Source organism: Geotrypetes seraphini, chromosome 3, assembly GCF_902459505.1.
Source record: "Geotrypetes seraphini chromosome 3, aGeoSer1.1, whole genome shotgun sequence".
Lineage (NCBI taxonomy): Eukaryota > Metazoa > Chordata > Amphibia > Gymnophiona > Dermophiidae > Geotrypetes > Geotrypetes seraphini.
Genome location: NC_047086.1, coordinates 50113461 through 50340043, shown reverse-complemented (window position 1 = coordinate 50340043; position 226583 = coordinate 50113461). Strand labels below are relative to the sequence as shown.

At 42.2% G+C, this 226583-nt stretch overlaps 1 protein-coding gene across 1 annotated transcript; it reads left to right on the top strand.

Moving 5' to 3' along the window:
* Nucleotides 1-58928: 58928 nt before the first annotated feature.
* LOC117357576 (CD109 antigen-like) lies at nt 58929-226369 on the top strand. The gene is made up of 33 exons (XM_033938377.1): nt 58929-59061; nt 69510-69670; nt 83237-83265; nt 84513-84740; nt 94625-94756; nt 95984-96023; nt 103261-103348; nt 108976-109075; nt 109383-109518; nt 112069-112175; nt 123347-123580; nt 127363-127464; nt 127580-127642; nt 132573-132749; nt 137697-137849; nt 138999-139031; nt 147699-147759; nt 150771-150885; nt 156202-156319; nt 158158-158271; nt 163248-163472; nt 180881-181025; nt 183839-184015; nt 195957-196038; nt 200089-200320; nt 203891-204062; nt 204850-205040; nt 207861-208016; nt 208247-208312; nt 214260-214396; nt 217514-217670; nt 221959-222061; nt 225689-226369. Exons 1-33 carry the CDS (start codon nt 58988-58990, stop codon nt 225913-225915), a joined length of 4335 nt encoding a protein of 1444 aa, XP_033794268.1. The 5' UTR covers nt 58929-58987; the 3' UTR covers nt 225916-226369.
* Nucleotides 226370-226583: the final 214 nt, after the last annotated feature.

Below are 226583 nucleotides of genomic sequence, written 5' to 3'. Positions count from 1 at the left end.
TTTTCTTTGATTTCTTTTTTATTAATTTTATTTCCTGTTCTTTAAATTATGGTGTTCCTTTTTATTTGTTTTTATTAGGGTTTGTTTGTTTTTTACCTTGTTCTATGTTGCTTTGCTGTACTATGTTAAGAGCAGTATATTAAACACTGAGTAAAGTATAACTATACCTGTTTCTCCACCTCCCCAACTCAGGCCACTGGCTAGGTGGTTGCCCCAAGGTAAAAAGAATAAGAACATAAGAATAGGGTCATTTCATAACAATTCAACCAATGGTCCCCATTTCACCAATTTAGCTCTGGACATCATCTAGGTTTGCCGAAATTATATCATCTTCTGTAAAGACCAAAGCAAATACTTCATTCAGTCTCTCCACAATGGCCTTGTCCTCCCCAAGTTCCCCTTTTGCTCCTTGACCTAATGGTCCCACAGATTCTCTTACAGCAGGGGTGTCAAAGACCCTCCTGGAGGGCTGCAATCCAGTTGGGTTTTCAGGATTTCTCCAGTGAATATGCATGACATCTGTCAGCCTAGAGGCCTCTGGGAGATTATATCAATCTGACCCTGGCATGGGAAGGCAGATAGACCATTAGTGCAGGGAAACTGTTTTAAGTAGCCCTGATTGATATATTTTAAGTTTCAAGTAGCCCTGATTGAATCATGGCTAGCTAAAAGGTGTTAATGTCTGATTAAGAGGGTGCTTAGGACAATGGTGCACAGATCAAGCCAGAGACTTAATCCCATCACCATGCTTACAGGTATCTCACCCTCCTTAGCAATTAAATTAACCATTGTTTCAAACAGTTTACAAATTCTAAACAGAAAGATACTGGGGCATACAGGTTTCTATATTGAGTCAAGGTATAAAAGCCTGCTCTCTGCAACACACTCGCTCTCTTTTTCTATGGAGCTATCAGGAGAAGGGTCTTCACTAGCTCTCTCTTTTTCTATGGAGCTATCTCTTGGCTCTTTGCTCGGCACTCTGGTTCTGTCTTGGCTCTCCCTCTCTCTGTCTATCCTTCCCTTTATTTATCTAACACGAAGCTTCCTAGAACTACAAGCTTCTATGTCCCTCTCTGCCTCTGACCTCTGTAAGGCAGTGAGACTGCTTGCTCTCTGCTTAAGTGTAATGCTCTCTGCTTAATTGTAATGCTTATAAATATTACTTTTCTGTAAGACTATTTCTATAATATATTCTTTATGCAATCACCTCTGGTTGTGTCTATTATTCTACTTCCTGGTGAGTCATCTGTGAGGGAACTGAACCTGGGACCTGGCGTTTGTCAGTACGCCTTTCACTTAACCCCTACCACCTAATATTGTGGGGGCCACTTTCAAACTGACAACATCTATTAACATACAATGAAAACAGTTCATGCAAATAGATCTCATGCATATTCATTGGGGAAATCCTGAAAACCCGACTGGACTGCGGCCCTCCAGGAGGGACTTTGACACTCCTGCCTTACAGGCTTTCTGCTTCTGATGTACCTGAAAAAGTTGTTATTGTGAGTTTTTACCTCCTGGAACCCCCGTGAATTTCAAAAAACCACGAATACGGTTTTTAGGCAGGGGAGACAGGAGAGGGCAGCTGGAGTGCCGGTGAGTGAAGGAAATCACTTGCTGTATGCTCTGACCGCCTCTTCCCGTACTAGTTGGGCCTCACCAATCAAGAGCTGCTTTGACATGCAACTCCTGATTGGTAAGGCCCGACTTTAGTACAGGAAGAGGCGGTCGGAGTATACAGCAAGTGATTTCCTTCACTCGCCGGCGCTCCAGCTGCCCTCTCCTGTCTCCCCTGCCTAAAAACCGTATTTGGGTTTTGCAAAATTTACGGGGGAGCCAAAAAACCATCCTTCAAAGAATGGAAAAAGAATCCAATGCAAGCTTTTACAAAGCCATGGTAGAGGTTTCTACCGGGGGCCGGCAAGGTAAATGCTCACTCGCCGGTGCTCCGGCTGCCCTCTCATGCCTCTCCCACTGTCCTCTCCTGTCTCCCCTTCGTGGTCGGCAAATACCGCGAATGACTGGGACCGTGGACCGCGAATTCGCGGGGAGCACTGTATATCTAAATTAGCTTCCCCTGTTATTGGTTTCTGGACCAGTTTCTCTAAAAAGCAGTCATTTCTTATGTCTAGAATTTTTACCTCCCTAGCATTCCTGATGTAACATTTATCCAGTCAATATTGGGGTAGTTGAAATCACTCATTATACTATAAACATTTCTTCATCTATTTGTTCTGTCCTGGGGGGAAGTAGTATAGTTCTATCAGTGTTCTATTTCCCTTCCCACTTGTATCCTAAACAGTGTACAGTACATTGAATAATAATCAGGTACTTTTAAGTATTGTTTCCTTTCTATCCTGGCAGGTTCACAATCTATGGTACTTGGGGCAATGAAGGGTAAAGTGATATGCCCAGAGTCACAGGGAGTGGTTATGGGATCAAACTCACAACCTGGGTGCTGAGGCAGGATCTCTAGCCAATAGGCCACTCCTTTATTTCTATCTACCGTGTTTCCCTGAAAATAAGACAGTGTCGTATTAATTTTGGGTTCAAAAAACACACTAGGGCTTATTTTGGGGGGATGTCTTATTTTTTTTATGTACAATGATCATCTCTCCCTTCCTCTTCTTCACTCCAATTCTTCCTCTTTCCTTTCTCTCCCTCTCATGTGCATTATCTTTCCTCCCCTCTCACCCATCCCCTTGTGCCTTCCCTCTGCAGCCATCTTTCTATCCCTCCCATCACCCTGTGCAGCAGAACCCTTGAGCTGCATCTTTCTATCCCTCCCTCCCATCCCCTCATGAAGCAGAACCCTCGACCCATTTTACTAAAGTCCGTATGTTTGAAATCTAGGACTTTGAGTTTTGTGTGGCCGCCCTCCACTTTAGCTGTTATATCAAACCAAACCGTTTGATCGCTATTTCCCAGGTGGGCACCCACTCGAACATTAGAGATACTCTCCCAATTTGTGAGAACCAGATCTAGTATCGCTTTTTCCCTCATGGGTTCCCTCGCCATTTGTCTGAGCAGAGCCTCTTGAAAGGCATTCACAATCTCTGTACTTCTTTCCAATTCCGCAGATGGAACATTCCAGTCCGCATCTGGCAGATTGAAGTCACCCAATAGCAGCACCTCCTCTTTCTTTCCAAACTTTTGGATTTCCGCAATCAGATCTTTATCAATTTGCTGCAATTGAGTTTGAGGTCTGTAGACTACACCCACATAAAAAGTTTCATCTTGTCTTTTCAAAGCGATCCATATCGTTTCTTTCTCTCCCCAGGTCCCCTGCATTTCAGTCGCTTGGATATCAATCTTTACATAGAGAGCTACTTCACCTCTTTGACCATCTCTCTGTCCTTCCTAAAAAGATTATATTTCCCATCCATGGGAGTCACTGAACCATGTCTCTGTGATAGCAATAATATCCAGGTCTGCCTCTAACATCAGGGCTTTTCAGATCATGAACTTTGTTGCTTAGATTGCGTGCGTTTGTGGTTATTGCTTTCCAGCTACTATTCCTCAACAATCTAATTTTTTGTATAGTTTTTAATTTCTGCTCATTTCCTGTTGCATCGCTAAGAAGTGAATTGCTAATATTGTTGTTTTCATTGCTTTCTTTATTATCATCAAATCTTGTCTTTTGCTGGGGGTGGCCACCGGAAATAACCTCCATACATACGCCACCCCCACCTTCTAGTTTAAATGCCTAGAAACATATTGCCTGAATTTCTTAGCCAGGATTATTTTTCCTGCCATGTTAAGGTGAAGCCCATCATTACAATACAGTCTCTTGTTTTTCCATGTATTGCACCATCCTCCTATGTACTTAAAGCCTTCTTGATGAAACCTGGCTTTGAGCCACCTGTTGAATATCAGCGGATGAGCGGCCCTGAGCAATTTAATTAGGCAGGAGCCTTTCCTGCCTGCTTTTAAATTGCTTTGAATATTTGTTTGTAGAAATTGAATCATGGGTAATTTTATAACAGTTTGCATTAGTGAAAAGTACATATGTACTTGTCACTATACAGACTGGATTTTTCAAAGTGAAGTACAGAACTACAGTACCTATATGCTTTCACTTTGAACATTACTCCAGGAAAACTATGCATACAATTTTACATCTGGTCTTTGGTATTCAAAGAAGTAAAACATGTACATACTTTTGAAAATCCAGAACAATGCAAGGAAGGGTAACCCCTGTCCCAGCACTCTGGATAAGGTAGAAACCCTAAATGAGAGGTGATGAAGCTAGTAGGCAGCAGATTTAAAAGCTATCGGGGTAGGGAACGAAAACAGGGCTGAGGGGAAGGCTGTGAGTGATAATAGCTGAAAAAGTCAATGTCCTTATTAAATCCTTTTGTGTGTACTGTATTTCAAAATGTCTGATCATTTTAATCTAGAATGCCATAGGGCAGTGGTTCCCAACCCTGTCCTGGAGGACCACCAGGCCAATCAGGATTTCAGGATAGCCCTAATGAATATGCATGGAGCAGATTTGCATGCCTCTCACTTCCATTATATGCAAATCTCTCTCATGCATATTCATTAGGGCTAACCTGAAAACCTGATTGGCCTGGTGATCCTCCAGGACAAGGTTGGGAACCAGTGCCTTAGGGCATTGATTTGTTTTGAAATCACCTAAAAATAGTAGCATAGGCAGGCTGCCTATTTTGTATGGGCCTGAGTCCAAGTGGGTGCGCACAAAATTTTCTGTCACACTCTCCATCAAGTTTAAGTTTCAGTTTTATTAAAATCTGATTGATCGCTTTACATAAAATTCTAAGCGATTTACAATTAAAACATGACGAGAGACAAAGACTCCAATTGATGGACTGGAACGATAGGAAAAAAAGGGAGAGCTACAATTTGTATAGTAAAGAAATATAAAAAGGGCAGAATGAGAGGAGAGCGAAGAAAGCCTAAAGTGAAAAAAAAAAAGGAATAATGTTTAACATTGATGAGAGTAAGGCATTGTTGAAAGTTCGGAGATATGTTAGAGTTAGAATTAGAATCCCTGCTCTCTGTCTCCTCCCTATCTTACCAGCACTCCTCCAGATTAGCTGGCAAGAATCTCCAGGACCTGTCACTTGAAGACCTCCTCCTCCAGTGACCAGTGCAGCATGCTGGAGGCAGCAATAGTCCAGGGACATGACTTCTGAGCTTGGTAAGAGTTCTGGCTATTGAAGGAGGAGGAGGTCTTCAGCAGGCAGGGCTTGAAGGATCCCTGTAAACCACAGCTAAGATATGGTGCTGCTGAATGGGCCTGAGTTCAAAGTGGGTGAGCTCCTTCCCACTTGTGGCCAGGCTGTGCCACTGCCTTTAGGTATCTTCTCCCAAGCCTTTAATGGAAGATGTAACTAACTGTCTAGTCACACACTCAAAAGAACCATATATGCAGATTATTCCTTAAGTTAATTACCCTGTCATCTAACTCCTGTTACTCTATCTTATCTGTCTTTACGCTCCTCAGGCTATTATGATGTTTTAATGAGTATTGTATTGACATTGTAAGTAGCATACTATACGATGCAGCTCATTTTCAAAGCAGATGGATGTTTTAAAATGGCCAGAAAAACGTCCATCTGCCAAAAATGTCTAACTTGTGATTTTCCAAAAGGCGGAACTGAAATATTTTTCACCAAGTTTGTCAAAATAACAAGGAGGTGTGTTGGAAGTGTGACAAGTGTAGGCGGGACCAGTGTGGGCCAAAAAGTTGGACATCTTTCAGCGATAATGGTACAGGAAGAAATGTCCAAGTCAAAAAAGGACATTTTTTTTGTCTAGACCTGTTTCAATCACATCCAAGTTACAAAAAGGTGCTCTGACTGACCCAATGACCCCTGGAGGTTTTAAGGCATGATCCCTGTTTAATCCCTAAGTGGCCGCTGACCCCCTCCTACCCCCTAAAAAGTGAAAGTGACAGTGGATACCAGGTCGTCTGATAGCTGCAGGTATTTTGGGCATAACAACAGAGAAGCAAGCAGGTCCCTGGATTTGCCTAGTGGTCAGTGTAGTGGAATGTGCACAAGGGGACCCAAGTCCATATCTTGCTCTACCAATTTCATTTATGGTAGAAATTGGGAGCCCTCTAGAACCAACCAAATACCTAATGTGCTTGAATAAAGGAGACTGCAAGCTGGAAGGTGATATGGTGCATGTTTAGGTAAAGTAGGATTTTTTCTGTTCCTGGAGAGCTCACAGTACATCATATAGGAGTTATGGTGGGAAGTGTACTTAGGTGCCATTGCTTAAAGTTCATTGCATTGACTACTAGGCAGCCCCTCTGCTCTGCAGGGACATCTGTGTGGCCATTTTTCTCAAAATGATGCCAGTCAGACATTTTTATGCCTGCATTTTGGCATCCAAAAGTTTGACATTCATTTTCAAAAATGGCTCTTCATTTTAGACATTTTCAGGCTAAGATATTTATCTTGTAGCCATTGTTGAGCTCGATGTGCACCAGTGGCTAAGATAGCAAATAAAATGTTAGAAATTATCAGGAAAGGAATGGAAAATAAAGATGAAAATGTTATTATGCTCTTGTATTGCTCTATGGTATGGCCACACCATGGTTAGGGCCCTTCAGCTTGGAAAAGAGATGGCTGAGAGGAGATATGACTGAAGTCTACAAAATCCTGAGTGGAGTAGAACGAGTACAAGAGGATCAATTTTTTCACTCCATCAAAAATTACAAAGACTAGGGGACACTCGATGAAGTTACAGGGAAATACTCTTAATACCAATAAGAGGAAATTTTTTTCCGCTCAGAGAATAGTTAAACTCTGGAACGCATTGCCAGAGGTATGTGGTAAGAGCGGATAGCATAGCTGGTTTTAAGAAAGGTTTGGACAAGTTCCTGGAGGAAAAGCCCATAGTCTGTTATTGAGAAAGACATAGGGGAAGCCACTGCTTGCCCTGCATTGCTAGCATGGAATATTGTTACACTTGGGTTTTGGCCAGGTACTAGTGACCTGGATTGGCCACTATGAGAACCGGCTACTGGGCTTGATGGACGATTGGTTTGACCCAGTAAGGCTATTCTTATGTAGAATGATCATATTTTTTCCCAGCAGAAGTCAAAGATGGTAGACCCTAATCAAATTTGGGAGAGTCCATTTGCCAACCTAAAGCCTCTATCAAATACTTTCCAAAAACTTGTTCTGCTGTTGATCCATCAATCTGGAGAAAGTTTATAAATCACAGATTCTGAAACCTAGACTGATATTTTCTAAAATTGGAAATCTTTGAAGTTGGCTCTTTTTGATCAACTTTACAGACTAATCAAAAACAGTCAACTCTTATTTGTTGTAAAATTTTTATAAAAAGATTATGTACAAGTAAACTAAAAAAGCAAAACAGTAAAAACATTTTAAAATGCTGCACATACATGGTCGAGTCACATTATTATGACCACCTGCTAATATCCAGAATAACTGCCTCTGGCAGCACGGACAGCAGCCTGATGCTGTGGGAGTGAATAAGATGCTGTGGGAGTGAATAAGATGCTGTGTGGTTGCCAGAGATATCTGGAGCCATGCAGACTGCAGTGCATCCGACAGTTGCTGACGGATGAGTGGTGGTGCATTCAGTTGTTGAACATGTCATAGAACATAGAAACATAGAACATAGAAAGATGACGGCAGAAAAGGGCTATAGCCCATCAAGTCTGCCCACTCCACTGTCCCACCCCATTAAGTCAGAGTGCTGCTCGACCCACGTAGAGATCCCACGTGGATGTCCCATTTAGTCTTAAAGTCGAGCACGCTAGTGCCCTTGATCACCTGCACCGGTAGTTTGTTCCAGTGATCCACCACCCTTTCTGTAAAGAAATACTTCCTGGTGTCACCACCAAATCTCCCTCCTCTGAGTTTGAGCGGGTGCCCCCTTATGACTGAAGGTCCCTTAGGAAAGAATATGTCGTTTTCCACCTCGACACGACCTGTGACGTACTTAAATGTCTCAATCAATGTCACCCCTCTCCCTGCGCTCCTCTAGAGAGTAGAGCTGCAACTTGCCCAGTCTTTCCTCGTATGAGAGACCCTTGAGTCCGGAGACCATCCTAGTGGCCATTCGCTGGACTGACTCAGCTCGAAGTACATCTTTACGGTAATGTGGCCTCCAGAATTGCACACAGTACTCCAGATGAGGTCTCACCATGGTTCTGTACAGTAGCATTATGACTTCAGGTTTACGGCTGACGAAGCTTCTATTGATACATCCCATCATCCGCCTTGCCTTGGATGAGGCCTTCTCTACTTGTTTGGCAGCCTTCATGTCTGCACTGATGATTACTCCCAAGTCCCGTTCTTCTGAGGTCGTAGCTAGTGTTTCTCCATTCAAGGTGTATGTTCTGCATGGATTTCTGCTGCCGAGATGCATCACCTTACACTTCTTTGCGTTGAAGCCCAGCTGCCATGTCGAGGACCAGTTTTCCAACTTGATCAGATCCTGCGCCATACCATCCGTGAGATCGCTTTCACCTACTATATTGCACAGTTTGGCGTCGTCGGCAAACAGCGCTACTTTTCCCTGAAGCCCTCGGGTCAAGTCCCTTATGAATATGTTAAAAAGGGATGGTCCCAGGACTGAGCCCTGCGGCACTCCGCTAGTCACCTCCGATGTCTTAGAGAGGGTGCCATTGACCACTACCCTCTGAAGTCTTCCACTCAGCTAATCATTGACCCATGCCGTTAGTTTCTCACCTAACCCCGTCAATCAAAGTGGTCCCAAATGTGCTCGATTGGGTTAAGATCTGGGGAATTCAGAGGCCAGGGTAGTAACTGGAAGTCTTTGTCCTGCTCTTTGAACCACTTGCAAACAATTCTGGTGGTATGACATGTCGCATTATCCTGTTGAAAGATCCCAATGACCATAGGGAAGCCTGTCATATGGGTGTATTTGATCAGCAATGATGGAGAGATATCCATATCTGTTGATCAAGGGATCCAGAGCATACCAAGAAAACATTTCCCAGACCATAACACTGCCACTACCAGCTTGTGTATATACAACAATGGTTGCTGGGTGTTTGTTCTTGGCAGTTTCACACCTGACACGCCAATGTCCATCTGTTCGATGGAGCTCAAAATGTGACTCCTTGGAGAAGGCATCCCTCTACCAGTCGGTGCAAGTCCAATGTCGGTACTCCTGTGCAAATTGCAGCCATTTTCTGCAATGAATCCTCATGAACATGAGTGGAGTCACCAGCCTTCTGCTCCAAAGCCCCATTCACAACAGGGTTCGCTGCACAATCATTTTGGACACACTTCTGGAAGCCCCTTGGTTCGTTTGGACGGTGAGTTGCTCCACGGTAGCGTGCTGATTGGCCCATACCAAACTGCACAGCCGACGTTCACCTCTTGCATTGATGGCTTATGCCCCACAGTTATGTAGGGTCATCAAAAAGGTTCCATTCATCCACTCACGGTACACTTTAACCACAGCAGCCCATGAACAGTTCACAAACTCCGTTTCCAAAATGCTGCCTCCCATGGACTGGTAGTCGATGATTATGCCTTTTTCAATGTTTGATAAATCATGCTTCCTGACACCTCACCTTATATACTCACGAAGTCTGCGTGTGACCCATGCATTCATTCGTTGGCTGTGCATCCCTGGTGTCAGAGATAGGTGGTGGTCATAATAATGTGACTCAACTGTGTATATTCCAAAACACCTTCACTTTAGCCTCAGAATAGACATGTAATGTTTTCCATGTTGTCACTGGAGGGCGCTCAAGCACTGATTGAGTTCAGGAATCCTCTCACTGTGCCACACTCCACCTGCTCCAGAGAATGCCAGCTGGCATAAGTTATAAGATAGGTAGATCTAGGTTTAAACATGTCAGTTCCTGGGGGGGTCACAGGGATTGAAGTGGAAGACCATGTTTCCAAGGTGGCCCTATTTGCTGATGATCTCTTAGTGACACTAAGGACTCCTTTTACTAAGGTGCGCTAGCGTTTTTAGCACACGCAGGAAATTACCACACGCTACGCTTCTAGAACTAATGCTAGCTCAATGCTGGCGTTAAGGTCTAGTGTGCGCTATTCCGCGGGTTAAAGCCCTAAATGATCCTACGAAGTCGCTGTCTATATAGTTAAAACATTTGAAAGTTTGGTTCATTTTCAGGGTTATGGATTAACGCAGACAAATCTGTAGCTTTATGTTTAACTCCATCATTATCTGTTATATGTCCACTGGAAGGGGGCTTTTCCCTTAAAGTGGGCAGTAGGTAGGCTTAAGTACTTGAGGATGTATATTTTCTCTGATTTTACCCAAATGTATTTGATTAATATATCTAGCTTTCTAAAGGAATCTAATCAGTGGTGTAGTAAGGGAGGCTGTCTGCCCAGGGTGCAGTCTTCCTTGGGGTGCTGTTCCCCCCCACCTCTTGTTCCCCCCTTCCCACTCCTCCCCCTGCCACGTGTGCGCACCCGCACCCCTTCCCCGTACCTTTTAGACTTTGGCACAAGCAGCAAAGCACTTGCTGCCCACGGCTTCGGCGCTTTCCCTGATGTCACTTCCAGGAGCAACATCTTCTGATAATTTTAAAACCTAAAGATTTACAGAGACAGTGTGTAAATTTCTTTGGAGCTTGAAAAAAAAACCTTGCCTCCATATGGGCTCCTTTTACTAAGCCACAATAGCGTTTTTAGCGCATGCAGGATTTTAGCATGCGCTAAGCTCACGCTACGTGGCTAAAACTAACGCCAGCTCATTGCTGGCGTTAAGGTCTAGTGAGCGCAGCAATTCAGCGTACACTAAAACCGCTATCGCAGCTTAGTAAAAGGAGCCCTAAGTTTCATATGCAAATTAATAAACGTGATGGAGGTCTAGGTCTTCCAGATTTGAGAGCATATTGTATTGCGTCCCAAAGCCTGTTTAACTGCAAAACATATTCTTCAATGGATATCTTCCTCGTCTCCAACCCTTAGCCAGTAGATAAAACAGCTACATGAACTTTTGTGCATGGAAAGATTAACTGCAGAGGATAGAGGGAGCAAACTGTTTTTAAAAACCTGGTTTCCCTTTTTGAACATGGTGCGAATTCACATTTGCTCCCAATTCTTGAGCACTCTGAATCTGGAATGAGGGTCTCAGCATGGGATGTAACTGTGGTTCTACCTTTGGCCTATTGTTTGCTGTACATTAGTGGGGGGAGGGGGGAGACAAATAAATTACTGTTGTGCTTTATATATGTTGATATTGTTCATAGAAGTGTATGACATAAAAGATACTTTAACATAAGGTAGGTACAGTTTCAGAGCTCATAAAAGCATTAACTTTAATTACTTCCAAACTAAAATACAGCTTATACATTTTTTTTTTTTGCTTACTGTAAATAAAGGTTATGAGCTTTCTCCTATATACTTGAAGTTCACAGATATCCAGAATTTAGTAGTTCACAGGAATAACCCCCTCTTCAATTTTCTTTGCATCTTGCTTGGTCTCTTGTTTACTAAACTCTTTTCAAAAGTCTCTGCCCTGCCCAGTTCTATCCTCTAGTATAAATCATGTTTTATTGGCACATCATCAGTAAATACACAAGACAACACGACCATACAACAAGGTCGCGAACATCAAATGTACCATCAAACACATTTTCACCCCAACCAAAGGATCCCCCCAATCCCCACCCACTCCAAATCCCAAACCCCCACCCCAACCCAAACCCACACCATGAGACCCAATCCATACCCAAAAAAAACCCCCCCAGCAAGAAAGGATTATGCTGAGCAAGCTGTTTGCTTATGCCGCTCAGCACAGATCAAACAAAACAAGAGAACCAAATCCCATCCTCCCATCCACAATGTGTAATCCCACCCTACCCCCTGAACTCCACATACGTCCAACCACTCATACCCACCTTTCACACTCCCCCAAACATCCACCCACCAACCCGGGGAAAACAGCTGAGAGCATAAGGTATCAACAACAAAGTGAATCGCCTAGAAATGTGAATAGGCGATAAATCAAGACATTTAATAAACTTGGAAACTTGGAATTCAAGACCAGACTTCTGGCCCTAGGGGAAAGCGAGGAAATGTAGGGGTCCCAGGTCTGCAGGAAAAGCTTCGACCGCCGGACAGATAATCGAGCATGGCGCTGCTCCAAGAGCATCAAATTATGAAAACGATTCCTCCAAGCCCAGTAAGCAGGCGCTATGTCTTGCGTCCAAACGCTAAGAATGATCTTCTTTCCTATAACAGCACCCTTCCGGATCAGCAACCGATGTCTCCGAGCAGGCACTCGCAAAGATTCATATCTATCTAAAAGCAAGCCTACCGGAGACATCGGAATAGCGTGACCAACCAGCCGCTCCAAAAAGCGGAGTATGGCTCTCCAAAAGACTTTCACTCGAGGGCATCCCCAAAATGCATGAAAAAAGGAGTTGCAACCCAGTGTACACTTAGGGCAGATTGGAGAAGAAATGCCCCCAACCTTGTGGACCCGCTCTTGGGAAAAATACGCCCTATACACCACTCGAAATTGGCATTCCCTCAGTTCTGCACTAATAGAAATAGAAGAGATACGACCAATAAGGGAAGGAAAGTTCAAGGACTCACCAGGTATGCCCAGATCTCTACCCCAGCGGTTCTCCAGAGCCGTATAAGACTTCTGAGGAGTAAGCCGCCGCAAAGCCCCATGCAACGCAGACACCGTCAAGCCACAAGCATAAAATTGGGCAAAAAATAGACGAAATTGGTTACCCAATCGAAACCGTAAGCCCGGGCGCGCCAAGGATCCCACATAATGATGAATTTGCCGGTACGCAAACAGACCTCCCACACCCAAAGAATGAAGCAGGGGAAAATCTCCCCAAGGTCTCATCGCCCCATCCTCATCCAATAAATGCTCAAGAAGAAGAAACCCCTCTCCAGTCCATCGCACAAAGACCGAGTTATCACAGCCAGGCAGAAACTGCGGATTCCCCCGTATAGACAACTGATCCGAAACTTGATGGTCCCCCCCCAGTAACCCTACCAATGCCTTCCAAGAAAAACGCCACGACCTAAGGATGAAACTAGATCGGAACGCGGGAGGCAAGAGGCGAACAGGTAACTGAGACAGCGAAAACAAGTGCCCAGTTCTATCCTCTAATCCAGGTCAGGATTTTCACAGTTTAAAAATTCTAACATATGAGCTTTTTCTCTTTTCTACAGTATTCCAATCTTTTTGTTTTTTGGGACTCAGGCCAGGGATTCTGTATGATGCCTACTCTGGCTGATCTATCTAAACCTTACTCCAGTGGATGGGGTTTGATGTACTGCTTTTTCTATGTGGTTACATTCAAAATGCTTTACATATTTTAGACATTTTGTACCGAGGGGGGGGGGGGGCAATGAAGTGTTACGTAACTGACTTGCCTAGAGTTACAAGGAGCTATAGTGGGAATTAAACTCACAACTTCAGGGTGCAAAGGCAGGTGCTCTAACTACTCGGCCACTTCTATCTCTTCTTGCACATTAAAATGTAACCCTTCCCCAGCTTCAGTGCTCAAATCTCTTTATTGTTTATTGTTTATTCAGATTTTTGATTAAACGCTTTTTCGAAACTACAAAGCGTTGAACAAGATTTAAAATTAACATTTAAACAAAAATTTAACAAGTAAAACATACATTTCTATAAAAAAAAAACAAAACTACAAGACTGACAACAATTACATACTAGGTAAAAATGGACCGAAAGGCCCCTAAACACGAATAGGAAGAGGGGGAGAAATACAATCGATATAGAAAATGTGAGAAATATTTAAGGTAAACACAAAAGGGGATTGGGAAAATAAGAGACAAGTATAATTCATAAGTTACCAGTCTCTCGGACCCATGTTCGAGCTCTCGTAATCTCACGCTTAGATTACTGCAATCTACTAACTGGTATCCCTCAGTGTCGCCTCTCCCCCTTGCAATCTGTGCAAAACTCTGCTGCGCGACTCATCTTCTACCAACCTCGCTACGCTCATGTCACCCCTCTCCTTAAGTCACTTCACTGGCTCCCTATCTGCCATCGCATACAGTTCAAGATCTTATTGCTGACCTACAAGTGTGATCATTCTGCTGCCCCCCTCAATATCTCTCCTCGCTTCTCCCTCCTTGTACACCTCCCAGAGAACTCCAATCCTCAGATAAGTCATTCTTAACGTTACCCTTCTCCTCCACTGCCAATTCCAGACTTCGTTCCGTTCATCTAGCTGCCCCCCTATGCCTGGAATAAATTACCTGAGTTTGTCTGTCAAGCCCCTTCCCTTGTTTAAAAGCAGACTGCAAGCCCACCTTTTTGATATAGTCTTCAATCCTTTTAGATCATGATGAGGGACTGCTACCAGCACAGCATTTTTCTGAATATCATGTGCCAATATACCAAGAATGTAAATCAGACTGCCTGTTAAGTTTACACTCCATGTACTTCATTACAGGACCATTACCAGAGTGACAATTTTGAGGACTTTATTGCGGCAAATGGTCCCTTGTGAACAATTGTACATAAGAATATAAGAATTGCTGCTGCTGGGTCAGACCAGTGGTCCATCATACCCAGCAGTCCGCTCACGTGGCGACCCTCTGGTTAAAGACCAGTGCCCTAACTGAGTCTAGCCTGACCTGCGTACATTCTGGTTCAGCAGGAACTTGTCTAACTTTGTCTTGAATCCCTGGAGGGTGTTTTCCCCTATAACAGCCTCCGGAAGAGCGTTCCAGTTTTCTACTACTCTCTGGATGAAGAAAAACTTCCTTATGTTCGTACGGAATCTATCCCCTTTCAATTTTAGAGAGTGCCCTCTCGTTCTCCCTACCTTGGAGAGGGTGAATGACCTGTTCTTATCTACTAAGTCTATCCCCTTCAGTACCTTGAATGTTTCGATCATGTCCCCTCTCAGTCTCCTCTTTTCAAGGGAGAAGAGGCCCAGTTTCTCTAATCTCTCACTGTACGGCAACTCCTCCAGCCCCTTAACCATTTTAATAAAGCTTTATAATACTGAACAATGAAACCTTAGAACTTGTTTTGCCTCTCTTGGAACTGAGATCATTTCCTAGTTTCTTAATCATTCTCATTGTTTTACTACCTTCTGTAGTACTTATTAGGTATTATTTTGCATGTTTGGCTAGAATTACTTCTAATCCATTGAAGCTTAAAGAGATTGACAAGCATAGGAGCCAAATTTTCAAAAATTATTGGGGGTGCCCAATATCCTTCCTCCCCCAGCCACCACCCAAAAATAAATTGTATTACATTTTGTTGAACTTGAAGGTGTGGAGAGCTCACCTCAAACTGGGATGATACCACAAAAATCCAGTGCACTGAGAAGCAGCAAACTCTTAAGCTACCGGCCACAGTATCTTGCAAAAACACACTTAGAACCTCTAAATCAAGCTTGACGTGTTATTGCAGAACTGAACGAGCTCAAACAGCAACCCTGTCTATGAAGAGCAGCACTTCAGTAATTATCACACTGAGATCTAGAATACCGACACACCATCACCTCCTATAGGGAAAACAGTATAAAAGTTGCACTGCTACCAAAACAAGATTCTCAACAAATACAGAATAAGTAACTCAAATTAAAAATACTGTATAAATATGCAGATAAAACTTAAACTTCAGGAAGATAAACCTATGCAGTAGAACACTGGAAAAATAGAAAACAAAAATATATTTCTTCTGTACTGTGTAAAATATGAGAAGAGATGCACATTCCCAATGTTAAAAATTCCAGTTACACTCCAGAAAAATATAAAGGTTTTGAATCTATTCTTCTTGTCTGAACATTAATTATAAGTTGTTGTTTTTTCAAATTCAGTAAGACAAATTACTTATAATTGGAAAAACTGGAGTAGACTAAATTATAATTTTTGGTGGAATTCCCTATGTCACATATATAAAATGGAAAGATTTATTGCAATACAGCGAGGGTGGTTTAGGAAATTTCAAGATGTGTGGGAGGCATTAACAAAATATTGTACTGATTAGATGACATTTTCTCCCTTAATTTTACAGGTTCAATTATGAGGGGGGTGGGGGGATAATTTTATTATTATTATAAATTGTACAAAGTATTTGATTATATGATAGGAAAGGGTGGGAAGGGTGGGAGATAAGTACATATCATTGTACCATTGATGATAATTAAGTGATATATTTATTGTTAATTTGTTTGAACATATTGTCACACTTATTGTAAGTTTGAAAATGAATAAAGATTAAAAAAAACAACAACAAATTCAGTAAGACTATCAGTGGTGTACCTAGTATATTTGACACCTGGGGCAAATCATTTTTAATACCCTCTTCCTTTATGTGAAAAAAATATTTGTAGTAATAATCTATGAGTCACACAACAAGGGTGTTAAGTAGGAAAAGGCAACACCTTAAATACTGCAGTGAGCATTAGAACATCAGTACACCCATTGTAAAACTAAACAAGTCGGATTAATACAGATTGATCCTGCACAGTGAACCTAGCAGAAAACCATGTCTTTTTCATTCACTCAGAACACAGATACACCCTCGACCACAGTGGAATAAGTAATCACAAACTATAATTAGAAATATGTAGACAAAAGTTAAACTGAACCGCCAAGAAGTGCAACAACATAGAAACAGTGATGCATGCCCCTTAATACTGTGAAAAATATAAAGATAGCAGATATAAATTTGAAAAAAATGACAACAAACAGTCACCACTTTACAAATTAAGAAATAGAATAAAACAACAGATGGAAAATAAGATAATACCATTTTATTGGACTCGTACATTTTTCCATTAGCTTTCACATGCTAAAACCACCTTCTTCTGGTCAGTATAGTATACTGCAGTTATGGTATCCTGTCCTGACCTGAGGACAGGGCCAGTGTTAGAGGAGGGCAACCAGGGCAGCTGCCCTGGGCCCCACAGCTCCAGGGGGCCCCACAATCCAGGAAACACCAAGCTAACTACACAGATGAAGAGACCTCCACCTTCTGCCAGCTTCTTCTGTCCGCCTTGGAATCTGGAGTCTATACAAGGCCCGGCACCAGTACCAGTACTAACTTAACTGATGCAGGACCTTCAAATCTAACCGCTCTTGAGGCCTTGTTGTTACTGCCTCTGATGCATACTTGTCAAAGTAGGTGGAGCTGACAGGGCCTTCCCAAGCATGTAGACTCAAAGGTTCTTCGTCATTGTAGTTAGCGTTGGTGCCGGGCATTGTGTGGACTCTGGATTCCAGGTCAGGCAGCAGAAGGAGAAAGGTTAGAGGAGGAGTAACACTGGACTTGCTAGCATACAAGTTACAACAGTTTTAGTGTGGTGTACATACAAATGAAGCCTTAGAGCAGTAGTACCCAATCCTGTCCTGGAGGATCCCCAGGCCAGTCGGGTTTTCAGAATAGCCCTAATGAATTTGCATGGAGATTTGCATGCCTGACATCTCCATTATATGCAGATCTCTCATATGCATATTCATTAGGGCTATCCTGAAAACTCGACTGGCCTGGGGGTTCTTCAGGACAGAGTTGGGAACCACTGCCTTAGAGTGTAATCAGGCAATGACAAACAAGGAGCTCTAGTCAGAACATCTTTAAGTTCAGTATAGGCTGACAATTGTTCTTTAGTTGGGGTTGGCAACTCTCCTTCAGCAACTTTTAATATTACATAGAGTGGTTCTGCTAGTTGTGTGGTGTTAGGGACCTATTGCCTACAAAAAAACCAGTTACCCCAATAACCTGCGCAAAGCAGATACATTATTAGGAAAGGATAACTGAAGAATGGCAGTAATTCTTTCGGGAGTTATTTTCTTCCCTTCCTTAGTCAAGCACACCCCAGAAAGATGACATTATCTTTACAATACTGTAGCTTACTCTTATTCACCTTAAGCCCTATGTGGTGCAAGTACAATAACAGTTCTTTTGTAACACGTTCACAAACATCCAAGTTGTCCACACATAACAATAATTCATCTACATACTGTACCAGATGGGGCCAAAATTCAAAAACATTTAACAGGGCAAGAGAGTCTTCCCATTCTTGTCTGGGTCTCTACTCCTCATACTGTGGGTGTGTCTTGGCTAGAATTTATGGAACTGGCTGGCTGATGATTATTCTGTGTGCAATTCTGGTCACCGTGTCTCAAAAAAGATATAACGGAATGAAAAAAGGTACAGAGAAGGGTGACGAAAATGATAGAAGGGATGGGATGGCTTTCCTATAAGGCAGGGGTAAGGAACTCCGGTCCTCGAGAGCCGTATTCCAGTCGGATTTTCAGGATTTCCCAATGAATATGCATGAGATCTATTTGCATGCACTGCTTTCAATGCATATTCATTGGGGAAATCCTGAAAACCTGACTGGAATACGGCTCTCGAGGACAGGAGTTCCCTACCCCTGCTATAAGGCAAGGGTGTCAAAGTCCCTCCTCGAGGGCCGCAATCCAGTTGGGTTTTCAGGATTTCCCCAATGAATATGCATGAGATCTATTAGCATACAATAAAAGCAGTGCATGCAAATAAATCTCATGCATATTCATTGGGGAAATCCTGAAAACCCGACTGGATTGTGGTCCTCGAGGAGGGACTTTAACACCCCTGCTCTATGGAAAGGTTAAAGTGGCTAGGGCTCTTGGAGAAGAAACGGCTCAGGGGTGATATGGTGGAGGTCTATAAAAAGAAACCAAAATGGAATTGTCCAGATCAGAATGATGTGCACTAAAAAAGTGTCCTCCAACTCATCTGATAATGTGAAGATCTTTATTCCTCCAATGTCACAATGGTACATTAAACGACTCAATGACTCGACATGTACATGTTTCGGCCCACAGGCCTGCCTCAGGAGTCTTAAGAATCACAAATGATAATATTTGAACAATACTGCCACCCACGTAGATTTAACCAAAATTCAAAAAAGGAATGTCATGTCTTGTTTATCTCATCTGTTGCCGACTAGAGCCGAACGTCTCGCAGTTTGGGTTTTGGAAATCCCTGAGCTTGGGTCCATGTCTGGAGGCCCTCTGTGCTTGCGCCAACATCGATGCAATGATGTCATAAGCACGCGTATATGCACATGATGTCATTGCATCGATATCTGGCAATGCGCAGAGGCCCTACAGATGTGACCCTGAGCTCGGGGAAGGAGACCTGAGCTTCATGTGGGGGTGGGGATACGGCAGAATGGGGCGAGGCAGGTGTCTTTTTTTTTAAGGATGAAATCTGGCGACCCTACTTACAATTAATTATACCCTGGCCGTCCTTGCTACTGTACATTCCTAAAAAGACTTTGATGAATATTGGGCTAAAGGCAGGAATGCAGCCTGCAGGGCCGGTTCAATCTATAGACCAGATGAGGCACTGGCCCAGGGTGCCAAAATCCCATTCTAGCATCTCTTCCTCTCTATTCCTTCCTCTCTGTGGGTGAGGAAAAGAAGATGCCAGATTGGGATTCAGGGTTCTGGCACCCTTTATCACCAGCATTGGTGGGGAAGAAGATTTGAGACAGAAGGGAGCTACTGGATCATGGAGGGAGGAGGCAATGCAAAGGTTGGCTTAGGGCACTACAGTCCCTTCAGCTGACCCTGGCAGCCTGCTTGAGCAGAGCCAAAATATCTCTGCAACCACTTTACACATCTTCACATCTCAATCAAGTAGCCTAAATACATCTTCTCAAAATTTAAAAAAAAACCCCCAAACCTCTCTGTTTTATTTGTCTTTCCAGAAGGGAAAAATACTTGAGTATCTGAATAAATTCATGTAAACCGTTCTGAGCTCCCCTGGTTAAATGGTATAGAAAATTGAATGAATAAATAAATGGGCCTTGCCCTTTAAACAATACAATAAAAAAATTAGCAAATATAAAAGAATAGTCTGTCTCCACCCAGAGCTTGACTAACTGAAGCTGTTTTCAAAGTTGACAGCCTCTCTCACTTTAATTCCAGGCTCACCTAAGTAGAAGGCATGTGATGATGCAATTTTAACATGTAAGCTCCCACCCATCAGCTTCTTCCCAGGTTCTTCTTTCACAAAGCACGTAGGATGCATCTGTAGCCTGGGGAGCTTAACTGTGCTCCTTTAAACTTACAAAATAACTCTCAAGTTCATTTGTTTCTATTGTACACTCACAGACAGCAAATTGTCTCCAGCAGTTCCTAGGAAGATAGCTTTTGTGCCAAAGCCCTAATCTGGGATTCCTGTAGAAAAGGTCAGACCTGATTCATTACTACTATTACTATTTATTATTTCTATAGTGCTACCAGATGCACGCAGCGCTGTACGTTAAACATACAAGAGACGGTCCCTAAGGCTTTACTCCCATCATATATTTACAGTAGGAAATTTAAAATCCTTCAAAATAAGGTATTTAAGTGAGGCACCTGCTTTCATATGATTCTCTGGTTGCGGTAAGGGCTGTAAATTTAGTTCTTTGCTGCAGAATTACTGGGTCACATGCGGAGATCCTTTACTTGTTAATTCCCCTAGTCATTCCCTTTCCCTTCAAATCTCTATCTGCTCAATCCTAGTCAATAATTCTCTTATTCCTGTTGCTCTTCTGCACCACAGCCTGTAATAGGAAGGGAGTTTTCAAGGATAATGTAACGCTCTAGGATGTAGGAAACGTCCACTTCGTAATGCTGAGGATCTTGGAGATAGACCTGCAACGTGACATAAACACACTCGAGGAATGGGCCGCGACATAGCAAATGAGGTTTAATGTGGATAAGTGCAAGGTGATGCATGTCAATAACAAAATCTTATACACAAATATAGGATGTCTGGTGCAGTACTCGGAGAGACCCCCCAGGAAAGAGACTTGGGAGTACTGGTAGAAAAGTCGATGAAGCTGTCCACGCAATGTGTGGCGGTGGAGAAAAGGGTGAACAGAAAGCTAGGAATGATTAAGAAGGGGATCACAAACAGATTGGAGAAGGTTATCATGCCGCTGAACCAGGCCATGATGCGCCCCCACCTGGAATACTGCATCCAGCACTGGTTGCCGTACATGAAGAAGGACATTGTACTACTCGAAAGGGTCCAGAGAAGAGTGACTAAAATGGTTAAGGGGCTGGAGGAGTTGCCGTACAGTGAGAGATTAGAGAAACTGGGCCTCTTCTCCCTTGAAAAGAGGAGACTGAGAGAGGACATGATCGAACCATTAAAGATAATGAAGGGAATAGACTTAGTAGATAAAGACAGGTTGTTTCCCTCTCCAAGGTAGAGAGAACGAGAGGGAACTCTTTAAAGTTAAAAGGGGATAGATTCCATACAAATGTAAGGAAGTTCTTCACACAGAGAGTGGTAGAAAACTGGAACGCTCTTCCGGAGGCTGTTATAGGGGAAAGCACCCTCCAGGGATTCAAGACAAGGTTAGACAAGTTCCTGCTGAACCAGAATGTATGCAGGTAAGGCTAGACTCAATTAGGGCACTGGTCTTTGACCTAAGGGCCACCGCATGAGCGGACTGCTGGGCTTGATGGACTACTGGTCTGACCCAGCAGCGGCAATTCTTATGTTCTTATGTTCTTAGATGTTTCTAGTTGTCTCTACATCACCCAGGACATCTCTAGGACATTTTGATTTTGAAGGTGGTACCTAAAGAAATATGTACTGAGCAGAAAACATCTGGAAATTAGAGATTTTTGAAACAAAAAAACTAGAGGTTTTTCTGGTTTGAAAATTGCTATGAAAATTTTAGATGTTTTCAGTAAAATGTCAACAATTGGACTTGGATATCATAAACATATGAAAATGCCCCTCTACATGTTCAAGAAGAAAAAGCGAGAACCACAATGCAGTTTATAACACTAAAAGTAGTTATAGTAATTTTATTTTGGTGTTATAGTTTATTTTGGTGTTATATTTTATAGTAATTTTATTTTGGTGTGCTGTGATTCTTGCTGGGTTTTTTTGTTGTTGTTGTATGTGAGCATCTTGCATTTCCTTTGTTTTAAATAGTATATATGTTTAACACCATTCTGGTTAAGTGTGTGGTATGTGGAATGGTTTATATTAGAGTCCCAGGCTACATAATTAAACTGCTTTGATTTTTGATGCATATAAATAGCATTTTTTTAAAAATTAAAGAAATATAGAAAAATGACAGCAGATAACGGCCAAATGGCCAATCCACAACATCTGCTATCTCCTCCTCTCCCAAAGAGATCCCACATGCCTGTCCCAAGCTATCTTGAATTCAGATACAGTCTTCATCTCCACCACCTCCACCAAGAGACTATTCCACACATCTACCACCCTTTCTGTAAAGAAGTATTTTCTTACATTACTCCTGATCCTATCACCTCTTAACTTTATCCTATGCCCTCTCCTTCCAGAGTTTTCCTTCATTTGAAAAAGATTCACCTCCTGTATATTAACGTCACAGAGATATTTAAACGTCTCTATCATATCTCCTCTCTCCCGTCTTTCCTCCACAGTATACATATTAAGGTCTCCAAGTCTGTCCCCATTTGATTTATGACAAAGATCACCAACCAATTTTGTAGCAGCCCTCTGGATCGACTCCATCTTCTTTATATTTTTTTGAAGGTGAGGTCTCCAAAATTGCACACAATGTTCCAAATGGGGCTTCACCAGAGACTTATACAATTGCATTATCACCTCCCTTTTCCTACTAGCTATTCCTCTCCTTATGCACTCAACCATCATCCTGGCTTTGACCGTCACCTTCTCCACCTGTTTTGCCACCCTGATATCATCAGACACAATGACCCCCAAGTCCCGCTCTTCTTCCACACACAGAAGTATTTTGCCTCCTATATTATACTGTTCTCGGATTTTTGCAGCCCAAGTGCCAGTTGCCGTTACCAGACCATTCTTCAAGCTTTGGCAGTTTTCGCCTCATGTTATCCACACCCTCCGGAGTGTCTACCCTATTACAGAGCTTGGTATCATCTGCAAAAAGACAAACTGTGCCAGACAGTCCTTCCGCAATTTCACTCACAAAAATGTTAAATAGAGCCGGCCCAAGGACAGATCATCGTGGCTCTCCACTAGCAACATCCTTATCCTCCAAGGAAACTCCATTTATGACTACCCTTTGTCTCCTTTCACCTAACCAGCTTTTAATCTAGTTTATCAGTTTGGGGACCATACTGCATGCAGTCAGTTTATCATTCGCCTTGTCAAAAGCTTTGCTAAAGTCCAAGTGCACTACATCTAGGGCCCCTCCCAGTCAAAGAAATCAATCAAAGCCTGCCTCTCGTAAAACCATGCTGCCTCGGGTCCTGCAGTCCATTCGCTTCTAGAAATTCCACTATCCTCGGCTTAAGAAACATTTCCATTAGTTTACTTGCTACCGAGGTCAGGCTAACTGGCCTTTAATTCCCAACCTCCTCCTTACTTCCGCTCTTATGCAGAGAGACTACATCTGCTCTTCTCCAGTCCTCGGGGATCACACCGGACTCTAAGAAAGCATTAAAAAGATGAGGAAACAGAGCTGTCAGAACCTCTCCAAGTTCCATGAGTACACGTGGATGTATCCCGTCAGACTCCATTGCTTTGTCTACTTTTAATTTAGCTAGTTCCTCACAAGCACAGTCTTCTGAGAATCTTTCTCAGTTTACACATCCATTCCCATTTGTGTTCATTTTTTTGCAGTTCTACCTTTGGTCTTTCATCCATGAACACAGAACAGAAATAATTGTTAAGCAGTTCAGCCTTATCCTTACCAGTTTCTGCATATTTATCCCCCTCACCTTGAGCCTCACTATGCCATTTTGACACTTCTTCCTATTACTTATATATCTAAAAAATGTTTTGTCCCCCAATTTCACCTTATCAATATATAAGTATAAGTACATGTGTAGCGTACCTGTATTTTCAGTGGCACTGCATGTGTACTTTGTGTTGCTGAAAATACCCTTGTAAGCTACATGTGTATTTGCATATAAAGGCACTGTTATTCTTTACCTATATATGTAGCTTATTCATTATTATTATTATTAAGCAATGAAGACGCTCAGAGAGTGTGTGTTGATGCGTGTAAGAACATAAGAACAGCCTTACTCGGTCAGACGAATGGTTCATCAAGCTCAATAGCCTGTTCTTACGGTGGCCAATCCAGGTCACTAGTACCTGGCCAAAACCCAAAGAGTAGCAACATTCCATGCTACCGATCCAGGACAAGCAGAGGCTTCTCCCATGTCTTTCTCACTTGATAACATTCAGAAAGGAGCATTTATTGCAATGATTGCAACTATTTTTATCTATAAGAATTCACATCCTGGATGTTCCAGAATGTGAACGTATTCACATTCTGAAGTAGCTGGGATAGTGAAATGTTGGCAACCGTCGGTGTAGTTCATCATCTGTTAAGATAAGTACTACCTTTTCCTATAGATATGAGTGAGCTTGGGCTGCTTGCATTGCACAAGATTTAGCACTAGTTTGATTGAGGAGTGTTTTTTATGCCAATGAGGTTCCCTTACCCCTGAATGACCTACTACCAAGTCTCATTACGGTGTAGGTGGGGTTCTTTCTTTCCTCTTTCTTTTTTAGCAGCAGTCAGCTGGTTCAACTGCTTGGGACCCAGCATTCATTATTTAAGAATAGTTGCATACTTGCACACCTCATTGCATGCACATTTATTTTACATCTAATTCAAGTTTCAAGTCAAGTTTCAAGTTTATTAGGATTTTATATACCGCCTATCAAGATTATCTAAGCGGTTTTTTACAATCAGGTACTCAAGTATTTTCCCTCTCTGTCCCGGTGGGCTCACAATCTATCTAACGTACCTGGGGCTATGGAGGATTAAGTGACTTGCCCTGGGTCACAAGGAGCAGCGCTGGATTTGAACCCACAACCCCAGGGTGCTGAGGCTGTAGATCCAACCACTATGCCACACACTCCTCCACACTAATTCATCAGTTTTTGTTTTGTTTAGTAGAAGAGACGGACATGGGCTGATGAGGACCAGCCAGCACAGTTTCAGCAAAGGCAGATCTTGTTTGATAAACTCGCTGCACTTCTTTGAGGGAGTAAACAGGCAGATAGACAAGGGCGACCCAGTCGACATTGTATATCTGGACTTTCAGAAGGCATTCAACAAGGTTCCGCATGAACGACTACTTCAAAAAATTGTGAGCCATGGAATTGAGGGTGAAATACTCACGTGGATTAAAAACTAGCTGGAGCATAGGAAACAGAGAGTGGGGGGTAAATAGACAATACTTGGACTGGAAGAACGTCACCAGTGGAGTGCCGCAGGGCTCGGTGCTTGGACCCGTGCTCTTCAACATCTTTATAAACGATCTGGACATAGGTACGACGAGCGAGGTAATTAAATTCGCAGACGATACGAAGTTATTCAGAGTAGTGAAGACGCAGGGGGATTGCGAAGATCTGCAACATGACATAATCAGGCTTGAGGAATGGGCATCAACATGGCAGATGAGGTACAACGTGGATAAGTGTAAAGTGATGCATGTCGGTAACAAAAATCTCCTGCACAAATACAGGATGTCTGGGGTGGAGAGACCTCCCAGAGAAGGGACTTGGGCATTCTGATCGACAAGTCGATGAAGCTGTCTGCGCAATGTGTGGCGGCGGCGAAAAGGGCGAACAGAATGCTAGGAATGATAAAGAAGGGGATCACGAACAGATTGGAGAAGGCTATCATGCTGCTGTACTGGGCCATGGTGTGCCCTCACCTGAAGTTCTGCGTACAGCACTGGTCGCCATACATGAAGAAGGATATGGTACTACTCGAAAGGGTCCAGAGAAGAGCAACTAAGATGGTTAAAGGGTTGGAGGAGCTGCCGTACAGTGAAAGATTAGAGAAACTGGGCCTCTTCTCCCTCGAACAGAGGAGATTGAGAGGGGACATGATTGAAACATTCAAGGTACTGAAGGGAATAGACTTAGTAGACAAGGACAGGTTGTTCACCCTCTCCAAGGTAGGGAGAACGAGAGGGCACTCTCTAAAGTTGAAAGGGGATAGATTCCGTACAAAAGTATGGAATTCTTCACCCAGAGAGTGGTGGAGAGCTGGAACGTTCTTACAGAGTCTGTCATAGGGGAAAACACCCTCCAGAGATTCAAAGCAAAGCTAGATAAGTTCCTGCTGAACACGGACATACGCAGGTAGGGCTAGTCTCAGGGTGCTGGTCTTTGACCGGAGGGCCACCGCGTGAGCGGACTGCTGGGCATGATGGACCACTAGTCTGACCCAGCAGCAGCAATATTTATGTTCTTATGTTGTAAATAGAGAATAATAAGAATTGCCATACTAGGACAGACCGAAAGTCCATCGAGTCCAGTATCCTGTTTCCAACAGTGACTAACCCAGGTCTGAAGTACCTAGCCAGATCCCAAGTAGTGTATCAGATTTTATGCTACTTATCCAAGGAATAAGCAGTGGATTTTCCCAAGCTATCTCAATAATGGCCTATGGACTTCTCTTTAAGGAAATTATCCAAACCTTTCTTAAACCTTACTAAGCTAACTGATTTCACCACATTCTTCAGCAATGCATTCCAGAATTTAATTATACATTGTATTTAAACAAACTGCTACCCTATGCCCCCAATTGACCGCTTTGCTCACAAGAAGAAAACCAATTACGTATGCCCTCGGGACACGCCCTCCACCTTGCGACTGCCCGAAAAAGATCTTACACGCACTACCTACCACGCCTCTGGAACAAGCTACCTACCCACATAGAGATCATTAGAAGGTCTGCTGAGCTTCAGGAAGGCAATAAAAACCCACCTCTTCCATGAGAGTACACTTACCCAAATTCTACAAAGAAGAGCACCAGCCCTTTGCTACCACGAGTCGCAAACCCTGATGCATTTCACCCACCACATCATGAACTTTCTCACTTTATATTGCCCATCATATAATGCTCTACCCTACCAAGTCACCTCCTATGGTACAATAAGCAGCCTCCAGTGTGCAAGATCCCACCGTTCTATCTACTATACACTATGTCCAACCACACCATGCTATCAGACAATGCTTTGCCACATTTTGTCATACTGCCACCTTTCTCTCTTACTCTACTCTATTATACATTGTACCTTCCATACAATAATTGTCACACTGTGTCTACTGTGTTACATCATCATGCTATGCCCATTACACAATACAGTATTTGCTGTCCCATGTCTACTGTGCTAGGTTCTATCTTGTTACTTATAATACTATCATGTCTTACTAGGCTAGCCACATTTATATACTATCGGCCTCTTTTACAAAGCTGCGCTAGCGGCTGCCGTGCGGCAACAGCCCCGAAGCCCTTTAAATCTCTGTGGGCTTCGGGGCCATTAGCGCAGTCACTAGCGCGGCTTTGTAAAAGAGGCCGTATATCTCCCATGCTATGTTCGTAATGCCATGTTTTGTATATACAGGGTGTCCCAAAAGTCACTACACACTTTTAATAAATTCTTAAAAATTACACAAGAAACTGAGTTTATTCATAATCTTAGCATCAACAAAAGAGTCGTTGCAATTGTACTTGCTAGGCTTGCCTTCACATTCCAACGCTTTGAAGACTAGTTGTATACCTCCACATGAGCGCCTCCATTTTCGATAAGTTTCAGTCACCTTTGGACGCAAGCCTCTCCGACATTTTGCAGCATCTCTTCCCCGAGCTCCCTACAGGCCGTGCATATTCAATCCTCAAGCTGTGACAGGTTACAGGATTTAGTGGCATAGACCTTGCTTTTGATATAGCCCCACAAAAAAAAAGTCACAAGGTGTAAGGTCATGGGAGCGCGGAGCCCATTTGAGTGGACCCCTTCGATCAATCCATCAGTCAGGAAACTTGATATTCAGGAAATCTCTGACTATCCTTGCAAAGTGGGGAGAGGGCTCTGTCTTGTTGAAAAAAAAGATTATAGCAAGGTCATTCCTCGCTTGAAGTTGTGGCACAGCAAATTCATGCAGCATCTCCAGGTAATTTTCCCCTGTAACGGTGGTTGTGTTGTCGGATGCATTTTGGAAGAAAATGGTCCAGTCAGCGCAGTGCTAGACATTGCACACCAAACCACTAGCTTTGGAGCATCTCGTTCATGCTCGAGAATTTCTACTGGGCTTGATTTTCCCCAAATTCGACAGTTGTATCGGTTAGCCTGACCAGAGAGATGAAAAATAGACTCGTCGCTGAACCATAAGTTTTCCAAGAGCTTCGGGTCATTTTGGTAATGGTGCAGGAGTGATTCACACATTTCCACAAGAGCATCATAATCTTCCGCTTGAAATTTTTGAACAACCTGAAGTCGGTACGGGTAGAGATTTATCACTCTCCGAAGCATTCGCTGAATCAAACTTTTGTTGATGCTGAGTTCCAGTGCAGCCCTCCGGATGGATTTTCCTTGTCTTTGCGCGAACACCTGATCCAGGAGTTCAGTGTTTTCATCGGTGGTGGTAGTAGCAGGCATTCTGCTGCATGGTTTGTGAAGAACAGAGGAAAACAAAGAAGGAAGACCCAATGTTCCACAGGAAAGGGAGAAATCCAAAGAAAAGAAACCACAATGTTCTTGACTTTCCTTTATTTCTTCAAATATGTTGTCAGATAAAAACAAACTTGTCCACATAGATCATATACAAAAAATAATAAATAAAATAAATATATGTGGACAAGTTTGTTTTTATCTGACAACATTGTGTTCCCATCTATAAAAGGTATATCCCGCGCAGGAAAACTTGGAACATCCCTCCCCTTCAGAACCACGGAACTCTGGAACAACCTCTCATCCCCGCTCAGAAATTCTAGCTCCTTCCAATCCTTCCGTAAACGCTTGAAAACTTGGCTCTTCTCAAAAATCTAATCTCCTCCCGTTCTCTAGTACCCTGCCCCTCTCTATCTTCTCAGTCCCTCTCCTATATCCCTTCTTTGTAATTCCTTTCCTCTTAACCTCTGTAAACCATACCGAGCTCTGCGCATGCGGAGATGGTGCGGTATACAAACCTAAGGTTTAGTTTAGTTTAGTTTACGCATTGGAGCAGTGTGACGACCATAAAGCCTCTCATACTTTTGCTGAACTGCAGTCGGAGACTGAAAAACTTCATGCCAAGTGTCAATTTTGCAACTCTGCTCTAATGTCAATTGGAGAGCCATGGTTAAGAGATTATAAGCTTACAAAAACTGATGGCCTCAAGTCTCTCCGAATAATACCTGGAACAAAATAGAAAAATAAAGTGTATAGTGACTTTTGGGATACCCTTTATAATACCAGGTTTGCCATGCTATGCTTCTATATATAATACACGTCTCCCTCCATATTCACGGGAGTTAGGGGCAAAGCCAGCTCAAGAACACCAAAACATCGTGAATAACTATAGGGCCGACTCTGACCCACCCCCGCCTCCCTCCCGCTTTCCAGACCTCTCCCCTATACTTACTTTTTAAAGCCTGGTGGTCTAGCGGTGAAGTGGGGCAGGAGTGATCTTCCTACACTCCTACCCTATGCAGAGCTGGGAACAAAAATGGCTGTTGTGAGTTCCCGCAAAACCATGGGAACTCACAGCAGTCATTTTTGTTCCCAGTTCTGCACAGAGCAGGAGCGTAGGAAGATTGCTTCTAACCCTGCTTCACTGCTAGACCATCAGGTTATAAAAAGTAAGTAAGTGGAGAGGTCTGGGAGGTGGGGATGGAGGGGAATGTGTTCTAGGGTTGCCATGCTATATATGCCATGCTATGCTTGTATATTTACATACAATGCTTGTCATGCTATGTTTCACCATACCATGTTATGTTATACTATGCTTTGTTAACTGTTTTGTCATCTCTGTCTGACAATGTCCTGCCAAACCATGTTTGCCTGTATAAAAACATATAACTATGTATGTAAACTTGTAACCCATTCTGAGCTCCCCTGGGAAGACGGGATACAAAACCAAATAACCAAATAAATAAATGAAGAAATGTATGAAGAAATATTTTCTCCGGTATGTTTTAAATCTACTCTATAATAGCTTCATCACATGCCTCCTAGTCCTAGTAATTTTGGAATGAGTGAACAAGCGATTCACATCTACCCTTTCCACTCAGTATTCTCTCCTGAGCCGTCTCTTCTCCAAACTGAAGAGCCCTAGCCGCTTTAGCCTCTCCTCATAGGGAAGTTGTCCCATTCTTTTTATAATTTTTTGTCACCCTTCTCTGTACCTTTTCTAATTCCGCTCTATCTTTTTTGAGATACGGCAATCAGAATTGCACACAGTATTTGAGGTGCGACCAGTTTGAGAAGTCACATAAAGAATTTCAAATATAGATATTACATTACATTACATTAGAGATTTCTATTCCGCCATTACCTTGCGGTTCAAGGCAGATTACAAAAGAGATAAAAAATGGAGGGTTACAATGGAAGAACATTTGTCCTTTCTAGAGAGGTAAAGAGTAGGTTATGTAGAGGGAAGAGGGAGGGGGGAAGGACGGTAAGTTTGAAGTTAGGGCTGTTTCAGGAATTTCTTGAAGAATGTAGTTTTTATTTCTTTTCTGAACGTCTTGTAGTCTGGTGTCATTATTAGTAGATTGGAGATTTGGTTATCTAGTTTAGCTGCTTGAGTGGCCAGGAGGCCATCGTATAGTTTTTTCCGTTTTACTTCTTTGATTGAGGGGTGTGTGAATGGGGGGTGTGTTTTTCTATGTCTGATTGAGGTGGTTTGGATGAGGTGGTTGTTCAGGTAGGTTGGGCTGTCTCCGTTTAAGGCTTTAAATAACATACAGTAGAATTTAAATAGTATTCTTTCTTGGATTGGTAGCCAATGTGAGTTGATGTATGCTTCTGTAATATGGTCATGTATGGAGCTGTATTTTGGGTTGTTTGTAGTTATTGAGTCATTGTAGCAGGGCAGGGGAGGTAGAAGATGTTGCAGTAATCTAGTAGACTTAGGATTAGGAATTGTACTATAAGCTGGAATTGTGTTTTTTTCGAAGAATTTCCTAACTTGTCTTAGGTTTCTCATCACTGCAAAGGATTTCTGTATTGTTTTATTTATTTGCGGTTGCATGGTGCAGCATCGGTCTATAGTCATTCCTAGTAGTTTTATGGTAGTTTGAATGGGATAGTTGATTGTGTTAATTTCTATATTGGTTATGGTTGGGACTTTGCCATTTTCGAGGAGGATGAATTTAGTTTTGTCTGTGTTGAGTTTCAGTTTGTGATCTTTCATCCAGGTTGCTACTGTTTCTAGTGTTCGGTGTAGTGTGTTTGTCATGGCAGTCTTTGGTTGATCAAAAGGTATGAGAATGGTAATGTCATCTGCATAACTGTAGGTGGTGATGCCTAGATTATCTAGGTATTTTCCGAGAGATGCAGTGTATAGATTGAAGAGAGTAGGGAATAGCGGGGATCCTTGTGGTACGCCGCAAGGGTTGGACCAAGGTTCAGATTTTTCTTTATCTGATTTTACTCTGTATGTTCTGGATTTTAGGAAGCCTTCAAACCAAGAGTATACTTTATCTGAGATGCCTATTGCATCCGAAATTTGCAGTAGGATGTTATGGTCTACCAGGTCAAATGCTGCGGTAAGGTCTAGTTGTACGAGAAGCATTTTTTTTCCTGTGCTGAGGTGTTGTCTGGCTATGTCAATGAGGGAGCTTAGTAATGTCTCTGTGCTGAAGTTGGATCTGAAGCCAGATGGCGTGGGGTGAAGTATATTATGGTCATCTAGATAGTTGGTGAGGTGTTTGGCTACTAGTCCTTCTGTCAGTTTGACATATAGAGGTATTGAGGCAATGGGTCTGTAGTTGGATGGTTGGTCTGTTGGTCCTTTTGGATCTTTTTGATTGGGGTGATGATGATTTCACTGAGGTCAGTTGGGAAAAGGCCGTCAGTGAGCATGGTTTGTATCCATTGCAGAAGTAGAGTACGGAATTTTGTGCTGGAGGTTGTAAGGAGATATGATGGGCAGTGGGTAAGGTCACAGGATACGTGGCTGTACTTTTTGTAGAGTTTATTGAATTCAGACCATTGTATGTTGGGGAATTGAGACCATGTAAGAATGTCATCAAAGAATGAAAGAAAGGGAAATAATGTAAATTTGAGTAGAATGAATCTAATTACTTTAAGGTCAGGAATATTCTTAGATACAGAAAACAGGGCAGATTACATTTGACTGAACCTCTTCAGAAGAGGGTTAGCAGATGGCTTACTTGTCCATGAGTTTCCACCAGGAACACTATTGGGGAAGGTCTGGGTAGTCTCAGACATAAGGATATGTTTTTAGACATGGAAAGAAATTATTTGGTTACCATAGCACAGAAATGAATGACAACATGGTATTTAAAATATCACATAAAATCTTCCCATTCAAGAATTAAGTGTACTCAATGAAGCTCTATTGTACATCTCAGCACACACATATGATCCTTTAAAGTCCAAATTCAGCTTTACAAGTTTTTTTCAGATAAAAATGACTCTATTTTTTGCTATGTCAGTGTGGGTCTTTCTGTTTTTGAGATATCTTAGCCATCTAAGTAGCTCGCTCCCAGCCAAATAGATCCTAACATCTCAGCCTTTGAAAAGCTGGTCCAACAAGAAGTTCATTTATCTTGAAAGAATAAACAAACTTTACAGACTCTCATTTATTATTATATAACACACAAACAAAGGATCGTAGTGATGAATCATTAGGATTATGAATTAACAGGAGGCATTGTATCACTTAAATGGCATTTACAAGCTCTTACAAGAAAATCCCACAAGTAGAAGCCAAACAAGTATTGGAAAAGGTTATGAGAAGTAGTCATATCATATTTTTTTAAAACTTATAATGTTCTTAAAGAACTGCATCCCTCAATTCCCATTTTTAATTTGATTCCAAAGATTCAGCAAAGGTTAAATAGACCTCATGGATGTCCTATTGTATCAGGAATTGGTTCTGTGTTGGAACTAAGAGCCAATTTCAATTACTTCAAAATGTTTCTCCAGACTTTGGCGAGCTAAAGCCAGTCATACCTTCATGATTCTACATATTTGATCCAGATTTTGAACACGTATGATAAGGATGATTTTTGTTGCAGTGGTGTGTGGTGACATATATGTCAGGGGATTCAGGGGTGAACTATCACAGCCCACACCAAGTCAGGTTTTCAGGGCTTCCACATTGAATATGCACTCTTAAAGTCACTTCATTGGCTTCCCATCCGTTTCTGAATACAATTCAAACTCCTCTTATTGATTTACAAATGCACTCACTCAACTGCCCTTCACTATCTCTCTTCACTTATCTCCCCCTATGATCCCCCCCCCCCGGTGAGCTCTGCTCAGCTGGTAAGTCCCTCCTATCTGTGCCCTTCTCTTCAACTGCCAATTCCAGACTCGATCCTTTCTGCCTTGCTGCACCATATGCTTGGAACAAGCTGCCTGAATCCCTACGGCGGGATCCATCTCTGGCAGTTAAAAGCCCACCTCTTTGAGAGTGCTTTTGAACCCTAACTCTCACCATGGGTTCTGCATCCCTAATGACATGTCATGTCGTCTGTCCAAGTTAGATTGTAAGTTCTTCTGAGCAGGGACCATCTATAAATGTCAAAGTGTACAATGCTGCATATACCTTTCAGCACTATATAAGTGATAAGTAGTAGTGAGTGCTGAAACACTCCTGTGCTAAACATTAGTGCAATACATACGCTTAACCAAGGTTAATGTGTTCACTCTTTGTGCTAAATCAGGCATGTCCAACAGGTAGATCGCGGAGGGGTCAGAGGTAGATCGCCAGTCCCACTTGGCTCCATCTCTCCAGCAGCTTGCCCCGTCGCTAGGAGAGAGCTCGTGCCAGCAGGTCATCTGCCGAAGGCTTGCCGCTGCTGCTGATCCTTTGCCTGCCTTGCCTGCAGGTGTATTGGGGACGCTTGTTGGGTACCCCAGGAGGCCGCCGCCCATGCCTTGCGATGATACCCCACAGGCCCGGCATCATACCTTGTCTCCTGCCTCTCAGAATCACCCATTCCTGCCCCAACACCCCTTAGAAGTGTGTTATATACCGGGCGATATCCCTTCCCCCAGCTATACCTGAGTACACTTACCGTATTAGTTGTGTCGTGTGCTGGTTATTGGTCGCTTTATAGTTCACTTTCATTAAACGTTTTCGGGCAGACACAACAAAGTGTCAAGAATTTGGTGATTTTGGCAGGCTTTTCAAATTTTTTCAATTTGCTTATGCCTTGCCTTCGAATTGGTTCAAACCACTGTGACTTTTGCTTGCCTCTGCAATTTTATCTTGCCCAGCCTTTGCGTTGATTCTACACTGCAATTTTATTTCGCCTTGCCTTTGCGTTGACTCTATACGTGTGTGCAGAATTTATTAAATCTCGTGTGGTGGTATTTTAACTTGTTTGGTGGTATTTGATATTATCCGGTTTGCTGGACAGGTGTTTGAGTTTTTTTGATGGTTGTTTGGTGGTATTTGATTATATAAAAGAAGAACGTAATCTAGAATGACTTAGGGCTCCTTTTACTATGCTGCGCTAGCAGTTTTAGTGCGCGTGCTACATGCTAATGCCTCCATAGAGCTGGCATTAGTATTTTCCGCGTAGCACAAGGGTTAGCACGTGCTAATCTTCAGCACACGCTAAAAATGCTAGCACACCTTAGTAAAAGGAGCCCTTAGTTTCCAAAGTGTTTAGTGAACAAGAAAGTTTTCAGAGCTTTCAGAAATAAAACAAAGGGACCTAGACTTCTAAGTGAAAACGGTAACTTATTCCAGAGCTCAGTTACTTTGAAAATGAAAGAGTGGCTGAATCTCTTGAAAGTTCTATTTTTACACCTAAGGGAAGGAAATGTAAATTTTTATTTATTTGAACTCCTAGCGAGATGAGATCTGTGTATATTCCAATCTAAAGGAACCAAAGTAATAAAAATGTCAAAGAGAATTTTAAATGAAATACAAACACACTTAAGTTGAACTCTAAGATACACTGCAAGCCAATGTAATTCCTTGAGCAATGAGGTTTTGGCATCTCCAGTCCTTGTATTGCACATTATCCAGAGGTCTTCAGTTCCTGTTGATCTTTAATACTTTGGGACAGTAACAGTTTTGGATCAGATTCAGCCAGTGTTTATACTAACTTAGCAGATTTGGCCTTCTTTCATCCAGCCACCCCAGTATAACAAAGATGAGTGTTCCAAAGAAGAGCAAAACCTACCACTTTCATGGTGAATGGGAAATGGACTACTTCTTCATCATGGTGAAAGACAGTGTTGTTGTCTAATTTGTAACGTCCCAGTATCCTTGCCCCAAAAGGGTAAGCTGCAATGTCATTATAAGGTTCTGCATAGCAATAAGTTTGATGCTGATTTTCCAGCCAAAAGTGAAATTCATAAACTAAAGCTCAAAGAACTTAAATTGAAATTGGATACTCAGCAACAGTTGATGGCGAAGCCAAGGTCACATTCGGTCAATGCAACCATAGCATCCTTCAAGGATGCAAATCTTTCACTGAAGTGGAATTTGTAAAAGATTGTTTTTTTGAAGCAGCTGACAATCTTTTTGAAGGATTAAAAAAATAAGAGATCATAGCTACTATTCAAGATGTACAATTGTCAAGAAACACTGTTGTGTGGCGAATAGAAAATATGTGTGAAGACACAACTGAACAATTGTTGGAGGATGTTTCAAATTGTGTTGCTTTCTCACTCCAACTGGATGAATCTACATACATAAGAGACATAGCCCAGTTACTAGTCTTTATCTGGATGGTTTTTGAAGACATCAGTGTTAAAGAAGAACTACTTGGAATGATTTCTTTAAAAGGGAGAACTACCGGTCAGGAAATATTCAGTTCTTTCCATTCTTTTGTGATAAAGTGCAATCTTCCATTGCATAGACTTGTTACCATCACTACTGATGGAGCAAGAGCAATGACAGGTGAGGTTAAGGGTTTCATAGCCCTCTGTAGACAGCATGACGACTTTCCAGATTTCCTTTCTTACCACTGCATCATTCACCAGTAAGTTTTGGCAAGCAAGAGACTCAATACAGAGACTGTCATGGACATCAATTTCAAAATTGTAAATTCAGTTCATAGGAGATCACTTCAAAGACGTCTTTTCAATCTTACTCTTGATGAAGGAGCAGCGGAAATCATTTTGCACACAGATGTAAGGTGGCTAAGTAGGCACAAATTTCTGTAAATATTGAAATAAGTTTTTTGAAGGAGAGGGGAGATGACCAAGCAGAGTTGGAAGATGAGGAGTGGTTATGTGATCTGGCATTTCTCGCTGACTTTACAGGCAAACTAGATATGAACCTTGAAATACAAGGTAAAAACAAATGCATTGGCGAGATGATGAATACAGTTTCATCCTACAAGAGCAAATTTGAGCTAATGATGACTGACCTTACAAACAACACTTTTGATTATTTTCCTAATACACAGGACTATCTGGGACAACATCCAAATTCTGTTATCCAGGAATTCGAAAATAGATTCTGTGGAACAGTTGTGGAGTACTTATCATACTCATTAAAAGTAGATGTGAATATTAAAGAAACTGTAGCTGCTATCAGTAAAAATTACTCATTGAACAAGCCATCTCTTGAAAACGAAATATTAACTGAACACTATTTTTGCGTCTGTATTTACCGAAGAGGATATATCCAATATACTGAAAGCCAACAGGCTATACACAGGAAATGAAGACAGGAAACTGACAGGGACGACGATCAGTCTAGACGAGGTATGCAGACAGATTGATAGGCTTAAAAATGATAAATCCCTGGGACCGGATGGCACCCGAGGGTAATCAAGGAACTGAAAGGGGTTATAGCTGAACTGCTCCAACTCCAATCTGTTAATCAAATCAGGAAAGATTCCGGAAGACTGGAAAGTGGAGAATGTTACACCAATCTTCAAGAAAGGTTCGAAGGGAGATCCGGGAAACTACAGACCAGTGAGTCTCACTTCAGTACCGGGAAAGATGGTAGAGGCGCTGATAAAGGACCGCATCATCAATCACCTTGACGGACACAAACTGATGAGGACCAGCCAGCACGGTTTCAGCAAAGGAAGATCTTGCTTGACAAACTTACTGCACTTCTTCACAGGAGTAAATGGGCAGATAGACAAGGGTGACCCGGTCAACGTCATATATCTAGATTTTCGGAAGGCGTTCGAAAAGGTTCCGCATGAACGTCTACTTCGAAAAATTTCGGAATCGAGGGTGATATACTCACTTGGATTAAAAACTGGTTGGTGGATAGGAAACAGAGAGTAGGGGTAAATGGACAATACTCAGACTGGAAAAGCGTCACGAGTGGAGTGCCACAGGGTTCGGTGCTCGGCCCTGTGCTCTTCAATATATTTATAAATGACCTAGAAGTTGGCACGATGAGTGAGGTGATTAAATTTGTGGATGATACAAAGTTATTCAGAGTAGTGAGGACACAGGAGGACTACGAAGACCTACAAAGAGACATAAATACGCTTGAGGAATGGGCTGCGAAATGGCAAATGAGGTTCAACGTGGATAAGTGCAAGGTGATGCATGTTGGTAGCAAAAATCATATGCACAAATACAGGATGTCCGGTGCTATACTCGGAGAAAGCCCCCAGCAAAGAGACTTGGGGGTACTTGTAGACAAGTCAATGAAACCGTCCAAGCAATGCGCAGTAGCGGCGAAAAGGGCAAACAGAATTCTAGGAATGATTAAGAAGGGGATCACAAAAAGATCTGAAAAGGTTATCATGCCGTTATACCGGGCCATGGTACGCCCCCACCTGGAATACTACATCCAACACATGAAAAAGGACATAGTACTACTCAAAAGGGTCCAGAGTAGAGCGACAAAAATGGTTAAGGGCCTGGGGGAGTTGCTGTACAACGAGAGGCTAGAGAAACTGGGCTTCTTCTCCCTTGAAAAGAGAAGACTGAGACTGAGGGGACATGATTGAAACATTCAAGATATTGAAGGGAATTGACTTAGTAGAGAAAGAGATATTGTTCACCCTCTCCAAGGTGAAGAGAACGAGAGGGCATTCGCTAAAGTTGGAAGGGAAAAGATTCCGTACAAACGTAAGGAAATTCTTCTTCACCCAGAGAGTGGTAGGAATCTGGAATGCTCTTCTGGAAGATTTTATAGGGAAAAGCACCCTTCAGGGATTCAAGACAAGGTTGGATAAGTTCCTACTGGAACAGAACATACCCAAGTAAGGCTAGACTCATAAAGGGCACTGGTCTTTGACCTAAGGGCTGCTGCGTGAGCGGACTGCTGGGCACGATGGACCACTGGTCTGACCCAGCAGCGGCAAATCTTATGTTCTTAACCCTTAAAATTGCCTTTTTTTCAAGACCCGTGCTGAGCAAGAATCATTTTGGAAGCTAGTGCCTAGAGACAAATTTACCAACTTGAGAAGATGCAGTGAAGCTGTACACTCCTGTTTCAGTTCAACTTATTTATGTGAATCTACGCTTTCCCATCCGAAAATGACAAAGATGAACATGACAGATGAACATCTCCAGGATTCCCTGAGACTGGCCCTCATGAAATATTCACCCAATTTCAAAAAGCTGGTGGATGAAATGCAGGCTCAGACGTTTCACTAATGAGCAAGAGCGAAATAATAAAGATTGTGCACGATCAGCTTGGATCAATACTTGACCTAAATTTAACACAAATTACTCAATAAAAGTTAAAAAAGTTATTACTCAATAAAACTTTAAGAAAACATGTACTTTCCATTTCTCCTCGCAATTCTTACTGGATCTTTGTCTCTCTGTTTTGTTTTTGCTTAATTTGCTTAACAGCTGATCACATCCAAGTAAATGACAGAAGGTTCATTAAAAATGGGGTGGGGGGAATCCTCCAACTTTATTGGGTTAAAATTTAATTTGAAACTAATTTGAAACTTAATTTTCATGGTGATATATCACCAGCACTTTTGGCCGGAAAAAGTAGATCATGCTCGAAGTTGGACATGCCTGTGCCATGTCTTAGTCTCTTTCAGAGAATCACATAACATTTGCTACTTCTCCTTTTGATTTCTGTATCACTACCATCTTTCTGAATTTATTCTTCAGAGTTATACACAGACTAGCATTATGTGGTATAGAACTGGAGAGAAACACTGCCTAGCAAGCTAGTCCAGGTGAATGCAGAGTCAGTCACAATTTTGCTGAAATCAGCACAATAAACTAATGTTTTGGCCTGCTCAGTGCTCCTTTCTTGGACAGTGCCGGGATTCTGTGCCATGAGCCTTCATCCTAGGGTTACCAGATTTTCCGTCTGGAAAATACGGATCCCTAGACCCACCCCCAGTCCCACCCATCCCCGCCCATCACTCCCCAGTTATGCCCCGTCATGCCCCTAAGCCCGCATCAACCCTGCCTCCAATCCTGCCCCCACACTGCTGCCTTCTCTCATTGGGCAGGACATCGCACATGCACGGATGCCCTCATACCCAAAGGAAAGCTTTTCAAAACCTGGACAAAGTGCTGGGGTTTGAAAAGCCGTCCGTACCCCCAGACATGTCCTCAAAAGGAGGACGTGTCCGGAGAAATCCGGACATCTGGTAACCCTACTTCATCCACAGCTACTCTTTCTCCAAGAGCTCCAGGACAATATCAAAACAAGTGCCATATTATTAGCCTCATTCTCCACAGAGGGTAACAAAATTCACATTTTGAAGGCTTATTCTAAGCTGAAGAATGTACTTAAAAAAGAAATAAATTATGGGACCTATAATAAATGTGCTCCTTTTGATTGTTGTAATGGCTACTTCTTGAAGCCAGTTATACTTTTTGTATTTGTTTTGCAGGCACTTCTGCATCAGATCAGGCCCTCATATCTGGTCAGAGAATATCCCAACGGCAGAACTGTAATGTAAAGTTACTGCCTTTTCTGAATTTAAGGAAGCAGATCACTTAGAAACATAAATGCTCAATCAAATTATCTTTTGTGCACACACAGCAGTATGAAAAGACATGCAGGAAACTGTGCTGCCAAACTACCACAGGATTACAAAACAACTACTGTAAAATTCTCTACCTTTGCCGTACAGTCTGTGTGAGAATCTCAAGAAAAGCTGAGGGCCTGCATATCCTAAGAGTTTGACTTCACTGCAACCTTACAGTTTCAACGGATTTGCAAACATAGGCAAAGTATTTGAGGTAACTGAATAACAGTGCATATCAAAGAAACCAAGAAAGACATTTTATACACACTACAGAAGTTGGAACGGGGAGGCCATGGGGCCGTGGCCTCCCCAAAAATTGGCAATCGGAAGAATGGCTCTCCCGACTCCCCCACCTACCTCCTCCCCACATCCCCGCCACTGTAATTTAAAATCATCGGGCAGCTAGTGGCACAACAAAGCGAGCCTCCCGCTGTTGGCCTGTTCTTTCTGCAGCGTCCTGCCTATGCGGGAAGAGGATGTGCTGCAAAAGAGCTCACATTCTAATCAGTCCTTGCTCGATTGTACCACTAACGATAGGACTTAAGCCAAAAAAGAAGAACAACCTCTAGGCCAATGTTCTTCAGTGCAAGGCCCAGGGGCCAATGACAGCCTCTGAAGTCCTCTGGGATGGCCCTCCTCATCATTCTGGCTGTTTTTCTGCTGTTCTTTACCTCTCTACCCAAGCTCAAGACACAAAGAGGAAAGTGGACTGTGGAGGGGAGGAAAAGCCACTTGATTGAAAGAGAAGGCATTTCTAGTACATGAAGAAAATGCATTTAGAAACGCCTACCTTCTTTAGCCTACACACAATAAAGACTTTGAAGACAGAATGGTAGGGTAGATGTCATTGACACATACTGACCAGCAGTGTCACATCCTCACATGGGAAGATAGCGGCTCTCCTTCAGCTTAGTTGGATCCAAAATGGTTCTAGCTTAAAACTTATTGAAGACCACTGCTCTAGGCATCACTGCCGCATGCTTCTCAGCAAATGCCCTCTTAAGGCTTTAACTGGGAATTTCCTTGTTAATTCATATGGATTTATAATACCCTAACTGGCAACCAGTTATTATCTTAAATACTGTTTATGTTCATTATGTTCATTGAATAACATACAGTATACGGTACATATGTCAATCAAGATCAATGAATTTTCCATCCAACAATAAACTTGTTTATTGCAGGTTTCTGGGTCTCACTGTGTCTTATGAGATGGAAACAGACATTTCAGTAATCATACTGTGGCTTTCTTCAGGGTATGTTGTGAGGTCTGCAGTTTGTCTTTATATAATAGGTCCTCAAACCCAATTGGTTGGGGCTTGAGGTGAATGAGGCAGGAAAGTTCTTTGGTCCCCAATTAGAATCTTCGGTGGGAAAGTCAGTTGGTCTCTTTTTCCCTGTTCTCTTAGGGTTTCCGCAGCTGATATCATGCTTGTTGCAGGAGAGATAGGTCTGCCATTGTGAAGAGGTGGGCCTGCTGGCAGGAGGGAGTTGGCATCCGTCTTGCCGATCTTCCTGTAAAGTTATGGGGGGGGGGTGGGATGGTGATGGGAGAGGGCATCCCTCCTGCCAATGTCGGTTATGGGAGGTGTTGGGGGGGAGGAGTTATTCAGGCAGGAGGGAGTGAGCATCCCTCCTGCCGATATTGGGGGTGGGGGATAGGGTTGGGCTGAGCTGAAGCGGCTGAGCTGATCATGGCAAGGGAATTTACCCCAATTAGCTGAGCCAGCAGGACTCCCCAAAGCTGTGGTTTTGGCAAGTCCTGCTGGCTCAGCTGATCGAGGGAAAGTCCCCTGCCATGATCAGCTGATGGCAAGCTATGGTCTACTGGCAAACAGGGCCGGATTTAGATGAAAAGAGGCCCTAGGCTATTCCACTTATGAGGCCCTTTCACCTCCCATTTTTAAGTTTGTAAATTACATGAGAGATAATAAAATACATCATTACTGTGATATATATCAATATGTTAAATGAAACATGTTGTTATTGGTACTAACCTTTATAAAAAATGTGACACGGATAATAAATAAAAAAAAGTCGAGAACACTTATTTGGACATTTATTCTCAGCACCATATATAGTACTTGTAACAATAACTAATCAAACATAACACACAACATTGCCCCTTCCTATGTCCATAGTGCCCCCAGTGCGTTCTTCCTCACCTCACCCCCCCTCCGATGCCCGCCTGCCTCCCATCCCCCTTCCATTGAACACCCCCCCAAGCCATCCTGCCTGCCTGCCTTCCATTAAACCTCCCCACCCCCCCCTCCGATGCCAGCCTGCCTGCCTCCCATCCCCCTTCCACTGAACCCTCTACCCCATCCTCCCACCCCGATGCCAGTCTGGGCCGCCCTGTCCTGACGGATCCACGTTTTGCCTCTCTCCCCGCGGGGCTGGGCTTTGCCCAGCTGTTTCCGGACTGACGTCTTTCCCTCCCCGATCCTCCTCCCAGGGCGAGAAAAAGAAAGGGAGAAGCCGAGTCGGCGCCCCGTTGCGGCCGGAGCCGGTTCCAATCCCGAAGCGTAGAATTTCTCCTTATTTTCGGTTCAGTGTTTTAGTGTTCACTGTTTTTAGAATAGTGTAATTTTAATTTTGCTAACAATTTGAATGTAGGCCCCTCTTGATCTTGAGGCCCTAGGCTGAAGCCTAGTTAGCCTATAGGAAAATCCGGCCCTGCTGGCAAAGATAGGGTTTTCCGGGCCTACAGTTGCCTGTTTCATGCCCATATAGGTGCTTTAGGCTGCCTAACGCCTACTTTGGCCTTTAGCAACCTAAAGTGCCTATGTGATTCCAGTGCCTTTAATTTATTTATTTATTCTATTTTTCAGCCCGTCCTCCCAAAAGAGCCCAGAACGGGTTACAATGAATATATTGGTGCATTAAAATTATAAGTAAGATAGGTACTTAGAAACTCCCTTACTGTCCCGAAGGCTCACAATCTAACTAAAGTACCAGGAAAAATGACAATTAGAAGAGTAGTAAAGAAAGAAAAATAGAGATAGAGATAGAGGAGAAAAATAAGAAAATAAACATTCTAATAAGATTACAATGATCTAAAGGAACTTGAAAGGTTAAAAAGAGGGGAGATAGGAATAGATGCAGAGGGAGAACCATTGAAGCAATAGAATTCTGGGGAAATTTAAATGAAATTTGAATGATAAAATAAAACAAAACAAGTGGTAAAACAATAAGTGAGATTAAAAAATATATCATAAACTAAAAAGAGTGAAAATAAAATCAAAACAGGTAGGCGCCTCAACTTTGCCGTTTTGTTGCTGGTTTTAGAATTTTCCCCTTAACACCCACCTCAGCTTATTAAATAGACAGCTTTACGTAGCTCTCCTATCCTCAAGCCACTTCACTGGTTCCCCATCCACTTCTGCATACAGTTCAAACTCCTCTTATCGACCTACAAGTCTATTCACTCTTTAGCTCCTCAATAGCTCTCCTTGCTTGTCTTTCCCTACACTCCTCCCTGGGAACTCCATTCATTATGGCAAATCTCTCTTATCTGTACTTTTCTCTTCTACTGCCAACTCCAGATTGCACCTTTTCTCTCTTGCTGCACTTACGCCTGGAACAAACTGCCTGAGTCAGTATGTGAAGGTGTCCCTGGAACTATTCAAATCCAGAGTAAAAGCCGACCTCTTCGAGAATGCATTTAACTCATAACCCCCTCACCCTAAGCACCCTGAGAAACTCCCTAAGCCCCAACATGTCCTGTTTGTTAATGTAGATTATAAGCTCCACTGAACAGGGACCGTCTCTTAAATATATTGTTGTACAGTGTTGCATATGCCTAGCAGCGCTACAGAAATGTTAAATAGTAGTAGCAGTAGCTCAGTGGTTCTCAACCCAGGCCTCGTAGCACACCCAGCCAGTGTTTTCATGTTATTTACAATAAATATGCATACTAAAGAGGCCATACATGGAAATCTACCTTATGCATATTCATTGTGGATATCCTGAAACCCCCGACAGGCTGGGTGTGTCCTGAGGACTGGGTTGATAACCACTAGTTTAGCTGATTGCTCCCTCAAGTACAATATGAATACTAAGGAAACATGCTTCTAATAAACTGTGTTTTTATTCCATCCCAAATAATTCAAGAGGGTGGTTCTGTTGTGGTTTCAGATGAGACTATGTCATTGTCAAAGTCAAATCCTTAGATGTTTTCAATATAAGGCATTGTTTTTTTTAAGCAATTGCTTCATTAAACCCTCCTATCTTTTGAAAAATCTATCTACTTGTTGTTTTATGGTCTGAGTCTGCTTGGTACTTTTTTTTAATTAAGTATATTTTTAGTACCAGTGTTGATAAATCTGAGGGCATGATCTGGCTGGGAGCATGCAAAAAAGGAAGTAGAACTGTGGAGATGGCAAAGGTTTGGGTGATAAAATATCTAGAATAAAATTTATTTTAAAAAAATAGGTCTTTAAAACTTTATGAAAAATAATATATGAATTTAAGCTTCTTATTTCTAAAGGAAGACTATTCCATGTTTGAACTGCCTGATAAGAAAACAATTGTACTCGTACAAGTTGACTTTTCCTAATTACTCTAAAAACAAGTTTAAAATTACAGTTATATCATGTAGTAATAAAATTAACTGGAATACAAAAAAGAGATGTTAATTGTTATGTGGCATTACCATGTAAAGCCTTATGTATTAGACAAGATACCTTAAATTTAATCCTGTATTTAATCGGAAGCCAGTGCCAAGAGCAGTGAAAACCTTTCAAATTTTCTTGCCGAAAATATTGGTATTTCAAAACCTTTTCAAATGTTCCAGAGTAAATAGAATTGCAGTAATCAAATATGGCAATAATATCTATTGACAAAGTGCTCCATAACTGGATGTGACAAGATAGATCTTATAACTCTCAGTTGTTGAAGACGGAAAAATAATTTTTTGGAGAGCATTTTCTTTCTTTCTTTTTTTTTTTTTTTAAGGTAAAACCTTCCACTTTAATGCATACAAAGCCCTGGAATTATACTTTTCAATCTCTTCTTGTGTATGTATTAAAAACAAATGATTCAACATTGCCCTTGAAATCTTTCATTTTTGTTGTCCTAGTACCCTCTACCACCTATAACTAGGTCACCTTTGGTGTGCCTGCCCAAGAAATACATTGCTTTTATTAACCAAGTAATTTACCCAGATTTTTACATTTTATGGGTTTTTTTTGCCTCTGAATTAGTTCAAAATTGTATCCAGAAACCCCCCATCATCAAAACCAAACTACTTCCAGGTCGAGTTTGCAAAGGTGTGCTGGGAAAATATTTCTGTGGGCACATTTAGGGCTAGAGTCACGGTGGAGAGCATTTTCATATGATGATTTAATTCTAGATTCTAGATGCATTATTTATTTCTAATCTAAGCTTTAATTCTTTATATGGAGAGCAGTAAAAATATATACAGTAATAGTATTACAACAAACTACCAAGGTTGGGCAGACTGGATGGACCATTTGGGTCTTAATCTGCTGTCATTTACTATGTTACTATGAGGTATGGTAACTCCAACCTTTGGCCTCTTAGGGATCATTATATTATGGTATGTTAATGGATTTATAGCACACTAATGAATTAGTGTGCATGAAGTGCCATGCAGCCTATAGGTGTAGCTAGGGATAGACTTCATGCTCCAGGGAGCTAGGGATATTGGTGCATAAGTCTTCCCTGACCATGATTTGTGGAGTTTTAATGGTTGATAGCAGTCCCTAGGCTTATGATTTGCACTGGTAATGAAGGATAAACAAAGGCAAACCTTTGGGTTCCAGCAACTTCTGGAAACATGAACATAAGAATAGCCTTACTGGGTCAGGCCAATGGTCCATCTAGCCCAGTATCCTGTCTTCGCGGGTCAATCTAAGTCACAAGTACTTGGCCAAAACCCAAATAGTAGCAGCATTTCATACTACCATCCCATATCTGTCTCAACAGCAGACTATGGACTTTTCCTCCAGGAACTTGTCCAAACCTTTTTTAAAGCCAGTTACATTAACCGCTCTTACCACATCATCTGGCAATGTGTCCCAAATCTTAACTATTCTGAGTGAAAAAATATTTTCTCCTATTGGTTTTAAAAGTATTACTCTGTAACTTCATTGAGTATCCCCTAATCTTTGTAAATCTTGATGCAGTAAAAAAAATTGATCCACTTGTACCCATTCTGCACCACTCAGGATTTTATAGACTTCAATCATATCTCCCCCTTAGCTGTTTCTTTTCCAAGCTGAAGGCAGTGCTTGGATCTCTCCGAACAGTAGATTGAAAGAAACAAATGAGTGACATCATCAGAGGGGCTCTTAAGCTTATGTTTTGGGAGGGAGAGTTGTCTTTGGGCAGATCTCCCCCAACAGATCATGATCCAGTCAAAATGGAGGATTTTTTGTTAGGAGATTTTATTTTATTTTTTAAGGGGACAGAAGAAAGAATGTGCATAGTGCCTGCTTCTTGTTCCCATTGGAGGAAGTAAAAAGTTGAAGTTTGTTTTCACAACTACCGGAGTAGTCTGCTTCATTTCAAAGAGAGTACTTGTGACAGCCTGACAGCTTGTTGCTGGTCACGGCTCATGGCCCTACCATTAAGAAAATACTTTGTGTGGCCCCTTCCCAGCAGCCGGGTAGAAAAAGGGGGCTTACATAGGTATACAATTGGCTATGCGGCATTTAGTGAACATTAACCATTAGAGTGCTCTAAATCCAAGTGATTTAAGGGAGAAGGAGGGGCTTCTACCCACTTAAATCATACTCACAGGGCTGGGCCACCAATATTCAGCAGCACCAAACCAGACAGTGCTGCTGAATATATCGGCATTAACTGGCCATCTTGAATCTGGTCAAGATCAGGGCATTCCACTTATGAGGTCAGGGAGAAGCAGGCAGTTACGTAGGTACTGGTGATATTCATTGTTTGCGCTTGCATAGCTAAGCAACCAACCAGGACCACACAAAAGACTCTTCTAACTTTGGTCATTAGATAGATTGTAAGCCCACCAGGACAGACAGGGAAATATGCTTGAGTACCTAAATAAATTCATGTAAACCATTCTGAGCGCCTTTGGGAGAACAGTATAGAACACTGATTGGAGAGTAAATTGAGGAAGCTGTTCAATTGAGGCCCTATTGTTGGAAGAGGAAGGTCTTTATTGCTCTACAGAAGGACATTAGTGAGTCTAGTGACTTTATTGGGGGGTACTACTGCTAAGGGGGTCAGCCTTCCACAGGAGGTTGGGGGAGGGGTGGAAAAGGATCAGAACCTTGGGGGTGGGGAGGGCTTGAGACATCAACAATTCTCCTTAAAAAAGGTCCCAGCCAATATTCAACTGGGTCCTGGCTGAACATCGGTGGGACCCACTAAGTGTCAGCAGCCAGTACATGTCTGGTCAAAGCCAGATATTCAATGCTAGTACCCAGACACAGTGGCGTACCAAGGGGGGGGGGGGGGGCGTGGGGGGAGGTCCTCCCCGGGTGCCAAGCCCTGAGGGGGTGCTCCTGGTCCGGTCCGGTTCCCCACCCCGTGCGCCGGCTGTCACGTCTGGAAACAGCCTGCAGCAAGATCGCGATGCCAGCGACCTTTGCCTGCTTCGGCTGTTTCCTCCGCCACGGTCCCGCCCCTCCTCTGACGTCAGAGGAGGGGCGGGACCGTGGCGGAGGAAACAGCCGAAGCAAGCAAAGATCGCTGGCATCGCGCAATCTTGCTTCAGGCTGTTTCCCCAGGGAAATAAAGCGGAGAGGCTGGGGAATGAGCAGTGCTTCGTGGTGGTGGTGGGGCTGAACGGTCCTTCGAGGTAGTGGGGGGGCAGCAGGCCTTCAGGGTGGGGCGGGCAGGCAGACCTTGTGGAGGGGGGGGGGGAGACAGGCCTTCAGGGAGAACAGGCAGGCAAGCCTTCAAAGGGGGGACAAGCCTTCGGGGGGGGGGAACAGGCCTTCAAGGGGGACAGGCAGGCCTTCGGGGGGGTGACAGGCTGTCGGGGGGGGTGCAGGACTAAGGGGGGGACAGGCAGGCCTTCAAGGGGGGGGACAGGCAGGGAGGCCTTCAAGGGGGGGACAGGCCTTTGGGGGGGTGCAGGCCTTCGGGGGGGACAGGCCTTCAAGGGGGACAGGCAGGCCTTCGGGGGGGTGACAGGCCGTTGGGGGGGGGGGTGCAGGCCTTCCAGGGAGGGCACAGGCCTTCAAGGGGGGGACGGGCCTTCAAGGGGGGGACAGGCCTTGGAGGGGGTTGTAGGTCTTTGAGGGGGGTGTAGGCCTTCGGGGGGGTGCAGGCCTTCGGGGGGTACAGGCCTTCAAGGGGGGGGTGCAGGCCTTTGAGGGGGGTGTAGGCCTTTGAGTGGGGTGTAGGCCTTCAAGGGGAGCAGGCAGGCAGGCCTTCAAGGGGGGGACAGGCCTTCAGGGGTGGGATGCAGACCTTTAAGGGGGGACAGGCTTTCAGGGGAGGGGGGGCCCTGGTGTAGAAGTACACGGAGGGAAGGGGGTGGGAAAGAGATGTGCATATGCCGGACTTTGGGTGGGAAGAAATAATGGGTCTGAAAATAGAGGAGAGAGAGAGAGATGATGGACATGGGTTTTAGGGAGGGAAGGAACAGAAAGGGAGAGAAGTTGGACACAAGGGATGGTGTGGGGGGGGATAGAGATACTGGTTAGGAGGGTAGTTGGGAAAAGAAAGGGAGAGATGGTGGACCCTGGGGTGGTGGGGAAGGAGGGAGAGCTGCTGGATGAAAGGGTAGTTAAGAAAAGGTGGATCTGTGGAGGGAGACAAAAAAGGAAAGATGCCAGACATCCGGGGGAGGGAAGGGAAACGGAAGGGGAGGACAGAGATGGCAGATGGATTGTTAGCATGGAGAAAGAAGAAAGGAGACCCTGGCAAGCAAGTTATCAGAAGACAACCAGAGCAATGGACCAACAAGATTTGAAAAATAACCAGACAACAAAAAGGTAGAAAAACTAATTTTATTTTCTGTTTTGTGATTATAATATGTCAGATTTGAAATGTGTATCCTGCCAGAACTGGTGTTAGACTGCAAACGTGAGCTAGGATTTAACAGAGAGAGGAAAAGTCCTTTTGTTTCTTTATTTTATTTACACCACAGCGCCAGTGTGGTTAGGAGAAACCAAAGGGGGGTGAAAAAGCTATAAAATAAACCCACCAGGATGTTTGAAAAAAACACCCAATTGGGCAGGAAAATCAAATCGATAAACCAATTCAATAGGCTGAATCGAATCAAAATTTTTTTTCCTGAATCTGGCAGCACTAGTTTGCGCTACTGTCTTAGACTTTAGGACCTGGAATTGGGGAGAGATGGCATCCTCAGTACTTTATAATGCAAGTGAAATGAGGATTAGGTCAGATTTTTGAAGGGTCTGCACTCTGCAGAAGAAAAATATTGTATAGGCTGGGGACATGAGACAGCAGGAAATGGGAACTTTTCTTCCTTCTATTTTTGTGAATGGAAAGGCTGAGGATGTCAGAGAGTTCAGTTAAAATATGTGCTTTATAAGAAAATATAATAATGTGTTTATAAAGTTTATAGCATTGCTGGCCTACCCGGTGAGGTGTTCCTAGTGGTGGTGGCGGCAGCGTGTCAATGTGTTGAGAGGAAGAGGTGATCTGGGAAATTCTGCTGAGCAAACTCCGGGCCCATTTCCACCCCCCAGTTAGTCCACTCCACTCAACTAGTTCACACACTGAGTGGGTCTTTGGGTGTTGTTCCTGGGTAGTTGTTTTGGGATCTCTTCCAGTAGTTTGTCAGTATCTCCTTCTGGTCCAAGGAAGGAAACTTTGTTAACCTTAGCACTGACCTACAGAATATGTGTGTAACAGCGCTGCTTGTGTGGCATTAGTCTATGTAGTGATCGAAAGAAAAAACCAGACCTTTGCACATTTTTGCACTATATGATGGGTGTATGAGGAGATTCACATTTCTTGCACAGCTAAGTCTGTGTGAAGTTACCTTGTGCTGTATTTGACATCTAGCAAAGTCTCTGTTTGGAAGGAAAGATCTCAGCTTAAAAATGAAGTGGCCAGAAGTTATGGTAAAAGCAGATAGCATAGCTGGTTTTAAGAAAGGTTTGGACAAATTCCTGGAGGAAAAGTCCATAGTCTGTTATTAAGACATGGGGGAAACATCTGCTTGCCCTGGATCGGTAGCATGGAATGTTGCTACTCTTTGGGTTTTGACCAGGTACTAGTGACCTAGATTGGCTTCCATGAGAATGGGTTTCTGGGCATGATGGACCATTGGTCTGACCCAGTTAGGCTATTCTTATGTTATGTTCTCATCTGTAGGGGCCTTTGGTTTCACTTCTTATTTTACTGTATTTTTTTTCTGGGAACTTATCAGTGTTTTTTATAATGGGAACAAAAATGGAAGAGAATTAATGTGTGTGGAATTGGGGGGGGGGGTAACTAATTTCTTCAGCTAAATAATTAAATCCACCTCAACCAGACATAGGAGAACTCGCACACCATTCACACACCCTCCAACCAAAAACGTCAAAAGAAAAAAACAGTTTGACAACCTCCTAGCCATTCGAGCTGCAACACTCAACCCCCAACTCTACAACCTATTGACCTCGACCACAAACTACAAAACCTTCAAAAAAGAACCCTTCTATTCAAAAAACACATAAAACCGAACTAACACAATCAGAACTGTCCCAAGCATTACCTGCAACTACTCCATATGTACTTCTGATGTCATGACAATTCAGACATAATTTATGTTATGAATAATGGTTACATATATGAGGTTCAATAAAAGAAAATTTTCACTGCCTGTTTCTATTATGACCATTTATTCAGTTTCATGGTTATTACAAAAAATATTTTTTTACATGGGGGGGGTGTCAAAAAATTATGGGCCCCGGGTGCCACATACCCTAGGTACGCCACTGCCGAGACATGACCCAGCATTGAATAGCTGCACCAAATTTAGCTGGTCATGGTCAGTGATTAAAAATCTGTCTGCTGAATCTCTATGCTTTGGAAAAAAAAAAAAAAAAAGAAAGAAAGATGGGATAGAGGAGATGTGGTACCAGCATTCAAATGCCTTACAGGCTTCAATAAAGTTTAATAAGGTAACGTTTTTCATAGAATGAAAATCTCATGGATAGGGAATCATCATAGGAGACTGAAATGTGAGAAAATACTTTTTCACTGACAGGAGGAGTGGACACTCTAAACAAGACTCCAGTGGAGGAAACAGGAGCAAACTGTGGTAGGATTCAAGCCTTTGAGACAGATACAGAATAGAGAGCTGCATGGGAATAGGGATTGCGGGAATCCCATGGAAATGGAAGAAGTTACCATGGGATTCCCCCAGTAGTGTAGTCAAAATCTGGGTGACTCAGCACAAATAGAGGCAATCTCAACAACTGTCCGTTGTGACTATGGGTGCATCTTTTGAATCTTCTACAGCAAATCTTTTCATGTCTTGGTTTAACAGCGATGGGTGTACTATACATCGGTACTATACTCTTCAAGATATCCCTGAAAAAAGTCAACACCACGAGTACCTTCCTTCCCCCAAATCAACCTGACCCACTTTTTACCCTCTCTAGAAATGACCAGAGATCTTCTTTTGTAACCCTCCATCTATTACTCTTTTGTAATCCACCTTGAACCACAAGGTAATGGCAGAATAGAAATCTCTAATGTAATGTAATGTAATTTGTTGATGTTCCTCCTTAGATTATCACACTTGTATATATCATATATACATGGAGACTATCTTAATCTTATTAATATAGGTATGTTCCCAAGTCTATATATAGAACTCGGACCAATTCCAATTTTGTCAAACCTGTCTTTTCTTCTGGGCCTCAGCAACACCACTCAGCCGCTCAACAGCTCATAGCGGCACCAAATTTATTTACTTTCTTAATTTCTTAATGTTCTTTTCATTCAGAATCAATTAATATAAAATTTATTTTAGTTTTTTTAAATATTAACTTACCTGAAGAAGTTCTTCACATGGTTCAACCTGGGAGGGCTGAATCCAACATGTTTCGCCTTAAGCTTTTTCCAGGATCCTCCCCGAAGCCACCAATGTCATTCGACTTTAGTAGGGGTGGTCTTGGAGGGGTCTGGGTGGGGGTGGCCTTGGGAAGTGGAGGGTGTCCAGCAGGAGAGATTGGGCATCTCTCTTGCTGGAGAACTATCAGGGGTTGCAGCAGGTTCCAGGCAGGAGGGACTGGGTATCCCTCCTGCTGCAATCATTCGGGAGGAGGGGGGGGTCACAGCAGGTGCTGGGCAGGAGGGACTGGACAAGCCTCCTGCTGCAATCATTTGGGAGGTCATGTCAGGTTCCAGCAGGAGAGATTGAGGATTTCTCCTGCCACGATCATTGCCCGGGGTTCATAGACAAAACCGCGGAAGACAAAGGTGCGCGCCGACAACTGAGCGCAAGATGGAGGCGCCGCCAAAGAAAATGACAGTTTTTAGGGGCTCCAACGGGGTTTTTTGTTGGGGAGCCCCCCCACTTTACTTAATACAGATCGCGGCGGCGTTGTGGGTGGTTTGGGGGGTTGTAACCCCCCTCATTATACTGTAAACTTAACTTTTTCCCTGTTTTTAGGGAAAAAGTGAAGTTTTCAATAAAATGTGGGGGGTTACAACCCCCCAAACCCCCCACAACGCCCCCACAACGCGGCGCGATCTGTATAAAGTAAAGTGGGGGGGTTCCCCCCACACCCCCCCGTCGGAGCCCCTAAAAACAGTTATTTTCTTCGGTGCGTGCCTCCGCGCTGCGCTCAGTTGTCGGTGCGCGCCTTTGTCTTCCGCGGTTTTGACCTGACACCATTGCCCGGGGTGGGGGGGGGGAGGGGGAGGGAGTCATGTTTCCACGATTCTCTAACCGGCGCTTATGATGGATGCCGGTTAGAGAATCGTACTTTTAGGCAAAGGATTGGTCCCTCTCACGTCTATAAGGTCTTGTTTTGGGCGTTTGGGACTTGACTAATTTTTTTTTTTTTTTTTGAGGATAGGGCTTAAAGATAGACATAGTGGCGGTCTGGGCGATTAAATGCCTGAACGTAGAGGTAGGCCATTCCCGAAAACCCTCCACATTCTGGACATTTTTTTTTGAGAATGGACATTTCCCTGCTGCCTACTTTGGGTGCTTAAAGCCTTAGGCCAAAAAGGACTTAGATGTTTTTTTTTTAAATTATGCCCCTCCATGTCTCTAATGAGCTACTCTCCACTGACACTACTACAGCAATGTTTAACTTCTTTTATTTTGGTTTTTTTAAAATATCATATTGCTATCCTTTTATAGTATGAATAGCGAATGCTATCCCCCCAAAAAACATGGGAAGCTGTAGGGGATGGGAAGAAACAGAGGGCTGTGAGCAGGTAAAAATAGCATAGGATAGAGGAAATTAATTGTGGGGATGGAATGGATTTTAGCAAGTATGAGTTAAATTTGACTGGGGATCGGTGAAATTTATGTCACCATGCAACTCTCAGAGGGAGCTTGGTTGCAGTGGGATGGGGGGGGGGGAGAGAAATCACAGATTAACTAAGACCTATGGCTAAACATTGGGCATGCACAAATTACCAAACTGGATGGATGAGTGGCCCTATTCTGCTGACATTTTTGTTTCTTTTTTTCATTCTTTTCTGTCACTTCCATTCTTTCTTTCTCCTTTTTTTCCATGTCGTTTGCTTTGATCTCGTCTCTTATTATCATTTACCATTTTGTTTCCTCATTTCCCTTAAATAGGATTCCTTCTCTGAAAGATTCCTCCTCCTTTCAATCTTTCCCCCTTGCAGTCTTTCCTCCTTCACTTCCCAAGTACTGTATCTCTTTGTTCCTTAGGCAAGCTCTTCTTCAATCTCTCCTTTTTTTCCTCTCTCATGTTGTCCTCCTCCCCATCTGACTCTTCTCCATGCTATTCATTCCCTTCTCTTTCTTTCCTTTGCTCCCTTTCATTTTCTCTTTAGAACCTACGATCCAGCTCTACTCTCCAGACTGATTGTACTGGCACTATGTTGGCTATGACAGAGAAAGCAGTACCGATGGCTTGTTAAACCTGTGGTCAGAGCTGGATTTAAAATAGACGTGCCTATAGGCAATCGGGATGGGGGTCTCTCCTCCCTGAAATAATTGATAAGTTCATGGGGAGAGGGCCAGCCCCCCAGAGTCCCCCTGCAGGACAGCTTCATCTTCCCCCCCATTACCTCTGATTCACTGTGATCTGTGGCTTGTTATGACTGACTGAACCATTCCCACAGCATATCAACTGCATCCATAGAATTCAAGTGGAGCCTGCCAACCTTCATGCTCTCGCTGGCCTTTTGGTAGCTTCACCCCTCCTCATACACAGCTTCTTGGAACTCTCTGCAGAGGGTAAGGTACACGATTTGGTAGCACTTGCACTAAATTTTATGGATGGATTTGTTGTAGCTGTTGCAGTGGGATCATTGCTGCTGAACATACTAAGCAGTGCAACTGAAGCCTGGAAGAGACGTCATCCTAGCTGTTATAAGAATTTAGCATCAGAGGATCCAGGCCTACCTCTGACACCAGATCAGGGAGCAGATGAGTTGTGCCAGTGGAATGGAGAAATAACGAGAGAAGCATTTTTTTTTTTTTTTAATTTCAAATCTCCCTTCATGTCCTTGATGCCCCTGTATAAGACTCTGGTGAGACCTCATTTAAAATATTGGTTGCAATTCTGGAGTCCTCATCTTCAAAAAGCTATAAAAAGGATGGAGTCAGTCCAGAGGAAGGTTACTTAAACGGTGCGTGGTCTTCGTCATAAGGCGTATGGGGACAGACTTAAAGATCTCAATCTGTATACTTTGGAGGAAAGGCTGGAGAAGGGAGATATGACTGAGACATTTAAATTCCAAAAATGTTATTCAGCAGGGGTGGGAGAAGCCCCCAAAGATCTACATTTAATCATCAAAAAAAAAGGGGGGGGGGAGAAAAAGCCTCAAAACCGACTTTCACGCAGCAATCAACAAGTGATTTCAAGCTGCTGCTACTCTTGTCATTGGCATAAAAAACTCCAACCCCCCCCAGAAATGTAAAGATCAACAAAAAGGCACTACCCAACGCAGTGCGCTCATTTATAAAACACAAAAGGAGATTAACACTTAGCTTCATTCATTTAGCTTGCAGCGCTTGTGCTGCGGTGCTTGTACCATCCGTCTTCAATCTGCATAGGAATCCTTCAGCAAGCAGTTGAAAAACGCTGGAAACACCATTTAACCACTCCAACAAGGCCTTGTTTCACCATACTCGGCTGCTTCGGGGATTTGCAAACGCTAAATCTTCCCACTTCTCACCGTGCACATTTAAATACCTACCTGGCATAAATGTGCATGAGTCGAGTCTCTTCCAATTGAAAAGAAGCTCTGGAATGAGTAGGCATAGGGTGAAGTTAAGAGGTGATGAGCTCAGGAGTAATCTAAGAAAATACTTTTTTACAGAAAGGGTGGTAGATGCTTGGAACAGTCTCCCGGAAGAGGTGGTAGAGACAGAGACTGTGTCTGAATTCATGAGGGCCTGGGATAGGCACGTGGGATCTCTCAGAGAGAGAAAGAGATAATGGTTACTGCGGATGGGCAGACTAGATGGGCCATTTAGCCTTTATCTGCCATCATGTTTCTATTGTGATCTTGGACAAGTCACTTAAACTCAATTGCCTCAAGTACAAACTTTGTTTGTAAGCCCTCCAGGGACAGGAAAATACCCAGTGTACTTGAATGTAACTTATCTTGAGCTATTATTGAAAAAGATAGGAACTAAACCCAAATAAATCAGTGAATTGACATGAGATACACATGCTACATGAGTTGAGACTGGACAGTCGGCAAGATGCAGTTTGCTGTGATTCTGCCACAGGACCTATGTTCATGGCATTGTGATAGACTGGCAGCTTGGATTTTTCTCAGCCCTGGCATTATTTTATGTCATAATTTAAATGGACTTGGTACTGTTCTTAAGGCTCGGTTGGATATGCATCCATACATAATATAACAAAAGTCTTGCATTTGGTACAGAGGTACGGAAAAAGGGGTTCTACAACAGCTGAGATACTGTTCGGATATAATAGCTATAAAAACATGTTTATCAGTATAGAAATGTTCTAAATTTCCCCATCCCCTTCCTGCACAGAATTGCAAGAAAGTTAATTACTTAAATTATTACAACATGCCTTGGGTGATTGAATGAAACCTTAGGACTGAGTCACTCAATTATCCACACAATACATAACCTTAAATTATTTTCCTACAGTTATAATGGAGACGCTTTAGGGAATTGAGGGGTACAGATAAGGATTGAGGTTAGGTTATAGGGATAGGAGTAGAGATAGGTTATAAAAATAGTCAAGGACCACTGCTCAGACAATGAACCTGATGGGCCGCCGCGGGAGCGGACCGCTGGGCGCGATGGACCTCTGGTCTGACTCAGCGGAGGCAACTTCTTATGTTCTTATGATCTCCTGATTTTATGTCCTTGGGCTTGCTGTGTAATCAAATCTTCCAGTTATTATAATAATAATAATAACTTTATTCTTATATACCGCCATACCCATCGAGTTCTAGGCGGTTTACAACAATTAACAAATGATCTGCATTGACAAGCTTATTTACAACATGTTATAAGCAGATTTACAAACAAATTACCTGCAGATTTACAGTAGATTACAACAATTTTCAATTTACAACAGTCAGCAATGAAGTTACCACAATTTACAGTAGTCTGCAATGAAAGGAAGATGTACAACAGTTTAACTGAAAATTGTGGATTAGATCGAACTAGACAAGGGAAGTGGAGAGAGGGTCAAGGGGGAATCAGGTGTGGGAGGAAGGGGTTGGGGGTGGTGCCGGGGTTATGTGAGGTGGAGGGATTAAGTAGGAGTCGTGTTTGTTGAATAGGTAAGTTTTTAGTAGTTTTCTGAAGGCAAGGTAAGTGGGGGCCTCGAGTATCATCTGGGCCAGCCATGGGTTCAACTTGGCTGCTTGGAAGGCGAAAGTTCTTTCGAGGGATCTTCTGAGAAGGCAGTGTTTTGGCGAGGGGAAGGCGAACAGTTGAATTCTGCGTGGTGTCCTGTTGTTGCAGTAAAGGTTGAAGTGGGTATTTATGTAACTTGGGGAAGAACCGTTAACCGATTTGTAACAAAAGCATGCAAATTTAAAGAGAACTCTAGCCTATTAATAATCAAGTGTTCGGCATGGTAACTATGTATTGTAGCTTTATGACATAAATCCTGGAATGCTTTTCTATTTCAAGAAATACACTTTTAGAATTCCCATCAGGCAGATACGAAAGAACAAGCTTCTACATGACTTGAGGAATGGCATGCGTATTTCATAAGTATTAAAAATACGTCATTTCTTGAATTCCGAAACAGTATTAAAAGTGGTCATCACATTGTTTTTATTATGAAATTATAGTTTGATACATGGTATCATTTTATATGGTCTTAATCAGTCTGAATGATGATATTTACACTTTGTCCTTTTCCCTGCTGTTCAAACCAATCCCATTCATGTGTCTTAGCACTGGGCAAATGCATAATTTCTTACCCAACCCTTCGGGTTACTGAAATGCCCTTCAACACTCTTGTAAAAGAGAGCCAATGTGATTCAGTCCATTTTATGATTAATCTGCCTGAGGAAAGCTCCCAGATTTATTCCGAAAAGAAGCTATTTTTCCTAAGATTTCCACACAGTGGGGAAAATGCTTTGCTTTCATGTTGTCAGTGGTGCTGGTGTCAGATTCCTCTCTTGGAAGTGCTAAAAGTTAAGACCATCATTTTATGAGCTTTATTTGCGCTTGATACATGTCTAAACTGACAAATGCAGGGCACTAGTGAGCTATGGGTTTAAAAAAAAAATTTATATTCTGCATATCCTATGTGAATTACAAAATATTCAGATACTCAAGCATTTTTTCCTATCTGCCCCAGTAGGCTCACGCTCTATCTAATGTACCTGGGGCACTGGGGGATTAATTGACTTGTAGATCCAAATATGTATATATGTAGGACACAGAGAGACCAATCTAAATACTATTATTATTGATAAGATTAATTGACTTGCCCAGGGTCACAAGAAGCAGGGTGGGATTTGAACCCACAACCCCAGCGTGTTGGGGCTATAGCTCTAACCACTGCACCTTGGCAGATGGAGGGGGGTGGGTGGGGGGGGGGGAATGAATACATGGCCCCCAAAGTTAGCTGCTGAGAAGATCCTTGCTAAACTAGTCTTCTGCAAAGGACGCATTGTGTAACTGGGATCACCCTCTGCCCCAACAATCTGAGAGGTTTACTATACTGCCATAAATTGGCTGGCTGAAAATTGATCTTTAATTCATATAGAATTCTGCAGAGTGTTCCATGTGCATGCACTTTTAATCACGTTTGGACAATGTGTTCGGAGGGTGTATTTTTGGATCAGATTGAAGAATAACATATCTACATTTTAGTTTCAAATTTGTGTTATTTTCCATGACAAAGTCTACCTGCACATAAAAAAGCCCTCAGGTAATCAGTACAGTACTTATATCTAATTTCAAGTAGAAACGTTTAGTTAATTTTGTTTATTGCAACTTGATATACCATTTAAAAACTCAATATTTAAACAGGAAAAACCTTATCATTTACATAACATAAAAAAGTATCATTATTTTGTTGGACTTATCGCAAACACATAAACCTTGCAGATAAAACTCCTCTTAGAGCCCTACAATACATTTCTCAAAGAGTTTGAAAACTGCCCACAAAATTTGCACAGCAGGGTGAACAGGAAAAGTTCTACTGAGTTCCTGTTTATTCAGATTCTTGCTTCCTAAAGGGGTGAGAACCAGGGATGAAGAAAGAGATCTAAAGCAATAGGGAGTGGAGGGTTCATTGCCTCTGGCTGCAGGAAGTATTACAAGACATGATGAGAGAGGCAACAACTGTCTTTCTCAACTTTTGTTTAGTTGGGTTTTTAATTTTTTTTTTTTTAATGTCTCAATCTTTATACTCCACCTTGCATATCATTTTCTTCAAGTTCTAGAAGGCAGGGCTCAGAGAAGTATGCAGTACAAGGTATAAACGTGTTGGAACACTACAGAATCCCTGCCAGAAGTCTTAAGAATTTCTGAGCAGACAGGAGGAGATATTTTGATCAGGGAGCGAAGGAGCCACCAAGATGCTCCTGTTCTGGTGTCTGCTTGTGAAGCAATGCGCTCTCTTTCTTCTCTTTTCATCCACCTGCACAGCCAGGTAGGGAATTAACAAAGATGCTGGGAAATTCCTTCTTTGAGTTGTAATATGGTACTTCTGTCATGGTTCTCTAGAGAATGTGGCCTAATAATTTGTATACCACTTATAGCCCACATGGTTTACATTCAAGTATTTTTCTTGGTGGGCTCACACTCTATCTAATGCACCTGGAGCAAGGGGGGATTAAGTGACTTATCCAGGGTCATAAGGGGTGGTGTGGGATGTGAACCCAGAACCTCAGTGTGCTGAGACTGTAGCTCTAACCACTGCACCACAGGGACTGAGAGCATATTATACTAAAGGCTCCTTTTACTAAGCTGCGATAGCGGTTTTAGCACGCGCTTAGCGTGCATGCTGGACCTTAATGCCAGCATTGAGCTGGCGTTAGTTCTAGCCGCATAGCACGGGTTTAGCTCGCACTAAAATCCTGTGTGTGCTAAAAATGCTATCACAGCTTAGTAAAAGGAGCCCTAAGTTATTTGGGGGTGGAATTATCAACATGAGCTCTTGCTGTGACCTGTTATTTTTCTAATAATCTGTGCCTTTTTATTCAATGAGACCTAGTTGCTAATAACTGGGGTTAACAGTATAACACATCTTAACAGTAAACTAAACTAAACCTTAAGTTTGTATATTGCATCATCTCCATAAAGATAGAGCTCGACACGGTTTACAGGTAATTCAATAAATGAGGGAAGGACATAATAAGAAATTAGAGGTTATGAAGAGGATAGCTAGGTTTACATTTTAAATAGATAGCTTTACGTTTTGGAGAAAAGCCAGGTTTTCAGATGCTTTGGGAATAATTGGAATGAGCCTAGGTTCCGCAGCGGGGCAGGGAGGTCATTCCAAAGCTCAGTGAATTTGAAGAAAAGGGATTTCCCTAATTTACCTGCGTACATGACACCTTTTAATGAGAAAGAGAAAGAGAGAAAAAAAGAAGAGAGAGAGACAGAGACAGAGAAAAAAAAGAGAGTGAGAGAGGAAGAGAGAGAGAGAGAGAAAAAAAGAGAGAGGAAGAGAAACTAAACTAAACTAAACCTTAAGTTTGAATACTGCATCATCTCCATAAAGATAGAGCTCGACACGGTTTACAGGTAATTCAATAAATGAGGGAAAGACATAATAAGAAATTAGAGGTTATAAAGAAGATAGCTAGCTTTACATTTTAAATAGATAGCTTTACGTTTTGGAGAAAAGCCAGGTTTTCAGATGCTTTTGGAATAATTGGAATGAGCCTAGGTTCCGCAGCGGGGCAGGGAGGTTATTCCAAAGCTCAGTGAATTTGAAGAAAAGGGATTTCCCTAATTTCCCTGCATACATGACGCCTTCTAACGAGGGGAAAGATAGTTTGAGTCTGTGGGTGGATCTGGTAGTGTCAGGTCTCGAAGCATTCCAGGATAGTGGGATTAGGGGAGGAAGAATGCCATGTAGGATCTTGAATGTTAGGCAGGTACATTTAAAGTGAATCCTAGAAGCCAGTGAAGTTTTGACAGAAGCAGGGAAACATGATCGAATTTGCTTTTTGTGAAGATCGACCTAGCCGCAGTGTTCTGGATCCGCTGAAGTCTTTGAAGATTTTTCTTGGTTAGACTTAGATAGATGGAATTACAATAGTCCAGTCTGGAAAGAATGATTGATTGTACAAGGACAGCAAAATGTTGTTGGCGGAAGCAGGATCTCACTTTCCTCAACATGTGAAAACTAAAAAAACTTTTTTTTTTACCAGAGAGTTGAGATGATCATTAAAGGAAAGTGTAGAGTCAATAATGATGCCCAAAACTTTGCTTGAGAATTTGATCTGTAGTAACCCATGTTGATAACTTTGCCCCTTGGATACACATGGTAAGGAATTTGATTTTATGTCAATTTACTTGTTTTGAGCATCCTTTTATTTTAATCAATATGCTTCTGATAGATTTGTAATCTCTTTTGTGGTTTTAATATAAGGCAGAACATTAAATTGAAGAAATATATAAATGATATACCATTGTACAGAAGAAGGCACCAGTTTCAGACTCGTTTTTAAGGAAGTGTGGAGTATGTGCTCTACACGAGAGGAGACAACACCCTCCTAGGCTGAATGGTAGACTAACTTTTGATTTAGCATTAAAAAAAAAAGAAAAAAATTATAACAAAAGATGTGTTTCCCTAAGAATAAGACATGTGAGAGATGTTTTTCATTATTGCTGCCCACAAAATGATAATTTAAGAAGGAATGATCAACACATGCAGATCTATCAAATATATACAATAAAATATTTTAACATTTTTTTGGTGTGCTATGAGTACAGTTTCCTTTACATAAGAACATAGGCCCAGATTCGATAAACAGCGCTGTTGTCGGTGGCCACCTTAAAAGCAGCTGCTTATCAAATGACAATCACACGATGGTGCCATTTAGAGAATTGCGCCTTTGGGAAAGGTAGACATGGGAAACGTAGGCCAAGCCGCACAGTACCCCAAAGACAGAGGTAAATGCCTAAAGACCTGGACTGAATCCTTTAAACAAAAAGGTTACAATCCTAAAATAGTCTCCAGAATATTGCCTTATCCTTTAAAACAACCAGAGAAACTATGTAATATAGTAAGTGAATGCAGTTTACAGAATTATATGGCGCAGGACCTGCTTACATTGGAAAGTTGGTCCTCAACCTGGCAGCTAGGCTTCAATGCTAAGAAATGTAAGGTCATGCACCTCATAAGCGGAAATCCATGCAGGTCGTACTTCTTGAACGGAGAAACTTTAACTAGGACTTCAGCAGAACAAGATTTAGGAGTAACCATCAGTGCAATCAAGTGGAGAAGGCTTTATCTAAGGCAAGGCAGATATTGGGTTGTATCAATAGAAGTTTCGTCAGCTGAAAGCCTGAAGTCATAATGCCGTTGTACAGGGCCATGGTGAGATCTCATTTGGAGTACTGTGTGCAATTCTAGAGACCACATTACAGTAAAGATGTGCGCAGAATTGAATCGGTTCAGCGGACGGCCACCAGGATGATCTCGGGACTCAAGGGTCTCTCGTACGAAGAGAGACTGAACAAATTGCAGCTCTACACTCTTGAGGAACGTAGGGAGAGGGGAGACATGATCAAAACATTTAAGTACCTCACGGGACGTGTTGAAGTGGAAGATGATATTTTCTTTCTCAAGGGACCCTCGGCCACAAGAGGGCACCCGCTCAAACTCAGGGGCGGAAAATTTCATGGCGACACCAGAAAGTATTTCTTCACAGAGAGAGTGGTTGATCATTGGAACAAGCTTCCAGTGCAGGTGATCGAGGCAGACAGCGTGCCAGATTTTAAGAATAAATGGAATACCCATGTGGGATCTCTACGAGGGTCAAGATAAGGAAATTGGGTCATTAGGGCATAGACAGGGGGTGGGTAAGCAGAGTGGGCAGACTTGATGGGCTGTAACCCTTTTCTGCCGTCATCTTCTATGTTTCTATGTTTCTACAAGGACGAAAACCACAGAAAAGACATACAATCCAGAGCTAGAAAAATTATACGAGATCTACAACCACTAGTCCAAGAAGATTAATTATTAAAAGAAATATTCCCAGAGCTCCACCTGTGCTGGCCTTCCGTCAGCCACCTAATCTGAAAGAGAAAATGATAAAAAGCAAACTCCCTACACAAACCCACAGAGAAGAGAATGGCACACATCCTTGGACGTGTGGCAAGCTGCAAACTGTGCGAGCACATCTCAAAGGATCCCACAGTCACTCATATGGGAAAAACATTCAATATAAGGGTATCCTTCACATGTTCATCATTTAATGTGGTGTATAATCACTCAATGCAAAAAGTGCAAAGAACGATGTTACATTGGTGAAACAGGCCTGATGCAATACCAACCAGGATGTCACCTCTTTCAGACAACACTATGGAAAAAGTGACCACTGCACCAATGATTTTATAGTGAGAATACTGAAAGGAAATTTTAAGACAATTCAAGAAAGTAAAAACTTTGAAATTAAAATGATGAAATATTTTGATACCTACCAGACAGGATTTAGCAAAGACTTTGGCTCCCTTTCATATTAAAAAGAAATTTAAACTGCTTTGACATCTCTCTGTCTCCTATTTACCCACCCACCCCTCCCTCTTCCTGTGGAACTATTACTAAAATGCTTTCATGTTTCCCTTATATATCTAATATAATAAAATGGTAAGCCGCGCATGTGCACTTCCTAAGCGTGCACATGCGCGCTTTTCTGTGAGCTGTAGCTAGGAAGTGCGCATGCGCGGCTCACCCCTGCTCTCTCCGCCTCCAGCGGCGTGACAGTTTTCAAAGAGGCGCGGGATTCTTTCAATGCGGAACTACCAGCCGTTAAAGCTCCTGGCGCTGACTCCCGACGGTGGAGGAGAGGCAAGGTAGAAGAAGATTTCCGCTGCCCGGCACCCAAGTCCTTTGCCGCCCCCCCCTTCCCTTACCGCGGCCCCGACTGGCGATTTCAGCAGCGTGTCCAGCAGTCTTCACACGCTGCTTCGGGCCCTTCTACTGTTCTGCTTTGCTCCGGACATGCCCGAGTAAATCAGGCCAGTAGAAGGACCCGAAGCAGCGTGTGAAGACTGCTGGAGACGCTGCTTGAATCGCCATATATAGTTGGACCCGCGGGAAGGGAAGGGAAGGGGGGGGGGCTGCCAAAGGACTCGGGCCCGCGTTTGTAGTCGCTACTGTGGGAAGGGAAAGGGGGTAGAGGAAACAATAATGCTGCTGCACAGGGAACTGGTGTGGGGGGAGGGAAATGGAAGAGGGAGGGAATGTTGCTTTGGACAGACAGACAGAGGGAGGAAGGGAGACAGAAAGACACAGGGGCAGGTTCACAGTGAACTGGTGTGGGGGGAGGGAAATGGAGAGGGAGGGAATGCTGCTTTGGACACACAGACAGAGGGAGGAAGGGAGACAGAAAGACAAGAAGAAAGACACAGGGGCAGGTGCACAGGGAACTGGTGTGGGGGGAGGGAAATAGAGGGGGAGGGAATGCTGCTTTGGACAGACAGACAGAGGGAGGAAGGGAGACAGAAAGACACAGGGGCAGGTGCACAGGGAACTGGTGTGGGGGGAGGGAAATGGAGGGGGAGGGAATGCTGCTTTGGACAGACAGACAGAGGGAGGAAGGGAGACAGAAAGACAAGAAGAAAGACACAGGGGCAGGTGCACAGGGAACTGGTATGGGGGGAGGGAAAGGTGCTGCTGGACAGGGGGGAGGTAAAACAAAGGAAGAAGGGCTGCTGCTGCATAAGGAGAGCTGTGAAGAGGTGGTGGTGGACACAGGGGAGGTAAAAGGAAGGGAGAATGGACAGGGGAAGCAGGCAAGGGGTGGTGATGGACAGCCAAGGAAAAAGAAAGAAAGAAAGCAGCTAAGGAGAGAGAGAGAAAAAGAAATAAAGAGAGACACACACACACATATATTCTAGCACCCGTTAATGTAACGGGCTATAAGACTAGTATTGATATAAAACATAAGAACATAAGAAACGCCTTCACCGGATCAGACCTAAGGTCCTTCTAGTCCGGCGACCCGCACACGCGGAGGCCAAGCCAGGTGCTCCCTGATGGAGACCTTGATTACCCGTATCCCTCAATGTGATTTGCAAGAAGGTGTGCATCCAACTTGCGCTTGAATCCCAGAATGGTAGTCTTCGAAAGCTAACCATAAAATGCATTGAGTTAGTCCAATAAAAAAGATATTACCTTATTTCCTTTGCTTTTATTTCTAAATATTACCTTGATGGAATATAAAATTGATTCACTTGTACCCATTCTACACCACTCAGGATTTTGTAGACTTCAATCATATCTCTCCTCAGCCATCTCGCTGAAGAACCCTAAACCCCTTTAGTCTTTCCTCATAAGAGAGGAGTCCCACCCTCCTTTACCATCTTGGTCGCTTTTCTTTGAACCTTTTCTAATTCTTTTGCTGCTTATTAACTCATACATTTTGATCTGTAATCATTTTTTATGAACTAATCTTAAGATATTCTGGGTCCTGCTAACCTGATTTCCTTATTGATTCAGAAGTCTAAACAATAGAATGATTTGGAAATTGGAGGGTTCATGTTGAGCTCCAGTTTGCATAACACTGGCCCTTGAATCAGCTCTAAAGTAATTGACTGGGTCAGAAGTTGGCTGAGGGGGAGGTGACAAAGTGGTAAATGAAGTTCACCGTGAGGATGAAGGCATCATGAGTGATGTGCCACAAGGGCTATGCTTTGATCTGGTTCTTTGCAACACTTTTGTAAGTGATATTGCAGAAGGATTGCCAGAAAACATTTGCTCCTCTGCAACAGGATAGATAGATACCGTGGAAGGTGTAGCGAACATCAGGAGGGATGTAGCAGGGCTCAATAAAAAAAAGAAAAGAAAAATTGGGTTTTGCTGGACAAGCACAAGGCAGCAGGCAAGCACCATTGGCACCAATGGCAGCGGCTATCTTTCCTTCACTCTGTCTTCTCCTCCCACCGTGGAAGCTCTGATGCATACAAAGGCATATGTCCTCTCCTCATCCCCAGGCCCAGGCATGCTGTAGAGGCAAGTAGAAAGAAAGGAGGGCATCTCTGTGCCATGCAGCAGTCTCCTCTTGTGATGCCTACTGCTGAATGCAAAATTTGAACTGTTTGAAGCTTCCAAAGAATCCAGCACGGCATCCACCTTGCTGCTGCCTTTACTTCTTCCATGGCACACTGCACCGCTCCTTGTTGCAGTATACACAACTCCATCCCAGGTACTCCTCTCCCTGCATATGTACTGTACCACTCTCGCAAAAGGAGGATCTGCCCAGCTGCACACTGGGCTGCTTCCTGCTCCTTTATTGTCCCAGGCCCCATTGTTCTTTCGGGCTGTGTAGCCTACATGGCGTAAAGGAATCACCAAAGACCAAGACTGCAGAGAAGGTGGAAACAGCCCAGTAGCTCCACTTCTTGCCACACTGGGGTGTGTGCAAACAGGGAGGGAGGTTAACAGCTGGAAATGGAACTTCTGTGCCACACTATATTTCAATTTCTTTAGAACTACTGGGTTAGTAGGATGATTGAACAAATATTTTTAACAAATCTTTTCAGAACTACTTATAAACGCAAAAACCTTGCAATTTTAAACTCCTGTATACTAGTAAGTATGTTATTTGTGTATTTTTTTACTCATTTCTTCTAGAATGTTTCTCAAACACTATGGGCTCCTTTTACTAAGGTGCGCTAGCGTTTTTAGCGCACGCACAAAATTACTGCGTGCTAAACCGCGTGGTATGCTTCTAGAATAATGCCACGCTACTGCTGGTATAACAAAATCTAAAGCTAAATGTTACTCTTTCGGACCTAACGTCTAAAAAGCCTTGATAGTGACTCAATCGCTGTTGGAAAATTGGCCAACAATGATTGAGTTGCTATCTTTAGTGAATCTAGCCCTAAGTGTATAGCCCTCGATGGAGACTGCCCTAACTTTGTTGGTTGGGCTGCAAACTTTTCAGCAGCCCCTCATAAGTTCATGTCCTATACTTTTCTGACTAATTATAATTCCCAATGACCTGAATGAATTTGCCCAGGTTAAATCAGTAGGCCCCAGTTTAGGGAGCATCAACAGGGAATTCCTAGTCATTGATCCTAATCCAAGTTTCCAAGTTTATTTAATTCTTCCTATCCTGCACCAAGGGTCAAAAACCTTCTGGGTGACTTACATTCTAAAATCCAGATAAGCAAAAATTAGTTACATAAGATTACAATAAAAAAATAAAATAAAAGTACAATTCAATATGCCAAATAGATAGTTTTAGATGAATTTTGGACTAGACCATTTGACCATAACCAAAGCAACAGCAAACATCTCATTAAGCTCTGCATCTATATTTTGTAAAAGTTTTTTACTGGACTGAATTTTACTCTCTTTCTAATGACCCAGTATACAATTTGTAAAAATAGCTCTCCTGATTATTTATTAATTTCTTTTTCTAGGGCCTTATTACTATATCTAAGGGCCCCTTTTACAAAATCATGGTAGCAAGTCTCAGCATGGCAAGTATGACTTAGCCCATAGGAATTAAACCCCCTTTTATGAAGCTGCATTAATTTTTTATTGCTCTCTGCGGCAGTAAAAGCTCCGATGCGCTTAGAATTCCTATGAGTGTCAGAACTTTTACCACTGCGGCCGGCGATAAAAGGCGGGGAGTGGGAGTGGGGGGTAAATGAACTGCCACATATTTGCCATGCAAGACTTGCTACTGCTGCTTTGTAAAAGGGGCCATAAGTAAGGTGGATGTCCCTGGGTAAAATTTGAGGTATTGTATAAAAACATTAGGAACCTTTGGTCTAGAACATGGGTGTCAAAGTCCCTCCTCGAGGGCCGGAATCCAGTCAGGTTTTCAGGATTTCCCCAATGAATATGCATAAGATCTATTAGCAGTTCATGCAATGAAAGCAGTTCATGCAAATAGATCTCATGCATATTCATTGGGGAAATCCTGAAAATCCGACTGGATTCTGGCCCTCGAGGAGGGACTTTGACACCCCTGGTCTAGAAAGAGTGTTGGAACACTATTCAAATTATGTGGTTGGCATCTCATTTAAATGGCAGCTGCAGCATTTGAAGATGTTCTTGCATATTCCATACTGGTTGCTATATTAAAGTGGAATAGGCAGCAACACTGTTGTCTAGATCAGTGGCTCCCAACCCTGTCCTGGAGAACCACCAGCCATTCAGGTTTTCAAGATAGCCCTAATGAATATGCATGAAAGAGATTTGCATGTAATGAAGATGATAGGCATGTAGATCTGTTCCATGCATATTTATTAGGGCTATCCCGAAAACCTGACTGGCTAGTGGTCCCCCAGGACAGGGTTGGGGATCACTGGTCTAGATCAGTGGTTCCCAACCTTATCCTGGGGGGACCCCCAGCCAGTTGGGTTTTCAAGATATTCCTAATGAATATGCATGAGAGAGATTTGCATACCTGTCACTTCCATTATATGCAAATCTCTCTCATGAATATTCATTAGGGATATCTTGAAAACCCGACTGGCTGGGGGTTCCCCAGGATAGTTTTGGGAATCACTGGTCTAGATAGTGATGGTATTCAAACTGCTACCTACAATAACTCTCTGGATAAAGTTAGGAAAGCTTTGATATTTAATCTAACAATCCATCATTGCTCACATTATGCTATAAGCTTTTCAAATGTGTACCTCTTCTAATCAGAGAGATATACTTTAGAATAGGAATAGGAAGCAGCACCAGCAGTTTTAGGATGTCAAAGCTCTAAGACAGTGGTTCCCAACCTGTCCTGGAGGACCACCAGGCCAGTCGGGTTTTTAGGATAGCCCTAATGAATATGCATGAGAGAGATCTGCATATAATGGAGGTGCCAGGCATGCAAACCTGCTCCATGCATATTCATTAGGGCTATCATGAAAACCCAACTGGCCTGGTGGTCCTCCAGGACAGGGTTGGGAACCACTGCTCTAAGAGGCCCCAGTGCCTGGGGGTGTTAATGTGTAATCTCAGAAACCTGGGATTTTTGTGGATTAGAATACTCACTCTCTCTCTCTCCTATTTGGAAAAGAAACAAGGGCATCAAAATGATAGTGCAATTTTAAGAGCATTGGAATTTTTAAAATGGAGACAGGTCTATCTCTGGCCCCTAAGACTTAGCTGGCCAGCTTCTGAATATTGGTTTAGCTGACTGTCTCAGCTGGCCAAAAATAGACCAGAAATTCAATGCTGGCCACCGGTATGGGGCTGACATTGAACTTCCGGGTTCACCACAGACTGCAGAAAATAGCCGACTGTCTTCCAAGGTCTGAATATTGGGCCCATAGAGTATGGGCAAAGTCACACCTAATGCATATGCACGCATATAACAGATTAATCTAGTATTCTATAAAGGAACGGAGGCATTACAGAATAGACACCATATTGATGGCCTCTAGGCCACTGAATATAATACACTGTTATTGAATTGTCTGGTTGGTTGGGAGAGTGTGGCACAGTGGTTGAGGCTACAGCATCTATGCCTGGAATAAATTACCTGAGTTTGTCCGCTATGCCTGAGGTTATGGGTTCAAACCCACACTGCTCCTTGTGACCATGGGCAAATCACTGCTCCTTGTTACCCTGGGCAAGTCATTTTCTTCTAGCTACCCTCTATGCCTGGAATAAATTACCTGAGTTTGTCCGCCAAGCCTGAGGTTATGGGTTCAAACCCCACACTGCTCCTTGTGACCCTGGGCAAGTCACTTAACTCTCCCATTGCCCCAGGTACACTGACTAGATAGATTGTGGGCCTGCCAGGACAGACATGGAAAAATGCTTGAGTACCTGCATAAATTCATGTAAACTGGTCTGAGCGCCCCTGGGAAAACAGTACAGAATATTGAATAAATTAGTATAGATATGTTGGTTTTGTGAAAGACCTAGAAATTAACAGATGATATCCATTTTGAATTTTTCAGACCCTCATATTATATTATTGCTCCAAGTCTTCTTCGCCCAGGCATAAATTCATCTCTTGCTATCCACTGGTTTGGTGCCAATAATTCAGAAATCAATGTGACGGCCACTGTTTTTAGTGAAATGAAATCCTTGGTACAAGCTCAAGGGACCTTCAAGAAAGGTGAGTTAGATTGCCATCATAAAATATAAGGTATAACCTATCCTGTTTGCATATGAGATCGGCAGGTTATGTTTGTAAGTCATAGTAATTCACTTCAAAATCTGCGTCTTTAAGGCCTTATATGGTATAGCTCCAATTTTAGACCACATCTTCAAAAAATATAAACAGGATAGAGTCAGTCCAGAGTAAGTCTACTAAAATGGTTGGTGGTCTATATCGGTGGTCCCCAACCCTGTCTTGGAGGACCACCAGGCCAATCGGGTTTTCAGGCTAGCCCTAATGAATATGCATGAGAGAGATTTGCATATAATGAAAGTGACAGGCATGCAAATCTGCTCCATGCATATTCATTAGGACTAGCCTGAAAACCCGATTGGCCTGGTGGTCCTCCAGGACAGAGTTGGGGACCACTGGTCTATATCATAAGGTGTATGGGGACAGACTCAAAGATTTCAATATGTATACTTTGGAGGACAGGCAGGAGAAAGGAGATGTGATAGAGAGCTTTAAATACCTTGTGGCATAAATACACATGAGGCGAGTCTCTTTCATTTGAAAGGAAACTCCAGAGTGAGAGGTCATGGGATGAAGTTAAGAGGTGATAGGCTCAGGAGTAATCTAAGGAAATACTTTTTTACAGAAAGGTTTGTAGATGCATGGAATAGTCTCCCATAGAGTCTTTGGTGGAGACAAAGACTATGTCTGAATTCAATAAAGTGTGGGATAGGTACATGGGATCTCTTAGGGAGAGGAAGCGGTAGTGGATACTGCAGATGAGCAGACTGGATGGGCCATTTGGCCTTTATCTGCCGTCAAGTTTCTGTGTTATATCTGTATGATCTAATCCAGTTATACGAGGGGCCGTTGAAAAGTTCTCACCCCAACCAACAAAGCTGGGTCAGTCTCCATTGAGGGCTATACACTTAAGGCTCCTTTTACAAAGGTGCGTTAGGGCCTTAATGAGTGGAATAGCGCGCGCTAAAATGCCACGCGTGCTAGCCGCTACCGGCTCCTCTTGAGCAGGTGGTAGTTTTTTGGGTAGCGCGTGCTAATCCGGTGCATGCGCTAAAAACGCTAGCACACCTTTGTAAAAGGAGCCCTTAGTCCAGTGATTTTCCACTTTTTTTGTCTGTATTTTTCCGACAGTACCAAAAAAAAGGTGGAAAATCACTGGACTACGAGCTCCTTTTATCAAGCTGCGGTAGGGGTTTAACGCGCGTAATAACGCACATTAAACCGCCTGCCGTGCTAGCTGCTAACGCCTGCATTGAGCAGGCATTCGTTTTTTTAGCCAGCCGCGGGAATTAGCGCGTGATGAAATGTCCGACGCGCTGGTGCGGCTTGATAAAAGGACCCCTAAGTGTATAGCCCTCGATGGCGACAGCCCTAACTTTGTTGGTAGGGCTGAGAACTTTTCAGCGGCCCCTCATATTCCAGTAGATATCATCTTTGAGATTCTCTAATGCTTCATTTTAGGAACCCTAAAGGTTTGAAATACGTAGCTAGTTTTTCTTCTAGCTTTACCTATCAAGCACCTTTTGTTTGGAATAAGCTTCCCTTAAGTATTAGCTTAATATACAAAGCAACCCTCTGTTCGGAAAAACTCCAAAACCTTGTATCTTTTAAAGAAATTCTTGATTATGTATCTGCTATATCTTATAGATTTATTAAGATTTGATTGTTATTCACCAAAGACTGGCTGGTTATTTTTTTTTTTTTTTTATTAATATATTTTATTGAGAAAACACAGCGTAAACAAAGGCATACAATAAACCACTAGGAACATTTCAGTGCATTCCGCAAATCGATCAAAACCGCCCTATTCGAAAAATTCACGGACTAAAATCGTCCCCTCCCGCACTAGGACTCCCCTCCCTCTAAACGCCTTTCTTTCTTTCTCAAGATGCCCCTCATGTACTCAGATATTCGCTATCCATAGTACTCCAATTCAAATGGAAGTTCTAAAGAAATACTCAGTTATTCATTACCCATTGAACCCCAATCTGTAACTTTCCCCTCTTCACTATTGTATTATATTTAGACTCATTGTACGATACTGTATTAGACTTATGTATGGTGTTGTCTTTAGACTTATTGTATTGTAGTATATTTAGACTCGTTGTATTATATTGTACTGTGTTGTATACACTCATTGTACTGTATTGTACTGTATTGTATTGTTTTGTCTTGTATTGTATGTTGACTTATTGTATTGTATTGTGACCTTGTTATTCGCTGAATGTCCAGCCTTCTTACAGTGTGAACCGCCTAGAAGTCACCTGACTATGGCGGTATAGAAAAATAAAGTTATTATTATTATTATTATTAAACACAAAATTGAAATGCAGCAGGATAGTTTTGCCTGTGGTTATACCACAATGATTGTTTGCCTTCCTTATTGCTATTTTGCAATTACAGCTTTTGGCTGGTTATCTTTTATAAGATGTGATCTGTATAGAACTGTAAGGTAATTGAGGAATATAAGAACGTTTTTAATGCAATATAATTTAAGTCAGAAGGCAGTTAACAAGAGAGCAATTTTCGAATGTCTGCAGGTAATTGCAAAGGCCATGGGAAGTTTTACCTATTTGTATTCTCAAAGAGATACATTTGTGTACTTTTCCACCGATCATTGCACAGAGAAAAAGAACCAAAGAGATTTGCTCCTCCTTATATTGTGGGCATTTTTTCTCGGCAAAATAATGCATGTAGTATTGAAAATACTCGCAACCTTGAAGTCGTCTTTGATTCCGACCTTCTTATTTTCTACACACATCCAACAAACTGCTAAGGTCTGTCGCTTCTATCTCTACATCACCAAAATTCTCCACTTCCTCTCTGAGCACACTACCCGGACACTCGTAACCTCACGCTTAGATTACTACAATCTACTTCTAACTGGTCTCCTTTAAGTGCCGCCTCTCCCCCCTGTAATCTGTGATAAACTCTGCTGCACAACTCATCTTCTACCACCCTCGCTACACTCATGTCACCCCTCTCCTTAAATCACTTCACTGGCTCCCTATCCGTCTTCACATACAGTTCAACTTCTATTGCTGACCTACAAGTGTGTTCATTCTGTTGCCCCTCAATATCTCTCCTCTCTTCTCTTTCCTTATACACCTCCCAGAGAACTCTGTTCCTCAGATAAGTCGCTCTTAGCTGTACCCTTCTTCTCCACTGACAATTCCAGGTTTTGTTCCTTTCATCTAGCTACCCTCTATGCCTGGAATAAATTACCTGAGTTTGTCTGCCAAAAACAGACTGAAAACCCACCTTTTTGATATAGCCTTCAATCCTTAACCCTACACCACTGCCCTCCAACCCAGCCAGCTGATTAACTGTTCCCCTTAACTGTATCCATGACATCCTGTTTGTCTGTCTTGTCTGTTTAGATTGTAAGCTTTTGTGACTCTGTACAGTGCTGCATACGTCTGGTAGCACTATAGAAATACAGTGGAACCTTGGTTTATGAGCATAATTCGTTCCAGAAGCATGCTCGTAAACCAAAATACTCGTATATCAAAGCGACTTTCCCCATAGGAACTAAGGGAAACTTGATTGATTCGTTCCCACCCACCCCCATCCCCCGAGGCCAGCGGCGCTGCTCTACCCCCCTAGAACCGGCGTTGCTCCACCCGCTCATGAAGGCCTCCCTTGTGTGATCCACCATCCCCCCGCTTGTGGGGCCCCCCCGGGATCCGGCACCCCCCCAGGCACCCACCCACCCACCCGATCACATTCCTTACCCCCATTTGCACCGGCACCGGCACCAACGCCCAGGACATACCGGTGCCGGTGCTCGAAGATCTGCCTCCTTCGCGCTGAGCCTTGAGCATCTGCGCATGCTCAAGGCCTTCGGGTTTCCGTTCTCTCCGAGATTCTCGCAGATGCTCAAGGCCCAGCGCAAAGAAGGAGCATCGTCACTCCACAGTGTTTTTTGGTTTATCTTTGCAAAGATATCATAGCAAACTAGTGTACTATGGTCTAAAATAAGCCTCCTGATTAATCTAGACAAGAGGAGAAAAAAGAATAAGGACACAATAATAAGTAATACATTATTATTTCATCTAATCCCTCTAAACCCCTGTCCCCTAATCAGATCTCTCTCACTGAAGTCAGTCAACAAAGTCAATTATAATATTGTGTAAGGGGTTTTGGCTATTATAACCCTTCCTAATCGATGGCAGAAAGAGAGATTTTCCCCTGAAAACCAACACTCTCTCCTGTATCCCCACGTTCCCCAACAATTATACAATAACCAACAGGGAACCTATTTAAGACCAAACGTCTCAATTTAGGAGATAAATCTTGAATATAAAAGGCTCTCAAATCAACTAAAATAGTTTTTCCCTCTGACTATTAAGTGAAACAGGCATCCCTAGCCTCTTATAACATGAGATTTTGAAAAGCAGATTGCCACTGCCAGAATGAGGGCAGCATCTCTGAAACCCAATGTTGTAATATACATTTCCCACCCCCCACGATATTCACCTTATTCAACAAAATATGACCACTGCATCCCAAAGGGCCACACAGATCCAGCTTACCAAACAAAACAATAATCTGTCAGGAGAAGTAATAAGTATTTTATTTAAAATAGACCCTAAATATGCCATCATACCAATGCTCGATGCGTGCAATTTTATTTTTTTATTTCGTAGGAGCAAGTTCTAAAAATCAACAATTTTTGATCCCAGAATTAGCAATGCATTTCTGTTTATAGCACAAACATTGAATATGGGAACAAAACCAAAAGGCATGGTGAGTTTGTAATTGGGAAGAAATAAGCCCTAGTGAGAGTATGAAATTAACATTCCCTATAATATTTATTTATATTCTGCATATCCTACAATTCTATGTGGATTACAAATTATTCAGGTACTCAAACATTTTTCCCTATCTGTCCTGGTGGGCTCACACTCTATCTAATGTACCTGGGGCACTGGGGGATTAAGTGACTTGCCCAGGGTCACAAGGAGTAGTGTGGAATTTCAACCCACAAATCTAGGGTGCTGGGGCAATAGCTCTAACCACTGCATCAGACACGCCGCAAATAGTAGACACGCCAAATTACACCCCCCCCCCTCTTATACTATGCCGCAGTAGAGTTTTCTTCTGTGGCCTGGAATGCTAAATACTGTCGGAGCATTTAGTGCCCTGGGCTGCAATAGAAACCTCTGCTGCGGCTTAGTAAAAGGGACTATAGTAGGTATTTGGGCTATAGCTCTTCCAATATCATCAGAACACAACTGGGTCCCCAGTTCTATATTCCATATTTATGTGATACAAACATAGGGCTGGACTGTATAAATGGCACTGTTGTCATCAGCCACCGATCATAGAAACATGATGGCAGATAAAGGCCAAATGGCCCATCTAGTCTGCCCATCCACAAGTAACCATTATCTCTTTCTCTCTCTGAGAGATTCCACGTGCCTATCCCAGGCCCTCTTGAATATAGACACAGTCTCTATCTCAACCACCTTTTCCGGGAGACTGTTACACACATCTACCACCCTTTCCGTAAAAAAGTATTTCCTCAGATTACTCCAGAGCCTATCACCTCTTAACTTCATCCTATGCCCTCTCATTACAGAGTTTCTTTTCAAATGAAAGAGACTCGACTCATGCACATTTTTATTATGTAGGTATTTAAACGACTCTATCATATCTCCCCTCTCCCGCCTTTCCTCCAAAGTATACAGATTGAGATCTTTAAGTCTGTCCACATATGCCTTATGACGAAGACCACACACCATTTTAGTAGTGCCCTCCAAAATTGTACACAATATTCCAAATGAGGTCTCATGATGATCCTTAGGTAATATGTAGCCAGAAGATTGAAGGCATAGTCATTGTTTTTTTGTTCTTGTGATGACAGAGCAAAATCAAGTTACTGAGCAGAAGGCAGAAACCTGAATTCCACCAGACTCAGAACCTTAAGAAGACACAATGGCTTATATTCCACCAAGATCATTAATGCCTTAACATTCTTCATTCATATAAACACTGACAGAATCAAATCTTTTGTGGATATTTTTAAATACGTAGAGAAAATGTTGCTTACTGGGCTAGGGGGCTAGGGGGACCTTCAGCTTTAAGTCCCCCTCTATTGTCTTTCAGACCCTTAGTACCACGTCTCCCTGCCTGAAATTCTAATAAACAGAATTATTATAATAACTCTATAATGCTCTGCAGTAGGTGGGCACAAAATCTCTCTACCCTCCTCACACCCAATCTCCGCCCTCTACTCGTCAAAGTATCTCCAAGCCCAGTGGCAGAAGACCTCCTCCTCCATAAGCAGTCAGAGCTCTTTCAAGTGGCAATCCGCAGCAATATCCCTGGGCTGCTGCCATCACTGCCGGACCATGCATGCTCAATGTTTCCATGTGCGCAAAATCTGAGCGTGTATTTAGGGGGCGGGGGGGGGGGGGGTCTGTCGGTGTTGGCATTGGTTTGGGGACATGCTGCCAGCTTCCGCTTGGAAGAGCTGTGGCTACCAAAGGGGAGGAGGTCTTCAGCAGACTTAGCTTGGGGAGCCCTACCAGCCACAGCAATCATTTACTATGCTATTCACTTGTCATTTCTAATTTGCCCTTTTGAGCATCTCTCTATTCCAGTGCGCTACTAAAAGAACTTGTGGTTCCAATCAATATTGTAGAATAACTTTCTTTGCTAGAACTCATGCCAACAGCACACATTTTTTTTCAGGTACAGAGAGCCCTTGGCATGCGAGATCATCATCTGCATTCAATATCATTATTTTATAGATGCATTCAATTTTGGTGTTTATGATTATTAACACATCTCTTCAATAACCCACACATGGAGCAATACCGAGGCATTATACTGTTATTTTCTTGGTCTCATTTACCATCCCTTTCCTAATAATTCCTAGCATCCTGTTTGCTTTTTTTGGCTGCCGCTGCACATCGACTGGATGATTTGAGCATGCTAAATCTTTGTCTTGGATGCTCACCCCTATTTTCTTTGTCTTCAGCTCAATCTGTCGATTGTCTGCAATGCCTTTCTAGCTCCTGTACCTTTCTGTTCAGTTCCATTGCTTGATCTTCTTGCCATAAGTTTCTGTCCTCGGCCTGCTGCAGCCAAGCTGCTTGAAATGCCAAGCTGCCTTTAATGTTGTCATTGGCAACATGAAGTTTAGATAACCTCCAAAGTATCAGACAAGTGGGCACCATCTTTGCTAGACCATGACATTTTGATAGGTATGAGAAGAGACTGGAAGACCTAAATATGTATACTCTGGAGGAGAGGAGGGACAGGAGAGATCTGATACAGACATTTAAATACTTGAAAGGTATTAATATAGAACCAAATCTTTTCCAGGTTTTGATTGTGGGGGACTTTGGCATTGTGGGTAGCCCAACAATACTTACAGTTATGGGCACACAATTATTGGGAAAGTCTGAGATATTGGTCCTTGGGATATGGTTAGATTCTCAGCTCTTAATGAAATAACACATAGCTAAAGTGGTACAAGGAGGATAGGCACAACTTCATATCTTATTTAGATTAAAACCAATGCTCCTGCCTATGGATTTTCGCTCTGTCGTTCAAGCTTTATTGTTATCTCGAATTGATTACTGCAATCTTTTGTATCTCAGATTGTCAAAGAAAAATGAAAACCTGTCCAACTTCTAATGAATTCATCGGCTAGATTGATAATGGGCATTCCTAGGGTTGCCCATATTACTCCGATCTTAAAAGCTCTCCACTGGTTACCTGTTCAACAGAGAATTTGCTATAAAGCTCTTGTCAGTCGTTCATCAAATATTGTACTCCTCTTCTCCTACTTGATTTCAAAGCTTGTGGGAAATCTATCAGCCCGCAAGATGTTTGAGATCTGAAGGAGGGATGTTGCTCATCAGTTTAAAAGAAAATGGGATTTGTTATGTTAAATCTAGAATATCTACTTTCTTACTTGCCGGTAAGAATCTCTGGAATTCAATTCCAGGTATAATGAGATTATGCAAAGATCATATGTCTTTTAAGAAAATGTTAAAAACACAATTATTTGTGGATGCCTTTCACTAACTGTAGTTATTATTTGTTTTAGATTTAAAGCATTCTGTATTAAGGAAATTTGTGGGAAAGATTGACTTATTTGTTTACTGCATTTTTTGTTTGTGCTTGAAATTGTGGATGTAAGGGAGCATGGAAAGCCAGTGAAACTCAGGCACTTGGCCAGTTGCCCTCAACCTGCGTGTGCGGGGTCCTCTTGCAGGACGGAATATTTGTAGCGCCTGCTCCACGGTACGAAGCCACGGGCCTGTTGGGCGTGGTTTGGAGACGTTTGGAGTCTCCGGATTCTTGAACAAATTTTGTTCAAGATTTCTTGATGGGGAAAAGACAAGGAAGTATTAAAAAGCAGTTTGAATCGGATCCAAGATGGCCACGGTCGTGGTTCACTGAGCAACCGCCCACAAGCCTTACTCTGAAAAAATTTCTTCTTCTGGTGGTTTACCATTGCTGATTTTGACCATGCTGAAGAGGAGAGGAAAGGGTGCCTTTGCAACCTCGCGGTGCTCTGGTACAGTCTCCTCCGGCAACATCGAGGAGTTGCTGAGGCGGATGCAGGGCGCCATTGGAACGTCAGCGTTGCCCCCGCCTGAGATGCTTTCTGGAGACGGATTGGAGGCGTCTCTTAGGGCTCATGAGATCTCGCTGAGCCCCGACGTGAGAGTCCCTCCTCCCAACCCTCGCGCCACCAGTTCTCCGGGGGTTGAGAGGCAGTCGGAAGTCAGCATGTGCTCCCATCCTGAGGTTGCTGGGAACGGCGAGACAAACAACGATTCAGGCTCTCAGAGTTTGCAGCAGAGCCTGATTGTACACGAGGATGTTACAACGCTGGGATTAGTCCCGACCCAGGAGGAACGGAGAGGAGAAGAACTTTTGGCTGGTGAGCCCAATTTTCTACTATCAAATTTGCAGACTTTTAATATTGTAAAGCCCCAAGAAGTAACATTGGAGGCTTTATGGGATCTGACTGCCAATTTGGTCAGAACAGTGAATACTAATTACTTTCAGATTGAGGCCAAAATAAAATCTCAGGAGAAGGAAGTTCTTCAGATAAAACAAGACCTGGGAGAATCGAAATTAGATATTCAGAGTATTAAAGATCAACTCAAATCTTCCAAATAGCTTCAGGATACTTTAATTAAGGATAATATTAATTTAAGAAAGAAGATAGAGCCATTTGAAAATTTCTCTAGGAATAACAATCTTAGATTGATTAATTTTCCCCGAATTTCAACAGTGACTCCAAGAGAAATGTTAAAACGTTATTTGTTGGAGATATTGGAAATACCGGAAGATTCATTGCCTCCTTTCACTCAGGTCTATTATTTACCCAACAAAAATCAGGATTTTCAGGAAAGAATTCAAGGATCAATTGATGTATCTGCCTTACTTGAATTGTCTGATAAAGAAAATGCAATACCTGCTACATTGATTGTGACCTTGGCTATCACATTGGATAAAAATTGGCTTTTGAGATTATTCTTCAAAAATAAAGAGAAAAAGTTCCTTGACTTTAAGATACAAATGTTCCCACATTTGGCAAAAGATATACAAAGATGTAGAAAGGAGTTTCTATTACTAAAACCTGGAGTTTTGGCTCTTGGGGGAACTTTTTATCTTCGGCATCCCTGCAAATGTATAGTACAATATAATTCTCAGAAATATGTTTTCTTTGAGCCAAACCAGCTGACGGCCCTTCTCTCCTTGTCCCACCTGGAGAAAGGAAAGAAATGAGGGCTTTAAGATATTAGACGCCTGAACATCAGTTAACCACATACCATGTATCTGTAGTTAGTATTTTCCTGTTATTCCGTTCATATTACATCATGGATCTTATGGTGGACTTGAGAGATTATGCAATATTTTGTTCTTATGTAAAATTATGAGATTTCTTCTGTTTTTTTTGCTGTAATCACTTTCTGTACAAGTTTTATCTTGATTTGTTATTTGAAATTCATAAATAAATAAAAAATTTTAAAAAAAGAAGCAGTTTGAATCTTTTCAAACTCAAGGTCCCATGGACACACATCTAATTCCAATATTACTATCTGTAGCCGGTCCTATATCACCTCTGGAATTTTCCCTATCAATAGGGGGTCCTCCCCCTCCCCCTCAACCGACAGGAAGTACACTCGGACTAACTGACATGGGTCACTCCAGGTTGATGGTAGAGTCTGAGTCACAGGAAGATCTAGATATAACTGACATATCTCAGGACTCAGATATCACTGGATTTGAAGTATTAAAACCTATCTCTCTTAAATATCAATCTTAGGTCATTCAATACCATAGGGAAGTGATGTAACGTTGAAAGATACTATGCATGCTATTGTTAGGATGGATGGTAATTTGCAGGGGAACCTGCAGAGTTTTGCTACATTTTCTGAAACTGTATCTGTACAGATTAATGAGCAAGAAAATAAGTTAAAATTAGTGGGGAAACAAATTGAGAAAATGGATGCTCGGGTAAAGCTCTCTCTGGCTGCACAAACTTCAGCAATTAAGGATAGTTTTACTAATCCATTCTAAACTTGAAGCTTTAGAAAATTCAATGAGAGCGCTTAACTTGAGGTTATTGAATTTTCCCAATAACACATTTTCTGTCACCTAGAGAATTCTTTAAAATTGACCTTAAATAAATTCTGCAGATGGCTATAGAGGACAGGGACATCACTAACGTTTATTATGTTCCAGTTGGGATCAGAGAAGTAAAACCCAAAGGAGAAATTGATGTTGTTGCCTCTCCAGATAGTTTAGATCTGACAAGATTTCTTAAAAATACTCAAGAACCTATAACCAAAAGATCAACCCTGTTAGTTACGTTATCCTCTTTGGAGAAAAAGAGAAGTATTATGAAAGCATACTTTCCTCAAAAATCACTATTATGGTCAAACTATTTCCATTTTCCCGGATGTATCCAGGCAGACGCAGCAGTGGCGTAAAGCCTTCCTATTGCTGAGACCTAAAGTCTTAGCAGTGGGAGGCCCTTTTTTCTTAAAGTTACTTTCAAAATGCCTGATTACATGGGAAAATAATTCTTATGTTTTTTTGGAGCCAATTGTTTCTTCTAAATAATCCTGAGAAAAAAATCAGTTCATAGCACTCCTTAGGTAAAATAGGATTAATAGAAATTTCTGGCCTAGTACCGTGATTGTTTTTTTCCTATACTGTTTTCTGTTTCTCATCTTCCCACAATGTGGCCTAGTTTGGAATTGAAAAGTGATATTTCTTTTTTGTATATTTTCCTTTATGCCAATTACTTGTTTCTGATATTGTAATGTATTAAGAAATCAATAAACTATAAATAAATAAAAAAAACCTGTGGATATAAATGTTTTGTACATCGCTTAGATTTAAGTGATTCATAAATTTTTTAAATAAATAAAATGGCAAAACTAGAGGGCATAGTTTGAGGTTGCAGGGAGGAAGACTTAGGAGTAACGTTAGGAAATTCTTTTTCATGAAGAGGATGGTAGATGCCTGGGATGACCTCTCGAGGGAAGTGGTGGAGAAGAAAACAGTGATGGAATTCAAAAAAGCGTGGGATAAACATAGAGGATCTCTAATTAGAAAATGAAGAATGTACATTAAAGAGCTAATGCCGGTACTGGACAGACTTGCATGGTCTGTGTCCCATATGTGGTGATTTGGTGTAGGATGGGCTGGGGAGAGCATCAATGTGAACTCCATTAACTTGGAACATGTTACTGGAAAGACTTTATGGTAGGTATCCTGCGAACAGGGTGGTTGGATAGGCTGGAGTGAGCTTGGATGGCAACTTTAGTATTTGGAACCTAGGACAATACCAGGTGGACTTTACAATCTATGACCCAGAAATATCAAAGAGAAGACAAGTTAATTTAATCATGTATTATTAATGGGTATAACTAATGGGCAGACTGGATTGACCATTAAGGTCTTTATCTGCCGTCATTTACTACGTTACTATGTTACCTGGCAGAAACCCAAAGAGTAGCAACATTCCAGAGCTGAGTTTGTGATGTCATAATGTCTCATTCCACCAATGCCTAAGAGCCAGCCTCAGCAGTGATGTCACAATGGCTTAATTAGATGGCAACTTCAACAGTTGGAACCTAGGACAATACCAGGTGGACTTTACAATCTATGACCCAGAAATATCAAAGAGGAGACAAGTTAATTTAATCATGTATTATTAATGGATAGACTTGATGGACCGTTCAGATCTTTATCTGCTGTCATTTACTATGTTACTATGAAACACTGCTAGTGGTCTGGATGGAATATATTAGGTAATTGGATTGATTCTGGCGCACCCTGAGGTAGCCTTGACAGTGAAACACTGGCCACCGTTGGAGTCATCAATCTTCAATATTGAGATAAGTACTTTGTAGTATGGAAAAAGTGTTTTGAAACTAAAATAAAATTAAGTTCAAGTTCAAATGCATTGCATAGGGCTTGAGAATTTATAAGTGTGGAGGTTTTTTATGTCAATGAGGTTCCTGGACCCCGAAGCGACCTATTTTTAACCTTTTTTGGTTTATAGGAGGAGGGGGATCTGAGGCTTTTTCCTTCCACTTTTGAATTTTACAAGCGATGCACAATGCAATTGCAACACTGGTCTTCTAGGTAATATAATATAATAGCATGTTTAATCACTCCTCTATTGCATGTTTTGAATGAATAGAAGTACGTGTTATTTGAAGAAATTTGATAGGCTTGCCACATTGCTGTGCAGTAGTACCCAATCTAAGGGTGCCCCTGCCCTCCATGATTTCTTAAAAGCGTGCTAGAATGATGAAAGCCTACAGGGCAGCTCAGTTGGGTTGAGTAGTTTTCATGTAGTTGGGGCTGGGAGAGAAGAGTAGATGCCAGGCATCATTTCAGGTTGATGCCACACATGACCTCTAGCATGTACACTTTAGATATGCTATTATTCCAATCATTTATGAGTGTATATTTTATTTATTTATTCAATTTTCTATACCGTTCTCCCAGGAGAGCTCAGAATGGTTTTATACATATATGGATTCATTCATTATTTCAAAGAACGCAAAGAAACATATTTTAAAGAAAGCAAAGACCCCTGAGGCAGGCAAGAACTGAAACACTGATAGTGTCAGTGTCGGGTCATTCGATTTTGATGAAATAAAGTGAATCTTTATCCAGTTTTGGAGGCATTTTTTTGCCTTTTGGTATTATGGTTTGTAACACCTATATTAAGCCGCTCTCCCTATAATGGAATGGGTTAACCCCACCCCCCTCCTTTTACTAAGCTACAAGAGAATTTTCAAACTGTGGTCCGGAACGCTAAATGTTCGGACGCTCAGAGAATTCCTATGAGCATCAGAGCAGTGTCAGAGCATTTAGCGCCTCCGGCTGTGGTAGAAACCTCTATCGTGGCTTAGTAAAAGAGGGCCTAAATTAGGACAGAAAACTACCTACTGTGCCTGACTGTCACTAGCCTTGAACTACGAATGAACAGGTGTGAGCAAAATCCAAAGGAAAAAAAAAATAACAATTACCGTGTTACTGTTTTTGCAGATATGATTGGAATCCTCACACTTCCAGCAGTAAGTACAATTTGAAATTATTCTTTGTTATAATATCATCACTGAAATGTACTGTGCAGGATGCTAATTGGACTCTCTATTGAGAGTCTTCTACTTGATCCCCCCCCCCATTGGCGAATGGCAGGAGGGATGCCCACACCCCACCCCTCCTCCAAATCCCAGCATCCTACCCCTAAGCCTACCCTGACAACTCCCACTCCCATACCTTTCAAAGTAAGACTGGTCGGAGGGATGCCTACTCCCTCCGGCCGGCAGACCCATCTCTTCAAAATAGTGGGACTTCCCCTTCCCAGGGCATCCTGGGATGCACTGGGGAGGGGCTTTTGGCCACGATGTCCAAGGCCCCTCCCACCAAGGCCTTAGGCCTCAGTCTCAGTGCATCCTGCGATGCACTGGGCATAGCCTAAGACTTCAATTGGCTCAGATTCTGCATAGGATGCCGGCACGCAATTCTCAGCAGCTTCTTAGGCAGCTGCTGAGACCGCTATCCTATACAGAATCAGGCTCAAATAAATTTAAGTTAGTTCAGTAGTTCTTAACCTTTCCTGGGGGCATACCTAACATTTTCAGGACATCCTCAGTGAATATGCAAGAGATATATTTGCAAATATTAAAGACCCATTATATGGAAATCTATTTCATGCGTATAAACTGTAGCTGTCTTGGAAACCTTCAAGACAAGAGCCGAGACCCAGTGACTTAGGCCAATAAAAAGGTATCGGCTGCTGCTTGTTTGCTGAGCTTGAGGTTCGCAACTTTAAAATCCAGAAATTCCGGATCAGAACTGAAGAGTTCCCAAGTATAATCACAATACAACATGCTTTCTTAGACAACTCTTCCAGCTTATTCTCTAGTTCTCTCTACTCCTCAAGATGAGCTCTTGTAATAATGTGATTTATGGTACAGATGGAGGTAATGTATATATTAACAGTGGTGGTGTGCAGAATTTATACCATTACAGACACTGTCACCGCTTGCTGTGTCCTATAATGCCAGCATGGAGAAGAATCCCAGGATGAACCCTTACACCTGTATTTCCCATTTCCAACTGTGATGGGACAATATTACTACTACAGTATTTTGTCTTGACACTACTTCAAGACAATATTGTCCCATCACAGTTGGAAATGGGAAATGCAAGTGTAAGGGTTCATCCTGGGATTCTTCTCCATGCTGGCATTATGATGTCAGCAGCACATTTAAACAGAAGGGTAATTAATCAAGATTCATACTCATTCTATTCACAGCTCCCCATGGATTCTGTTCCCTTTATATATAGCGTGAGCGTGACCGGATCTGCTCAGAATAAATTACTTTTCAACAACAGTGCTACAGGGAACCATTTAGAGAGCATGTCGATATTCATTCAAACAGACAAATCAGTCTACAGGCCTGGACAAGTCATCAAAATACGAATAATCTGTATGTATCAGGATCTTAAACCTTTTCATGGTCAAGCAGATATCTACATTCGAGTAAGTACATTTGATTATTATTTTTCAGGACATAAGTGATTTTTCCAAATTAGATTGTAAGCTCTTCAGAACAGGGACTGAACATGTACAGCGCTGTGTACACCTTTCACTGCTAAAGGAATGATAACTACTAGTAGTAGTGTTTTTATAGCCTTGAATACCAAAATGATATTTTGTTCATTCTGGCTCTTGCTAAGCATTTCACCAGGTTTTTTATGCTTTTCCAATGAAAGTTTGCAAAATATTATGCCCAAGGGATCTCTGTTCATCTATCAGCCTCTAGGTACTCAAGCATTCCACCTCCATGACATACCCCAATTTTCAAACATAAGAACATAAGTATGGCCTCTGCCGAGTCAGACCATGGGTCCATCATGCCCAGCAGTCCGCTCCCGTGGCGGCCCCCCCAGGTCCATGACCTGTAAGTGATCTTATACCTAAAACATTCTATTCCTTAATCCTTTAATATCCTGTATGGTAACCCTCTAACTATACCCTTCAATCCCCTTTTCCTTCAGGAAATCATCTAATCCCATTTTGAAACCCAAAATCGTACTCTGCCCTACCACCTCCTCTGATAGTGCATTCCAAGTGTCCACCACCCTCTGAATGAAGAAGAACTTCCTAGCATTTGTTTTGAATCTGTCTCCTTTCAATTTTTGCGAATGCCCTCTTGTTTTTGTTGCCCCCACTAGTCTGAAGAATCTGTCTCTCTCTACCTTCTCCATACCCTTCATGATCTTATAAGTTTCTATCATGTCCCCTCTAAGGCTCCGCTTTTCCAGGGAAAAGAACCCCAGCTTCTCTAGCCTTTCAGCATATGAAAGGTTTTCCATGCCTTTTATCATCCTTGTTGCTCTTCTCTGGACCCTCTAGAGTATCGCCATATCCTTCTTAAGGTACGGCGACCAGTATTGAACGCAGTACTCCAGATGCGGGCGCACCATCGCCCGATACAGTGGCAGTGGTAGTGATACCTTTTTTGATAATGCCCAACATTCTATTTGCCCTCTTTGAGGCCGCTGCGCATTGTGCTGCCGGCTTCATTGTCCTATCCACTAAAACCCCCAAGTCCTTTTCCAGTTTGCCTTCTCCCAGTGCCATCCCCCCCATCGTGTAGTTATACACTGGGTTTCCTTTCCCTATGTGCAAGACTTTACATTTCTCCACATTGAAGCTCATCTGCCACTTGTCTGCCCACTCACTCAGTTTGTTCAGGTCCCTTTGTAGTTCTTTGCATTCCTCCACAGTTTTAACCCTACTGGAGAGTTTTGTGTCGTCCGCGAATTTTATAACTTCGCACTTCGTCCCTGATTCCAGGTCATTTATGAATATATTGAACAGCAGCAGTCCCAGTACTGACCCCTGCGGGACGCCACTCGTGACCCCTTTCCAGTCAGAGTAGTGTCCCTCTACTCTTACCCTCTGTTTCCTGTCTGCCAGCCAATTTTTGATCCATCCACCCATAGTTCCACAGTTTCCTTAGTAGGCACTCATGGGGCACCTTGTCGAAGGCTTTTTGGAAGTCCAGATATACGATGTCTATGGGGTCACCTTTGTCCGATTGTTCGCTTATCTCCTCAAAGAAGTGCAGTAGGTTAGTTTGGCATGATCTTCCTTTACAGAAACCATGCTGGCTTGTTCTCAGATTATTTCTTTCTATATGCTCATTGATCAATGATTCGGCCATCTTCCCTGGAACTGAGGTTAAGCTCACTGGTCTGTAGTTCCCCGGGTCGCCTCTTGATCCTTTTTTAAAGATAGGTGTAACATTTACTATCCTGCAGTCTTCCGGAATTACCCTTGTTTTCAAGGATAGGTTGCAAATCTCCTGCAGCAACTCCGCCGTTTCGTCTCTGAGCTCTTTCAGTATTCTCGGGTGGATTCCGTCTGGGCCTGGAGATTTGTCAGTTTTTAATCTATCTATCTGTTTGAGTACGTCTTCGAGGCTTACATTTCTCCACATTGAAGCTCATCTGCCACATGATAATTTTCCCTCCTGATCTCTCTTGAAGATTTTTTCCGGTTCCGGCACGTTTGATGTGTCCTCCTTTGTGAAGACTGACAAAAAGAACGTGTTTAGTCTGTCTGCCACCTCTTCTTCCTCCTTCACCACTCCCTCCCTTCCTGTCACCCTCATCCAGAGGTCCCACCTCCTCCCTCGCTGGCTGTTTTCCTCTCACATATTGGAAGAATGGTTTAAAATTCCATACTTCCCTGGCAAGTCTCTCTTCATACTCTTTTTTTGCTTTTCTGACCACGCGATGACATTCTTTTTTATGCTTCCTGTGCTCTTTCCAATTTTCCTCGGTTTTATCCTTTTTCTACTTCTGGAATGATTTTTTCTTGTCCCCTATCACATTCTTGACTTCATTGGTTATCCATGCCGGGTCTTTTACTTGATTCTTTTTGCACCCTTTCCTGGGCATATATAGGTTTTGCGCTTCGTTTACTGTGTCTTTGAATAAGGACCAGGCTTGCTCCACCAATGCATTTAGGCAATAAAAATAAGGAGTACGAGTATACAATGTCAGGTGCAACTCTGGGGAAGAGTGAACAAGAAAAGGACCTGGGTGTACTGATAGATAGGACCCTGAAGCCGTCGGCACAATGCGCGGCAGCGGCAAAGAAGGCAAATAGAATGTTGGGCATGATAAAGAAAGGAATCTCGAGTAGATCGGAGAAAGTTATAATGCCGCTTTATAGGGCAATGGTCAGACCACACTTGGAATACTGCGTCCTACATTGGTCTCCCTACCTAAAGAAGGATATAAAACTGCTGGAGAGGGTGCAGAGACGAGCAACAAAACTGGTGAAGGGTATGGAGAGACTGGAATATGAGGATAGACTTATAACACTAGGATTGTTCTCCCTTGAGAAAAGGAGACTGCGTGGGGATATGATCGAGACCTTCAAAATACTGAAAGGAATCGACAAAATAGAGCAGAGAAGATTATTTACACTGTCCAATTTGACACGGACTAGAGGACATGTAATGAAGCTAAGGGGGGACAGGTTCAGGACTAATGTCAGGAAGTTCTGCTTCACTCAGAGAGTGGTTGACACCTGGAATGCTCTCCCAGAGGAGATTATTGCGGAATCGACCGTCCTAGGCTTCAAGAGCAAACTAGATGCATATCTCCTTAAGAGAGGCATATAAAGATATGGTGGACTATAAATTACACTATATCATAAATCCTGTAGTGGAAAAGTAACAATAATAAAGACTCCTGAATTCCCACTATATATAAGAAAAAGTACAAGCAATACTCATTCCTAACTAGAGGTGCCTCAGTTAAGGAGCCCACGCAAGTCATAGACTCCGACCGCACAAGTCTGCGTGGATTTCCAGCTCCTTTGCTCCAATCATCGGCAACCCTCTAGTCCCTAACTTCCACTAAAATTATGTTTTAAATTTTAATATATATAATTTTTGAAAAAGTTTTTTCTACTAAGTTTCATCCAAAAGTTTAATAGCACTTTATAAAATCTGCATTCTTAATTCTTATTATACTATCCATTTTAAGATTTCAATGCACTTCTTCTGTGAAAATGAGACTAAATTTAAACATTCAAATGTATATAATAGTACTTAAGGTTACTTAGCTTCAAGCTTAATATTCACAGCAAATTGCTTCAAAACATGCCAACGTGGCCAACGTTTCGTGGAAACTTATTAAATCCACTGCTTCAGGGCCAGTTAATCGAGCATGCTGTAAAAAAGTCAAATCACAATTAACTAAGAAAAATCAATAACATTTATATACTAGTCAGCTAAGAAAACAACACTTGCCTGCTGAAATATCTCTCTGCAATGAAAGTCTCAAATGTAGCAAAAAAATGGCGACAGCCTCTTTTTCAAGAGAGTTATTGGCGTCCTGACGTCACAAGTAGGATCAAATTACATTAAGATCACAAAGGCCATAAAAAAATGGGACGGGAAAAACTGACATAACTAAAGTTGTTAATAAAAATGTTGCCATTCTATATGTTTATTGAGGCCCCCGGGGCATAAAGATTGTAAACGAGTAATCCAACGTTGCTCGTGTTGAGCAAGCATACGACGAAAGTTCCCGCCCCTTTTAAGTGGTTTCACTATTTCTATGACCGTAACTTTTAAAGAGGAGAACTCATGTTTCTTATCAATACAGTGCTTTGCTAAAGGGGCATTTCTATTTAAATTCTTGATGTTACTTTTATGTTCGGTCAAACGAACATTCAATTTTCGTGAGGTTTGACCGACATAAAGAAGATCGCAGGGACATCTCAGAATATAAACAACCCCCTGGGTTTTGCAATCCGAATAATGCCGCAGCATATACTCCCTGTTATCTTTGGGATTTTTAAAAAAGTTATTACAATCCATAAGGGGACACATTTGACAGTTCCCACACATATAATGCCCTACATTTCCAGATGCTTGAGTATCTTCACGTTCTCTTAACATAGAAGGGCATAATATTTCTTTAAGATTCCTATGTCTTCGATAGGCTATCCTCAGGGAATAGTCTTTAAACGTCCCTGCTATAGTAAGAATAGCCCAATGTTTTCTTAAACTGTTAGCAATAAGGTAACTATTCTTGGAATAGGTAAGTATGCAAGTCATAATTTTTTCACTTGACTCAGGCCTCTCAACGGTTCTATCCAGTAGCAAATGTTCGCGGTGATTATAATATGCCCGCTTGTAGGCAACATTCACAATTTTAGGCGGGTAACCTCGTCGTATGAATTTATCTCTCAGACTGTTAGCCTGGGATCTAAATTCGCTGTCTGTCGTACAAATTCTCCGAATTCGCAGAAATTGGGAGAAAGGGAGACTCTTTTTAAGATGTCCAGGATGAGCACTAGAAAAATGCAATACAGAGTTGCAATCAGTAGGTTTAGTATAGACTGACATCACAAATTCATCTTGCAACTTTGTAATCGAAACATCAAGAAAAGAAATCCTACTAACACTGGAGGTCGATGTAAATTTAACTTTAGGATGGCAATTATTGATGTAGGTTAGAAAAACTTCCAATTCAGCAGGTCCTCCATTCCAGATGAGAAAAATATCGTCGATGTATCTAGTCCATAATTTCATCTGAGCAAAAAAACGGGATGAATAAATCCAACGTTGTTCGAAACAGTCCATAAAAAGATTAGCTATGGATAGGGCTACTGTAATACCCATCGCAATCCCAGAGGTTTGTTGAAAGAGTTCATTTTCAAACATAAAAAAGCTGTCTTGAAGTATTATAACAGCAAGTTGGTAAAGGAATTCAGTAGGTACTTTTGGATTTGATCTAGACTCTAAAGTAGTGCGAATAATTTCCAAAGCCTCAGTTTGAGGAATAATCGTATACAAGGAACATACATCAATAGTGACCATGATCGACTGAGGGTCAGGTTTAATAAATTCCATTTTTCTCAAAAAAGCAGAGGTATCCTGTAAATATGATGCAGTTTTCTTGACAAATTCTTGAAGAAATTTATCTAGATATATTGAAGAAGCCTCAAGGAGAGCTCCCCGATTCGAAACAATCGGTCTTCCAGGGGGAGCCTCCAAGGACTTATGTATTTTAGGGAGTAGATAAAAAATAGGAACAACTGGATAAGGGACATTCAAGAAGCAAAATTCTTTTTTCGTTAAATAGCCCTGTTCCAAAGCACATACAGTGAGTTTATTAATTTTCATCTGAAGCTCCTCTGTGGGATTTAAGCTGAGGATTTTATAATCATCACTGTAAAGTTGACGGTATGCTTCCTTCATGTAGTCACTTCTATTAAGAAGTACTACTTTACCCCCTTTATCTGCTCTTCTAATTACAAGTTCTGCATCAGAGGAAAGCGTTCCTATAGCATCTTTCTCATTTTTACTCATATTATATACTCATGCAAAGGAGCTGGAAATCCACGCAGACTTGTGCGGTCGGAGTCTATGACTTGCGTGGGCTCCTTAACTGAGGCACCTCTAGTTAGGAATGAGTATTGCTTGTACTTTTTCTTATATATAGTGGGAATTCAGGAGTCTTTATTACTGGACTATAAATTACGCCAGGTGTACACCTGGCGGGGCCTCCGCGTGTGCGGATCGCCGGACTTGATGGACCGAAGGTCTGATCCGGAGATGGCAGTTCTTATGTTCTTATCTGTGCTTTCCTGGAGCTGTTCCTGAGTTTCTTCTTCACCATTTGTCTCATGGCATCATAGTTCCCTTTCTTGAATTTAAACGTTGTTGAAATGGTTCTCTTCCCCTTTGGCACTCCTATTTCCACTTTGAACTGGATCATGTTGTGATCACTGTTTCCTAATGGTCCCACTACTTCCACTTCCTTGGCAGGTCCATTCAGCCCGTTGAGGATTAGATCCAGAATAGCGGTCCCTCTCGTTGGTTCCTTGACAAGCTGTTCCAAGAAGCAGTCCCGTACAGTCTCCAGGAACTCAGTTTCCTTTGTATATTTTGAAACTCCAAGACTCCAGTCTATCCCGGGATAGTTGAAGTCTCCCATAACTATGGTGTTTGTGTTTTTGCATTCCCGCCTCAACTTGGCTCCCAGTTCTGTGTCCTTTGCTTCAGTTTGCCCTGGTGGGCAGTAGTACAGCCCCATCTTTATCTCGGCTCCCTTTCTTCCCGGTATTTTGACCCATAGTAATTCCAGTTGGTCATTTGCCATTGCTGCGTCCACTCCGGTTGAGTGAATGGTGTCCTTTATGTAAAGTGCTACTCCTCCTCCTTTCTGATGTGTCCTATCTTTTCGGTAGAGCTTGTACTCTGGCAGTACTATGTCCCATTTGTTTTCCTCATTCCACCATGTTTCCGTGATTGCTATGATGTCTAGGCTATCATCTTTGGCCACGACTTCTAGTTCCCCCATTTTGTTCTTTAGGCTTCTTGCATTAGTGTACGTGCAGTTCAGGTCTTGGTATTTTTTCCTCCTTGTTATTTTCCCTTGTGTTTCATTTTTCTTTCTGTCCCCTACCTGTCCTGCAGCCTCCTGGTTATTGACTCCCTTGTTATCCCCTTGTAGTACGTTCTTATTATCCTCCTTTTGATCCTCCCCTTCATCTTGCTTCATTTTGTCTTCCGCTTGTAGTACACTCCTCTTAACTTCCTCTTGTTTCGTCTGGCTCCCTTGGATTTTCAGCTCCTATTTTGTGCCATTAGTGCCTTCCCAACACTTTCCCCACTCAGTATCTTCTTGGGATACTGTCTTCCGAATCATCGGCACCTGGTCGACTGTCAGCTTTCCCCTTCTTCTTAGTTTAAAGCTTGCTCCATTCCTCTCCAGATGTTGTTTGCTAGTAGTCTAGTTCCCGCCGTGCTCAGGTGTAGTCCATCTCTCCTGAAGAGCTTGTTCTTGCCTCAGAACATTGTCCAGTTCCTCACGAAGTGAAATCCCTCTTCCTCACACCATCTCATCATCCATGCATTTATTGATTGTAATTCCGTCTGTCTCTTCACATCAGCCCTCGATACTGGCAGGATCTCCGAGAACGCTATCCTCTGTGTCCTCATCTTCAGCTTCCTTCCTAAGATCTTGAACTGTTCGGTAAGTGCATTCCTGCATTAGTCTCTCCTGGTGACATCATTAGTCCCGATGTGGACTATCACTGCTGTCTCTTCCGTCTCTGCTCCTTCCAGGATCCTTTCAATTCTGTCGTCGATGTCCTTAGTTCTTGCTCCTGGGAGACAGGTCACCAGCCAATCCTCTCTCTCTCCTGCTATGTGACTGTCCACCTGCCTTAGGATTGAGTCTCCTACCAGGATTGCAGATTTCCCTTTTTTCAGCTTCCGCTGTAGTCGCAGGTATGTGTCCTTGGTGCGCTTCGTTTCTTCTCCCTCTAGGCACTGGTAGGATCTTGCCTCTTCTTCCTGGAAGTTTCCTCCATGGTTTCCTTCTGCCCTGGTGTCAGGTGGTTCTAGTCCTCTGTTTAGTGCATCTTCCTTGTTCCTGCTCTGTTCATGTTCTTGTTCTTCCACTCTCCTCTAGGCATCCTCGATGAACTTCTCAAGCTCCCTGACTTGTTCCTCGATGTGCCTCTCTCTCATAGAGTTTTCGGCTGTCTGGAACGGGTCTTCTGAGATGTAGAGCCCCTCCAGTTCCCGGATCCTGTGCTTCAGACTGCTAACCTCACTCTTCAAGCTTTTCTGTTCCTGACATCGTCCGCACACATACGACTGCCTCCCCAAGGGGAGGTAGTTGTACATTGGCAGTCCGTGCAGTATACTGGGAAGCTCATCCTCAGGGTTCCTTCAGCTTCCATTCTTGTTCGCCTCTTGAAGTCCCTGTACTCTTTGCTTTTGTGCTCACTCCTGTTCCTGGTTCTTCCTTACCTTCTTTGTCTTCTGGTTCCCTTCGCTTGTGCGTGCGTGCTGTCTGCCTCTTCCTAGCCCTCTGTGCCTGCCAGTTCCTTTTGCTTGTGTATGTGTGTGTGTTCTCTCTTGAGTCTGTCTTTTCCTGTCCCCCTTCTGCTGCCTTTTTCTGCTGTTTGTGTGCGCAAAATCACCCTAGGCACCCCCATACAACCCTTCCAACTTCCCTACTCACTCCCTTCATCCTCCACACACATACACGGAGTCACTGAAACGTTCTCAGCCCAACCAAGAAGAGAATGATGCGGAGCCATGAAACTTACAAGTTACTGTATTCCACAATTTTCTTTATACTTTTCATTTCAATAATATGAAATGCAACAAAAAGTTTCAAGAAAAGTGAGGAATATAACTTGTAAGTTTCATGGCTCTGCATCATTCTCTTCTTGGTTAGGCTGAGAACTTTTCAGCGGCCCCTCGTATTTCATATATCACACACTTCACACCTATACATACTACCCAATATCTATACACAAGCCCACTTTCCCATGCTATTCCTTGCTAGGTGGAATGCAAGAGTATCTGTAGATATTGTTGTAATTATCAACGCTACTTTATACCTGAATCTAGTTGAATTTTTTGGATATAAGAGTTAATTGGATTCTTCTAGCCCAGTACACAGCATCATAGGCCCCTATCCAGGGTACAGTTTAGGGGGTGAAGAACTTATGTGCACGACAGACGAGCGGGGTTTGGGTGTGATTGTATGTGATGATCTTAAGGTGGCCAAACAGGTTGAAAAGGTGATGGTGAAAGCTAGAAGGTTGCATAGGGAGAGGTATGACCAGTAGGATAAAGGAGGTATTGATGCCTCTGTATAAGACTCTGGTAAGACCTCATTTAGAATATTGTGTTCAATTCTGGAGAACGCACCTTCAAAAAGATGTAAAAATGATGGAATCGGTTCAGAGGAAGGCTACTAAAATTGTGTGCGGTCTTCATAATAAAGCGTATGGAGACAGACTTAAAGATCTCAATCTGTATACTTTGGAGGAAAGGCAGGAGAGGGGAGATATAATAGAGACGTTTAAATACCTACATAATGTAAATGTGCATGAGTCGAGTCTCTTTCATTTGAAAGGAAACTCTGCAATAAGAGGGCATATGTTGAAGTTAAGAGGTGATAGGCTCCAAAGTAATCTAAGGAAATACTTTTTTACAGAAAGGGTGGTAAATGCGTGGAACAGTCTCCCGGAAGAGGTGGTGGAGATGGAGACTGTGTCTGAATTCAAGAGGGCCTGGGATAGGCTCGTGGGATCTCTCGGAGAGAGAAAGAGATAATAGTTACTGGATGGGCAGACTAGATGGGCCATTTGGCCTTTATCTGCCATCATGTTTCTATGTAACCTGTGCTAAAGAATAACTGAAAAGTGTTAAAGCATGCTTTTTTTTACATTTATTGGAAAAAAAAAGTGTTCCTTGTTCCGTATCTTTTCAACTAAATTTCACCATTGATAGGTATTACTTGCTAAGGACATAATGGAAAAATGTTTTGAACATTTTTCAAGTCTTTCTTTGCTTCTTTCAGGACCCTTCCGGCAATCTTATTCAGCAGTGGTTGAATGTGATGACCAACAGGGGTGTTATTTCCAAAGAGTTTCGCTTATCTGACAACACACCCCTGGGTGAATGGAAGATAACTGCGAATACAAAAGAGCGGGTAAGGAAATAGACCTTGTAAATTCAGCTCAATTTCCATTATGTTTTGGGAAACAGTAAAACTTGGGAGAATAAGAAATTACAAAAAGAAACTTCTTAAATTTTTCTTTATAATTGTTATGTTATGTTGATTTACGAGTAAAATAACATGAGTTAGGGGCCTTTTGACTAAACTGCGCTAAAAAGTGGCCTATGCTATTATTAGCTTATGGGGTTTCCCTTGGGCTGATGTTGCATTTTCTATTGTGTGAATTAATAAGATATACAATTTATTTAAATGCTTAGTATAATGAACTTTTACCATTTTAGAAAGACTTTCACACGACAAGCAAAACAAATAAATTTCATATAGCTAAAAGTTTTATGCAAGTCACAGCTCAACTGACCTGGAACGGCATAAACTCCAATGTTAGCACCTGAGGAATGCTAGTGCCCAAATATGGCCCAGCATTGAATATCTTGAGCTAATTTAGGACTTCTTTTACAAAGCCTCGGTAGAGGTTTTTACCGCGAGCTGGTGAGATAAATGCTGTGATGCACATAGGAATTTCCTGAGTGTGTTTTGTAAAAGCCAGAGTTAGCCAGTAATGGTTGGGGTTAAACCCCCCCCCCAAAAAAAAAACATCACCACTGACCACTGCTGGCTGAATGGCAGATGCTCTAAAGAGATTAAACTATTTTGGACCTGATTCAGTGACACTATTTTAGGTGTATGGGAAGCAAGTATAAGGGGCCTTTGTGCAGTAAGCACTTACCCCCCCCCTCCAATTTTATATATATGGTGTCTTCATATTTAGCACCAATAAGAACAGTGCTTAGCGCATATCTATATACAGAATTGTGGTTAGGTGAAAGAAAACCAGACCTGAATGTTTGCGCCTAAGTTGTGCACGGACTGGGCGTATTCTATAATGGCGCATCTAACTTTTAGGGACGCCCATGCTCCACCCATGATGCACTATAACTAACACGCACCACTTTATACAATGCACTTACAAAGCTGTGTGTGTAGCTTCTAATTAGGCCAATTAGCATCAGTTATTATGCCAATTATTTGTCACTGATTGGCTTGTTAAGCTGCTTTAACTGTCAGTTTTACTGCAGTTTAGTAAATTTGGCCCTCTAGGCTGCAGACCTCTAAGGCAACTTGCAGTGCACTAAACATGAGTATATTTTGGTAACAGTTCCTCACTGAGTTCATTTTAACAATTTGAAATCTTATCTTCAGTTTAGGTCAACTGAAAAGCCTTTCACAGTGACCGAATATGGTAAGTGGCTCTATATGCTTTCTGTCCTTATTTGTTCATTAGATTTGAAAACATCTTTTTCTAGTCTGTCCTGCTTCTAATGCTGGTCTAGGCAAGAAGGGAGGTTGGTATAAAATACAAGCAGTCCCCAAGTTACAGACACCCGACTTAAGTACAACTTGTACTTAAGAACACAGTCTCAGCTTCATTTGATTTGATTTATTTATTATTTTTTTTCAATTTTCTATACCGTTCTCCCAGGGGAGCTCAGAACAGTTTACATGCATTTATTCAGGTACTCAAGCAGTTTTCCCTCTCTGTCCCGGTGGGTTCACAATCTATCTAACGTACCTGGGGCAATGGGGGGATTAAGTGACTTGCCCAGGGTCACAAGGAGCAGTGTGGGTTTGAACCCACAATCTTAGGCTGCTGAGGCTGTAGTGTTAATCACTGCGCCACACTCTCCCCTAGTTTACTGAGCAGTATTTCCAGTGGCATGGACTCCTACACTTCTCCTGTAGCAGATTCAGGAATGATGCATGGTCACATTAAGAACAATGTGTGGTTGTGCATGCTGTACCTTAGAGGGAACACTGAGTTGGCCCTTTGGTCAGCTGGGAGTAGAAGTAAGCAGCAAGAATCTGAGTTACATAGAAATCCGACTTAAGAACAGCTTTAAAACCCTAACTTAACCCAGGGACTGATTACTAACAAAACAGGCATAGGAGATGCCAGATAATAGAAACCTTATGCCAACACTGCCACCTAGTGAACAAATTAGGCTATTACCCAATTCTAGCAATTTATCATTCACTGTAGAAAGTGGGGTAGTAGCCTTGTTATTGTTTTATTTCTATTTATTACTAACAACAAAAATAATAAGATGATCCCTCTTTATTGGACTAACAATACATTTTTTATTAACTTTGAAAGGCAAAACCTTCTTCAGAACTGAGCAAATGTTGATAAATATCAGAATGCCCACTGTACAAAATGGTATTTCAATGAATCCCAAACTTGTTGTGCCTGTGACCCCATGATTGCAGTCAAATAAAATTGTGTGACCCCCCTGGTATAAAAATAATGATGCACCTATGGAGAGCCCACCTAAAGTTATGACCTCCAAAGCAGATTCTGTGATCCCATTTGAGATTCTGATCCAGTTTCAGAAGCTCTGCTTAAAAAAAATCAGAAATAAAAACCATAACACTACTTTATGCTATTATATATTTGGAATTACTTGCATATGAATGCGGCCATTAAAGAGGTGAGAGAAAGGCAGGCTTTTCATAACACGATCCAGAAGAACCAATTACTGTAGTTCTTCAAGCCCATTTGAAACACGGTAATCACTTAGTCACTGATCTGCAGTAGAGAATGACATGATAACAGAATTCATCACCGTTCCCATCCCCATGAATAACCACTGGAAACCATACCCATGTCATTCTTTAAGAAGAGAGGGAAGAATCAGAGTATGAATGGACACAGCCACTGACCCTCAAGCCTTGCATTGAAGAATATTGGTGTAGAAGGACTGAGGTTGAGCGAGACACTAAAGAATGACACCAGATAGTTAGAACATAAGACCGTAAGCGCTGCCATACTGGGACAGGCCAAAGGTCCATGAATCCCAGTATCCTGTTTCCAATAGAGGCCAACCCAGATCCCAAGTACCTGGCAGAAATCCAAAGAGTAGCAACATCCCAGAGCTGAGATTGTGTTGTCATAATGCCTCATTCCACCAATGCCTAAGAGCCAGCCTCAACAGTGATGTCACAATGACATCATTGTCCTATACTTGGCTCAAATAAGATTCAGAGTAGGAATGGACACAGCCACTGACCCTCAAGCCTTGCATTGAAGAATGCTGGTGTGGAAGAACTGAAGTTGAGATAGACACTAAAGAATGGCATGGCATGGTTTATCACGGTTATCTGCGGGGACAGGAATGGTGATGAATTCTGTCATGTGTCATTCTCTAATCTGCAGACAGTTAAAAACATAAGAATTGCCGCTGCTGGGTCAGACCAGTGGTCCATTGTGCCTAGCAGTCCGCTCATGCGGCGGCCCTTAGGTCAAAGACCAGTGCCCTAACTGAGACTAGCCTTACCTGTGTACGTTCTGGTTCAGCAGAAACTTGTCTAACTTTGTCTTGAAACCCTGGAGGGTGTTTTCCCATATAACAGCCTCCGGAAGAGTGTTCCAGATTTTTTACCACTCTCTGGGTGAAGAAGAACTTCCTTATCCCCTTTTAACTTTATTAATAATAATAACTTTATTTCTTCTATACCGCCATAATCTTACGACTTTAGAGAGTGCCCTCTCGTTCTCTCTACCTTGGAGAGGGTGAACAACCTGTCTTTATCTACTAAGTCTATTTCCTTCATTATCTTGAATGTTTCGATCATGTCCCCTCTCAGTTTCCTCTTTTCAAGGGAGAAAAGGCCCAGTTTCTCTAATCTTGCACTATATGGCAACTCCTCCAGCCCCTTAACCATTTTAGTTGCTCTTCTCTGGACCCTTTTGAGTAGTACTGTGTCCTTCTTCATGTATGGCGACCAGTGCTGGATGCAGTAATCCAGGTGAAGGCGTACCATGGCCCGGTACAGCGGCATGATAACCTTCTCCGATCTGTTCGTGATCCCCTTCTTAATCATTCTTAGGATTCTGTTCACCCTTTTCGCCGCCACCGCACATTGCGCGGACGGCTTCATTGACTTGTCGACCAGTACTCCCAAGTCTCTTTCCTGGGGGGGTCTATCCAAGTACTACACCGGACATCCTGTATTCATGTATAAGATTTTTGTTACCGACATGCATCACCTTACACTTATCCATGTTAAACCTCATTTGCCATGTCGTGGCCCATTTCTTGAGCGTGTTTAAGTCCCGTTGCAGGTCTTCACAATCCTCCTGTGTCTTCACTACTCTGAATAACTTCGTATCGTCTGCAAATTTAATCACCTCACCCATCGTACCAATTTCCAGGTCATTTATAAATATGTTGAAGAGCACAGGTCCAAGCACTGAACCCTACGGAACTCCACTCGTGACGCTTTTCCAGTCCGAGTATTGTCCAACTCTCTGTTTCCAATCCCCAGCCAGTTTTTAATCCCCATGAGTATGTCACCCTCAATTTCATGGTTCGCAATTTTTCAAAGTAGTCGTTCTTGTGGAAACTTGTCGAACGCTTTCTGAAAATCCAGATATACGATGTCAACCGGGTCACCCTTGTCTATCTGCCTGTTTACTCCCTCGAAGAAGTGCAGCATGTTTGTCAAGCAAGATCTTCCTTTGCTGAAGCAGTGCTGGCTGGTCCTCATCAGATTATGTCTATCAAGGTGATCAATGATGTGGTCCTTTATCAGCGCTTCTACCATTTTTCCCGGTACCGAGGTCAGACTCACCGATCTGTAGTTTCCTGGATCTCCCCTCAAACTTTTCTTGAAGATCGGCGTAACATTCGCTACTTTCCAATCTTCTGGAATCCTTCCTGATTTGATCGACAGATTGGCTATTAGTTGAAGCAGTTCAGCTATAGCCCCTTTTCAGTTCCTTGATTACCCTTGGATGGATGCCATATATAATAATATTAAAATACAAAATTAACATGGTTAAAGAAAAGAAAAATCTACGGCTCTTAGATATAGCAATATCTAGTGACTGTAGAACTGATAAAAGACAGCTGGAAAAAAAATTCAATGATTTACAAATTGAAATAGATTTTGGAGGGAAAAAAATAATGGTGATAATACCAATTGTGATAGGATCTTTTGGAGGAATACCGACTGGATCCCCCAAATACTTGGAAATTTTAAATCTAGGACACATAACACTATTGATTTTAAAACCCACCCCCCAAAAAAAAAAAAAGAAACAAACAAACAAAAAAAACCTACCCTACTTGGAATAGTATAGATTTTGTGCTCATATCTCTGTGATTCCCAGATCCTTGGGTTGAACCTGAATTAAAGGAGTTAAACCCAGTCAACATTGACAGTGATGTGCCACACATGAAGACATAATAGCACCATTTTAGGTAGGTCATAGAAATAGGAATTGAGATATGATAGGTCATACATCTCAATTCTCACCTGCATTTTAGAACATAATTTGCCAATTTAGATTCTGTTCTAAAATACAGGGAAATGGATGTATGTGTGCAGCATAAACATCTATGAAAAAATGTGGAGGGGCATGTTCAAAAGGATGTCCAAGTCAGACTTGGGATATCTTCCTCATAATATTCCAAAAATACAGTACCACCACCTCAGAGCCATTTTTGAGCAAGAAATACATTGGGGCTTTCCTGTTTGAAAATATGTGAGAATGTTCAAAATGAACAGCCATTTTACAGACTGACCTCTCACCCCCCCTCTTATGAAGCTGTATTTTTTAACACTGACTGCTGTGTAAAAGCTTTTACTGCCACGACTAGCGATAAAAAACCCTAATATGGCTTCATAAAAGGGGGGGAGGGGTGAAACATCCAAATTATGAATGCCAAAAAACCCAGCAACAAGGACATCTGTCTGGCAGCATTTTTTTTTTTCTGAAAATGGCCATACAAACTTCCTTGCAGAGCAGAGGGACAGCCTAGTGGTCAGTGCAGTGCAGTGTAAATCAGGGCACACATGTTCGTATCCCCTGACAACTCTTATTTTAAATGCTGAGCCCTCGAGGAACAGGGAAATACCTACCGTACCCGACTGTACATCACCTCAATAGCCCATAGGTTTGCAGGTACCTTAAATATTTAGGTACTGTAGGAGAGCAATTTAAAGGAAAAAAAACAAGAGAGCTGAAACGGGACTTGAACCTGGCTCCTCTGGTTTACGGTCCACTGCACTCACCATTAAGCTACGCCTCAGACTTGCTTTTTGTTTTGTTCAGAATGCCCATAACGCCTGACAGTATCATAGAGCCAGGTGTCCCTTTTGGTTTCATTTTCAAGGCAGAGGGAAGGGGACGGCAACCACTGGGGGATACATGAGGGGGTCATACTTTAGTCTCTCCAGTGGTCAGCTGCTCAATTAGAGCACCTTTTTGGACCCTGGAGTAAGGGGGATCAGGGTCGGGATCGGGGGCAGTCTGCCCCGGGAACTGTCTTGGTGGGAGTACTGGCACCCATCCTTCTCTCTGTCCTCTCCGCTCCATCTCTGCCCCCCTCCCACTGCTGCACACACATGCCCCTTCCCTTCCCCGGTCCCTCTTTAACGCTTCTGGCACGAACAGCATCCCCAGCCTGCTGTCATGCTAGCGTCGGCTCTTCCTCTGATGTCACTTCCTGGACCTGCACCTAGGAAGTGATGTCAGAGGGAGAGCCAACAGCTGATGTAGGCAGCAAGTTGGTGACGCTGCTCACACCAGGAACGTTACAGAGGTACCGGGGAAGGGAAGGGGCATGAGGAGGCGGGGAAGGAGCAGATGGGGGTGGGGGTGGAGAAGATGGTGGGGAAGGGAAGCCATCGCCCCAGGCATCTCTCACCCTTGCTACACCACTGTCTGGATATGACTGAAATATGTCTACATTTTTAAAAATTCCTTTATAGACTAGGACATTTTTTCCCATACGATTATAGCTGTTGGATGTCCGAATTTTGGGCCCTCCCTAGTTAAGGTTACCATATTTGTAGAAGTAAAAAAGAGGACATGTGGCCCTGTCCGCCCCACTCTGCCCAAACCCAGTGGCGTAGAAAGGGCGGCCGGGGGAGGGGGCAGACTGCCCTGGGTGCTGGCGCTTTTCTGCTCCCCCATGACATACTCGTGCCCTCCCATCTGCCTACCTCTATACCTATTTAAATCTTCGCCAGCATGAGCAACTTCTCAGGCCTACTGCTGGCACTGGCCTGGCTGCTCCTCTGAAATCATTTCTGGGTCATGGGGCCAGGAAGTGACATCAGAGGGAAAGCCAACAATGGTGTGAGCAGCAGGCTGGAGAAGCTGCTCGTGCAGGCAAAGATTTAATGAGATATGGGGGAGAAGGGAGGGCATGAGTGTGGCATGGGAGCATGGGAGGAGTGTGGGGCGGAGAGGAGGCTGTGGGGAGCTGCCACTGCCCCAGGCGTCTCCTAGCCTCGCTACGCCACTGCCCCAACCCCACTCCGTTCCACCCCAGCCCCGCCACCTACACAAAACCTCGTCTCCTCTCCTTTCCTGAGCTTGGGGTTGTGTCTGGAGGGCCTCCGAGCCTATCTGAAAAGTAGGTGTGGTTAGGGGCAGAGTTTGGGCATGGAATGAGTTAGGCACCAGTATTTTAGGCCAATAAAACTCAGGCCTAATATAACAGCACCTAGGTTGCAGGCGCCTAACAGCACCTAATTCAATTTAGGTGCTCAGTAGTTGCAATTCTACAAACGGTGCCTAAATTTGATTGACATACAGTAGGGCACCATTTTCCTAGGCGCCTTCTGATTTAGGAAGTTTCTAGAACCAGCCCCATGTTTTGTAAATTATATTTGCCACATATGTATAACAAATGCCAAATTAAAATCTAATGCTTCTTATTTTATTTAAGTACATCATTTAAACAGAGGTTGGAAGAGGAATGGCACAGATCTATCATTTTACCTCAGGCAACAAAGTGTCTCCCATTGGTTGTGAAGGGAGTTAACTCTTATTGGTCAGTTATGGAAGGCAATGAACACTGATTAGAAGTCATACGTTTTAAACTATTCCATGTGACCCATATTTACAAGAAACCAGCAAGAAGTATGCAGCAAAAGCTGTGTGTGTTGTCCGTTCACACCTTCTACATTGAGCCAAAGAAATACGGGGTCTTTTTACATAGCTGTGGCAAAAAGTGGTCTTAGTGCACCTTTATGGGGGTCTTGCACGCATGCTAAGGCAACTTTTTTTGTGGCTGCAAAATGGCTTATTTTTCCATATTCCTAATTAACGACCACGTGCTAATGTTGCCATTAGTGCGCAGCCGTTAACAAAAGTTAGCGCATATGCATTTTCCATCACCTATTTTGTGGACAGTAAGGGCTCGCAGGCTAACTTATTATTGTAGAAACACCCGCTCCCCACCCCCAGACCTACTCTCTTGATAAAAAGAAGAAAAAAAAAATTTAGCGCGTAGGTAGCACATGCACATTTTGAACTTATTGCAGGATGCCTGAGCACGCCCCATGGGAAGCCCTTATAAGCTGCAGTAAGCAGTCACTAATATTTACCACAGTTTAGTAAAAAGGACCCCTATACTTTCTGCAAGGCCATATACTCACCAACCTTTACCTTTATGCCCCACTAGGGCTGCCAGGATTTGAAGTTACAGTGACGTCTCCATATGTCTACGTCGCATCAAAACAGGGAGATCTAACCGGTACAGTCACTGCTAAGTAAGTGGGACCAGATTGTGTTGTATTCCTTAACCCTTTCAGGACCATAAGGATCGTAGGCCAAGTTTTGTGGTTTTGACGACATTTTTATGGTAAAAAGGGCTTGCAGATGCCAAAAAATTGATTTTTTTTTGTGAAATATCATTATTTTTTTTAAAAAAAATCATACTTCTGGCTTATGGACAGTGTGGCAAGTGAATCTTCTCGTCAATCTGGCAACGACGCTAATGAATGAATGTCGGAACCAGTTTGTTTACATAAAGGCAGTATCCTATGGAATCCGTACATATCAAATTTAGAACTGTAGACTATCCCAATCAAAATTTATAGGATTTTAAAGTTATGGGACAAATATGTCCCTTGGTCCTGAAAGGGTTAAAATAACCTCGCAGGTCTACTGAAAGTGTGCTAATAAGTATGCAGCATGCCAGCCAAGGTTATGCAAAAGGGTAGCATTAGTTTATTTATCAAAAATGACAGAGGGGCCAATATTCAACCAGCAGCAGTCAGTGCAATATAGTAACATAGTAAATGACAGCAGATAAAGACCTGAACGGTCCATCCAGTCTGCCCAACATTCACAGTCATTATACATTCATGTTATATTGTCTTTTCTTGAATATTTCTGGGCAATAGACCATAGATGTCCGCCCAGTATTGTCTTTAGGTTCCTACCGCTGGAGTTGCCATTGAAGCCCACTCCAGCCTCTCCTAACCGTCCTGGAGCTCCTATCAAAGCCCTCCCCAGTTCATCCTAAACCAAATCACCCAAGTACCGGCCTTAGTTTGTTTTATACCATCCATTTTCTAATTAGTGATCCTCTGTTTATCCCTTGCGTTTTGGAATTCCATCACCACTGCTCCTACGTCTGCCACCCCGCAATCTCAATCAATATTACTAGTTTTACAATTTTCCTTTTTCTGGAAAAGATTTGTTTCTATATTAATACTTTTCAAGTATTTACTGTATTTTTCGCTCCATAAGATGCTCTTTTTCCCTCCAAAAAAGTGGGTGGAAAAGTGGGTGCGTCTTATGGAGTGAATACAATTTTTTTAAAAAAAAATATCTTCCCCCTGACCCCAGTATCTTTTTATAAATGCCGGTGGTCCAGCGGGGTCTCCCCTCCCTCGCTGGATGGCTGCCTCCTTTCTTGCTGCAGAGTGGCGCATAAAGCAGGAGTGTGAGTTTTTCGCTTCCTGCCTGGTCCTGCGCCGCTCACTGAATGGCTGCCATCAGTTCTCGTGATTTGCGGGGGAAAATTTGTCCTCGTGTCATTCTTTACTTCTGTCTATATTGAAAATTGATACCATAGGAACAATAGACAGGAGAAAACAGAGTCACTAAATCAAACAATTATCCTCACAATTATCTACTAAGTATTTTTTTTATAAGAAATTTATGTGCTTATGTGTGTTGAGAATTCTGCTCAGCATCACCATAGCGTTTATGCACTGAGTATCTTAACGAGAGATAATCATCATATTAAGTCACTTTAAAAAAAAAAAGTTTAAAATTGCAATTAGGTCTCACGTTTCATTATCTTTAAGGTCTTGTATGTTTTCTATCATAATATTCTCCCTTTCCAACAAAGTAATGATGTTCTTCCATTCTACTGAAAACACTTCCACAAAACTCGAGACATTGTTGCTAATGAACAAATAAATTGACAAAGTTGTCTTGAGTTTTGCGGATGTATTATTTCAGCAGAGCAGACTCGACTTGTCCACAGCTGGAAGTCACATCGGTTGCAGAAGCGGTCTGTCAACTCTTGCTTCCCTGGTTCTCAATCGACTGCTCTGAACACTAGGCTACTCTTTCCGTTCCTCTGTCCGTCTCCTTCAATAGCTGACCCTCTGCTCTCTTCACTGCAAAGTCTTACTTAAAGGTCCTAAGTTTGAAGAGTGTGGTATCATCGATTCTCTTGCTCTTCCTCTGCGACTGAAAGATCAATAGATGCTGAGAGATCACTGTGCAAGGTACTAGTGACCTGGATTGGCCACCATGAGAACGGGCTACTGGGCTTGATGGACCTTTGGTCTGCCCCAGTAAGGCTAATTTTATGCTCTTACATGTGCCAAATATAGCACAATCAAGCCATTGTAACATCACTGATGAGGTTGGCTCTGAGGCACAGTGGAATGAGGCATTATGACATCACAATCTCGGCTCTGGAATGTTGCTCTCATTGGGGTTCCGGAATCTTGCTATTCTTTGAGATACTGGAATGTTGCTACTCTTTGGGTTTTGGCCAGGTACTAGTGACCTAGATTGGCCATCATGAGAACGGGCTCCTGGGCTTGATGACCCAGTAAAGCTATTTATAGAGGTTAATGATACGAGAAGTATTAGGCACCTGACATCAATGTACTGCTTATTCTATAAAGTAGACGCCTACTGTCCTTTTTTTAAATTCTAGTATGAACATAAGAGTTGACATTCTAAGAGACAGTGACGTAGTGAGGGTGAATGGTGCCCGGAGCGGTGGCGCCCCCTCCCCTCTGATGCACACGTGCCCCTTCCACGTACCTTTATAACTTCAATGCGAGCAACCGATACACCGAAGGTCCTTCAAACCCAGCATCCTGCTTCCAGCAGTGGCCAACCCAGATCATAACATAGCATAACCACCTTTAAGTTCTAAGCGGTTTACAAAGGAGATTAAAAAAAGCTGTACATAGATAGTGAATTGTAAGATCACTTATAAAATTTGTCAAACAGATATAAGTCTTCAACATTTTTCTAAAAACTTGATAAGAATTGGAACCTAATATCAACTTACTATAAGTCTTGTCCCAAGAACCCACCTGATAAGCTATAATTCTATGAAAAAATCATTTGTAAATACAAACTTTTACTGTAGGTCACAAGTACCTGGCAATATCCCAAAAGAGTAAACCATATTTTATGCTGCTTATCCCAGGAATAAGCAGTGATCTTCTCAAGTCCAACTTAACAATGGCATATAGACTTTTCTGTTAAGAAATTATCCAAACTGTTTTTAAACCCTGATAAGCTCACCGCTTTTACCACATTCTCTGGCAATGAATTCCAGAGTTTAATTACACATTGAGTGAAAAAAATATGTTCTCCAATTTGTTCTAAATTTACTACTTAGTAGATTCATTGTGTGCCCCCAGTCCTTGTAGTTAGAAGCAAGAACCTATGCCAGCTATAGAGCTTATTTAAGTGTTCATGCCTAAATGTCAGAGATATGCAGGTAACTTATAACATTCTACTGTATAAATTACATGCATAAGTGTGAGTCCCACCCAAATCTTGCCTACATGTATGCCCTTCTGCCAAATATGCACTATGAAAGATATATATATATATATATACTGTATGTGTGTGTGTGTATATATATATATATATATATACATATATATATATATATACAGTATATACGAGGGCTGTTCAAAAAGTATCAGACCTTTATTCATAAAAAATACTCGTATTCAGATACAACAATCTTATACTAATCTCCTTCAAAGTAGTCCCCTTGGGCTGCCACACACTTCTTCCAATGGTTCTGCCACTGTTGGAAGCAGCGCTGGAGCACCTCTTTTGAGATTGCTCGTAACTGGTCTGTCGCATTCTGCATGATGTCTTCTATTGACTGAAATCTGGTCCCTTTCAGAGGCATTTTCAGCTTGGGGAAAAGCCAGAAGTCACATGGAGCCATGTCGGGAGAGTAGGGAGCCTGAGGAATCACAGGTGTGTTGTGTTTGGCCAGGAAACTCCTTATCAAATGTGAAGAATGGCCAGGTGCGTTATCGTGATGGAGTTACTAATTGCCCGCTGCCCACAGGTCTGGCCTTTTGTATCTCACAGCATTATGAAGGCAATGCAGAACCTCTTGGTAGTACCACTTGGTTATGGTTGTGCCGTGTGGTGTGTACTTGTGAAGAACCACACTATTGGAGTAAAAGAAGACAGTCAGCATGACTTTGGGGGCCTACCAGAATGTGCTTCACTCTCCACTGATGTGCGGCCAGTTCTGAAGCGGTGGTACCACCCCTTATTTATGTAGTGCCAATTGCTTTGACCCTAAAGGCCTGTTGAATCTTGTGGATCATTTCCACTTGGGAATCACCAAGCTTTACACAAAATTTAATGCAGTAGCATTCAACTTTTTCTGTCATTTTGTCAAACATGAAAATCGGACGCCACTCACTTACACTTCCTCACTCATCAGCGGTCTGCCGGCGACTGACAGCTTCTGTAGGCGGGAAAAAATTCAAGCATGCGGATTAGGGTCGTCTACATATATACACCAAACCACCCTAGCTTAATTTGTTTACACTAAAAAAATTAAGGTCTGATACTTTTTGAACAGCCCTCGTATATATTTATAAAATAATACTTAGGCAGGAAATTTGGTATTTACATGCATATATGTATAAATAATTACAGGTATGTTATTAGTCTAATTTACATGTGCAATCAGTGTACAAATGTTAGCACTCACTTTACAAAATAATCCCACAAATGCCAATATGGCCTTGGTCTTCCTGGTTCTCAAGGGCTGTCAATGCATCGGAATTCAGAATACTTCTCATAAGAACATAAGAAGTGCCATCTCTGGAACAGACCCTAGGTCCATCATGTCCAGCGATCCGCACACACGGAGGCCCCAGCAGGTGTACCCTGGCATAGTTTTAGTCCCCATATCACTCTAAGCTTCTCATAAGGAGATGTGCATCTAGCTTACCCTTACTTACATCACCTTATGCCACTCATAAGGAGATGTACATCTAACTTACCCTTAAATGGTGGATTCCGCAATTACCTCTTCTGTGAGAGCATTCCAGGTGTGCACCACTTGTTGCGTGAAGCAGAACTTCCTGATATTTGTCCTGAACTTGTCCCTCCTTAGCTTCAGGCCATGTCCTCTTGTCCGTGTCACATTGGACATTGTAAATAATTTTTTTTCCTGCTCTATTTTGTCGATTCCTTTCAGTATTTTGAAAGGCTCGATCATATCCCCTTGCAGTCTCCTCTTCTCAAGGGTGAACAATCCCAGTCTCTTAAGTCATTCCTCGTATTCCAAGTTCTCCATGCCCTTTATTAGCTTCGTTGCTCGTGTCTGCACCCTCTCGAGTATTTTTATATCCTTCTTTAGGTATGGAGACCAATGTTGGACGCAGTATTCCAAGTGTGGTCTGACCATCGCTTTATAAAGCGGCAGCATTACTTTCTCCGATCTACTCGTGATTCCCTTCTTTATCATGCCAAGCAATCTATTTGCGTTCTTTGCTGCCGCCGCGCATTGCGCCGACGGTTTCAGGGTCTTATCGATTAATACGCCCAGGTCCCTTTCCTGTTCGGTTTTTCCCAGAGTTGCACCTGACATACTATACTTGTGTTCCTTATTTTTTCTGCATATGCATGAGAGAGATTTTTATGTCTACTAACTTCATTGTATGGAAATCTCTCATATGCATTTTCATTAAGAATATCTTGAAAACCCGATCTATTGGTGACCCTTGAGGACTGGGAAAGAGTGCCACTGCACTGTGGACTACTGTAATGCTGCACCCCATCAGGAACTTTGGCTCTGGCGTACTTAACAAGAGCAATGATATGTATATTATAAAACATTTTCTTTATATTCCTCATCTTACAGATATATTTCTGGGAAAAAAGTGAAAGGAAATGTTACAATTACTTTGAGACTACTCAATGCATACTATGCTAAAGAAGCTTTCCTCAACAAAACATACGAGGTATGTCATTTGTAGATAAATTTAGGAGTGCTCAATATCTGGCTATAATTATCAGACCTCAATATTTTTTTTCCCTCTTATCCCAATTGAGACTTTCACAGCTGGGACTATGATGTCATAATCCTTCACTTACACCTACCCAGGTATTTTTTTCTCAGTTTAATCCCTCTACTCCTGGGCGAATACACCCCTGGTTTATAGTCAAGGCAACCGGTTTATATACAGATAGGTTTATATACACAAAATAAATCACAATAACCCACAGCTCGTTGTAAAGTTATACTGTGTTTTTTTTTCCATGTTGCAGATTTCTGGAGCTGTAAATTTCAGTTTTAGCTATGAAGAAATGAACCCTGTAGTCCAGCGGTATTTCTCCATCAATATGACAGAAATCATATCGACCAAAATGAACATAACGGCTTTAGTAACTGATGCTGTCACAGGTATTGTATGTTTTTACGAGTTATGAAACAATTAACCATTGCTGGCATTTATTATTGCTGCTGCCTTTTAAATCTAGATAGAGGTTCTTTGAGGTTATACCTCTCTAGGGATGTGTTTAAATAAATGTTTTATGCTTAGAGACACTATGGCCACCCATTACACTTTTACCATATATTTTTATCACATTCTGCCCACTCTCTGACACACTTTAACACATTTTCTAACCTTTAGAAGTAGAAAAGTCCACGGTCCTGTTTGTACACTTTGGCCCTGATATCAGTGCCTAATTTAATTAAGCAATAGGCTTAATTAGTGCTGATATTGGCACTCCACCTCACAATTGGCTTTAATTGGGCCTAATTGAAAGAGGTGCCTAACTCAAAAACTTCAGTTCTATAAAAAGTAGGTGCCAAGCCTGAAACGCCTACACTAAAAGTGGGCGTGCAGGGAGGGGGGCGGGGGGCGGATCATGGGCATATTTACGTGTTTGGCGCCTCTTTTCAAATCAGGTGCTGTTAGGCTTTGATACTGGCACCACAAAACCTTCAAGATCGATGTGGTTTACATAAGCAAGAGACTGTACAAATCAGTGAATTACAAAATTTGTATGACTTAATCATTAATTTTCCAAAAATCTTACAAACAAAGATGTTTTCATTAATTTTTGGAAGTGCAGATAGGAGCCTGAGGTAGCATAGAAAAGTGGAGCGTCAGGTGTTAGAGATACTCACCAACATTGGAAGTGGCATACAGAAATCTAGATAAGTGTTGCTGTTAAAACATAAGAATTGCCGCTGCTGGGTCAGACCAGTGGTCCATCGTGCCCAGGTGTCCGCTCACGCGGCGGCCCTCTGGTCAAAGACCAGAGCCCTGAAACTAGCCCTACCTGCGTACGTTCCGGTTCAACAGGAACTTGTTTAACTTCGTCTTGAATCCCTGGAGGGTGTTTTCCCCTACTACAGACTCCAGAAGAGCGTTCCAGATTTCTACCAGCCAGGCAGCGATTGGCTGGCCCAGAACGTCCTCTCCGACGTCAGAATTGACGTCGGGAAGAAGGCTTCCGGGTTCGAGTAGTGGCAGCAGAGGAGCAGCGGCGGTGGACCTAAATCGGGCCTGGAGGGAGGCTTTTTTTTTTTTTCGGAGCGGCAGGAGAGGGACAGGAAGCTGTCCCGTTGTCCCCGCGCACAGCTTCGGGAGCGCTGTCCCTGAAAACGGGACATTTTGGCATCCCAAAGCTGTGTGTGGGGACAATGGGACAGGGGATCTGAAAACGGGACTGTCCCGTTCAAAACGGGACGTATGGTCACCTTACTCATACTACATCAGATGCCTAATTAAAATTTAACCAGCCAGTGGTTCCAGGTTTTTAAATGTAAAGATTTAGAACATAAGAACATAAGAAGTGCCATCTCCGGAACAGACCCTAGGTTCATCAAGTCCGGCAATCCGCACACGCGGAGGCCCTGCCAGGTGTACCCTGGCATAGTATTAGCATATCACTCTAAGCTTCTCGTAAGAGATGTGCATCGAGCTTACCCTACCTATGTCACCTTAAGCCACTCATAAGGAGGTGTAGATCTAACTTACCCTTAAACCCTAGAACGGTGGATTCTGCAATTACTTCTTCTGACCATTGACCGTGCACATTTCTAGTGAAGAGAAAGTAAAACATGAATTACTCAGATTTGGTAGTAGGACACATAGCAAAAACTAGGGTTACCAAATTTCCGGATTTCCCAGGACATGTCCTCCTTTTCGAGGACATGTCCAGGGGTCGGGATGGCTTTTTAAAACCCAACACTTTGTCTGGGTTTTGAAAAGCTTCCTCAAAATTGCGTGGGGCAGGAGGGTATCCGCGTATGCGTGGATGCCCTCCTGCCCGATAAGAGCAGGCAGCGGGGGAGGGGGGGGGACTAGGGCGGAATTGGGGGTGGGACTGAGACATAATACATATACAACCAATTATGGTGAATTTAGGAAACACCTAAAAACATACCTGTTCTTGAAATACTTAGATAACGAACCAGAACATCAGCCCCCTTTATAATACCACAACATACCCAAATCATTAAATTATAAACCCCAACCCAATCACCAACCATGAACACTATATTCAATTTAAGGAACATTTCTAATCATGTGTAAGCAGCACGGCACACAAACTGCTGTTAATATTTATTAATGTTGGAACTACCAGATGTACAATGTTATACCCTTTAATCCGCTGTATGTACAGTCTCTCTCTATTGTAACTACAGTTTATCTATATTGTAACTACAGTTTCTCTATATTGTAAACCACTCCTCTTTATTGTAAACCGCCTAGAAGTCGCAAGATAGTTGGCGGTATATAAAAATAAAGTTATTATTATTATTATTATAATAGGGGAGGGATGGGTGGAACTGGGCGGGCCGGATTTTACTAAAGTAAAATCTGGTAACCCTAGCAAAAACTAACCATGCAAAGTTTTCTTAGAATGTTTCTACCTGTTCCCTCCCCCCCCCCCCCACACACACAAAAAGAACAGAATCTTTTATGTCTTTTTGCAGGTGTCACCATGAATCAAACAAGCTACTTCAGCATCGAGGACTCTGTATATGCTATCATCTTTTATGAGACCTCTCCTATTAGACCTCCTTTCAACTACACAGGAAAGGTAAACACAACGGGGAGACCGTCTCAGGATACTGGGACAGTTCAGACGGGTAAAACTTTTCTAACGTCACCACGCCCTGCTCTAGATTTGTAGTCCTAATTGTGCAAAGAAGATGAGAACTGTAAATCCTTGAAAACGATGGCATGGAAATGATAGCATGGTTTTACCTATCCATGACACAAAATCATTTATCCCTCCCTCCCCCCCACACACTTTTACAAAGCTGCACAGTAAAAGCCCCGAAACCCTTTAAATTCCTATGGGCTTCGGGGCTGCTACCACAGTGGCCCATGCTATCGGGCTTTGTACAAGAAGGGGTTAATTAGGAAAAGAATATGTATGCTTTAGGGGAGTGTGTGGCGCAGTGGTTAAAGCGACAGCCTCAGCACTCTGGGGTTGTGGGTTCAAACCCACGCTGCTCCTTGTGACTTTGGGCAAGTCACAATCTCACCCCCCCCCCATTGCCCCAGGTACATTAGATAGATTGTGAGCCCACCGGGACAGACAAGGAAAAATGCTTGAGTACCTGAATAAATTCATGTAAACCGTTCTGAGCTTCCCTGGGAGAACAGTATAGAAAAATTGAATAAATCAATAAAAATAATTGCTGATGAGATTAGCAATTGACTAAGCAATGGGACTTGTTATTTTGTTTTGTGTTCTATTGTTTTACAGTATGTGTGTTGATTGTTACCTGCCTAGTGAGCTATAAATTAAATATTAAAAAAGTACGGTACCTTGGTCAGACCCCCTTCTCCTATAATTCACCATATTCTGGAAAGAGACATCAATAACCAAACCAGCCCTCCCGAGTAGCCTCTTATTATAGAAATAAAGTAGCTCCCAAATCATACTGGATTGAAATAGGTAAGTCATTATTATCCCTGACCAAGACTTCCTGGACCACTGGAAACAACTTTGAGTCATCAGCAAATTTAATTCTCTCGCTAGTTATTCCAATCTCTAGATCATTGATAACTATGTTCCAAAGCAGCGGTCCCAGCACAGACCCCTGGGGAGCCCCACTATTTAAATACGTGAACGCTCCACATCCACAGACTCAAGGGACAAATTATTCAAAACTCCAATACCCTTGAACCTAATTCTCCTGTTCCCAAACCCAGGAATAAATTATATCTTATTTCTTCATTCAAAAAACTTCTATTAAGCTACTAGTTTAAATATTGGCCTTTGGTTCAAACATATAAATGTTTTAAATGCAGAAAAAGCATCAATAATACATCAAGAGCTGTGAAAAACCTCATAGAGGATCATGTATGTATATGTGTATATACATGTATGCATATACATAAATATACTTAAAGGAGGAGGAAAAGCCTCAGACTCTACCCAGCTATTGCTCCTTAGCGTTCAAGCGGGCATAACTCAGAGCTACCTCATTGGAAAAAAAACAACCAACCATCCATTCCTCCAAATTTATTTATCCAAATTTAATTTCTCAATAATTTAACTTTATCTCATTCACAAATCAAACAAGCTACCCAATTTTATTCTGTATATATTTTTTCTTTTTTCTATTTAATTTTACAACAATTTAACATTGTGTTACGAGCCAAACAGAGAAAACGACTACCCAACAGCTGTGTTCGGGAGCGACCATAAAATCACTTCCCACCAGTGTGTCAAAATGGGTGCGTGCCTGTCAGAAATGTTATAAAGGAGTCATCTATAATACTTATCTATGTTGCTCCTCTGACTCCAAACCACTTTCTTCCCCCGAACGCCTCCTGGTTACTCCACGCTACTGTTAGACGGCAAATCTGCTTAGCCTAGACCAGGGGTGCCCAATAGGTCGATCGCGATCAACCGGTAGCTCGCCAAGGCAAAGTGAGTCGATCATCCAGGACTCACTTTGCCTTGGCGATCTATCGGGCCGATCAATCTTCCTCTCCCCGACGTCAATTCTGCCGTCGGAGAGGAAGTTTGGGCCAGCCAATCGCTGCCTGGCTGGGCGGAACTTCCTCTCCAACGGCAGAATTGACGTCAGGGAGAGGAAGATAGATCGGCCCGAAGCAGAGAGAGCGTGGGGTGGCGTCGGCGTCGGCTTTGGGGCCTGTTATCCATTGGTGGCGTTTGGTTCCTGTTCTCCGATGGCAGCGGCAGTGGCAGTGGCTTGGGGAAGGGCAGGGAGAAAGAAAGAAAGAAAGGGGGCAGGCAGGGAAACAGAAGGAAAGAAGAGAAACAGAAAAAAAGAAAGGGGGCATGAAGAGAGAAAGAAAGAAAGGTCAGGGAGAGAGGAAGAAAAAGTTGGGGGAGGGAATGAGGTGTGAAGGAGAGGAAGCATACAGGCTGAAAGAAAGATTGGATGCACAGTCAGAAGATGAAAGTGCAACCAGAGACTCATGAAATCACCAGACAAGGTAGGAAAAATAATTTTATTTTAAATTTAGTGATCAAAATGTGTCTGAATTTATATCTGCTGTCTATATTTTACAATATTGTCCCCTTTTACTAAACCGCAATAGTAGTTTTTAGCGCAGGGAGCCTATGAGCGTTTAAAGCAGCGCTGGGCATTCAGCGCAGCTCCCTGCGCTAAAAACTGCTATTGTGGTTTAGTAAAAAGGGAGGGGGTGGGTATTTGTCTATTTTTGTATGGTTGTTACTGAGGTGACAATGCATAGAGTCATCTGCTTTGACCTCTTTGAAAAAACCCCGGAATAGGAATGATAATTATCAATTCTATGCGTACAGTGTGCGTTGTGTTTTTTTTAAATTTTATTGTTGGTAGATCATTTTGACTTGGTCATTTTAAAAGTAGCTCACGAGTCAAAAAAGTGTGGGCACCCCTGGCCTAGATGATTCCTTTATAACATTTCTAACAGGCAATGACACCCTGGTGTGATTTAAATTTTACATAAAGTGAACTTAGTTAAAATATCTCTTGTGAAATTGCAGTAAGCTTTAGGAGAAATTAGTTTTTCCTTTAAACAAAACGGAGTCACATGTAAATGTTTGGCAGAGATACAATGAACTAACAGTGAGAAATACACACACCTTAAAACAACATTCTCTTCCCTTTCTTCAACATCCCCCACTCTAGGCCCAGCATCTGTCCCTCTCCCTCCACCACAGTCCAACATCAATCTTTCCCTCCATTGGTTCAGTATATCTCCCTTTTAGCATCCAGTCTTTCTTTCTCTTTTTCCTCCAATTACCTGTCCAGCATCTCTCTCCCCTCTTCCTTTTTGGACTCTCTCCTTATCCTCCCTCTACTCAGCCCCTTCAGTCCAGCATCATCTTTCATCTTTTCATTCTCAGGTCTCTCTCTCCCCTTTGCCTCAATTTCTTCAGCCCCACACAAGTCCTGCTATCAATCTTATTATTTATTTAAGCATTTATATACCACTTACAGTCTAAGTGGTTTATATTCAGGTAAAGCATTTGTCCCTATCTGTCCTGGCAGGCTCACAGTCTATCTAATATACCTGGGGTAATGGGGGATTAAGTGACTTGCCCAGGGTCACAAGGAGCAGTGTGAGATTTGAACCCACAACCTAAGGGTGCTGAGGCTGTGGCTCTAACCACTGTACCACACACTCCCCACCCTTCTTTCTCTCCCCTCACCCCCCCCCCTCAGGTCCTGGTATCCCTCTCTTCTGTCCCCAAGCCCTTGTGAACTGGCCTCTCTCTAAAACACCCCCTCCGTTCTCCCCACGGCTCTTGAAACCCATGTTAAATGGCAGGCAGAAGCAGCGGCAGCTAGGTAGACAGTCTGCCTCCGCCCAGTGCTACCAGGAACTTTGTTGCGTCTCACTCACAGGAAGTGACATCAGAGAGGTAGGACACAGCAGTGGAAAGGTCCTAGCAGTGCCTCTGCAGGCTGCTCACCATGGATTTAAGGGTCATATGGGGATACCAGACATTGGGGGAAGGGTAAAAGGGGAGAATGCCTGGATCTGTGGGATCGAGGGGAGCAATAGTAGCAACGCCTACTGTTGGGTGGCCCGGGGCATTTTTCCAGGCCCATTCAATGGTAGTTACACTACTGTTTCTACTGTATAAACTGATACTACCAGAGCTGCTGGAAGAGCAAGTTAACATAAGAACATAAGAACATAAGCAGTGCCTCTGCCGGGTCAGACCACAGGTCCATCCCGCCCAGCAGTCCGCCCCCGCGGCGGCCCAACAGGTCATGACCTGCCTGAATCACCAGAAGGGGCCCCCTTGCCCCCTAGGTATCTCATCGAAGTCCTATCTTCCCATCAAAGTCCTAACCCTCCGGCCATTCACCTACAAGACCTGGTGAGCTGTCTATACTTATGCAACACCCCAGCTCCTCCCTCAGTACCCCACGATCCCCTTTTCCCTCAGGAATCCGTCCAATCCCTGTTTGAATCCCTGTACTGTACTCTGCCGGATCACTTCCTCCGGGAGCGCATTCCATGTGTCCACGACCCTTTGGGTGAAGAAAAACTTCCTTGCATTTGATTTGAACCTATCCCCCTTCAGTTTCTCTGAGTGCCCCCTCGTACCTGCCGTCCCTTTTAGTCTGAAGAACCTGTCCCTGTCCACCTTCTCTATGCCCCTAAGTATTTTGAAGGTCTCTATCATATCCCCCCTGAGCCTCCTCTTCTCCAGAGAGAAGAGCCCCAGTTTATCCAGCCTCTCGGCGTATGGGCAGTTTTCCAGCCCTCTTACCAGTTTCGTTGCCCTCCTTTGGACTTTCTCAAGAACTGCCATGTCCTTCTTGAGGTGCGGCGACCAATATTGAACGCAGTATTCCAGATGTGGGCGCACCATCGCTTGATACAGCGGCATGATGACTTCCCGCGTCCTGGATGTTATGCCCCTCTTGATGATGCCCAGCATCCTGTTGGCTTTCTTCGAGGCTGCTGCACACTGTGCGGATGGTTTCATGGATGGATCCACTAGCACACCCAAGTCTCTCTCAAGTCCAGTGTCTCCCAGCCGTCCCCCTCCCATTTTGTACTCGAACAACGGGTTCTTTTTCCCTATGTGCATGACCTTGCATTTGTCTACGTTAAAGCGCATTTGCCATTTGTTTGCCCAGTCCTCCAGCTTATCAAGGTCCCTTTGCAAATCCTCACACTCTTCCCTGGTCCTAACTCTGGCGCAGAGTTTGGTATCGTCTGCAAATTTTATAACCTCACACTTTGCCTCCGTTTCCAGGTCATTGATAAATATGTTGAAGAGTAGCGGTCCCAGCACCGATCCCTGTGGCACACCGCTCGTGACTCCCCTCCAGTCAGAATATTGGCCCTTTACTCCGACCCTCTGTAGTCTACCTGACAACCAGTGCTTGATCCATCTGTGTACATCCCCGCCCACCCCGTGGTTCCACAGCTTCCTAAGCAGCCTTTCATGTGGCACCTTGTCAAAGGCCTTTTGAAAGTTGAGGTAAATGATGTCTATGGGTTCCCCTTTGTCCATCTGACTGCTTATTCCCTCAAAGAAGTACAGAAGGTTTGTCAGGCACGACCTTCCCTTGCAGAATCCGTGCTGGCTTGTCCGCAGTAGGCCATTTTTCTCAATGTGCATCTCATTGTTTTTGTAAGAGTATATCCTAGTACTTTGGGTTCTATTTGCTGCTTTTTATAGGTAGGAAGGAGGGTTAGTTTGGAAGATAAATGGTCTTTAATATTTTTTGAAAGGATTTGGGGGTGGGTAGGAAGAGGTAAGGTATACCTCTTTTTTTTTGTCCATAAAGTTTTATTGATTTTCGTGGCAATGAAAAACAACAGTGAAAATGCTTCCAAGGGAAGCAACAGTATTAACACATGCCAAGTATATCAAATTGCAGAGAAAAAGTTACAAGGAATATGTGTAGTAGAAGTAATCAATTAACATATTAGATTCAAATATGAGCTATAACATAAGGACATAAAGACAAAATATAGACAATAGTCCGTATAAATAGATTAGAGCTAGTTATGAGATATGAAAGGTATACCATAACATGAGAGGTCAGTATTGGATATCATTCTCTGATATCATGGCCAAATTTCACATTCCCCCTTCCCAATACTTCAAATGGGTTCAACTACACCACTGCCTCAATGCATCCTTCTCTTCTCCCTCATCACTACATACACTGTCTGATTTATCTTCCATGACACTGTCTTTCTCTTCCACCAAAGGACAGTCATCCAAATGGTATAAATATATACAGTCCAAATGTTACCATCCTTTACCAGATTCCTCTACTAAATGGGGCACGTTGCTACAAACCTCATGTACTGAACATACCTGGCTTGATCTATGGCCTAGACTTCTAAAATCTTTACGCTCAGCTTCACACATGCAAGCGGCTATATTTCTATACCACAGAGCTTTGTGGACCCCGAATAAATCGGCCAAATTAGCGAAGTCAAAAGAGGGCTGTTGTTGGACCTGTAAATCGCATGATGGCTCCTTACGTCATATGTTATATGATTGTCCCCATGTTTTTGCATTTTGGTCCTCAATCTGGCCTATCATTACTAAAATTTTTCATATTTCTGATCCCCTCTCTTTTGATATTATAATCACAGGTTTGCTGACTCTTTCATCACCTTTATCCATGTATCATGATCGTCTCATGACTATATTATTATTTATTGCTATTAAGATTATTCTTCAGAACTGGAAAGATTCCTCGAAACTAGATTTTAACCAATGGTTGAATTCTGTTTGCTTACATATTAAATATGAACGTCATATTGCTGAACGCCATAATTCGATACTTTCTTATAACAAAACATGGTATTTGTTACTTGAACATTGCAAATCGGACTTTTGATGTTTATCTTTCTCATACGAACTGATCTATATTTACAGTTTTGTTGTAATACATAGTAACATAGTAGATGACGGCAGATAAAGACCCGAATGGTCTATCCAGTCTGCCCAACCTGATTCAATTTAAAAATTTTTTTTTAAATTTTTTTTCTTCTTAGCTATTTCTGGGCAAGAATCCAAAGCTTTACCCTGTACTGTGCTTGAGTTCCAACTGCCGAAATCTCTGTTAAGACTTACTCCAGCCCATCTACACCCTCGCAGCCATTGAAGCCCTCCCCTGCCCATCCTCCACCAAACAGCCATACACAGACACAGACCGTGCAAGTCTGCCCAGTAACTGGCCTAGTTCAATATTTAATATTATTTTCTGATTCTAAATCTTCTGTGTTCATCCCACGCTTCTTTGAACTCAGTCACAGTTTTACTCTCCACCACCTCTCTCGGGAGCGCATTCCAGGCATCCACTACCCTCTCCGTAAAGTAGAATTTCCTAACATTGCTAAGGTATACTAAGGTATACCTCTTTAATAGTTTTTGATACCTTGTATATAAAAATATAAAATAAATAAGAAACATCTGAATGTGTTTTCCTACATTTCCATCATTATTATATGAATTATTTTTGCACCCTTAATTGGCCCAGTAATAAAATGTGAATATTATGTATGGGAAGATTTAAACTGAGTGACATTTGGCCCAATGTTCAAATGTGTTTAATCAAGCAGGAGAGGTTCATTGAACTGGCAGGCTGCTGATATTCACTTAACCAAAAAGTGTCACTGACTATCAGTTTCAATTTATAGTTTATTTAACATTTAATATACTGCCTATCCTGCTAAGATTACGGTGGTTTACAATTATACAAATATAAAATGCAATAAAAGAAAAGAACTCCTATAAAATAAGAGAAAAGACCTAAATCATTGACTCCAAAGAGAAAGAAAGAAGAAAAGAGAGAGAAACCCCCTTCAGAATCACAAGACATATGAATGCTAAAATCAGGGTTTAATAATATCTCCCCACATAGTTCCAAGTGCGCTAATAAATCCTTGAGTCCCCACCAGATTGACTACTGAAAGCCATTTCAAAATAAATGTGTTTTCAATACCATTTTGAAAATTTTTTAAAGTCATTTCTCCTCGAATGATCTTGGGCAGTTCCAAAGAGCGGGCAAAATTCAGGCAAAAAGCATTAATGTGCTTAGTAGACCAACAAGCAATAGATACCTGCATAATGGCCATATTATGATCTTGGACAGAGTTTAAAGCTCTTGTGGGAATATATGGAGTGTCTAAATCACTTACCCTCCCTTCCCCTTTTACAAATGGATGGTAGTGGCTGCCATGCGGCAAATGTTCTGATGCCCACTGAATCCCTATAGGTTTAGGAGTGGTTACCATGGCCCGCTGCGATAATCGCCTTTGTAAAAGGGGGCCTTAAGTAAGAAGGCATATTATCATAATAGGCCCTATGCACCTAGGTAAGAATTTTTGCACCAGAGTATGTATTGGGTCCTCCCAGAGCTCATGGAAAAACTCCCAGATTGGTTGTGGCTTGAATGGTAACTCATGTCTCCTTTGCGCCTTTGTCATATGCTCAGTATCAAAATGCCTAGTTACAGTAAAGATAACAGAATATTAGCTGATACATGGAAAACATTGCGTTATGTAAGTGATTTAACAACAATTCCAATTCACAAATCTACAAATCAATCCTTATGGCTGAACTCCAAGATTCAAATTGGCGGAGAAAGGCTCGCCTGGAAGCATTGGATGATAGCAGGAATACGTTTATTAGATGATGTTATCTCTAATGGTAAAATGTTTGAATTTTCACAGTTGTAACATAAATTTGGTCTTAATAAATCAGAATGTTTTAGATGGTTGCAACTGAAGCAGGCCATTCAGGCGGGGTTCCCTGAATGGAAAAACCTTAGTAATCATTTTAGTATGGAGTTCTTATGTTTTCAGGCGGACTTCTTGGGTCACCAGGCCGCCCAGTGGTATAAATTGCTGACTGGATTTATTAAAAAGAAACTAAACACTGGTCTGAGAGACATTTGGAGTATTGAGATTAAGCACCAAATTACTGCGTCTCAATGGCCACAAATTTGGACTTGGAGGATGAGATGTACAATGTCGGCATCTATGAGACAAACTTGTTTTTTTCTGTTACATAGAGCATTATGGACCCCTGTTCGCTTACAAAAATTGGATAGCTCTAAGTCTAATAAATGTTGGCACTGTCATCTCGAAGCAGGAACTTTAGATCATTTATTATTCTATTGTCCATTTATTATGAATTTCTGGAAATCAATTTGGGACCAAATTAATGTTTATTAGATAACCCAGTGGCATTATCATATGATACTGTGCTATTTGGTATAGCAATGAGAGCAAAAAGTCAGATTTCTACAAATAATAACAAATTATTACTTATAATGACTGGGGTTGCCATTCAACAAATTACATATAATTGGAAAAATTGGAGTAGATTAAATTATAATTTCTGGTGGAATTCCTTATGTCATGTTTATAAAATGGAAAGATTTATTGCAATACAGTGCGGTTTTTTCAGGAAATTTCAGGATGTGTGGGAGCCATTTACAAAGTATTGTACTGATTAGATGACATTTTATTTTTTATTTTTTTCCTTTAAATTTACAAGTTTGATTGTGAGGGGGGGAGGGGAGGGTAAATTTATTGTTACATATTGTATAAGGTATTGATTATATGATAAGAAAGGGTGGGAAGGATGGGAGATAAGAGCATATTATTTGTACCATTGATGATTATTAAGTGTTATATTTATTGTTAATTTGTTTGGATATATTATTACACTTATTGTAAATTTAAAAATGAATAAAGAATTAAAAAAAAAAAGAATTTTAAACTGGGTCATATAGTAAATAGGCAGCCAATGGTAACGCAAAACAAAAAAAAGAGGAGTAATATGATCATGTTTTTTTTATTAATAGAAAAATCCCTTATGGTTCAAAAGTATCAAACACTAAAATATCTCAAAACCATTGGTGAAAGAAATAATTTGTATGGTGTATCTCTTAAAGGTATCAGTGTATTTTCTCTTAACAAGGGTAGTAAGCCGCAGAATATGGAGCCTTATACCCAATTTGGGTCAACTCATGAAAAACTTTCACTTGCTCTTGTTTAAGTCATAGGCTTCCATCCCCCTCCCAATGCTTATAAAATTGTAATATATTTATTAATGGAAACTTATTTAATGTCAATATTTTCTAAAAAGTTTTTTCTTCTTTCAAGATCTCCTTCTCTGTAAAACGGCAAAGGCTTCTGCTTTTTAGTTTTATGTTTTGTTTCTGCCCAGCCATCTTGATAATACACCAAACAGACTATTTCAAAGGGAAACAACAGAATAATGGAATGCTTAATTGTTCTGCTCTAGTTCTAGCGAACAGTACTTATCTAGAACTTATTTTAAGGAGCGCTGTGATGTCTGAGCTTCCATATCATTAAGTGTATCTCGACTGGAGCTGTTGCTAGCTCAATAAGCTTACAAATTTTACATGTTTTACTCCTGATGGGAGTAAGTGAAAGTTTTTCACAAGTTGACCTGAATTGGGTATAAGGCTCCATATTCTGAGGCTTACCACCCTTTGTTAAGAGAAGATACACTGCCACCTTTAAGAGATATACCATACAAATTATTTCTTTCACCAATGGTTTTGAGATATTTTAGTGTTTGACACATTTTTTTAATGTCATCTAATAATCTTAGGGCCGTATTTTGGATCATTTGAAGATGCTTTAGATTGGACTGTGGTAAACCAACATACACCATGTTGCCATTGTCCAGTCGAGAGAGCGTAAAGATTGAAGGGCTGATTCCTCAAGTAAATGTAAAGATTAAAGGGCTGATTATAACCAGGCACTAGTTTAAATATTGGTCAGTATACAGATAACATCCATATGATTGCAGTTACCCAGATATTCAAATGCAGTTACATGGAAATACCTTTAAAACCAATAGGAGGAAATATTTTTTCACTCAAAGAATAGTTAAACTCTGGAACTCATTGCAGAGGATATAGAAACAACAGTTAACATAGCTGAGTTAAAAATGGTTTGGACAAATTCCTGGAGGAAAAGTCCATTGTCTGCTATTGAGACAGATATGGAGGTCAGTAGTGTGGAATGTTGTTACTCTTTGGGATTCTGCCAGGTATTTGTGACCTGGATTGGCCTTTGTTGGAAACAGGATACTGGGCTAGATGGACCACTGGTCTGGCCTCAGTATTGAATATTTGGGATTATTTCAACCTGTGAGCAGTTTACAAGTCGCTTACTGCTATAGACTGAATACTGGGCCCATGCGGCTAAACAATTCAAAGAAGTGCACTATGATGCAGTGCCTAATGGTGCATTTTGTTGTTACAGGTGAAAATATTTAGGCACGATTTCCAACCACTGACACAAGAAGACAGAAGTAAAAAACTGATCATCCAAATAATTCAATTTAACGAGTCATATGGAATTCCTACAAGATCCCTTGCAAGTTCACCTGCTGATGGAACAGGAACTACGGAAATACAAGAATATTTTCTTCCAGAGAATGGGATTTTTGACATCCAGATTCCGATGCAGGAAACTACAAGAAGGATATCATTGCAGGTAAATATTGCATATTTAATATACTCTTCACCTACATTGGTGCAAAGAACAGGAACGACCTCCCAATAACCGTCAAAGATGAACGTGATTGCCTTAAATTTTGGGAAGAAACTAAAAGCTCTCTTCTTTGGGACAATACACTCCATTGACAATGGATAGAAAATGTTATATACGCAATGATAACCTCATACTTCATGCATTTTATGTTATAGAACTTCTGCCTCTTCTCTTCTAACTCTCCTCCTGCTTGGGAGGACCTTAGTGACCTTGAAGGTATGTAGAGGGAGATCCTGTTCCTCACATACTCTGGGCCATTTTCTTTGAGGGCCTTGAAAATCAGACTGTACTGTACTGGTAGCCAGTGGCATAGTGAGGGTAGGAGGCGCCCAGGGCTGTGGTATTCCCTGCCTTCTTTTCTGCTCCTTGCTTCTCCCTCCCTCCCCCCCACCCCACTGCATATGAGACTGCCATTCCCTCCCCCCGTACCTCTTGAACGCTTTGCCAGTGCAAGCAGCATCTCCAAGCTGCTGCCTGCGCTGGCCTCTTCTCTCCCTCTGACGTCACTTCCAGCTTGAACCCTCCAGCAATAGCATTGTAAGACTGTCGATAAAGGTTAGTTGCACCATTTTGAAGACAGCTCTAGAACATCAATACACATACTGGGAAAACTAATAAAGCCAAACTACTAAATGAATACTTTTGCTCAGTCTTTACCTGTGAGGCACCGGGGACCGGTCCACAACTGCAAGCAAGGCAAACCTCGGAAGACCCGTTTCAAAATTTAAAGTTTACATCCAGCAGCGTCCATGGCGAACTATCAAAACTCAAAGTGAACAAAGCCATGGGACCGGACAATCTACACCCCAGGATTCTTAGGGAGTTGTGTGATGTCCTAGTGGAACCGCTATCCGTGCTGTTCAGTCTTTCCCTAAGTACCGGAAAAGTCCCCATGGACTGGAAAACAGCTAACGTCATTCCATTGCACAAAAAAGGTTGCAGAACGGAGGCTGCGAATTACAGACCAGTGAGTCTCACCTCAATAGTGAGCAAACTCATGGAAAGACTTATTAAACACGAATTAGATACGATCCTGACCGAGGAGAATCTACAGGATCCCCACCAGTATGGATTCACAAAGGGAAGGTCCTGTCAATCCAATCTGATCAGCTTCTTTGACTGGGTTACAAGGAAACTGGATATGGGGAAGTTTCTGGATGTCATGTACTTGGACTTCAGCAAAGCTTTTGATAGCGTCCCGCACCGCAGATTGTTGAGCAAGATGACTTCAATGGGATTGGGAGTGACATTGACGACATGGGTCAATGACTGGTTAAGCGGTAGAATCCAGAGGGTAGTGGTTAACGGTACCCCCTCCAATACATCGGAGGTGACCAGTGGAGTGCCACAGGGATCGGTCTTGGGACCGATCCTTTTCAACATATACATAAGAGACCTGACTCAAGGGCTTCAAGGTAAAATAACACTATTCGCCGACGACGCCAAACTATGCAACATAGTAGATAACAGCACCTTGCCCAACAGTATGGAACAAGACCTGCTCTTATTGGAACATTGGTCCTCGACTTGGCAGCTAGGCTTCAATGCCAAAAAAATGTAAGGTCATGCACCTTGGCAGCAGGAACCCGTGCAGAACTTACACTCTAAATGGTGAGACCTTAGCTAGGACTAGGGCAGAGCGTGATTTGGGAGTAATCATTAGTGAAGACATGAAAACTGCCAAGCAGATGGAGAAAGCTGCATCCAAGGCTAGACAAATGGTGGGATGCATCCGTAGAGGTTTCATCAGCCGGAGGCCCGAAGTCATAATGCCCCTGTACAGATCCATGGTGAGACCTCATCTTGAATATTGTGTTCAATTCTGGAGACCACATTATCAAAAAGATGTGCGGAGAGTCGAGTCGGTTCAGCAAATGACCACCAGGATGGTCTCGGGACTCAAGAACCTCCCATATGAGGAAAGACTAAATAAACTGCAGCTATACTCGCTCGAGGAACGTAGAGAGAGGGGAGACATGATTGAGACTTTTAAATATATCACGGGCCGCATCGAGGTGGAAGACGATATCTTCTTTCTTAAAGGACCTTCAATCACAAGAGGTCATCCGCTGAAAATCAAAGGTGGGCAATTTCATGGCGACGCCAGGAAGTATTTCTTCACCGAATGAACTTCCATTGCAGGTGATTAACGCCAGCAGCGTGCTCGATTTTAAAAAGAAATGGGATATGTATGTGGGATCTCTAGCCGGGTGAAGTCTGGGGGTGGGTCATTAGCGTGGGCAGACTTGATGGGCTACAGCCCTTTTCTGCCGTCATATTCTATGTTTCTATGTTTCTATGTAACTAACAAATCAGATTACTAAGCATCCCTACATTGAACTTCTGTGCTAACAGAATCCTTTTTATCTGAGTACAGTTGGTTCTTGGATGAAAGCAAATTATTAGAAGCTGAATATCGGAAAGATGCAAGTTCTGAAATTAGCTTCTCACTCTACTGTTGATGAGTTTCCTCCTTTTTTCAGTAATGGAGCAGATGCTATTTCAATACTGGAGAAAATCCGGAATTTGGGAGTCATTATAGATTTTTCATTGCTGATGGAGCCGCAAATACAGAATATTATCAGATATGCCTTCCTGTTGGAAATAGGATATTGGGCTTGATGGACTTGTGGTTTGTCCCAGTATAGCAATTGTTATGTTCTTATGTAAGTTACGAATCTTGAAAAAGATAAAAGATTTTTAGTCTCCCGTTAACTTTCAGACAGTGATCCAATCAATAGTGTTCCCCTGTTTTTATTATTGCAATGCTGTACTATTGGGTATCTGATAAAATAAACTGAGAGCATCGCAAATTGCACAAAATTCAGTAGCGCGAGTATTATCAGGGAAGAATAGTTTTGATCATATTGCTCCAGTATTAAAGGAATTGCATTGACATATTTACCAGCCAACAAAGTCTTTAAGATCTGCAAATAAATGCGTATTAGAAATACCTTCATATTTCTATTTGCATGTAGCCAGACCTTCTAAGTGGAACCATCTGTCAATTAATGTGTCAAAAACTGTGTTTTTTTGCACAAGCCTTTGGTAGCATGTGAAGAATTGTAGTAGGACCTTTAAAGAAGCTAAGCTAGGGTTATGCTTGAAAGGTTTAGACAATTTCTTGGAGGAAAAGTCTATAGTCTGCTATTGAGACAGACATGGGGGATCGGTAGCATGGGTTTCTGCCAGGTACTTGTTATTAGAGAATGACAAATTTTTTCCCGTCCCTGCGCTTTTCCTGCAAGCTCTGTCCTCATCATAAGTGTTTGAGGCTTGTGCAGTTAAGGCAGAGCTTACAGGAACGGAGCAGGGACAGGGACAGCAACAAAACTTGCAGGGATGGGGAAATGGAATTCCTGTAAATACTAGGGTAAAGGGGATGGAACTTGATATACTGCTTTATCTGTGTAATTATGCAGTGAATATAGTTTACATATTTTAGACAGGTACTTATTTTGTACCTGGGATAATGAAGTGTTAAGTGAGTCACAAGGAGTTGCAGTGGGAATCAAACTCATAACCTCAGGATACTGAGGCAGCTGCTGTAACCACTAGGCTACTCCACCACTCCATAGGCACATCATGGCTTGATTATTTATATCTTGGTCTTAATTATAAATCACTTGTGGATGAAAAATGTGTGGATGAAAAATGAAGTATATATATATATATACAGTATTTCTCTTTCTTTCTTTTTTACTGTAAATGGTTCTTTTTGATAGGTCAGCTATCAGAACACTACAAAACATTTTGACTCTATGAATTACTTCTGGCCACGGCAAAATGCTTACATATTTCTTCATATCCCAGACCCCATTGTTCTGGTAAGTCCAAAAGTGTTATTTCCATGCAGGCACATTGCTGCTATGTATTTGAAATAGCTAGGCCAGGCCTATATTTGTCTCACTGTGGATTTTCAAGAGTTGATTTCTATTTCAGGTTGGATCTTCATTCGAACTATCCATCGATACAAGTGAGGAAACCAAAGAGATATATTATGTGGTATGTCAAGCTGCTTTACTTATCTCTTATCTGTCTAGTCAGTTATTAGCGCCTCTCCCTATCAGTCAACAGCATACTAACATCTAGTTTTGATGACAAAAAAAATATGGCCGCAACTTTATTAACCAAACAATAAAATACATTAAGAAATATCAAACAATCACTTCAAAAGGTCCAGTCCCCAGTAAGTTTCTACTTCATCATTTCATACCACATCCCAGTTCCCAAATCCTTCACACACTCACAGTTGTAACCCCCAGCTCTCAGGTAATCAGTAACGATCTACCTGAAGTCCAATTCCCTAGCACACAATGTCAAGCCTATTGTTTCTTTTCAGGCCCAAAGTTCCAGCAGGCCCCATCCCAACTCACTGCAATGCTGCCCACAACCTTTAACCCCCATTTCTTCACAACCCACTTAATCATTAATTTCATCACCTGAGGATTAAAGATAATATCGTATCCTTGAGTTTGTCACCGTTCCCCACCAGCTGTGGTCCTCATGCCACCAAAGTAGGCGTCCAAGAAAACCTGAACCTAAGAAAATTATCATGACTGATATGAATAGGGTTAACAGACTTCCAGGGAAAACCTGGATATGTCCTTTTTTTAGAGGACTGTCAAGATGTCTGTAGGGATTTCCAAAACTCAGCAGTTTGTCCAGGATTTGGAAGGCCCCCAAGCTCAAGGCGGCACCTGGAGAGCCTTTGTGCATGTGGGTGATATTGCGCTGACATCGGCGCATGTGCAGAGGTCCTCCAGATGTGGCTCTGAGCTCGGGGAAGGAGACATGAGGTTTGTGTGGGGGCGGGGCTGGGGGGTAGAACAGGGTGGGGCCAGGTGTCATCTCTTTTTAAAGAGGCAATCTGGTAGCCCTAGATATGAGTAAAATGGTATGGTAGCCATGTTAGTCCACATTTAAAGGTAATATATACAGAAGAAATTAAACAGAAAGGAAATAAAGATGATACCTTTTTATTGGACTAAATGCATTTTTGATTAGCTTTCAAAGGCAGCCCTTCTTCTTCAGATCAGAAATGAGCAAATGTTGACAAATATCGGATTATGTAAGTGAAGCATAAAAGCATTCCACAGGGAGAGCTGGATGGGTGATAAGAAGGTGACAAAGCCGTATAATTATGATTTGTATTATGATAGAAAACCCAGATCTTTGTTAAGTTCTGTCTGGTGAATGTCACAATATTTCATAACTTTGATTTCAAAGGTCTTGCATTTCTGGATTGTCTTAAAATTTTGTGTTAGTATTCTCACCATAAAATCAATGATGCAGTGTTCTAGTTTTGTGAAGTGCTGTCCCACAAAGGTGACATCCTGGTTGGCATTGTAATGTTTAATATGATATGCCTGTAGAGTGTTTCTTGTCTTTAGAATTAGCGAGAGACAAGCCAGATGCTAAAGCCAAATGGAGACACTGCATCCAGATCTCTCTTGTGCTTATACCGTATATCCTGAGTGAGTAGCTGTGCTCCGAAGACTGGAGTTGAAACTCTCACTAAAGTAGAGTATTTAGCTGTCTTGCACTATTATATAGAGTATACATTTTGTAATGATGTTAAAAATGATTAATTGTTGCAAGGTGTACATTATTGTAAATTAGATTTTTTGCATTTCCCTCTGTAAAGTGTTTATATAAGAGATATTTCAGTAGAATCATGGCTTACCAGCCTGCTCTTTGGGATAAGAGTTTTAGTAAATTGATTTCCAGTTCTTATTCCTATTTTAACTTTAAGAAAACTTAAAAACTTATCTTTTTAAGAAAATGTTTCAAGTTCAAGTTTATTAAAAACATTTTATACCGCTCAATCAAACTTCTAAGCAGTGTACAAATAAGTACTAACGAGGAACCAAAACTACAGACTTACATAAATAGATCTCATGATGAGTCACAAGACAAGTAATACACAACATATAAATGAATGGGAACAAGAGGAAAAGTAAAGTTAACATAAAAGGTAAGGTACGGTAGGAAGGGGATTTAAAAAAATAATAAAAAAATAAAATTTAGCCCTAATAAGGGCAGTTAGGTGTCAAAAGCGTCTTGTTATAAGAATGTTTTAAACTTATTTTTAAAATGAGGAAGATATATTTCTGAACGGAGATCATTAGGGGTGGCATTCCAAAGAGAAGGGGCAGTTACCGTGAAATTATTAGATCTAATAGTGTTGATGTGCTTTAAAGAAGGAATCGTTAAGAGATTTTGAGACGTAGAGCGAAGGGTTTTAGATGGACAATAAGGTATGATTAAATTATTAATAAATTCAGGTTGGTTACTGGAACGGGTTTTAAATGTCAATAAAAGAATTTTATAATTGATTCTATGCTCAACAGGGAGCCAAAGAGCTTCGTGAAGAAGAGGCGATACATGAACCGAATTGTTATATTGCTGTGTATGCACAGTCTTCTATATTTGCGAACCGTACAGAGCTGCGAGGTTATAGCAGTGTACAAAAGCATTGTTATGTTATGTTAAATAAAGGTCACATTAAAATAATGCTAAAAACAAAAGAAATGATCATTGTTAAATATGAGGTTGGAAAACAATAACTTCTAAAAAAAAAAAAAGGTTTCCAACTAATGCATACTTTTAAAGTACTTTTAAGGCTCTCAATTAAAAAAATACCCCCTCAAAAAACTCTTGACTATATTGTCCCAAAGGTTTTTAACAGATTCTATAACTGCTCACCTAAAAGTGGGTGCCATGTGCACCTACATTAAGAGAATACTATCTCTTGCATGGGGAAGTGTACACATATTCATGTATATGGCAGCCATGTGCTCAACGCTGTTCTATAATATAGACGTACAACTTGCTTAGCTCAAAAATGCAAGGGGGTATTCACAGGGGAGGAACAAGGGTGGATCATAGGCATTTCTAATAGTTTCACAGGCAATTTATAGAATGCTATAATTTACGAGAATAACTGTCTCATTTAAAACCAGAGGACATAATTTGGGGCTGAGGGGGTGGTAGACTCAAGTGCAATGTAAGGAAATTCTTCTTTATGGAGAGGGTGGTGGATGCCTGAATGCACTCCCGAGAAAGGTGGTGGAGAGGAAAATGGTGATGGAGTTCAAAAAAATGTGGAATGAATGCAGAAGATCTAGAATCAGAAAATAATAGTAAATATTGAAGAACTAAGGCCAGTACTAGGCAGAGTTGCACGGTCTGTGTCTGTATATGGCCTTTTGGTGGAGGATGGGCTGGGGAGGACTTCAATGGCTGGGAGGGTGTCGATGGGCTGGAGTGGGCTTTGACGGAGACTTCAGTAGTTGGGACCTAAGAACAGTACCGGGCAGAGCTTTGGATTCTTGCCCAGAAATAGCTAAGAAGAAGAAGAAGAAGAAAAAATGCCAACAAATTTTTAGATTGAATCAGGTTGGGCAGACTAGATGGACCATTCGGGTCTTTATCTGCCGTCATCTACTATGTTACTATGTTTTAAGTATGCTTATGGCTGGCATAGACCCGGAGTAAGTGGACACACCTAAATTTAGGCACATTAAGGCCAACTTATGCTAGTTTTTTATTGAAGCACTTTAGCGCGCAGCTGCCGTTGAGGAACTGGAACTCAGTCCACTACGCCAGCATGTCTAAATTGGGGCGTGCAGTTATAGAATTGTCTCCTAAGAGGAGAGGAATGTCTTTCGCACATTTTCAGCTTGGTGAGTTTTGATACTACGAGTAAAAAGGTTTTATATGGTGTACAATTCTGGAGGCCGCACCTTCAAAAAGATATAAAAAGGATGGAGTCGGCCCAGAAGAAGGCCACTAAAATGGTGTGTGGTCTTCGTAATAAGGCATATGGGGACAGACTTAAAGATCTCAATCTGTATACTTTGGAGGAAAAGTGGGAGAGGGGAGATATGATAGAGCCGTTTAAATATCTACGTAATGTAAATACTCATGAGTCGAGTCTCTTTCATTTGAAAGGAAATTCTGCAATGAGAGGGCATAGGATGAAGTTAAGAGGTGACAGGCTCAGGCTTAATCTAAGTAAATACTTTTTTTACAGAAAGGGCAGTAGATACGTGGAACAGTCTCCTAGTAAAGGTGGTAGAGGCAGAGACTGTGTCTGAATTCAAAAGGGCCTGGGATAGGCACGTGGGGTCTCTCGGAGAGAGAAAGAGATAATGGTTACTGCGGATGGGCAGACCAGTTGGGCCATTTGGCCTTTATCTGCCATCATGTGTCTATGTTTATACATCAGTGCCATCTTGCTTATGGGTCAAGAACTACAGAGGGTCAGATTCTATAAATGGTGCTTTAGTTAGGTGCTGTGAGGCGCCATAATTGAAGCATTCATGCCTACATAAAATCTGCGCCTAACCTGAATTAAATCAGTTAGCTTAAATGGCTTGGTAACTGACCATGTCATTGAAGTTAATTGAATAATTTTAAAAAATTAAAATTAAAAGTTAGCAACACCTAAGTGGAGGCACCTTTTGATACCTAATGATGCTTACCTGAAAAGTAGGCATGGTTGACTTAAGCATTGCTAGGCATCCGAGTTAGACATAAGTAAATTAGGCTCGGTAAAACCTGGTCTAATATACTGGCGCCTACCTCCAGGATGCCTAGTGATCCCGAAGCGCGCCTAGACACTGCTAAAGTGGGATTCTCTAAATGGTGCCTAGTGGTTGACTGACAATTGCACTGAGTGGTACCTACAATGTAGGCGCTGTTTATAGAATCAGGTTCAGAATGTCAGTGCTTATCAATGAATATTCCTTTCCACTAGGACCTGAAATGTAGCATAATGCTGTTGGAAAACTAGATCTCTGCCAGGTTCTTGTGACTTAGATTGGTTCTGCTGAAAGCAGGTTACTGGGCTAGATGGACCATTGGTCTGACCCCAAATGACTATTCTCAAGTAAAATATCAAGTTTTGTATTAATTATTTATTTTTTAGGTTTCAGGAATTGGAACTGTGCTGGCAGCTGGCAAAAAGAACACATCGACTTTCAGTCTTACACCTGCAAGCTCTTGGGCTCCCACTGCAGTCATTACGGTGTACTTCATTCAAAGGAATGGCGAAGTTATAAGGAGCAGTCGGACTGTTTTAGTAAAGGACTTCTTCAGAAACCAGGTTAAGGGAGCTGCTTACATATGTGCATGATAGCTTCGCTGTTGCCATGACATCAGAGGCCTGCCTGTTGAATCAGTGAACTAAAGACAGATTCAGTGAACAGATTCATTCCCTCTCCTCAAATGTACCTAAGACTATTGAAGCAGGCCAAGCTTAACTATTGTTAGTAGAAAAACAGAGAGGAGTTAAACACTATAAAGAGGCAGCAGAAATTGGGGAATACCGAATCAATAGCTGTCAAAACTGCAGCCCACACATCTTTTGAAAAGACAGAAGCGCTCATATGTACTCATACATTTACATTTGGTTGTTTCATGTCAAGGCATGATTTGTAACTAGGCACGGCAGCCATGTTGATTGGGTGGGCCAAGTGGTCTATATCCATTAACAACTAAGGGCTCCTTTTACCAAACCAGAGTCATGATTCCTCCGCGGCAAATGCACTGAAGTCCATTTAATTCCTATGGGCTTCGGTGCATTTGCCACAAGAGAATCGCTACCGTGGCTTTGTAAAAGGGGCCCTAATGTGTATTACCATAGCTTTAAACTGAATACTGAACACATCTAGCAGCACTGTAGAAATGATAAGAAGTAGTAGTAGTACTGCAGAATTCATTTTTGAAGGTGGAGTTTAATTTGTTGTCATAAATACTAGTTTTTCTACTCACCAAATTCCACCATGATAGCAGACTTTTTTTTTTTTTAAAATATAAATCTAGGGGTATCCTAGCTGAACAAAACAATAGGAACATAGGGATTTTGCTCTTTAAAAAAAAAAAAAATAAAATAAAAAAAAAAATATATATATATATATATATACTAGCTGATGACCCGGCGTTGCACGGGTATTTAATTATAGCAATAACACTGTAAATGAATTCAAATAAAGATACTTTATAGTGGTGAATGAAATTATTGTTTTACAGCTTAATAAAAAGTACAATATTCAAATTATAATGTGAAATATTTGACAAAATGAATACAATACAACTAATGCAAAACGTGATTATAAACAACATTTTTAGTTTCACCTCCAGGAGCAAGAACATATAAATTGTTGGGTGAACCCACCCTTGAGCAAGCAACATAGAGTTGTGGGCCGAGAGACCCCCAGAACATATCACCCCAGGTAGTGAGGGATCTGCTTACCAAGTTTCGTTCAAATCGGTGAAGTCGTTTTTGAATTACTGTGAGAATGGCAGCTTTTTACATTTTTTCCATTGACATGAATGGGTGAAATCTGATTTTCTGTTTGTAGCTCCGCCCACGTGTGCAGGAGGGCCGTGAGACCCCCAGAACATATCACCCCAGGTAGTGAGGGATCTGCATACCAAGTTTCGTTCAAATCGGGCAAGCCGTTTGTGAATTACTGTGAGAATGGCAGCTTTTTACATTTTTTCCATTGACATGAATGGGTGAAATCTGATTTTCTGTTTGTAGCTCCGCCCACATGTGCAGGTGGGCCGCGAGACCCCCAGAACATATCATCCCAGGTAGTGAGGGATCTGCATACCAAGTTTCGTTCAAATCGGTCAAGCCGTTTGTGAATTACTGTGAGAATGGCAGCTTTTTACATTTTTTTCCATTGACATGAATGGGTGAAATCCAATTTTCTGTTTGTAGCTCCGCCCACGTGTGCAGGGGGGTCGCGAGACCCCAAGAACATATCACCCCAGGTAGTGAAGGATCTGCATACCAAGTTTCGTTCAAATTGGTCAAGACGTTTGTGAATTACTGTGAGAATGGCAGCTTTTTACATTTTTTCCATTGACATGAATGGGTGAAATGTGATTTTCTGTTTGTAGCTCCGCCCACGTGTGCAGGAGGGCCGCGAGACCCCCAGAACATATCACCCCAGGTAGTGAGAGATCTGTATACCAAGTTTCGTTCAAATCGGTCAAGCCGTTTGTGAATTACTGTGAGAATGGCAGCTTTTTACATTTTTTCCATTGACATGAATGGGTGAAATCTGATTTTCTGTTTGTAGCTCCGCCCACGTGTGCAGGTGGGCCGCGAGACCCCCAGAACATATCACCCCAGGTAGTGAGGGATCTGCATACCAAGTTTCGTCCAAATTGGTCACAGTGAGAATGGCAGCTTTTTACATTTTTTCCATTGACATGAATTGGTGAAATCTGATGTTCTGTTTGTAGCTCCGCCCATGTGTGCAGGTGGGCCGCGAGACCCCCAGAACATATCACCCCAAGTAGTTGGAATTACTGTGAGAATGGCAGTTTTTTACATTTTTTCCATTGACATGAATGGGTGAAATCTGATTTTCTGTTTGTAGCTCCGCCCATGTGTGCAGGTGGGCCGCGAGACCCCCAGAACATATCACCCCAGGTAGTGAGGGATCAGCATACCAAGTTTAGTTCAAATCGGTCCCACAGCTTTTTACATTTTTCCCATTGACTTGAATGGGTGAAATCTGAAGTTATGTTTGTAGCTCCGCCCACGTGTGCAGTTGGGCCGCGAGACCCCCAGAACATATCATCCCAGGTAGTGAGGGATCCGCATACCAAATTTAGTTCAAATCGGTCCCACAGCTTTTTACATTTTTCCCATTGACTTGAATGGGTGAAATCTGAAGTTATGTTTGTAGCTCCGCCCACGTGTGCAGTTGGGCCGCGAGACCCCCAGAACATATCATCCCAGGTAGTGAGGGATCCGCATACCAAGTTTAGTTCAAATCGGTCCCACAGCTTTTTACATTTTTCCCATTGACTTGAATGGGTGAAATCTGAAGTTATGTTTGTAGCTCCGCCCACGTGTGCAGTTGGGCCGCGAGACCCCCAGAACATATCATCCCGGGTAGTGAGGGATCCGCCTACCAAGTTTCGTTCAAATTGGGCAAGCCGGTTTTGCGGAGGCAGTTTTTACATTTTTTCCATTGACATGAATGGGTGAAATCTGATTTTCTGTTTGTAGCTCCGCCCAGGTGTGCAGGTTGGCCACGATACCCCCAGAACATATCACCCCAGGTAGTGAGGGATCTGCATACCAAGTTTCGTTCAAATCGGGCAAGCCGTTTTTGCGTTGGCAGCTGTTTTACATTTTTTCCATTGACATGAATGGGTGAAATCTGATTTTATGTTTGTAGCTCCGCCCACATGTGCAGGTGGGCCGTGAGACCCCCAGAACATATCACCCCAGGTAGTGAGGGATCCGCATACCAAGTTTCGTTCAAATCGGGCAAGCCGGTTTTGCGGAGGCAGTTTTTACATTTTTTCCATTGACATGAATGGGTGAAATCTGATTTTCTATTTGTAGCTCCGCCCAGGTGTGCAGGTTGGCCGCGATACCCCCAGAACATATCACCCCAGGTAGTGAGGGATCTGCATACCAAGTTTCGTTCAAATCGGGCAAGCCGTTTTTGCGTTGGCAGCTGTTTTACATTTTTTCCATTGACATGAATGGGTGAAATCTGATTTCATGTTTGTAGCTCCGCCCACATGTGCAGGTGGGCCGTGAGACCCCCAGAACATATCACCCCGGGTAGTGAGGGATCTGCATACCAAGTTTCGTTCAAATCGGTCAAGCCGTTTTTGCGTGATCGCAGCACATACATACATACATCCGATTTTATATATACAGATATATATATATAAGTGTACAAGTTCCTCAAACCCTAATACCACCAGATCCTCCCACAAATTAAAACTATCCTTCCCCTCGCTAAAAGGCATTTCCCACACAGGAAAGCTAGGGACCTCCCTCCACTTCAAAATCACTGAGCTCTGGAACAACCTTACCTCCCCTCTTCGGAATTTGAGCTCCCTCCAAGTTTTCCGCAAACATCTGAAAACCTGGCTTTTCTCAAAAAAATGTAAGTTTCCCTCCAACTTAGGAATCAAGGAAACTCTTATATGTTGGCATCCCAAGTCCTCTAAATTTTCTTCACACTTCTACCTCTAACCCTCTGTTGTAGTTCCTTCCTATTTCTCCTACTGTAAACCGCGTCGAGTTCTACGAACGTGGAGATGATGCGGTATACAAACCTAAGGATTAGATTAGATTAGATAATGAAGAAAATCTGCAAAAAATATTATGTGGTCATGAAAATAGCAATGATAAAGTGAAAAAGACATGAATATGTAGGGTTATTTCATGCCTAGTCTCCGGTGGTGCGTCATCCATACCTTTTAACAAAAAAAATATGACCTGAAGCAAGAATTAAGAGAAGTCAAAAGGAGATTGAAATAGAAAAGTTTTCAGTTGTGAACGGAATTTTCGGTATGAATTAATCGCTCAAAGTGTACGTGGTAGAGAGTTCCATAGAGAAAGAGCAACATAGAAGAATGCTGAATTGCGTGTCGACTCCCATTTTGTTTGTGACGGTGCTTTGCACAGAGTGCCTTTTGCAGAAAACTAGTTTAACGCAGATCTTCCTGGTGCCTAACATTGGGTGTCATTTATAGAATTCCCCCCCCTAAATGTTCAACCAAAGTGCCAGTGGTACTTTTTATACACAAGCTTTCAAAGGAAGTTAAGGTAATCTTTCCAGAAAAAGCAGAAACTCAGAAGATATCGGATCCAATATTCCTCAGGAGTTAGCTGGGATGACTCCCACAGTTGGCATTAAGCCAAGGTATTCAATATTGGGCTATTTCTGGTGACTGGTATTGAATATCCAGTCTATTTTCGGCCACTAGAAAGTTAGCAGCTAAGGCAATATTAAGCGCTGACAAAGATAGATCAGCTATTTAAGTGGCCTGATTGAATATTAGCACTGTGCCAGCTTAGTGCTATTTAACTGGCCAGAAGCCATTCCTGACCAGTTAAATAGTGCTGAATATCGGGCAAATTATATTCTTTGTTCAGCAACAGACTAACTTTCTGTAGCCGGCTAATTGTGCCATAGATTATTAATGAATTTAAAGGTTTCGACAATCCTATGTCACTTGGTTGCTTTGTCATCTGTCCATTTTTAATTCATTCATCTTTTAGGTTCATGTATCTTGGAGTAAAAATACAGCAAAGCCAGCTGAAAATGTTACGTTGAGTGCTAAAGTTGGAGAATCCAATTCATTGGTTGGATTCCTGGTTGTTGACAAAAAAGAAAAACTGTTGGGATATCGGAACGACATAACAGTATTTTCAGTAAGTATCTTGAGCTTCACATAGCAATCATAAGAACATAAGAATTGCCATACTGGGACAGACTGAAGGTCCATCAAGCCCAGTATCCTGTTTCCAAAAATAGTCAACCCAGGTTCCAAGATAGCTAGATCCCAAGTAGTAAAACAAATTTTATGCTGTTTATCCTAGGAATAAGCAGTGGATTTCCCCAAACCATCTCAATAATGGCCTATGGACCTCTTTTAGGAAATTATCCAAACCTTTTTTAACCCTGGAAACAAATTACAGAGTTTAATTACACATTATGTGAAGAAATATTTCCTCGGGTTTGTTTTAAATCTACTACTTAGTAGCTTCATTGCATGCCCCCTAGTCCTAGTATTTTTGCTCCCTCTGCAAAGGGCACCCAATTCTATCACTGTCAACCCTAGCCCTGATGCTGGTTTCTACAACACCCCTCTCTGACTCCCCTGACACAAATTCACCCTCTCTGACATCACTTGACCTATCCTGACCCCCAATGTCACCCCTCCCAGATATCACCCAAACTCTCTCCCTAGAAAAGTCACCCCTTCTCGGAGGCCCCCCACATATAGGTAGAAGACTCATAGCCACTGGGTTTCCAAAATGGCCACCAAGACCTTTAATAGTAATGTTATGGTCAGGCTTTCATATATGGGTAAAATGACCCCTGATTCCCATTTTGGAGACCTATCAGCCACAAAGTGGGAGTGAGTTGGCATTACTTCTGCCACAATAGACACCAGGGAGCCCCAGTAAACATGAGGACTGATCTGGAGAAGATGATTAGACGGTAGGAGACTTACAGCACCAGGTCAAACTTTTGGGTCCTTGGACCCATTGAGAGAAGACGTGGGGGGAGGGGGAGAAGAACATGGGGAAATTCCATGTGGCAGGTCTGGATGAAAGAGGGATTTGCATTTATGTACATACTTTATAAAATACAAATGAACCCAGAAAATGTGTATATACCAAAGAGCAGGCGTAAAGGCAAGCATAGGAATTCCAAGTCATAATTTCTAAAACGGTTTTGTAAAAAGGGGGGAGGGGGTTAATTCAGGACTAGGTATTACAGTATTAAGAACTTTCATCCTACAAAATAATGAAAAGTATCTTTCTTTCTTTTTTTTTTTTTTTAATTTTTTATAGATACAGAATGAATTCATAAGAAATTATAACCAGGTAAGATGTTTTATACAACTGATAAAATGTTTATTTTAATTGATTAAGGCCCCCTTTTATCAATCCACATTAGGGTTTTTAATTGCTGGCCACCTCAGTAAAACCTCCTACGCTCAAAGGAATTCTATGCGCATCGGAGCTTTTACTGCAGCGGCCTGTGATTAAAAAAAAAAGCCCTAACGTAGCTTCATAAAAGGGGGGCCTAAGCTGGTCAATGTTGTTTTCAGACACTGGCTAGGGTCGTTAAATAAAAGATGGATTCAGCATACGTGGTACAAACACCAACACCAGGCAGTGGCATAGTAAGGGGGGAGGGGGGCAGTCTGCCCTGGGCACCATGTTGTTGGGGGCACCGGCACCCTTCTCCTCTCCACCCCCTACCTCTTCCCACACCTCCCCTCACCACACACATGCCCCCTTCCCTTCCCCTTTCCCTCGAGTTCTTCACCGCCACAAGCAACAACATCAGCGTGCTCCCCGTGACCACATCATCTCTCCCGCTGCCATCATTTCCGGGTGCTGCGCACAGGAAGTGGTGTTAGAGGGAGAGCCGATGGGGTCACAAGGAGCACGTTGACATTCTTGTTGCTCATGGCAGTGAACAACTAGGGGGTAGGGAAGAGGGGGCGAGCACGGCAGGGGGGATTGGGGGAGGAACGGGGGAGGGGGGAGATGAGGTCGGGGCACCACCGCCCTGGGTGCCTTTCACCCTTGCTACACCACTGACACCAGGGCACAAATATTAAAGAAAAATATTAAGCATACACTTCAACACAAACAGCCTACTCCAATGAATACAGGGGAAGGACAGGTGGAGTAGTTAGTGCTGCTGATATATATATATTGGATAGCACAATTTCCTGCACTAGTAAATCTTAATAATGGCTTATGGACTTTTAGGAAATCATCCAAATCTTTTTAAAACCCTGCTAAGCTAACTGCTTTCATCAAATTTTCAGTCAATGAATTCCAGAGTTTAATTATACTTTACGTTTAATTTTCTTTGGTTTGTTTTAAATCTACTACTTAGTAGCTTCATTGCATGCCCCATAGTCCTGGTATTTTTGGAAAGAGTAAGCTGGTGATTCACATCTACCTATTCTACTCCACTCAGTATTTTATAGACCTCTATCATAGCTCCCCTGAGCCGTCTCTTCTCCAGGCCGAAGAGCTCTAGCTGCCTTAGCCTTTCGTCACAGGGAAGTCATCCCATCCCTTTTATCATTTTCGTCGCCCTTCTCTGTACCTTTTCTAATTCTGCTATACCTTTTTATGAGATATGGCAACCAGAATTCCACACAGCATTCGAGGTGCGGCCATACCATAGAGTGATACAAAGGCACGATAACATTTTCAACTTTGTTTTCCATTCCATTCTTAATAATTCTTAACATTCTATTTGGTTTCTTAGAAATGTAGTAGACTGGTGAAGCAAGATTTCCCTTGACTAAATCCATGTTGGCTCTGACTCATTACTCCATGCGTATGTACATGCTCTGTCATTTTTTTCTTTATGATAGTCTCTACCATTTTTCCCAACACTGATTTCAGACTCACCAGTCTATTTCCTACGTAGATCACCTCTGAAACCCTGTTTAAAAATCGGTATTACATTGACGGTGGCAAGTCAAATGCGCGCAAGACAAATGTGCACAGACAATACCACGCAACACAACACAATTGCACGCCAGCACAATTATGCGCAATACAAATGCGCGACAAACAATCACGCTCACGATAACTGAGCATGACATGATCATACGCAACACAATCACGCGCAGGATAAATGAGCGCGAGACAATCGCGTGCAAGAAAATACGAGAGACAATCAAGTGGAATATAAATGTTCTCTATGCCACAGAAATCTACGCATGACGTACGCACGTTGTACATATGTTGCATGACCCAATGACGCGCAATATAAACGTTCTATACGCCTCAGAAATCTACGTATGACCTACGCGCATCGTACGTCCTAAGAAATCTAAGAAAAGGGACGAAATGTAAGCACGTGATTATGAACCTACATTGGCTACCTTCCAGTCTTCTGGTTCCATGCTTTATTTAGAAATCACTAACAATAGCTCTGCAAGTCCATTTTTCAGGTAGAACTGTCCACGATCCACTCAGGACTGTTCCAAGCCAGAAATGCACCCCATGTGACACCCTCCCCCTCCCCTAGAGCTCCTATCCCACCCAGTGCACCTCAGTCAAGCAGGGAAGCCAACGGACAAGACATAATTGTGGAACCCCTGCTTCCCTTGTGCTGCTGCACTGCCCGCACATAGCTCGATACAGCTCCGTCTCCACCACAGAACTATCCAAATAGTGCCTCTGAATATCCTGCTCTGCGTTATTATCTAGAACAGTGTCCCGCAAAGCTTTTCGGCACCAGGGCGCACTAAACCCAATCCTGTGACCAGAAGGCATCTGGAAGTGCTCCGACATTGATGCGATGATGTCACGCGCATGCATGATGCCATCAAGTCGACATCCACGCTTGTGCGGAGGCCTTCTGGCCGCGACCCTGAACCCGTCCCTTCGCTGATGGGGGAGAGGAGGAGAGGCCCCAGCGCCGGCTGACAGCCCACAGGATGTGTCTCGTGCCACGAGAGGCACGTCCTGTGAGCAGTTAGCCGTGCCAATCCTGCTTGACGGCGTCTCGCGGCACACCTGGAGTCTGCCTGCGATACCCTGATCTAGAAAATGCATTTGAACATTGACCCATTTATTTGTGTAGTTCAGTGCACTGTCTGTAGATGAAACAAAGACATCATAAATAATGAGCTCTTAGGAGCTCCTTTACTACTGTATTGCTCCAAAAAACAGCAGCGAGGCTGATCTTACGCAAGAACAAATATGAGGGGATATGCCCACTCCTGAAAGAATAGCACTGGCTACCAATCAAGAGCAGGGCCCAGTTCAAAACTGCATGCAAGGTCTATAAGGCCATATACGGAGAAAACTCAGTAGGACTAACTTCCGCCATCCAGGTCATGCAATCCTTCGATTATGTGAGGATGATCCAGCTGGAAACTACCACTTTCCTCCCCTCGCTTGGTCCGGAGGAAAGCTTTTTTGAGACTACCTTTGAGCTCCAGGGCCCCAAGATCTGGAACAGTTTCCCGAGCAGCCTATGCCAGCTTCCTACTTATTTCCATTTCAGGAAGGTGCTAAAAATACATCTATTCTCCATACTGCACTGACCTATCCTGATGCATTTATTTGTAAGACATCTACGCCTCTGCATCATTTCTAATATTCTGCAAGCAGCTATCTGGGACTCTGTTCTCCGTGGACTATTTTTTTTGCTTCCACATCATATGTGAATTTTAGAAAACAATTAAAATCTTACTTGTATGATAGATTTTTATAATTGACAATTCTTTGTATAATTCACTGCCAGATGTCCAGTTTTTCTTAATTGACTTAACTGCAAGGATCCATATGGTTTTGCAGTATACAAATGTTCTTCTTATGTTATGTAAGCCTGTATCATTTCTAATATCCTGTAAGCCACAATGATTCCTAGCTGATACTTGCGGGATAGAAGAATCAATATAGTATGGGACTAAAGTGCAAAAAACAAAAGGAATTGACCTCAAAATATCCACAAAGAAGAAAATCCAGAGAAAACCAAAAAAACTCTGTGGAGTGACGATGTTCCTAAATGGACTTTATTTGAAAGTATCAAAGTTCCAAAGGTACACTAAAATCATCCACATAAAATAATTCCATCCACATAAAAGTAAATCATCCACATAAGAGCCTTAAAGGACCTAAGCATTAAAGGATATCAGGGGGATGTTAGGAAATGTCAGGGAGGTCCAGGATGACAGGGGGATGTTAGGGATTTCAGTGGGAGGATGTAGGGCTCTGCAGCTCAGCTGACCTGGCAGGGAGAATCCCCATCAGCTGAGCCACCAGGAATCCCCTAAACCGGCTTAGCTGATGGGAATTCCTTTTCCGCGATCAGCTGATGGGAAGCCTATGGTTTTTTGTTAGTGGGTTTTTTTTTGCTCTCTGGGTGGTGGGTGGAGGTCGTGACCACTGGGGGAGTAAGGGAGGTCATGTGTTAAATCCTCCAGTGGTCTTCTTGTCAGTTTGAGCACCTTTGTGGAACTTAGACAAATCCTAAAGCCGTTTTGATGTTGCTATGAATAAGAAAATAAGAATAGCCTTACTGGGTCAGACCAATGGTCCAACTAGCCCAGCATCACGTCTTCACGGAGGCCACTCCAGGTCACAAGTACCTGGCAAAAACCCAAATAATAGCAGCATTCCAAAGCTCAGATTGTGATGTCATAATGCCTCATTCCACCAATGCCTAAGAGTCAACCTCATCAGTGATGTCACAGTGGCTTAATTGTCCTATGTTTGGCTCACATAAGAATAGCCTTACTGGGTCAGACCAATGGTCCAACTAGCCCAGTATCCCGTCTTCACGGAGGCCACTCCAGGTCACAAGTACCTGGCAAAAATCCAAATAATAGCAGCATTCCAAAGCTCAGATTGTGATGTCATAATGCCTCATTCCACCAATGCCCAAGAGCAAACCTCATAAGTGATGTCACAATGGCTTAAATGTCCTATGCTTGGCTCACATAAGAATAGCCTTACTGGGTCAGACCAATGGTCCAACTAGCCCAGTATCCTGTCTTCACGGAGGCCACTCCAGGTCACAAGTACCTGGCAAAAACCCAAATAATAGCAGCATTCCAAAGCTCAGATTGTGATGTCATAATGCCTCATTCCACCAATGCCCAAGAGCAAACCGCATCAGTGATGTCACAGTGGCTTAATTGTCCTATGCTTGGCTCACATAAGAATAGCCTTACTGGGTCAGACCAATGGTCCAACTAGCCCAGTATCCCGTCTTCACGGAGGTCACTCCAGGTCACAAGTACCTGGCAAAAACCCAAATAATAGCAGCATTCCAAAGCTCAGATTGTGATGTCATAATGCCTCATTCCACCAATGTCCAAGAGCCAACCTCATCAGTGATGTCACAGTGGCTTAATTGTCCTATGCTTGGCTCACATAAGAATAGCCTTACTGGGTCAGACCAATGGTCCATCTAGGCAGTGGCGTACCTAGGGTATGTGGCACCCGGGGCCCATCATTTTTTGACACCCCACCCCCCCATGTAAAAAAATATTTTTTGTATTGACCATGAAACGGAATAAATGGTCAGAATAGAAACAGGCAGTGAAAATTTTCTTATATTCCAAACATAACATCATGACATCAGAAGTGCATATGGAGTAGTTGCAGGTGATGCTTGGGACAGTTCTGATTGTGTTTGTTCTGTTTTATGTGTTTCTTGAATAGAAGGGTTTTTATTTCTTTTTGAAGGTTTTGCAGTCTGTGGTCGATGTCAATTGGTTGTAGAGTTGGGGGTCGAGTGTTGCAGCTCGAATGGCTAGGAGGTTGTCGAACAGTTTTTTTCTTTTGACGTTTTTGGATGGAGGGTGTGTGAATGGTGCGTGAGTTCTCCTATGTCTGTTTGAAGTGGATTGAATTATTTAGCTGAAGAAATTAGTTACCCCCTCATCCCACACACATTAATTCTCTTCCATTTTTGTTCCCATTATAAAAAACACTGATAAGTTCCCAGAAAAAAAATACATTAAAATAAGAAGTGAAAACAATGGCCCCTACAGATGAGAACATAACATAAGAATAGCCTAACTGGGTCAGACCAATGGTCCATCATGCCCAGTAGCCCATTCTCATGTTAGCCAATCCAGGACACTAATACCTGGTCAAAACCCAAAGAGTAACAACATTCCATGCTACCAATCCAGGGCAAGCAGACACTTCCCCCATGTCTTAATAACAGATTGTGGACTTTTCCTCCAGGAATTTGTCCAAATCTTTCTTAAAACCAGCTACACTATCTGCTTTTACCATAACTTCTGGCCACTTAATTTTTAAGTTTAGATCTTTCCTTTCAAACAGAGACCTTGCTAGATGTCAAATACAGCACAAGGTAACTTCACATGGACTTAGCTGTGCAGGAAATGTGAATCTCCTCATACACCCACCATATAGTGCAAAAATGTGCAAAGGTCTGTTTTTTTCTTTCGATCACTACATAGCCTAATGCCACACAAGCAGCGCTGTTACAAACATATTCTGTAGGTCAATGCTAAGGATAACAAAGTTTCCTTCCTTGGACCAGAAGGAGATAAACCACTGGAAGAGATCCCAAAACAACACCCAAAGACCCACTCAGTGTGTGAACCAGTTGAGTGGAGTGGACTAACTGGGGGGTGGAAATGGGCCCGGAGTTTGCTCAGCAGAATTTCCCAGACCACCTCTTCCTCTCAACACATTGACACGCTGCCACCACCACCACTAGGAACACCTCACTGGGTAGGCCAGCTATGCTATAAACTTTATAAAACACATTATTATATTTTCTTATAAAGCACATATTTTAACTGAACTCTCTGACATCCTCAGCCTTTCCATTCACAAAAATAGAAGGAAGAAAAGTTCCCATTTCCTGCTGTCTCATGTCCCCGGCCTATACAATATTTTTTTTCTGCAGACCCTTCAAAAGTCTGACCAAATCCTCGTTTCACTTGCATTATAAAGTACTGAGGATGCCATCTCTCCCCAATCCCAGGTCCTAAAGTCTAAGACAGTAGCGCAAACTAATGCTGCCAGATTCAGGAAAAAAAATTTCGATTCGATTCAGCCTATTGAATTGGTTTTTCAATTCGATTTTCCTGCCCAGTTGGGTGATTTTATTCAAAACTCCTGGTGGGTTTTATAGCTTTTTCACCCCCTTTGGCTTCTCCTAACCACACTGGCGTTGTGGTGTAAATAAAATAAACAAAAAGGACTTTTCCTCTCTCTGTTAAATCCTAGCTCACGTTTGCAGTCCAACACCAGCTCTGTCAGGATACACATTTCAAATCTGACATATTATAATCACAAAACAGAAAATAAAATTAATTTTTCTACCTTTTGTTGTCTGGTTATATTTCAAATCTTGTTGGTCCAAGGCTCTGGTTTTCTTCTGATAACTTGCTTGCCAGGGTCTCCTTCTTTCTTCTTTCAGCGTGCTAACCATCCATCTGCCAACTCTGTCCTCCCTTTCCATTTCCCTTCCCTCCCCAGGAAGTCTGGTATCTTTCCTTTTTTTCATCTCCCTCCACAGATCCACCTTTTCTTAACTACCCTTTCAACTGGCATCTCTCCCTCCTTCCCTACCACCCCAGAGTCCACCATCTCTCCCTTTCTTTTCCCAATTACCCTCCTATCCAGTATCTCTATCCCTCCTCCACACCATCCCTTGTGTCCAATTTCTCTCCCTTTCTGTTCCTTCCCTCCCTAAATCCCATGGTCCATCATCTCTCTCCCTCTCCTCTATTTTCAGACCCATTATTTCTTCCTCCCCCCCCAAAGTTTGTCATATGCACGTCTCTTTGAACACCCCCTTCCCTCTGTGTACTTCTAAACCAGGGTCCCCCCCAAAGGCCTGTCCCCCCCTTAAAGATCTGCCTGTCCCCCCTTGAAGGCCAGCACCCCCCTTGAAGGCCTGTCCCACCCCCTTGTAGGTCTGTCCCCCCCTTGAAGGCCTGTCCCCCCTTGTAGGCCTGTCCCCCCCCTTGAAGGCCTGCCTGCCTGTCCCCCCTTGAAGGCCTGTCCCCCCCCTTGAAGGTCTGCACCCCCCCGAAGGCCTGCACCCCCCTGAAGGCCTGTCCCCCCCTTGAAGGCCTGTCCCACCCCCTTGTAGGCCTGTCCCCCCCTTGTAGGCCTGTCCCCCCCTTGTAGGCCAGCCTGCCTGTCCCCCCCTTGAAGGCCTGTCCCCCCCTTGAAGGCCTGCACCCCCTTGAAGGTCTGCACCCCCCCCCGAAGGCCTGCACCCCCCCGAAGGCCTGTCCCCCCTTGAAGGCCTGCCTGCCTGTCACCCCCCTCCCCCTTGAACGCCTGCCTGCCTGCCCGCCCGCCCCACCCCGAAGGACCGCTTGCCCCCCTTGCCTTCCCGCACCACCTATGAAGCAGCACTACCTATGCTCCCGGCCTTGCCGTTCAGTTCCCCACCACCACCCCCGAAGGACCGCTCGCCCCACTGACCTTCCTGCACCACCTATGAAGCAGCTGCAGCAGGATCGAGATGTCAGCGATCCCAACGCTGCTTAGGCGCTGCTTCCTGCGCTGCGGTCCCGCCCCTCCTCTGACATCAGAGGAGGCGCGGGACCGCGGCGCAGGAAGCAGCGCCCAAGCAGCTCAGGGATCGCTGACGTCGCAATCCTGCTGCGGGCTGCTTCACAGGTGGTGCAGGAAAGTCAGTGGGGCGAGCAGTCCTTCGGGGGTGGGGGGGGGACTGAACGGCAAGGCCGGGAGCACCCCCTCAGGGCTGGCACTCGGGGCGGACCGCCCCTCCCGCCCCCCCTTGGTACGCCACTGCCTCTAGGCCACTCCAGGCCACAAGTACCTGGCAAAAACCCAAATAGTAGCAGCATTCCATGCCATATGGGGTTCTTTATATCCACCTATTGTTACAGACCTGAACCGTAAGGGTGTTTGCTTTTCTTTTTCCTGAAGCTGATATTGAGCTGAAACTAAGAATGGCTCATAAATCATGTAATTAAGTGCTTTATTCCTATGAAAATCACTAATGTGTTCTAAATCACCATTTTTCATGTGTAGGAAAACAGGATGATTATGATGACTGACTCTCCTTTCTTTAATCAAGAAGAGGTGCTATACTGTAAGTTGCTTAAATAAATGTTGGCTGGAAATGTGCATTAAAAGTACAATTGCATGAACAATGTTACATTTATATCTAGTCTGCAGCTTAAAAAGTTTGAGCCAGGTTTACGGATTGAACATTAAGCAAAATGTAAAACAGGAATGTGCAAAGAAACCCCAAAACCTCTCAAAAACTAAAAAACCCAATCAGTTGATGTACAGAAAAAACCCCCCACATTCATCAAAATAAACTGGAACCGTGAGAAGCTTTTTTTTGTGGAACCAGCTTATTTAGGGCTCTTTTTATCAAGCAGCAGAGCTTTTTTTTACCATGGGCCAGCGAGGTAAATGCTCCAATGCTCATAGGAATTGAATGAGGGTTGGAGCATTTACCTCAGCAGCCCACAGTATAAAGCTCTATTGCTGCTCGATAAAAGGAGCCCTTAGACAATATGGGGATCGTAATCAACACTTTAAAACATCTAAAAACCATCCTAAGTTGGCGTTTGGACGTCCTAATAGCAGGGATGTCCAAGTGCCGATAAGCTAAGCTGCTGTGTGTCCAGAGAGCAAAGGGGCGTGTTAGGAGGTGTGTTATGGGCGGGAATCGTGAGGGCTTCAACCTGGACGTACCCTAGCCATAGTCAAATCTTTCCTAGAGGGAGCTTAAACGCCGGCAGCTAGACCTGTTTGAATTGCGTCTAAGTTCCACAAAGGTGCTCAAACTGACAAGAAGACCACTGGAGGATTTAACGCATGACCTCCCTTACTCCCCCAGTGGTCACGACCTCCTCCCACCACCCAAAGAGCAAAAAAACCCAAAACCCAACAAAAAAACCATAGGCTTCCCATCAGCTGATCGCGGAAAAGGAATTCCCATCAGCTAAGCCGATTTTGGGGATTCCTGGTGGCTCAGCTGATGGGGATTCTCCCTGCCAGGTCAGCTGAGCTGCAGAACCCTACACCCTCCCACTGAAATCCCTAACATCCCCCTGTCATCCTGGACCTCCCTGACATTTCCTAACATCCCCCTGAAATCCCCCAACATCCTCCTGTCATCTCGGATCTCCCCGACATCCCATGACATCCCCTAACATCTCTACCCCCTCCCCCACATCCCAAGATCCCCTGTACCTTTGAATTAGAAAACGGCAGGAGGGAAGTTCACTCCCTCCTGCCTACAGGGCCATGTGCTGCAAATGATGGGGCTTCCTTCTCCCAATGCCCTAATTGGCTCATAACCGCCATTTCCTTTCCTTAGGAGCTGATGCTTGGGCAAATGAACCATATAGCTTTGTCCGTCTCAGCTGTGCAACTGTCATAAGCATCTCAACGGGGCTCTGCTTTGCCACTTAAGCCCACCTTGGTTTCTACCATGGGTTGGCGAGGTAAATGCTGTGACACTTGTAGGAATTCTAGGAGTGCTGGAGCATTTACCTCGCTAGCCCGCGGTAGAAACCTCTACCGCAGCTTTGTAAAAGACGGCATTAATTCCAAATGGAGCTGCAGATGTCCCAGTTTTTTAGGCTTATAAGCTTTATAAAAAGAAGGCTCATTGGCTGTGGCTGACTGATCAGGTTAATGCAGTGGTTTTCAATCTTTCTCTGTTGTGACACACCTGACCTGTTCATGTATGTGACACACTGAACACTAACATTTACTAAAAAAAACAAAAAAAAAAAAAAACCCTCCAAAATATTTCATTGTTAAAAATGATGCAAAGGGAATATAAATGATTCTGAAACAGAATTTACTTTTGTTTAGACCAAGTTTATGGATCCTGCGGCACCATAAACTCAGGACCGTGGCCGGAGGGCATCTGGAATTGCACGGACATCGATGTGATGATGTCACGCGCCTGTGTGATATCATCATGTCGGCATCCGTGCATTCGCAGGGGCCCTCCAGACTGGGATCTAGCCTGCTATCACTATGCCAGTGTGTGTGTGTGTGTGTGGGGGGGGGGGGGGTGCTGGAGGAAGAGAGGGCAGAGAGTTGGAGAGGCGCTGGCGTCGGCCGACTGTCTACAGGACGTGCCTCATGCCATAAGCCATAAGCAGTCAGCCAGCGCCGGTGCCTCTCCTCCGCCCCTCTCTTCCTCCAGCGCCCCCCCCCCCCCCCCCACTGGCATAGTGGTCCAGATTCTGCGCGATAGCAACATACCTCCTGTTGATGCTGGGTTTGTAAGCGGGACTCGTTTGTGCATGGCGCAATGTGTAGTCCTTGATGCCTGGGGGTGGGGGAATTCATCAAGGGGCGCTAACTGATTTAACACATGCTAACCGATATGCCAAGACACGTATTAAATTCCTATGGGCATCTGAGCATATAGCGTGCACTAAATTGATTAAATTGCACTAAATTGATGAATTCCACCCTCCCCCCCCCCACCCGTGAGTGTTTTTTTGGCAACTTTTGTAAGAGAACACCGGAGGCAGGCGGGAAGCAGCAGAAAACCTGGTTGTGGTTCCAAGGTCTTTGTCTTCCATTTACCGCGTACATTTGGTGCTCCACTGTATATAACAAAGTGGATTAAGACAGCACCCGCTTTATTTTATTCAAAGCTGTACAAAAAAAAACACCTGACTTGTGGATGTTTTATTTTACTCGTTTTGTCTGATCCATAAATCTGAGCCTATGGGCTCCTTTTACGAAGGTGCGCTAGCGGTTTTATCGTACGCGTGCGCTAGCCAAAAATCTACCGCCTGCTCAAAAGGAGGCAGTAGCGGCTAGCGCACGTGGCAATTTAGCGTGCGCTATTCTGCGTGTTAAGCCCCCTAGCTCATCTTCATAAAAGGAGCCCTATGTGTTGCGAAATACTTATTCGTAATAGAGCTTTTTGGAATAGCTTGTTCTCTGCAGTATTAAGAACAAAAGAACTGCCATATTGGGTAGGTCAGATCAAAGGTTCATCAAGCCTAATACCATTAGTGGCCAAGCCAGGTCCACACGGCAGGTCTACCTTAATAATATTAGCATATTATTTACTGCTAAATCTTTTTAATGATATTTTCTACATTAATCTTTCAGATCCTTTTGACATCCTGCAAGAGACGGAATTTGACATTTTCAACCAATTCTTAAGTTTATCAACAATGGGAACCAATTTTGTGGACACTTGGCTATGGATTGAAACCAACACCAGGTAAATGAGCAATTAATATTTCTCATTCTTTTAAAAGGTGATAATTTTAGAACAATTGAGAACCCATTCTATCATTTTGACTGCGCTAAAATAGCATTTATTGAGTTTTTCTTTTAAAAAAAAAAATCTTTACACATATGAATATCAACTGCTGAAAGATTTTAGTATCTGCATTCAAAAGACGTATGGAGTAAAAATTGGCTTTTAACAACAGAAATCTTACGAGTTCAATATTAGCTTCCCTTGCAAACCTGTTAAATTTATGTGCATAAATTTACCCCCTCTTCTTTTAAACTGTGCTAGCAGTTTTTAGCGCAGAGAGCCGCGCTGAATGGTCCACGCTGCTTCTGACGCTTATAGGAACTCTGAGCGTCAGGAGCAGTGCGCGCCATTTAGTGCGGCCCTCTGCGCTAAAAACTGCTAGCACAGTTTAATAGAAAAGGGGGTTGCAGTAGCTAAGAGCAGAGTTGGGCCAGGATATTTTTATGGTAAGGTTTTAAAAAGTTAAGGCTCCTTTTACAAAGCCGCGGTGGAGGTTTCTGCCGCGGGTCAGCAAGGCAAAGGCTCCAACGCTTATAGGAATTCTATGAGTGTCGGAGCATTTACCTCGCCGGCCCGCTGCAGAAACCTCTACCACAGCTTTGTAAAAGCCAGCGTTAGCTAGTTAGCATGTTTGGTGCTAGCCAGTTAAATTTAGGAAGGGGAATTGTCAGGGAGTGGTAAAAGACAAGCTTTTACCATTATCGCAGGTTGCTGAATCCCATGGTAAAAGAATAACCCTGCTTGCGAGCTACATTGCAAGCGGTGTTACGTTATGTGCCTGGGAGAAATCTGTGGCTCAGTGCTCTCGGACCAGATGCTAAAGGGACTGTGATGCTCCTATTAATCCCTCCCATTAGGCCCCCATAAAGCTCCGCCCCAGATCAAGACTCATCCTGAAGAACCTCCCTTAATCAAAATGTTTCCTGAAGACACTTCTCCTTTTACTAAGCCACAGTAGAGGCTAATACTGCAGCCTGGAGCACTAAATGCTCCGCTCACTGAATTCCTATGAGCGTTGGAGCAGCATTGGAGCATTTAGCACTCCGGACCACAGTAGAAACTTCTACTGTGGCTTAGCAAAAGGTGTTTGTGTGTGTGTGTGTGTGTGTGTGGGGGGGGTGCTCTTCACATTTAAAGTTTTACAATTCAAAGCACCGCTATTTCTAGACCAAGTCATTATTCCATATTCTCCTTCCCGCTCCTTACGATCGGAGGATAAAAATCTACTTACTACTCCATCTCTTCGCATTATAAATACTAGACGTATCACAGTCTTCTCTGTCACTGCTCCCCAAACGTGGAACCTACTACCAGCTCAGGTAAGAGAAGATAAGAACCTCGAAAAATTTAAATCAAAACTGAAAAGTTTCTTGAATAGAGACGCCTTTAATGAATTTGCCTTTTTAGCTGAATTACTATTTCCATTTGAAGTAGGCAAGTACTGATCTAATATAATATAACTCCTATTGTTTTATCCTTATTTGTTCTCTTTCCTATATTAAATTGTAGTTCTTCCCTGAATTCCCTATGAAATGTACGATTGTCTATCCCTTTGGAGGGGCATAATTGAAAGGGATGTCTAAACATAGAAACATAGAACATGACGGCAGAAAAGGGCCCCGGCCCATCTAGTCTGCCCATACTAATGGCCCACCCCCTAACTACCTCCATGAAGAGATCCCACATGCCAATCCCATCTTTTCTTAAAATCTGGCACACTGCTGGCCCCAATTACCTGTTGTGGAAGATTATTCCAGCGATCAACCACCCTTTCGGTGAAGAAATATTTTCTGGTGTCGCCATGAAAATTCTCACCCCTGATTTTCAACGGATGCCCTCTTGTTGCCATGGGTCCTTTAAGGAAAAAGAGATCCTCTTCCACCTCGATACGGCCTGTGACATATTTGAATGTCTCAATCATGTCTCCCCTCTCTCTGCATTCCTCGAGTGAGTACAGCTGCAACTTACCCAGTCGTTCCTCATACGAGAGATCCTTGAGACCTGAGACCATCCTGGTGGCCATTCGCTGAACCGACTCAACTCTCCGCACATCTTTTTGATAATGTGGCCTCCAGAATTGTACACAGTATTCCAGATGGGGGGTCTCACCATGGATCTGTCTAAGTCCGTTTACGTCCATCTCGCAAGTCGTCCAAAGTTAAAAAGAGCCTAAGACACATTTTTGAAAGATACGTCCAACTTTTTTTTACTTTCGAAAATCGTCTAATTATACGTCCTGCCGATCTGATCGTCCAAGCCGCTAAATTGTCCATCTTTATACCACATTTCCATCCAACTTTCTTTCCAAGTCCAAAACGCCTAGAACAAGCCCTGTTGGACGTGGGAGGGGTCTGCAAAGTAATGGATTGAACACCCAGACATGCCACCTAAATAATGGGGTACATTACAGGCACTGCTGTGAACTTCACAAAAAGGTTGCCATGTCTTCTCCTCCCTACAGCTCCCTTATAAGTCACGGTGAGCCCCCCCAACCACCTCCAGAATCCCCTAGACCCACTTATCTACCACCCCAATAGCCCTTATGGCTTCAGGAGCCACTTATATGCCAGTAAAAAAGGGTTTTGGGGGTGTATAGGGGAGTGCACATGTTTAAATATCAATGCAGTGATTACAGGGGCTTGTGGACATGGGTCCTCTTCTCTATGGGTCCCTAACCCACCCCCAAGATGACTTAAGCTGCCTCTGGGCTGGACGACTAGGCTTTCCTATGCCAGGCGGCCAGGTGATGATGGTCTGGAGGCTGAAATTTAAAGTTGTGAATAAAATTTTTATGGGGGGTGTTGGTGATCACTGGGGTAGTGTGTGGGGGTCTGTGTTATGTGTTTGAAGTGCTTATCCGGTGAGTTTAGGTGGTTTTTTGTGACTTAGACCAAGTTTTACATGGTCTAAGTCACAACATCCAAGTTCCGTCTAAGCTCTGTTGTAAAACTTTCGGTTTTACATGCTGTACGACTAAGTCTAAGCCGGCCCACATCCCGCCCAACTCCCGCCTTTGACACGCCTCCTGAAACACCCCGTTTAGCTTTGGACGTTGAGCGGCACTATGAAGGCCTAGGTCGTTTTTAAATACGTCCAACACCCGGTTTTATTATCGGCGCTTGGACGTTTTTGAGAAATGTTCGTCCAAGTGCCGATTTCTCTTTCGATTATGAGCCCCATATTGTATATCTCCTTCTTTTTTAAAAAAAATTTTTTTATTGTTCATCGCTTTGTAATCTTTGAAAAAAGCGATTTTATCAAATACGAAATAAACTTGAAACTTAATTACATTAGTGTGCAATAACACAATAAGGAGAGCTGGGCTAATAACCTGGGCTGAGCTGCTGACAGGTGTAGTTTGTTCTGATGGGAAAAAGGGGGTTTAGATGCGGATGGAGTAGGATGATGTGTGAAGTAAGTGATATGAGACAGGCTGCAAACAGGAGTTGGGTTGCTAGGGGAAAAGATGTGTGAAAGGGGATCTGTCAAGGATTATAATTGGGAAGTATGTAAAAGGGGTAGAGTAGATGTTGTGAGACTGGGGTTTGGGCAGTTATTGGGTGGCAGGAGTGGTGGGGTGAGGGAGAATTGTCAGGAAGGGTACGTGGGGAGGAAATATGACCCCTAGTGGTAGTATTGTGAGACTACTGCTAGGAATGTCTAGGCAGCACTGAGTGAGCAGGAGCGGAGATCACTTCTTCCTAGCAACACCAGACTACCAGGTAAAGTGCCTTGAGGCCCTCACTACAGCTTACAGTGCGCTGGCTGGAATTATAAACCTCTTCCACGTTTTTGTTAAAGGGGGGGGGGGGGTAGGGCATATTTGAATTGAATTTCACTATTAGTGTTCATTAGGACTTTTGACACAGGCATATGTTTTGCTGAAACATGGCCCTGTCAAGTCTCTTGACATCATGAACTTGTATTGACAATAAAGGCATTTTTGATTGCACCATTGGATGGTCTTTGTTGCATTCAGCTCTCTCCACTTTTTTGCTTGGTCTGCCAATGTTAACATACAGTATGTCCATGATAGAATCTGCCTCAAGCCTGGGTCTCCCTCCCTCTGCTTGAAGTATTAATGTCATTTTCAACTAAAGGAGCACTAGGCGTTCAGATTCTCTAGCTTCTCTGCTTCATGCAAAAGAAAGTAGAACTTTCCACACTGATAGTTATAAAACACAAAAAGAAGGAGACTGACTCTATAATCAAATACAACCTAAGAGGAGGGCTCGCTATACAAAAACTGAGCTCAGAGATATAAAACTCTGAAGAGGGAGAGGTAACCCCCTCTTGGAAAAAGAGTTTATCTTCCAATCATTGCTTAATCGATAGTAAAAGCGAGACCAGCTCAAAGGTGTAAAAATATATATGTTTTCAACAGAGTATATATGTCTCTTAATTGCTTAATTAAATTGCTTGATTGAAATACTGATTGAAATACTGTATGCAATTAGGTCAAAAAAGATTTCTTGCATTCAGGTTGCCATAAATACTTTAAAGCACTTAGCTGAACTTGGTCGTGAAGTGAAAACTCATCAGGGTCCCGACGCGGCCCCGTTTCGGTGTCTGCTTCAGGAGACCCCGCCAGAAAGAGATTTAATGCTGATAGAGAGTAACAACCATAACAAAGTTCAAAAGAGGTCATACAAAATGTAAAAATGTTTGCATGGAAGTCTTTTTTACATTTTGTATGACCTCTTTTGAACTTTGTTATGGTTGTTACTCTCTATCAGCATTAAATCTCTTTCTGGCGGGGTCTCCTGAAGCAGACGCCGAAACGGGGCCGCGTCGGGACCCTGATGAGTTTTCACTTCACGACCAAGTTCAGCTAAGTGCTTTAAAGTATTTATGGCAACCTGAATGCAAGAAATCTTTTTTGACCTAATTGCATACAGTATTTCAATCAGTATTTCAATCAAGCAATTTAATTAAGCAATTAAGAGACATATATACTCTGTTGAAAACATTTTTACACCTTTGAGCTGGTCTCGCTTTTACTATTGATTAAGCAATGATTGGAAGATAAACTCTTTTTCCAAGAGGGGGTTACCTCTCCCTCTTCAGAGTTTTATATCTCTGAGCTCAGTTTTTGTATAGCGAGCCCTCCTCTTAGGTTGTATTTGATTACAGAGTCAGTCTCATTCTTTTTGTAGTTTAGTTTTTTCTGACTCATAGTTACTTTGTCCCTGCTGAAGTGGAAACACTGATAGTTATGGCATTTTCATTTAAAAAAAAAAATAACCTATTAATTTAATCTTTTATAATAACAAGCTCAACGACCAGTACAGATCTGCAAGTAACTGTACCTGACAGTAGTAATACCTGGGTGGCCACTGCCTTTGTGGTTTCAGAGGAACTTGGATTTGGTCTGACAAGTGAACTCGCTGAGGTAACTTCTTAACTTTTATTTATTTATTTTTGCATTTTTATTACTAGCCAACCAAGCACAGCACTTGTACAGAAAAATTCAAAAAACAGGAAAAAAAAAAGATTAGAGAATAGTTTTGTAAATTTGCCTTCAATATTGCGATTAAAGTCCTTAAGTGTGGGGGTGTTAAGTCTGAAAACAAAGGAAATCTATTTTTCAATTCCAAAAGAAATTTTAAAAAGCTGCTGATTATGAGCTCACAACTGGAGATTGTTACTTCATTGGGTTTCTAAGGTTGCAGGTATTTGGGATGAGGTCCTATCACCCCTCCCCATTTCCATAACCCCATAGTGGATATAAAGGTAGCCAATTGTACTGAATCATAAAATGCATATATACATATTTTTTTATTAAAAAAATTTTTTTTAGACCTACTGTATATTAAACAATACCTTTACAAAAAAACTTTTAAAAAATGCTCTCGTTAGCTGAACAGCAGAAATTGTCTCCTCTTTATCTGAGTTTCCTTGGTTACATCAGGATACACACTGCTCCTTGTGACCCTGGGCAAATCACTTAATCTGCTTAGAATATGATATCTTTAAACAGTCAAAGACTAATACTTTTCTCTTGAGAGGAAAAAGATCTCAGTAACCCCGCAAACGATCCACAAGGGATAAAATGAGTCTGCGTGAAATGAACCTTGCATGCCCAATCCTATGCCCAACTTTTAGCACCCTTTATAGGAAATAGGGGTTAGTGACTTTTGGATTGGCATCAAATAAAGAATGGTATTGTATTTTTCTCAATACCATGAAAAAGCGCGTCTAAATTATAAGATTTCTACTTATTCATTTTAGTATTTCTATACCACTTATATCCTAAGTGGTTTTACATCCAGGTGCTCAAGCATTTTTCCCTGTCTGTCCCGGTGGGCTCACATTCTGTCTAATGTACCTGGGGCAATGGGGGATTAAGTCCCTGTCGGGGATGGGGATTGATTGAACAGTCATTCTGTCTTTTGAACAATGGACGCCAGCAGGCACAGATTAAGATAAGTCCCACTTTGGCCTCCTTTAACAAAACTGTGATAGCAGGGAGCCGCGCAGAATGGCCCGTGCTGCTCCCAATGCTCATTGAGTTCCTATGAGCATCTGGAGCAGCGCAGCCCCCCCCCGCGCTAGAAACTGCTATTGCAGTTTCATAAAAGAGGGGGTTTGACTTGTTGCTGCTATTTTGCACTGATCTTTATAAAACTGAAAATTTATAAAGTATAAAACACTTTCAGAAAATTGAAAAATTAGTTAATTAACTTAAACCACAAACAGAAGAATTATCATTTGTTTAATTGATAGGGTTTTTAGGTCTATGAAAGAAACCGGAACCCCAGTTAGGCTCGTAACTAAGGGCTCCTTTTACAAAGCTGTGGTTGAAGTTTCTACCACGGGCCAGCAAGGTAAATGCTCCAATGTAAAATCTGGTAACCTTACCTACAGGCGCTTACAGAACAGGCTGCTGATGTCCCGTTCACAGAGGTGCCTACTGGTGCCTAAGGTCAAAGTGGGTATGACTTGCACCAGAAATGGCCATAGGTGCCGGTAGGAGCCCCTTTGGATGCGATTCTCATGTAAAGTAGGTGCCGGAAATGTAGGCCAGTAAAACCCTGGCTTACATTTCCAGCTCTTTCCTCAACTTACCAAGAGACACACATCTCTAGACATGACTATGAACGAGGGTCTAAAAATAGGAATACTAACAGTTTGGGGGAAGAAACAGGATTATTTAGTCTCATTTTTAGCTTTACTTGTGTGTGGTACTGACATTTTATATTGAGGGTTTTTTCTTTGTTTTATTTCTAGATACAAGTATACCATCCTCTCTTTTTTTCTCTGAATCTCCCTTACTCAGTTATTCGAGGTGAACAATTTCTTGTGGAAGTTGTCCTTTTCAACAATCTGCCAAAAACGCTTGAGGTAAAATTCTCCGTATTATGTTATATAACATATTGACTAAGGAAGAGTATGTTTACTAAAGAGTGTTAAGCCCTTAAAGCGTGAGTGCGTTAAGGTGTACCTGATAGCTCATGCGATAGGGAATTTTTCTGGGAGAAGGCATGATGTGGGCATGGAAACGAAATCCTGTGAGTGCACACTAATGGGAAAACAGCTCAATTAATGCTGGATCACTTAGCACCTCCTACACAAGAGAGACATGACACCTCTGGACATGTCCAAAAATCCTCTTCTGTAATCCGCCTTGAACCGCAACGTAATGGCGGAATACAAATCACTAATGTAATGTAATGTAGATCAGGGATGTTCCTGGAATTTGCACACAGTTGTATAGAATAAGGGAGATCAGCATCTAATTTAGGTATGAGAATTTACAAAATTAAGCATAGATCCCAGTGCTAAGTGCTTTTCTATACATATTGTCCGACTCTGAGCGCCGTTTATAGAATAGCACCTAGCACTAATTATCAGTGCCAGCTTTCCCCACCATATGCAGAATTGAGTCCATGGCGTTTAAACATTCACACATATTCCCAAGTCCATCTTAATAATGACTTAAGGACTTTTCTAATATGAATTATCCAAACCATTTTTTAAACCCTGCTAAGTTAACTGCTTTTACCATATTTTTTGGCAACAAATTCTGGTCTCCTTATCTCAAGAAAGATATAGTGATGCTAGAAAAGGTTCAAAGAAGAGTGACCATGATGATAAAAGGAATGGAACTCCTCTCGTATGAGCAACAACTAAAAAGGTTAGGGCTCTTTAGCTTGGAAAAGAGACGGCTGAGGGGGGAGTTATGATTAAAGTCTATAAAATCCTGAGTGGAGTAGAACGGGTACAATTGGATCGATTTTTCACTCCGTCTAAAATTACAAAGACTAGGGGATACTCGATGAAGTTACAGGGAAATACTTTTAAAACCAATAGAAGGAATATTTTTTCACTCAGAAAATAGTTAAACTCTGGAACGCACTTCCAAAGGTTGTGGTAAGAGCGGATAGCGTAGCTAGTTTTAAGAAAGGTTTAGACAATTTCCTGGAGGAAAAGTCCATAGTCTGTTATTGAGAAAGACATGGGGGAAGCCACTGCTTGCCCTGGATCAGAAGGTAGCATGAAATATTGCTACTCCTTGGGTTTTGGCCAAGTACTAGTGACCTGGATTGGCCAGCGTGAGAACGAGCTACTGGGCCCGATGGACAATTGGTCTGACCCAGTAAGGCTATTTTTATGTTCTTAAATTCAAGAGTTTAATTACACACTAAATGAAGAAATATTTTCTCTGGTTTGTTTTAAATATACTACTTAATAGCTTCATGGCATGCCCTCCAGTCCTAGTATTTCTGAAAGGTGTAAACAGTGATTCACTTCTACCCATTCCACTTCACTCAGTATTTTATAGACCTCTAGCATATAGAAACATGATGGTAGATAAAGGCCAAATGGCCCATCCAGTCTGCCCATCCGAGCATCCACTATCTCCTCCTTTCCCTAAGAGATCCTATGTGCCTGTCCCACACTTTCTTGAATTCAGGCACAGTCTTTCTTTCCACACTACTACCAGGAAACTATTCCACTGTCATCATGTGATCGAACTGAGCGGTCATCCCTGGTGGTCCAGCGGTGAACCAGAGCAGGAGTGGCCTTCGCACACTCATGCCCTATGGACAGCCACCAGTGATTAGCCCTATGGACAGCCACCAGTGATTAGCTGCTGCAAGTTCTTGTGAGGCTTGCGAGAATTCATGGCAGCTAATCACTAGCAGCTCTCCACAGGCCGCTCCAAAGGCCGCTCTTGCTCCAGTTCACCGCCCACTGAGGATTGTAAAAGGTACACTGAAGAGGTGGAAGGGAAATAAAGTAAAGCACAGTCAGCCGGGACAGGAGGCGGGAGGGATCCCTCCTGTCCCGACCCACAGCTGGACCACCAGGAATTTTAAAAGTACACAGGTGAGGAGGGAGGCTGGGTAAAAGTTTTTCAAGTTGGCTGGGACAGGAGGTGAAAGGGATCCCTCCTGTCCCGGGCTTAGGCAGTGTCGGCGGAGGCCTGCAAGGTATTGGGAGGAAGAGAGTATAGGTCACAGGGTGGGAGGGAGGGAGGTGAGACAGGATGCAGAGCCTGGCAGGGCAGGGAGGGAGGGGGCTGGGTGCAGAGCCTGGCAGGGCAGGAAGAGAGGGGGACCAGGATGCAGATCCAAGGAGGGAGTGGGACTGGGAGCAGAACCCGGCAGGGGAGGGGAAGGAGTGAGAGAATGGGGCTAGGGGCAGGACAGGGTACTTGAATATTAAACCCACGGTTTATATTTGAGTTTATATTTGGGAGAAAAAGGCTACCTCAGTTTATATTCGGGTCGGCTTATATTCAAGTATATATGGTAATACCTTTTATATTGGACTAACTCAATGCTTTTTATGATGAGCTTTCAAAGGTAGCCCTTACAGCGGAATCCATCATGGGGCGTTAATCGATTTACCACACGCAAATGCAGTTAATACATGTTAATTCAGTTAATGCTTGTTGATGAATTCCTCACTAAGACCCCGATTCACAGGTTTAGCGACAATCGCTGCTAACTGACCCAATTCACAAAACGGTCCACTGCGTGTCTTCCCTCTCGATCGCCCATTTTTCGATCCGGCCACACAAATTTGTAAATCCCGATGCAAAATAGCCAAGCGATTTATTCACTAACATTTGCTTGGCCGACCCACCATTAATTGCATGCACCCCCTCCCCCAACAATTGCGGTGACCCACCCAAACCCCAAAAAGATGGCAAGAGGGATGCCCACTCCCTCCTGCCATGAAGGCCCAATGGGGGGGGGGGGGCGATGACAGGGGGGAGGCCTGAAGGGGGATTTTTTTTTTTTATGGGACAGATATTTTGCGTTTGTAATCCATGCAAAAAATCAGTGCAATAACCCCCCCCCCCCCCCTGGCAATGACAGGAGGCTACTTCTCCTGTCACTACTGTCAGGGCTCTGCACCAACTCAATTGCTCATTGAGTCGGTGAGTTTGCATGCAAATGATTTGCACCTCTGTGCAAATTATTTGAATGCAAACTTGATAGTAAACCAATCGCTATTTGAAAATAGGCCAGAGAATCGGCCAACAGCGATTGAGTCGCTATCTTTAGTGAATCTGGGCCTAAGTGTTCTAGTGCATAACAGCAAGGGAGGTGTTTATGTGGGAGGGACATGGGTTTGTTGCACAGTTATACGTGCCCAACATATAGAATACTGTCAGTTGTGCACATCTGGGCATGTGCATTTAGGCCTGCTATTGACATGGTGTAAGTGGGTGTACCTAAATGTTGCCATGAAACTGTCAACTTATGCATTCTATGAGGGACAATTATGTGGAGTCATGATACTTACAAGTTATTTCCCTCTTTTCTTGACAGTTTTCGTTTAATTTCATGTCATTAAAACGAAAAGTGTCAAGAAAAATGTGCAATAACTTGTAAGTTCCATGGCTCCACATCATTCTCCTTTTGGCTGGGTTCAGAACTTTTCAGCGGCTCCTCGTATAATGGATTTGGTGTGCAAATTTCCCATTATAGATTACTGGCTTAATACTCAGATTTTTGGTTCTTAACTTTTAGGGGGGAATTCATCAAAGAGCGCTAAGAAATTTAGCATGCATTAAACACTAAGATGCCTATTATATTTCTATGAGAGAGGCAAAAATGTCAATAAGGACTCTGTGAGTCTCCTGCTTCCCTCCCAGCCGGTTCTGCTCCAGCCGTATGATCTTGATGAAGGGTTCCACCCGAAACCGGTCGATCCAATGACCATTCTGGTCTCCTGTAATTCTCATTCTTCATTTTGGCTCGTTCTAAAAGCTAAGTTGGCTGTGGTTTTATTGTACATCTTGGGGATCAGGCTGGGGAGGACTCTATGAATGGGTTGTTCAGTTAGTTCACTCTTTCTCTAGTACACAGTTTGTGACTCATTTATTATATTAATTCTGCACTATTGATTTTGCACACCAGGGACGCCCGATGATGGTGTGCAGGCGGGGTGATTCATCTTCGCCTTTGTAAGTGGAAGCGCTGGAGTTTGTTCTCCCGTCGCTAACAACCTCACACTGAGAGCGTCCCTATTTCTAAATTAACATTTGGCATTAGTGCGGTGTGGTTTGCTATAAGTGATTGGCTGATAGACGCACTCACAGAGTCCTTATTGACATTTTTGCCTCTCTTTTGGTATCTTTTTAAGCACCTTTTGGCAAACGATTAAGGAGTTTTTAGTATTATTATATTTCTATGGGCATCTTAGCATTTAATGTACTCTAATCGCTAATGCATGTACGGTTAGCATGCGCAAAATCACTCAGGCCCAAATTCTGTAACCAGCGCCTAAAGTTAGGCACCTTTTTCGGAGGCACCCAACTAGATAGGTGCCTATCTTAATTGAACAAGTTCAATTAAGCTTTTTAATCAGCACTAATTGAAACATAGGCGCCTATCAAGAAAGCGCGATTCTGTAACAAGGCGCCTTTAAAAATTTAGGCGGCCTTCAAAAAAAAAAAAAAATAGGCGCTATGCATGTTAGGTGTGGGGGTGGTTACTTGTTAGGTGCCTTTTTGCAGAATCACTGCTCTTAAGCGTGCTTAAGCGTGCGCATGGGCGCCTAACTTTTAGTTGTGCCTAGAGCTGGCCTATTTAATGGGCGCCTCCAAAATAGGTGCCGCTCAGCGTGATTCACTAAACAGCACCCAATTTTACTTGAATGGTGGCGTCTAACTTTTGGCCGCTTCTTATAGAATTTGCCCCTCAGTGCCTATTGATGAATTCCCCCCCTTAGTGTCCTTTATAGAACTACAATCATAAAATGATATTGTGATTAGTATGTGGCATTGTTGTTTATACCTTATTGCTTGTGCTCTAAGTATAATTATATTCAACCAGTATTTTTCAATGTTTCTTTCACAGGTTTTGGTAACACTGGAGCCAAGTGACTCTTTCAGCATCATAAGCCCATCAAATGGTACAAACACGGTACCAAATGAAAGGAAGGCAATTTTACCAATGCAAGATGGAACAACCCTCTATGTCCCAGTTAAACCAAAACAGCTAGGTGAAATTCCCATTAAAGTGAGAGCAACATCACCCGGCAACTTTGATGCTATCACCAGGACTGTCATTGTTAGAGTTAGGGTAAGTGTACATTCATAGGCATGGACAATAACTTTGAATAGATCATCTAGGTCAGAAAACGTTCATTGAAACTTGTGTTTTCAAGCCTTTACTAATGTTTTATAGAAAGCATGGTTTAGCCCGTCATTAATGCTATAGTGTTACCAAAGAAATACTTATATTTGGTACCCTTTGGAACAGGAGAAACCAAATTATAAAATAAAATGCTCCAAGAAGCACAATCTAGTTACAGGATGCTAGGGTCCACCTTGGGGATTAGCGCCCAAGAAAAGGATCTGGGTGTCATTGTAGACAATGGGATGAAACCTTCCACCCGATGTGCGGTGGCGGCAGCCAAAAAAAGCAAACAAGATGCTAGGAATTGTTAAAAAAGGAATGGTTAACAAGACTAAGAATGATATAATGCCCCTGTATCGCTCCATGTCACAACCTCACCTAGAGTATTGCATTCAATTCTGGTCTCCTAGTCTCAAGAAAGATATAGCGGCTCTATAGCAAGTCAAAACGTTACGAAGAAGAATGACCAAGATGATAAAGGGGATGGAACTCCTCTCGTATGAGGAAATACTAAAAAGGTTAGGGCTCTTCAGCTTGGAAAAGAGACTGCTGAGGGGAGATATGATTGAAGTCTATAAAATCCTGAGTGGAATAGAATGGATACAAGTGGATCGATTTTTCACTCCATCAAAAACTACAAAGATTAGGGGACACTTGATGAAGTTACAGGGAAATACTTTGAAAATCAATAGGAGGAAATATTTTTTCACTCAGAGAATAGTTAGACTCTGAAATGCATTGCCAGAGGATGTGGTACGAGCGGATAGCATAGTTTGTTTTAAGAAAGGTTTGGACAAGTTCCTGGAGGAAAAGTCCATAGTCTGTTATTGAGAAAGACATGGGGGAAGCCACTGCTTGCCCTGAATCAGTAGCATGGAATATTGCTACTCCTTGGGTTTTGGCCAGGTACTAGGAACCTGGATTGGCCACCGTGAGAATGGGCTACTGGGCTTGATGGAACATTGGTCTGACCCAGTAAGGCTATTCTTATATTCTCATGTGAGCCAAGTATAAGACAATTAAACCATTGTAACATCACTGATGAGGTTGGCTCTGAGGCACTGTGGAATGAGGCATTATGACATCACAATCTCAGCTCTGGAATGTTGCTCTCATTGGGGTTCCAGAATCTTGTTATTGTTTAAGATGCTGGAATGTTGATACTCCTTGGGTTTTGGCCAAGTACTAGGGACCTGGAATGGCCACCTTGAGAACGGGCTACTCGGCTTGATGGACCATTGGTCTGACCCAGTAAGGCTATTCTTATGTTATTTTTCTATTTAAAAACTGAAACAGTGATGTGGACACATAAAGTTAAGGGCTCCTTTTAGAAAGCTGTGGTAGTGAGTTCCTGCCCCCCCTTCCCCTCGGCAAATGCACCGAAGCCCATAGGAATTGAATGGGCTTCAGTGCATTTGCCACATGAGAATTTATATTACAGCTTCGTAAATTGATAGTGGGAAGCCGGTGGACATAATATACTTGGACTTCCAGAAAGCGTTCGACAAAGTTCTACACGAAAGACTTCTCAGGAAACTACAAAGCCATGGCATAGAGGGGGATATACAAAGGTGGATAGGCAAATGGCTGGAAAACCGAAAGCAGAGAGTGGGCATAAATGGGAAGTTCTCCGACTGGGAGAAAGTGACTAGTAGTGTACCCCAGGGCTCGGTACTTGGGCCGATCCTTTTTAATATTTATATCAATGACCTGGAGGAAGGAACATCCAGTGAGATCATCAAGTTTGCAGACGATACAAAACTAAGCCGGGCAATCAGATCGCAGGATGATAGAGAGAAACTCCAGAGCGACTTGTGTCGGTTAGAAACATGGGCGGAGAAATGGCAGATGAAGTTCAATGTGGAGAAATGCAAGGTAATGCATTTAGGCAATAAAAATAAGGAATACGAGTATACAATGTCAGGTGCAACTCTGGGGAAGAGTGAACAAGAAAAGGACCTGGGTGTACTGATAGATAGGACCCTGAAGCCGTCGGCACAATGCGCGGCAGCGGCAAAGAAGGCAAATAAAATGTTGGGCATGATAAAGAAAGGAATCTCGAGTAGATCGGAGAAAGTTATAATGCCGCTTTATAGGGCAATGGTCAGACCACACTTGGAATACTGCGTCCAACATTGGTCTCCCTACCTAAAGAAGGATATAAAACTGCTGGAGAGGGTGCAGAGACGAGCAACAAAACTGGTGAAGGGTATGGAGAAACTGGAATACGAGGACAGACTTATAACACTAGGATTGTTCTCCCTTGAGAAAAGGAGACTGCGTGGGGATATGATCGAGACCTTCAAAATACTGAAAGGAATCGACAAAATAGAGCAGAGAAGATTATTTACATTGTCCAATTTGACACGGACTAGAGGACATGTAATGAAGCTAAGGGGGGACAGGTTCAGGACTAATGTCAGGAAGTTCTGCTTCACTCAGAGAGTGGTTGACACCTGGAATGCCCTCCCAGAGGAGATTATGACGGAATCGACCGTCCTAGGCTTCAAGAGCAAACTAGATGCATATCTCCTTAAGAGAGGCATATAAGGATATGGTGGACTATAAATTAATCTCAATTTAATGTACGTTGTAGATAGTTAAAGCAGGGGTTCATTCACTCACAGCATTACAAAAAACAGGACAGCTGACAAAATAATAGATGAACAAAGAAAAATAAACGGAGAAAAATAAACCTCAATTGTGGGTCGCCAGGACTACACAAGTGCCAAAGCTCACCACCTCATCACGGGTTTATAAAAAAACTCCGTACAGTTATAAATTACTTTCATACTGTAATATCTCTTTAGAAGAATGATTTTCAAAGGATTCTCCAAGGATTTGAAATTTAAACGTCCTGTGATTTTCTATTAGTAGGTGAGACAGCCCCAAGCTAACTAAATATATGGCAATCAGCTACAGCTGTGAATACATTCTGAACAACGTTTAGTAGCGTGGCTAAACACTATTGCAACTTAGCGTGTATAAGAGTCAAACACTCATCTGAAGAAACATCTTCGTCCCGATAGATAAGATCTTCTATTTCGCCTGCAAGCAGGCTACTTCAGGGGATTCTTTCACAATGTTGTCTCCACGCTGTCAGCTGTATAACGGGCGGTCAGGCTCTCTCAAAATGGCTCTCAGACCGAGATACGCGCCCGACTCGTTTAAAAGCTAGATCGAGTCGGGCGTCATGACGTCATCGCACTCACGCGCGAAGTGTCAAAGGTCAAACACTTGACAGTATGCATCCTGTACACCTGAAAACCAGTATTCCTTTTGCTCGGGACGAAGATGTTTCTTCAGATGAGTGTTTGACTCTTATACACGCTAAGTTGCAATAGTGTTTAGCCACGCTACTAAACGTTGTTCAGAATGTATTCACAGCTGTAGCTGATTGCCATATATTTAGTTAGCTTGGGGCTGTCTCACCTACTAATAGAAAATCACAGGACGTTTAAATTTCAAATCCTTGGAGAATCCTTTGAAAATCATTCTTCTAAAGAGATATTACAGTATGAAAGTAATTTATAACTGTACGGAGTTTTTTTATAAACCCGTGATGAGGTGGTGAGCTTTGGCACTTGTGTAGTCCTGGCGACCCACAATTGAGGTTTATTTTTCTCCGTTTATTTTTCTTTGTTCATCTATTATTTTGTCAGCTGTCCTGTTTTTTGTAATGCTGTGAGTGAATGAACCCCTGCTTTAACTATCTACAACGTACATTAAATTGAGATTGTTCTGTATAGAATACGATTGTACCTTTATTATATTTAGTTAATTCTTTAACTGGTGCCATAGGAATTCATAATGGCACAGCTATGGGAAAGTGGCTTTGGTTTCTCTGATGGTCAAAGGACCGAGATTTTACAAGCACCAGCTTTATCTACAAATGTAGAAATACATGATACAGATCTAGCTTGGCTAGATATTGATAAAACTATGAAACAAATAATTCAAATGGAGATGCAGAGTGCAAGTTTGGTTGAATATTGTAAACATGAAATCATCCCAAGAGGCCTTAGAATGAGAACAGCCCCACAAATGTTTACAGACAATAATGATTTTATGACAACTTGGAATCAGATTCTGAACCGTTGCTCGTTGGACCTTATGTTATTACTGATTAAGACTTTACAACACAAGATCAATGAGAATAAAATAGCTTATGATGGATTATTGGAAGAGGCACGTAAAAACACAGATTTTGACAATAAACTGATTGATTCAAATAATAAAATGGATAAATTACGAAGGGAAATCAGAATCAATAAATTGAAAAAATACCAAAGAGATGAGAAAGACTATCAATCCGGATATGTCTATAGATGGATGAATACGAATTACAAAATGAAAAATGTGAGATTTTCGGCATCTGGAGATTCTTCTGAGAATTTAAGTAATGAGGGGACTTCTACATCTGAAGACCCGGATGGGGATCAGGGTCGGCAGAGGCAAGGGATAGGTCCGGTTCAAGGAGGCAGAGGGGTCAGAGGCAGAGGGACACATCGAGGCCGAGCACGTACTCGACCCCAGAGGAAAAGGAATCAATAGTGATAAACATATCTAACCGTAATTTAACACCTGAAGAAATTAATATTCTTTCAAAAGGTTTAACCTTTGTCCCGACAGTTTCACATAATCCTTTTCAAGCCCGTATAGATTTAGAGAAATTTTTGCGAAGGCTAAATCTTTGTTCTTTTTTTCACGAACACCCTAGTATAGAACCTGTGAGATCCTGTGTGCACCCGAAATCTAAATGGAATCCCCCGGGGTCTCCGAACCCCATTATATTAGCCTTTAAGAATTTAATGATTCAAGATCTTAAGCGAATGGATGAAGATGCTAAACAACGTAGACATTACAACAATGTGACCCCTGCTGAATGGACAGCATTACAATCTCTACAAAAAGATCCCACAATAATTATTAGACGTGCCGATAAAGGGGGTGCGATTGTAATATGGGGTTTGGAGCTATATTTAGCAGAAGCTAATAATCAACTTTCTAAAATAGATACTTATGTGAAATTGACTAATGATCCTTCACTAGAAATATTTGAAGAAATAGCTCAAAAGAGTTCTGAAGCTTTAAAACATGGCTTCATAACAAAAAAAGAATTTAAGTTTTTGACACCTCAACATTTCAAAATTCCCATATTCTATCTGCTCCCTAAAATCCACAAAAACACCCTTCATCCCCCAGGACGTCCAATAGTCTCGGCTCGGGACTCTTTGTTGGAGAAGATAAGCAAATTCATTGATATAAAGTTGAAGCATCATCTGAAAGATATTAGGTCATATATTCAAGATACTACACAGTTTCTTAAAATGCTTAATGAGATCGAACCTGATACATTACAAAATTGCACTTTAGTAACTTTTGACGTATGCTCGTTATATACGAGCATACCCCAAGATGAAGCTCTTCAAATCCTAGTTAATCTATGGAATAAACAATACAACTCGGAGAGAGGTGTTGCACTTTTTTTGAAAGAGCTTAGTGCCATAGCCTTGAAAAATAATTATTTCATTTTTAATGGGGAAATCTTTAAACAACTTTCCGGTATAGCTATGGGTGCATCGTTTGCTCCAACCATAGCCAATTTATACATGGCATGGTTTGAAGAGACTTTCATCTATAAATTGGTAGGATTTCAATTTGTATTGAAATGGTGGCGTTTTATAGATGACGTGTTTGTGATATGGCTAGGAACTCAAGTTCAACTTGAAGAATTTGCTTTAGAACTTAATCGATGCCATGAATCTATTAAATTTACTATGTCATCTAGTAAAACTAAAATAAGCTTTTTGGATGTATGGATAGAACTTGATGGAATCCGCTTAACAACATTGGTATTTCGAAAACCAACGGATAAAAATACGCTGTTGAGATTTGACAGTATGCATCCTGTACACCTGAAAACCAGTATTCCTTTTGCTCAATTCCTAAGATATAGGAGAATTTGTAACAGTAAGGAAAAGTTCCTCCAAGAAGCAAAGATACTAGAGCAAAGATTAAAATCCAGAAATTATCCAACATCTATAATTAAGAAAGCAAAGAAAAGAGCGCTATGTAATCCCAGAGAGACATTACTGGACTATAACAAAACTCGGGAGGATGAAGAACAATCTGAAATAATTCCATGTATTATCAAACAGACATGCGCTTCTCCACAGATCATTAAAAAATACAAAAAACATCTTCCACTACTCAAAACACTTCCATGCTTTGCTAATAAAAGATTTATCTTTCCTCAGGCCAGAAATAGGAATTTGAATGACTGGCTGTGCCATACATCTAAAGAAAAATTTACAGATGTGAGATCAGAATCTATTCTAGGACACAGCCCATGTGGTCATTGTACGAATTGTAAAGTCATGTCCACTATCTCGAATTTCATTAATCCTGTTGATGGGAAAAATTACATTCTTAAACATACTTCCACCTGTCAGACAGCAAATGTGATTTATATAATACAATGCCCATGTGAATTATTCTATGTGGGCCAAACATCACGCAATTTAACTATTAGAATAACAGAGCACAAAAGTTGCGTAAACACATGTAAAATGACAGCTCCAATAGTGGCTCACTGTGTAAATCTGAAACACGAGTTTGTAAGCCTGAAATGCTGGGTGGTGGAGAAAGTAATCCCTTCAATGAGACGAGGAGACATGAGAAAGCTTTTATGGCAGAAGGAACAACAATGGATAGATCGCCTCCACTCTATAGAACCACTAGGTTTAAATTCAGAACATGAGTGGCAACCTTTTCTATAAAGATGAGGTTTACTTACGTGGAGTGAGCATGGTGTGTGAAAAAGTGATGTTTGACCTTTGACACTTCGCGCGTGAGTGCGATGACGTCATGACGCCCGACTCGATCTAGCTTTTAAACGAGTCGGGCGCGTATCTCGGTCTGAGAGCCATTTTGAGAGAGCCTGACCGCCCGTTATACAGCTGACAGCGTGGAGACAACATTGTGAAAGAATCCCCTGAAGTAGCCTGCTTGCAGGCGAAATAGAAGATCTTATCTATCGGGACGAAGATGTTTCTTCAGATGAGTGTTTGACTCTTATACACGCTAAGTTGCAATAGTGTTTAGCCACGCTACTAAACGTTGTTCAGAATGTATTCACAGCTGTAGCTGATTGCCATATATTTAGTTAGCTTGGGGCTGTCTCACCTACTAATAGAAAATCACAGGACGTTTAAATTTCAAATCCTTGGAGAATCCTTTGAAAATCATTCTTCTAAAGAGATATTACAGTATGAAAGTAATTTATAACTGTACGGAGTTTTTTTATAAACCCGTGATGAGGTGGTGAGCTTTGGCACTTGTGTAGTCCTGGCGACCCACAATTGAGGTTTATTTTTCTCCGTTTATTTTTCTTTGTTCATCTATTATTTTGTCAGCTGTCCTGTTTTTTGTAATGCTGTGAGTGAATGAACCCCTGCTTTAACTATCTACAACGTACATTAAATTGAGATTGTTCTGTATAGAATACGATTGTACCTTTATTATATTTAGTTAGGACTATAAATTAAGCCAGGTGTACACCTGGCAGGGCCTCCGCGTGTGCGGATCGCCGGACTTGATGGACCGAAGGTCTGATCCGGAGAAGGCAGTTCTTATGTTCTTATGTAAAAGGAGCCCTAAGTACAACACTCATGCAGAAAACTTTTTTTTCTAGAGATTAAAAATTAAAATTATCTTATTATTTTATCAAGCTGCACTAGAGGTTTTTAGCGTGGGCCAGAGAGGTAAGTGCTCTGATGCTCATAGGAACTCTGTGAACATTGGAGCATATACTGTGCTAGGTCACGCTGAAACCTCTAGTGCAGCTTGAAAAAAAAAAAAGGGGGGGGCTATTTTTTTTTAAATTAAAGAAGATTGATGGGACTTATGATTAGAACTGCAAAAGGCTGATTGAGAAACTTGTAAATTAGGGCCCCCTTTTATCAAGCCACAGTTAGAGCGTTTTAGCACAGGCTGGCAAGGTAAATGCTCCAATGCTCATAGCTAGGGTTATCATATGGCTCCAGGAAAAGGAGAATGGATTAAGATATCTGGGTTTTATTTCCATTACTTTCAAAGAAAGTAAAACCCAGATGTCTCTATCTGTCTCTTTACTTCCATTGCTTTCAGCTGTGTAACTTGGGCTCCTTCCAATTATTTCAAAAACATCTGAAAACATGGCTCTTTTCAAAAATGTAAATTCCGCTGCTCTCTCTATAATCACTAATTCTTATTATATTTTCCTTTCTTTAAAACTCTTGTAAACCGTACCGAGCTTTATCTCTATACAGAAGATGCGGTATATAAGCTTAAGGTGTAGTTTAGTTTAGTAAAGCCCAGATGTCTTAATCCGTCCTCCTTTTTTCTGGAACCATATATGGTAACCCTACTTGTAGGAATTGAATGAGCATCAGAGTATTTACCATGCCAGCCAGCACTAAAACTCTCTACTGTGGCTTGAAAAAATGGGGCCCTAGTGAATAAACTTCATAGTCTCTAATATAATGGTCCGACAGTTAGACTATTGAAACATTTTTTTTTTTTTTTTAATGAATAATATATTGATGAAGTGTAGGCTAGAAAACCTTTTATAAAATACACAACTGAATACACTAGAACACTAGTATATCAATACTTAAGAAAAATTTTAATATATGAGTGCTTCAATTAAAAAAAAATAAAAAAGGTTTCCAGTTCCCTTGAGGTAAACCCAGGACTGGATCAACCCTGTCAAACGAATCATGGTCCAGCTGACAACCATATTACAAATTCACCTCTAGGCCTTCCACTATATCACCACTAGGCCTTCCGTATATCCAGCAGCACTATAGAAATGATAAGTAATAGTGGCAGTAGTAGACTTCTGTGGGGATTATATAAATGTTCCATTGATTTTTTTTTTTCTGGAGTGAATGCTTGACACCACTTTTACCTAAAAATATCTTTCATAGGGGTGTGTGACTTAGCTGCCAATGAGAGCAGACATGTGAGCCATTGCTCTCTCCTTCCTACACTTTTGTAACATGTTGAAGTGAGGATTTGGGCAGGATTTTTACCCAATTGTTTAATTTATTGCTGTTTACTCTCAAGATTACTAATATGACTTCAAGGAAGCAAACGAAACTGGAATCAGCTTTTGCAGCTAGGGCAGTAGCTAAACGTTCAAAGCAGGACCCAGTGACTCCGTCGAAAGTTCCTTTGCCGATAGAGCAAAATGTAAACGAAACAGCTGATCCTGTGATGGTAGAATTGAAAAAGATTCAAGAAGTACTGATAGAAAACACAGGACAATTATCTTCGATTAAGGCTTTGAATGTATCACAAAAACTGTCACTCTGCTGTGCCCGTACTGATCATCTGGAGGAGAGCATGTCAGGAGTTGAAGATCAAATAAACAAATACACAGCTGACAGAAAAGTGATCTCCTGGCTAGTGAAAGATCTAGAGGCTGTGGAGAATTATAGTAGATGGAATAATTTATGTTTGTTAGGTCTTGTGGAAGGAGTGGAAGGAAATAACCTGACTCAGTTCCTAACTGAATTACTGCCAAAAATTTTGCCATTGAAATAAGCCTTACCCCTAGATATAGAGAGGGCACATCGAGTACCTGCACAAAGATCTGCTAATTATTCGGGTCCGACACCAGTCCTTGTTAGACTCCTGTGATTTCAACAAACAATGGAAATTTTGTCAGCAGCAAATCAGCAAAGATCTCTTAAGTGGCAAGATAGCAAGATTTCTCTATATCCCAATTTTGCCAGGCACATAGCATCAGTGAGAAAGGAATTCCATCAGCTGCATCCACAACTCAGGCAACTAGGAGCAAAGTTTGGACTATTATACCCTTCCATTATGAGAGTGACAATAAATAATATAACCACTAATTATGAGGATCCTAAACTGTTACGTGAATTCACTTCCAAACAAGAAGAATGGATGGAATTACTTAGAAGGAATTTGTGAAATCTGCATTTACATTTTGGATATGTGAGAATAGATTTGATTTATTTAATGACGCTGGAGAGATAGTTGAAATGTGCATTAAATATATCAATTTATCAATAAAAAGGTGATAGGTATATAAAGTGTCAGTTGGTAATAGAATCTTCAAGACAAGAAACAGACTTTTTTAACTGCCTGGAGTTTGCTTGCCTGGTTGCCTGATAGCTACAGTGATGAAGTACGTTGAATTCTGATTGGCACCAGTTATAGTTCTACAGGAACTCTATGACTATACTTTTTTCAAGTTATAGGAAATTTTCTCAGAATATAAACATTGAGGGGGCGTGACTTGGCTGCGAGTCGAGATGGAGGGATAATTGCTGAGCTCCTCTCCCAGTTGCTTTTTTTTCTGATTAAAATGAAGGTTTTTCCTAGCCCAATTAGTTTTTTTTGTGGAAATCTTTTCCTCACATCCTATACGACAGTTTGGTAAAAGCAGTTTGTTAAATTTTTCATATAGAGTGCAGCGCTGAGAGACGAGGTTGGACAGAGAGATCGGGTTATCTCTCTCTATTGAACATTACCGGCATAATTTAAAACCACTTTAGAAATAAGTTCAGTCAAATTCTCCATAGCTATGATCAGAGAGGTGATTATGATAGACTTGAAGGTATGGTTTTGTAAGCTGTCTGTCCTAAAATCATCGATCTTCAAATTTGCTGGCAGTTTGTTATGGCAGTTTAATGTGGCAGGAGGAGGAATCAGCTGATTGATAGAGTGGGGAGATTCTGCAATTCTGCTGCTAAGGATAGGATAGATCTGATCTGAGTTTTATTATCCTTGATCTTTGATCGCTGATAACTGACAAAGACTAACTGAAAGGAAACATCCTGACAGGAGGAGTGAAGCTGAGAGGTATATGAAGGCTGAAATTCCCTGAGGCACTGGAGTGCAGTGAGCCGTTGAAGTTATAACGGCTTGATCAGAGCAGTAAATCTCCTGAGGTGTACTGACAGTGGGGAAAAACAACTGAAGCTGACATTTTAAGAAAGGGAAGAAAACAGAAACAGCAGTTGTTGAGGATTACATAAGAAGTTGATGTCTATGAAAATAGCCTGCCTAATACTTTGACAGTTGACAGTTAGAATTGCTACTGGTAGTGACGGTTTGAAGAGGCAGAAAGCATACTATACTGTTATACTGTTATGATTCTACATTATCTAAACCTGAATCATACCATGTGCTGGGTAGTGTGAAAAACTAGTAGATTTCTGCTGCCATTTGATTGGCAGTGAGCCGTTGAGGTTCAACAACAACTATTCAGAGCAAGGAAGTACTGGCAACAACGGATATTCAGTGAATCTCCCTGTAGCTGAGGGGAAAAAAATCTGTCAGCTCAAGCAGGGAAGCATACAGCAGTGATAGCGATTTAAATCAGACAGGCAGGCAGAAAAGTCTCAGCTTTTTCCATATTGGTGGATGACTAATATGTTCCTTGCCTATATGCCTAGATAATTAATTTAGCTACTAGAAAACCTCCCTTCTCATCACAAATACTGTTTGCTTTGAGGAATTTCCTTGTTTGAGATAGAATGATAGCCTGATACAAAACTAGCCCGTGTTAATAACCCTGACAGTGGAGAAGCTGGTAGTGGAAGTTTGAAGAGGCATCTAATCTCAAATCCTGTTCTGGGTGGAAAATACTAAAAGGTACACTTCTTATAATTTGACTCAAGCCACTACAGTACATGCAGTCTGATTTAAAATATTGGCAAAAAAAAAGAAAATTTACTGAAGGCACAAACTTCTGTACTTTACTCCTCATTGCAATTAGAATGAGCAGTTTGAAAATCAGCACTTAGGAGTCTGGACTTTATACTGAATTCAGCACTTAACTCCTCATTGCAATTTGAGGGGAGTTTTAAAATCAGCAAAAAGTGAAGGTTTTGCTCTTGTTGTCAGGATGGCTTCTGGCAAACAAGTAAAGATTGATGCAGCATTTGTGGCAGGTAAAGCAAAAAGGACAAAGACGGACCCTCCTACCCCATATCTAAGGCCCCACTACCATCTGACTTTGGGGATCATTTTGAACAACTAATGGTGGAACTTCAAGCCATTAAGGAGAAGTTACATGAAAATCGGGTGGCTATAAAGACAATGCAGGAGGAGATGGCAAGTATGGCCAGTCAACTTAAGATATGTAATACCTGAACTGATAAATTAGAATAAAAGATGGTAGAAACTGAGGCTCAAAGATCAGTCTGCAAGAAAGATCATCTGGTCATCAATAGAATGGAGAGAGAAATTGAGGAGTTGAGCAATCGTAGTAGAAGATGTAATCGACTCATTGGATTGCTGGAAGGGGTGGAGGGAGACAATTTAATTTGGTTTCTGGAGGAGAACATCCCAAAAATTCTTTCACTGAGTAAAAATTTACCATTTGAAATAGAAAGGGCCCACCGTTTGTCAGCAAGGTCTGGGCCACCTCAGGGCTCTAGGCCAATAATCTTCAAACTTCTAAGATTTAAGCATGCCCTTGAGATACTCAATAAGGTCAAACAGGAAAGGAACATTAAATGGAAGCAATCAAGACTTCTTTTTTCCAGGACTTTGCGAAAAACACTGCAAATAAAAGGAAAAAATTTCTGAGCTTGAGGGAGCCACTTAAACAAATGGGAGCCAGATATGGATTGTTGTATCCGGCTATCATGAAAGTGACTCATCTAAATAAAATGATAAATTATGAAGATCCAACAGTTCTGGAAGAATATATTAATTTGCACTCAGGTTCCATGACTTAACATGAAATTGAAATCACTCATCTATTATTATTGTTATTATTAACTTTTTTAAGGATGTTAACTTATTTAATATTAATAAGTAAAAGATATTTCTCAATGAATGAATTAAATTTAATTTTAATGAACATAACTAAAATATTGCAAGCGTAATATAACTTTAATGTTTGTATTAAGAGGTGGAATTCTAATATTGCTATGAAATTTAGTTTAGTTTGTCCACAATATAGTTAATATGTGAAATCTAGGTTAGGGGGGAATAGGGAAATAGAGCGGAGGGTGGCTATGGTTTTATGGATTATCAATTTAATATATAAAAAAAAGAGAAAGGGAAAAAAGGGAATAGATGGGATTGTTTGTAATTTATACCCTCGTACTTCTATAAGAGTGATAATTGAATGTTTTAAAATGCAACTATTTATGCACTTGTTTGCGGAAGTTATGTAATTTATGATTGCTTTTAATGCTAGGTATTACTTATAATGTTTATACCTATTAGGTAGTTACATTTAATTTATTTATTTATGTTACAATATTCAACAAAGTATGAATTTGTTGGGTTAGGAGGTTTGGTTAATTGGCAATGGGGGAGGCGGTTATTAATCCAATGCTTGCACCCAAGTGTTCGTATTATTTTAGGGAGGGGGAGGATTGGGTATGGTAAGGGGGGTCCTGGATGTGTATAGAATTATTATTAGTATTATGTAGACAGTTGATTAATCAGAATATATATTCTGTTGAAAATGTTGAAAATGCATTTTAAATTATTCTCTTTAAATGTCAATGGGCTTAATCATCCCATTAAGAGGAAAAAACACTTAATTTTCTAAAACAACAAGATGCAGATATATATTATATACAAGAAACACACTTATCAGCTACAGAATCAAAAAAATTGGAAGGAGGATGGGTTAAGTATTGTTTTTTTGCCCCAGCAGTGGGTAAGAAGGAAGGGATGGCTATCGTGGTACATAAGAAATGCTCAGCTATATTCAATAAGATTTCGGCAGATCCCTTAGGCAGATGGGTTCATGTGAATATGAGCTTGGGGAATGATACACTGACGCTTTTCAACATCTATGCCCCTAATTCAAACCAAGCTGACTTTTTAAAAACTCTTCAACAATTGGTACTACCATTTGCTACTTCTAATGTGGTTGTGGTGGGGGACTTTAATGCTGTAATGGATCCAATGTTGGATAAAAAACCTAATAAAATTTTAAAATCATTAGGGTTAGACAATCTGGTACAATCCTGTGGATTGAAAGATATATGGCGTATCCTTCATTTTAATGCTCGGGAATTCTCTTTTTGCTTCCAAGTACATAAATCATTTTCAAGAATGAATCATATTTTTGTTTCAGCTCAATTAACTCAGCAGGTTACAAAAGCCAGCATATACAGTCATTTTATCAGATCATGCTGGAGTTTGGATTGAATTCAAACTTGCTGAACAAGATTATAGTAGACCTGTTTGGAGATTTAATAATACATTGCAGAGTCAAACTTTCTTGAGAAATTTTAATTGAAAATGAATGAATACTTTCAACTGAATGGCACAGGGGAAATCTCTTTAGAAACATTGTGGGATGCTTTTAAAGCTACAATGAGGGGGCAAATTATATCATATTCGGCATACATTAGAAAGCAACTTAAAGTGGAATTTTCTAATTTGGAACAAAATATTAAAGATTTGGAGTTACAATTGGCCTCGAAATGGGAACAAATTACTTCACAGGCCCTCTTAAAAACTAAGTATAAATACAATGAGATTTCCTCTCGATTGGCTTTGTATTACGGAAACTCGAATAAAGCGGGAAGATTATTAGCTAATTACCTCAAAGCAAAAAAAAAAAAAAAGAAAAGTAAAAATTGTGGCTATTACAGATGAGAAGGGTGAAACTCATTCTCAAATTGGAACTATTTTAAAACAATTTTTGAACTTTTATAAAGCTTTATATTCTTCTGAGCTTTATTCAAATAAAGAACTTGAGGGTTTAGAATTTTTAAAGTTAATTAAGGTCCCAAAAATTCCTGAGCATATAAAAAGAAATCTTGAGACGCCTATATCACTGAAAGAACTTCAAGCAGCGTTGAAGTCCCTTAGAGTTGGATCCGCTCTAGGTGGTGATGGTTTCACTGTAGAGTTTTATAAGTCTTGGAGAGCCCCAGGTATATTCAAACAGTGAAAATTCTGAACCATGGGTAGACCTTTGAAAAAGCTAATTGGCGAAACATGTTGGGTCCAATCTTCCTAAACCAAAAGAAATCATTATGCTAAGCATGAAACGAAACAAAAGCTAAGTTTTGGAAGTTATTTATATATTTATATATTTAAGAAATTAGTATTGAATGAAATGAATAATATATATGGAATGAAAATAAGTACTAAACACTAAGCACTTTAAATAAGGGAGCGGTAGCAATAGCACAATGCACTTTTAAGAATCATAAATTATAGCGAAGAGCCGAGGATGAAGTACCACGTAAAGCTTGCCGCGATGAAAGTTTGTTGATGCTGTGGAGTGGTGGGGCTGAGGTTCGTAGATTCTTTCTAAAAAATTGTTGTTTAAACAATATAAAAGGTAGAACAAATGCTCAGTTGTTGGTGGAATAAGATGAATATACTGTGTTCTGAGCATAAGATCAATATTCATCATAGTTTCTGAGGTTTTTAATATCAAGGTCATCAATTTTCCAGTAAGGCCCACCCACCTATTCTGGACTGATGTGCACAGTAGTCAATTTTATATCCTTAATTAAGATATGTGCTAATCCTCTTCTGGTAATTTTTATTCTCACAAAATAGGCTTCTGTATTTTTATGATACCTCAGCAGATGTTAGTTTCTATGTATGGGATAAGTTTTGCTTGACATGCTTATTTTAACAAAAACAGAAATATTGAGAGAGTTGCCAGTCTCAGGATGTTTTTCAGGCCTGTAAAATGTATTGTCTTTTTTCCTATTAATCTGGGGATTTCAAGGGGCTCTGTCTTCACCTCCAGTATCATGGAGGTCTTAAAGTCTTCACCTGTACAAGCCTTTCATCCCCTTCTTCCTCAAAATAAGGTCTCTGCATATGCAGATGATATTTTGCTTCATTTGAGGAATCTAGAAACTACCATTCCACATTTATTAGATTTGATTGATAGATTTGGCAAGTTGTCTGGTTATAAAATAAATTTGAATAAATCGGAGGCTCTTCCACTAAATGTACATTGTCAAAAAGGATTATTTGATACATTCCCTTTTCTTTGGAAGGAAGAGGGTATAAAATATTTAGGTATTTGGATACAAAAAAGTTGGAAGAGACGATGAAAATAAACGAAAAATCTTTGTTATGGAAGGTTACAGAATTGTGTGAGCAATGGAACCCTTTACATCAAGGTTTCAAGGTTCTATTAAAATTTGATTTATCTCAATGCTCCAAATTTCTCTAAGACAAGATTTTGGTTTTTTATTCAAGAAGTCAGATATTAATTTATACCACTGGGCAGCCTGATGTCCTAGCAAATCTGTCTGGAAGCATAAGACCTGCAAGCTATAATGATTTTTTAGATTCCGCCAATCTGGGAACCCCTTCTGAATGGCCTGCTTCAATTGCAACCACTTATAATTTTGAGACTTTAAAACACCGAATGATTGTTGCAGTTGTGAAAAATCAAGCATTTTCCCATTTGATAAAACATCATCTAATGCGCAACATTTCTGCGTCTCAGTGGCCATGAATTTGGTCTTGGAGGATGAGATGTTTTTCTTGTTACATAGATGTTTTTGGACCCCTGTTAGGTTACAAAATTTAGACAGTTCTAAATCTAATAGATGCTGGCATTGTCATCTAGACATTGGGACACTGGATCATCTGTTGTTCTATTGTCCTTTGATACTCAACTTTTGGAAGTCAATATGGAGGACAAATTAATACCATACTGGAATCATCAATTCCATTGACATATGAAGTAGTCATATGTGGAACATTAATGCATATTAAGCCCCCCACAGACCGCTATAAATGCCGGCTTTTTCTAATTATGACAGGGATGGTGACTTGTAACTGGAAAAATTATGATCGCCTCAATTTTCCTGTTTGGTGGGCGAATTTATGTTTAAGCTATAGATATGAGAAAATGAATGCTGACACGTTGGGGCATAGCAATTTATTTAAATTGGTTTGGGGACCATTGACATCTTTTATTTCTTCATTATAGTTGTCTTCTGTCTTTAATTTTTGTTTATTTCCATACACATCCAGGGAAGGGGGAGGGTGGGGGGAGGAATACTTTTATCTTAATTTTAGCCCTTTGAATACATACATCCAGGTGGGTGGGAGGAGGTGGGATTACATTATTATTTTAAATAGGGAACGGTTATTGAAAGAATCTATGTATTTATGTTTTTGTTGACTAGTTATTGGATGGGTGGGTGGGTTTAAATGCTCATGTATGTCTGTAAGATGAATGTGCTTTTCATGATTTATTATATGTTTATATACTTCTGTATTGCACTGTTGATATATGGAATCAATAAAGTTAAAAAAGACATCTGTGAATGCTAGACTTATCATGTTGAAAATGTATTTTATGTTAACAGCCCGAAGGAATCCAACAATTTTATTCACAGTCGGTACTTCTGGAGGCACTTGGAAATGTATCAAAAACTGTATCACAAAACTTAACCTTTGTATTCCCTAACAATGTTGTGAAAGGCAGTGAGCAAGCATACATCACTGTTATTGGTAAGAGAAACATTTTATTTGTTTGTTAGATTGTCTAATCCAGGGGTTGGCGACCTTTTTACAGCAAAGAGACAATATATCCAATATGTTTGACCCAAGATTTACAAAGAGCCGCAAGATGTAGCTTCTCTGCCCTCCATCCCCTCTCATCCCTTCCTTGCCCCTCCCCTCAATCCATACCCAAGGTTCTCTCCCCTCTCCAGGCCCCGACCCTTTAATCTCTTTCTCAGTCCCATGATTCTGCCACCCCCCCCCAGGTTTACCGAGGTACCTGGTGGTCCAGCAGGAGTCTTTGTGACAGGGGCGTGGCCCTTTCACTCCTGTCTTCTCGCGGCTGCTTTCCAAAATGGCTGCCGTGACCTCTCGCAGCTGTCCGCAGCATTTCCTGTAGTATCGTGAGCTGCTGTGAGAGGTCACAACAGCCATTTTAGAAGGCAGCAGGAGTGAGAGGGTCACTCCTGGTAGCTTGGTAGGCCGGGGGTGGAGGGGGGGGGGCGATTGTAGGGAAGGGAGATTAAAGGGTTGGGGCCTGGAGAACCACAGTCACATGCAAGAAGAGCAGCATGCGGTTCGTGAGCCACAGGTTGCCAATCCCTAGTCTAACCTATTTTTCAATTTTTAATCCTTGGAACCAGGTTTAGAATAAAAAATTGAATATGACATCTTAGATAGATATTTAGTACACCGGGAAACTATATAGATATTTAGTTTCCGGTGTACTATTGGCAAATTGGAGACCCCTTTGCATTGCACAAGGCTTTTTCTTAGTGAAATATTACACGAGGAGGTTTTTTATGCCAGTGATTTAAGTTTACCCCGCTTAGTCTCCCCTTGTTTACAACTTTAACAGTTGGTTGGGTGGAGGAGGGGATCTGAGGCTTTTTCCTACCTTGTGGTAATTTTCACAGTAACAGCCTTTAAATTATATACTTGGTAGTTTCCGTCTGCCACATCCCCAGGGGATATAGAAGTATCTTTCAATAGCCCTGTAGGTTTCACATGGTTTATGTGTTTGCTGTGCTGTGAACGTTTTGAGAGTGTGGTTTGATATTGTTGTTTTTCTCAAGTAGGCTTGTGTTTGTTGGCCTACACAATAAAAATATTTAACACACACACACACACACACAAAAAAAAGCAGTAACATGCAGGGAAACAGGCAAACTACCTCAAAACCTCTTCTTAGATTGTAAGCTCTTCTGAGCAGGGATCGTGTATTGAATGTTAAATGTACAGCGCTGCGTACACCTTTCAGTGCTATAGAAATGATAAATAGTAGTAGTAGCAGCGATTACATGGTAGCCTGTTTCCTTTAATAAAGAGTCCCCAAATTAGGAAGCTCTGTGCATGCCATGGCTTGTCTTCTTCTCTGTGTAACTAAATCGCTTCACACAAGAATTTTGTGTGGAGAGATTATAGTCAGGTTTGAAGGAGTGGAATAGTGATAAGAGTGGTGGGAAAGACTTTTTAAATTGGGTTAAGATAGGTGGTTAGAATTTGCTTTAACCACATAAGAGGGGACGTCATCAAGCTGATTTAGCGCAATAACCTGTGTTATTTGCCCCTTAAATTGAGTTACAGGGGATTAATGCAGGTTGCTATTGCCCTGGAGGGATAAATCGAGAGAAGATTTTGGAGGGAAATTACCCAGTTGGATTGGATTTATTGATCTGATACACCGCTATTGACAATGAGGGAGACTGCAAGGCCTGAACAACTTCTGCCCTAAAAGTCTGTGAGGAAGGAGGGTGAAGAAGGCCTGCAGAGAAACCAAATGAACACAAGAAAGTTTTGGCAGCATTTTGTAGCTCTGCGTTGGACCCCTGATGCAGGGACTTGCCAAACATGGCTGTGTCAGGTCTATCAATAAAAGTTTTCTTATTGGAACTGTGATTTTGTTTCCATTTGTGGCCATCTCTGTTCTGTTTTGGTTCATTCATTGTAGCGATCCAAAAAAGTACCTTGGCTAGGTATGCTTCCAGGATAGGGCAGGGAAATAGTGGACTAATGCACATTTAATGTACATGTGTCATGATATATCCCGTTTCCCTGAAAATAAGCCCTATCCTGAAAATAAGCCCTAGTTAAGATCAACCCCTGAATTCCCCCCCCCCCCCCCCCCCACCGAATGTCTCAGAAACTTCCTGGCTCTATCCCTGCCTGATTCGATAATAAAAATCAGACTTGTCAATTCAGCAACCCCCACCCTGGTGAGATCTGACATACCTGTGCTACGAGACCTCCTACAGCAGCAGTGGTGGCAGCGCTCTGAATGGGCTACTTCATAGCCTTCCCTGCCGGGGCCTTCCTTCTGCCGCCGGGGCCTTCTGAGCACTGCCGCCGCTACTGTTTTGGGAGGCCTCAGAGTGGAGGTATGTCAGTCTCACGGTGAGAGGGTGGGTGGGGGTGCTGCACAGGGGGATGGGAGGGATAGAAAGATGCTGCACAAGGGGATGGGTGAAAGGAAAAGAAAGATGCTGCACATGGGGTGGGGGGGGGGGGAAGGAAAGAGGAAGAATTGGGGTAGAGGAGAGGAAGGGAAAGATGATTGTTGTACATGAAAAAAAATAAGACATCCCCGTAAATAAGCCCTAATGCATTTTTTGGATCTCAAATTAACATAAGACACTCTCTTATTTTTGGGGAAACACGGTAGTACTACGGCAGTAAGATTTTTATGTGCCAGACAAAAGGCATGTACGGGCACAGTTACATTAATTGTATTACTGGATTGTCTGCTTAATTAGCAAGTTGTTCTATGGATAAAGCATGAGTGTTCTTTATTTAAAATAATACATATATTGTTTTTCCTAAAGGTGATGTACTTGGACCTTCTATTGAAGGCCTTCATTCTCTCATCAGGATGCCCTATGGATGTGGTGAACAAATCATGATAAATTTTGCACCTAGTATCTATGCTTTAAAGTATCTGTCAGCAACAAACCAGGCTAATGAACGTATCACAAACATGGCCATCAGCTTCATGGAACAAGGTCAGTCTTCCTAATAATAACAAAGGACAGAAGGTCTTTAGCAGACACTAACAATGCAGCTATATGCAGAAATGAAGTAGTAACGGTATCACTTTTATCCTTGAGATCAGAAAACAGACATTACTGTTGCTAAATTTCAAATGTTAGTACTAATTGCTTTCAATGGAAGTAAAACCCAGCTGACTCTATTAGAGAATGACACGGGGGAAAAATTTGTCCCCATCTCAGCTCTTATCCCTGCGAGCTTGGTCCCTGTCCCCACACCATCCCCGTGAGCTCGGACCCTGTCCCCCACCCCATCCCCGCGAGCTTGGTCCCCGTGCCCACAAACCGTCTGATCCCATCCGCACAAGCCTCAAATAGTTATGGATTTATATTGAACTTATTTTATTAAAGTATAAAAAGAAACAATATTCTGTACAATTGTCATTTTATAAACACAAATAATACAGATCAAGAATGAATCAAACCCCTTTCTCCCCTCTCCTTCACAAATATCCCCTCCACTATTGAGAAATCTGAATACCGTATATACTCAAATATAAGTCGAGACCCCCTTTTTCCCCTCAAAAGGAGGAAAAATGGTTGACTCAAATATAATTGATATATCTGGCTTGTATTTCCACAAGGCAATATCACTAATTTATCCAAGGTGGAGCTGTTAGTTCACCCTTTCAACCTTGTGTCTAAAGGACAGTGTAACATTATATTTTCAAACCCTCAGAGACGCCACCAGAAGATCACATCATCATGTCCCCTGGCTTTACGCACCTGATCCTCATCGGGTCTATATATAGTGTGTGTGCTTAATTTTTATCAATTTTTGACTTTTTTAATTTAGTTTATTCTAAAACAATAAATAGTTTTAAAGAGTATTATTGTGTACTTAGCTTCACTGGTGGTTGTTGGTTAGCAAGGGATTAAAGAGCCAACATGTTTCACCCGTGGAGGGGGTTTCTTCAGGGCTACCATCCCTGCAATAAGAAATCCTCACTTTAATCGGAGAAACACCAAGTAATATACTTCAACATCATGCACACTATAATAAATAGCCATACATGCCTACCTTTTAAGTACCAATTGTTTTTCCACGATATGACCACCCAATTTAAGTCTTTTAACATGGCCGCGGCGTGGTACAGAACTCCCTTATATCTCCCTAAACCCGGAAGTGAGATGTAAAGGGGAGGGGCCTAATCGCCCGATCCCTTTCATCACCCCTAGACCTAAGGGATACTCATTCAAGTAATGATCAATCTTTAATTCTCCCAGTAACATTTGTGGGGGGGATATCTTGAAGCTCCCAGTGAGAATCACAGGAGGGATGACCATTCTAATTCAAGATTTAACCCATGGGGAACCACAGTGTCTAGGCGATATATCCACCTTTGCTCCAGATAGTTTAATTTAGCCTCCCAATCTCCCTCCATTCCTTGGGTGTTCAAGGTTTCCAGCACCCTCCACCTAATATGGGTGACCTCATGTTTCTTAGACTGCCAGTGGTGGACCAGGGGGGCTGTCAGATTACCCGTAACGATTCTGGATTTATGTTCGTTAAGTCTCAAATGAATCGCCCGTTTGGTGCGGCCCACGTATACCAGAGGGCAAGGGCAGACAATAATATATATAACCCAAGTACTTTTACACGATGTCTGCATTCTAGCTTGGATCACTTTCCCCGTGCGTGGGTCGCACCAATCACTACCCACTATGGCTTTATCACACCATTGGCATTGATGACAGGGCGCATGGGTACCCTGAGGTTTTTGGATAGGTGTGCTACGTTTCAGTAACTGACCTATGGTGGTGCCTTTTGTGTATGTGAAAAGGGGCAGATCAACCAAACCCCTAAGTTCCTTCAATATAGGCCAATGTTGTTTAATAATTCTAACCATGGTCATTACTACATCCGAATAAGGTAATACACATACCAAGTTGACCTCCCCCCTGACTTGTTGAATTTCCCTGTCAGAATATTCTAACAAAAGATCTCGGTGAGAGAAACGAGCTCTCACGTATGCTTGATGAATGCACTTTTCCGGGTACCCTCGGTTGCGGAACCTCTGGCTGATATCTTTTGCCACCCTCTGAAATTCATTGAGGTTGGAACACACCCTTCTAGCCCTCAGGAACTGGCTTATAGGCAAGCTGGTTTTAAGTCTATAGGGGTGGAAGCTGGCAAAATGTAACAGATTATTCCTCGCCACTGGTTTTCTATATAGGGTGGTTTCAAAAGTATCACCTACCCTATTTATAGTGATATCCAAAAATTCCATGTGCCCCCCTGGTCCACCACTGGCAGTCTAAGAAACATGAGGTCACCCATATTAGGTGGAGGGTGCTGGAAACCTTGAACACCCAAGGAATGGAGGGAGATTGGGAGGCTAAATTAAACTATCTGGAGCAAAGGTGGATATATCGCCTAGACACTGTGGTTCCCCATGGGTTAAATCTTGAATTAGAATGGTCATCCCTCCTGTGATTCTCACTGGGAGCTTCAAGATATCCCCCCCACAAATGTTACTGGGAGAATTAAAGATTGATCATTACTTGAATGAGTATCCCTTAGGTCTAGGGGTGATGAAAGGGATCGGGCGATTAGGCCCCTCCCCTTTACATCTCACTTCCGGGTTTAGGGAGATATAAGGGAGTTCTGTACCACGCCGCGGCCATGTTAAAAGACTTAAATTGGGTGGTCATATCGTGGAAAAACAATTGGTACTTAAAAGGTAGGCATGTATGGCTATTTATTATAGTGTGCATGATGTTGAAGTATATTACTTGGTGTTTCTCCGATTAAAGTGAGGATTTCTTATTGCAGGGATGGTAGCCCTGAAGAAACCCCCTCCACGGGTGAAACATGTTGGCTCTTTAATCCCTTGCTAACCAACAACCACCAGTGAAGCTAAGTACACAATAATACTCTTTAAAACTATTTATTGTTTTAGAATAAACTAAATTAAAAAAGTCAAAAATTGATAAAAATTAAGCACACACACTATATATAGACCCGATGAGGATCAGGTGCGTAAAGCCAGGGGACATGATGATGTGATCTTCTGGTGGCGTCTCTGAGGGTTTGAAAATATAATGTTACACTGTCCTTTAGACACAAGGTTGAAAGGGTGAACTAACAGCTCCACCTTGGATAAATTGTTGACTCAAATATAAGTCAGGCGGCTTAATATTCATATGCCCTGCCCTGTCAGGCTCTGCACCCAGCCCCTTTCACCCAGCCCCCTTCCCTCCCCTTCCTTCCTTCCCTCCCTCCCCTGTCAGGCTCTGCACCCAGCACCCTTCCTTCCTTCCCCGTCAGACTCTGCACCCTCCCTCCCTCCCAGGCTCTGCACCCTGTCCCCCCTTCCTGCCCTATCCTCATACCTCTTCTGCCAATCTCTGGAGGAGGTACAGTGGGCAGGAGCAAACTTTCCGAGCTCCTGCCCCGCTGCTAACCGGCTGCCGCAGATCGGGTTTCTTTGGCTGCTGAGCTACAGGAGCGCGATTTGGTGCTGTTGCCTTACTGGCTCCTGTAAATTTGCGAGAAGCCGCTCCTGCTCATGCTGCTCAGTGGCTGAAGAAACTCAATCTTGCAGCAGCTGGTGAGCAGCGAGGCAGGAGCTCGGAAAGCTTGCTTCTGCCTGCTGCACCTCTGGATCAGCAGACAAGGTACGATGCAGAGTGCAGGGTGCAGAGCCTTGCGGTGGTGGCGGCTTGCAGTAATTCTGGGAGGGCGCATTGGTTCAAATATAAACCGGGACTCAAAAATCCTAGTTTATATTTGAGTGTATACGGTAAGCCAATATATTACAGAATGCTACCCAGAAAAATCATGCTAACAGAATACCGCAGTCAAACATGACAGGAATAGTGTTAGGGGAGTGCAATTAGGGCAACTACCCCCGGTCAGAGAGAGCCCTAAGCCAGCTGGAAGCTAAAGCAGCACAGCCTAGGCTTTGCAGTCCCCAGTTGTGTCTAACACCAGTTCTAGCAGGAAACATATTTCAAATCTGATATATTCTAATCACAAAATAGAAAATATATTTTTTCTACCTTTTGTTGTCTGGTCATTTTATTCTTCACATCACATTGGTCTCAGGCTCTGGCTTCTGTTTCCATCTGTCTACTATTAACTCCCTTGCCAGGGTCTCCTGACATAACATAACATAACTTTATTTTTCTATACTGCCTTAATCAAAAGAATTCTAGGCGGTTTCCAAAAATGAAAAACTGGACAATCAGTGAAATACAAAATAATAATAATAATAAAAGGAATATAGCCTGTTATATTAAAAAGACATTAAAAATTAATGAAGTAAAATTAATTATATTAAAGATAAAAGCACCGATTAAGAGATAAATTTGTCAAATAATACTGTCTTAATTTCTTTTCTAAAAGCGCCATAGGACAGCATGGCTCCACTGATATAATTACCCAACCAGGACTGTTGTTTGTTTGCTTGAAAAGCAAGCATCCTGTCTAAAAAAGACCTAAGTTTGCAGCCTAAAATCTTCGGGTAAGCAAATAGGTTACAATTCCTGGTTATCTTCACAGGGTTATATAGCACGAAATGAGATAGCAGGTATGTAGGTGCCAGTCCCCAAACTGACTTAAAACAGATGCATGAAAATTTAAACATTACTCATGCCTCCACTGGTAAACAAGGGAACGATCGGTAGGAAGGACTGATACGATCGCTTTTCTTCAGTCCAAATATCAGGCGAACAGCTGTATTCTGCGCTATTCTTAATTTTCTCACAACTTTCTTTGGTGCGCCCAAGTAGACAATATTATAGTAGTCCAATATGGATAATACCAAAATAATTTTTGATGGTCTTTAATTTCCATAATGTAAAAAAGCACTTTTTCACCACCAAATTTGTGTGTTTTTCCAAAGTTAAATGGGAGTCTAAAGTGACTCCCAGTACTTTTATAGATTTTAAAATTGGGTAATCATGACCATTCAGGTGAAGCGATGTCTTCTTTCTCCATGCTCACCATTCATCTTCCATTTCTGTGTATGTTTTTTTTCTCCCATGTTCAGCAAGTATCTCCCTTTTCTGTTTCCTATACTTTCCTTTCTAGTATTTCCCCTGTGACCATCTTCCTGAGTGGAAAAAAAAAAATGATTTCCTCCTATTGGTATTAAAAGTATTACTCTGTAACTTCATTGAGTGTCCTCTAGTCTATAGGAGAAGGAGAGGCCAGAAGCATACTAGGGGCTGGGCCAGAAGTTAGTTGGAGAGCAGTAAACTTCAGCCACTCTCTGGATTACTTATACTGTATATGTATATTAGGCCTGTAAAAAAGCTGGGTTGGGGTTTTGGTATTTTTTTGACAATGCACTGAAGCAGCAAAAAAATAGCCCCGTATATAATATATATTCAGTCTTGCTTGTATGTAAAAATCGTTAAAGTATTGTATTGTCTCCCAAATACTGTAATTTTTTTAAATGTTCATCGCTTAGAAATGTGATTAAGCGATTAATCAAAAATTTTATTAAACTTGAAACTTATATATATATAGGGCCACTGATTAAATGCTGTTACTATTGCTGCAGATCCAAACATAGAAACATAGAAATAGACGGCAGATAAGGGCCCACGGCCCATCTAGTCTGCCCACCTTAATGTCCCTCCCCTACCTTTGCCCTGTGAATAGATCCCATGTGCCGATCCCATTTGGCCTTAAAATCAGGCACGCTGCTGGCCTCAATCACCTGTAGTGGAAGACTATTCCAGCGATCAACCACTCTTTCAGTGAAAAATAATTTCCTGGTGTCACCTCGTAGTTTCCCGCCCCTGATTTTCAACGGATGCCCTCTTGTTGTCGTGGGACCCTTGAAAAAGAAGATATCTTCCTCCGCCTCAATGCGGCCTGTAAGATACTTGAACGTCTCGATCATGTCCCCCCTCTCTCTGCGCTCCTCGAGCGAGTATAGCTGTAATTTGTCAAGCCGTTTTTCGTATGGTAGATCCTTGAGTCCCGAGACCATCCGGGTGGCCATTCTTTGCACCGACTCCAGTCTCAGCACATCCTTGCGATAATGCGGCCTCCAGAATTGCACACAGTATTCCAGGTGGGGCCTCACCATGGATCTATACAATGGCATAATGACTTCCGCCTTACGACTGACGAAACCCCTTCGTATGCAGCCCATGATTTGTCTTGCCTTGGACGAAGCCTGCTCCACTTGATTGGCAGACTTCATGTCCTCACTGACGATTACCCCCAAGTCTGGTTCTGCTACCGTTTTTGCTAGGATCTCGCCATTAAGGGTATAAGACTTGCATGGATTCTGGCTGCCCAGGTGCATAACTTTGCATTTTTTGGCATTGAAGTTGAGTTGCCATGTCCTAGACCATCGCTCCAGTGATATTCTTGATGAAAACAAATGAAAACACCGTCCACATTTATGATAAATGTGGACAGTGTTTTATTTTGTTTTCATCAAGAATATTTTAAATAAATCACTACCGAAGGTCCGAGGACATTGTGTTTCCACGGTTTTGTTTGTTTGTATCTGTTCTTATCCTGTGGAAATTTGGGTCTTCTTGATTTTGCAGTACTATTGCTGCAGACACTGGCTATCAGGCTCTCTATTTTATCATTTGTGCAAACTATCTTGATGAGCAAAGGGAAAAGTAGAACAGAAAACTGATCAACTGAACTAAATAACCTGAAAAACACACAATTCTATTCTAATCAGGAAATGAGACTATTCGACCCTTCCTTGAACAGTGCTTGCATATAAGTTCACAGAGCATTGAGAAGACGGTATTACAATATTTAAAAAGCAGTACTTTGCTTTCATCAGGGAAATACATTATGAAAAATCAACTTATCCCCAGTTAATGCAAAATGAGGTGTGTTGACATATCAATTAATTTGATAGCTTATGATAAATAAAACTGATTCCAAGGGTCTTGTGATTCTTTGTTTTGTTTCTGGTGCTATATACTTTAGAGCAGGGGTGCCCAATACGTTGATCGCGATTGACTGGTAGATCATGAAGGCAACGTGAGTTGATCGCAGAGCCCATCCTGGGCTCCTTGATAGACTCGCTTTGCCTTTGCGATCTACCGGGACGATCAGCCTTCCTCTCCCCGACGTCAATTCTGCCGTCAGAGAGGAAGTTCCGGGCCAGCCAATCACTGCCTGGCTGGACCGGAACTTCCTCTCTGACGGCAGTATTGGCATCATGGAGAGGAATGTTAGTCAGCACAACGCTTCTAATCTGCAGGGAGAGCTTGGGGCAGCGGTGGCTTGGGGGCCTGTTCCCCGATGGCTGCGGCAGTGGCTTGGGGAAGGACAGGGAGAAAGAAAGAAAGGGGGCAGGCAGGGAGACAGAAAGAATGAAGGGAAACAGAAAGAAGGGAAACAGAATGAAAGAAAGGGGGGAAAGGGAGACAGAAAGAAAGAGGACATGGAGAGAGAAAGAAAGAAAGGGAGGCAGGGAGACAGAAAGAAAGAAAGGGGAGGGGGCAGGGAGAGAGGAAGAAAAGTTGGGGGAGGGAATGAGGTCTGGACAAGAGGAAGCATTCAGGAGGCTGAAAGAAGGGAAGAAATATTGGATGCACAGTCAGAAGAAGAAAGTGCAACCAGAAACTCATGAAATCACCAGACAAAGGTAGGAAAAATGATTTTATATTCAATTTAGTGATAAAAATGTGTCCATTTTGAGAATTTATATCTGCTGTCTATATTTTGCACTATGGCCCCCTTTTACTAAACCGCAAGAGCGGTTTTTAGTGTAGGAGCCTATGAGTGTTGAGAGCAGTGCAGAGTATTCAGTGCAGCTCCCTGCGCTACAAACTGCTATCGTGGTTTAGTAAAAAGGGAGGGGGATATATTTGCCTATTTTTGTGTGGTTGTTACTGAGGTGACATTGCATAGAGTCATCTGCCTTGACCTCTTTGAAAAAAAAACCCCGGAATATAAATGATAATTAACATTTTCTCTGACTTTCAGTGTGCTTTGTGTTTTTTAAAATTTTTTTTATTGTTGGTAGATCATTTTGACGTGGTCATTTTAAAAGTAGCTCGCAAGCCCAAAAAGTGTGGGCACCCCTGCTTTAGAGCCTGATTTACTATTGACATAGAGATTATTCTATAAATTGTTGCCCAGATGTGCACATCATGAATAGATTATGTCACCATGTTGGCTACTAACTCATGGCAACACACACAGTGAGGAATCCACCCTGTGATGCTTCGTGGCAGAGTACAGGAGTGGCTTCTTCCATGCAGTGGCTCCACTATGTCACTGCTGCCCAGCATGGGGCCCCTCAGCCTATAGTACCTGTTATTCTCAGGTGGTCTCCCATCCAGGTACTAACCAGGCCTAACCCTGCTTAGCTTTCAATAGTAAGAGCAGGTTTACCCAAGGCAGCCAGGCCATAAGTGTACATGCCTTAAAGGCACCAATAATTGGTAGTTAGATATGAACGTGCAGTTGGCACTATTTATTTATTCATTTATTTAGCCCGTCCTCCCAAAGGAGTCCAGAATGGGTTCCAAAAGTGCATTCACAGTATAGCCAGGACAGACTTGAGTGAAAAGTGCATTCTTGGCAGACATAACTTAGTTGATATTGCAGCTTTCACAGTATAGATATAACATACATAGTGTTGTTAATTTTGCAGTATTCCCAGTACTGACAGAACATAACATAAAGGTAATACATCTTTTACGTTGCAGGAGAGTACATGGATGATGGTCAGTGTTTGGGTTCCAGCGGGTAGCACAGATACATTTTACTGGGAATAATATTTGAATTTTTTTTATATGTGGTACAGTTTGGTTATGCTTGGAGCATTTGATAGGATTGATGACTGTTGAAGTTATATTGTGGTGGCATTTGAGTTACTGTGGGAGTCCGTTTGTTGAACAGGAGATGCCTCTGAGTTCCATTTAGCCAGGAGTGGAGGCGTCGGTCGTTAAGGAGGTGGATTTGTAAAGAGGAAGGTTTCTTTATAAGGGAGTATGGAGTGTTACTGCAGGGGGTAGGGGGTGTGTGAATATGTAGGCAGAGAATGAGCAGGCCATAGGCATCCCCAGTTAATGCATCTAACTTATAGAATATTATCAGTTAGGCACGCCCTTTTACATTTGCCATTGGCATGGTGTACATTGGCATATCTAACTGATAGTATGTGCTTACACTGAGGTATGCCCATGCAACTTAAGCTAGCGTTCTATGATGTCATCTTGGCACACAGATACCATTATTTAGGAAACACACATTTAGAAAAAACTGAAGGCACATTTGGCTTGATATTTTTTCCCCTCCCATTTTAAAGACTTCCCTGCCCCAAAGTCCTGCTGTTACAAAACTTTTTTAGACAGGACATTGGAGTATCAGGCCGGGAAGATGAACTCCTGGTTACACCTGCTGATTGCTCAAACTTACTCCTATTTTACATTTAGGAAATCATTAAAATCATATCTATTTGATAAACAAGAAAGTTGATTTTAATAGCGATGTGATTCCATTATTACCCCTTTTTTATTCTCTAATTCTTAGTTTATCTTAAATTGTATTTTAATTAATGTTGTAACTGGCCACTGCAGGATGGTACTGTTTTTATTATTATTATTCTCTTTTTCATTTTCTTAGTATATTTTATTCATTGCTGTATTTGACCACTGTAGGATATATTGTTTTTACGAAATTGTATTTTTTTGCTGATTTGTTTCAGTTCTTCTTTTGTGAACTGCCCAGAACTGTTGGTGGGGCGGTATACAAAAAAATAAATTATTATTATTAATTATTATTTATTGAAAATAGAAAGACAGGAACAAACATCTCTAAACAATCAACAGCCAATGTACAAACTACATTCCATATCCCCCACCCCAAACAGAACCATTCAGTACCAACTGCAGCTAGCAACAAGAGCAGAGGGACAATTATAAACCTAGATCTCCATGTCTCGTACATCTTCCAAACCTTATGATAGTAGCAGTTAATTTACACATCAGTTGGACATAGCCAAGCCTATGAATCAAATACTGCCAGCATCACGCTACAGCCAGACGGGCTACCGTAAACAAAAACCCCACCAAATGATTTTCCTGAGGAGTAAATCCCGGATTAGTAGCATTTAATAAGCAACATTGAGGCAGCATGGGTGGATATTTTTCATTGTGTATGTGTTGTGTAAACCACTCAGATTTGTAGATGTGCAGTATATAAGAAATTTTTAATCTATATAATAAAACCGTAGGCGGCGCATGCGCAGTCTTATCAGCGTGCTTCCATGATCCGTATGTCCGTGGCCGCCAAGACTGCAGCATGCCCCGCGCTTACTACGGCCCCACGCGCAGCTCAGTTCGGCACGGCGGTTTCCCCAGATAGGGGAAGCCGAAAAACTCAATCCCGCCTCATGGTCCTGCCGCCGCTCACGAATTCCCCCCCCCCCAATCCTCCTGCAACAGCCGCTACCGCTCCTGTTCAAAGCGGCCTGCTGAGGTTCGCGGCCGCTGTAACAAACCTCGCAGGCCGCTCTCCACATGGTAGCACGTTCCCTCTGACGCAATCGCGTCAGAGGGAACATGCTACCGAGTTGGAGAGCGGCCTGCGAGGTTCGTTACAGCGGCCGCGAACCTCAGCAGGCCGCTTTGAACAGGAGCGGTTGCGGGAGGAGGGGGGGGGGAGTTTTAACAGGAGGAGTCGCCGAAAAAAAACCTTCAGCCGCAGCAGGCCAGCACACGGGAAGGGAAGGGGGAGGGGCCGAACGGAGCAGGGCAGCTCAAGGTAAGAAGGGAATGGGGGGTGGGGGAAAATGTTTCTACTACTCAGCAGGGACCTGGAGGGGAAGGGAAAACCGCTGCTGCTTCTGCAAAGGAAAGTGGTGGTAGGGGAGAGAAGGGAATGGGGGGTGGGTGGGGGAAAATGCTGCTACTACTTCACAGGGATCTGGAGGGGAAGGGAAATATCACAGCTGCTTCTGCAAAATAAAGTGGGGGGGGAGAGAAGGGAATGGGGGGTGGGGGAAAATGCTGCTACTGCTTCAGCAAGGACCTGGAGGGAAAGAGAAATACCGCTGCTGCTTCTGCAAAGGAAAGTGGGGGGGGGAGAGAAGGGAATGGGGGGGTGGGTGGGGGGAAATGCTGCTACTACTTCACAGGGATCTGGAGGGGAAGGGAAATAGCACTGCTGCTTCTGCAAAGGAAAGTGGTGGGGGAGAGAAGGGAATGGGGGGTGGGTGGGGGGAAATGCTGCTACTACTTCTCAGAGATCTGGAGGGGAAGGGAAATATCACAGCTGCTTCTGCAAAATAAAGTGGGGGGGAGAGAAGGGAATGGGGGGTGGGGGAAAATGCTGCTACTGCTTCAGCAAGGACCTGGAGGGAAAGAGAAATACCGCTGCTGCTTCTGCAAAGGAAAGTGGGGGGGGGAGAGAAGGGAATGGGGGGTGGGTGGGGGGAAATGCTGCTACTACTTCACAGGGATCTGGAGGGGAAGGGAAATAGCACTGCTGCTTCTGCAAAGGAAAGTGGGGGGGGGGGGGGAGACACAGAAAGAAATACAGACAGACAAAGGAGGCTAGGGAGAGAGACAGACAGAAATAAAGACAGACAGGGGACCAGAGAGACACAGAAATAAAGACAGACAGGCAAAGGGTGCCAGGGAGAGAGAGAAAAAAATTGCAGGAGGGAGAAAGACAGAAAGAAAGGAAGAAAGAAACAGGAGCAGGGAGAGAGACATAAAGAAAGACAGACAGCCATATATTCTAGCACCCGTTAATGTAACGGGCTTAAACACTAGTAAAATAAATAAAGTTATAGAAATGGCACCCAGTGCATGGTATCAGTGCACCTATGGATGTGGATGGACTTACATCCAGAATGGGGAAACACCTGAGTAAATCAGACCCCTTGTCGTTTAGTTTTGTATGTCTGTCATATGTTAATATAATTTATTTTATTTCTCCATATAGGTTATCAAAAGGAGCTTACTTACATGAGATCTGATGGCTCTTTCAGTGCTTTTGGAAATAGCGATCAATCTGGCAGTACTTGGTAAACAATTATAATCTTGTTAACATCATATAATAATAATTGAACCAATGTTTAGACCAGGGGTCCCCAAAGTCCCTCCTTGAGGGCCAAATCCAGTCAGGTTTTCAGGATTTCCCCAATGAATATGCATTGCAAGCAGTGTATGCACATAGATCTCATGCATATTCATTGGGGAAATCCTGAAAACCCGACTGGATTGCAGCCCTCAAGGAGGGACCCTTGGTTTAGACTGTCATCACCAAAATCATCAAAAAGATGAAGCAGAAATAAACACAAAAATCTATACAATGCTTACAGCTAATAAAATATATGGGGGTAATAATCAAAAAAATAAAACGTCTAAAAAGTGTCCTAAATGGCTACTTGGAAGATCAAAAAGCCTGATCGTCCAAGTACCCATAACCAAAGCTGGTTTTTAGACGTATCTAAAAACAGCTTAGGCCTTTCCCCTGCCTCTAGAGACGCACAGAGAGAAAAGAGGTGTGTTTAGATGAGGGGAAAGGGTGGGCAGTGGGCGGGAGGTGGGCCCAAGCCCTCTTGCCCCGCCTACTCTCCGATTCCCCGCCGATATCGGGGCAAGAGGGAGCCCAAGCCCTCTTGCCCCAAGGTGATCGTGCCCCCCCTCCCCCCCGCTGAGAACGAGCAGGCCAGGAGGGAGCCGAAGCCCTACTGACCCCGGCGACCCCCTCTCCCCCCCGACTCGATCGGCTTAGGCGTTTTTTTGTTTCATTATGGCTGAAAAGTGTAGACGTGGTGTGGGTGTACTTTTAGACGGAGTGGTGTTTGGGCATTTAGGCAGAGGAAGGCCATAATCAAAACAAGGATGTTTGTTTTGGTTATGGACACTTTCCCTGCTTCTGGGTTGAACGTTTAAGGACTTAGGCCAAAAGGATACTTAGACGCTTTTTTTGATTATGCCCCTCTCTCTCTCTCTCTCTCTCTCTCTATATATATATATATATATTTTTTTTTAATGTATATATTTTGTGTTGTCAGAGAAAATAATGAGTACGGTAAATAAACTGTGAGTTAAAAAAATGTGGAGAAAAGGGTCCTTGATATAGCTTTACGGCCTCTTTTACAAAGCCGCGCTAGTGGCTGTGCTGCACTAACGGCCCCGAAGCCCATAGAGATTTAAAGGGCTTCAGGGCTGTTGCCGCGTGGCAGTCACTAGCGTGGCTTTGTAACAGAGGCCGTTAGTTTCTCACAAGCCAAAAAAAAATCACAATAATACATTCATAATTTCAAAATAAGCACCTTAATCTTCAAAAGCACTTTTCTTCAAAGTTCAAAATAATCTGCTTCAACACAAAAATCAAAATGATGACTGAAAGTGTATCATATAACCACCAGTTAAACCATGCAAAAGGGCATAACTACAGCCTGACGTGGCATAGTAAGGGGAGTGTAGTCTGCCTCAGGTGCGGTCTTTAATTTTCCCTGTGTGAGAAGCATTATGAACTTGCTGCCTGCGTCGGTGTTTTGCTTCTCTCTAACATCACTTCTGGGCCCTGCACCTAGGAAATGATGTCAGAGGGATAGATGACATGATGCAGGCAGCAAAATCATAATGCTGCTCATGCAGGGAAAATTTTTCTATGAATATGTCTCAAATTTCTACTTTTGTGACAGTTGTTATTCAAGTTTTAGTCTATTTATCTTCCAGAGCCAGAAAAGATTTTGAATAACTTTAGACCTGTGTGTACTAGTGTTGCCCTATTCACCAATTCAGTGAGTCCTGAGTCTTCTCCAGGTTTCCTAAAGCAGCAGCAGAAGTGATGAACAGGCTGCTCCTGGCCTGCCCACCGGGGCCTTCCCTCTGCCGCGTCACTGATGATGGGGCAGAGGGAAGCCCTGGCAGACAAGCACGCGTGCATCCTGTTTACTGCTGCTGCCTTTTTTGGAGTCCCAAAATGTGAAGTTTCATGGGGGAGGGGGGGGCGGGGGGGGGGGGGATGAGTGTTGGTCAGAAGTGCTGCATATGGGGATAGGAGGGTGGAATGGAATTACCTTTTCCTGTGCAGAATCTCATCATGACGGCCATGTCAGTATCAAATATTGCTGTGTCGTGGTATTGGCAGCAATTCCCACATGCTGACCCAGACCTGCCGCTGACCCAGAAGTCTTTCCGTGGCAGAGGGGAGACTTCCTGGTTAGAGGTAGGCAGCATGTGAGAATCACTACCGATAACGCGACCTGAAGAACCAATCCTTGGAGTACCGGGGGGAGAGGAAGGAAAGTTGGTGGCAGGGAGGAAGGAAATGTTGAAAAGAACTTCCGGAAGAAAAGCTGATGGCACAGGGAGAGGGAAGAGGTAAGAGGAAGTTTCAAGTTTATTTAAAATTTCTTATACTGCCTATTCAAACTTCTAAGCGGTGTACAATACAAAAACAACAACAAGGTACTGATACAAAAAACAGGATTAAAAAATTAACAGTGAGACATCACTAGGGGTTGTTAGTACAACAAATAACTTAAACCTAGGACAAACAAAAACAAAAGGGAAGAGGGAGAGAACTACAATATTCTGAGAAAAAGAGAACAAAAAAGGAACATACAATAGGTAGAGGAACTAAAATGGAAAGTTGGTGGCACAGGGGGAGGGAAGGGGTGAAAGGAACTTCAGGAAAGAAAGCTGATGGCACAGGAGGAGGGAAGGGGTAAGAGGAAGGAAAGTTGGTGGCACAGGGGGAGTGTGAGAGGAATGAAAGATGTTGGAACAGGGGAAGGAGAGGGAGACATGTATGTGAGGAGAGAGGATGAAATTGCATATAATGGGAGGGAGGAAGGGAGAGATGCTGCATGGAGGAGAATAGAGAAGTTTGATCCAGTGCACAAGGCAAGGAAAGTGAGAGAGAGAGATGGTAGACAGTGGGAAAGAAACAGAAATATTGGACATGGCAGTGGAAGGGAAGGTATAGAGGCAAAAAATGAATGGTGAGCACAAGGAAAGAAGAAGACATCAAATGGGCAGGAGACCGTGGTGAGCGAGTTAATAGAAGACAAACAGAAACCATAGCCTGGGACCAACATGATTTGAATAATGAGATGACCAGACAACAAAAGTAGTAAAAATAATTTTATTTTCTATTTTGTGATTGCAATATTTCAGATTTGAAATGTGTATCCTGCCAGAGCTGGTGTTAGCGAGCATGAGCTAGGACCTAATAGAGAGAGGAAAAGTCTTTTATGTTTTGTTTACACCACAGCACTGGCATGGGGATGGAGAGGCCAAAGGGGGGTGGGGTGGGTGAAGAGGCAACAAAACTAAACTGGTTAAAAAAAAATTGCCCGATTGGGCAGGAAAAGTGAATTGAATCGAAAGAAAAAAAATCAATTCAATAGGCCAAATCGAATCGAATCAAAATTTTTTCCCCCTGAATCAGGCAGCACTAGTGTGTACACTCATGTTGTAAAAAAGGATATTTAAGACTTTAAACAAATGTGTGGCGATTTAAAAGACTGTTAGAGGCCTTTTTGGAGAGATGAAATTCCTGTTGATTGAGCCTATAATAGATTGCTGTAGACATATATTTAAAGTATGGAGATGAGTATATGAATTTTGAAAGATGGTACAAGTACTGTATATCGATATTAATTATCCCTCCCCCCTTTTATAAAACCGTAGTACGGATTTTAGCACCGGCTGCGGCAGTAACGACTCCGACGCTTATAGAATTTCTAAGAGCGTTGGAGCTGTTACTGCTTCGTCTGGTGCCTAAAAACCACGCTATGGGCTTTTACTAAGGTGCGCTAGTGGTTTTAGCGCACGCATAGCATGTGCTACAATGCCCCACGCGCTAAACGCTAATGCCTCCAAAGAGCTTGCATTAGTATTTTTCATTTAGTGCGTGGTTTGCGCACTCTAATCTTTTGCGCACGCTAAAAACGCTAACGCATCTTAGTAAAAGGAGCCCTATGGTTTTGTAAAAAAAAAGGAGGGTATGTTTGTAAACTTGTAATCTACTTTGGGATTATAAATATGGTATATAAATAAATAAATGATTTGTTGTGTAATCTCATGGATAAACTTTCTCTTTTTCTCCCAAGGCTGTCTGCTTTTGTGCTTCGATGCTTTCTTCAGGCCCCTCCTTCCGTTTTTATTGACCCGGATGTGATCAGCAGAGTAACGCAGTGGCTTGTACGCTTTCAGGATGCAAGTACTGGTCAGTTCACTGAACCGGGACGAGTGATACACACCGAACTCCAAGGTGGACAGAACGGTCCGGTCACACTTACAGCTTATATAGTGACATCGCTTTTAGAGGATGAGTTTTACAGGGTATGTTTAAAATAGCCACGTCCTCCGATGTGCTTGAGCTAGGCATGGGTAAAAGCGGCTGGAATCCTATCAGTACTCCTTTGCTTTGGACACTTCTTTGGCCTCTGGGTTTAATGTTTATCTATTTGTTAGGAGATATTAATAACCTTTATGAAGAGATTCACCCAAAGGTGATATAGCTTAATAGAAACAAGTTACATTAGCAGTATAACAAAAGTAAAATGACTAAAAGTCAATTTAAAACGCAGCTAAAACAATGAGGTAAACTTGGCGATGAGCAAATTAAATCATAATAATAGCAGTAATATTGATCCACTATTGCTATAGTACAATAATATGTACATATTAAAAAGCACAGTAGAGCTCGGTGTCAGGTCAAAAGCGCGCCGGGACAAAGGCGCACCCAGACAATTGAGCGCAGCGCGCGCCGCCGTGCCCCTCTAAATTACAGTTTTTAGGGGCTCCGACGGGGGTTTTTGTTGGGGAACCCCCCACTTTACTTAATAGAGATCGCGCCACGTTGTGGGGGCGTTGTGGGGGTGTGGGGGGTTCTAACCCCCCACATTTTACTGAAAACTTCACTTTTTCCCTGTTTTTAGGGAAAAAGTTCAGTTTACAGTAAAATGTGGAGGGTTACAACCCCCAAACCCCCCATAACGCCGGCGCGATGTCTATTAAGTAAACTGGGGGGGGTTCCCCAACAAAAACCCCCGTCGGAGCCCCTAAAAACTGTAATTTAGAGCTGCGTGGTGGCGCGCGCTGCGGTTAATTGTCGGCGCGCGCTTTTGTCTTTCGCGCCGTTATCTATGAACCGTAGATCTCTCATATTACAGAAATATGACAAATGTCAGTAGAATATAAATATAATAGACAACAAGGTAGAACATTCACAACTTAATAAGAAGGAACACCTTAATAGGTTGCAGAGGAGATGCAGCTGGGACATGAGAAGCATTTTTGATAGGACGTCTATGTCTAACTTTGTATGTTTCCCGCAAAATGTCCAAAATTGGGCTTCCAGAAGGGTCCATTTTTGAAAATGCTTGACATTCACTTTTTTTTTTTTTTTTTTTGAAAATCATCTCGTTGGACGTCTTGGCCACGGTTCGTCCAACTTCAGGATGTCAAACTTTATTTCCATTTTTGACCACAATACCGTCCAAGTTGAAAACATCCAAATGAAGCCCATTTGGACATGGATGGGGCCAGCTTTCTAATGGACTGGCCACACAGACATGCCAACAGAACATTGGGGCACATTATAACAGTGCCAGAAGTACATCTCACCATAACCCCCTTATGTATGGTGAGCCCTCCAAAACTCCCTTCCAACCTATTATTTATTTATTTTTAAAAATTTCTATTCCACCTATCAACTAGGCAGATTACAAAGTAAACATACATAAAATGAAAAACCTACTAAAAATACAAATTCAACTATAAACATTATAAAATATAGACTCAACAAAAAAATTAATTCAGCAAGTAAAAATGATCCGAGAATAATTACACCAAAGCAATAATTCCTTATTCATAGAAGTCTTTTACAAATAAGTAATAATTTGGGTATTATACCCACTTGTCCACGATCCCAATAGCCCTTATGGCTGCAGGTGGCACATGTAAGGCAATATAGTAGGGTTTTGGTGGGCTCACACTTTCTACCATAAATGTAATGATTAGAGTGGTTTATGGGCCTGGCTCCTCCTCTCTGTGGTTCACTAGCCCACCCACTTAAGACACTTGTGTGATGCTCTATTAGGCTTTCCCTTACCAAGTGCTGCTGTTCTAGAGCCAGCTGTTCTGTTTCATTCAAATTTTGGGGGAGTGGAAGGGGGGTCAGTGACCACTGGGGGAGCGTGTGTGGCTTATTACTTAATCCCTCCAGTGGTCATTTGGTCAGTATGGGTACCCTTTTGGCACTTAGATGCTTCTCAAACAGGTCTAGTTGAAAACGTCTAAATTCTGCCTAGGATGTCCTGGGAAAGGTTTGATTATAGCTGCAGGATGTCCAAGTCTAAACCCACCCATTCCTTGCCCGTGCCACGCTTACCAAAATGCCCATTTCTACTCTGGATGTACAGCGGGTAAGAAGTCCACCTAGACATCCAGAAAATCAGTTTTGAAAATGCCCACTTAGATGTTTTCACTAGCAAGACGTCCAAGTGTCAGTTTATGTGGTCTTTTGGATGTCTATCTTTTTTGAAAATGAGCCCCATAGACAAACAAGATGAGCAAGAAAAAAAACACTGGGATAAATACAAGGGGCAACTGAAAAGTTCTCAACCCAACCAAAAAAGAGAATGATTTGGAGCCATGAAACTTGCAAGTTATTCCACACTTTTCTTGACACTTTTTGTTTTGTTTCATATTATTGGGGCAATTAAGTCCTTCCAGTCCACTTTTCAACTGGGATATTAAACTGTTTGTTGCTGGGGTAGGGGAAGAGGAAAGGAAACCAGTAATGTTCTCTTGCAATAGTCCATGGGTTGTAGGTTCTAAAAACTTTTTATACTCCTAAATTTAGAAGTCTAGTGAAATTCTGAGTATAAATTTAGAAACTCAGCCTTAGTAAATGTTCAAATAGGCCTATTTGGGAACTAAGCTGCACCAAAACGTGGCCTGCACTATGACTAACGTGTGACATTTTCAGTTTCCTCTATTTTCCAATTAGCATATGGCCATTGGCTTGGAATCCCCTTACTGATACCTGTTTTCTAAATTGTAAGGACTCCTGTGCTAACTATACATTAATCAACATGGGCGATGCAAATGTGCTGATCAGCGCTGGGCTTGCCTACTCTCTGCCCCAAATATGCACCCAGCACAAAAGAAAATTATTTTATAGTGCATGGCAAGTGCATGAACTCCAAAAACTACCTCAGGATGCCTGAGCGTGCCTTATTGTAGTGGATTTTAATCCTTTAATTGGCAGATGGTGAAAATGGCTGTTTTATGTAACTTGATGTTGAACGAGAGCATCAGTGCCAAGTAACAGGCATTTGGAGAGGCAGATCTCCCATAAAAGCCACAGAAACACATGTTGCTTCTGACCAACAACGCCAAATAAAGAGTTAATCTGTGGTAAGCATTTGCTAGTACTTACCACAGCTTAGTAAAATGGCCCCTATCACTTCAAGCATGTTCAACTTAACTCTCTACTTTCTTTGATACCCTCAGGAGGCTCTCTTGACCCCAGGGACATCTTCTTCTCTGATTGGTTGTATCTGCAATTTATGAACCCATATACAAAGTACAGTATATCCTGATAGCTAGAGCATGGTTTACAGAGGCTGACACTTCTGCTCTCCAATCCACTGGTGTAGCAGTGGCAAGGGCTGGGTGAATAGCAACAGGATACAGGAAGCAGAAAGAAGAACAATGATAGCTCCTCCCCATAGCACTCCAGTTTCAGTCCTGAACACATTGGCCTATCATTGAATTTCCAGTCTCCCAGCACAGTAGCTCAACCCTCTTTCCAGTGAAAAATGCATTGCATATGGAATATATAACTATGAAAGTTGTACGCCTCTCTAGTTCAAACTCTTTTTTTCCATCTGTTTGTTGTAGAATACCTATGCAAGTCAAGTTACAAAAGCAGTGCAGTTTCTGGAGGAGAAGCTGGCTCAAGGAATTAACAGCAATTACACTCTGTCAGTTGTAGCATATGCTTTATCATTAGCCAACAGCACCCAAGCAGGTCTAGCACTTAACCAGCTGACTGGAAGAGCAGAGACACGTGGTAAAGTTTTTTTTTGTTTCATTTCTTTTCATTAAATAGAATGGCAGAGTTAATATGTACAAGTCTACAGAAATGGGACCAAATATTCTTTATTTAACAAAGACTCAACACTGCTAGTGTTTCGGCCTCCGGCCTGCTTCAGATAGCGGTATGGACAATTTTCTCTATAAAGGAAATCATATGACAGATAATTATAAAGACCCCTGAAGCAGGCCGGAGCAAGGCAGTTGTTTTCTATCCAATAAGGATTTTCTCGGTTACTGCCCCAACTCTCTGGAATTCTTTCCCATTATACCTACAAGAAAAGACCAATTTCGATAAATTTAAAGCAAATTTTAAAACATTCTTATTTAGGGATGCTTATGACCTGCAATCCCCCAATTTCACTCAGATTCCATGAAGAAAGAGAATAACTCCCCCCACACTGATTGGGGAAAGCCTGAAAACCCGACTGGATTCCGGCCCTCGAGGACCGGAGTTGCCAACCCCTGGCCCTAGACAATTATTTTAAAAGGTATATCAAATTTTAATAAAAACTTGAAAAAAAACCCCAACAACCCCCTGTGACCATGCCCAGCAATGTCCATGCAGATGGGTGCTGGGGGAAGGAACGGAAATATTAAGAGGAAAAGAGATGTTGAAGAAGCAAGTTCTCATAGTTGTAGCAAAAAACAAGGGTGTTGATTTTAATAACTATTAATGCGTTTCTTATCCTACTTTCTAAATTTTCTGAACATTTTTATTCCTTCTCCCCCTCTTCTAATTATTATTATTTCTTTTACTTAAGCTGAAACAAAGTTTTGGTCTTCCCCAACTTCTGGGTTATCTAACTATTGGCAGCCAAGCTCCTCAGATATTGAGACGGCTTCCTATGCCCTGCTCTCACACTTCCAACAGAATCGTATCACTGAAGGAATTCCTATCATGAAGTGGCTCAGCCAGCAGAGGAATAACCTTGGAGGTTATTCCACTACCCAGGTTAGAAATGATTCTGATAAATTCACGTGCTGATATTTTAGTTCATATTTCTGTAACTGTACACACTGAGGGACGGGGCATTTTCGAATGATCTTCCAAGTCAGAATTGGGAGATCCTGCTCATAATGTTCCATTCCCCCCCCAAAAAAAAAAATTAAAAAAAATCCATCTCACGGCCATTTTCAAACAGAAAAAGCATTGGAATTTCCTGTTCAAAATACTTGATAAGAAAATTCTTGTGCTGAAAACATCCGAAATGAACAGCCAGTTTTCAAAACAAAATGTCCAAAATATAAATGTTATAGAACAAGGCAGTTTCTCCTGTTTGTTCCATAGAACAGGCACAGACATGTCTGTCTGCATCATTTATATAAAAATCACCACACAGACATCCCTGTGGAAAAGAGGAGTAGCCTAGTGGTCAGTGTAGTGGACTTTATTTGTAAGGAAATAAAATAGTTATGGTGCAAATTACACCTGGGTCTTCTGGTTCAAAGTCCACTGCACTGACCACTAGGATATTCATTACACTTCCTTGTTGCTCTGTTAGGAATGGCCATAATACCTGAGGCTGTGATACAGCCTGGCATCTACTTTCACTTTCACTTCTTAGAGGGGTGGGTCAGTAACCACTGGGAGATGAAGAAAGGGTCACGCTTTTTATCCCTTTAGTGGTCAACTGGTCAATCAGGGTATCTTTTTGTAGCCTGGATGTGACTGAAACAGGTCCAGATAAAACCTTTTTTTTTGCCTTGGACTTTTCTTTCCTTTTCATTATTGCTGAACGATATCTTGCATTTGGATCCTCCCTAGTCCTGCCCAAAACATGCCCTCTTGCTATTTGGGTGAACTGCAAATATCCAAACTTTGCCTTTCGAAAATTACAATTTGAACATTTTGGCCCTGATTCTGCAAAGTGCTCCCGATTGTAGGCAGCTGTAGGTGTCCTACAGCTGTCTAATCAGCCAATCGGAAGGCACTTTTTCTAAAAAAAAAAAATGCTCCCCAGGCAGCCACCTATATTGAAGGTGCCTCCAGGGAGCCTAGAGAGGCCCACAAGCCCGCCTAAGCTAGCCTAAGGCTAGGCAGTAGCTTTAAGCCAACCTAGGCGGCCCTACGGGTCTCCCTAGCAGATCAGGAGACGCTTGCAATATAGGCTAGCAAAATGCTGGCCTACATGGTAAGTAGACACGGACGCTATACCTAATTGCTGCAAGGATCTCCCTGCTGCGATTAGTATAGCTAACACGGCTACAGCTGCCAGTCTCCCTTCCTCAACCCCCCCCCAGACGATCGTGGCAGGAGGGTGCCCAACCCCTTCTGCCGACAAAACCCTCGATCGCCGGCAGTAGGGTGCCTAACTCCTCCTGCTGGACCCCCCCAAAAAAACCCCTAAGATCGCCGGCAGGAGGGTACCAAACCCCTCCTGCCAGACCCCCCAACGGCCCCCTCTCCGAAGATCGCCTGCAGGAGGGTGCCCAACTCCTCATGCTGGACCCAACGGCCCCCCTAAGATCGCCGGCAGAAGGGTACCCAACACCTCCTGCCAGACCCCCTCAATGAAAACCCCCACCCCAGAACCCCTCCTTGGGCTTACCTCCAATTTGGCCTGACGGCAACTTGCACCGTCCAGCCAGCAGGCCCGTCTCCATCCAAATGAGGAGGGCCCGCCCCTCCCCTGCCCAACCCACAGGATCCTAGGGCCTGATTGGTCCAGGTGCCTAAGGCCCCTCCGCTATAGGTAGAGGTGCTGGTGCCCCCACCAAGACGGCGCCCAGGGCAGTCTGCCCCCACCTCCTCCTTACTAAGTCACTGCCCATACTTCTGCCAGCCATAGAGCACATAATTGTTCTATAAATTATGCATGCTAGCAAGAGCCCTACCTATGTCTCACTCATTCTCCTGTGCATGCTTTCTTTGCAAATACATGCTATGTAATTTAAGCAGGTATTTGCAAAGTGCTTAGACAGACTTTTTTTGCCATTAATGTGTGTGTGTATATGTATGTATGTACATACATCATATTCTAAACATTTGCACCTGGTTTTGAGGCTCAAAGGCCCGGATTCTCTAAACGGCACTATTTTACACTGGTAGGCGCCCAAGTTCAGTGAAATACACCGTTTAAATGTCGGAAGTAGCATTGGCCACCATAAAGCACCTACAGAGGTGTGATTTAGGTGCCAGAAATGTAGAAAACCCTGGCTTACATTTCCAGTGCCTATCTTTGCTGGGGGGCAGCTTTAGGTACTGTAAAGCTCCTATGGATAGGGTTACCAGATTTTCCGTCTGGAAAATCCAGACCCCCATAGACCCGCCCCTAGCTCCGCCTCCAATCCTGCCTACCCACAGCTGCCTGTTCTTGTCGGGCAGCGTCGTCATGTCGTATCCGCGCATGTGTGGATGCCCTCCTGCACGAAGGAAAGCTTTTCAAAACCTGGACAAAGTGCTGGGTTTTGAAAAGCTGTCCAGGGAAATCCAGACGTCTGGTAACCCTACCTATGGAGGCCTGATTCAGATCAAAGATAGGCGCCAGAAACGTAGGTTTGGAAAACTCTGGCCTACCTGTGCTGGAGGCGTGATTCTCTAACTGGACCACTGCATGAATGACACGTGACCAGTGGCCACTTTTAAGGCGGTTGACGACAATGGCGCTGACTAGAGAATCTGGACCAAAATGTTTCTGGGTTGAATTTTGTACATATGCGTCATATTGAAAATGCCACTCCTTATCTCTTTCCCGAGTGATCTCACTTTAGCACACATTTAGCAGGATAGTTTATAACACTAAATTACTGATATATTCATCACTTTCCACAGGATACTATAATGGCTCTACAGGCCTTATCCCAGTTTGCAACCCTCTACTCGGTCAGCAATGATAGTATGACTATTTCAGTTACTGGGCCTGGATCAAGTTTGCAAAAAATCTTTCAGATTAATGCTCAGAATCTGTTGGTGCTACAAAAACATCAGGTAAACATTCTTTATACCTTTACAGTTATGTTAGGAAATGTAGGGGGTCCTTTTATTAAGGTGCGCTAACCGATTTAGCGCACGCTAAAGACATCCATTATATGCCTATGGTCATCTTAGCATTTAGCGCAGACTAATCTTTAGCGCGCACTAAATCGGTTAGTGCACCTTAATAAAAGGGCCCCGTATTGCCTTATAATAAACTTTTCCTTTTTTTTTTTGCATTGCAGTTAAATATATTTCAACCCTTCGCTATAACGGTCATGGCAGTGGGAAATGGATTTGCTATTTTTCAGGTACAACAAGATAAATCATGTGTTTTCAGCCTCTCACATACAATCTTATCGTGTTGTATAAGAGACTAGAACATTCTGAATAGTTGAGAGCTTAGATTATGTAAAGCACTCCCAGATGGCACTACTTATGCTTCTTTGATGAATGGACGACCATGAGAAGGAGATACAATTACTGTCCCAGATATAGAAGGATCAATAGCTACACAGATCAGAGGTTAGTTTGGGTTGCAGGGGGGACAGGAAATATATTGAAATTTCAAAACCTTAAAAGTAATTAAGACCCCCCTTTTATAAAGTGGCGTTAGCAAGTGCCATGCAGCAAATGCTCCAACGTCCATTCAGTCCCTATGGCCTTTGGTGAATATATTGCATCGGCCCACGCTATCAGGCTTTGAAAAAGAGGCCCTAAGTTTTCAAGTTTTATTAAGGATGTACTATCCCACCCTATGGAGGCCATCAGGGCGACTTACAATCTAAAAATGTATAGAAATAAAAATTAAATTAAAATTAAAGTTGCTGATGCTCTTTTAACCTAAATAAACAGTTATACTATTTTCTTACAAATGCTAGGAGGATCCACTGAAGGAATCTATATATATATAAAATCGGAGGTATGTATGTGTGTATGTATGTGTGTGTGTATGTGCCGCGATCACGCAAAAACAGCTTGACCGATTTGAACGAAACTTGGCATGCAGATCCCTCACTACCTGGGATGATATGTTCTGGGGATCTCGCGGCCCATCTGCACACGTGGGCGGAGCTACAAACATAAAATCAGATTTCACCCATTCATGTCAATGGAAAAAATGTAAAAAGCTGCCATTCTCACAGTAATTCAAAAACGGTTTGACCGATTTGAATGAAACTTGGTATGCAGATCCCTCACTACCTGGGGTGATATGTTCTGGGGGTCTCGCGGCCCTCCTGCACACGTGGGCGGAGCTACAAACAGAAAATCAGATTTCACCCATTCATGTCAATGGAAAATATGTAAAAAGCTGCCATTCTCACATTAATTCAAAAACGGCTGCTCCAGGAGGTGAAACTAAAATTGTTGTTTATAATCACGTTTTGCGTTAGTTGTATTGTATTCATTTTGTCAAATATTTCACATTATAATTTGAATATTGTACTTTTTATTAAGCTTTAAAAAATACTTTCATTCACCACTATAAAGTATCTTTATTTGAATCCATTTACAGTGTTATTGCTATAATTAAATACCCGTGCAACGCCGGGGCATCAGCTAGTATGTCTATAACAAGTTCACTACCTGTTATATATGATGATATTATAAAAATTGCTGCTGCTGGGTCAGACCAGTGGTCCATTGTGCCCAGCAGTCCGCTCCCGGGGCGGCCCTTAGCTGAAAGACCAGTGCTAACTTTGTCTTGAATCTCTGAAGGGTGTTTTCCCCTATAACAGCCTCCGGAAGAGCGTCCCAGTTTTCCACCACTCTCTGGGTGAAGAAAAACTTCTTTACATTTGTACGGAATCTATCCCCTTTCAACTTTAGAGAGTGCCCTCTCGTTCTCCCTACCTTGGAGAGGGTGAACAACCTGTCTTTATCTGCTAAGTCTATTCCCTTCAGTATTTTGAATGTTTCCATCATGTCCCCTCTCAGTCTCCTCTTTTCAAGGGAGAAGAGGCCCAGTTCTCTAATCTCTCACTGTACGACAGGGAGAAGAGGCCCAGTTCTCTAATCTCTCACTGTACGACAACTCCTCCAGCCCCTTAACAATTTTAGTCGCTCTTCTCTGGACCCTTTCAAGTAGGACGGCTTCATTGACTTGATGACCAGTACTCCCAAGTCTCTTTCCTGGGGGGTCTCCGCACTGGACATTCTGTATTCGTGTATAAGATTTTTTGTTACTGACCTGCATCACCTTGCACTTATCCACGTTAAACTTCATTTGCCATGTCACAGCCCATTTCTCGAGCGTGTTTATGTCACGTTGCAGGTCTTCGCAGTCCTTACGCATCTTCACTACTCTGTGTTCTGGTTCTCTTTGTGAATATAATGGTGACATGTTTTCTAATAAAAAAAAACCTCTCAAAATTAAAACCAAATTAAATGTAGGAATAGTCAGAAAAGGAATGTTCTATGTTCTGTTGTTCTATGCTGAGACTGCAGCTTGAGTATTGCTTGCAATCAAGTGGTGTAGTAAGGCGGGGCGAAGGGGATGGCCCATACCGAGCACAGTCTTCCTCAGGGTGCCAGCCCCCCTCCGTCTCTCGGCCCCCCCCCCCCACTCCTCCCCCTGCCACACCCCTTCCCTTTCCCCCAAACCTTTTTAACTCCAGTGTGAACAGCCTACATTGGCTTTGGCGCTCTCTCTGATGTCACCTCCGGGACTCACACCTAGGAAATGACAACAGAGAGCACCAAAGCTGATGCTGGCAGCAAGTTGGTGGCTGCTTTCACCAAAGTTAAAAAAGTACGGGAAAGGGGGTGGGGAAGAGGGCGGGAGAGGGGCACCACCACCCCAGGTGCCCCTCACCCTCGCTACGCCACTGCTTACAATGCTGGTCACATCAAAAAAGACTAAAGAAACTGGAGTAGGTATAGAGAAGGGTAACCTAAATAATATAGGGGATGAAATGATTCCCGTATGTAGAAAAGGTAAGAGGTTAGGACTAGAGGTCTACACGGGAAGAGGATCACAGGAATCTCAAGGGTCCCGCGGGGTTCCTGCGGGAATCCCCCCTAACCCACGGGACTGCCACGGGGACCCCCCTGTGGCCCACGGGACTCCCACAGAGACCCCCCTCTAGCCAACAGGACTCCCACAGGGATGGAAGGCTTTGGAAGCAGGGTTTGTCCAAATAATATAATGGACACGTCAGCCTTAGTAAAAGAGGGGGTTTATAAGTTAATTACCTGAACAGAAAACAAAAAAAGGGTTCCACCAAAGAGATTCCACAAGGAAAACAGCAGCACAAACACAAAAGAAACTGTGGAATTGATGATCCTGTCAGAAGTAATTGCTGCTTTTTATGGGGACGGGTGGGGATGGAGGTAATTCCTTGCAGGGATGAGTGGGGACAGAGAGGATCCTGACGGGGATGGGTGGGATTTCTGTCCCCGTGCAACTCTCTAGTTAGGACTTCAGCTCAGAGAAGATGATTGAGGGGAGATAAGATAGAGATCCTTAAAATCATCAGTGGAATTGAAATTGTAAATGCAAATTGGTTGTTCATGCTTTCCAAAAGAGTACAGAGGCAAGCCATCAAGTTTCTTACTATTACATTTAAAACAAGTTGGAGAAAATATTTTTCACAATGCACAATCAAGCTCTGGAATTCATTAACGGCAGATATGGCAAAAACAGTCTAGCTAGGTTTAAAAAAAAAAAAAAAGATTGGGCAAGTTCCTGGAGAAAAAGTCCACAAATCATCATTAAGGTAGACTTGGGGAAATCCACTGGGTCTGATATTTAGCTGGTAGCAGTGATTGTTTTGCTCACCATCAACAGAGTTATTCCCAGATATTCAAAGTTGGGACCTGTGCAGGCTTTGGCTTTGAATAGCTGGTTATTTTTAAGCTGGCTAACACATAGCCACTTAAGTTGATATTCAGCACTTAACCAACCATGATCTACTGCATAAAATAGGACAGAGTTTTATGAGGTCCCATTTAGATACTAAGCCTGGCCACTTAAGGGTTGACTCTGCCCCTGGAATGCCCCCAACATAGCCAACTTTGAGTTAGGCGCTAACCGTGAATTTCAGCGGCATTTAGCCGATTAAGGGGGGATTCAATAAAGCACATTAGCACGTTAGACACCCATAGGAATATAATAGGCATCTTTAGAGGATAGCGCAAGCTAACACACAAAACACTCTTTATAGAATCCTCCCCCAAGTGCTGCTGAAAATTAGTGATTAACCCCAATTAGCTAAATCGCTTTAAGTATCAGCCCCACTGTTTTCGTTTTATGTTTTGGGGTATCTTGCTGGGTAATTGTGAAGTGTGAACTTAACTGTGCACTGTAGAGGGAGAGTGTGGCGCAGTAGTTAAAGCTACAGCCTCAGCACCCTAAGGTTGTGGGTTCAAACCCTACACTGCACCTTGTGACCCTGGGCAAGTCACTTAACTTCCCTCCCCTCACTACCCCAGTCACATTAGATAGATTATCAGCCCACTGGGACAGGCAGGGAAAAATGCCTGAGTACCTGAATAAAATTCACATAAACTATTCTGAGCTCCCCCTGGGAGAACAGTATAGAAAATTGGATAAATACATTAATTGATTGCTCATTGTGGGAAACAGTATATTGAGCTGGATGGACCTATGTTCTTAAAGCCATATGTCACTGGAATCTAGTAATAATAACATGGCCCAGTTAGTGTTGGGTTAAGACAGGGGTATCCAATGTCGGTCCTCGAGGGCCGCAATCCAGTCGGGTTTTCAGGATTTCCCCAATGAATATGCATTGAAAGCAGTGCATGCACATAGATCTCATGCATATTCATTGGGGAAATCCTGAAAACCCGACTGGATTGCGGCCCTCGAGGACCGACATTGGACACCCCTGGGTTAAGACATTGAACATGATTATAATCAACCTGCTCCAACCTAAATTTAGGAGCCATAAAGAAACAAATTAGCAACAGTTCGCAATGTGAAAGAAAGCTAAAATGTGTGCTTCAGCTTTCCAGCTCAATATAGAAACATAGAAAATGACGGCAGAAAAGGGCTGTGTTTTTAACGTCAGAGCTGTGTTTTGCAATAAAGCATCTTCAGGGGCTATGGCTGGATGGGGCTGAGCTAACAGATTACTGTTCAGTGAAAACCGTTCATCAGTGGATTCAGCAAAGTGGCATGTGGTGAATATAGCTCATCAGTCTTATCAGGAAGAGAAACAGCAATTTGAACAACAACTGTAAAACATGTATTGTGTTTATGAACTGGTATTTGTAAAGGGAGAATGTGAAAGGGGTGTGGGGTGGGGTTGATACGTGTGCAGTAATGTGAAGTGTTTGTAACATCAAATTTGATTCAAATAATATTTTATGAATGATTAAACAAATTGAAAATAAAAATATGTGCATGTAATAGCTTCTTTTATATTAAGATAATGAATATACATGAGAGAGATTTGCAAACAATGGCAGTGGTAGGCATGCAAATTTCCTTCATGCATATTAAGCATATCCTGAAAACCCGATCCATTGGCAGCCCTAAAGGACTGGGACTGAAGACCAAGGCATGAAGGAATTGGCTACATTCTCCCCTTCACTGTCTAACTATTAGGATTGCCAACTGGCTCCATTTTTAAGGACAGGCTGCCCAGTCCTGGCTTTTACCAGATTACATACAGTAGATGGATTTGTAGTCCTCCTTTTCTTACATTACATTACATTAGTGACTTATATTCCGCCTTTACCTTGCAGTTCTAAGCGGATTACAGTATAAGACAGCTGGACATATCCAGGAAGTTACAATTCAGGGGATGTTTACAGGTCTAAGCGGGAAATAGTAAAAGATAGCTGGGATTTTCTAGGAAGTTACAATTGGGGGATGCTTACATAATAGATGCAAGGAATTACAGTTTAGGATGCTTACATAATAGATGCTTACATAATAGATGCAAGGAATTACAGTTTAGGATGCTTACATAATAGATGCAAGGAATTACAGTTTAGGATGCTTACATAATAGATGCAAGGAATTACAATTCAGGAGAAGGGTTTAGGCCTGGTTACTTGTTAGGAATACTCAAGAGAGAAATCAGAAGCTGCCGGTTAAAGGGCAGAACCGAGGGTGCACCTTGGAGGAGAAGCTTGTGCTGTGAAGGCCTTTGAAGGATTACCAGAGCCATTCTGGCATTCTATCTGGGGAGCGGGAATTCTAAAGCTAATGGACGATGAAAAGAAGAAACAAATTATCAACAGTTTGTAATGTGAAAGAGAGCTAAAATGGGTGCTTATGTCTTCCAGCTCAACATACTTTATAACATAATTCCTGCAGCTAGACAGAGGAGAAATGTAGACAACACGGAAGCATTTGGGTTGGATGTGAACGTAAAGGACAGCAGAAGTGACATAGATCATATCACTGTTACTATATGCACAAGGTAATGTGTCTTGGTTAGATCATGCGTATTTATTTATTCACCTTTCTATACCATTCTCCCAGGGGAGCTCAGAATGGTTTACATGAATTTATTCAGGTACTCAAGCATTTTTCCCTGTCTGTCCTGGTGGGCTCACAATCTTTTAGATAAATTTAAGGGAAACCTTAAATGTTTCCTATTCAAAGACGCATTTGAATGCTAAATGATCTCAGGGTCTGCCCTAGCTGATAACCAAATGATTCCTTTCTTTTATAAACCTGATCTTCCCCACCTCCCCTCTTTTTCTTACCTTATTTGTTCTCTTTTCTATTAAATTGTATTTCCCTCACTTTCCTCTTGTTTAACGTATGTCATGTTTTCAGTCATTTTAAGTACATTGCGTGTCCCCCCCCCCCCCATTTTTATTGTAAAAAGCTTAGAATTTATGCTTGTTTATACTATGTTTCCTCAAATTTTTAATAAACTTGAAACTTGAATCTATCTAATGTACCTGAAGAAAGGTTAGTTATTGGGAGTCTTGCAGGGTGAGTCAACAGATACACGTAAGGGGCAATTTTTAATGGTCTTTTCCATGTGTAAAGTCAGGTTTACACACAGAAAATGCTTGCTTCTTTTTGTCGCCGGAGCAGAGACTTTGTTAACACTTGGACTCCATACTTGAACATTTTGACCCCTGAGAGTCATAGCCATATCTTGAACAGACTCCACCTTTGATTCCGTGCGTCTATTTGCCATTGATGTTCCCTGCTTGAGAGTTGTATGTTTCTTTGGGGAGGGGGGTGGGGAGGGGAGGGTGGGGGGGAGGGGGTTTCTCTATGTGGGGTGGAGGTGTTGCTTGATCGTGGAGGACCATCAGAGTCCAGTCCTCCGCGGTTGTTAGGTGAAATTGTATACCCTGTTTTCTACTGCTGTTGTACTTGCTTAATAAAATAGATTTGAACATAAAAATCAAATAATAAAAAATGATCATCGCTAAAAAAAAAAATATATATTAAACCTGCCACTGTAGGTGTTCTGGGGGATTAGTCTAGGCAGAGCATGAGAGAGACGCAGTATAATGTGTGATTTTGTAACATATGCAAGCAAATAGAGGCTGATTCTATAAATGGGGCTTAAATCAGCTGGTGCCTAACTGAAAGGCACCAGCTGCACGTCAATCGCGCTTAGGCGTTGTTTACAGAATTGCCTATGTAAGAACTTAGGCGCCCGAAATGTAGGCCTTTAAAACCTTCGCCTAGGTTTTTGGAGAATCGCGCTTAGCGATGCCCAACTCATGCTCCACCCATAGAAACTCCCGCTTAGGCATTACACACCGCTAAGCACATTGCGATAGGCAGCTATCATCCAATTTTTAAAAAAACTAATTATTGAGGCTGTCAAGGGTATTTTTTTTTTTTAGTTCAATCATCTTTATTGAAATTTTTTAACATATACAAATATAAAGCGATAGGCAATAATAACCAATAGTTAACGCGGATAATAGTCAAAGACATATAGTTCAGTCAAGGTTCCTTAACGCGACATGTTGCTGTGTCAAGGATATTTTGACAATTAAGCTAGGCGCCCTTTATAGAATCAGCTCGAGAGATTACATATACACATTTTACATCAACTCTGGAGCAGGTCTAGATGTGTTAGCATTTGTGCACTACAGGGGATTGATATGTGAGCTGTTTTATAAAGGTAAATAGGCACCTATATTGACTTTATAAAATAAACTTAAAATAGATGCTTTTTGAAGCTCTCTTATAGGTGTGCTGTTATAAAATCGGGCCCCCCAGTGTTGTTTCTATTCTATAAAATTCAAACATTTATAAAAGAACTAAGAACTAAAATTCTAGTTGGTTTCACTATCTGTTTGAAAGCAACAAATCTTTTTGGTCCTCTAGTATTCATGGTTTCACACTCACATTTTGTCTTAACTGTGTTGTTTTTGAGAGAGTTACTTTTTCTATTATATTACGCATATCCTACAATTCTATGTGGATTACAAATTATTCAGGTGGTCAAGCATTTTTCCCTATCTGTCCCGGTGTGCTCACACTCTATCTAACACACCTGGGGCAATGGGGGATTAAGTGACTTGCCCAGGGTCGCAAAGAGCAGTGCAGGATTCGAACCCACAACTTCAGGGTGCTGAGGCTATAGCTCCAACCACTGCACCACACAGCCTTATTCTGTGTGCGAGATAATTTACACACACCACCTCCACTGTATTCAAATTTCTCTCATGCATATTCATTGTGGGTATCCTGAAAACCTGACTGGAAAAGTGTGTCCCAAGGACTGGGTTGAGAACTATTAGCTATAGAGTCAAATTTAAAATCTTAGTCATGGCCTATAAGGCCATGTCAACTGGACTCCTGGCATTTTCTTATGTACACGATTCCATTGTCTTTGGCTTTGTTTTGTGTATTTTATAAAAGACAGGGTTCTTGCTGAGCCTGTTATAAAATACTTGTATAGCTTTAAATGGGTGGACTTGGGAATTCCTTTCCCCACCTAGTTAAGCCCTTAATGTGCAGCTAGTGTATGCAGACTATCTCAAAACCATGTTAAAAGAGTTTTGCAGTATGTTCCCTCAGGGTTTCCGCAGCTGGCGTTGTGCTTGTTGCAGGTTTCCGGGTCTCGCTGCATCTTTGTCAGGTAGAAACCGACGTTTCAGCCACCATGCTGTGGCTTTCTTCAGGGTGTGACTTTGGAAATAGTGGATTCACTTACCCGTTTTGCAATATGTTGCTTATTTGTGTGTGCTAACTTATATGTTACTGATTTAAGAAAAAAAACAACACATTTTTAGGTGGGGGCATGTCATAGGCAGAAAGTGAGCATGGAAGTGTTAGCCAGCTAGTGTGTTGTACTTACCACATGTTAACTGGCTAACACAGGGTCAAGATGGCAGCACTTAGGCCCTGATTCTATAAAGGACTTAATTAGTGCTGATAATTGAAAGTGCCATTAAAAAAATCAATTTATAAAATTAATTTGCCAATATGTGCCTACTCAAAAAGTAGACATGGTTAGGTGGTGGAATGGCCTAGATAAAGTTAACATGTATTATGTGCCAATGAATACTGACTTTTTTTTATTTGTATTTTATTTGTTTTTGAAATAAAGGTATATTAGTTCAGAAAGTAGGAACCAGAGTGGCATGGCTATCATGGAAATAGAATTCCTCAGTGGCTTCCAGCTGAATCGGAATGAGATTATGGAGAACGAACTGATTAAAAAAGTAGAAACAGAAAATGATAAAGTTAACCTCTACTTTGATTCGGTGAGTACTCAAGGGATGTTGATTTTATTATGTTCAGAAGAAAAATCCTGATATAGATTATATTGAAATTGTGAGATTTCTCTAGAGTTTCATAACAAATGTATTGGTATACAGTGATGTTTATTTATGAGTTCCCATGGTTTATTTTAGGCCTTCCATTTTTTTTTACAAGTTACACATTTGATTGCACATTTTATAAAAGTCATTTTATGAATATAAAACATGCTTTTGACCCAGAAGGAGCTGCCTCCCTGCAACTAGGTGCCATTCAGCATGGTTGTCTATCAACTGCTAGGCATTTAAGCGAGCTTAGACATTATTAGGTGTCCTTGTGGTAGGTGCTGGTATATTAGGTCTAATACAGATACCTATTGATGCCTAAGTCAACCATACCTATTCTCCACCCCTAACTATGCCTAAATTTCATGTAGATGTCGTTAGGCGCTGGTAGGAGTCTCAACTTAGGTACTTGGTGCCATGCAGAATTCTGTGCACATCTTTGTTTTTTAATTTTTTTAAATCAGTTTTTAATGGCATGGTCAATTACCATGCCAATTAAACCAATAAAAAAAAAATTAAGTTACATGCGGATTTCAGTTAAGCGTCGCTAGGTAGTGAATGACATGGTGCCCATTTCCTGCAGTTAACCCATGGCAACCACAGGAAAACTGCAGGAATGGCAAAAAATTCAATATATTTATCACCAGTGTGGGAACAAAACCTTGGAGCGGTAAAAGGCTTTGATCTCACTGGGAACCCCCCCCATGAACACTGCTCCCAAGCTTGTAGCTCCATCCCTCCCCCCATCATGGGTCTGGCGGCTCCAGCTGACCACCCTCGCTCGCAGCACTGGCTCCAGCCCAGCCCCCTTTCACTCATGGGTCCAGCGATAAGTCAGAGCCCACCAAATTCAATTCCTGCTGAGTGGACACACTCACTTGATAAGAAGGTGCCCCATTAGCAGAGGAAATATTACTAGGTTGAGGAGGAGGAGTTCAATTGCTTAAAGATAGGAAAATAGTGCTTTCAGTTCCAGAAATCCCTCCACTAATTTGAGGTTGAACATATTGATCCATAGGTTCTTTAGTGGTAGCACCTACCACATTTGCTTTTCTCTTCCCCATCTGAAACCAGAGTTAATTGCATTCTCCCTGGGTCCTCTAGACTCTGAAGGGACTACAAAGGGGCATGCCCCAAGACATGTGTCTGGAGGCCATATACCATGGCAATGGCTGATATAAATATGAGGTATGCTCAAAAAATTCCAGGATAGTTTGAATTGTGCACCAATGGGAAGTTCTTTTGAGATGCGCTAGGTGGCATTGAGTAGCTTGAAATCTCATGAGTAACCTCCTTTTTCTATTTGTTGATGTCTGCTTTCGTCTCCAATCTACAGCAATTTTTGTGAAAGTATATTTGCATGATGGACTATTTTTCACCATGTGCGACCTCAATGAGCGTGAAGTTCTATTTTAAATTGGGTAAGACCACTACAGAAACTTACAAAATGTTGAACGTAGTTTCTGAGGAACATGTCATGTGTCATAGAAGGTGTTTTGAATGGTATTCATGCTTCACAAGTGGTAGTGAATCAGTGGAAGATGATTCGTGAACTGAAGACCATCAACATCAAGTGAGGGTTCTTGTGCACACTAATTGGTGATTAACTGTTAGAGAATTGGCAGAAAAATGCAACATCTCCATTCGTTCATGCCACAACATTAGAACAGTGAAGTTAGGGATGTCTCGTATTGCAGTAAAGTTTGTTGATGACCAACGACCAGAAGAACAACCGTGTCATGATCTGTCAGAATCTTATTGAGCAGGCAAATGAAGACGAAACATTTCTTGATAAAGTGATAACTGGTGATGAAACTTGGGTCTATGGTTATGACGTGGAAACCAAAGCTCAGTTTTTTGTTTTTTTTTACAGTCGTGGTGTTGTTCACTATGAATTTCTGCCACAAGGACAAGCTGTTAACCAAAATTACTATCTGAAAGTGTTGAAACAACTCTGTGAGAGAATCAGGAGGAAGCGGCCCAAATTTTGAAGGGAGCAGTCATGGTTCCTGCATCACAATAACACGCCCACTCATGCTACCATCAAAATTTGTGAATTTTGCATTAAAAAACGTGTTGACAGTTCTTCCCCAGCCACCTTAGAAACATAGAAAGATGACGGCAGAAAAGGGCTATAGCCCATCAAGTCTGCCCACTCTACTGACCCACCCCATTAAGTCTGAGTGCTAATGTCCTAGTTCCTTATCTCGACCCTCGTAAGGATCCCACGTGGATGTCCCATTTATTCTTAAAGTTGATCACCTGCACTGGAAGTTTGTTCCAGTGATCTACTACTCTTTCTGTGAAGAAATACTTCCTGGTGTCACCATTAAATTTCCCTCCTCTGAGTTTGAGCGGGTGTCCCCTTGTGACCGAGGGTCCTTTGAGAAAGAAGATGTCGTGTGATGTATTTAAATGTCTCAATCATGTCCCCCCTTTCCCTGCGTTCCTCTAGAGTGTAGAGCTGCAATTTGTTTAGTCTTTCTTCATACGAGAGACTCTTGAGCCCAGAGATCATCCTAGTGGCCATCCGCTGAACCGACTCAACTCTAAGCACGTCTTTACGGTAATGTGGCCTCCAGAATTGCACACAGTATTCCAGATGAGGTCTCACCATGGTTCTGTACAGTGGCATTATGACTTCAGGTTTGCGGCTGACGAAGCTTCTATTGATACATTCCATCATTTGCCTTGCCTTGGATGAGGCCTTCTCTACTTGTTTGGCAGCCTTCATGTCTGCACTAATGATTACCTTACTCTCCTGAGTTGGCCCCTGCCGACTTCTTTTTGTTTCCTAAACTTAAATCCACGCTGAAAGGAAAGCGATCAACACCATTGAAGACATAAAGCAAAATTTGATGCAATTGGCAATTCCTGAAGATGCATTTAAGGACTGTTTCCAAAAGTGGAAACGATGTTGGGGAAAAGCGTAAATGTAGGGAAGGGGAATACTTTGAAGGGGACCCAAAGAAATAAGTTGTAAGATTGTTTAATTTTTATGAAATCAGTCCTGGAACTTTATAAACAGACCTCTTAGTCCCAAAAGACCAGAAGTGATGTCATCCGCCAACAATGGAGAATCGCAAGACTGCCTGTCACTCTGTATAACACAGCATAGAAACGATGTTTCCAGCAGCAGCAAACTCCCAAAGAGGTTGTCTTAACTTTACCCAGTTAGCTTTGCAGATAGTGGCCTCACTACTGCCACTATCTGGATAGCAATATTAGTTACTGCTGAATCCAGAAATTCAGTGCTGACCACTATCTAGATCAGTGGTTCTTAACCTTGTTGGAGGTACTGAACCCCACCAGTTTCATATGCGTGTTCACCGAACCCTTCTTTATTCCCTTAGTTTTGCCGGAGCTAGACTAGAATTACTCAACTTGGCATTGCAAATCATGCAATTAGGACACTGACTCCTATCACGTTCCGTTATACATGTGAATTCATATTGTACATATTCGTCCGACCACTTTCGTATTTTGCTCGACATAGTTAGTAAGGGATTAAAATATTAAGATAGGTATCACATGACGTACCATCACAACAGTTACAATTCGACTACTGTGCGCATCAAATCCCCTGCATCACAGATAGGCCAAGCGATGTTGCGTGATCACCTGCAGCCAATTATGAACAAGCGGGGCATATCATCACGAATCATAAGCGCTTCGGTCACGTTCAATCATCTATCAGTTAAATCACAAATTTTGATCAGGAATTGATTGATGTATATAAGGCGTTAGTTACAGATTGATAGATCAAGAAACCGAGTACACAATCAGTCTTGATCAAAATCACTGAATAACTGATAGATGATTGAACGTGACCGAAGCGCTATATGAGTCGGAGGTGTGTTTTGACCTCCGCCGAACCCGCGAGACTGACTCACCGAACCCCTGGGGTTCGGTCGAACCCAGGTTAAGAACCACTGATCTAGATACAGTGGCTGAATATCTCAATTTAGTGCTACTACAGCATTCTTTTTTTTAATGTTGTCTGCCTTGGATGAATATTTATATGCCTCCTTCAAAACTGCTGAAGATCTACCTGTGTAAGCGGAGACTTTCTAAAAATCCTTGCTTACCTCTATGTACATGTGTAAAAGTCATACAAGCCTTCTAAAATTACCTCCAGTACATGTTAAAACATCAGTGTGTTCCTTTTCATGTTATCATTCTGTACTTTAAAATATGAGACTAATCCAAAAAATTTTTCTGCTTATAGATAAATGGAACTCAGATTTGTGTACTTGTTCCAATGGTTCGAGTCGCCAAAGTAGCAGGTGCCCAGGATGCAATGGTGTCCGTAACAGATTACTATGAGCCAAGTAAGTCTTAGAAAACATTTTAAAAATAATTTTAGAGTGATATTTCAAATGCTTGATAATGAGCCAGATAAGGGGCTCTTGTGTGAAAGGTCCTGGAAGCTGCTCTGGTGCAATGACTGCCCAGAACTATTGCTGCAATGATTGTTACCTATTTGCTAAAGGGCTTCTCTCGTTTTGTTTTAATTGAAAAAATGCTTGGTAAACAGGAGCCTAAGGAGCATATTTACATATAAATATGTGTCGGATCAAAGACTTATCAAGCCCAGAATCCTGTTTCTATCAGTATCCAATCAAGGTCACAGTTACATGGCAGGTTCCAAAGAATAGATTCCATGCTTCAAATGCCCAGCTGTTTAGCTGGTTAACAAGGGAATTGCTGCTTACAAACAGCAGTGCACCATTTAAACTCATAGCATGCAGTAATTGTTGGTGTTAAGTAGCTAATGCAGAAACTTCCATTTTGAGGTATGGAATGAACAAATCTGCAGAAAGGTTTCTTTCATGCAGCTCATAAAAGTTGTGCAATCTGCTGCCGGTGGATATGATCAAGATGACCAAGGTGGAAGGATTCAAAAGCATGGTCCACAAACTGACCGGACTATGATGTATAACATCCTTGTGTAAAGCATAGGTGTATGACTCGTCATGTGAGACAAAGTGAGTTGGGATTGTACTCATGCTTTGCTCCCCTGTATCATAAAAGGCATTCTAGTTTGCCTTCTAGAAATTCCATCTTGGTTTGGAATTCAGGCAGAGTGATGGGAATTATTACTGGGCTATGCTGACTATGAAAAAAGGTTTTGTAGCACTATACTAGTTGTAAATGCAAGGTGAGAGCTAGCAAAGATTACCCAACACAGACCTGGGTTTGTGTATGTCCTCCACTGGCCTAGGTGGAAAATTCTTGCCTGTTTTGGGTTGTAGAATAAGTGCATGTCGAGGCTTGATGCCCACCCTACCAATTTGCCACCCTCTAAAGTGGGCTGTTGAAGTTGCCAGATGGAGTAGATGGGGTAACACTTGTTGCTTCCATTTGTTACTGAGTGGTCCATAGATGTTTGCAGTGGTAAAACCCACAAGTTTTTACAACATCTCAGTAATTGGTAGGTTGGCCACTGGTAGCATTGATGGTGTTGTGGATATAAGTTATATAGCTGAACTGAGTAAGTCAATAAATCATATCCAATGGCTGAGAACCACTTTGCTTTGTCTGCCTCAGTGTGGTTCTCCTATAATCCAGATGAGGTCAATGTTATTACTTAATGCCAAGACCTCCAATGTTCAACCACAAAATGTGGAGCAAAGCAAAGTACCAACAGCCTGAAAGACCTTGCCCTGGTGACGGTCAGAGAGTTAATCATGCATCCAGATTTTAGTCCTGCTTCTCAATTAAGAAAGCTGGGTAGATCCTTGATGAAGCTACTAAGTAGTAGATTTAAGACAAACCAGAGAAGATATTTCTTCACACAATATGTAATTAAACTCTGGAAATTGTTGCCGGCGAATGTGGTCAAATCAGTTAGCTTAGCAGGATTTAAAAAAGGCTTGGATAATTTCCTAAAAGAGAAGTCCATAGGCCATTATTGATATGACTTGGGGGAAATCTACTGCTTATTCCTGGGATAAGCAGCATAAAATCTGTTTTCCCACTTGGGATCTAGCTAGGTAGTTGGTCACTGTTGAAAACAGGATACTGGGCTTGATGGACCTTCAGTCTGTCTCAGTATAGCAATTCTTATGTTATGTTCCATGGTTAAAACCAGATTGACTAGGTACTCACAAGGCCTACAATGTGAATACTGATCCATTGACCTCCTTATGGTGCATAAGGTTTTAAATATTTACAGTGGTCAAGGCACTGCACAGGAATACACCTTTGTATTTGAAGGTGGCTATTTCACATTCCACATAAATTAAGTTCTTGAGATCATATGTGCCTTCAGAACAGTAATATCATCTGGTACAGATCCAGAATGACATTTTCTCAATAGCTAGGCCAATGTCATGGAAAGCTTTACCCAAGATCATTAGAGAATAACATGGAGGCAAATCTTCCCCATCCCTGTGTCAACTCATTTTCCCGTCCCATCTCTGTGAGTTCTTTTCTTGTCCCTGCCCCATTCCTGCAAGCTCTGTCCTCATCTGCACAAGCCTCAAACACTTTAAAATCAAAATTGTTCGAGGCTTGTGTGGTTGAGGCAGAGCTTACATGAATGGGACAGGGACAGCGACAAAACTCATGTGGATGGGATGGGACGGGGAAATTGAGTTCCTGCGGGGACGGGGACAAATTTGTCCCCGTGTTATTCTCTAATTGAGATGTCAAATATTACAGGAAATTAGGGAAAGCACACTTTTTTCAGTTTAGCTTTCCAGTAAATCGGGGTCTAAATTTGAGGAGAGGATCAGGTGGTAAGACCTGATACCTTCCCTCTGAAGGATTGCAATGAGTGATGTTTTATGGAAAGTATTTTTGGAAGGTGGGGGGGGGGGGGAATGAGTACAGATCTTATTGCCATGGTTTGTTGTAATGTAATGTAATGTAATTTATTTCTTATATACCGCTACATCCGTTAGGTTCTAAGCGGTTTACAGAAAATATACATTAAGATTAGAAATAAGAAAGGTACTTGAAAAATTCCCTTACTGTCCCGAAGGCTCACAATCTAACTAAAGTACCTGGAGGGTAATAGAGAAGTGAAAAGTAGAGTTAGAGGAAAAATAAAAATAAAATAAACATTTTAACAAGACAGCATTGATCTAAATACTTTGGAAGGTAGAAGAGAGGAGAGAAAGGAATAGAAGCAGAAGGGGGAGCCGTTGAACAGTAGAATTCTGGAGAAATTTAAATGATAGAAATAGAACAAAACAAAGACAAAAGGCAAAACAATAGATAAGATTAAAGATAAATCATAAGCTGGAAAGAAAAATAAAATAAAACTTTGTCTTCAATCCACGGTTTCAGCGTCAGTGATGAAGTGGAGCAAGTAAGTTTAGGAGGAGCGATTGACGTGTATGATGCAATCTGAATATGTCTTAGTTTAATTTGTACCCCACCTACAATTATGGCTAAAAGTAGTAAAAAATTAAATACATAAAATATGCTGGTTCCATGGGCATATGAGCAAATATCACTCCTGGATTACCTGGGTTCATATCATGACTTGGTTATGAACTGAAATGATTTGGTTGCTGCAACTTACAGGGACAGTTATTAAATTTTGATAAAATATTATATTTTATGCAGCTTAGTTTCTGGTGGGAGTGGCTAACTTGTAACTCCCACCAGAAACTAAGCTGCATTACCATAGGCTAGTAACTCCTGCTTAAATAAATTATTCAGTTTGTGATGTGATGAAGGGAGTTGGTTTTCCATTCCTAGCTCAGGCCTACTGCTCCCACCTTTGATTCTGGATGACTGGGTTGGGATGGGAGTCAGCAGGACATCAGCTTTAATACTCTGTATTCTACCCTTACTTCAGAATTTAACAGGGTGTGTAAACTGCTCTAATACAATAACAATGCATGGTTAATAAATCCTGAAATTGAAAGGAGTTGATTCTAGTTCAAGCCATAGATCGTAATTTTGCAAGCAATATTACTGAATGTCTACCTTTTCTACTGCAGGAAGAAAAGCCACAAGATTGTATAGTTCTCCAATATTGAAGAATATTTCTTCCTGTGACTTTTGTGGATTTGACTGCGGCTTATGCAAATCAAATGTCGCTACGCAGGGTGGTGTCACGGTCACTACCAGTGCTTCCCCTGCTTTGACTCCTCACTTGGGACCTCTACTCATATTCAGTCTTATTGCTGTGCTGCATCAGTATTTTACTTTAAAGCATTATATTTAGAGAGTGGTTTCCTATTTTTTCTCCTTGGGATACCATGCAGAAATGATGATGGAATTAGTCATAAAAATGTCTACAGCACAAATATACATAGAAATCACGGTTTAAAAAAAAAAAACCCACCCCAGTTTGTCACAAGAGCTATAATTTTGAAAAAAATATTAGTGATTTTGATGAAAATCAAACATTGTACAGTTCTTTTATCACTTGCTAAGTGGCCCTTTTACCAAACTGTGGTAAAAAGTGGCCTTAGTGTTTGCTTACGTGGGTCATTCCTGTGTCCTAAGGCCATTTTTGCTGCCGGAGTAAAATGGTTGATTTTCTTTATTTCCTCATAATGGCCAGGTGCTAATTTTCTCATTAGTGCCTGACTATTAGCACATGAGCCCCCACTGCCACCCATTTTGTAGGTCTACACCAGGGGTGCCCACACTTTTTGGGCTTGCGAGCTACTTTTAAAATGACCAAGTCAAAATGATCTACCAACAATAAAATTTAAAAAAAAAACACAACGCACACTGTACGCATACAATTGTTAATTATCATTCCTATTCTGGGGTTTTTTCAAAGAGGTCAAAGGAGATGACTCTATGCACTGTCACCTCAGTAACAACCATACAAAAATAGACAAATACCCACCCCCTCCCTTTTTACTAAACCACGATAGCAGG

Bases quoted from the DNA above. Each gene is read 5' to 3' on its own strand.
- LOC117357576 (XM_033938377.1), top strand. From the start codon at position 58,988: ATGCTCCTGTTCTGGTGTCTGCTTGTGAAGCAATGCGCTCTCTTTCTT. The intron at 147,760-150,770 runs GTAAGTTGCTTA...TTAATCTTTCAG, and splicing joins TCAAGAAGAGGTGCTATACT to ATCCTTTTGACATCCTGCAA. The intron at 217,671-221,958 runs GTGAGTACTCAA...TTCTGCTTATAG, and splicing joins TTAACCTCTACTTTGATTCG to ATAAATGGAACTCAGATTTG.